The following is a 288,358-nucleotide window of genomic DNA, read 5'->3' on the forward strand; positions in this document are numbered from 1 at the left end:
GACCCCACACCAGCACTGCAGGGCTGGGACCATCCAGACACCTCCTGGTGGGAAGGGCCGGTGGGACCACAGCCAGCTGATGGATGTCACCTCAGGTGCTGAGCCCCCAGCCTTGCCACCAGCAATCTGGCTCCCACTCTGCCAGGCCCTGGTCCAAATGCCTGCTTCTTACCAAATGCTTTGGGTTGCTTGTTTCCCCTGGGCCTCAGTTTCCCCAGGTGAAAAGTGGGGACAATGCCTCCTTTCTGTGGGGATTTTGGGGAAATTGAGATCAGGCAACATAATACTAGCAGAGTGTCTGGAATGTCTTAGGTGTATCTTCACAAATTCATCCCATGTTGCCTTGGTCTGTAATATTATGACATGTGCATATATATCACTGTGTATCTGCATATTAGTTTCCATCCACTGTCCCTGGCGCATAACTCCCACAGCCCGTGTCACAACACTGGGCACCTTAGGACTCAGGAGAAGCCTCAGAAAACAGAATCTTCCTCTCTCTCTGGCTTTCTCCTGCCCTCCTTTCACCTGCTGCTTTTTCTCCCCAAGGCAGCACTTTAATCTATCTCCACTTGTCCATCAAAACCACAGTGAGATATCACTTATCTCCAGTGAGAATGGTCTTTATCAAAAAGTCCCCAAACAGTAAATGTTGGTGTGGATGTGGAGAGACAGGAACACTCATACACTGCTGGTGGGACTGTAAACTAGTGCAACCTCTGTGGAAAGCAATATGGAGATACCTCAGAGAGCTACCAGTAGAACTACCATTTGATTCAGCAATCCCATTACTGGGCATCTACCCAAAGGCAAAAAAGACATTCTATAAAAAAGACATCTGCACTTGAATATTTATAGCAGCACAATTCACAATTGCAAAGATGTGGAAACAACCCAAGTGCCCATCAATACATGAGTGGATTAATAAAATGTGGTGGCTGTATACCATGGAGTTTTACTCAGTCACAAAAAACAGTGGTGATCTAGCCCCTCTTGTATTATCCTGGATAGAGCTGGAGCCCATTCTACTAAGTGAAGTATCACAAGAATGGAAAGACAAACATCACATGTCCTCCTCATTAACTGGTACTAATTAATCAACACTTATGTGCACATATGAAAGTAACATCCATTGGGTGTTGGGCAGGTATGGGGGGAGGAGGGGATGGGTAAATTCACACCTAATGGAGGTGGTTCACACTATCTGGGGGTGGGCACACTTGCAGCTCTGACTCAGGCAGTGCAAAGGCAATTTATGGAACCAAAGCATTTTATTCTGAAATAAATAAATTTTTAAAAAAGTTCTCTGGCCTACCTTGTCTGATTGTAGGTCATAAGACCCCCCATTCCAGAAGAGGTCCTGCCCCCCAACCCTGGGGGAAGGAAAGCTGCTCAGAGAGGCCAAGAAACACCTGAACAGGCAGGCCTTGCTTGGTTTCCCTACTCAGTCTATTAGTATTAGATCCTACCCTTTTTGTCCAGTTGCATTTCTACATGTTTGTCAAGCATGCCTATCCAACGAAGTCTCTGTACAAGCCCCAGGAGGACGTGATTCAGAGAGCTCCCAGATAGCTGAACGTGTGGAGGGTCCTGGAGAGTGGTGCATCCGGCGAGGGCGTGGAAGCTCCAACCTCTTCCCCACACCTTGCCTTACGTGTCCCTTCATCTGTATCCTTTGTAATAACTTTTATAATAAACTGGTAAACAGAAGCGTCTCCCTGAGGTCTGTGAGCCACTCTAGCAAATTTATTGAACCCAAAGAGGGGGTCATGGGGGCCCCAACTTGATGCTGGTCAGTTGGAAGTTCTGGAGACCAGACTTGTGACTGTTGTCTGAAGTGGGGGAGTCTTGTGCAACTGAGCCCTCCACCTGTGGGGTCTGACACTGTCTCCAGGCAGATAGTGTTGGAATGGAATTGGAGGACACCCAGCTGCTGTCCCTGCAGAAAGGATTGCTCAGTTACGTGGGGAAGATCCCCACACACTTGTTTTCAGCAGTCTTCCACATTGGCGCTGTTGGGTGAAAGAGTACGAAAAACACTTCAGTGTGCTTTTTCCACTCTCAGAAGTCCTAAGAGTACTCCTTCCTCAGGATGCTCAGGGTCTGTGCAGGGAAGGAAAGGTAGGAAAACATGCAGCTCAGATGGCTCCAATGTTTCCAACTCTGAACTTGTACTTGCAGTTTTCCTGGGTTACTCCTCTAACTGTTACCTAACTGATTGTTTCAGTGGTGGAGGCCCAGAGAAGCCCAAAGTGTTCTCTAGGGTCATTCATTGGGTCAAAAAGAGAAATAACCAAGATAATGATTGTGAGAATCACACACACCCCTGTTGCCCAGTTACAGAATCTTAAAATCACTAAAAAGACAAAAAAAAAAAAAGAAAAAGAAAAATCATTATTGAGAATCAGTAACTACAAGCCAATATCTACCAAAAGAGAGAAAGAGGAAAAAAAAAAGACCAGACTTTCCTTTAAATTCTTCTTCCCTGTTGTGGAAATGCCAACGAGCGAAGAAGGGGGCGCCAGAGAGCGGCGCGTGGCAGCCAACGCCGGGCAGCTCACCCCGCGACGCTTGTCTGTGGACAGTGGGATGTGAGCCTGATTTCCTCACTAGGTAAGAAATTGAAGAAATCAGTTCTTTTTCTTGCTTTCCCTCAGCTTTATTGAGATACAGTTGAATAATAAAAACTGTACCTATTTCAGGTGTATGCGTGATGATTTGATACATACATTGTGAAATGATTACCAAACCAAGCTAATTAACACACCCATGCCCTCACATAGAGATCTCTTTTTATGTGGTGAGAACACTTAATATCTATGCTGCTTGCACATTTCAAGTATAAAACACAGCATTGTTAATTACAGTCACCATGCTATATGTTAGATCTCCAGACCTTGTTCATTTTATAACTGAAAGTTTGCACCTTCGGCTGACATCTTCCCATTCCCTGTCACGCCCTGTCCACATCCAACCTAACCTTCTATTCTCTACTTCTGTGAGTTCAGCTCATTTAGCTTCCACAGATATGTGAGATCCTAGAGCATTGTCTTCCTGCGCATGGCTTATTTCACTTAACATGATGTCCTCCAGGTTCATCTATGTTATTGCAAATGGCAGTATTTGCTTTTTTATGGCCGAATAATATATATATTCATATATATGTCATTTATTCATCCAAGACACTTAGGTTGTTTCCATGCCTTGGCTATTGTGAATAATGCTGTGATGAGCACAAGAGGGCAGACATCTCTTTGATGTACTGATTTTATTTCCCTTGGATGTATAACCAGAAGTGGGATTGCTGGATCATATGGTAGAGCTATTTTTAATTTTTTGAAGAAATTTCATACTGTTTACCAAAATGGATGTGCCAATTTATATTCCCACCAGCAGTATACAAGGGTTCCTTTTTCTCCACATCCTCACCAACACTTGTTATCATTTGGGTTTTTGAAAATATCCATCCTAACAAGTGTGAGGTGATGTCTCCTTGTGGGTTTGAGTTGCATTTGACTAGTGATCAGTGAGGTTGAGAACATTTTCACATACCTGTTGGCCATTTGTATGGCTTCTTTTGAGAAATGTCTATTAAACAAGAAGCAGTACAATTAATCAAAGTATGCGCCTAAACTATCAACACAATTTCATCTTAATGGTAGCTTGTTTATGCCAGCAGCGAGGAAACCTGGAGAGCAAATGGTGATGAAATCACAAAAGGCATTTTCCACAGCTTGTTGAGAATTAAATATTTTTCCTTGCAAGAAGTGGTCCAAAGCCTGGAAGAAGTGGTAGTCAGTTGGTGCAAAGTCTGGTGAATACAGCGGATGACAGAGAGTTTCCAAGTCCAGCTTCTGCAGTTTGAGCAGCTTTATTTGTGTGACATGTGGTCAAGTGTTGTCTTGCAAGAGGATTAGCCTGTCTTTGTTGACCAATCTCGCCTGTTTAATTGCAGGCATCCTCATCATTTCATCCAGTTGGCTGCAGGAGACATCTGCTGTAATCAACAGACCAGGTTTCATGAAGCTGCAGTGGATAATTCCAGCACTGGGACCAAACAGACATCATTAGCTTTTTTTGATGAAAAATTGATTTTGGACTGTGTTTCAGCACTTTGTCATTATCCGACCATTGTGCCAAATGCTTGCGATTGTCAAAAAGAATCTATTTTTCATCACACATCACAATACAATGTAGAAATGGTTCACCTTTATGTCGTGACAGCAAAGAAAGGCAAGCTTTGATACTATGTCTCTTCTAACGCTCACTTAATTCATGGGGAACCCATCTATCCAGCTTCTTTACCTTGCCGATTTGTTTCAAATGGTCCAATATTATTGGAATAGTGATGTCAAACCTTGCTGCTAATTCACGTGTAGGTTGAGATGGATTCGCTTCTACTACAGCTTTCAGCTTCATTATCCACCTTGCTCTCAGGTCACCCACATGGTTCATTTTCAAGATTAAAATCAACAGAATGGAACTTCTCAAACCACCAACTGTGCTTTCATTAGCCACATCCTTCCCAAACACTTTGTTGATATTATAAGCTTTCTGCATTGCATTGGTTCCATGATGGAACTCATATTGGAAAATAACATGAATTTTTGACTTATCTATGGCTTCACAAAAATTGCTCTAGAAAAAAATCGGAAAGATAATCACAAGCCAAAACATGCATTTGAAAGACTGAGGATGTACCTTCACAATAAAAATAAAACAAGAAGTGTCAAAGTGAAATGTCAGAGATACCAACTGTCAAACTTACTACTTAAGGAAACTGGGCATTTCATACTTAATAATCTAATAGTTTTTAGCTTACAGATCTGTCACACCCTTGGTTAAATTTATTTCTACATTTTTTATGCTATTGTAAATAGGATTGTTTTCTTAATTTCTTTTTTGCATAGTCTGTTGTTTGTATATAGAAATGTAACTGATTTTTGTGTGTCAGTTTTGTATCCTTCAACTTTACTGAATCCATTGATTAGTTCCAACAATTTTTTGGTGGAGTATTTAACATTTTCTATACATGAGATTATGTCATTTGAAAACTCAGACAATTTAACTTTGTTCTTTCTGATTTGGATGCCCTTTATTTCCATTTCTTGCCTAATTGCTCTGGCTAAGATTTCTAGTACTATGTTGAATAGAGATGGTAAGAGTGGGCATCCTTGTCTTGCTCCTAATCTTAGAGAAAAAGCTTTCAGCTTTTTATCGTTGATATGATGTTAGCTATAGGCTTATGGCATATAGCCTTTATTGTGTTGAGGCACATTGCTTCTATACCTAATTTTTGGAGACTTTTTATCATAAAAGGATGTTGAACTTTTTGAGTGTCTTTTCTGCATCTATTGAGATGAATGTATGGTTTTTGTGTTTCGTTCTGTTAATGTGGTGTATTACATTTGTTGATTTGCATATGTTGACTCATCCTTGCATCCCAGGGCTAAACCTCACTTGATCATGGTGTATAATCCTTTTAATGTGCTTTAAATTCAGTTTGCTAGTATTTTCTTGAGGATTTTTTTCATCTATGTTTATCAGAAATATTGGCCTGTAATCTTTTCTGGCAATGCTCTTATCTGGCTTTGGTATGAGGACAATGCTGGCAATGTAAAATCAGTTTAGAAGTGCTCCCTCCTTTTCAACTTTTGGAAGAGTTTGAGAAGGATCAGCAGGAGTTCTTCCTTAAATGTTTGGTAGAATTCATCTGTGCAACCAACTGGTCCTAGGCTTTTCTTTAATGAGGGACATTTTATTGCTGCTTCAGTCTCCTTACTTATTATTCAGATTTTCTATTTCTGCATGCTTCAGCCTTAGCACGTTGTATGTCTGGGAATTTATCCATTCTTTCTAGGTTATCCAGTTTGTTGGTGTATAATTGTTCATAACAGTCTCTTATGATCCTTATAGTTCTGTGGTATCAGATGTAATGTCTCATCTTTCATTTATAATTTTATTTATTTGAGTCCTCTTTCTTTTTTTCTTGGTGACTCTAGCTAAAGGTTTGTTAATTTTGTTTATCTTTTTTAAAAACCTACTTAGTTGTTTTGATCTTTTCAATTATTATTCTAATCTCTAATTCATCCCTCCTCTAATCTGTATTATTTCTTTTCTTTCTGCTAACATCATGCTTAGTTTTTTCTTCTTTTTCTAGTTCCTTGGGGTGTAAAGTTGAGATCTTTCCTTCTTCTTACTGTAGTCATTTATTGCTATAAAATTCCCTCTTTGATCTGTTTTTACTGCATCCCATAAGTTTTGGTATGTTGTGTTCCCATTTTGGTTGTCTCGGATATTTTTAAAATTTCTCTTTTGATTTCTTCTTTGACCCATTGGTTGTTTAGGAGAGCATTGTTTAATTTCTAGCATTTGTGAATTTTCCAATCTCTTCCTGTTATTGATTTTTAATTTCATATCATTGTCTGTGGAAAGGACACTTGATATAATTTCAGTCTTCTTAAATTTGTTAATACTTGTTCTGTGGCTTAACATATGATCTATCCTAAAGAATGTTTTGTATGTGCTTGAGAAGAATGCGTATTCTTCTGCCATTGGATAGAATGTCCTATATATGTCTGTTAGGTCCATTTGGCCTATGATACTGTTAAAATATGCTGTTTCCTTATTGATTTTATGTCTGAATGATCTAGCTGTGGTTGAAATGGCATAGTGAAGTCCCCTACTATTGTTGTACTGCTGTTTATTTCTCCCTGCAGCTATGTTAATCTGCTTTGTATATTTAGGTGCTCTGATGTTGGGTGCATATATATTGACAATTGTTATATCCTCTTGATGAATTTACCACTATATAGTTATATAGTGACTTTTGTTGTGATAGTTTTTGACTAAAAGTCTGACATAAGTACATATTAAACTTTTATATTGTCTGATATAAATATAGCCACCCCTGCTCTCTTTTGGTTATCATTTGCCTAAAATATCTTTTTCCATCCCTTAACTTTCAACATATTTGTCCTTAAAACTGAAATGAGTCTTTGATAGGCAGCAATATTGTTGGATCTTGGTGTTTTTTTTTTTAATTCGTTCAGCCACTCTATGTCTTTTGATTAGAGAATTTAATACATTTATATTTAGAATAATCGTTGGTAGGTTAGGACTTGCTATTGCCATTTTACTAATTGTTTTCTGATGTTTCTATATTCTTTTGTTTCTTCCTCTCTTGTTGTCTGCCTTTGTGATTCAATGACTTTTTGTGTGGTATGCTTTGATCTCTTTGTGTATGCACTAAGAGGTTTTTTTCTTTGTGGTTACCATGAGGCTTACATGAAACATAACAGTGTATTTTAAGCTGCATTGTCTTTCAATTGCATACAAAAACTTTCCACTTTTATTTCTGCCCCTCATTTTATGTTACTGATGTCGAACTTGATATCTTTTTTATATTGTGTATTCATTAACAAATTATTATCACTATAGTTATTTTTAATGCTTTTCTCTTTTAACTTTTATATACAGTTTAAAGTGATTTATGCATTATCATCACAATATTAGAAAATTCTGGATTTGACTATACATTTGCTTTTCCCATTGAGTTTTATACATTCATATATTTTCATGTTACTGATTAGTGCCCTTTCATTTTAACCTGAAGAACTCCCTTCAGCATTTCTTATAAGGCAGGTCTACTGGTGACAAACTCCCCCAGATTTTGTTTGCCTGGGCATGTCCTTATCTGTCTTTTGTTCTGAAGAACAGATGTGCTGGTGATAATATTCTTGGGTAGCAATCTTTTTATTTCAGTCCTTCGAATATATCTCATTCTTTCCTGGTCTTCAGGGTTTCTGCTGAGAAATCTGCTTATAGCCTTATGAATGTTCCTTTATATGTAAAAAATCACTTTTTCCTGCTACTTTCAAAATTCTCTCTGTCTTTAACTTTTAACAATTTTACTATAATGTATCCTAGGGTAATCTTCTTCGGGTTGTTCTTGCTTGAGAAGTTTTGAGTTCATGAATCCAGATGTCCATATCCCTCCAAAGATTTGGGAAGTCTTTAGCAATTATTTCTCTTCTCCTTCTAGAAATACCAGAATTTATATAGCCATTTGTTTGATTTTGTCTCATATGTGTTATGTGTTTTCTTTATTCTTTTTCATTCTTTTTTTCTTTTTGTTCCTCTAACTAAATAGTTTCAATTGACCTGTATTTGAGTTCACTGATTCTTTCTTCTGCATGATTGAGTCTGCTATTGAAGCTCCCTATTGAATATTTCTCAGTTCTGTCATAGTATTCTTCAGCTCCAGGATTTCTGTTTGACTTTTCTATGGTTTCTATTTCTTCATTAAACTTTTGTTCATGCATTGTTTTCCTGATTTCATTTAGTTGTCTGTGTTCTCTAGATTCTCATTGAGCCTCTTTAAGATGATTACAATTGTCCCCCAGCATCGACAGAGGATTGGTTCTAGGACCTCCTATGGGTACTAAAATCCATGGATGCACAAGTGCTGGTGTAAAATGACATAGTATTTGTATATAACCTATCCACATCTTCCTGTATGATTTAAATCATCTCTAGATTGCTTATAATACCTAATACAATGTAAATGTTATGTAAGTAGTTGTTATGCTATACTGTTTAGGGAATAACGACAAGAAAAAAGTCTGTACATTTTCAGTATAGACACAATTTTTTTTCCAAATAGTTTTGATCCATGGTTAGTTGAATTCACAGATGCGGAACTCACAGATATAGAGGGCTGACTGTATTTTGAATTCCTTGTCAGGCAATGGGTAGAAATTTATTTCTTTGGGGTCTGTTATTGGAGCTTCATTAGTTTCCTTTAATAGTGTCATATCTGCCTGATTCTTTGTGATCAGGCTTTGCATTGGTGTTTGTGCCTTTGAAGGAGCAAACCATTTTTCCATTCTTTACAGACTTATTTTGTCAGGTAAAGATTTTATTCTACCAGGTCCCCAGGTTGATATGATTGCTTCCAGGACCACAGTTCAGTGGGGTTGGAGTCAGGTTATGTGGCTGTTGCTGGGCCTGCAGTAGGATTTGTGATTGATAGGGCCATTACCAGGTGTTTGGGTGGGTGCTGAGCCTTCTTAGTCCCTGGGCAGACAGGACTGCCTCCTGGACATTGGTAAGTTGGTCTGGCACTAAAATAATGATCCAGTTCTGGGTTCTCAGTTGAGTACACAAATGGCAGACCTGTTTACAGATGCATAGAGGAGTGGGACTCCTGCCAGGTCCCTTGGGGGTATCCTGCTGGGCCACTGGGAAAGTACAGGACTGGCCATGGGCCATGGCTGAGTGGGCTGGAACCAAGTCATAGGGCTGCTTCAGAGTCCACAGCAGAGACTGAGGTCTGCAGGTCTGCCTAGAGGGGTACAGACAGGTGTGCCTCCTGCTGGGTTCCTGGGTGGACAGGCATGCTCTGCCAGATCATGGCTGAGTGGTACTGGTGATTGGGTCACAGGGTTGTTCCATTATCTGCAGTTGGGCTGAGGTCAGCAGGCCTGGCTCCAGGGTCACAGCTGGGTGTGTCTCCCTCCAAGTTTCTGGGTGAGTAGAGCCATTCTCAAACCATGGCTGAGAAAAGCTGGAGGTGTTACAGGGCTATTTCTGGATCTGTGGTCAAACTGAAATCAGTGGACCTGTTACATGAGGCATGGGCAAGCATGGTTTCTCCTGGGTTTCTTGGCAGATGGTATTGGTGGCAGACTCAAGGCCATCTGGAGCCATATCTGAGCCTACAAGGGAATGGGGATGTGTCTAGGTTTGTAGCTGGAACCACAGCCACTGAGCCTGCCACTGGAGACAGGCCTGCCTTCTCAAAATGGCCTTCCTTGGTCTTGGGCTCTGCCAGGGATTCCAAAGCTCCCATAAAGGTAATTTTGTTTGTGGATGGCTGAAAAATTATGGTTGCTGTAGGGGATTAAGCAGAGGAAACTTGTATTCCACCGTCTTGCTGAAGTCACCAGGAAGTCAATTTTTAATCACTTTTAACATCAAAAAATAAAATGAATTCAACTTACTACTGGATTAACAAGTTACCAGCAGAGGTGGAACACTTAGGAAGGAAAGGGTTAGAGATCAGGGATGAGAGAGAGAGGGCTATCCAGAGAGAAGGGAAGAATGGGAGTGGGTTGCAGAGCAGAATTAAGAATTGAGGAAGCTCCAAGGGCTGTGGAAGCAGATATCACGGCAATGTAGACGTAAAATTGGGGCTGGGGCTCTAGTCTATTCTTGAGTCTGTCTAAATTGTTCTTGTTCTTTTTATTGATTTTTAATAACAGCAGTAGATAAGCTCTAACTTTTCCTCAGAATGCAGCTTTAACTATATCCCATAATTGTATTCTCCTTTCATTGATTTTCTAGATGCCTTGACTATATTTTGAATTCCTTGTTGGGCAATTGGCAGAACTTTATTTCTTTGGGGGTCTGTTATTGGAGCTTTATTAGCCTCCTTTAGTAGTGTCATATCTGATTCTTTGTGATCCATGTAGCCTTGTACTGGTGTTTCTGCGTTTGAAGGAGCAACTCTTTCTTCCATTCTTTACAGACCTAGTTTGTCAGGTAAAGGCCTCCTAGTTTTGATTTTCTCTTTGATTCAGGGTTTACCTATAAAAGAGTTTCTTAATCTCCATGTAGCTATTTTTCTGGCCATATTAAGTTTTGTGGGATTATGGTCAGAAAAGATAGCTTGTAAATGTCTACGTTTGGGATTTTTTTAATAAGGTTTATGTTGTTGTCAAGTACATGATTGATTATTTAAAATGTGCCATAAGAAAAACTTTATATGTAGGGACCAAAGTTCTGTCTGTGTATTAGCTTAAACTAAGGGATTGTGTTATTAAAAATAAAATGTTTGCTTATATTTTCCAACTTGCTCTTGCAATTTCTGAAAGATGCACATAATGCTCCCACTGTGGCTCTATCTTTAGAGTTGTTGCTTTGAGTATTTATATGCCAAGCTTGGTGTGTAGTATTTGTGGCTTCTGTTACTTTTTTATGGACTTTTATCAAAACATGGACCTTCTCATTATTTCCTTGAGTAGTTTTGGCCTGAACATTTAAGATTAACAGAGACTGTCCTCTTTTTTCTTTGTATTTTTAATCAATCTTTTTGACCTCAGGTAAGTGACAAAGATTCCTTCCTTGACCAAACTGTAGCCAGGCTCCTCTGAGTCTCTTCTCAGCAGGGCCCCACTTTGGTCTATAAAGACTTGAACACACACTGTTGCAGTTTCTAAGAGCTCACAGATAGCCCTAAGATGATTCTAGGACCCCATGATGTACCTGCTTAGGAAAACTCAAGGATGCCAAAGGAATTTACTGTTTGTTCCAGCCAACACCTGAAGATAGGGCTCTGCCTTCAAACCCCGCATGAGAGAGCAGGAGCCTAATTTCCTTAAGTGCCAGTCAGCAAATCCAGATGTGTTTCACAAAGACCACACCTCTTCCCAATTTTTATAATTTTTCACTTTCCTGACTCCACTGGGAGCCCCCACTCACCCACTGTCTATCTCCCCATTCCCCCTGCCCAGTCCCCTCTGTTCAGACTGAAATTGAGCTCAGCTCACACTGGACTCCCTCCCTGCTGCAGTGGTCACCACTGACTGAAATCCTCCTCACCACTCTCCTGTCTGGCTGTGGCAGATGATCTCCTGACACTTGGCAACGTAAGTCACCGAGGGGTTAGGCTGTGACGGAGCAACAGCACTCGACACATACCCCATTTCATCCCATATCAGTCCTGGCATACTGGCTTTTAATCCACATAAAGGCTGATCTGGAGATTTTTACTTGGTGTGGTGGAAGTCACCTTGAAAATCTCAATGCTTTAATTTCATGGCATTAATACTAATTTTATTTTCAGCAATACATATAGGGGAAGTGCATGAAAAGTGTTTTACTTTTCTTCTGTGCCTTTGAATTCACGTAGATAGTGACTAACACCCGTGGCCATAATGGCTGTGTGACAACTTTATTACTTGGCTGTGCTTGAAACCAGGTAGAGCGAGAGGGCAGGGGTTTCTGGTGAAACATGGAACGTTCTTCTCCGGGCTTCCGTCTGTAGGCACAGACCTTGTGAGAAGATAATCAGTGTGGGGTAGAGAAAAGCAAAACAGTATCAGAAAAAACATGACCATAGAGGCGAACAAAGGCAGGATGGAGAGAAAGGGGCTGCGGGCACTGCTAGGACACTGCGCAAGATGGAGACAGAGCCACCGACCCCGCTTCACTCTGCCAGGCAAGGTGGCAGGGCAATGTTTTGTGTACAAGAATGTTCACTGTGACATAAAAGCAACAATTTACAAACAGCCTAAAGGCTCAAAAAATCTAGAGGTGGCAAAATTTATTTACCAGAAATTCTACCATGAGGAATTTTAGAAAGAAAAACAGTGTGCAAAGGATGGCACTGTTTGGGATGAAAGACACACATGTATGTGTGTAGGTGTGTATGTGATACCTGTGTGGTGTGTGTATGTGGGGTTTGTATGTTTGGTGTGTAGTGTGTATGGTGTGTATGTAGTGTGCCGTGTGTGTGTAGTGTGTGTGTGTGATGTGTGGTGTATATGTGTTGTATATATTGTGTGTGAGGTGTGCAGGGTGTGAAGTGTATGCTGTATGTGTTGTGTGTGGTGTGTGTGTGTGTGCTGTGTGTGGTGTATGTACATGCATGCTGTATGTGGTACATGCTGTGTAGTGTGTAGTGTGTGTGTTGTACGTGGTGTCTGTGTGTCGTGTGCTGTATGTGGCATGTGATGTCTCGTATTGCGGTGTGATGTGCGGTGAGCGTGTGGTGTGTGTGTGTGGGGTGTTGTGTATATGCGCATGGTGTATGTGTCGTGTGTGCGCTGTGGTGTGCCAGGCACATGTCCATCTTCCGGGCTAAAAGCAGAAGTGGAGGAGGGAGGAGGAAGACATCAGCTATTTCAAGGTGGGAAACCTGGCAGGGAGGGGACAGTGGGTGAAATGTCCAGAAAGGAATTTTCGGAGGCCTTGTTGTTACTTGTCCAGGATCTGGATGAGTCTTGGTCACTGTATTTTTTAGAGGCATATTTTATGACCAATGGAAAGACCTACCCTGCCCGGCAGGGCCCAGGAACCCCTCACCCAGCTTTAGCGTGTGCTTCCCCGCCTGTATCCATTTTGTGATGTTGTGAAATGTGCTTCCCGTGTGTATCAACTTGGTTCTCTGCGCCCAGTATGATAGCACCAGGCCCCAGGAGGCTGAGATCTACATCTGTCGTCCAAATTAATCTAATAATCTCGTGTTGGATCTCTTTGAGAGTATCTCGTCAGTGTTGCTGTGGCTCAGTCTGTAATGCCACGTTTACATTTGAGACAGAGCATTTCACCACAATTTAATCCATAAATGCTGTTCCAAATAACTGTGTTAGCCACAGTATATGAGAAGCAGAGCTTTTCTAATAAGCACTCCAGTTTTCTTGCATATCTGGAAGAGATTGGGTTTTTATATATATTAGGTTATTTTAGCAAAGAATTCCCCCAATGTATAATCAAGTTAATGAACTATGTTGAAAGAGAACACACGTGCAAGGAATATGCATATTCATAGCACATACATAATAAACTCAGCTCTTATCAGAGCACTTTCCGTTATAAAAACATGGTTAATTGTATTTTGTAGGGCAAGAATATAACATTTGTGTTGCTAATGAAACCCACCCAAACTATTTTAGGTTAACTAGAAGTTTACTCTTATTGGATAATAATTAAAACTTGAAGAATATTCACCTGAAAGCAAATAAATAAACAAATCAGAGCATTGCTTGCCCCCCTGAGAACACTGGCCCTGCAGATGGAGCCCCCGCAAGCTGAGGGTGTCCTCTGACTCCCCCAGGGACCAGGCTGCCTATGCAGAGAGCTACGCCGGCTGCAGCCCCTGAGCACAGTGGACAGGAAAGCTCAAAGTGAAAACAGAATCAAAGCAACAACATTGCTATTTATTCCACAAAGTTTAAAACAGTTTGTGCTCCTGTTCAGCCACGGAGTCATTGTTCCTGCTTTCACCAGGCACTGCGTCCTTCTTGGCACACACATTTCAAAACAGGAGGCGGAGAGTATGCAGGGGTGGGATCTCAGCCGGCACGCCCGGCTCACCCCCTCCCTGGACTGAGGCAGAGGGGCCAGGGGCTGGGGGGGGAGAGGCCGCCCTGGCCAAGTGAAGGGAGGGTGGAGGGAGAGACCAGCAGGGGGTTTCCAGGGTTTGGGACGGGGGCAGTCTCTGAAGACAGACCACTCAAGAAGCGCCCCTAAACTTTTATGCACCTGCAACCCCTTTGTATCTGGGTTCCTTCTTGGGATATATATTTTTAATGCAAACAATAAAACATGTTTCAAAGAAAACATTTATATTGAAATTATCAAAATATTTAAGAAACAAAATTGTGATGTAATACGTGTGCTTCCACATAAACTCACTCAGTAACAAGATTTCAAAGGAGGCCCAATAATGGGTACAATTTTGTAGCAGTGATGAGTGAAACAGAATTTTGAGGAATCAGCCACAATTCCAATGTGCCGTGAAAAGAAACTATTTTTAGCAGCGAGGCGTCTCTGGGTTTGTTGGTACATTTATAAGAGGAATTGCTACATTTCAGTTCGAGGTCAGTGAAGACAAGCATGTGATTGCTTTCCCCACCCCAGTTCCCAGGCAGACCCTGGGGGTGCTGGGCTCCAGGGTGGGGACCCTGCTAGCGAGTTCCGCAGTTGGGGAAGCGCCGGGATCTTTGTGAAGGAAGAGCTCTGCCTCCAAAGAAAGACTCCACCACTCCTAGCCACAGGCTCTAGAAGCAGGCAGCTACCAGCTCCCCAGTGCGGCCTCGAGGAGGAGGCTGGCGTCATCCTCGGTCGCTTGCAAACGCAGGGATCCAGCAACACGAGAGTGGGCCTCCCCGGTTGCCACAGCTGCTTTCTGGCCAAGGCGTTGCTCTTGGGAGCAAATCGTGCTTTTCCAGAAAGATCTATTATTACAGTATTTGCTTAATAACCCTCCTCAGAGAGAGCAGGATGGTCCCCTAGCTTGTTCACTACGGAGCAGAGCACAGCCAACAGCAAGGCCAAGAGACATTTGTGGGTGGGCTGTGTGGTAAATAAATGAGGGGCACTTGGTGAGAATTAGCAAACAATGCCCGGGACTTGCCCTGCGACCTCACCCTTTCATCTAAGGAACATTTTATTCCACTATTCTTAAAAGTAAATGGCTATCTTCACACCCACTGGGATGACTATATACACTGTTGTGTGCAGAAAAATACAGACATATGTACGTGACAACAAGTGCTGGTGAGGATGTGAAGAAACCGGAGCCCTCATTCATTCCTGGTGGGAAGGGAAAATGGAAAATAGTTTAGAAGTTTCTTAAAAAGATCAACAATTTACTATATAAGTCAGCTATTCCATCCTAGGAATCGACCCCAGAGAAGTGAAAACATATACACACACACATATGAACACATGCAAATGTTCATAGCAGCGTTATTAATAATAGTCCCAAACTGGAAAAACCCTGATGTCCACGGAGGGATGAAAGGATGAACACAGTGCTATGTCCATACCATGGAATACTCAGCAAAAAATGAACTTCTGATACATGCACAACATGGACGAACCTCGAAAACGTTCTGCGAAACGAAATAAGCCAGAAGCAAAATACCACATATTGTATAATTATATTTATACGAAATGCTCAGAAAAGACAAACTCATAGAGACAGGAGGCAGAACACGTTGCCTGGGGCTGACAGGCAGGAGGGATCCTTGTAGGGTAATGGAAAGGTTCTAAAATTGGGCAGGGCGAAGGCGGGACACTCTGCACATCTGCTAAAAATCACTACGCTGTACACTTGGAACTTACAAAAGTAAATTATGGCACAATTAAGCTGTTAAAAAATAAATGGTGGCTCAGCCTTCTGTAACAAGCATTGGAGACTAAGTGAGCCCCAAGATTTCCACCTGAAGGGATTGGAAGAGCCTTCCAGGGGTCCGGACCTAAATCATCATTAAAACATGCTGTGGGTGCCCCACGTAAGAAGTGTGAGTCGCAGATACAAGAAACAAGATGCAAGGTAATGGCAAGACTTGCAGGACCCAGGGCCCCTCTGCAGGTGTGACTGACACCATCTGCCCTGAGTGCTCGGACACCCGCCGATGCCAATGCCCTGCTGGGGCGCAGCGCACCTTCACACTGTTTATGGGAAAGCGGGGAGCAGGAGGATGCTTCCGGAACACTAATAGATAGTCCAGACAATTTGCATGTTAGTCTCTCGGCTCCAGTAGCCTAATTTGAATTATTTCATTTATCTGAAAGTAATGGTGAATTTTCTCAACAAAATTCTTATTAGTGCAGTTTGGCCTTCCCCACAGGGGGCGGCTTTCCTGCGGTTTTCCAGCAGAGACCCCACCATGTCGAGGAGACAGTCAAAATATAAAATGCAGTTTAAAAAAAAAGAGAGTTGAGACAAGAAGATGATTTTTAAAACCCTAGAAAAGAAAAGCCATATCAAGCAGAGACTGAGCTATACAGAAACACCTGTGCAGTGAGGCAGGGCATGGAAGGACAGCGCTGGCAGGTGGGGCACACGAACCAGCAGCACCACGACAGCACGACCACGCCCCAGACAGAGCTGGCACCAGTGGCAGCAGGAGCAAGGACAGGCGGGCTGCCCTCCCTCCACCTGTCCGGACACCTCCTCCCTTCCCAGATGCCCAGTTACCACCTCGATCTGCAAAATATCATTCATGCAGGCACCCAGGCCCTCTGGAGCCAGCCCCCGGGGGATGGCAGCAGTGAGTGGCAGACTGGGGCCGCCCTGGGGGTGGGGAGTGGCAGTCGCCACCCTGGGAAGGGGTTTGCAGTTGGCTTCCAGAGCTCCGAAGAGATGGTCATTCCCACTGGCCCCTCCCCTGGGTACTTGCAGATGCCCCTGGGCCTTTCAGTGGCTGGTGGATGGTGGACATACCGCTCTACCACTGGGCAGCATTTTCACCAAAAACCTCCGTCTGAGAAAGACAGCAAACAGGACAAATTAGTGTAAAAAACAGTAAGACTGGGCTAAGAAGACCCCTCAGCAAGGTGCTTCTGGGAGTGTCTCCAACAGGCACTTGCAGGTCTGCCAGCGAGGCAGGGGCAGCGGTCGGCGAGCCCCGGGTCCAGCAGAGCGCGGCTCATCCCACCATAGGACACCCAGAACCCAGCGCTTCCCGTCCGCTGACACGCTGAGATGGCCAAGACGCACCGCTCAGGGAGAACAGCAAGGCAGAAAGCAACTTGTAGAGAAAGTTACCATTCGCGTAAAAAAGTAAAAGGAAAAATATAAGAACATATAGGTGTATTTACTGACACACGCAAGAACAACTCTGGGAAGAGCCCCACGAAACAGACAAAGTAGCCAATGGAGGGGGAGGGTGGGGGGAGTTGGGGCAAATGAGGAGCGGAACTTGCCGTGGCGCCTTCGAACTACAGAAACGTGTCAGCTCTTCAGTAATCAAAAGAGCCAAAGCTAAAATGAGAACAAGCACAACACTGTAAAGACTCTGCTGTCCTGAGCTGAAACATTTGGCAATGAGGCTATGTCCTTTGCAGTTGGCATCAGGTAAATCCTAAATCCAGGCCTTCTCTACCTAAATAAAACATTGCTCTTTTATTTCAGGAGCCAATCACTGGGCACCCACAGAAAGCCAGGCCAGGCAATGTCTGCATTCTCTACTACTTTGGGAATGAGGGGCAGAGGCGCAGGGGTGGCGCTAGAACTGACCTTGGAAAGTTCGGGGGCACTAGCGGAGGCCAGGTCAGAGAGCCCACTTGGAAGTACATTTACTTTAACACCCCTTTTATAAGTTCATCTCAGAAAAGATTTTAAATGTCCCTGTAAAAAACATTCATACAGAACCAACACCTGTGCAAGATTTGTTTCAAAAATTATAAGATCACAAACTGCCCCAAAATAGCTATCAACATGGAATTGTGAGATTGAACTAAATCTTTAAACTGAGAGTAAAGCACTGCCATGTTGAGATCCAAGGGATTTTCCTGAGTTAGTTGGAAACTCTTGTAAACTGGAATATTTTGTCACATACCCTAAATTAGTGCACAAAAATTTACCCAATGCTCTGATAGACTGTTTCGACAATTATTATCAACAAAAAATACAAGGAGTGCAAAGGTATTTGTGGCTTTGTACAGCTCAGTTAAAACTCAGTGACTTTTAAGTGAGTTACTCAATACCTGGGAAAAAGTCCTTCTTTTGTGGGCATTAACGAGGACAGACATGTTACAGGGACATTTACCTGAATTGTGCAACTTAGCTCTAGAATCAATTGTTCTGGAACATCCCAACTACGTTGCTATGGTTCAAGTGCAGGAACTTTAAAAACTCAGTAATCTTCCTTATGATGATTTTACATTTTATCCAGATTTTACAATTAGAATGACTATAACGAAGAGAGATGTTATATTTAGCCCCCTCCAAAACCCTCCCAAGCCCAGGTTTCCCTCGCTCTGCCGAAATAAGCCCCGCAGTGCTTTTCTGCCGGGTCTCTGCTGCCGCAGCTCCGGGCACAGTGGGCGCCTGGCGCACTGCGTTCTGTGGATGGAGTGACAGCGCTGACCCTGCTTTGACAGAGCTGCCAAAGGGCTACTTCCCATTTTTCACTCTCAGGTCTCAACAGAACAGTCAAAGCATCAGGTGTACCAAGTCAGAGACACAACGAAGTTCCTCTTTCAGATGGGCGGAAATGAGAAATAACTCCGTTTAGCCCCAAGTTCTTTAATACGCAACCTGGGCCACCCTGGCCAGGAGGGTGCTCCGAGTCCTCACCCCAGTCACATTACTTCCTTCTGCAGGGGGGTCCATCCTGATTTTAGTATGCGCACTGAGACATTTTACGTGTTTATTTGTGTGGGGGAATCTATCCATGAGTAGTACGATGAGAGAGCCAGGGGACAACAGGGATGGGGCTCAGGACAGAACATCCCCCACATGGCACCTTGGTACTTGGGGAAACTACAGGGGCAGGGAGGTCCCTCTGTCTCTGCCACCTTTCTCCTCAGAGGCAGGTCATAAAACGCTCATCCCAGAGGTGTCCTTCCTGTACCCAGAGGAACGGACGGAGTGTCCTCATCTCTGAAGACACAGGGACACAGAGAAGAGTCTGGACGGGCCTGGCTAAGAGCCCCTAGCCTGCTAGCACTAGGTCTGACCCCCGTCGTCCAATCACTTCTGCACAACTGTCCACTCTTCACCAAACTTAGCGTAAAAGCACACAGGTTTCCCTGCTTCTTCGGGTTGTTTCTGAAGGTTCCAGTGCCATGTAAGAGTCATATCAAATACGTTGGTATGCTTTGCTCCTGTTAGTCTGGGTTTGTCATAGGGGCCTCAGCCACGAGCCTTGCAGTGGGTCAGGGTGAGACGTGACTTCTCCCCACGGCATGATAGACCTGTTCAGGGTGACAGGGCCAGCTGGGAGACCTGGCATGCGGAATCTACTCCCAGCGAGGGCACACGCTGTCACAGGTGGGCCTCTGCCTGAGCGAGTTCTCACTTTTTCCCCAAAATGAGTTATACTGGAAGCCCTGAGGCCACCGACCCCAGGTGGCCCTGTCCCCAGGTACTCCAGCCCAGGTGTACCTTGGCACCGTTGGTCACACTGCAGATGGAGCGGGGGGTGCAGGCAGCCCTGGGCAGGTGGCAAATCAGGCCCATTCCCCTACCCCTCCCTGCATCCCTCCCTGCTCCAAGTCTAAAGATGTCAGGGGCCCTGGGACCTCAGGAGCGGACGGGTTTAAAAACCAAAGACCACCTTCCCATCATCTGCAATCGATATGCTCTCAAGACCTAACAGAGAAAGGCCATGGAACTATTTCCGCCACTTGACTGCCAACACACGCCCACGTTAGCATGGAGCTCCTGGTCCCCAGCAAACCTCCCGACCCCACTGAGCAGCTGGTCACCCAGCCGTGCCTTTGCTGCCCCGCGTCCTCACAGCCCGCAGGAGAGCCGCCCGCACCTTCTCTTTTGCTTTATTGGACACACCAGCTGTGGGGTTTACAAGCGGGACCGACCACAGGCGCGGGATACACACAGCGAGCCTGTGGGCCCGCGCGAGGCTCTGAAAGGAAGGGACCTTGCTCACATGTGGAACGCAGATAGGCACACCCAAGGCCAATCAGATGGCGTCCCAATGTGGATAACATGAATAGTTAAATTACTAAGTCATTATCTTAGGATCAAAATGCTTCAATGAAAATGGCATATTAAAAACATATAAATTACATTTAAGGTCTGTACATGACTCTTAAAAAAAATAACAGTACTGTGTTCTGTACAATATTGCTTCCTTTGAACATTCCAAACCCAAGGAACACTTTCCCTTGAATTCCAGAGAAGTGGGTAAAATACAAATGCAGTACACTCAAAACCGCTTCACAAAAGCACAGAACTGTGGGGGGTTGTTTAAAGGCACATTTCGGTGTCATACGGGGAACTCCCGACCCAGAGCCGCTCGTCTGTCCTGGGGAGCAGGCGCGGGCCCTTTCCGGCTGGTCTGGCCGTGGCGAGGGGAGTCCGGCGGGCGGGGCCGAGGCAGGGCCCGCCGTCCTCAAACCGGAGGCCGCTGGCGGGCGGTGCAGAAACCCGGGGTGCCTGTTTGTCACCTTCCGCACGCCTGTGTTCGCGAAGTTTCAAATACTCAATCCACACACAACATGGAGTGAAGATGCTAACTATTTTCCTGCAAAGCATCTGCTGCTCGCTACCGACTAGCTCTGGGATAAACGCGGGCAGCGCCAGCGGCCGCCGTCCAGCGCCCGAGGATGCCCTGCTGCTCGGCGCTCCTGGGAGAGGGGCAGGTTCACACCGCAGCCTGCAAACCAGCCGCCCGCCGCGGCCCCGGTCGCTGCTGGGTCCTCGGTCTTCTCACGGCGGCTGACGTCCCCTGGGGTCACGGGGGGCTTCTCTCCCCAGCCCCAGGCCCTGTCGCCCCTCAGGCTTCCAGCTGGCCTTGTGCCTCGTCCACCTGCAGGGTGTCATTATCTCCCAGCAGCTCGGTCTCTGGGACGGAGCCCTCCTCCTCCTCCTCTGCCTCCTGCACCGGGCTCTGGGCCGCATCTTCTGGGACATTCTGCGTGTCCTCCGTGCCCTCCGAGAGCAGGGCCGCCCTGTCCGCCACAGACGTGTTGGAGGGCGCCGTGGTGACGTAGCCCGTGCTGGTGGAGCCGCTGCCGCTGTGGTGCGAGCTGGGCTTGGGGACCATCTGGGCAGGCGCCTGCTGCGGGGCCATGTGCACGGGGATCTGGACCGGGTAGAAGCCGGGCAGGTAGGGCCCGTAGGCCGGCACTGGCTGGTAGCCGTTGACCGGGATGTAGAGCTGCGGCGGGGGCACCAGGGGCCTGACCGGGCCCTTCATGGGGATGAAAGCGGGCTGCGGGAAGGGCTGGGCCTTCTGCTTGGGCCCGGGATAGCGGGCGTTGCTCACGTTGCTCACCGGGCTGGTGCTCAGCGAGCTGGTCTGCGTGGCGTTGCTGGCGCCCGAGGTCGGCGCCGAGCTGGTGCAGTTGGAGAGGCTGCCGCACCCCCGGAGCCGGCCGTGGAGGTCCTTGAAGCGGGGCCGCCGGCTGGGGAACTCGCTCCAGCACTCGACCATGAGGGCGTACACCCAGGCGGGGCAGTCGTCGGGGCAGGGCAGCAGCTGCCGGCTGCGGACCATCTCCACCACGTCCTGGTTGGAGTAGCCGCAGTAGGGCTGCAGGCCGTAGCTGAAGACCTCCCACAGCACCACGCCGTAGGACCAGATGTCCGAGTCGGTGGAGAACTTGCCGTAGGTGATCGCCTCCGGGGACATCCAGCGGATGGGCAGCAGCGAGTTTCCCAGCAGCTTGTAGTAATCGGCAGAATACACCTCTCGGAAGAGGCCCAAGTCTGAGATCTTCACGCTGAGCTTGTCACACACGAGCACGTTGCGGGTGGCCAGGTCCTTGTGCACCACGTGGTGGCTGGACAGGTACTCCATCCCCGCCGCGATCTGCGCGGCCACGTGCACGAAGTCGGGGGGCTCCAGGGCGGACTTCACCGTGCGGTCGTCGTCGGTGCTGCCCACGTCCGAGTGCGGTGAGCGCATGACCAGGAACTCGTGGAGGTCGCCGTGCGGGCAGTAGCCGAAGACCATGCTGAGGGGCTGGTCCTTGGTCACCACGCCCAGGAGGCAGACAATGTTAGGGTGCTGCAGCCGTGCCCGCAGCATGGCCTCATGCCGGAACTCCTCCCGGAGGGGCCCCTCTGCTTTGTCTTTCAGCGTTTTGATGGCGACAGCCTGGGTCTGCTCCCCGGGGGCAGGCCCGAACAGGTGGCCTTTGTAGACTTTCCCAAAGCGGTCCTCTCCCAGCTCCTCCAGGAACCTCACCGTGGACAGGCTGATCTCTTTGAGTTTGGCCTGCCAAGAAGAAAACGCCACGTGAAACACTGCTGTCATCGCAGCCCTGGAAGCAGGCGCAAGGCAGCCGGGAGGGAGCGCAGGCAGGCACAGCCTGGCAGGAGACCATGGTTCCGTCACCTCAGCCTCAGCCCGCCCTGCACACAGCCCTCTGATTAGTCTCAAATATGGACTGGGTGCCAAGCCCGCCCCTGTCTGAAACCTTCAACGCATCCCGAAGGCTACAAATTAGGTCCCTTCAAAGATGCCCCTGCAGACGGCACCCTTCCCATTGGCGTGTGTGCGAGCACCTGTCCACTCTCTCTCTTCCACTCCCCACAGCCCAGCCTGGGCTCCAGCCGGCCCTGGGCCATCCCCGGACTCGTCCAGCTGCGCTCCCTCCACCTCCCCGTGTGTGCTGTCATGTCACAGCCAAATGCCATGTCTTTTCTCATGGACCCCGAGGTGCCCCCGCCCCCCGACTTTTTTGTCTTTCATGATTTTGTCACTTTTAGAGCCCAGGCTAGTCCTTTTGCAGAGGTTCCCTCCATGGGTCTGTCCCAGTTGAACACCCTTTTGCCAGAAGCACCCTCGGGTGACGCAGATGCTGGAGCCCTGCAACTTCATCAGCCTGCTCCTTCCGTGTGGCAGCCCTGTCCTTTCTGGAGGCTCCTGGACCTCCGTGCAAGCCCCGGGGTCTCTGCATCCTCCTCGCTGGCCGGGCCGTGCCCACAGCAAACCCTCAGTGACCTCCTTGCTGAAGAGCCAAATCATTCAGCTTCCCCAGCCACCGTGGAGAGCCCGTCCAAGCCGGAGGGGACTGGTGCTGCCCCAGAGCCTGCACTGAACGTGTGGCCCCTTCACTGCAGCCAGCAAGGCTGAGGGAGACTTTCTCATCTGCTGCCCTCCAAGAGGCCTCCCAGTGGTGGCCTGTCCCTCCTGCTCCCACTCAGAGACTGGTATTCTCTCCTGCCTTGAAAAGCAAAACAAAGCAAAACCAATTCAACCCCAAACTGACCAGAAACAGCTCCCAGTCTCTTTAGAATGCCACATAAACCTCATATTTGGGGGGCAATTTGGACCCTGCTTTTCTTGTGTGTCCTGTGGGCAGAGCTGAGGCACCTGAGCAGAGAGGATGGTGTGCTGGGGCCCCGCAGAGCAGCACTGTCAACTTAGAGGGGAAGCCAGCCCACGGACTCAGGGGAGGCGGATTCCCAGCACAGCTGCCATCATTGTCTAAGGACACGCACATCTTCGTAGAGTTTGAGAGAGGAAATGGCCAAGTGGATGACAGTTTAAAAGAATCACGTGCTATGTGTGCAGTAAATTAAGCAGCCTAATGTCATAGGCAACTGATCCCGGGATTAAACCCGAGGTTAAGCCCGGACGTGCCGCCTCGTTAGCGCGGAAGCAGGGCGACCTGTTTGTGCTGGCCGATGAGAGGCATTTCCATGTCCTGGCTGGGCGAGGCCATGAGCTGCCGGCGCTGCGGTGAGGCCGCGGAAGCCTTCTGCTTGTTCCGGCACATGCAGACCAGGAGGAAAAGGCACGCGATGACCAGCGGAATCGTGATGCTCGGAACCAGGATGTACAGAATCCCCATCTTGCTGCTGTCTCGGGGACCTGTGAACAACGATAAGGCTTCCGTGATTTCTCAGAAACGTCCCCCCCGCTTTCAACTCCCACCTCCAGCCAAAATATTTAACTGCAAATGGATAACTGATAAATTACAGGAAGGGGCAAAACTGCACACTGAACCCCAAAAACGGTGATGCACAAAAAATGCACATCCTGCTACAGACTAGTGAAATACAAGCCAAGGTGCTCTGCCCTATTTTACTCTCACTAAGGCCTCCTCAGGGACTGACATGTCGGTGGCAGACACTGGACACCCTGGCCCGAGGTGCGTGAAACTTGGTGCTGGGATTAGCAATGATCCTTTTCCTCATTCAACATGTTAGTGTGCTTTTTCACATTTTTGCATAATGATAACATATTCTTTTAGAGTAATAATTAAAAATACATTTGATTTAAAAGAGCACTGGCAGTCCAGGAGTTTGTCCCAATACAATATGCAGCAGGGACACAAGAATCCTTAAAAAACAAGAGGCACAGTCCAGGCCTCCAGCCGCGTTCCTCCAGGGTCCAGTCTCAGTGGAAAGCAGCGCTTTGCCTCCCTCTGCAGGATTTGCAGGAAGTCGCCGCGTGGCTGGCCGGGCCAGCTGCAGTGACACGGGCACTCGGCAGGCGACCCGACATCTCACCACTGTGGGCTGGCTCCTCCTGCGCTGCTTGGCCCCGGAGCACCCAGGCACTTGGAAGCACCTGCATTCTAAGAGAAGGTGGCACCATCTAAGGAGGCCGACCCATCTCCCGCGCGGTGGAAAGCGAGCTGGTTCTTTCCCACAGCCCCAGGTTCTCTCCTCAACCCTGAAAATTACACTGGACTCAGATGGCCCTATCGTGGGGGACTGGAAACAAACAAGTGATGGCTGGTCAACGGAATACCTGAAAGTGTTAATTCAGTTCTGAAAATGAACGCTCAGATTGCCACCTTAGGGACAAATCAAGCTGTCCCAGACCCAGTCTCACCCTACTCCCGTCCCCCCCAAATAAGATCAAAACTACAAACAAAACTGTCCCTCCTCCTGCCCCGCAGGAACTCCCCTTCTGAAAAGGTCCCCTGAGGCAGATGTTCCAGAAGGCTCGGGGGCAGCAGAGACTGTGGTTCACCTTTCACTATTAGGGTGAGGGCAGATTCCATGCCCCCCACGCCAGGGTCAGAGACGTGAGCGCTGTTCACACGTCTGCATGCTTGTTTGTTTTATTATCTACTTAAAATTACCAGTGCTTACTGGGAAAAGACTGTAGTATTATAAAAATGTGGGCTTCATGAAGTGAATATTCCCAATAGCCCTTTTCACCAAAGGATATCACACTGCTAATAGGTTGGTGTTCACCTAATTTTGTATGTATATTTTAGGTTGAACCACATGAGATAGCTGATACTCAACTATATGACATACGGAAACAGTAGTTTCACACGGTTTCCAAAAATAAAATTTTAAATAGACTTCACTTTCAAGATGATCATATCTTCCTTACTGTTCTGCTCTGGTTTGTGGCATAACAAAATATCCTGGATAACATTTCATATCAGAACAGGGATCTGTGCACTCCTAACAGACGGGACCGTTCCGTGGTGCGGGCCTCTCGCTGCTCAACAGTACGTCTGCTTTGTGTATAGCTCTCACAGTGATGAGGCAATAAACAGCCTTGCATTTCTGCCCTATAGGTGCAAATATTTCAGTAACACAGGATTCTAGGAATTGCCAGGCCAAAAAACATTTTTCTTTATGTTTTGATTTATTTTTAATTACAAAAGTAATACCTACTCATTGTAAAAGGTGTGTTATATTTGAACACTCGCCCAGGTCTGGGGAATTCGCTGCTGTGAGCTTGCTGTGCACCTTTCCGACACTTCCCCCGAGACGTGCAAGTGCCTGTGTACGCTCACACGCACATCAACTCACTTTGGTGGTTTTTTTGTTTGTTTGTTTGTTTTGTTTTACCAGAAAGAAAACAAAACAAAACGTTAAACAGAAAAGCAGCCGTAACACAGCTCTTGCCCTGCAACCTCCTTTTTTTCCGTACAGGGTGTCCTGGACTTTCTTTCTTGCAGGAAACGGTTTTAAAGAGCTGGAGCGCTCCAGAGTGGCTACACTGCAATTTAACTACCAACACTTGCACTCTTAAAATCTATGCCTGTGATGAACACGAGTTCTTGAAGACCCGGGTATGGACTGCTGAGCCAGAGGCAATGCCATGCTTAGGGCTGCCAGGCAGTTCCAGAAGGGAATGAAGACCAGTTTCTACCCCTGCCCCGCACGGTGGAGGCACGTGGGGCCTGCGCCCGGGAGGAGGTCTCCGGGTGACACGAGCCTGGGCTTGCTCCCCTGGTTGATCTCTAGTCAGTGTCGGTCCCAGCTGAGTCTCGGCCATCCGCATTGGAGCTGGTGAAACGTTCTCGATTGAAACAGGGTAAGAACCATGATGCCCTCAGCCAGTAACTACATGCTCTCCCCTTCACGCGTAACAGACACACTTGCAAGGCGTGACTGAGAGAACTGAGTTTTATTTTCGCCTCACTCCACCAAATCTACAGCAGTGGAGAGCTTTGAGGGTGGGGCTGGGAGGAACAGCATCTTCGCCAACGCTGGGAAAGCTGTGCACTGGCGCTGGCGGACAGACGAGGTGCCAAAGCGAATCCCAGGACCACAAACTGGAAAAGGGCTGACAGGAGGCCTGACATGCGAATGGCAGTCACCACTGATGGTAAAATTAGGGATGATCTGCACATCATTCTTCAGACTTTTCTGTATTTTAAAATGGCCTATAATATAATGGCCAGGTATTACTTTCATAACCAGCAACAGCTTTATTTAAAACAAGCGATCACGGTGGCGAGATGGGGCTACAGTCCCCCCTGTACCAAGGTGCGCCCAAGCCCCCAGTCGGGACGTGGTGCCCATCACAAGGTTCACTCAACGGTCAACACTTCAAAAAAAAAAGAGAGAATACATACTACACGAGGGTATGTCACACAGTTCCACGCGTACGTTTTTATTCTGCGTAAAGCACCAGGGGCCCTCCATCTGGCCTCCAGGGTTCCGGCAGTAGGCGTGGCCCCCTCTGAGCTCGGGGAAGTCTGCGCTGGACAGCTGGTGGCTGTGGGGGTGCTGCAGGGCCCACGGCTGGCACTGGTGCCCCGACTTGGTGGTGCTCGCCGTGCCCCTGTAATCCGTGCCCGAGCCATTGTAGCACTGGTGGTCTGAGAGAAGAAGACGTGTTAGGGGAACCGCTGGGGGTGTAGAGCTCACCCTTCCTCAGCCGTTTCAGGAAGGAAAAACAAAACCACTCTCCCTACATGTGCCCAAACTGGAATTTCCAGAAGACCAAAGGATTTTACCTAACTGCCAAGAAAAGCAGCATTAAAAGAAGTAATGATTTAATAAAGTCCCAAGCCCACAAATTAAACGGAGGGTGTGTCAGGGAGGAAAACCCGCCGAAAGTTATTCCACAGTGAAAAACCTTCTGGGACCCTCCAGGCACCCTACACCCCACCACCCACCAAAATGAGGGTGTCGGCGCTAACCTCAGGGTCACTTGCTCCAGGAGCAAGACTGGACTGTGCAGGCAGGAAAGGCCTGGCCCCCCAACTCTAGAGGCCACCTCGCTCAGCAAAGTGAGGGCGGCGCCACCACTCCACCTCCACAGGGGATCCCAGAGCCGGGTGTGCACTTGTGAACATTTATGTAGCACTTACTGTGTGCAGGGCGCTATGCTAAGACCTTTGTAAATATTAACTCATTTCATCTTCATTCCAACTCCACGAGCTTAGTACTATTAGTGTCCCCATGGAATAGGAGGAAACAGGAGTTTAAGCAAGTTTCCCAGAGTCACAGTGCGTACGCCCTGCAGCCAGGGTTCGGATGCACACACTGGGCCCGAGACCAGGCCCGGCTGTCCTGGTAAGGAGCCCTGCCCCCTCCTGGAACCCCCAGACTAGCCAAGGAGGCTAAATAGAGCCCCAGAGCCTCAGAGGAAGGTGGCTTCTTCCCCAGACCTCACCCCTCATGGAGGGTGGAAACCCTGCCGCATTCAGTGACAGGACCCAATGGTTTCTCTCGGAGAAGTCAGCAGAATGACCTGTCCTATGCCTTCCACCCACACACAGATGTGGGGGTCACTGAGCCTCCAGAGAGTGGGAGCCACTCTGGGGAGCATGCTCTGCGTCCTCTGCAGACCCCGGATAGGGGCACACCCAAGCCTCAGGCTCGCAAGAATTAAGGGGCCCCACTCTTACGTCCATGTTGCAGGGAGCCGTGGAAAGGTGCCTGGACAGGGGAGGGACCGTCCATATTTCCTTGCCTAGTGGCACCGGATAGTTTCAGGCCCTTCTCCAGCTCCCACCAGGCGAGACATGGATCATCTCCCTGTGTCTCAGACACATCCAGGGCTAAGGGTCCTGCAGGTTTCTGGGGACTGTGTTCCAGGAGGTCTGGGGCAGGAGCTGAGAGTCTGAATTTTTCCAGAGCGCCCGCGGTTGGCCCTGCGTCCTCTCATTGCTCCCAATAGCCGTTCACGGCAGGATGGAAGATCTCTCCCACTTCAGAAAACCGAGATCTTAGGCTCAAGGAGGTGGAAGGACTTAACTTGAGCCGTGATCTGGGGTGGGGTTATTATAAAAACAAACAAACAAAAAAAAACTTGAGCCGCAAAGCTAAACATCCGCGGGCTGGGGCTGAATGACTCCAAATCCCCTGCTCTGACTGCCCAAGGGTGTCCTACTGGAAGGGAGGCCTGGCTAGGGGTCCCCGGCTGCTAGCTGGGCTCCCGGGGCTTTACCAGCGGCCCCACGAACACGCGCGCACGTGCCGGGCGGGGACTCACAGCGGCCCAGCCTCTCGGCCGGGATGCCGATGCGCATGCAGTTGGCCGCGTCGGGGCTCTCGGGCATGGGCAGCGCCTCGCACTTGGGCAGCTGCAGCCGCATGAGGATGAGCGGGTTGGAGCGCGCGATCGTGTACTCCTGGCGGCACAGGTCGCTCTCCAGCACCTCGCACTCGTCGCGGCACAGCTCGCGCGGCTTGGGCGCCCGCGAGCGCGCATCGCACAGCGGGAACACGAAGTGGCAGAACGACGGGATGGCGAACTGCGAGCACTGGTCCGACAGGTGCGTGGAGGTGCCGATCATGGTGAAGGCCGCTGCGGAGGCGCGAGACGGCATTAGCGGTGGTCCTGCCGCGAACCCCGAACCCCCATGCGTCACCCATGCCCCGACCCCGGCGCCCCCAGCCCCTACCCTGCACCCTGGTCCCCGCTCCTCACCTGCCCCCCGCCCACCCTCCACGCTGCCCTCGGGCGCTGCCCCGGGCGCCCACCATCTGCTCCGATTTGCAGCCAACTTCACTTACAAACATCAGAAGCAGAACAAGAAGGAAAACTGGGCCCAAGATCTCACTCAGCGAGATGCTTCTTGGTTGGGGTTTCAGATGCAAAAGCATTTCCTAAGGACCTAGCACGGGTGGAGAGCGCGGGACCGAGGGCTCGCTGCCCCCCCAGGTCTGCCTGGGAAGAGGGATGCGCTCAGCAAATGCAGCTGAGGGGCGGGCTGAAGTGGGGAGGCAGCTGGTAAATGGGCAGAGACAGAGGGTGGGAGACGGCGAGCTGGGGCAGGCCAGCATCACCAACCTGGAAGAGTTCTGTGATCATGGGGAGCGGACAAACCGAGGACCCAGCGTCCCGGTGGGGAGCAGGACCCCTGCGGCTGGGGGCGCGGCTAGACCTGGCAGGAGGGCAGGAGCGGGCTCCAAAGGAGGCGTCGGCCCAGTGCCCACATCCCACCTCTACCTGAGAAAACTGGCTTGCAGCGACTGCGCTGGGACAGCTGAGGAGGAGAGGCCCCTCCGCCCACGCACGCTGCTGAGTCAGCTCCCGCCGGGGCAGAACCCAGAAGCGGGAGTTTGGTACCCGGGCGCCGGCTGGCAGAACAAACAGGTGGCCCTGCCCCCCGTGGTCCCTCGCTCTGGGATAGTTGCTCAGTCCCTCTGGGCCTGTTTCTTTACTCGTAGGGCGATTTGAGACCGCACACCGGGAGGGGAAGGTCCCTGGGGAGCCCATAAAGTGGCTGTGACATGATCGGCTCAGGCCTGGCCAGTGAGCTGCCGGCAGGAGTCTGGTAACAGGCTGTCAGTGACAGGAGTGGCTGGCACTGCCCTGACCCAGTGCCCATCCATCGTCCTCACTACTCCGGACTCCTTGTGGCCGATCTTAACATTCAGGAGCAGAGAGCATAAGAGGTTAAGGTACAGGATGCCCAGGATTTGGTGGAAGAACTGAGGTTTGAACCCAGTTCAATCTCATCATTATGGATTTGCTGATCTGGGGGAGGGCTGTCAAAAATGCCCTCCAGGCAGGGAGAGGTTGTCTAGGAAAGCCAACCTGTCATTTCCCCTGGGCTAATCAACTGACAGGGTGTCAGGGTGGGTCTTCAGAGGATTTCTCCTCTTCCTCCCGTTCAGGATGTATCACTTGAGGGCTTACTTCTGAAACCACGGTTCTAGGCAGCAAGGAGATGTGACGGCTCAAGTCCTTGTGTGTGTTCACACCCTGTCCACTGCTCTCCAAACAGAACCTTACAACCAATGCGGTCTTTCCTGTTCTTATTCCAAACCACAAGTCAGTCAGTTGAGAGCAACTTCAAATTTCTTGTTTTCAAAAAGCCACAAATCTAGAGAACCCTCATTCCAACTTTTCTCTAAAACTGCTGTAAAAGACTGCATGGATATCTGGGTTGTCTGATCCCTTAACTCCCGAAGAAACCACCGAGGGGCAATCTTGTGCCTTGAACCAGTGTTAGCCGGTTAGTGGGATGTCAAACTGATGTGGGCGTCTACAGCCGGCGTGTGATAACCACAGAACAGACTGGAGGGTGCCAGAGTGCACGGGTCCCAGTGAGGCCTACCACTGACCTTTTCTTTGATAAAACACAACTGAAGAGACAACTCCGAGTGCACCGCTCTCGTGAAGGGTGCGTGTCGTTCCTCATACATCACCCACTTCAGTTCTGGGAAGTGCATGTATGTGTAAACTAAGGCATGAGGTGAAGCACACTTTTACTGCATGTTGGGGTCAAAAACATTTGAGAAATTCTGCTTTAAGTGACATAAAAAGCTTTTGCAGTGAGAGGTACCAACATTTTCAAAACTGTCTCCCACTGGACCAGGATGGCACCTCCAAGCCCTTCTGTGTCTCCTGTCTGCCCTTCCACTTCCCACCAGACCCCTGTCCCTGTCCCTGTCCCCAGGGGGCTCTGTGCCAGCATGAGCCAGGCAGGCCCTTCTGTAACTGTGACCTTAGACCCTCTGGTCTGAGGGTGACCTGACCTTAGAAGGGCATGTCGATGACACCAGGTGGGTTTCCACTGTGGATCCTCATTCGTGCCCCTTCCTGGGGCAGTGTCCTGCACCGCCCTCTGCCCCCACAGAATCTCCTGGGAGCCCTGGCACCAGACACCATTGTCGAGTCTAATGGGTTGCCGTGGTCAAGAGCTACTATGTAGAGAATACAGTTAAACTGAGGTGTTGGGGACCTGCCATCTGCACAAGATTTTTCTCCATCCTTATCGGTCAGGAGAGAAGACATGTACGTGGCTGTGAATTAATTCCTAAAGAGGCTGAGGACCAGGAGCTTCTCGTCTTGAAGGACCTGCTACCTTTCTCAGACCCTGAACCAGGCACCTGAAGACCTGGCTTTGTTCTCTGCATCCACAGCAGTGTCCCCACCACCCATGACCAGCAACCCTCCCTCCTAAATAGCTGCCATCAGGCCCATGCACCTTTGGACCAAACACAGCTCAGAGAGGGCACAAGACAAAACGCAGAACAAGAAGCCAAGCAAGCAGAGTGAGCGCATGGGCACCAGGGCTGCCTGTGCAGCGTGGCCGGCCCAGGACAGGAGCTCCGGCCGTGCAGTGAGGACGGTGCTTTGCACCCGTGTGGTCTGGCCACATTACAGAGTGCAGAAGTACACTCTAAGCACCTTGCACTTGCTAATTAAACATACAAGTGAGAAACATTTTAGGGCAAATGTTAGCAACTGCTTGTAATAAAGATCTTTGATTTTCTATTGCAAGTGAGATGGGAGACAGACCCACTCTCTGTGCCACTAACTGATGAAACACACGGTGGCCACTGTCCATGTCGTATTGTCTGATGAGAAGTGAGCCGGGTATGTGGCTCCTACCTGTGATCCGGTTTTCGATCTCCCCCTGCATCTGAAGCGAGTCCACGTAAATGGTGCGGTTCCCGATGAAGCGCGCACAGGCGATTCCCCGGTAGGGCTGGCAGAACCCATCCTCGTGGGAGTCGTCCCTGGAGAAAGCACACCGAGTCTGTGAGTGCGCCAGGGTGCCGAATACTGCCCAGTGAGCCAGTCTTTTACAGCCTAGCGATTTTGTTACTCGGTATTTATCCAAATAAGCCAAAACCTCATCTATACACAAAAAACCTGCACATAAATGTTTATAGCAGCTTTATTCATAAGTGCAACCAAGAAATCCCTCAGTAGGTGAATCTACAAACAAACTGTGCTATATCCAGACACTGGAATATTATTCAGCACTGAAAAGAAATGAGCTATTGAGCCACGAAAAGACACAGAGGAAACTTAAACGAGGATTACTTGGTGAAATGAGCCAATCTGAAAAGGCTACAGACTGTATGATTCCAACCCCATGACATTCTGGAAAAGACAAAACTACGAGGACAATAAAAAGACCAGTAGATGCCAGGGGTGTTGGAAGTGTGATGGGATGACTACGAGAGGCACAGAGGATTTTGGGGCCATGAAACACACTGTATGAGACCATGAGGGTGCACAAGTGTTGCCATTCACTGGCCGAAACCCACAGGTCAAACACAGAGTGAACCCTCACGTAAGTGACCAACTGTAGTCAATGATAATGTGCAACATCACTCGTGCGTCCTAATAAACGTGCCACGGTAATGCAAGATGTGAGTAATGGGGAAGTACGGGAGGGAAGGCTGGAGGAGGGTGCACGGGGACTCTGGACTTTCTGCTCAATTTTTCTATAAACCTAACACTGCTGTAAAAAATAAAGTCTATAAATTAAAGAATATTCAGAATGCTTAAGGGAGTATGGAACAAGGGGAAAAGTAACCAGGGGTGAGGATGGTTACCAAGGTGAGGTGCACACATGGGTGGGAGCAGAGAGAGGAAGGCATGCACACAGGGGGCATCAAGCATTAAACATATGTCATCTTACCGGTGAACTACATCAGAGACACTGTGGCACAGCCCCACACACATGTCCATTGTTTGCAAACAAGGCTTTTATGAAAATGGTGATAATCCAGGTGTGTTCTACCATTAAATCACCGGAGAGAAATCTTTGGAAAGGAGAAAAGCAATATACAAATGTCTGTTCTACTGTATTCAAAGGCAATGGAAGGGACTCCAGGAATTCCCGGATGACGGGCGTGCTTATCACACACAGAGACAAGACGTGGCTCTGCCATGTCACAGCACATGACCGCAGGCAGCAGGCTGCTCCCCTCCTGCCCCCGTCCAACTGTCCTGGTCCCTGCAGGGACAGCCTACACTGAAGGGAAGGGGACACAATGCTCCCCTAAGCCCCCAGCTTGGAGTTTGTACTAAATTCTTTTCTGCAGAACCTGTCACTCTGGCTTCAGCTGACGAGATCCACCCTTGCCAGTACTCTGGTGCATTTCCAAGTGGCGTTCAGGATCTTCCCAGGAGTCACCAGGGGGCTACAGCGCACACGGCAGGGCTGCCACTGCTGGGGGCCGGGAGAGGAGTGCTTCCAGGACAAGCGTCTCACAAACACCTCCAGCTGGTAACTTAGTGGCTTGTTTTCTAGCAAATTTGGAACCTACGCCGTAAGCCTACATGGATTTCCACCCTACATGGATTTAGACCATCCTCAAATGAAATCTGGGTTGTGTTCAGTTTAACCAAATGGACTGAAAATCCCTACCTGAGCTCTTACCAAGGCCAAGGCTACATGCTTGCAATAATAGCAAAGACCTTCTCCAGCCCCTGAAGAAAAGCTGCTTCTTAAAGAAAAGAACCTGCAGCCATAAATAATCCAAATAAGATTTTGGTGTCAACAGAGCAGGGTGCCCTTCTCACCAGCTCCTAGCTGTTATGTCTTTGGGTCCAGGGTTCCTTAAATGTAGTTTAACGCAGGCAAGCACTTGTGTTAACACCACCAGCCTGGCCCACCCCTCGTTCACTCTTTGTGAGCTGGAGTTAACTGCTGATTAGGCGCTGGCTGAAAACACCAACGTAAATGACAGTCACCTCTGTCTGAGTGTGTGTAGGACATGCCCCACCTGTAGCTGGGTTCAGAGTGTGAGCCCACTCTGCCAGAAAAATCATTAAGACATGCTGGTCAGATTAACTTCAGCTCTGCCTAGTGTACAAGATTCAGCTCAGTCACTTGGGGTGAGCCCATAAGAGTGAGCAATTTCTCTCCTACCCTGCAGGAGTCTGGGAAGACAAAGCTGGGTCCCTGGCTGCAGGCTCCTCTCCAGCCACTGGCCAGGTACCCACAGGAAGGGGAGGGCAATGGAGGTGTAGGCAGGGTGGCAAGGGGGTGCTGAGAAGGGGCTCAGGCCACCACATCTCACCTGGAGGTTACTCTGGGCTTCCAGTCTAGATGGAGAATGTCAAGAGAAGTGGTTGGAAAATGACATCCTATAGGCTTTTGAATTTTGAGAGAACCAGTGGGAATTACTTTCTATTCCTATAATTCAAATAGAATTATGTGTTGCCTTCCTCTGGCTTAGTCTGGGAGCTCTGGTGAGTAACAGCTGGAGGAGGTCTGTGAAATGGGTCACTCGGAGACCAAGGGAAGGGCTGAGACAGAATCTGGCGTCTGTAAACTCCTGCAGCAACATCGGAGAAACAGACGTGCTTGCCGATGGCAAAGCAGCCGCGTTACAGAAATGCAAATTGAAAATCTCCTGCCCCGATGCTGCCAGGCACTGATCCAAGGACTAATGTCACATAGATGAAGAAGGAACTTCTACACCAAGAAGTTACTGTCAAGGAGAAGTGTAAATAACTACAATGCTGGGTAAGAAAAGCAACAGGAAAGGAATAGAAGCTTGGGAGGAAACATAGAGGGAGGAGCCAGCAGGCTGGGACAGAAAGAGCCCCTCCACAGAGGCGAGGAGGTGGCAGGGCAGAGCCACACCTGCCCCCAAATGGCACTGGCTTAAAGTAAGAATTAGCTTGAAGAAAATCTTAGATAAATTCATGGATATAAATAATGAACGAGCTTTAAAGGAAACTAAGGCTGTTTTGAGGTTGAAAAGTAATCAGTGTCAAAATTCAAATGTAGTTACATATTGTATAGGAAGTTAACATTTTTCCTCCAAACAACTTTTTTTTTTTTGTTAAAAAGTAGTGAACATAGGCCGGGTGCAGTGGCTCACGCCTGTAATCCTAGCACTCTGGGAGGCTGAGGCAGGAGGATCACTCTCGGTCAGGAGTTTGAGACCAGGCTGAGCAAGAGCGAGACCCCATCTCTACTAAAAATGGAAAGAAATGATCTGGACAGCTAAAAATATATATAGAAAAAAATTAGCCAGGCATGGTGGCGCATGCCTGTAATCCCAGCACTCGGGAGGCTGAAGCAGAAGGATCGTTTGAGCCCAGGAGTTTGAGGTTGCTGTGAGCTAGGCTGACGCCACGGCACTCTAGCCCGGGTGACAGAGCAAGAGTCTGTCTCAAAAAAAAAAAAAAAAGTAGTGAACAATGTTCACAACTGTTATTCTTAGCAAGAGAGAGCCTGCTTGAATGAAGCAGAGGATGCTAAATCTGCAACTTACCGGGAGGCAGAACAAGAGGACACAGAGCAAGCGGCCACCCTTACTAAACTGGCAGCTCAGATGCCCTGTGCTTAAGGAGAACTGACGGCAATTTAATGCACTGCTGCACCGAAACTCAACGCCTTTCACAGAAAGATACACAATCCACAGTACAAACCACAATGTCCAGTGTACAATAAAAAATTACCAGACATGTAAAGAAACAGGAAAATATAACCCTGCTCAAGATAAACAAACCCAAAGATGATTCACGTGTTAGACTCAGCAGACCAGGACTTTAACTATCAGGTTGATAAACAAAACACAGGAGAAGGAATAAGGAAGATATGGGGTATTTTGAGACAGATAGAACTGTAAAAGAAGAACTAAATGAGAAGACTAGAACTGAAACATACAGTGTCTACAATAAAATATCCATTGATGGTACAGTCATGAGCCACAGAATGATGCTTCCGTCACCAATGGACTACTTACATGATGGCGGCTCCATAAGGTAGTAACAGAGCTGAACAATTCCTCCCATTGCTTAGTGACATTGTAGCTGTCATAAGATGGTAGTGCAGGTACTTCATTTTTAACAAATTTAGTGCAGTCTGAGTATACAGTGTTTATAAAGTCTATAGCAGTGCACAGCGATGTCCTTGGCCTTCACATTCACTCACCACTCACTCACTGACTCTCCCAGACCAACTTCCAGTCCTGCCAGCTCCATTTATGATAGGTGTCCTATATAGGTATACCATTTTTTATCTTCTATGCTGTATTTTTATCGTACCTTTTTACATTTAGACGTGCTCAGATACAGGAATACTTACCATTGTGTTACAGCTGGTTCCAGTGTTCGGCACGGTCCCATGCTGCCCAGGTCTGCAGCCTGGGAGCAGCAGGCTACACCATACAGCCTAGGGGTGCAGTGGGCTGTACCACCAAGGTCTGTGTAAGCACACTCTGTGACAGTTACATAATGACAATTGTCTAATGAGGCGTTTCTCAGAACATATCCTTGTCATTAAGTGACACGTGATGGTATTTGCAAGAGGTTGGCTAAGATAAAAGAAAAAAACTTGTGAACTCAAAGACAGGTCAATAGGGAAATTTCCAAACTGAAACAAAGAGACAAAAAGATTTACAAGAAGCAAAGAGAGCCTCAGTGACCTCTTAGAAAGTAACTTATGTGGAATCAAGATCACAGAAAGAGTCAGGAAAAATGTTTAAAGAAATAATGGCCAAAACATTTCCAAATTTGATTAAAAAAACAGGAAAACACTGGTCAAGGCATGTCAGTGAAGCCCAAACAATATGTGACTAAGGAAGTCACAACTACACACATCACCATCAACCTGTTAAAAAGCTAATGGAAAAGGAAAAACATGTGAGATAACAGCCAAGCACTCCTCACAAGCAAGCACAACAGAAGACAAAGGAATGACATTTTAATGTCTCTGCTAGAAGAGAAAATGAACTGCCAACCCAAAATTCCGTACCCAGCAAGAACACCTTTTAAATAAAACATCTATTAAACATGAATGTACTTAATGTCAGACCTTTAAAATACATGAACAAAAACTGACAGAACTAGAGGACAAAATAGAAAAATCCGCCATTACAGTTGGAAATTTTAATACCCATCCCCTAGCAATCAGTGGCATTAGACAAAACAATAGAGAAACAGAAGAGTCCACAGACATTAACCACCACCCTGACCTAATGGACATCTGTAGAACAATATACCCAGCATGAACAGAACATACAACCTTTCAATGCATATGGAATGTTCACCTGGAAAGACCACATGCCTGGCAAAAATAACTCACAATACATTTAAAAGAATTGAAACCATAAATCTCTGACCACAGGAAATTAAATTAGAAATCCATAAAAACTATTTTAAAACTCTTCAAGTATTTGGAAAATAAATAGAACTCTTCTGAATAACTTTTAGGCCCTGCAAGAAGAAAATACAAGGAAAATCAAATGGCATTTGAAATTGAACATGAAAATATACAACAAAGACATAGGCCACCAAAAATTTGTGGAATGCAGCTAAAGGTTGTAATTAGAGAAGAATTTATAGCTTTAAGTGATTAAATTAGATAATGTTTACACCTTAGGAAGTTAGAAAAAGAAGGGCACATTAAACCAGAAGTAATTAGAACACTAAAGACAAGAGCAGAAATCAATAAACTAAAAAAAAAAACCTCCCAAAAAACAAAAATCAAAGCTAAAAATTGGTTCCACAAAAAGTTAATATAATTGCTAACACTCAGAAGAACTGATTAAGAATGGTAGAAAACACACATTATCAATATCACATATGCACAAGGGGACATCACCAAAGACCCTACAGATATTAAAAGATAATAAGAAATTACTATGAATGAATATGTGAACACAGATCCAACAACTTAGGAAAAATGACAAATGCCTTGAAAAACACAAAACACCAAAATTAGTACAAACAGAAATAAAATCTCAGAATAGCCTTAAGTCTCTTAAAGAACTTGAAGTTATAGTCAAAATCCTTCCCACAATTAAAATTCCAACTGATATAATAAAAACTGGTGAATTATGTCAAACATTTAAGAAAGAAATGTCAGTAATTTTATACAAACTCTTACAGAAAGTAAAGGAGTGAAGGACGCTTTCTAATTCATTTTATGAGGCCAGCATAAATCTGATACAAACATCTAACAAGGACATCACAAGAACATTACAGACCAACATGCCTCATGATCAAGGGGCAACACCCTCCTCAAAACATTAGCAAGTTAATTCCAGCAAAATAAACACAGAAAATACAAAAGAAAATGCATAGTGGATCAACTGGGGTTAATTGAATGCCACTGCACTCTACATTTGAAAATGGTTAAAATATTAATACTTAGGAATAAACTTAATTAACAAAAGCTATACAAGACCTCCACATTTATCAATAAAAAAAAAAAAGACCTCCACATCTGAAAACTTCAAAACACTGCACAGAGAAAGAAAACCTAAGTAAATGGAAATATGAACCATATTCATAGATTGGAACACTCAATAGCATTAATGTGACAATTCTCGCAAAGTGGAATACCACCCCATCAAAATGCTAGCAGGATTTCTCCATAAATTACTTTTAATTACAAAAGGAAAAATAACTATATAATAAGAAAATGAGTCTTAACTGCGTAAAATTAGCATCCCCGATAAGGGGCAAACTGACATCATTGTACCTCCAGATGTGATACAGTAGGAAAGAGACTTATGTACTATTTTAGTCAAAAATGCAAAACTGGAATCTAATCAAGAATTTAGAGACATTCTATACAACTACCCTGCATTTATCAAAAATTTCAATGTCACAAAAGGACAAGGAACTGTTTCAGATTAAAGGAGACTAAACTAATATGATTAGAATCCTGTACCAGGAAAAGAAAAATCTAAAGAATATTCCTGGAACAATTAATGAAATTGGAGTATGAATGGCAGTTCAAAGACATATACCCTGAATTTGAAGCTGTTGCTCTGTAAGAAAATATCCTTGATCTTAGGCAATACACATGGAAGTATCGAGGGACAAAGGAGTATAATGAAGCAATCTAATCTCAAGTGGTTAAGAAGGGAATAATAATTAAAAATATGCATAGAGGGAATACCAAACCAAATACAGCAAAATGATAAAAAATTAATAAACATGCATAAAAAGCATATAGGATTACTTTTTTTGCTATTCTTGTAACTTTTCTGTAAGTTTGAAATTATTTCAAAATCAGAAGTTTAAAAAACTCTCAGTAGGCACTTTTATAGAAATTGACAAGCTGATTTTAGAATTTATATGCTTATGCAAAGGTACTAGAATATTTAAAACCATCATGAGAAAGAAGAACAATGCTGGAGGACTTATACCACCGAATTGTAAGATTTACTATAATGTTGTAGTTATCAAGATAGTGTGGCATTGGAATGTGAGGATTATCCATTGAACATGATAGAGAATGCCAAAACATATGGTCAAATGCTTTTAACAAAGGCAATTGAAGGGGGACAGAAAGTCTTGTAAAAAATGGTGCTGGAACAACTGAGTATTTGTAAAAAAAATGAGCTTAGGCTCAAAACTCACACTGGACACAAAAATTGCTTTTGAGATGAATCATAGACCAAATCATAAAAGCTAAAATTATAATACTTACAGAACAAAACATAGGAGAATGTCTTCATAACATTGAGGTAGGCAAGGATTTCTTAGACATGACACATAAATGAAAAAAAAGGTAAGATTTATTCATATTGAACTTTTCTGCTAATCAAAAGACGGTATTAAGAAAATAAAACAGCAAACTACAGACTGGAAGAAAACATTTAATGTATTTGACAAAGGAATTATATGCAGAATATATTTTTAAAACTTCCATAACTCAATAGGAAGACAAACAATATAGTAAAATTGGACCTAACAAAAGTGTGGCCTAAAAAGATGGTCCCCTTTTTTAATGATCAAGGAAATTTAAATTAAATGACCATGAATCATCATGGGACAACCATAATAATAGCTAAGACTAAAATGACTGATAACATCAAATGTTGGTGAGGATGCAGAGTAACTGGAACACCCATACATTGCTGGTAGCAAGATCAAATGCTAAGAACATTTGGGAAACCGCTTGGTACTTTCTTAATACAATTAAATATACACTTACCATCAGACCTAGCAATCCCATTCCTAGGATTTATTCTAGAGAAATGAAAATATGTTCATAAAAATATATGAACACAAATGTTCATAATAGCTTTATTGATAATTGCCCAAAAATGTCCACTGACAAGTGAATAAACATATTGTAGTATATTCACACAACAGAATATTTCCCATCAATAAAAAACAAAAAAGATATTTTTCAGTCTCTTGGAGAAATCTGAATATAAATTTTATATCAATGTGAAATTTCTTGAGTGTAAAAGTTGTAGAAGGTAGGAGAATGCCCTTGATCTTAGGAGATAGGTGTTATAGTATTAACATTATAGTTAAGACCACGGTGTCAAAATATCCGCATTGACTCTCAAATGATGTGCATTATACTTGGAGAGATAAAGCTAATTTGACAACAGCTAGTAAATCTAGATGAAGGATATATATGCATTTATTGCTCTAGTTTTTAAACTTTTCTGGAGATTTGAAAAATTACAAATTGAAAGTTGGAGGAAAAAAGTTTTTCACTTAATAGTATATCCTAAGAATTTCCTATAATATTATATCCTAAGCACTCATAATGATTACTTTTAATGATATCATGGTATTCTTTTGAGGGAATATGTATTTTCTTTAATTATTCCACAATTAGATTTCTAATAAATAATGCTTCAATGAGCATTTTTGCATGTAGTTATTTTCCATATTGCATATTCTAATCTTTTTTTTTAATATCAACATATTACAGAGGTACAAATGCTTAGGTTACATATACGGCCTTTTCCCTGCCCGAGTTAGAGCTTCAAGCATGTCCATCCCCCAGACGGTGTGCACCACACAGATTAGGTTTGAATATACCCACTCCCTCCTTCCCCTTCCCACCTGCCCAGCACCCGATGAATGTTCCCACTATTTATGCACGTAAGTGTTGAACAATTAATACCAATTTGCTTTGAGTACATGGGGTGCTTGTTTTTCCATTCTTGGGATACTTCACTTAGTAGAATGGGCTCCTCCTCTACCCAGGATAATACAAGAGGTGCTAGATCACCATTATTTTGGGGGGCTGAGTAGAACTCCATGGTATACATATACCACATTTTATTAATCCACTTATGTATTGATGGGCACTTGGGTTGTTTCCACCTCTTTGAAATTGTGAATTATGCTGCTATAAATATTCGAGTGCTGATGTCTTTTTTTCCTTTGAGTAGATGCCCAATAATGGGATTGCTGGATGGAAATGGTAGTTCTACTTTTAGTTCCTTGGGGTATTTCTATATTACTTTCCACAGAGGTTGTACTAGTTTGCAGTCCCACCAGCAGTATATGAGTGTTCCTATCTCTCCGCATCCATGCCAGCATTTATTGTTTTGAGACTTTATGATAAAAGTCATTCTCACTTCAGTTAAACAGTATCTCATTGTGGTTTTGATTTGCATTTCCCTGATGATTAGAGATGTTGAACATTTTTTCATATGTTTGTTGGCAATTAGTCTATATTCTTTTGAAATGTTTCTGCTCATGCCCTTTGTCCACTTTTTAATGAGGTTGTTTGATTTTTTTTCTTGCTCATTTTCCTGAGTTCTATATAGATTCTACTTATCAGCCCTTTATTGGATGTGTAAAATGAAAATATTTTCTCCCATTCTGTAGATTGTCTGTTTGTTCTCCTGATAGTTTCCTTGGCTGTGCAGAAGATTTTAATTTGATCAGGTCCCACTTATTTATTTTTGTTGTTGCTGTGATTACCTTTGGGGTCTTCTCCATAAATTCATTCCCTAGGCCGATGTCAATAAGAGTGTTTTCAACATTTTCTTCTAGAATTATTATAGTTTCATGCCTGAGGTTCAAGTCTGTTATCTACCACGAGTTGATATTTGTGAGAGGTGAGAGGTGTGGATCCTGTTTCAGTCTTCTACATGTGGCTATCTAATTTTCCCAGCACCATTTACTGAATAAGGATTCTTTTCCCCAGTGTATGTTTTTATCTACTTTGTCAAATATTAGATGGCTAACTTGCTGTCTCTCTCTCTGTGAAAAAAGAAAAAAAAAGAAAGAAAAAAAATAGATTAGGTGGCTATATGAGGATGGTTTTTTATCTGGGTTCCCAGTTCTGTTCCCTTGGTCTATGTCTCTGTTCTCATGCCAGTATCATGCTGTTTTCATTACTATAGCCTTGTAGTATATAGCTTGAAGTCTGGTAAACTGATGCTTTCCAATTTGTTCATTTTGGTTAAGATTGCTTTTGCTATACAGGGTCTTTTCTAGTTCTATATGAAGTATAAAATTATTTTTTATAGATCTACAAAAAATGATGTTGGTATTTTAACAGGAATTGCATTGAATCTGTAGATCACTATGGGTAGTTAGACATTTTAGCAATGTTGATTCTGCCAGTCCATGAGCACGGTATGGTTTACCACATGTTTACATTCTCTGCTATTTCCTTCCTCAGTGTTTCATAATTCTCCCTGTAGAAAACTCTCACCTCCTTAAATATATTCCTAGGTATTTTATTTTCTTTGGTGTTATTGTAAAGAGTATTGAGTCTTCGATTTGTTCTCAGTTTTGACTGTTGCTGGCATATAGGAATGCTACTGATTTGAGTACATTGATTTTGTTACCTGAGACTTTGCTGAATTTGTTTATCAATTCCAGTAATCTCATGGCAGAATCTTTGGGGTTTGCTAGATATAAGATCATATCATCAGCAAACAGTGATAGTTTGACCTATTCTGCCCCCATTTGGATACCCTTGATTTCCCTTTTTTGTCTGATTGCTCTGGGTATGACGTCCAGCACTATGTTGAATAGAAGTGGTGACAGAGGGCAACCTTGTCTGGTTTCAGTTCTTAGTGGGAATGCTTTCAATTTTTCCCCATTCAGTATGATGTTGGCTGTGAGTTTATCATATATGGCTTTTATCATTTTGAGGGAATCCCGTCTATGCCTATTTTGTTAAGTGTTCTTACCATAAAAGTGTGCTGAACTTTGTCAAATGCTTTTTGAGCATCCATTGAGAGGATTATACAGTCTTTGTTTTTACTTCTCTTTATGTGATAAATTATATTTATAGATCTGCATATGCTAAATTATCCTTGCATCTCTAGGATAATGCCCACTTGGTGTTGATGGATTATTATTTTTTTTTGATGTGCAACTGAATTTGGTTTGCTAGGATTTCATTGAGAATTTTTGCATCTATATTCATAAGGGATATTGGTCTGTAGTTTTCTTTTTCTGTTGGGTCCTTTCCTGGCTTTGCTATCAGGGTGATGTTTGCTTCATAAAACATGTTGGGAAGGATTCCTTCCTTCTTGATGTTGTGGAGTAAGTTCTGCAGGATAGGCACCAGTTCTTCTTTGTAGGTCTGGTAAAATTCAGGCATGAAACCAACTAGTCTGGACTTTTCTTTTTTTTTTAGTAAGATTTTGTATTGCTGCTTCAATTTTGGTACTTTATATTGGTCTGTTCAGGAATTCTATTTCTTTCTGATTGAGCCTAGGGATGCTGTGTGTGTCTAAGAATTTGTTCATTTCCTCCACATTTTCAAGTTTATGTGCATAGAAATTTCTATAGTATTCAGAGATGATATTTTGTATTTCTGTGGTATCAGTTGTAATTTCTCCTTTTCCATTCCTAATTGAGCTTATTAGAGTCCTTTCTTTTCTGCTTCTGGTTAATCCAATGAGAGGCCTGTCAATTTTGTTTATCTTTTCAAAGAATCAACTTTTTATTTCATTAATCTTCTGTGTAGTTTGTTATCAATTTCATTTATTAATAGTTTTGCTCTGATCTTCATTATTTCTTTCTTTTGCTGGGTTTGAGATAGGTTTGTTTTTTCTTTTCCAGTTCCTTGAGATGATTCATCAGACTGTTGATTTGTGATCTTTCTGTCTTTTGGATGTAGGCATTTACAACTATGAGTTTTCCTCTGTGGACTGCTTTAGGTATTCCTACTTATTTTTATAACTTGTATCCTCTTTATCATTTATTCCAAAGAATCTTTTTATTTCCATCTTAATTTTCTCCTTTACCCAACTGTCATTCAGCAATAGGTTGTTTAGTTTCCATGACTTTTTGTAGTGATGAGTGTTTCCATTGGAGTTAATTTCTAATTTTATTCTAATGTGGTCTGAGAAGATGCATGGTATAATTTCTAGTTTTAAAAAATTGTTAAGACATGTTTTGTGGCCTAGGATGTGATCAATCTTAGAGAATGTTCCATGAGCTAACGAGAAGAATATATGTTATGTGCTTTGAGGGTAGAATGTTCTATAAATGTCTGTTAGGTCCATTTGTTCTAAAGTTCTGTTTAAGCCCATTGTTTCTTTGTTTGTTTTGTTTGGAGGATGTGTCCTGTTCTGGCAGAAGGGTGTTGAAGTCCCTGGCTATTATGGTGCTGCTGTTTATCATTTTTAGATCAAGTAGGATTTGCTTTGTGAATCTGGATGCACCTGAGTTAGGTGCATAAATATTTAGAATTGTTATGTCTTCTTGTTGAATTGTACCCTTCAACATTATATAGTGACCACCTTTGTCTTTCATTACTTTCCTTGATTTAAAGACTAAGTTGTCTGAAATCAAAACTGGTAAATCAGGTTTCTTTTGGTTTTCAGTTGCATGGAATATTGTTTTCCATCCCTTCACCTTGAGTCTGAATGGATCCTTGTGGGTTAGATGTGTTTCCTGAAGACAACAGATACTTGGCTAGTATATATTTATCCATTAGGCCACCCTATGTCTCTTTAGTGGGCAGTTTAAGCCATTCATACTTATTGAAAGAACTGACAAGTGGGGCAGATTTCTGTTCATCCTCCTGAGTTGAACTTTCTTGCTTTGTTTTCTCTCTTGAGCCATTGTGCTATCTGGCCTTTCATCTATAGCTTTTGGATGATTTTACACTGGTGAGTGCCTATTGTGCTGATCCATGTGTAAGGCTGTTCTGACTACTTCCTGAAGGGAAGATACTATTTTGATGAATTCTCTCAGTCTTTGCTTGTCCGAGAAGGTCGTTATTTCTCCTTTACATAAGAAATTTAGTTTTGCAGGATACAAAATTCTAGGCTGGGCATTATTCTGTTTGAGAAGACTGAGAATGGGCCTCCAGTCTCTTCTGGCTTGTAAGATCTCAGTTGAGAATTTTGCAGTTAGCGTGATGGATTTTCCTCTGTAGGTTATCTGCTGCTTTTGCCTTATGGCTCGTAGGAAGGCCTCTTTCATGATTATTTTGGCCAGCCTGACAACTATGTGTCGTGGTTTCTTCCTGTTTGCAATGAATCTCCCAGTAATCTTTGAGCTTCATGTACCAGATATCTACATTTCTAATAAGTCCAGGGAAATTTTCCTTCATTACTTCCTCAGATAGATTATCCAAGCCTTGTGTATTTTCTTCTTTACCCTCAGACATGCCTGGAATTCTTATGTTAGGCCTCTTCACGTAATCCCACATTTCTTATAGGCTTTGCTCTTTTTTCTTATTTCTCTGTTCTATCTCTGCAACTGACTTGTTTAATTGAAAGGTGTTATCTTCAATCCTTGTGATTCTTTCTTCTGATCAACCCTATTCTTGAGGCTTTCCACTATGTTTTGTAATTCCTTGAATAAATTCTGCATTTCCAGAAGTTCTGCTTGATTTTTCTTTAATATTTCAATTTTTTTAGTGAATTTTTCTTCCAGGTCCTGGATATTCTTTGTGGTTTCTTTGTATTGGGTATCCATTTTCTCTTGCATATCATTGAGTTTTCTTACAATCCATGTTTGAAATTCTTATTCTGTCATATCAGTGTTCTGATTTTGGTTGGTATCCATTGCTAGAGAGCTGGCATTCTCTTTTGGCTGTGTCCTTTCGGTGATTCTTCATACTCTCAGAGTTCCTTTGCTGATTCCTTCCCATGTGGAGCAGTTGTTGCTTCTTACCATTGGATTTTCGTTTAGATAATGACATGCCCAGTTTAGTCTCTGAGCCAGTAGGTGGTACTTGTGGGTGAGAATTGACCACACCCTGTGTGATGAGTCAGTAAATGCAGTAAAAGAAAGCGCAAATTGACCACCCTGTTAGTAGGTGTCATTTGGTGGGAGGAGCAAGCTGCAATGTTTTTGGGTCCTGTTACCAGATCTAGTTCCTCTGGGGAGGCACTCTAGTGCTTGAGGTAGTGGGTGGGGTCCTGGGACTTCCAGGTGTGCGCTTCCTCTCTACCTCAGCAGGGGCAGGTGGGAGAGCGAGGCTGGGCAGGGCTGGGTTGGGGGTGCCTGCCCTCAAGCTCCACAAATGCTTTTTAGCAGGGGTCAAAGGTCAGTTCCCTGCCTCTGGACAAAGCTGCCAGGGATGGGCTGAAATGGCCCCACTCAACTAGAAAGTATGCATGTGGAGGTGGGGCTGTCTGAGACCTGCAGTCTGGCAGTCTGGAGCAGGCCTTGCTCCTTTTTACCCTCCCCTTTCCCATGGTTTCTCCCAGGCCTTTGCCAGTAGGCAGGACCTCAAGCCAGCTGAGCTCTTCCCGACTGTGATTGGAGCTGGGAAGTTCCCTGCCCATGATCACCGCCTGAGCTGGGAGCATGGCCCTCCAATCAGAGGAGGGGTGCCCTTCGAGCATGCTATAGCTAGGACCCACTCTGACCTGCCCCCAAAGGCACACACACCTTAGTAGACTAGTTCACAAATATCCCTTCTGTGCCCTGGGGCAATACGATAGAGACCTGAGTGAATGGTATGTGGCCTGCAGGCTTGTCCCGCGGGCCCCGGAGATCAATCCCTGACCATGCCAGGGAGAAGAATGCTGGTCCCAAGTCACTCATGGGGTACCCAAGCTGGGTCAACGTCTCTCTGCCTTGGGGTTTGCCCCGCTGTGCTGGAGTCACCAGGCAAGCAGCACCAGGGAGGGCCGGCAGGTAGGGAGCTCACAGTCCAAGCACCCCTCAGTCCACTGCAGAGCACCATCCCTGTGGATGCCTCTGGGTGGTGGCTAAATTGTCTCTCTCAAGAGCAGCAGGTAAGGGAGGGGAAGGGAAGAATGAAGCAATATGGCAGCTGTGGATTGGCTCATGTCTGTGGGATGGGAGGTGTCCCGGGGAGCCCGGTGCCCTGTCTGCAAGAGGCTCTCCACTCACTGGCGGCAGCAGTCTCTGGGCTAGTGTCAGCAGGTCTCTCCAACAGCTCGGGAGAATAGCAGCAATCCAAGATGCAAGGCAGAGGAATTTTAACTACTCTACCTACCCTTCTCACTGGTCTCCAAGCCTCTTGAGGCTTAGTCCCTGCCAATGCCTTTCTCCTTCCAGTTCTGCTCTGCAACCCCTTCCCATGGAGTCTCCTGTAGGTTCAGGAACCCTTCCTTCTGACCCTCATCTGATCTATGTTTGCCTGCCTGGTTTTTTTTTTGTTGTTTGTTTGTTTTTTTCACTTTCATCTAAAATCTCTCCTTCTCACAGAGATGCTCTGGCTGGAGGTGTTTCTCGTCCTCCATCTTGCCTCTTTCTGCTGAGTGACATCTGGAACAGGACCTAGCACAGAGCCGATTCTCCACAGAAATGTGTTAAATGAATGAATGATTTCCTTGAAGATGACACACTATATACTTGTTACTCTCTACTTCCAAAATGAAATACTCCTAACATCTGAATATACTGATGTCATATAAAATAGATGTGGCAAAAATGTCTAATTTGTCCAAATTGAACATATCCAACACCAATGCTCACGTCATAAAAATCCAAGTCAGCAGAACCTTTTAGAAAGATTGGCTTTTGGCATGGCCACCCCTAAGGTCAGGAGCATGTAAGGTGGTGAGAGGTAAAGAACACAGTGGCTCTGACTGTACCAGTTCACTGGGAAGTAAATCTCATGCTCGTCTACAGTGTTCAGACAGCTGGTCCCTCCCAGGTAAACCAAATACTTTCCCCCTGGAAGGCTGGTGTTTCCCTGGGTGACTCTGGAGGTGGTGTGTAAAGAGGTCTCACTGTGCATAATACGGTGTCACAGCTAATACATGGGATCTGTGGGCTCAAGTGAAAACAAAAAGACCAAGTGGCAGCATTAAATGTGTTAGTGCACATTAAGCATTCACATTAGCACTGCTACCATGCAAGTATTTTAACTTGCGTCACTACAAGGCCTGAATTAAGGAGATGTGTGTCTGTATACTCTACTTATCTAACTGATAATTATCTATTTAGTCACTTATTGCTCATATCACATAACCCTAAAATGAATTCAGTTTCTATCCTTTATTCAAGTGTTGCACTGTGGGATTTAAGGAGAGTTACATTTCCCAGAAAATAGAACCTGACATAACAAGGTAACACTGAGAAAAAAAAAATTCGGTTGGCTTCCCCGCTTCTTCAAGCTCTGTTTGAATTGAGTTGAACATGATTAGGTAGGTGGTCTAATGGCTTTAACATCAAATGTTAAATTTGTCAGCCTTTTGCCTGAGCAAATTTATTTACCCACAATAAGGCAGCGTGATTTATCCTGAAGTCATTTTTAATAACTGGCTTGTCAGTTGGCAGTTTCATTTTTTTATAGTGCTAGTTTCCTACAATTAGAATAAAGTTTGAACTAGACTTGTGACAATTTCCCCAAAATAGCAAAGGAAGGGGGTAGAAGCTGGCTGAGTTCCTCTAAGACATGCCAAGCGTGAGGTGTCTGAGTCACCGCATGGAGAGGCTCATTATGTGGGTGAATGGGGGGTCTGGACATGGGAGATGAGTCAGACTTGGACACAGAGAGTCCTGGGCCGGGAGCATCTGCATGGAGGAGGGCTGCAGTCCGGGAATTACCTGATGCTTGTTACGTAAGAAAATAAGAGGGACATGGCCCCAAGGAAGGTGATTTCCCTCAGGCCAATAATCAATATAACTTTTAATTATCCAAAAGAACAACATGCTTTCTTTCAGCAGTTGTGTGAGTGAAGCACAACATGTGTGCAGACACTGTGAGCCATGGAGTTGGTCTAGGACAGCAACACGGGAAAGATGGGGGCTCTAATGCCCTGGCATCAGGGAGCACCCCCACCCTGTCCCCATGCCGCCCCAGCAGGCAGGCCCTGTGCTCGGGCCTCTGATCCTGAATATGAGAAAACAAAACCCACACGTGACATGTCAGACAGGTAGCCTAGCACTAATCCCCTGGGCATTCCCGGCACTGCTGGCAGAGTAAGCCATAACAACCCTGGCCTTTGAAGCTCCATCTGCAGAGAAACCACCTTTGTTTTAAGCTTTTGTTCTCCATGTACACGCCCTCCTCACCCCCGGCTTAACGTGGATGGAAGGAAAAACAGTGTTTTGATTACAGTGAATCCCTTAACCTCCAAGGACATCCACCCCCCGCTTCCCTCAAACACATGAGCTGAGGTGTGACACGGCAGCGCGCACACCCGCGGACACGTGAGCAGAGCACCTAGGAAGAGCCACGGGCCAGAGGGTGAGAGTCAGCCACAGCCACCTGTGTTCCCGCTTCAGAGCCCACGGTGATGAGATTATTCACCATCCCACCTCTCCACTTGCACGTACAGGATACACCTCATGACCAACAATGAATGTGAACTTACATTTTCCAAACAAGTGGCCCGAGAGTCACTGACTAGGATAAAGCAGCCATTCCAGTAACAAATACATGGAACTTGTGGATTGATGTTTTAAGCTCACTGAGTCTCCCTTTCTGTCTTCATTTTGCTTAACTTCCAAAGACATCATAAACACACCCTTGTACAGGGGGTGGGGAAAGGGCCAGTCTACTGAAACACAAACAGTCAATAAGAGAAAGAAGCTCACGGCCACAGAAAGATAACTGCCAATCGGCCGGTGCCTCAGACAACAAGGTCACAGAGCATCATGGTGTAAAGAAGTCAACCGCTAGAAAGCACCATGGTCATCACCAGAGGCTCAGGGCTGGGGCTGGGGAAGACGATGGCCAAAGGACACAAAATTTCAGGTGGAAGGAGGCATAACCTCAAGAGATCTATTGTGCAACAGGATGACTATAGTTAACAACATATTATTAACATAGACTTAAAAATTGCTAAAAGAATAGATTTTAAAGTGTTTCAAAAAAATGATGAGTATGAGGTGATGCCTATGTTAATTAGCTGATTTAGCCGATCCTCAATGTATACATATATCAAAACATCCTGTTGTATACCACAAATATATACAATTAAAAATTGTCAATTAAAAAAATAATTACTTCAAAAAGAGTCATCTGCCAGCATGAAGTCAGCAGATCAATCCAGCAGCACATGAAAAGAGTAATTCCCACTCTGACTGAGTGGGTCTCAGTGTGGACTGTGAAGCTATCCCACAGTAGGAACACTCTTATGTAACAGAATATTAATATGTGAAAGGAGAAAAACTACAGTCAGCTTTGTATCTGAAAAAGTGACTGCAAAACTCCAGGCTGTACATTACTGGTGATAATAAATGTATAACGTCTTAACAGGACAGAAGAGAAGAATACATGCTTCCACACGGTGCTAGAAGTCCCAGGCAGTACAATAAGACAAGAAAAGAAAACAAAGGGTAAGAATAGAAAAAAGTAAACTATACTCTTATTTGTAGAAGACATTATTTTCCCCATAGGAAAAAATCAAAAAAATGCTGCAGAAGAAATAACAAAATGAAAAAGTTAACAAATTTGTTGGGTACAAGATCAGTACTTAAAATTCAATGCGTTTCTCAACCACCATCAGCACGCAATTTGAAAATAACATTTGGAAAGAAAGATAACAGTATCATTAGCAGAATCAATGAGCTACCTGGAAATATATATAAGAAAAGTGTGCCAGATAGATCTCCATGGAGAAAATTACAAAACTTTGTTGAAAGGGGCATAGAAAACTTAAATAAACATTAAACCACAAATTAAAAACAGCCCCAGTTCTCTGATAGTCAAACTTCTATACAATTCCAATAAAAACACTAGCATAAAGTTAATGTGGAAGAGTAACGTGGTATAGTAATAAGGTAGGTGTATGAGCCAGCTTGGGAGGCCGTAACAAACACCATCGACTGACTGGGTGGCTGAAACAACCGAAATGGATTTTCTCACACTCTGGAGGCTACAAGTCCAAGATCAAGGTGCCGGCGGGTTTGGTTCCTGGTGGGCCTCTCTTCCTGCCTTGCAGGTAGGTAGTCACCTTTCTGCTGAGCCCTCACACAGTGGAAACAGAGAGAGAGAGAGAGAAAGAGAGAGATGGAGAGACAGAGATCTCTGATGCCTCTTTCTCTTTTATAAGGACACCAGTTCTGTTAACCTTAGTCACCTCCTCAAAGGCCCCATCTCTAGTACAGTCACGTTGGGTTTGGGCTTCAACATATGAATCCTGGGGCACACAGTTCAATCCATAGGTGAGGGGATCTTTCCCTACATATGGCAAGATATATTACAAAGCTATACTGTTAGAACACTGTTCCTGAAGTCCAGGAACAGAAGCTATTGGCACAAAATAGAGAGCCTACAAGCAGACCCGTATGTGTAGAAATTTCACATAGGACAGAGGTAATGCTAAATTTAATGATTACAGGTGGGGCCATTTATTAGATGGTACCAAGGCACTAGGGCATCTATACGGAAAAACACTACAGTAGAATACTAACTAGCTCATACCAGCATAAAAATATCAATTCTAGATGTAATAAGAACTATGGAAAGGAGCATATCTAGAAATTATTTTAAAGCTCTTACAAAGATATCTTAACAGAAAAACAGATAAAGTAAAGTCTATTTTGGTTACTTGTGGTAGTTATTTTCTAAGATGTAGTCACAAACCCTGAACTAGTGACTATTGAGCCATCACTTCTAGAGAAAATATAGAGTTAGTTTTTTGTAAGCTTCTGGTCACAATATTCGCTTCAACCAATAAATACATAACCTTGTTCAATGTGCACTTTTTTAAAGACACCTTATTTAATATATATTATTGATTTGTTAGCACTGAACTCACAGCCAGCAGCACCATAACTCATGCCTGAATGAAGCCTCTCTAACACAGGTTATTTTCCCCGTAAGACACATCACAGCCTTCTCGCACTTAGGAACACCAGACAGCACTTCAGCACGGTGCCTGGGAGCCATTTAAAACATGGAAATCACCAAAAGCACAAAAATATGAAAAATGTGACACCAACCAGCCCCCTAAAAGGATGCCTGCTTACAGGATGAGGACTAAACCAGGAAGGCAGAGGGTTGCCTTTTTCGACCTCAGCTGGGAATGTGCATGTCAGGCGACTTCAACTTTTCACCACTGTGCCTGTCTGGGAATGACCATGAAAACACTACAAGTGTTGATTTTGGGGTCACAAATAAACTTTAGTAAATATGTGAATTTGCAAATATGGAATAATGAAGACAGGCTGTATATGAACAGGCAATTCCATGGCTATTAAACCAACCTCACTATTTACAGGTGAAATCTAATGTAAAATTACTACTTGACACCCAAGATTATGTCAGAATGTTAAGCTCTGATAGTACTATGTGCTGGGAAACACGGGGAAATGATAACTCATGTGTTGCTGAAGAGACCACACATTCCTTGGTCACTGCAGAGAGCAGTCTGGCCACTCCTAGTAGATGTAGGAGGTGCACACCTGAAATTCTACTCCTGATCTCTGTCCTGGGAGGACTCTTGCCCACACGGACCAGGAGACATGGGATGGATGTCCCCTGCAAGACGGTCTGTATCAGCAGAAAGAACCAACCTTCACCCAGCAAGCAATGCATGACTAAAGTAGCACTGACTCACAGAATGAAATACTGTGTATTAGTTAAAATAAACTTTATCTACATGTATTAACATGGACTTTCAGATTGGAAAATCCTCCTCACCAACCTCTAAAACAATCTAGTCATGTACTATTTACATAAAACAGAACACAGAAAGGTTGAAAATTACGTGGGGTGGAAATAGTAAAAAAGGTCCCTGGCAAATGCAAATTAAAACAAAAAAAAGCAGATGCAGCTCTATTATTGTTAAGAAAAACTGAATTCAAGGCAAAATACATTCAAAGGAACTGTAAAAGAAACAACAATGAAAAAGCTATATAACCTCAAATCTATAGATATTTAAGGACATACATACAAAACATAAAAAATAGAAAACTGATAGAAATTGGCTAATCCAAGAATGAGTGTGGATGACTTTCACAAATTTTCAGATATCTCTTACCAATGAGGACAAAAAAAATATATTTTGACGCTTTTAATAACACACTGAACATACTTGATCTCATATATGAATCAAGAAATGAGTGTCACTATCAGTGCACACTTACTTTTTGAAACAATAGGAAATAGTCACAAAATTGACCATATCTAATTGGCCATAAGGAAAATCTCAACAATTTATCAAGAGTAAAATATAAACAGCCCAAATTCACTAATAATAATGCAAAAAATTAGGAAATAATAACAAATAAGAAAAGCCTAAATGCCGGAGGGGTTGGGGGAGAGATAGAGCCAAAATGGTATTCAGAGGAAACTTCATAGTATTAAATACATTTATTTGAAAATTTAAAAATGACTAATAAAAATTATTTTTCAAGAAGCCAGAGTGATATAAAAGATCACGTGAATCACTCTGCATACACCAGAATAGCTACACTTAGAAAGACTGACAACACCAAATGTGGGCAAGCGTGGAGAGGAACTGGGGCTCTCCCACACCGCGGCTGGAAGTACAAAGCACTGCAGAGACTTTAGAAAAGGTCTAGGAACTTGCAAAATTAAGCACACTCACGCCCTACAACCCAGCAGTTCCATCCCTAGGTAACACTAACAGAAATGAAAATACATGTCCACAAAAAGCTTACATCAGAATATCCATAGCAGCTTTATTTGTAATAGTCAAAGCCGGCATCTGCTTACGTGTCCATCAACAGGGAAGTGGATGATGCAATTGCTGTGTTCATGCAGGGGAACCATCCAGCAATGACCAGCAACAACCTACTGACATGTGCACAACACAGGTGAGTCTCAAAAGCAGTGTGCCAGGTGAAGGAAGCCAGGCTGAAGTGGCTACCTGCTGTAGGATTTCATTTCTATGAAGTTTTAGAGCAGGTAACACTAGTCCATGGTCAGAAAAAGTCTGAATGGTGGATGTCTGGGGGGAGGAGACCTGAGTAGGGTGCTGCATGACTGAACTTTCTGGAGTGATGGATGTTCTGTGCCAGGCAGAGATTTGTGCATTTGCTGGACCTTATTAGTGGTACTTAAGACGTGTGCATTTCATTGTGTGTCAATTTTAACCCAGAAAGAAGAAACAAGAACAGTAAACAGATATTGATGTCTTGTTAATGATATCCATGCTGAAGTATTTCAGGGTAAGTGTACAAACACCTGCAACTTACCGTGAAATTAACAAGCTGGGCTGACGGGTGGACAGAAGTTGAGTGGCAAAGCCAGCGGCATGGAATGAAATGTCAGCATCTGGCCGGTGGGTATATGGACTCTCGCTGGAAAATTCCTTCTAGTCTTTTGTATGTTTGAAATTTTGCACGATAAAATGTTAGGGAAAAAATACCTTAAAATACAAAGAAAGTGATCCTTGATAGGAAAATTCAATTTAGATTTTAATTCTCACCAAATTTGCCTAAAACTTCATTGCACTTCCAATCGAAATATCGTCAGAATTTTTCAAGGAAATTGGGGCCTTCTTTACTAAGACACAACATGATAAAACCACAAATCAGTAATACATAACAGAAAAATTTTAATTTTCATATGACTAAGAAGACGTAAATAATTATTAAAAATCGTTAAGAAACAAAGCAGGTAAAGGGAGAATGGGCCGAGGCGACGAAGCGGCGATGGATGCGGGGAGACGCGAGTGCCGAGGCGCACACCAGCCGCTCAGCCTCGCCAGAAATGGGGGAAATGGGGAGGAAAGCACATTTATTCACTTTTTAATCATTCATTTTTCATTTGGCAGAAATGAATAAGCTTGGAAGCCATCTTATGGAAGATGAAGAGAAATGGGTCCTCTGGTGCCTCGGCAGGGAAGGAGCCTGTGGCAGTGCGGGTCGTACAAGGTGAGGCCTGTGCCCGGCGGGTTTGCACCCCGGAATCTGGCCTGGAGAAACTCTCAGGCACAGTCTCAGGGACAGGGCAGGGAGCCCTCGCGGCACTGCTGGGTGGGACACGGCTGCGACGGGAGTTCCCGTCACTGCAGCAATGGGCACCTGCTCTGTGCACGAGGCCAGAGAGAGGCAAAGAACATCAGACAACTTTAAACCACACTGACATGGAGAGCTCTCGAAGAACATGCTAATCAAACATGTCAAATATATCACGTATGTAAAAAAGTAAATAAAAGCGAGCAGATGTCTCTCCCTAGGTACATACATGTACCAAATGCCGAGAAAACCCTGACAGCACCCTCAGGACGAGGGAGGTGGCGCCGGGCGGAGGCCGGAGGGACGGGAGGTCAGGTGGGCTGCCACGGGCCGCAGCTGCCCAGCGACTTACATGAATGTGCTGACTTAATCCACAGTTTAAAGTGAGGAAAAAGAAAATGTAAAACTAGCATCAAATATTGTATATGAATATTTAATTACTTATTTATAACATGTTATATAGATGTGTGAATGTTAATTACCTATATAACAGTTTCATAAATTATGTATATCTTATGATACATGGTCATATCATATATTTATGTAAATTATATATAAATAAATCATAATAGTATTTACTTATAAAATATATAAAATAAGAAAAATAATAATTCAACTTTTGAAATGATGTATACATTTTTCAAAGCCCCATAAATGAGCCCTTGATGCAAGCGCTTCTTTCTTGACTCTGGGTGTGAATGATCACTAAGGAGAAATGCGTACTGCTTAGCACGGAACTTTCTCGAAGACCTGCCTTCTGCAAGTGGGCCACTGAAGTGCGCTCAGCGGGGTCTCTGCCCTGCCCACCCTGCCACGCAGCCCCGCAGCGCATCCCCTGGGTGGGTGACGGTCACGCGGCGCAGGGAAGCAGGAGTCGGCAGCACCACACAGTGACCCACTGCAGCGTCCCCACCACCGCTCAGGACACGTGACAGTGCAGCTCTCGCTCTGCCATGTCTGTGGGGAAACGAACGGGGCTCCGACGGCCACTGCTCCTCTCAAACCCAGGCAACAAGTTCTCCACGGACACGAGGGCAGAGGAGACTCTCCCGAGATAGCTGGGGCAGCAGGGGAACCACCTCGCACTGGGAAACAAGAGGCCCAAGTTCAAAGCCAGGTACCAGCCCTGAGCCTGGTGAGACCTCAGTGTCCTCACCTGTAAGGTGGGTCTGAGACCCGCGCCCTGGTCAGAGGTGGCCTGGGGCTCATGTGCACACCATTTACTGACTGAAGACCGGTGGCCCTGGCATTTCAGAGTGAGAACTATCTCCCTGTCTCCAAATGTCCTCATGAGCCAGGGTCGCCCTGCTGGCCCCAGCGGTCTGGTCTACGCTCCTTTCAGTTGCCCTGTGTAAGGTCATGATCACTGAAGTAAATTAACGATTTTTGTTTTCATGACATTTTTTTTCTTTACACTAAACATGGAAAATGTAGATGTTTCCCAACTCAGAACAAGCGTGCTGCCATCCTTGTGTGAAGCCCAGCCACCTTCTAGCACAGATACGAGCTGGCAGGATTTAAACCCTGGATTCTTATATAACGGAAACCCTCAGAGCATCAGAAACTGGTTTGGGGAAAACAGATACTTACTGGAAGTTATGGTTTGGGCTGTGCGTTGGACCTAAAAAGATGAAACAAAAAGGCAAGTTATTAACACTTCATGATTTGGAACACAACTTTTTCAAGTCAAGCCAATGGCAACCAGGGCTGAGGCCTGCGGGCTCCCTGGTGGCCCAGCCATCCTCGCCGGGCTGCCCTCCTGCCCACGACCACAGGCCAGCGCTGCTGGAACACACGGGAAAGGGATTTGGTTTTGCAGGTATTTCTGGAGATATTTTGGAGTTTCCGCTGTCCTTTCTCTCTTCTTGTCTAATCTTTAAACACAGCGTCTGTTTTCTACTTGTGATACAATGATGTGGGTGTGGGGGACAGGGTGGGACCCTCTCACAGTTGGGACGAAGGGGACACGTCTCTCCCCACATGTGACGAGCACGAAGTTCAGAAGCTCGTGGTGCTCTGTGCCCTCCCACCCCGAGGGCTGGGCTGCAGGGGCCGATGGGCACTGCGGCTTCACAGAAGCACGGCAGCGGCTGTGGCAGGCAGGGGGCCTGTGCCACCCACGTGGCAGCCTCCGGTCCCGGTGCCCGCCACCCTGCAGCTCGGCCAGCCCCCGGGACCGGACCTCCTGGAACACGGCCTCCCCGCCAGGCCTCTCAGCCCACTGAGCGAGGCTAGGTTACTCTCTGAGCCCGGTTTACAGACGCTCTGCCTGCACCAGTTTTCTTTTGTTCGTAGTGAACAGGGAGCAGGTTGAGCTGGGAGCCTGGGCACAGTGGGAAAGACCTTGGGGTGGTTTTGTGGGTTTCCTCTCATGCTGACTTGGGTGTGTGCAGTCTCAAGTGGCAAACTGGCCTCTGGCTTGGTGGCTGCGAACGTTCCTGTCTGCGACCCCGCACGCCTGGCCGTCCCGACTCACCGAGCCGCACGAACAGGACTCCGGTGGCAGTGATGGTCTTCACCCCGTTGGTGGCCACGCACTGGTAGTAGCCCGTGTCTGTCGTGTCCAGGTCTTGGATTCTCAGTCGAGAGCCGTATTCCGTCTTCCGGATGATTACCCGCCGCGGCTCCTGCACGACCGGGGCGTCGTTCTTCAGCCAGCGCACGCTGGGGGGCGGGTTTCCCGCCACCCTGCAGTGCAGAATTGCGGTCTGGCCTTGGACAATGGTGATATTGTTCACGGGCTCCAGAAAGTTCAGAAAGTAACCTGCCGAGGAGAGCAGGGACAGGGTCACAAAAGAGCGAACTCAGTGAGGGCTGCCGGGGGCTCCGTTACGGACTCCTCCGAGGGCTTCGACTCTCTCACACGCGCCCCTAGGGGCAGCTCTTGTTACCTGCAGTGACTGTGTTCTAGAATGTTGCAGTGAACACTGCATCAGTGAGCAGTGAACCACTGTTCCCAGGGGAAATACAGGGGCAGGTTCCTGTGAGCCTTTGCCCACGTTTTCATCAGCCAGTCAGCACGTAACCTTGGTTTATGTGTGTTTCTGATTAAAGACACTGTGTTGATACGGACTTTGGTTCATTCACACCGAGCCCACGGCCGACAGCCTCAGCGCTCAGGCCGGAACGGAGCTCCCCACACACAGGTGCTCCCCATCCGGCACATCACGGTCCTCTCACACTCAGGACACCAGGCAGCATGTAGGCATTATGCTTGGGGCCATTTTAAATAGCAGAATCACCAACAAAAAGCACAAATATGTGAGCAATGTGGCACTGAGCCAGCCAAGAAAAGGACACACGGTCACAGGTGAGAGCTGAAAAGAGGAAGCTGAGTGTTGCCTTATTCAAGCTCATCTGGGAACACGCACGTTATTGAGAGACTCAATTTTTCACGGCCTTGGGCCTGTCCTGGAAAGACCATAAAAGCACCATGAGTATTGATTTGGGGGTTACAAATAGATTTAGCCATTAGGTGAACTTGCAAATATGAAATCTGAAAATAATGAGGATCAATTGTTTTTCTCTTTCTAGACACTAACTCTAATTGGGACTGTCAGGAACTCATGCACAAAAAGTCTCTCTTCCCCTTCTTCCATACCATTAAGCATAAAGCCACAGGAAGTAAAATTTAAAAAGAAAATGTGTGACAAAACATGGACATCCCAAAGTCAAGCCAGTCCCTGGCCTGTAAATAGAACAGAAGTCACATGCTGAGGGCTTTGTCCTGCTGTGTCCAGGCCAGGGACAGGCGGGAGCAGCCAGGGCTCACGTGCAGGAGGGAACACAAGGTCACAGAAGCCCCTGAGCAGCAGGTGCTGCTCCCAAAAAGGGAGCTAGAAATGCTGGCTGGTGTGGGGGGTGTGTGTGCCCATGCGGTCAGGGCTGGAGGAACACTCTCTCACAAGGTAAGCATGCAAACTAAAATGCCATTCCACATAAGGCAAACTAATGTTAGACACAACAACCACTAAGAGATGAACTTACATGAGATGAAACTAAAATAAGAGAGTAATCTGAAGATGACTTCAAAATAGAGTCTGAATCTTTTGTTTTTTCTGGTTGGCTCTGATCCTTTCTTTTTAAATGACATTGAAAGACAGCATGTATCTGTTGCTACTGATTCAACTGGAAAATTATAGGATTTCCCATGGGTGTGAGTGTTGTAGATGGCTGCTGGTCCCCAGATGCTGGGCAGTTGGAGGTGGCTGGGGAGGGAGCCAGGCCGGGGACTTCCAGGTGAAGAGCCGGTCTTCACTCACAGGGACAGTGGACAGCTCCCTGTCTGCAGAACAGTCACTGGTTAGCAGAGATTACTGTTGACGACCATTATCAATAACATCACTAGGTTCTGCGTGACTCTCTCCTAGTCAGCCCTTCTCAATGTGCTGGATTAAGTTGCAGAAGGTAATTCTTACAGATGACACAAAGCTGGAAGGCAACGGAAATGCCGAGGACAACCCCTTGAAAACATGGGCTGAGTAACGCAGAATGGAGTTCTGGGTGTACCGTCTGCATTCATTCAGCCCCGCAGGAGGCTGCGGAGACCTGCACTCCCGAAGCCCCTGTCTCCCGGACCCCATGCCTTTCTACCTTTGTGGAACACAAGATCTATTCTGATTTGACAATGTGAAGTGGTGACTTTGCTATAGTCTGGGCTGCCTATCCCAGCGCATCACTTCTCCGTGTTCTGGCCAAACTGGGCTCAGACTAAGACTGAAAAGACGCTCCTAAATGGCCATGTTCCACCTGGGGAGGCGGCAACGCAGAGGCACACCGAGGCCCGCCCGGCCGGGCCCAGAGCAGGGCAGGGCCTGCTGGGCGGCTCCGTGTCCTGCCACAGTGCCGAAGCTCGGCGGGACCAGAAGCACCAGCTGGCAGCCAGGCAACTTGCTAAATTCACGGCTTTCTCCCTAAGTAGGTGAGTAAAACGGAGCCTTCAGGAAGAAATCAGGAAGACAGTAATGGAGAATAATTTATATCCATGGTATCGGCTTTCCTGAATCTTCTCTATCCTTCCCCCTTCCTCCCCCACTGGTGGGGCAGTCCCTGCTCTCCCTAAAACACACCGAGCTGGGTCCTTCTTCAGTTGGCCAGGAGCTCTCCTCGGTGTTCTTTGCTATTTCTCAAGGGTCAGGTCTGCCAGAAATGCCACCTCCACCGAAGGCGCTCCCTGGCTGCCCACCTAGAAGGTATTCATTTCTGCTGATCCACTGGCCTGTTGCTACAGCTACATCACATTTGTTAAATTAGGATGACTGAAGTATGTTTTGACATCAATAACAACAACTATTACTTTTTGGGGCAATTTTCTCAATTTTTATCTTCTAGATTTTAAAATCATCCTAATAAGTTCCATTAAAAAAAAAATAGTACTTTGGCTGGATGTGTTGGCTCACACCTGTAATCCTAACACTTTGGGAGGCCAAGGTGGGAGATCACTTGAGGCCGGGAGCTTGAGACCAGCCTGAGCAAGAGCAAGACCCCATCTCTAGAAAAAATAGAAAAATTAGCTGGGCATAGTGGTACACATCTGCAGTCCCAGCTACTCGGGAGACTGAGGCAGGAGATCGCCTGAGCCCAGGAGTTGGAGGTTGCTGTGAGCTGTGATGACGCCACTGCACTCTACCCTGGGCGACATAGCAAGGACCTATCTCAATAAAAATAAATAAATAAAAATAGTACTTTGATGAAGAAAGACCTGCATTTATAGGTGATTTGTATAAAACTGCCCTCTTGGTGATGTTGAGACAGCATGGTTTAAGCATCCATATCAGATCTTCTTAACTACTTAGAAAAGTTTTATAAATTTCTTCATATAGACCTTCACATTTATTTTTAGATATATTTCTAACTATTCTTTTATTTTCTTTACTACTGTAAATTGGTTTTATTTCTATTATCAATATTTCTGTCTAAATGGTTTAAGGTTTATAAGAAAACTACTAGATAGCAATCTTCTCTATACTATACTAATTTCCTATGGCTTCTGTAACAAATCACCACAAACTGTAGTGGCCTAAAACAACACAAATTTATTATCTTACAGCTGCGGGCTCAGAAACCCTAACATCAACATGTGGGCAGCGCCGCCTCCTTCTGGAGGCCCTGGCCAGAGTCTGTCCCCTGCCATTCCCAGCTGCTAGGGGCCACCCTCACTCCTCGGCAGTGGCCCCAGGCTTGCACCACTCCAACCTGTTTCCATTGTCACATGTCCTACCACGGAATCTGGCCCTCTGGCCTCCATTCCCTCAGGACCTCTGTGGCTGCACCGGGCCCACCCGGACAAGCCAGGGTCATCTTCCCATCTCAAAATCCTCTGTTCAGTCGCGTCCGCAAATGCCCTGTGCCGTGCAAGGTGACATGTGGATTAAGTAACACGTCCCAGGGATTAGAACACGGACAACTTTGGGGAGGGGGTGTCATTCTATCTATTGCATGTATTTTTCTTTTAAATTGCCACTTTACTGAGCTATCTTATTAGTTATAACAGCTTGTTAATTGATTTCTACACAGATATCGTCTTCTTCAAATAACAATAACATAGCCTTTCTGCCTTCAAATTCAAACCTCCCCTCTCTCTTCTCTTGCCTAATTATTTTGCTTAAGATTGTTTTTGATTCAAAATTTTTAAATTCTGAAATATTCCAAACATGCAGAAAAATACTGGTATTAATATGAGAGATACCCCCTCACAAAACATCAAGATTTGACACTAAGGCTTTCACGTATTAGACTCAGGACACCATTAAGACACACGCATTCTAGACGTAGCCACAGCCTGCTCCGGCCTTTCCTCCTCTCCAGAGGACAGTACGCGTCGCTCCCCTTTTCCAACTTCTATACTTCATTAGTTTTCCAGCATTTTCTTTTTCTAATGTTTGTATTAAATGCTAAATTTTCCTTCCACTTCCTCTGTAGCCATCCAATAAATTATAACTTGTCTGATGATTCTTTTCTCTTAGCTATTAGTTATGACAACTGTGCTTTAATCAGACTGTTGTCACAGAACCTGGTCCGTGTGACGGCAATTCCTTGGTGCCGCTGAGACTCGCAGCCTGACAGGTCAATTCCCGCAGAGGCTTCCACATTTGCTCGCTAGGAGTGTGTTTTCTCTGACTTTCACTGCAAGGTTTACACATGCCCATTAGATCAAGCCTGTCCATTTTGTTGTAAAAGTTTTTAATATGCTTATCTACTAGTTTCAATGAGACGTGTATTCATTCTGTCAAATTGTGCTTGCATATTGGAAATTATAGAGCTGAGTGCATTCAACTTCAGGTTTATTACACTGTTTGGTCTTTATATCACTATGTGATGGTTTTGTCTAAAAGACCATTTTGTCTGATATTACAGCTACCTCAGGGTACTTTTGGTTAATATAACCCTACTCTTATCTTTTTAACATCTTTCTCATTTTTATGAATCTGTATTAGACACAAATCTGGTAAGCGGCAATAATTTTATGTGTCAATTTATGAGTCTAGGTATTAATCTATGAGGTTTTTAACTGGGTGAGTTTTGGTTTTAATGTTTTCACATTGCCTTTTAGTTCTCCTTTCGTATTTTCTACTGGATTTTTTTATTTTCCATTTTCCCTCTTTGCTTCTTTGAAGTTATACTGAGCTGGTTAGCTGCACTACCTCTTATAGGCACACCTAATTTGACAGAGTCTCCCAAATACAAGAACCTTTAAATGCTACGAGCTACAATCACTCACACACATGCATACACTGCCCCCCACACAAACACACTGGTCTGACCTGCTTCGTTACACCCTGTTTTTAAGTCTCCAGTGGCCACTATGCTTATTGATTTTTTCCTAGTAGAGTTTATTCAGATCTGCCAAGTTGTTTGCCACCTTTTTTCCTCACCAACACTTCTTACATCTCACTCCTTCTCCCAGGCTCAATCAAGCTCTTTCTGAATCACACTCACTCTTTGGGTAAAGAATGAGGTTGTAAATACTCCTAGTTTTGTTCTACAAATATCTGAAACTTTCACACTTGAATAATATTTAGCCGAATATGGAATTCTTAGATGCTACTACTGTCTTTTGGCTTTTGTGGTGACTGTTGAAAGTCCTGCAGTCTTGTTCCTTTGCAGGTGATATGAATTTCCCTTTTTAGGCTATTTTTAACATTTTCCCTTTGTCTCTGCCATTCCAAAGTATCTATCACTAAAGGTAAATTGACTTTTCACCTATCTCCCTCAAGTCTCAGTGCCCTTCCTCCAATCTGAAGATTCCTGCCTTCCATCAATTCCATAAAATTCTCTATCAGTATTTTATGAAGTATTGTCTCTCTCCCTTCATTTCTCCTTTGAGATCTCCTTCTAGATACATGCCGGTCTTCCTTGTACGATGGTTCCTCTGTGCTCTTTACCACTTTCTTATATTCCCTGCCCTTTTCTCTCTCAGCTGTGGCCCATCCGCTCTGTAGCCTACTCGCCAGGTTCTGTGGACTGCATGTTTCATTCCTACAAGTCTGTGTGGTTCCCTCTCAAACCCACCACTGCCCTTTCTTCTGTGCGGCTCCCATTTCCTCTTTTATCTTTGATCCTCTGGCTTCGCTGTGTGCTGGCTCGACCCTCCTCCCGCAGCCCCCGAGCCCGCGCTGCCCTCTGCATGCTGAGGCTGTTTCTTCCCTGGGGTCCCTCGAGGCCTGGGTTCCTTCGACAGGCAGCACCAAGCTTCACGTTAGCTTTTTGGCTTGGGATTTCCCACCACAGTCTGGTTCCACAAGCCTGCTCTCCGGAGGTGCAGGGCCAGGGTTTATTTCCCATGGAAAAGGCTTTTGTGGTTCCCACCTGGAGCCGGGGGCGAGGCCAGCTGTCCTCTCGCTTCCCTGGGTGGACAAGTTGAGACAGGTCCAGCCCGCTTTCCAGGACGCGGCTCGTGGGGCGCAGCTTGGCGGGAGGCTTGTCTGCAGCGCCTTAGTTCCGTGGGCCCCAGGGGTTCCCACCTTGCTGGCTGTTGAAACCCAAGGCTCTGGACGAAACTGGGCCCAGCAGAAACAATAGTTTCGGTAACAGGGAGGATATTTCAGAGGGCTTACACGAGGTTACAAGAAATGTAAATTCTTTTATTTTCCGAAAACCAAACTTGATTTTTATCCTAACCTCTTATTTCTCCTGACTGAAGGAAACGTAATACATCCAATTCCAAGTGACATCAGTAACTTGAACGTATTTATTTTGTCTAATCTCAGCCCGGTGTTGCTCTGCAGTGCGGCCTGTGTCCTGCAGGCTGTTCTGACGGCGAAGTCCCGGCAGGTCCACGGGGGCCACAGCCTCCTGGCGCTGTCTGGGCTCTGGAGCCACCGACACGTCCACCCTGTGCCAGGCCAGCCGGTGACACCACTGTCCAGGGTGGGCGAACCCACGTGGCAAATGCACGGCGCCGTCAGAACCGAGGCCCCGGGAAAGGGCTGCACGGCAGGCACCTCAGCGGCCCCGGCTGCCAGTTCTGATTCTTCTCCCTTCCAGTCCTGGCTCCCAGGCATTTCTCCACCTCTCCTGCAAGTTCACACAAGCATTTACATCTTTTACTAATATTTTGTTGAGTACCTGTGTGTGATTTATGTGGAGGGCTGCCAAATTAGTTTGGTCCACTATTTTCACCATTATCGATTCTCCAGGGGTCAAATACAAAAGCTCTCTGGAGATTAAGCAAAACATACCCTTCTGCCCTGTGCTTAGTCTATATGGCCATTTACCCTCGCCTGGCTTCACTTCCCACGTGTGCAAAGTAAGGGGTTTGTGCCAGGCGTTTTCTAGGCTTCCCTCCAGCTCCCAGGAAGGGCCCTTCGGAGCTGCCCCAACCTCTCTAGACGGTTTCACGGGCTCGGAGGAGCCAGCCACGTCTGAGCACTTGCCTAGCTCCCCGGCGCTACGGAGAGCAGAAGTCTTCCCTTTCAGTCGATCCAAAAGAGTTCTCCTTCCTCACAGCGGTGCAACTTCAACAACCGATGCTGAGGGGTTCATCTCCCCAGTGCACAGGCCAGCTCTCCGTGCACCCCTAAACTCTGGACAGTGGAGCTGACTCCAAGCACTGAAACACACCTGGAGGCAAAGGTAATAGGAGGGCCCCGTCCACTCTGCCTCAACAAGCACAGTCACATCAGCCACCAGCGACTCTCACACCCCAACCCACCATCTAAGCACTCGCCCGCCAGGTCAGGTGACCGAGGCGTTGGGGGACCTGCGTCCTTCCCAGGCCACGCTGACGGGTCTGGGCAGGAGACACAGAAAGCCTTACGCACTGGGGGCACGGGGCTTTGATTAGTGGGAAATAAAACAGACAAATGTCCTGGAAGGGCAGGTGGGAAGCAGAGCGAGAGCTGTAGGGGGAGCGAGAGCTGAAGAAAACATCGCAGGTCAATAGATCAGTTGTGGGCAGTGAGCAGGGAGCCGCTGTGCTCCGGCTTCCCTGCCGGCCTCTGGCGGTCCGCACAGACCCCGCTGCACACGACGGGGCGGCCCCAGAAAGGACGGGAGTCGGAGAGAGCGAGGGGAATGGGGCAAAGGAGAGGCAAGGCCCCCAAGAGAGGAGGGCAAGTACGTGACAGTGTCGGCACCTGTGGAGAGACACAGCGGGCCGCAGGGTGAACTGTGTCCCCCAAGCTGACGCGTTGCAGTCCTAACCCTGGAACCTGTGATGTGACCTCATTTGGAACTAGGGTCATCGCAGATGCAATCGAGTCACGGCGAGGCATACGTGCTTAGAGTGAGCCCTAATCCAACAACTGGAGTCCTTATAAGACTGGGGAAACTGAGGCGCAGGCTCACAGAGGGCAGGTGGCCGTGTGCAGAAGGAGGCGGAATCTGGAGGGACGAAGCACAGACGCTGGGAACAGGCTGCCCTCAGAGGCTTCAGCAGGAGCTGCCCTGCCCACACCTTGGCGCTGCAGACCGTGAGAGAACACATTCCCGGCATTTTCAGGTACCCAGGCGGCAGGCTTTGTCAGGACGGCCCCAGGGAAAACACTGCAGGGCTTGAGGGATAGACGGATTGAAGAAGAAAGGAAGAAGCAGTGGAAGGAAGCAGACAGCCTGACAAACTAACACCTACGCACAGGGTGACACCCACACCTGCGTGAGGGGACAGGACGTGGCTCGTGCACACACAGGCACCCCCCGCCCCCGGGCCGGACACAGACAGACAGACGTGCACAGCCCACGGCAGCACGGTCCCAAAGCCAGAGAGCTCAGGGAGAATTACTGCTGTCTCTGTCACCTGCAGCAGGAGCAGCGACGGCCACCGAGACAGAGGGCACTGGCAGGCCGCTGAAGTGACCCCACCCCTGGGAGGAAGAGGGGCTGGCGGAGGACTCTAGGGAAGAAGGAGAAAGAGAAGGGAGGACACAGAGACAGAACCTGGCGCGCTGATGGCAGGAGGCCACCACGGGCCCCTGCGTGCCTCAAGGCAGTCTCAGAGGCGCAGCCCACACTCTGCCCTGGACAGCCGACTGGGCATCCTTTGAGGTCATCTATTTGCGGGCTGGCGTTTGCTCCCGAGACCACTCAGCCTGTCCGGATCCAGACGCCCGACGGGCACCGCAGACCCACAGGCAGCAGCAGGACAGGCGTCCCCGCGTGGGCCGCAGTGCTCCACGCATGGCCTTCACCCTCAAGCGTGGTGCAAGGCTCAGACCCGGAAACCCTATGTTGGTTCTGCTCAAAGGATGTTGGGAAACGTTTTGGGGAAAGGTCAGCTGTGGGCATCCCAGGGGCAGACACCTGGCTGGGGCTGCAAGCTGCTGACCCGGACCTTGAGAGTGACCCAGCGGGGAGGCCTCCCTTCTATCTGGTCCTCGTGCTGGGCCGGCTGAGCATGCTGGACAAGAAGGCCACACCCTCCCCTCTCTCCCCAAGGACTTCTGCTCTTTGCCCAGATTCACGACGTGCTCCTGGCAACCCCCAGACAAGGGTGGGTGTGGAGGTGGACACGGACTCAGCCAAGCCCACGATGCCCTGGGAAATGAGCTCCGAGCCCGTGGCCTGTGGGCCCCGCCAAGCTCCTGGTGTTCTCATTGCTTCTGAAAATGAGCTGGGGGTCCTGAGAGGCTGCCCTGGACCCACCAGCCCCACAGGCTTTGGGCTGAGGAGGGGCTCCAAGACAGCCCCTCTGCTTGAAGGTGCTGGCGTCACAGACGGGGGCTGTCCGCCGCGTGTCTACCCACATGCCGGAGGGGGTGTTTCGCTGCACCTCTGGGAGCAGGGCACCGCCCAACAGTTCTGACAGCTCCATCTCAGAGACCACCCCAAGAAGGCCTGGCCAACGCCCCCCGGGCTGAAACGCCCCAAGGTGAACTTGGAGCCCATCTTGCATCCTCTGCGGCCACCTTATCCTTCGCCTCCCCACACCCTTCAGGTCACACCTTCAGAGCTGCCCCGGAGGGTCCCCAAGCACACAACGCGATGAGCAGGTGCTCTACGTGGGATGCCCTTGGGTGGCCTCTGTCCCGCCTGGCCTTCCTCTGCCACGTCCCCTCCTGCCTGGAACAGTCTGAGCCGTGGGGCCTTTGCCACAGGCCGCCCCAGTGTCCTCACACTGCCGGGGCTCGGCCTCCCAGACCACTCCGCCAGCCACGGCCGCCACCGCTCAGCCCGTCCTGGCTCCACCTCGATCCACAGCCTTTGCCATCTGAGGTTGTCGTGCTGCCCACTCACTTGTCTCTGCTGACTTGGGAGACACTTGGTGAGCCCAAGAGAGGCAGGCATCTCACCACTCCATACTGAGATGTTTCCAGGGACTCTGAGGGCCCGGCATGTGGTGGGTGGGCTTCAATAAACACTTGCTGAATAAATGAAGGCTCGGTGCAGGGCCAGCCCCAATTCCCTGTGCATTTCCGCAGCACTGCGCTCTTCACATCGTTTTTCTTAGTTTCTCTGTGTCTAGACTCCGCCTGTTCTCCCTTTGCAGAGAGATTATTAAGGAGTAACAGAACAGTCCGCTGCAGGGTGTGCCTGAGTGGTGGCCCTGACTGCACCAGGTTCCCCTGCTCAAGTCCCCCTTGTGGGTGTCTGGTAAACCTCAGCCCCACCTGTGTTTATTCCTTACGTTGACAAGATGAAAAGAACCTCGGGGGCAGGTTACATCTACCCAGCAGGTGGGAGGCCTCCCTCAGTGTTCTCCACCCTGGGTTGCCTGCCGGTGCTCAGCACGGGGCCACCGCAGACGCCCCGGATACGGGCAGGACGCCTCTCGCGCTCTGGTCTGGGCACTTGGAACACACCCTGCTCTAGGGAGCCCCCCATTCAACGGGGACAACAAGCACGGGGACAACAATGCCTCCTGGAGCCCAGCGTGGGTGAGCGTCTGCCACCCCCCTGCGTAATCAGAACTGATGTCCACTCTTCCCGTGTTGCAGGTTAAGAAGTTGGACCTTGGGAACGTCTCCGTCACTGGCCAGCAGAAACTCAGCGGGAGATCCGCACGCGCGTCCGCACGCTGACGCTGAGCTCACGTCTCCGTCACAGAATTCTCAGTTCTCAACACTATGTCTGCAACCAAGACGCTATTTTCATTTTCTATCTGATTAGGCCTGAAGACCCTCACTCTATGTTAAACCTAAGAAACCAGCACACACACACACACACACACACACACACACACACAAACACACACACACACACTCACGCCAAGAGTTCCAGAATAAACCACAAACACACGCAGTATATTTGCTAATCAACCCGTAAGGCCTACAGGAGTTGGGAAACCGAAGCTTAGTAAACAGAGAGCAACAGGCCTGGTCTCCGAGTCAACACCATGAACTCTGCTGACTCTGTTTTCTCTTTCCAAGGAAACGTTGGCTCAGCACCGCAGCCAGGCATGCCACAAGCAGCAGGGGCCAGCCTACTGAAGCGGCCCCGGTTTCACCACCCGAGTGAGAGCACCTGCCACCACCACATTTCCTCCCGGGGCAGAGGGAGGAAGTCCCCTCCGGCTGCAGCGTGGACGACGAGCAGCTCTTCTGAGATGGGACACACACAGCTCACCGGGTCTGCTCTGGCCCCGGCAGAACACAGGAGGCCAGCAGCCGGGCAAGCCCTCGCCACCCCACCCTGGCCTCCAGAAATTATCCACTTCCCACAATTATCCCAAAGTACTGCTTTTACAAAGCACAAGCTGCATTTATTACACATGCATCTAAAATACAGGCTTGGGACAAAAGCAATGGTTTCTAGGTCAAATGTAAGCTTTTGTAAGTAATATGACAGCAGTAATTACTAACTATAGGTACATGCGTATGTATGTATGTACACTATATGTCTCATATAATCGGGGATACAAACATCCATGCGCTCATTAACCTGCTGCTATAACCAAGTTGAAAAGTTGCCTTTAGTCTTAACAATGACAGCACTTTGGCGTGTGAAAATTAGAGGAAAACTTTTCATCTGAAAATCACATCCTGGATGTGAGGGTGATCTGGCTGTGACATCTGTCACCCCATTGATCACCAGGGTTGAAATCACATCCTTAGTGTTCATTTTCTCTTCCACATGGGCTTTTTGCTCTTGGATCTCCCTGTCTCTCTCTGTCTCAATACCTACTACCAAATATATGCCACGTGCTAAACACTGGCACAGTGCATCTAAACAAAAACGCCTTTTGCAACTGATTCTCAGAATCTGTTTTGCTGAGGCCAAAGTGAAGCTGCCACATTACTGAAGGACTGGCCCTCGGCCAGTGTCCCCTACCAGGGAGTTTACAGATGCGTGTGCACCATCAATGGCAACTGGACTAAAGAAATAGCTAATATAGTACAGTCAGGTAATATTACTTTATATATCTAATTTAAGCCAAATGTGGCCAAGCAGTGACACTCTCAGAAGCTCTTCGAGCACAAAAGTGCAGGAATGATGAACGGTACTGCCAGGCCAACTCCTTCGCTCACTGATGGGAGGAGAAAGGAAGGGTGGAGTAAGGCCCCTTTGTGCATGACCCATAACTCAAAGGAGAGTAGAATCACACTACATAACCAGAGAATTAGGCCAGCCTGAGACTCCTTGGGGGTGGAGGTGGGGGTGGGGGGTTTTACTATGGATCCCATCCTCCTAGGGTGCTGATGGAGCCACCGAGAGTCATGACTGTGATGTTAACAAATGGCAACGGCATCAGCTACTGCCTCTGGGTGCCTGCAGTGAGCTAAGCAGGCCTTTCGTCCCCCCACAGCCGTCGGGGTGCTCCAGTCTGGAGACCAGGCAGAGCAGCACCTCACCCAGGGCCAGGCCCCGGGGGCAGGTGGAGCCACCACCCATCCAACGCTGCCTGTGAGCAAGCCCACCACAGGCCACCGCCGAGACACATGGCCCAGCGTCCTGGGGCTCTTTGCTTCCTTTTTGCACTGCCCTTTTGTGGTTGTGCAGGTGCACACACACACACACACACACACACAAACACACACACATATGCACGGCCACTTGACCGGTTACCATTGCAATCGAGTTTTTATGCCTTGGAGAGACCCAAGGCAAACTTCCAAACTCTGATTACAACTTCTTTTGGCATTGGAAACACACAGAACACACATGGTTTTTAACCCAATCACTTGTGAATTAACAAAAACAAAAAAGTCAGGAAGCAATCAAGTCCCAGATAAACAAAACACACGTTAGAGAGCATCCTATTCTAAGCTTGAGAAGTTGCTTGAATACCAAAAGTGGAAGTAAAAGAATCCCACCTTAACGCACTGACGTTGACTTATAAATGTTGGGAACTTGTGGCTGGATGGAAATAAAAATTTCTGTTAAATTTTAGTAGATGGTCATTTCTTTACCTCTATAAGCAAATGCATTTTCCTAAGTGCATCTCGAACCCTGCAGATGTTTCCGCCCGCAGGGTGCTTCTATGAGGCTCCCTGTGAAGAACAGCTCCCCCCTGCCCCCAGCCGCCTGTGGTCCCTGCCCAGGAGCCTCTGCAGAGCCCCCGTCAGCCCCTACCCCAGCCTGGGGGGAGAGGTTTGCAGCACATCTGAAACACCGGTTGCAACACATTTTTCCGAGCAAATATTAGTCTACAGAATGACTACAGGTTGGTGCTGCACCGTTACTGTGGTCTGTCTGCTTCTCCCCACCTGGCGCCCCCGGCCAGACGCCCCCAACAACTTACAATAAAATATACATTTTTCTTGGGACCCAAAGAGCTGTGCATAATGTAGCCCAGGGCAGCCTGCCTGAGCTTCCTGTGGGGCTGGAACTTTCTAGACCTGTACTGCCTATTATGGGAGCCTCTCCCCACACTGAAATGAAGCTAGTACCACTGAGGAGCTGAGTCCTTCATTGTGTTTATTCTAAATTGACTTAAATTTCCAGAGCCAGGTGTGGCTGCTGTGCTGAGACCTGACTCAGACTCTGAGGCTGCTGCCCCCTGCCAGGCCTCCCCCCTGCAGCGCCTCCGGGCCGGTCCCAGGCTCCCCACGCCGCCCCCCCCCTTCAGACAGCCCCACAGCGTCCCGCTTCAACCCGCCCGTCCTCTTCCAGCTGGCCCCTGAGCCTGGCCTCTTCCTTTGGGCTACTCACCACACTACTCAAAATGTTGCCATGATGTGACAGTCCCTTCAGGGTGCCGACTCTCCCAGACCCCACAGCCGGAGAGGAAGGGGGCACACTCTCCGCCCACCACCGTGCCCCAGGACCGCGTGCAGCACTGGCTGCAGGGTGACCAGTAAGTATCTGCGGACCATCTGCACTGGGGCTAAGGCAGGCTTTGGAGACACGAGTGAGAATCTAACCATCAAAAACTATCTTCCTGGCCGGGCGCGGTTGCTCACGCCTGTAACCTAGCACCCTGGGAGGCCGAGGCAGGAGTACCACTTGAGGTCAGGAGTTTGAGACCAGCCTGAGCAAGAGCAAGAGTGAGACCCCCATCTCTACAAAAAATAGAAAAATTAGCCAGGCGTTGTGTGAGCTGTGACACCACGGCACTCTAGCCAGGGTGACAGAGCAAGACTCTGTCTCAAAACAAAAAACAAACAAACAAACAAACCTGTGTTTCCTCCCAAGGAAACATGGTTCCGAGGCCCAGAGCACTGAAAAAGCTCGCAGAGCGCAGGCCTTTGTGCCTTCGGGTGGCATGAACACCTGCTGAGTCTCACCTGGAGGACAGCGGACGCCCTCGGGCCAGACAGGGCATCCCTTTCCTCGTAAAGCACCCCTCCCACGCACAGCTGGGGCCGGCCAGCAGGGCCAGGGTCACTGCACAAGGGCTGCCGGACAGTCACATGTGCTGGTTATATCTAACATGCTGCAGAAGGCAAAGTCCTCTCAAAGAAGCCTCCAGACACCAGGCGGCAACAGTCAGGGGCCCCTCACGTGCCGGGACGGGCTGGGAACCGGCTGTGGCTCTCAGAGCTGCTCTTCAGACGGAGCAGAAACACAGAGCCCATTCTGACAGCGGACTGCTCGGGACCGAGTGTGCTCCCCCAAAATCCATATGTTGAAGCCTAAGCCCCAGGGTGATGGTATTGGCAGGTGGGGCCTTCGGAGGGTGACTAGGATTAGAAGAGGTCAGGAGGTGAGGCCTCACGATGGGATCAATGTCCTCACAAAGGCAGAATCAGAACTCTCTCTCCGCCCCACGTGGGGACGCAGTGCGCACAGCTGGGAAGAGGCCCTCACCGGAACCCTGCCACGCCAGCACCTGGATCTCAGACTTCCAGCCTCCAGAAGTGAAAAGAGAAACGCCTGCTGTTTCAGCCACCTTGTCTGTGGTGTTTTGTTCTGGCAGCCGAGCTGACTGAGACAATCTATGAACATAATACGGTGACAGTGTGTGAATTAGGAAAGGCATCACTGCCTCAAATAACGGGTCCATTATTTGTTCTGCGCAGGCTACAAATCTAGGATGCCCACCAAGTGTGCCACGTGAGCATGGTGCTGCCAGCAAACCTCAGGGAAGGGCTGAAAGGACAAGGCAGAAAGAACCGCACCCACGGTGGCAGTATGGAGGAGGGCCACCCGCCCACCTGAGACGCCTCTGGAGAGTCACATCCAGAAAGAGAAGCCTAGAAGGCAGTCGCTTGCCAGCAGGCTGCTTAGTGGCCAAGAACAGCCCAGCTCCTAAGGCTCCCTTGGGCCCCCTGAGCACCCACGGCCCCTTTGCCCCCTGCCATGCTGCCACCTGCCACCCCCCCCACCTGCCGCCTGGCCAGCCCCCCTGAGTCAGAAAACACAGGAATCAAGGTGGCCGTCCCTCACGGCCACCATCAGGGGGCAGCACGGGGCTGGGGGACGCCCCATGAATTCAGGCAGGCCCAGCCCCAGTAGAAAGGACAGCTCAGCAGGGAGCCCTTCACGTGACATTCTGAAGACGCTCAGGGAACCTGTGTCCCAGCTTACCTTTCAGAGTTGGAACCGGGCTGTCCTGTCCATCGAGTTGTCCCAAAGGGTCATTTGGATCTGGAACCTCTACTTCACCTGGGAAAGAAAAACCAGGCCACACGTTAAACAAGTTTGCACTTTAGGAGCCTTTCATTTGCTTTGTATGCAGAGAATGATATTCTAGTGAAACTGCCCACTGTTTGTACAAAATATAGAGGGATAAGACATTACAGTAGCTTCGAGAGGACTTTCATAGTATCAGGTTTGATATAACAGTACAGGTAATTCTTTTTTCTTTTTTCATGAAGTTTTAAAGTTATCACTGTGCTAGATAGACAATATCTAGAAATCTGCTGTACAACATAGTGGCTATAGTTAATAATATGGTATTGCGTACTTTAAAAATTTTTAAGAGGGTAGATTTCAATTTAAGCATTCTTACCACACTTGAAAAAAAAAGAATTCTAAAGGAATAAAAGCAGGAAAAAAAATTGAAAGCCACAAAACAGCCAAAATCACATCTGCTTTAGACTCTCAGCACTAAATTTTAGAAGACAGGATTCCGCAGCTCAGCGTTGACTGAGAAAGCATTGTGAGTCAACGCTTCCGCGCTAATCAGGTTGTCATTCATGCATAAAAACAAGAGCAACACATTTACAGTGTCCACACATACCTAATTCATTCTCTTTGAGAAAAACTGTTTAGCACTGTACAACACACAAACTCCAGGTAAATAAAGACAAAAAAGCCTCAAAAACATGCATGTCATAAGACATCCATTACTGTTAAATCCAGTTGACCATAAAATGAGTTCCATTAAATAACTTTTGAAGATATTCCAGATCTACACTTTAATATCAGTGACGTCATCTCAGGAATATAGTTAGATGCCGGAAACTGTGATACTAATCGTTAGTGACCCATATCATTTAAATTGAAAAGTAAAAACATGTTATCATTTATGCTTTTATCCAAGATCTATTTTTTTTTGGGTTTTTTTTGTTTGTTTTTTTAGTAAAGGTAATTCTTAAACGTATCCCAAGAACAGCAAATACAAATGCTCTGCAACATCAACAGGTGAAGGAAACAAGTGAATGAAGCCCTGAGCTTTAACCAGGGAGGGAGGGAGAGGGAAAAGGAGAAAGAGAGACAGAGAAAGAAATTAAAGCACTGGCTGGCAAAATAAAAGACTTCTGTAGCCAGATTCAGTGGGCTGCCCTCCAGATTGAGGGCCCCTGGTAATCAGGTAATAAATTCAGAATTGGAGACTTTCTTAAGCAACTCATTCCTCTCCCTGGCCCCAGACCCCCTGGCAGCAGCCAACTCCCTGTCCCACAGATGTAAAGGACATGGGCGGACACTGTGGCTTTTCTCTTCTGGTCCAAACATGCCCTCTCAAGCCGTGCTCTCATGCCATCTTTCATAAGGTGACCCTGACAGACCACTCAGAAGTTACGTCTATTCTCCAAATCTCTCCACAAACCACACCCTCTCCCAGGGCAATCAGCACAGCCTCCCCTGGGTCAGCAGTTGCATGTGTCTCCATCTCCCCAACAAACAGCTTGGGGACAGTAGGAGCTGCACCCTAGGGGAGGGCCAGCAGTCCCCTCACTAGAGCCTAGACAGAAGCACCAATGTGACAAAACACAGGCAGGCCTAAGCCATGCAAGACAGTCAATGGATTTTTGCTAAAGAAGACTTCAGTTTGGATTTGAACTGAACTTTGAATTGGCATGTTACACATGCCATCACTCAGCACTGTTTAAATGGAGAGAGACCACATGAAATCAAACACACCTGCACTATGTACACACATTGAAAACAGACATAAAAGTTATTAACCGCTTAGAAATTGACAAATGGTGTGAAACAGTCAAATAAATATATACCCTGAAGAAAAATAAGCTCCCCTAGCCCAATTCCACTGTGGAAAAGATTCTGAGCTCTTCCCAGTCCACTTCCAATTCAGAAGCAGAGGCATTTTCGCATGTGGGAATTTCACCTCCTCTGCAAGTCAGATACGGTTAATAAGCTCAGGAAGTCCAATTGCCGAGACCCTTAGAATTAACACTTTAAGTTTCAACAAAATTGGGCTCTGTTATTGCTTGCTAACTAAGAAATATGGACACCATTTATATTCTGAAATTTAAAAATGTCATCTTCCTACACTATATAAAATTTAGGCTCAGAACGACTGTGCTCACTCAAGATACCGCAGCCTCCTAAAACTGGGACACAGACTGATAGGAAGTATGTGCACTGGAGGGACAGGGACAAGAGAGAACAGGGCCCCATGTTTTCAGCAGTTCCCAGCAGGGCTTCTCCTGGCCATGAAAAGGACTAAGAATAACCACCACAACACACACACCAAGTAAAACGAACAAACAGCAACAACAAAAACTGCCACACACGCACCTCTACACCTCCCGAAATGTTGCTGTTTGTTATCTGGAATTACAGGAAATTAAAATTTCCTCTTTTATTTCATTTTAAAATGTCTCTCTAGTGAATAAGCATCGATTTTTTTAATGGTGTGTGAGATATAATTCACACACCATAAAATTCACTATTTTAAAGTGTAAAATTTAGTGGTTTTCAGTATATCCTCAAGGTTGTGCAACCATCACCACCATGAAATTCCAGAACATTTCATCAGCCTCCAAAATAAACCTGTTCCCATTAGCAGTCACCGCCCCGCCCTGCCCCACCCCCGGCCCGCATCCTGCCTCCTGCCTCCCCCGTTAACCATGGACCTGCTTTCTGTCTCTATGGATTTAGCTACTCGAGACATTTTGTACAAATGGAATCATACAATATGTAGCCTCTCAAATAACCATCAATTTTATAGTTAGATTTTTACAAATTCTTGCCCTGTCGCAGGCAAAAAGGAAAAAAGAAGGCTACATAGGAGTCTGCTGTCCTGCGTAACTAACAAACCGGACACTGAATAGCTTGGTTAGCACTGGTCAGACTGCCCAGAATGGGGGAGGCTCTGGCGCCACAAGTAGAGCAGGATGTGGAAACATGTGAGAGACCCCAGAGATGACTGAGGGAAGAAAGGGAGAGGACCCCCCAACGACGCCAGAGCCACTGGGATTGTTCCTCCAGAGACAGGATGGCTCAGGAGCAGACAGGGTCAGGTGGCAGAGACCCGTGCACGTCCACACTGCTGTGGCAGAAGGGCCCAGGGGGCAATGACTCAACAGGGAGGATCGAGGAAGGATTTCGTCACTGCCAGTTTGGGGCCACCATAACAGATGTTGCACCAGGAACTCGTAATGAGCACCTGCTTCTGCAGTAATGGGCAGCCACAGTTGCCAGCTGAGCAAACAACTTTGTGTCACCTTGTAACACCACGACCTGCCTCAGCGATTACTGCCACCCCAGTTCAGCTGCTGACTGAACATGGTCCCTGCACCCACCCAGTTACACCTCCCAGGTGCCCGTCTGGAGTCACTCTTCCCATGAAGTCCTGTTTGGCTTCTGCCTAGCGTGGCCACCTTTGCACCCCAGACCACGTCCTTGTGAGTTGGTAGGTCATAGCTGGAGGGGCTACAGAAAAGCCACAGACCTCTGATGTGACATCTCGGCTTATGGCATCAATAAGATAAGATAAACCTGCAACGCAGCAAGTGGGCCTATTTTAATTCCCAGGCACTTCCTTTAGTATCACAATATTTCCTCTCTCATTAACAACAAAGACATTATTAAGCAAGAATTTCTTAATGAAGTTCAACTTATATCCTTTCGTGAGTTGCAGTGCTATTCTGGTTTTATGTTTCTTTTGAACATATTGTGTTATTAATATTCAGACTTTTCTTTTTTCTTTTCTGTAATAGTTCTCACTTTCACCCAGATAGTGTGCGTTATACCTGTTAGGTGTGAATTTACCCATCCACTCCTCCCCACTCCCACCTGCTTGATTTCTGATAAATGTTATTTCTACATGTGCACTTAAGTGTTGATCAGTTAGCACCAATTTGATGGTGAGTACATGTGGTGCTTGTTTTTCCATTCTTGGGATACTTCACTTATAGAATGGGTTTCAGCTCTATGCAGAATAATACAAAAGGTGCTAGATCACCATTGTTTTTTGTGGCTGAGTAGAACTCCATGGTATACATATACCACATTTTATTAATTCACTCAGGTATTCATGGGTACTTGGGTTGTTTCCACATCTTTGCAATTGTGAATTGCGCTGCTATAAACATTCAAGTAAAGATGTCTTTCTTACAGAATGTCTTTTGTTCTTTTGGGTAGATGCCCAGTAATGGGATTGCTACATCAAATGGTAGTTCTACTTGGATCTCTTTGAGGTATCTGCGTATTACTTTCCAAAGAGGTTGCACTAGTTTGCAGTCCCACCAGCAATGTATGAGTGTTCCTATCTCTCCGGACTCATGTCAGCATTTGCTGTTTTGGGACTTTTTGATAAAAGCCATTCTCAATGGAGTTAAGTGATATCTCATTGTGGTTTTGATTTGCATTTCCCTGATGATCAGAGATGTTGAGCATTTTTTCATATGTTTATTGGCCATTAGTCTTTCTTCTTTGGAAAAGTTTCTGTTCATGTCTTTTGACCACTTTGTTATGGGGTTATTTGATTTTTTTCTTGCTGATTTGCTTCAGTTCTTTACAGATTCTAGTTATCAGCCCTTTATTCGATGTATAGCATGCAAACATTTTCTCCCATTCTGAAGGTTGTCTATTTGCTCTACTGATTGTTTCCTTGGGTATGTAGAAGCCTTTTAATTTGATCAGGTCCCATTAATTTATTTTTGTTGTTATTGTGATTGCTTTTGGGGTCGTCTTCATAAATTCATTGCCTAGGATGATGTATATAAGAGTTTTTCCAACATTTTCTTCTAGAATTCTCATAGTTTCATGCCTTAGGTTTAAGTCTATTATCCATGATGAGTTGATCTTTGTGAATGGTGAGGGATGCGGATCCTGTTCCAGTCTTCTACATGTGGCTATCCAGTTTTCCCAGCACCATTTATTGAATAGGGTTTCTTTCCACCCACGTGTATGTTTTTGTCTGCTTTGTCAAAGATCAGATGGCAATATCAGGCAGCAACATAATAGCTAGGGGGTTCAACATCCTTCTGACAGAACAAGACAGATCCTCCAAACAGAAAATAAATAAACAATGGATTTAAATAGAATCAGAGAGCAAATGCGCTTAACAGCCGTTTATAAAACATTCTATCCAAAAAGCACTGAATATATGTTCTTCTCAAAGCTCACGGAACATTCTCTAAGATTGATCACATCCTAGGCCACAAAACATGTCTTAACAATTTTTAAAAAATAGAAATTATACCATGCATCTTCTCAGACCACATTAGAATAAAATTAGAAAGCAACTCCAATAGAAACACTCATCACTACAAAAAGTCATGGAAACTAAACAACCTACTGCTAAATAACAGTCGGGTCAAGGAGAAAATTAAGATGGAAATAAAAAGATTTTTCGAAATAAATGATAAAGGAGATATAAGTTATAAAAATCTGTGGGATATACCTAAAGCAGTCTGCAGAGGAAAACTCATAGTCATAAATGCCTAGATCCAAAAGACAGAAAGATCACAAATCAACAATCTAATGAATCAGCAAGGAACTGGAAAAGGAAGAACAAACCAATCTGAAACCGAGCAGAAGAAAAGAAATAACCAAGACCAGAGCAAAACTATTAATAAGTGAAACTGACAACAAAAGAACTATACAGAAGATTAATGAAATAAAAAGTAGATTCTTTGGAAAGGTAAACAAAATTGACAGGACTCTCATTAGATTAACCAGAAACAGAAAAGAAAGGCCTCTAATAAGCTCAATTAGGAATGAAAAAGGAGAAATTACAACTAATATCACAGAAATACAAAATATCATCTGTAAATACTATAAAAATCTCTATGCACATAAACTTGAAAATGTGGAGGAAATGGACAAATTCTTAGACACACACAGCCTCCCTAGGCTCAATCAGAAAGAAACAGAATTCCTGAACAGACCAATATCAAGTACTCAAACTGAAGCATCAATAAAAAAAATCTTCCAACAATAAAAAGTCTAGGACCAGATGGTTTCACATCCAAATTTTACCAGATCTACAAAGAAAAACTGGTACCTATCCTGCAGAAATTATTCCATAACATCAAGAAGGAAGGAATCCTCCCCAACACATTTTATGAAGCCAACATAACCCTGATACCAAAACCAAGAAAGGACGCCACAAAAAAAGAAAACTACAGACCAACATCCCTTATGAATACAGATGTAAAAATTCTCAATAAAATCCTAGCAAACTGAATTCAGTTGCACATCAAAAAAATAATCCATCAACACCAAGTGGGCTTCATCCTAGAGATGCAAGGATGGTTCAACATACACAAATCTATAAATGTAATTCACCACATAAATAGAAGTAAAAACAAAGACTGTATGATTCTCTCAATAGATGAACAAAAAAACATTTGACAAAATTGACCATGCTTTTATGATATGAACTCTTAAGAAAATAGGCATAGATGAGACTTAACCTCAAAATGATAAAAGCCATATATGATAAACCCCCAGGCAGCATCATATTGAACAGGGAAAAGTTAAAAGCATTCCCACTTAGAAATGGAACCAGACAAGGTTGCCCACTGTCATCACTTCTATTCAAGATAGTGCTGGAAGTCCTAGCCAGAGCAATCAGACAAGAGAAGGAAATCAAGGGCATCCAAAGGGTGCAGAAGAGGTCAAACTATCACTTTTTGCTGATGATATGATCTTATATCTAGAAAACCCCAAAGATTCTGCCATGACACTATTAGAATTAATAAACAAATTCAGCAAAGTCTCAGGTTACAAAATTAATGTACACACATCAGTAGCATTCATATATACCAACAACAGTCAAGCTGAGAAACAAATCAAAGACTCGATACCCTTCACAGTAGCAACAAAGAAAATAAAATACCTAGAATTATATTTAACTAGGGGGGTAAAAGACCTCTACAAGGAGAGCTATGAAACACTGAGGAAGGAAATTGCAGAGGGCGTAAACAGGTGCAAAACCATACCATGCTCATGGGTCGGCAGAATCAACATTGTTAAAAGGTCTATACTACCCAAAGTGACGTATAGATTCAATGCAATCCCATTAAAATATCAACATCATTTTTTGCAGATCTGGAAAAAATAATTCTACGCTTTGTATGGAACCAGAGAAGGCCCCATATAGCCAAAGCAATCTTAAGCAAAAAGAACAAATCAGGAGGCATAAATTTACCAGGCTTCAAGCGGTATTACAAGGCAATAGTATGAAAACAGCATTGTACTGGCACAAGAATAGAGACATAGACCAATGGATCAGAAAACAGAACGCAGATATTCAGACTTTTCATCCATTAATTTCTTCACCTGTTGATCTGAATTAGTATGCTTATTGTGATGTAATTGGATGCAGTCTTCAGAATAGCCAGAGAACTTCAGAGCAGTCTCCTTTTAATTAGTATGGCTATTTTATTCACCAAAGCTAGGCATTCTTGGATTTGGATGTCCTCATGAAAGGAATAATTTCCAAGATGTGAGAAAGAACAGAATTAACTACTTAGCTAAGCAACTGTCAAATAAAAAACGTCCCTGATGCTGGAAAAGTAACAGTTAAGGGGGAAAAAGCTAATAAGTGGAAAGGAGCAGAGTATAAAATCCTAAAAAGGTGAGTCCCATTAGTCTGGAAACTGGGTCAGGAAAAGTATGTCAACAGTAAAGAGCTTCAAGAATGTTTTGGGGAATGCTCTCATTAAAACACTATGCCCCGTGTTTTAATTGCAGCTAGAAACCCACACAGCATTCAAGGTGAGCTTCCAGTTCCTAACTGGCAGTAGTGTTAACAGTTTATAATTGTTTTAATTCTCATTAATTCTATCTTGGAGTTGAATGAATATTAGCCTCTGGTTCTATAGTCCTTAAAAGGCAGTTTTAACTCTGCTTTGGAAATATGAAGTAAAATCCAACAACTTGAAAATAGAGTAACCATTTCATTCGTTTAACCTTTGCTTTGATTCTAGCAAACATATTAAACCCCCAACTGCACCAACCCAACTCCCTCTAATATTGCCTTCATAAAGCTTTTTCTACCTTCTGCCTCTGACACACCCCAGAACCCCCAACAAAAGCCCACTGTCAGGGGCCAAGTGGATATTTGGCTGGAGGGGGAGAGACGCCGCTCAGGCAGCTGAATCGGGGCCATTCACAGACCTTCTCTCTTTCCCCGTATCTACAGCCCCTGGCAGCTGTTGGCCTGGCAAGGTTGGGGGACCGGGGCACCCCACCCTCACCAGATGCAGCGGGGAAGGTGAGATCCTACCCCCTTGCTGTGACAGCGAGCTCTGAGGCCTGCTTTCTCTAAAGTGGCGGCTTATCTCTGTACCAAAATCAGCAAAAAGAGCAAACAGAATGCTCGGTTTATTGTATCTCTTCATTTGGTTTCACAGAAGCATCTTTTGAGTATCAGTTATTCCCATCATACAAAGGGTCTGTTTTTCCACCTTGAATCTCTGGAAAGTTTTTAAGTAAAGGTTGGTGGGGGGCAGATATTAACAACAAACAGACAAAAAGCAAACCCTAAATAGAAGAGAATTAAACTGCACTGTCCCTTGGCATAAAGGAAGTTTCCTTCTATTTACTTAAGGCCTTAAGTGAAGGCCTCAGTTGCACATCCCCCCGCCTCCCGGAACACAGGCCTGGTGCGGGCCTTCAGGATCGACCAGAGAACTCTCGGGGCCAAGCGAATGAAACCCAGCACCAATGGGCTCTGAAGATCTGGAGCAGTTTCCATCAACTAGGAATCTACGTCCTGGTCTATGCAGCCAGAGCTTGCTCTCATCCCTGAGGAGGTTCAAATGCAGAAGAATCTCTGGCAGCCATCACTTCAGAGTCCACGGAAGCAAACAGTGGTGACATCTGATAAAATCCAAGGTGGTAACAGTGATTTTCTTTTTTTAAGGAGCCTCCTGTACTCGTTTCCTGGGGCTGCCATAACCAAGTGCCACAGAGCCGGCAGCTTGAACAACAGAAATGTTTTGTCTCCCAGTTCTGGAGGCTGCAAGTCCAATCAAAGGCGTGGGCAGGGTGGGTTCCTTCGAGGGCTGTGAGGGAGCCCTGCTGCAGGCCTCTCTTCTTGGCTGGTAGATGACTGCTTCCTCCCTGTGTCTTCACGTCCTCTTCCCTCTGTACCTGTCCGTCTCTGTAACCAAATGTCCCCTTCTTGAAGGACAGCAGTCGTCCTGGATTACAGCCCACTCTAAGGACCTCACTTTAACTTGGTTACCTGTGCAAAGGCCCTATCTCCAAATAAGGTCACATTCGGAGATACCAGGGTCAGGATTCCAACATACCTATTATAGGGACACAATTCAACCCATAACAGGTAGTATTATTTGTCTTCAAAACTTAATGCTGATTTGAAGGTGATTTAACCCGACTGCCAGGCTCAGACTGACAGCGACTGCCTCCCTGAGAAAGGACTGCCAGGTTCTTGGACTGAGCACAGAAGCACAGACCAGACTTCTCACACAGCAGAAGGAACGGTCAACAACCTGCTACTGACTCTAGTGTCCCCCTTCTGATGCCACTTCCTATTTAAGACATCCCCACTTGACATCCCCAAACCCTCTGCAGACGGTGGCTGAGATGTGGCTGTCCTCTGAGCTCTGAGCCTCCTGGGCTTCCAGGTGCAGTCCTGGCACCTCCCGAGGTCCCACTCTTGTGCCAGAATGAGCCCTTCAGCTCTTCTCTCTCCGGCCAGCATTCCTGTACGTCATATGTACACCAAGGCCGCTCCACGCCTCTGGGCGCAGCATGTCAGCCTGGAGGGCCTCCCACAGGCCGGCTAACCAGCCACGTCACACCCCGCCCGCACAGCCCCTCCCTGGACCCCCCACGCGGGGGTCTTCTCCTGCCTCAGTCCCCCTTACGAGCCTCTGCTTCGCTCCTGTTCTCTCAGTGAACACTCTCCCTCTCTTTGCATCCCTGACTCCTTGACACCGAAATGCCTCCAACTCCCAAATTACCTTTCCAGGCCACACCTCACACCCGAAAGCCAGACACAGAAATCCGGCGCCTGCTCACACCCACCCCCACTCGACGTGTCCCCGCAGAACCTCTCGGCCCCTCTGCCAAGCTGCACCCTGCAGGCTGCCCGGCTCTGTCCCAGCTGGCGCCACCCTGCTCAGGAGTCATCTCTGGCTCCTTCCCTCTCACGTCCCACATCCGATCACCCCTCCCGGCTCGGGCGCTGGGCCCAGCCGCCCCCAGCCTGCGCTCGCGTGGACGGCCTCCCCGCGCGAGCCGTCCGCTCTCCACACAGCAGCCGAAGGAAATTTCTAGGGGCTTCAAACACCCTCACCTACAACAGTGTGGGCGAAACTCAGAAGTGGGAGGTGGGGTGGAGGAAGCCAGACACAAAGAGCATGCCTGTAATTGCACTCCCGCCAAGTTCAAAGGCAGGCAGATGGGGTCGTGGGGGCGGCGGCCAGAGGGCTGGTCACCCGGGCAGGCCTGGGTGGGAGCGCGGGGGCCGGGAGGGCAGGGAGGTGCGCATGCGCACTGCGGCAAGCTCCCTCGAGCTGCAGGCTGGGGACTTACGTCGTTTCCTACAGGTAAATGGCGCTTCCACGCAAGTTTGCCAAATGCTGTAAACTGTCTCACGTAACGCTGCTTCCCTGGGCCAGACCCTCCCGGACCCCGTGCCAAATAACCACACACCGCCCCGCACACACAGGTGGCGGCCCGACCTAACGCCCTCGGCTGCGTCTCGGTTATCTCCCTCGAGGCTTTCCCGGAGCGCACTGACCTGCCTGCTTTCCTGCCTCCCTTCGTGGGAGCACGAGGCTCCGAGCGGCCCCTGCTCGCCTGCCCGCGCCCGCAGCGGTTCGCCGGGCGAGCGAGCGGGAGGACGGCGCGTCTGCGCTGCCAGGCCCGGCCGTGCCCGCCCCGAGCGGGGGAAGGCGGAGCCCTGGCCGCACCGCCACCCCCGGCCCCGCCGCCCCCGGCCCCCGCCACCCGACCCCGCCGACCCGACCCCGCCGCCCCCGCCGACCCGGGCCCGCCACCCCCGGCCCCCGCCGACCCGGGCCCGCCACCCCCTGGCCCCGCCGACCCGGCCCCGCCGCCCCCCGCCGACTCGGGCCCGCCACCCCCGGCCCCACCGACCCGACCCGCCACCCCCCGCCCCCCGCCGCCCCGACCCCGCCACCCCCCCGGCCCCGCCGACCCGACCCGCCGCCCCCGGCCCCGCGGGCCTCCGCGCCTCCGCCCGCACTCGCTGGGCTCCAGTTCCAGCCCCTCCCGCTCTGGGGTTGACGTTCATTCTTCCCTCTGCTCGGAAAATGCTTCTCCAGACACACATGTAGCCGACCCTCGCTCGTTCCTTGCAAGCAAGGCCTCCCGGACACCTCGGCCCCACTCGCTTCCTCGCTGTTTGTCTCTTCAGAGCACTATGGGTGTGTGCGTGCGCGTGCGTGTGGATGAGCGGGTACACACCTGTTCACTCTCTGTCTCTGTGTCAGAAGGATGTAAACGCCATGATGGCAGAATGTGGATTACAGTCGTGCTTCTGCTCCTGGAACTGTGCCCAGAATGCACTAGGCACTCAACAAACATCTGATAAATAAATAAATACTGGTGGTAACTGGGTACCATCATGATTATTTTTTAGAAGTCTCTGCATTTCGGCTTGCAGCTTGAAGGCTAGAGCCAGGACTTATACCTGCTCTAGGTGCGGGCTGGTGCCTACTGTGCCAGAGCCATCCGGTCTCTGTAGTGTCACCTCCTCTTCCCAGAGGGGGACGATGGTGTCATGGTTCACAGCCTACGAGTCACAACTCTGCAGCCCCCAGGATTACTAGAGAACACAGGCTCCTGTCCCTCCTGCTCCCAAAGAGTACGTGCCTGCCCCCCTGCCATGGGACCTGGAATGCCCCAAATTCCCCAGGAGCTCTGGCAGGCCCCAGGGTCCCAATCTCTCTGGCATCCCCTTTTAAATGTACATATATATCTTAACAACCCCAAATAAATAAAAAGACACTTTTACAACTTTAAAAACTCCCTCACAGACTACTCAACCATAAAAAGAGCCGACTGATGCCCCCCCGCAGCAGAGCCATCTCCAATACCTGCTGCCAAGTGGAGGAAGCCGGACTCAAAAGACAACATGCTGGAGAATCCACTTCCAGGATGGTGGAATGACGGTGGAGATGAACTCGCTTCCCCCTACACCAACAAAATATGGGCAAAACAACTAAAATCAATCACTTCACAACTCTGGGGATTAATGAGAGCCACAGAATTAAGTGAGAAACTATCCAAGAGAACCTGCTGCACCTTGGTAAGACAGCGGGCCTGTGGCAGTGTGGCCTGTGGCACAGTGGCAGCTACTCCTGCGGCCCGGCCTCCCCAGCCCCAGTCCTGCGGACAGCCACAAGGTCTGACGCACCGGGAGCTCTGTGAGAAATACCCTCCTCACAGCACAGTCAGTGTTCCGTCCGGACTCGCAGCACTCCGGGAAACCTCGAGATTTGACGCGGAGCTCAGCAGGGGGTAGAGCGCAGAGAAGGCGGCAGGCGGCGGTGGCCCCTGGGGCATTCCCCAAACAGCAATGACCTGCTGGCAACTCCTCAGTTGCCTGCAGCTGTGACTACATTTGCAGTGAACATGAGCCTGGCCCAGAATCTAAACGGAAATCCTGAAGAATTAGAGGACCCAGGGCACTTCAAAAGCTCTGACAGATTCCTAGGGATGGAAGCGTCCGTGTGCACGCGCACGGCTGAGCACATGCCCAGGAAGGACCCGGGGAAGAAGAAGGCGGCAGTCATTCCTCACTGGGCGGCCGTGAGGCGCTGCGCAATCAGGAGGTGAAAGCTGAGCCGGTCTTGCAAGCTCCCTGAAGCCGGGCAGCATGCTGTCTCACACAGACCCCGCCAGGAAAGGTGTGAGACACACAGGACAGCTGTGGGAGGGAATCTTCTAGTCAATGACTAGCTAACCATACGATTATACTGACTCAGACGCGACTCCAAAGAATCCAGACTTAAAAATAAAAAGAACTGAAAAAAATAGGTAACTCAGTGGTCACACATCACAGGAAAGACAGAAACCACAGAACTGGTAAAGGAAAGCTGCTAAACAAATTAACAGTAACAAGAAAAGCACCACTAACCACCAAAATGAAAAAAAGCAAAAACAAAACCGGCAGCAACAACACACTTTGAAGTGTATTGGGATTTGCTACCTAAATTGTTGTAATATTATTGTCCAAAATGTGCAGTTTTTAACAAATAAATTATAAAACATGCAAGGAAACGGGGAAGTATGCCACGTGCACTTGAAGGGGAAAAAAACAACCAACTGAAAATGTCCCCGAGGGGGCCAAGATTTTAAACTTAATAGACAGACTTTATCAGCACCACACTCTAACCAACTGAGCTAACCAGCCACATAACAAAGACTTTAAATAAGATATTATAAATATGTTTAAAGAATTAAAGAGAAGGATATCTAAAGAATTTTTTAAATTAGAACCGCTTTATCCCCCCAAATAGAGAATAGCAATAACAACAGCAATAATCACAAGTTTTGAGCACTTATGTGCTGGGCACTGCTAAAACCATGTTTCCTGAATTACCTTGTTTAACCCTCAAAATGAGGCTGTAGGTTCTATTGTCACGCCAGTCACTGCTCAACTGATTGCTATACCTCACTGGGCTTGCAGCCCAAAGTAAATCTGTGTACGAGATGCAGAAAGGTGGCAAAGAGACTCGTGTGTAAGCAAAGCAAGGTGAGAACCAAAGTACATGGTGTGTCCCTTCCGAGTCACTCCTGGACACACACACACACACACACACCCCTTGACTGGTTATAGTCACTGGAAGTTCCAGAAGAAACAGATCCATGTGGAGGTTTTAAGGATGGAAATGGTGAGCTTCTGTGTGAATGCACATTGAGGCATTTCCTTCTCAATTTAAAAAAGCACCTGGTTTAATTTTTTTAAATAAAAAAGTAAAACTTTCACCTTTGAAATTCTGTGATAGAGATTTTCTAGTTTTCTAAAAATTTTAAAATACAAATTATAAAACTTAAAAATATCTGTTGCACTAAATGAGATGTAGCTGCATTTAGATTTCCCTGCCTCTCACCCTCCACCGATGCATTTCCGACAACTTGAGGACAGAGTTTTTATGTTCTGTTTCTTGAATATTGTCCACCCAGCATCTTTACACATTGGCTTACATTAGATGATGTCTTGTTTCTACAATACGATGAGCAAGCATTCTGAAAAGACAATAAACATTTGTATTTTACGGTGACAGTATTGTAGCATTAATATTGACTATACTAAAACAATTTAAATCACTGCTCGTGGTTATCATCAGAATGCACATAACTGCCAACTATGAATTTTCTTTTATAAACTAATGTCTTTGTCCCTTCTAAGCTTCTCCTTTTAAAGAAAAAGAATTTACTGAAAGAATTAACTTGGTGATCCTGTCACCAGACATTACTTATCTCCCTTGCCCCTATAAAAAGGGACATTTTTCAATACATTGTTTTCCCTAATTGAGACTCATAAACATAAATCCTGGTTGTCTCCAAGCTTTTCCTTAAGGTTTTTTTATTTTCACAGCCCAAAGTGGTAAACTAATCGATCAGGGCCTCACATCACGGACAATGACCACGGGTAGACATGGCCCTGTTCCCCTGAGCTGCAGTTGGGCTCTCAGCTCAGTAGTTTAAAGCCCTTTTGCCCTAACAACCGAATGGCGCCGACAATCTGCTATCGAAAAAAATACGCGTGAACGTCCACACAGGTGGGGCAGCCAGGAAAGCAGAGCAAAACCTCCAGTGTCTGGGGACCTGTGACAGTGGGATGACAGCAGGCTGGCTGGGCCTGAGCATGGGGGTGACACCCTGGGCTCAGCAGGTGGGGGCCGACTTCGCTACCTGGGAGGCTGTGATGAGAAACTTCTAGAATTGTGCTTCACATTCTTTACCTAGAAGTCCATAAATGATCATGCCTTCTCTCTATCTCACCCCCTTTTCCTAATTTTTCCTCCTGTAACCACTCACTTGAGAGATGCCCCTGCTGCCAGCAGTGCCCCCGGCCCACTGTGAACTCCACTTGGCAGGGCCATGGCACCTTCCTCGGGGGATCGCCACGGCCGCTGTCCCTGGCCTGGGCCCCAGGTGTGCGTGACCGGGGTCACCAAACACGGAGCGGCTGTGGCTGAGCAGTGATGGGGACACGCAGGGCAGCACCAACACCTCAGGCCCCGCTTTCCTTTCCTAGGACGTTTGGCCGGTTTTTGTGTGTTTCTTCATTATGTGTCAGCTTCTTAGAGAATAAAACCACTGCTGACGTGGCTGTTGTCACCAGTGCACTTGTGAAGTGCCTGTGGCCAGCCCCTCTTTTGGACAACAGTGGGGACAGCGTGGCTGCTGGCCGGAAAGGGCCCTCAGATGCCCAGAAATGTTGACCATTTGAGGACTCATGTGGCCACAGCCAGGAAGGGGACGATGTCTTTGTGGCCTCCGCTTCTCCGTGGTCTCTCCTTTGAGGGTTGCTGAGCTCGTGGTAACGGAAATGCAAACACAAAACAGAAGGCAGCAAGGCCGATCGGCTGGTTTGGTGCCGAGTTGCTGGGCCACAGCAATGTTCCCAGCCGTGTCCAAAGAGACTCATCCCGTCCGCAGACACGCGCTGGCTCAGAGACAGCACGGAGCCCTTAATGGGCTACGGCCCTATTTAAAATATTTGCCAAAACAGATGCCAAGTCCAGCGCCACGTAAAAGTCAATGGAGGAGGAAGGCGTGGAAAACTTTCATCTTGGAGGGCGAAGTTCTGCAGAAGTTAGTATTTCAGAACAAGACACAAGGAAGGGCCTCCCGGAAGCGCTGTCTGCGGGCCGGCGGGAGCTGACCCTCACCCCGCCCCTGCTGACGCTTTTCCTCGCACCATCACTTTTATATGTAAAGAATTCAAAGCACAGGAGAGTTTCATTAGTCACTTCTCTATAATTAACTGCCCTAGCCCAAACTCCTTTGTCTTGTCACGTTTCTGCAGTTTACTGCTTTTCCCTAACCTGAGATATAAGCAGTCGGCTCCAAGGCTTCTTTGGGTCTTCAGTTTTCTTGGAAGGCCCCTATGTACATGTAGAAGCTACTAAGTAACATTTGTATGTTAATCTCCTGTTAATCTGTCTCGTATCAGTTCACTTCTTAGGCCCAGCTGGAAACCCTCAGAGGGAAGAGAGTTCACTCCCCCGCGCTAGAAACTTGCTGTGTTCCACAAGCTTCCAGAACACCAACCCGCAGAGAAGGCTGGGGAGTTGTGGCGGCTTCTCTGCAGCTTTGCTCCTCTGGAACAAGTTCCCTGACTGGATGCCTTGCGTGTGAGCCGGCCAGAGGTGAGGCTAGCAGGGCAAGGCGAATGGGCATGCCTGGCAAGTCTGAGGACCACTGCGAGCACCAGGTCTCGGCTTCCGGGCAGATAGGCCATGCCCAGTGTGTCCTTCAGGCCTGGGTGAGAGGAGATGGGGCACCCTGTCTGGTTGACAAAGCCCATCCTAAATAAACCTCTTCTTGATTGGGAGGGTTTTAGGCAGAGTGTGCATGTGGGATCCTTGGCCCAACTTGCCCAGTGGTTTGTCACCCAGCAGAGTGCTGGCGGGCATTTGGGTCTGAGACTCCTGCCTCCCCCTGGCCCACGGGAAATGGACTGCAGCCAGCCTGGGGCGGCGCTGTGTGCCCGCAAGGCCAAGGTGGAAAGAACGTGGGAGGTTTGGCTAGTTTCCTGACCACTGGGGAAGTAGAGGAACCACCACACCATCCTCCAGTAGGAAGGCAAAGGGGTCCTGGAGGCCTCGCAGGGCTGCTGCTTCTGGCCAGAAGAGATGAAGGAAGTGACCACAGATGGACCACGGACATTTCACCAAAGATGACATACGCATGGCCAACAATCACATGGAAAGATGTTCAACATCACTGGTCATTAGGGAAATGCAAATCAAAACCATGAGGTATACCTCACACTCAGGAGGACGGCTGTAACAACACAAAGTAACCTGTGTGGCCCAGCATGTGGAGAGACCGGAACTCGTGCGCTGCTGGTGGGAATACTAAATGCTGCAGCCACGGTGAACAGGATGGCAGTTCCTAAAAATTAAAAATATAGCCAAGAGGTGGAAACAGCCCCAGTGTCCACCAGTGGATGAACGGATAAACAAAACATGCTCTATCCATACAATGGAACGTTATTCAACTTTATAACAGAAGGAAATTCTGACACATGCTACAACATGGATTAACCTTGAAGACACTATGCAAAGGGAAATAAGCCAGTCACAAAAAGGAAAATACTATTTGAACTCACTGTAGGAAGTACCTACAGTAATCAAGTCCATAGAAACAAAACAGAATGGTGGCTGCCAGGGGCTGGAAGGGGGAAATGGGGAGTTCTTGTCTAACGGGTACAGAGTTGCGGTTACGTAAGACGAAAAGTGTTCTGGAGACTGGTGGCACAACAATGTGAATGTAACAGAACTGTATACTTAGAAATGGTTAAGACGCTAAACTTTATATATTTTTAACACAATTTAACAAAACATGCAAGTTATTAGAACTCCATAGAAGGAAACAACGGGAAGCCCATATAGAACATTCCAAGCAGAGGGTGCCCGTGGGGACCCTCAGCCATACATGGATGTACACGGACATGTATTTCCTCATGACTGCATGTGGCCTTGCGCATAAAACCGTGAGATCTGTGCCGTCCAGGGAGCTTCAGGCATGCTCAAGAATTGTTTTGACTGTGAGTTTTGCTTCACGGTCGACTTTAGTATCTGTGGTGACCACGCAACTCCACAGCATAAGACACTGTGTTAGGGAGTTGACTTCAAAGCCGTATCACATGTTTTCTGGGATGATCTCTTCTTTGGGTACAAACATTTGAGATTTTATTTTTAATTTACTATGACCCTGAAATCATCAGACACACACTCCTTTCCGAACTTCTGACATCAGGCGAGCTCTCTGTAGCTCAGTCTACTCGTCTGAAAGTGGGCGCGAGGGTAACGTCACCCCGCCTTTGCAGCCACTCGGCACAGTGCCAGGTGCGCCCCGTGGGCTCCCTCAGTGTTGGAGCCCACTGCCACCATCGCCTCTGTGGAGACCACAGGAATCAGACGACTGACGACCGGGAGGTGGGAAGAGTTCAGCACCAGCCACCTCTTCCTCCCCGTGTTGGGCTGTTTGCAGTGCAGTCCCCTCTCTCCCCTCTGTCCCAGCAACCCTCTGATCTCAAACGCTGAGCCCGCTGCACGTCCCTAAACCCAGAAGCTACTGAGGCAGTGTGCCTGCCCTCAGCTGCTGAGCCCGCTAGGCCGCCCTGGGGCCCCTGCGCAGCAGCTTCCTACTAAACTCTGCCTCACGGCTCTGCTGAGGCCTGCAGGGTTCACCTCCGTCTCCCGGCCCGGGCCAGGAAAGCTGCCCGCCGGGCTCAGGACCAGCCAGGGCAGCAGGAGTGTAACCGCAGGTGTGTTTCCGTCCCAGGCTGCCTTCACCGTGTGGCGGTGTTGGACCTGCCGGCATTTGCTCAGGGCTGAGTCCGGAGTTCCCAGGCCACGCCGCCCTGGATCCACCGACCAGGGCGAACTCCAGGGATGGAGCTACGCGGTGGATCAAGAGTGAGGACGCACAACTGAGCTCTGGAGGTTAGAAGTCTCAATGAACTCAGCTGTTAGATTCCTCTATCAGTTGACTTTTGAATTACTTTGCTTCCATTTTAAAAACTGGATCATTTAAATGCTTCATTCATACTATCCAGCCCTGTCTATTATTCCTCCCCACCCCCAGAAAAATTCCTTTTTCTTTCCTTGGTGGTTTAAAAGCTAAAACCAAAATACTCCATAGAAATTAAGTGTGTGCTCTTAACCCTCCTCCTCCTCCTCACAAAAAGAGCATTTGTTCATGGTAATATTCAAATAGTAAGTATTTAATGATTACACCCAAATTAAATGGCTTCTGGTCTCCCACAGCCACATGACTGTCCTTGAGCTCCCTGAGGGTGAGGACCCTCAGACCCTCCATGTGCCTCAGTGACCACAGTGTGCCAGGCCACTCCAGCAGCACCCAGCTCGGGCCCCAGGACACCCATGCTCAGCTGAGAATACTCACGTGGCCACACGGTGCTTCCACCCACTCCCAGATACCGAGTTAGGGTTGCGGGAGAACAAACTTGAGACCTTCATCCAGCATTCTTCCCCCCACGCTGGGGCCCAGGTACACAAGTGAGGACCCCCAAGATGCAGCCCCACGGCAGTCAGCAGCAGAGCCGGGCTACTCCTGGGCCCCACAATCTCCCAGCAGCCCCTCTCCTGGCACCAGATGCAGCCCCCCTTCCTCTCTCTCCTGTCCCTGAAGGGCACTCTCCCCTTCTCAGCGTGAGCAAGAGGCCCAGAGAAGCTGCTCACCCTGGCTGAAGGGGCACACGCTCTTGGCGAGAAACTAGAAATCTAAAATGCACACACAAGCCACAGGAGTGGCACGGGAAGAAATGCCAGCGTGGTCTGGGTGAGGCTTCCCAGGACAGTAGCACATGTGCTTGCACACACCCACACGTGCCGCTCACGCACGAGCACACGCACAGGCACACACCCAAACATGCTCACACACGAGCACACGCACACACACCCACATGTGCCGCTCACGCACGAGCACGCGCACAGGCACATACCCACACGTGCTGCTCACACACGAGCACGCACAGGCGCACACCCACATGTGCCTCTCACGCACGAGCACACGCACAGGCACACACACCCACACGTGCCGCTCACGCACGAGCACGCACAGGCGCACACCCACATGTGCCGCTCATGCACGAGCACAGGCGCACACCCACACGTGCCGCTCACGCACGAGCACGCACAGGCGCACACCCACACGTGCCGCTCACGCACGAGCACAGGCGCACACCCACACGTGCCGCTCACGCACGAGCACACGCACAGGCACACACCCACACGTGCCGCTCACACAGGAGCACGCGCACAGGCGCACACCCACACGTGCCGCTCACGCACGAGCACGTGGGCACACACCCACACATGCCGCTCACGCACGAGCACGCACAGGCACACACCCACACGTGCCGCTCACGCACGAGCACGCACAGGCGCACACACACGTGCCGCTCACGCACAAGCACGCGCACAGGCACACACACCCACACGTGCCGCTCACGCACGAGCACGCACAGGCGCACACCCACATGTGCCGCTCACGCACGAGCACAGGCGCACACCCACACGTGCCGCTCACGCACGAGCACACGCACAGGCACACACCCACACGTGCCGCTCACACAGGAGCACACGCACAGGCACACACCCACACGTGCCGCTCACGCACGAGCACGTGGGCACACACCCACACATGCTGCTCACGCACGAGCACGCACAGGCACACACCCACACGTGCCGCTCACATATGAGCATGCGCACAGGTGCACACCCACATGTGCCGCTCACGCACAAGCACGCACAGGCACACACCCACACGTGCCGCTCACACACGAGCACGCACAGGCGCACACCCACACATGCCGCTCACGCACGAGCACGCACAGGGGCACACCCACACGTGCCGCTCACGCACGAGCACGCACAGGCACACACCCACACGTGCCACTCACATATGAGCATGTGCACAGGCGCACACCCACACGTGCCGCTCACGCACGAGCACGTGGGCACACACCCACACGTGCCACTCATGCACGAGCACGTGGGCACACACCCACACGTGCCGCTCACGCATGAGCATGCACACACACACACACACGTGCCGCTCACACACGAGCACACGCACAGGCACACCCACACGTGCTGCTCACGCATGAGCACGCGCACACTCACACGTGCCGCTCACACACGAGCACGCGCACAGGCGCACACTCACACGTGCCGCTCACGAATGAGCACGTGCACAGGCGCACACTCACACGTGCCGCTCACACACGAGCACGTGCACAGGCGCACACCCACACGTGCCGCTCACGCATGAGCACGCGCACAGGCACACACCCACACGTGCTGCTCACGAGCACGCGCACAGGTGCACACTCACACGTGCCGCTCACGCACGAGCACGCACAGGCACACACCCACACGTGCCGCTCACACACGAGCACGCGCACAGGCGCACACTCACACGTGCCGCTCACGCACGAGCACGCACAGGCACACACCCACACGTGCCGCTCACACACGAGCACGCGCACAGGCACACACACGTGCCGCTCACGCACGAGCACGCGCACAGGCACACACTCACACGTGCCGCTCACGCATGAGCACGCGCACAGGCGCACACTCACACGTGCTGCTCACACACGAGCACGCGCACAGGCGCACACTCACACGTGCCGCTCACACACGCGCACGCGCACAGGCGCACACCCACACGTGCCGCTCACGCATGAGCACGTGCACAGGCGCACACTTGCATGAGAACACACACAGAACAGTGCAGCCACGCACACGTGCGCACCTTTCTCATGACCTTGGCAGGAAGCACCCACCCACACTGCGGGCTGCGTACAGAAAGAGGGAGGAGATGACGGCGTCCACTCAAGCTTCAGCTAGATGGCATCTCCACCCCAGTGCTGTCCTCCCCTGGAGGGTGAAGGTACAGATGACATCTTCCAGGGATATGACTGACGGAAAAGTGCAACCTGCAAACGCAGCAGAGGACCCTCTACACCCACAGTAAGCACACTCAGGCAGTTGAGGATTCAGCAGCATTCAATGAAAAGCTTGTTTTTAATTCGACGCAAAAAATGTACAATTGCATACAATGTACCTTTTCATGAACCAGCTGCTGTGTGTGACCATTTTGAGTGTGGAGGATGACAGAAGGGCCTGGCAGTGGCTTATTAACAGAGATGGGGATGGGGGTGTCTCAGTCCGTTTGGGCCCCTCTGACAAAGCACCGCAGACTGGGCGGCTTATACACGCAATTCATCTCCCACAGTCCCGGAGTCTGGAGGTCCAAGAGCGAGGCACTGGCAGCTTCAGCGTCTGGTGAGGGCTGGCTTCCCGGTTCACAGACGGCACCTCCTTGCTTGTCCCCACATGGTGCAAGGGGTGAGGGGTGTCTTGGGGGCCCATGTTCCAAGGGCACTAATCCTGTCACCAAGGCTCCGTCCTCCTGACCACATCACCTCCCAAAGCCCCCACCTCCTGATACCATCACCTTGGGGGTTAGGATTTCACCATACGAATTTTGGGGGGATGCAAACATCCAGACCCCAGCAGGTGGTGGCTGTGGCTTGGAGAGAGGAAAACAGCAAACTCCACTTCGGGCCTGAAGGGGAGTCAGTGGGATCATTGTCAGCTATGACGTGGTGACCCTCTTGCGAGCTCACTGGCCAGATGACGCACTTTGGTAAAAGGCACTGACAGACGGACGCCCCACATCAGCCGAGACCTGTGCTTACCCGGGGTAGCTGCTGTCCCAAACCCGCCCAGGCCAGCTGCACTTGCTGCCGTAATGACGTCATTCAGGTTAACTATCGTAAAATGGGATGTCACCTGAGGGCTAACGAGAAGAAAGTTCTTTCTATAAAAACTGAGTACTTCAGGAAGAAAAATAACAGTGGGTTGCTTAAAAAATAGTCAGCTACTTGTGCACAGGACAAATGTAAAACACCAGAGTGGGGAATAAAAATCTATTGGGATACTGCATTTTGCAAGTGGCTAGGAGGTTTTGCTTGTTTTAAAGAAATGGAAACCTGGAAATCACCAAGTATGCACTTTGAGTGTGGGTGATGTGAGAAAGATGATATAGCCCACTCCAAACAGCAAACCTCTCTTCAATTAAAATATTTACAAATCACTGCATACTGTAATTTAAAAGAAAACGTGTGAAGCATTTTTTCTCCATGTAACTTTCGTTTTCAGCCGACAGCTCTCGCTACGTCACATGCAAGGGCTTCTCCAACTCCCTCGGCAGCCATCAAGGCTCTTGTTTGCTGAACATTTACCACATGCCAGGGATATGCTGAGATTTTTACACTATTATCTTCTTTATTCTTTCCAATGACCCTGTGAGATAGCTGTCGTTATACCCATCCTTCAGACAAGTAAACTGAGGCACACAGGGAGTAAGGAATCTAACCAAATCCGCACAACCTGTTAGGTCACAGCCACAGCCTGTGCCAAAACTGCCACGCCGGAGCTCGGATCCAGAGCGCTGGCTCTGTCTGCACAGGAGACACCCAGACTTCCAGCCGAAGTTGTCAGACGGCGAAACCATCAACGCAGAAAGTGTGACAGGAAATACACATTAAGCCACAGCAATATTTTAAACTATCTATAGTGACATTTGAAATTTCCATTCCTTCTGGATCACTAGTCGAGTCCTTTATCCCCAGCTTTTAAAAAACACCAAAAAGCAAAGACACCTACGGACCGACGCGAGGGCAAACATGCGAACAGAACCCGGGCTACAATCGCCCAGTGACGTATGCAGAGCCCGAGGGAGCGGGGTCAGGGACACTGGCCTGCCTGCTCTACAGAGGAGGGCGCGGCCTGTGCCCCGCGTGGCTGAGCCACACTGCTGGCCTCCAGGGGGAGGGGGCCGTGGAGTTCTGCGGGTCCCCGTCTCAGAGTCCCGTGCGGACCGTTGCTCCGCCAGGTCACCAGGCAGCAAGCTGGCCCTCCTCACACAAACCCAACCTCACCGGGCACATAAACCAAAACACAAAGTGCCACAGGCTGGTGCACGGCTGTGGACTTGGGTGGACACGTTTCAAGGTTTTAGAAGAAATATTAACACATGAGACAGCTCACATTTTCTTCCCTGAAAAGACGTGAGAAGTGGTTTCGCAGGTGAACCATTTTTCAGGACATCTGAATGCCTAACTGGTGGATCACTGGTTTAAACATGCCACGTGTCTTCCCTTCCCTGTGTCACAAGGAGAAAGGGAGCTCTAGAAACAGCCAGAAAGACCACCTCCCCAGGACACGGAGCTGATGGTCGCAAGACAATCAGCATCACACGTGGGGAAGTCCCGAGCCACGGACAGGGGCAGCCGGTGACCATGAGGGCTGCTTCCCAGCCGGGCTGCACATCAGAGTCACAGGGGACTTTCTAACTCCCATGCATGGTGGCACCTGGACTCACCGCGTCAGGCTATCCTGAGGCACCAGTGTCAACGCCCGCCAGCCTCTTGGGGGGCCCCACGGGCAGCCGGGGCTGAGCCACTGTGGTGGATCCCAGGGCCTTGCAAGGGCCACAGGGTCCTACAGGCTGTCCCTGTACAGACGGGCAGACCCTCTGCCCCGGGACCCAGCCCCAAGGAGGCATCGGAGTCACCTGGACAGATCTTGGGAGAACCTGCCAGCGCTTCCTGTGCCGAGGTCTGGGGCGGAGCCCAGGAAGGAGCCTTTCTAACAAGCTCCCAGGGAGGCTGCTGTGGCTGGCCGGGAACCACGCCACAAGAACAGCGGCCCGAGGACATTCTGCCCATAACCCTATAGGATCTGAGACTCAAATGCTCCATTCGGAAGCAATGAGAGAAATCACAGTTACTTTGCAAGATGTCACAGGCCTAACACTACCATTTCTTCCATTGGATTTCAGGGCTTTCTGTCATTTAGAAAATGCACATGCCTCAAAGGGAGGAGAGGTTTCCTCTCTCTAAGACTCAAATCAAATCCTGTTGCCTCCATGTTGTGGGTCCCCATAGTCTGCTTCCTTCACGGGTTCCCAAATTACCTACACTGTCCTTCCTCCCTTCCCTCTCTCCTCACCAGGTATTGTTTTGTGCCAATATTCCCTGGAGTAAAACCCTAGCAGATAATTTGCTGGATGGGAGCGTCAGTGTGAAGTCTCCTTCTGCTCCTGAGCCAGAACTCGTGGAGGGTCCTTGCAGGCTGCCCCTCTGTCACTGTGACCCCCCCAGAGACAAAGCTTTTCTCTGCTTTCTCTTATTTATGCTTCTTCGCAAACAGCCACATTCATTTTTACAGCCACTGTTCTGGCAAACGCACGATTCTGCTTCCTAGTTCTCTGCACCCCCTTGATAAGCCACTGGCTTTGTCCTCCACCTCCCCAGAGCAGGGGTTGGGGGCAGGCACAGGAGGAGCAGCCCTGCCTGAGCAGCTTGTGCTAACCTGGTGGGTCCAGGTAAAGCCACATCCTGGTCAGTGGCCAGCGGCACTCACCAGTCATTCGTTTTCAGTGACACACTGACACGCGGCGACATCTCCTCGTGGGTGTCTGGGGACTGGTGGGCAGCAATGGTCGGCAAAGGTCTCAGGTGTCCTCATGACTGCGTGTCCAAAGGCTCGTGTGCTCACAGGCTTGGCATCTCAGGGCCACTGCTAACCGCTCCCAGCATGGGAGTGACGTCACTGCAAACTGCCCTCAAACATGCCTGACCCAGGGACAATGTCCAGGGAACCAGTGAGGGCGGCTGCGACTAAAAACAAGCACCTCCCTCAGTCACCTAATGTCTGATTTTGCACGGAAGAGCAAGCTGGTACGTGCACATGCAGCTCGAGACGGAGGCCGCCACACCGCGCTGTGACCCCCAGCAACGTCTCCCCAGCGTGGCCAGGCCCTGCCCTTCAAAGGCCCCGGGGCAGGAGAGCAGCAGGCAGGGGCCCTCCTGCCCCCACACCAGGTGAGCGGTGCCTACGGAATCAGAGCGGGGTTCAGTGGTGTCCTGATGTTCACGAGCGGGGTTCTGGCACCAGCCTCTCTGGGAAGACTGTTACAGCTGTGCCATTTCACGGTGAAGGCCAAGCGCACTCTGAAGCACTCGTGTGCGAGGGTTCGTGGCCAGACGAGGGGAGCCTGTCAGCAAATGCCTCTGCGAGGCGAGTTTCAAGCCCGAAGCACCTGTGGGATTGACGTGTGCGGTTTTGCCTCCTGCTCAAGCAGATGTTTTCACAGCTTTACCTCCTTGTAATACACGACCAGCTAGTTCCACAGGCAGCGCCCAAACACGCCAACCAGGCAGGACCCTGCTGCTCTGTGCCTCCCGCAGGCTGCAGGCCGGGGCGGCACCCATGGGTTCTTGACTATTAGCCGCGCCAAAATGTGGGTAAATTCAACCTCAAGCAGGGTGTTGTTGCAGGGTGGCTGTCCAGGCACTCCCCACGGAGGCTGTGTTATCAAAAATCAAGGCTGCCACGTGGCCCACCGGGTGTGGCAACAGGTGTGGCCTGGACAGGAGGGACCACGCTGGGGCCATGCTGGCCTCTGCTCTCAGCTCTGGTCTGCAGTACAGGCCACCTCCGTGGAAGGCGGCCCTGATTAGGAAGGACCCAGAAGGGACCCAGAGGCCCAGCCCCATTTCCCACCGCAGAACACACAGCCCTCCAGGTGGACAGTACGAGTCCCCGTTCCCGCCATCTCCAGCTGGCTCTGTGAAGGGCTGGACTGTATCCCTTCCAAAATCATATGTCGAAGTCTCAACCCCCAGCACCTGAAAATGTGGCTGCATTTGGAGGTAGGTCTTTTAAGGAGAAAGGTAAAACAAGGTGGTCAGGGTGGGCCCTAGCTGGCACCCTTAGAAGAAGAATGAAGACACAGACACACACAAAGGGAGGGCCACGTGAGGACACAGGGAGGAGACGGTGTCGACACACCAAGGACAGAGAAACCACCCTGCTCAACACTGATCTCGGACTTCCAGCCGTCAGAATGCTGGTGCTTCGTTGCGGCAGCCTGAGCTATTACTTATCTTTTAAAAAAGCAGAAGTCGAGAAAACCTGGAGACTGAGGTCAGCCGTGTGAGCAGTCCACCATGTATACCGGAGAGCCTCGGGAGAGACTGCACACCAAGGCTTGGTAATGTCCTGCAAGTTCTTGTAACACAGCAAAACGGCTTCTTACCAAATTGGATGTAAGAAGAGTAATAAAGGAAGATAAAAATGGCAGAGTGGAGGTAACCTCCTGGATCCCTGCTCCCAGAGAGGGAGGTCTGCCATAACGTGAGTGGATCGCTCCCCTGCAAGAACAGCGTTGTGAATCCACGGCGAATCAGTGTGGGACAAAAAAAGCAGGAAAAGGAAAAGGTGAACAGGAGATAAGATCTCGAAATCTGGAGAGGGCGAGACAAACAATAGAGAATAGAGGTGAGACCGCTGCGCCCGCCTGGCCAGCGATGAGGTGGGATCCGTCCCACAGGAGAACGTCCTGCTTCCCCACTGGCCTCCACACCCACTCAGACAGGGACCTGCCTGAAGTCGGTGCAGAATCACCGCGGGAGACGTGGGGCTCTGTGGAGAGGAGACATTAGCGGGAAGCATCTTGGACTCCCGAGCTCTGTGCCAGGACTGCGCGTAGCAGGGGAGGGACTGGTCTGGGCTACCGCTGGAGGCAGTGAGGGGACAGGTAAATTGCCTCTACCACTCAGCGGGGCCAGATCGAGGACGTGAGCACTAAGTAGGGGACTCGAACCTGGAGACTGCCGTGGGCTAACAGGCCCACTCAGGGTGGGTCAGAAATACCCAGAGCTCCTGCTGGACAGGCGTGAGATTGTGGGAGGGCAACATAAAAGAGACAAGGGGACATCCTGATGACTCAGCCCCCCTACCTGGCACCTGCCAACCCCTGAAAATTCGTCGCCCCAAGTGCTAGCGCTCTGCAGGCGGGCGGTCGCCATTTTGGGGGTCCACAACCCAGCCGGTGTGGGGTGATACGGTGTCGGGCAGCTCCCTTCCCCCAGCCCAGGGACTCTTGCGACAAGCTCCGCCCTTACATGACCTACGGTCAACTAGCCAGACCTGTTTTGATGTGTGAACTCTGAGTGCTTCCCCAGTCGGAGACACTAATGCCGCCCCCCTTACAGGCACTGGGGAGGGGCAGGCTACTGCCTGCAGGACTTGCAGGCATGGGGGTGCTGGGGGCACTGGGAGGACTGTGGCACCACCCCTCCCCCTAGCCAGCATCTTTCTCGCCACCTCTGGAGGTACGGGGAGACAAGAAAAACCACTCTCTCTGCACCTAGTGTGAATCTTGGCTGCAGATCAAAAGTTGTCAGCCCAGTGACTTTACTCCTCGGACTGGTTCTGGTCATTCCATCAGATCAAAACCCTGGGGCTGGAATTTCGCCCCCATTGGCTGCCAACAGTGTGATCAGCGGCCAGGGAACAAAAACCCTTGCAAGAGGCCAAACCAGGCTCCCCAAATAACCCCTCCCACCAGGAGCAGTCCTCAACTGTGGTAGAAGAACCCTGAACAACACGTAAGCGATTCCCTCTAGTGACAGAGGAAGCAACCATAGAAGCGCCCACATGTAGGCTGTTAGGCAGCAGCGGCAAACTGCCTTGCCCCTACAGCATCCACTAGAACAGAGCCTGCACATGGCGTGTTACTTTCCAAACGAAAACTGAAAGGTGGGAAACAACCACTGATCCAGATGGGATGGACTCAGCGAAAGAACTCTGGAAGTATGAAGAATCAAATGGAAAATACACCCCCAAAGAGGAACACCAGCTCTCTAGCAATGGACATTAACCGAACTCAGAACACTAAAATGACAGAAGAATTTCAAACATGGATCATAAGAAAACTCAATGCTAGGCAAGAAAAAATGCATAACCAACACAAAGAAACCATAAAAAAAATCCAGGACTTGGAAGAAAAATTCACTAAAGAAATAGAAGCATTACAGAAAAATCAAACTGAACTCCTGCAAATGAAGAATTTAGTCAGGGAACTACAACACACAGTGGAAAGCCTCCAGAGCAGGGTAGATCAAACAGAAGAAAGAATCTCAGAGATTGAAAATAATACCTTCCAATTAAATAAGTCAGTCACAGAGATAGAGCAAAGAAATAAGAGAAAACAGCAAAGCCTGCAAGAAACGGGGGATTATGTGAAGAAGCCTAATGTGAGAGTTATGGGCATTACTGAGGGTGAGGAAGATATTACGCAAGGGTTGGATAAGCTATTTGAGGATATAATAGAAGAAAATTTCCCAGGCCTTGCTAAAAATCTAGATATACAGGTACAAGAAGTCCAAAGGACCCCTGGGAGATTCATTGCAAATAGGAAGACATGCCACACACTGACCAGGAAGGGTGAGGATGCCAGGGGCGAGGTCTGAAGGTAGGAAAGGCTGTGCTGACGCAGAGAGCACGAGGACTGCGTGAGGACGAAGGGGGAAGGGGTGGTGAGAGGCCCACAGCACAGATGGGGCGATGCGGGGGTGGGTGCTGCACCTGCCATCCAGAGCTCTGTGGCAGCCTCGCCCTGCGCCCTGCAGGCTGCCCCCTCCGCAGCTGTGCTTTGGAAAGTTCAGGAGAAGCAGCCCTAGGGACTGCCACCAACGCAGGCCACCTCCACTGCGGCCCAGCAGTCCCCAGCGCCTTGCTCCATGTCAGCTCCTGGGGTGGGAGGGAGGCGAGATGCGTTCACCTGAGCCCCACATGCTCGATCAGAATCCCCGCATGGCCTCACAAGGGACAGTGAACAGTGAAGGGACGTTTGGGGACTGTGCACACAGTGGACCGTGAATTATAAGGCACGTTTCCAAGTGGGATCTCAGGTGTGGTTCTCAGCAGCCTGTGTGCTCAAAAGCACAAGGTCACTGTGCCCGGCCCAGGGCAGGCCAGGGCCCGCGTGAGTGGGGCATGCCGTCAAACAGCACCAGACTTCAGCACACGAGAGTGAGAGATAGGACACCGAACGTCTAAGGACAAAAGAAAAGTGCAACGTGTCAGAGGACTTATTTTTCCAGCACCATGTTAATGTAAAAGACACTGGTGTGCAGACACCCCAGGTGAGCCACCGCGCTCTCGTGACTGTGCCCCAGCATCCCTCTCTGCCCTTGCTCAGGCCACGCTGGGCATGAGTGACAAAAGAGCATACTGGGAATTCCTGGTTTGAAATTGTCATCATTTTTTTCTCACAATGACTTAGCTTTGTTGCTTTTTTTTTTTATAAATGTCACATACTTATAAATCAAAATAAATAGGAAAAACATATGAAAGTTAAAATCTCCTAAAATAGATTTAAGATATCAAACATTAACATTTTTTAAATTGTCTATCTGAGATACTGTAAAATATGTATTTCTTGGTTCCTGTCTCCTGGCAGACAACTCCTAAAACCTTTGGAATCTCCAAAGTGATGTTTCTGTGTGCTGGCGAGTTGACGTGGCTGCAGGATGGGGGCTGGTCACTGCGAAGACCAAGGCAGGACTGGAGGGTTGGGACCTCAGTCCCTCCCCAAACCTTGGTGGGGAGAGAAGGGGCTGAGGGTTGAGTTGATCACCAAAGGCCAGTGGTTTAATAAATCACGTTTATGTAATGAAGCTTCCATAAAACACCAAAAGGACGGAGTTTGAGAAGCTTCCAGATAACTGGGTGACGCGCCCAGGAGAGGGCATGGAAGCTCGGTATCCCTTCCCTAGGACCTCACCCCATGCATCTCTGCATCTGCATCCTTTGTAATATCCTTTATCATAACTGGGTAAATGTAAGTGTTTCCCTGAGTTCTGTGAGCCATTGGGCAAATGAATCAAACCGGGGGTGGGTGGGAAGGCGGGAACCCCACTCACAGCTGGGGGCAGAAGCACAGGTGGCACAGCCTGGGGCTTGCGATGGCATCAGAAGGGGCCAGTGTGGGGACTGAGCCTGCACCCTGTGGGATCTGACGCTTTCTCCAGGTAGACAGTGTCAGAATTAGAGTCGGGGACGCCCGGCTGGCATCTGCTGCAGCACTGGTGGCTTGCTTGATGTGTGGGGGAAACCCCACACGCCCAGTGTCAGAAGCGTGTTGTGAGAGAATGGTGGGAGGAACTGGGTTTGTTTATTCTATACACTATCCATCCTTTTGTACCACGAAGGCTTGAAAGGAAATGAATTCTGATGCCCAGTATGGTAATACATTTTTAAGGTCTACTTAAAATAGCCAAATAAATCCAATAAATAAGTTAAACCAAAAATATCTGAAAATAAATTTCCAATATAATTTATATATGCATACGTATGTACAGGGCATTTATACATATACAAGGTACATATACATCTTGCCACCTCCTTGGAACATATTTTCATTCCAAATACTCTGGTGGCCAAGGCTCAGCCTGGTGAGTATCCTTCTACACGTTTCTCTGAAAGTATCACAGACTGGCAGAGCTCCAGCCACGCGTCTTCACCACAGCATGGCATCCTGGGCATGAACACACCAGGACCGGTTCAGCTGTGCCCCTGGATCACTTTGTCTCCCTTTTTGGCTGTTGTTTTGCTGCTACCAACAAGGCTGTAACAGCCATCCTGCCCGATGTCCTTATGACTGCACAGTTAGCAGACACAATAAGGAGCTCTTCACATGGGGGAGGCTTTCTAGAACAAATACCCGAGATGTTCATGGGGCACTTGCTGGCGGGAAATGAAGACAGGTGGTATTGATTCTGGTGTCACCTGTCACTGAGGCACAATGTGCAAAAGTACAACATGCGTTTCACATCAGCAGAGCACAGTGACAAATCTCAAGAACCCCAGTACCCTCTGCCTGAGGAGCCGAGAGGGGCTGCCTAGGGGGACGGTGGATGCTCTGCCCGAGTGCTGGGGAATGGAGGCAAATGGCCCGGCCAAGCGTCCTCCTCCTACATGGCACCCAGACAGGATGGCAGCACTGTGGTGACCAGCTGTCAGCTCCTAGACCAGCCACCTGCTAGCTGACTTCCCCTGCTGGGTGGTGACATGGAAAGGTGACTCTTGGATGTCCCTCCAGGACACCTGGGCCCAGACAGCAGGGACCACGGGGAGCCCAGGGCCCTGGAGGGACAGCCATCTCCTGGGTGTGGCTGCAGGACTTCCTTCAGCCCACTGCAGAAAGTGGCTGTTTCCCCGGGTCTCCCTAGCCCTTCTCCAGCAGGGGTCTCCCAGAGGAAGGGACTATATTAATCGCGGCTTTCTACTTTCTGTATTTTCTGATGTTTTCACTTCTGGAGCTTTACTGATCCTGGAGAAACAGCCCCAACTCCTAGAGAGAGCAAAGCTTAACACACAAACCAGCCGGCCTAAGTCCCCCCCAACCTCCTCCCGCATGGAGCTCCCCCGTCCTGGGCCATCACTCCCCTGCCACCGTCCCCCCAGGGCCAAGCATCCGAGGGCCAGGGTAGCCCCGACACTTGGAACCCACTGAAATTGCTCGCATTTAGCCCCTCAGAAACCACACAAAGGTTCCTGCCCACGTGCCCCCTGCCCCATGCCTGCTGCCCGGCCTGGCACTGCCCCTGTGGCCCTGCGTGGAGAGCCTCCCGCTTCTGGCATCTGTGGGTGTAAGCGCTGCCTCCTCCTGCAGTCACTGCTGTGTCTGTGTCTCACGACGCCTAATTCAAACAAATCCTGGGCACACTTTAAAATGGGGGCCTTGCTCCCGAGGGACTTCCCCACAATTCTCCAAGCATTTGCCTCCCTGTTGCCCCAGTCTGGCCCGTCTCTGTGTCCATTTCACTTGACTCTTCATTTCTGCTAAAATCTACACAATCCGGATTCTTCCGCTCCGTGTGTGTGTGTGTGTGTGTGTGCGCGTGTGCATGTGTGTATATGCGTGTGCGTGTGTGAGAGTTCCCCAGATCGTGTCTCCTGGAAGTGGGCATGTAGAAGAAAACGAGCAAACTTGGCAAACAGCTAGTTGAGCTTCCCGATCCTGCCGTACTTCCCGAGTAGTAATCTTAAAGCAGGCATGTCCTCGGCTGGGCGTGTGGGGAGGAGATGTCAGGGGCCTCAGAAATTAATCCGTGGATTCGCGTGACTGTGAAAACCAGCAGCGAGTGTGACTTCCAAACATGAAGCAGGATCAGCACCTCTGAGCGTCAGGCGCGCACACGCGTGGCCTGTCCCTCACACACGTGTGTGGCCTTTCTCGTGCACTGGGGCCTCTCCGACAGGCCCTGGGGTGGAGCGCTGTGCAGTGAGCGCGCCGTGGGTGGAGAGAACCCAGGAATCCTTCATACCTGTGCGACTCTCCACCTTGCCCCTTTCTCCTTACAAAGAAAAATACTGAATTTTACAGGTCTTCAGATAGTTCCCATTTTGGCCAAAAACTAAGAAGAGGGAGACTTCACTCTACCCTCTCACCGGAGAGAAACGCAGCCAAAGACCGCGCTGGCTCACGGAGGGCAACCTCCTGTGCCCGAAGCCACGCGCGTCAGGCTGGGTACCTGAGCGAACGTCTGTGGTGCTTTTTCACATGCACATCTGTCTACTGTTGAATTCCCCTAATCGCACGTCTTTGTGGTTTGCCCTTAATTATTTTCTCAGTCCTAAGAGAAGAGCAGCCAACCGCTGTCACCACACCAGCCTTGCCTGGCCAGGGCGCCTGAGAACGCCAGCCACCTAAGGTGAGGTTTGCTTTTGGCAAAAAAAAAAAATCTGGCAGGTGCTGCCCCCTCGAGATTAATTCCCATCGAAAGAAATATAACAAAGTTGGCCTCCTGGCACAAGGACAAAATACACATAAACCAAACATCGGCCTTCTACAGCTTACATCACTCACATCCCTGGCTCTACAAGGGCCTACAAATTGCAGCTGTTGATGTTTTCCCATAGCCTAAACTTTCACTCTGCAGAACTCTTACTTGTCTAAACGTATTTATACTCTCAGTAACGGAGGGCTCATTATTTACACCGGCTGTTTAAACAGTAACCAGATTGTTTGGGGCTGGCGCGTCTGGGTCGGGGCAGGTTTGCAGTCTGTGGAACACCGTGCAGAGCCCACGTGATCTGAGCAGCCAAATGAACCGCCAAGGGGGACAGGGCTCGAGAAAGGGCCTTTGTGGACGGCGAATAGGCCTACATTGTGGGGCTTGATTCTGGATCCTGGAGGAATGAAACAGCAATGGGATGTCAGAAACACCCGACCTCAGAAACCCAGTTCGCCCCTCCTCTAAGCCCAGGGCAGCCTTCCAGAAGATTCCATCGTGCCCCACCCCCTGAGCTGCACCGTGGCACTCAGTATGAAATCAGGCCTCTGGAAAGCTCTCCGAGAGGTCTTTCTGACTCCCCCCACCGAGACACGCAGTCATAACCATGTGGTTCTCAGGACAGGGGGGTTATGGCCCGGCGAAAAGCCAGAGTTCAGAGACGGCCCTGCAACAGAGGCAGTGAGCGAATCCACTCGGAAAACTTAAACATGCGGAAAGCGAGAGAGCTGAGGGTCTGTGGGGCACCAGGGCTCTGAATGATCATCCTGAACTGGGGGAGAAATGCAAAAATAGTGTTCTGTAGAGAAGAAAAATGTATTAAGGAAAAACATCTAAATGAAAGAAACCTCTGCATATTTCTAATCCTGGAAGGAAGGTGACTTCCACCCCTAGAGGGCAACAGTTGGTTGCCACCTCCCCAGAGGACAGAACCGCTCCCGTCCATCCACCCGGCGATGCCCGTGCTCTGGCCTCTGCTTACCCCTGTGCACTCTCTGGGGAGGAGCCCGTGTCTGCCCCCAGGGCCCTGGCATGGGTCTGGTCACCTCAGTGACTGCCAGTGCCACCAGCAAACCATGACTTCTGAACACAGAAATAAAACATCTCCATAAGCAATACAACGAAAGCAGACGAGCTGCTAAGTACCACGCTTTGGAAGAAATCCACAAATTAAAAAAAAAGTTAACTTCAGTTCCTCTGAGGCTTACAGCCTCCCTCAGCAAGTCAAAGGGTGAGACGTCACCACCACGGGCTCCTCATTTCCTCTCTGTGAGATCAAGGGGACAGGGTTCCTGCCTTCCAGGGACCTGCAGGAGGGTGCAAGGGAAGCCCGGCAAGAGGAGATGCGCATCTGGGAGCTGGCCTCCAGCAGGGCTGGACGAGCACGAGGGCTGTGGGGCTTCAAACACAAACAAAGGAGCCTGAGCTGGCACCAGGCCCTGCTTCCACCGGGCGCAGTCCTCAGAGCGCACGGCTGACGCTTTCGGTGACAAGGCACCAGGCAAGCATTTGCTCTCAGCAAGGGCTCAGAAATGTGCAGTCTCACCCCTGCTGCAAAAACAGGGCCTGGAAAAATGGTTCTAAGGCAGAATCAGCGAATATAAGCAATTTCATTCTTTGAGGGAATTGTGAAGGTCTACTTACTAGATGGGTTTAAGAAGAAGTTCAGGGTTATGTAGACTATGTTTCAAGACGGAAATCAATAATGTCAACTACCTTTTCCATAATAAATGAGAGGCATCCCGGCATGCACGGAATGACTTTTCCCTGATGGGCAGTTATTGCAGAGTCCTCCAGGGAGCAAAGAAACCACAGGCATTTTCTTTCATAATAAAAGTTATCACAGGGTTTGAAAAATAAACTTTAAAGGCAATTAGAATAACATGGGTCAAAAATTTAATGTGCTTAAAAAGAACATTGAATTTTCACAGGTAAAATGAGTGCACCTAGACTGGGGCACTAAGTCCAGCTCCTCTTGCTTTTGACAGGCAAGCAGTGAAATACAGGATTTTCACTAATCCTCAAATAAACAGCGTAAATACTGTTCTTAGCTCAGAAACTGCCTGCTGGCTATGGAGAGGTATTCCTGACGAAGAATGTGACAGCACCTTGACTGTCAGCCTTTGAGAAACCGGGGGTCTCCGGGTAAATTCCCTGCAAACTGAAACTATTGGATAGGATGCCAAAGAAATCAGAAAAGACCCCTTTGCAATGCAAAGCAGCTCCTGAGGAACTTCTTAACTGGTTAGGAGGAGATCATCCAATCCCCAGGCACAGCCCAGATGGGTATGTTTCAAAATCCCAACAGCAACACAAAAACCACCACTACCCACGGGGAAGGGGCTACCCTGGGACTGGCTTTCTGTGCCACAAACATGAGCCCTGCCCCATGTGACCCTCTTACGCTCAAGGTCACTCTTGAAGCCTGTGCAGAAGTTCCCTCTTGGAGAAAACCCTTCTCCAAAAATGGAAAATGGCCCCATTTCCCACCCAGTGGCTCAAGGCAAACACCCTGTGCCTCCTGCCTCCCTCTCCCTAATTCCTCATGGCTGGTTGGTCAGTCATCCGTTCTACCCCCAGTACAGGTCCCGCCTTGGTGGCAAGTTCCATGCTCCGCCGCCACAACCCATTTGTTTGCACACAGCCAGAGGGGTCCCTTCCAGAGATCTACTGAACATGTCACTTCCTTGCTTAAAACTCTCCAAGTAAACCCCATCCTGCCTTGACTAAGGCTCCAGATCCTCACCACCACTGCAAAGGGCCACTCTCCTCCCCTCCCAGCAGAGGGGCCGCCCTGACCTGTGCAGGTCTCAGCCCACCCAGGCCCCTTCCTGCCTCGGGACGCGGACACCCCGCTCCCTCGGCCTCGCCCCAGCAGCCCGCCCCACCCTGCCCCACTGCCTGGGTCTCCCTGCGGAAGCCACTCGTCCCCTCAGACAAGCCTCTGTGCCCACGCCCCAGGCTCCCCTCGCCACAGGCCTCCTCCCTCTGCCCCCAGGACCCGGACCGCACCCCAAGTCCTGATCCCACAGCAGCCCTTTCCTGCTGATCGCCCCACCCCTACTAGAACTGGCTGGTTCTGTACATTTGCAGGGAAATGACAAGGCGACCCACAGAGGGTTTTAACTGAGACTGTGGGGAGACTGGGGGAAAGACCATCGGCTACCACCTGCTATCGGTCTTGAGCCTCGCTTCAAAAAGAGAAGACACATAAATGGGACGGGAGAGAAACTGATCACCACTGCACAAGCAAAACTGCACTATGTTAAGTTGACGTCATCTTAAATCTCCTAAAAATGTGACAAAGCATTTGGAAAAGTGTATTTTAACCAACCATCAACGCTTTCAAATCACTTTGAAGCCACCCAGCGTTTCTGAGGGGAGATGGGGCTGGCCGGGGAGCCCCGCTGGCCACGGCTCTGTCTCCCTCCCGATGTCCCTCCCTCCCATGGGGCCTCGGAGCAGGCAGCTGGCAGGGCCCACGTGCGCCATTGCCAGCAACCCCAGGGGCTGGGCACTGGCAAGGCACTCGGAATGTCTCGGCCAACCTCACTTCTGAAACAGATTTGGGGAGGAAGGCTGGGACCCAGTGGGGAGAGCAGAACTGGGCGGGCCCCACCCAACGACTTCGTGCCAGGACAGTGACGAACCCCCACCAACCAGGGCAGCAGGCCCTCCCTGGCGTCCAGGGCTGGTGGTGCCCCAGAATGATGGACTAGAGCAGCCCTACAGTGGCCCTGGGGTGAGCCCTGCAGTAGGCAGGACAAGCTCACTGTGGCCTCGGGGTGTGTTTAACGTGTCTGAGAGAGACTGTCTCCAACACAAGGAACCAGAGAAGGGGTTCAGCTCTCTCGGCCAGACCCTGACAGCTGCCACCCCCACCTCTGTCCCCAGCTCCAGTGGGCTCCAGAGGGCTCCAGCTCAGCCACCTGTGTGTGACCACTCCAAGGAAGGCAGCCTCCCTCAGGCCTTGCCGGGCCAGGCATGACCCCAAGACCCTCCTGCCGCACCCACCGGCTCCAGCAGCACCTCCTGTCTGCTGGGCACCAAGGGGGCCTCCTGGGTTCTGCAGTCCTGCGTCCACCTCACCAAGATGAGGCCCCACCTGGTAGCCATAGGAACGGAAAGAAAGTCAAGGCCGGGTTTAACAACCATGATTAAGATTTACTTAGGGAGTAAAAGCAAAAAGAAAGCAAAGGCCCAGCCAGTTAACGAGAGGAGGGGGAGTGGGGAAGGGCCAGTGGGCTGCTTCAGTGTCCCAGCTTTTGTTTATAGCTGTTCCAGACAATCTTAAAATTATCAGGTGGGGGGAGGGAGCCTCAACATGCTCAGGCCCTCCGAGCAATTTACGAAGCATTTCCTTTCCTCTGGGGCCAGAGCAGTGATCACATGAGCCTTTGCTTTTCCAAACTCCATGTTTGTTTTTGTAGTTTCTGCCAAACTAAATCAATGCAGCTTGTGGCAACTTTAAAGAATCATGACTTGCTCAAACAGTCTCAAAGTCTGACTTCTTTCCAAGAACGTCGACCAACATTTGTGTAGGTTTCACATGCCTGGTGATCAAATCCTCTAATTACTCAAATCTGTGTCACAGAACTGCAAATTAGCGACTTCTAGGATGACAGATTTCTGTTCTTTGATATGCACGGCTAACTCACTTTCATTCAAGTAGGGCAGAAGCACTAAACTTTTCTTGCAACCCATGTATGGGTAGTATCTTTAACTGGAACAAAATGCCACGCACCCCCATGACTGTCTCCCTCGACTCCACTCACAGCCAGCAACTCCCCCGGCATGGCCAGTCCTCTCCCACTGGGCTTCTCCTGCCGCCCAGACCCCAGGTGCAGGCTGAGACCCTGCAGATCTCAGGCAACGTCTACAGCAGCCGGGTCACTTCTAACACAGCCTTCGGGGTGGGGGAGAGGAAGCATGTGTTACAAAGGAAGCCCCTGTGGCCCTTCAGAAGGCATGGAGCCACCACTCGAGCTGGCATGGTTAGCCTGATGCGGTGTCCACAAGCAAGCAGAAAGAACAGGGTGGGCTTAGAGAGGCTTAGTGACTGCCCAGTGGGCCTGGAGACACAAATACCAACAGAGAACGTGCCCACCACTCTCTGGCCTCCCCTCTGGCCTCTCTCACTTGCAGAGGAGGCCAGCCCCTCAGCTCCCTCCAGCAAGCTCTGACTTCCAGGACCGGGAAGTTGGCGTGCCTCACGCCACGCTCCACCCGTGAGCGGCTCCGTGGAACCAGGGCCTCCTGGCTTGCAGGCTCCTGCCACCCCACCGCTTCCCTGTGGCTTACCCCACTTGTTCCTGTTCTTGAAGAATGGCCCCCCTTATTCTGACCCAAGAAGAACACATACCCAATGGGTCCCACAACTTCCATAGCTCTGTCCACCTAGCTCCTGAGGAAGTCACCCACCTCTCCCTCCGCGTCCCCTCACAGCCAGCCTGGTGGGTCTGGCTTGGGGAAACGCCCACAGCAGGGGGATGGGCTGTGGCCATCTCTGCAGCCCCTGCAGCCTCTGGGAGCCGTGGAGGGGGGGTATGCAACGACATATCAGCCCAGGGGAAGGATTTACACAGCCTGGAACAAAACCATGGCAACCTTTTCCCTTTCTACTTAAAAATTAACATAAATTTTGCATTTTCCATTACATAACCATGTTTGTTTTGGTTTTGAACACTGCCCCACTCCACCCAATTCTGAGCTAAAAAAAGCCAGTTTCTGGGAAGACGGATGTGTTTTTCCTGTGGCTCCAGGTCTCACCCTTCAGATAGGATGAGCAAAGCCACAGTCCCACAGCTGGGCACCCAGTGGGAAGTCAGGACCCGCAGCTCGGGCACCACCGTGCCGCCACCATGCAGTGGGAGGTGGCGAGGTGTGGGGCTCTAGGTGGCCTCTTTGGGACCGTGTCTGCCTCCTCATGTACGAGTTGGGGGGACCAGGTCAGAGGAATGCTGGCTACCCGTTACAATCACCCCAGAATCCAAGCAAGATCCATGCCAGGGTGCACTGAGACCAGTGGAATCAGAACGCAACATTCATCTGGGGCATCTTGGAGACCTTGCAAAGAGCCAGGCCGTCACCTCCCCAGCCCTCAATGGCAAACACACACAGCAGCTTCAATACGGTTCCCAGATTCAGCCAGGAGCAGCTGCAAACCACCACGGGGAGGGTCTGTCACCAGGCTGGCCCCACCTCCCGTCACCCCTACACCCACATGGGCATCATGCACCCAGACGCTTCTCAATCTGTGGATGTGTGGCCAGCTGAATTATGTCCCCCAAAGGTCAAAACCTTCAGTACCCCAGGATGTGACCCTGTTTGGAAATAGGGTCTTTATAGAGGCGATTAAGTTAAAATGGGGTCCCACGGGTGGGCACTAACCCAATAAGACCCCTCCTAAGAGATGAGGACACAGACACCCACCGAGGGACGACGGTGTGAGGACCCAGGGAGAAGAGGCATCTGCGAGCCGAGGAGAAACCGGCCCTGCGACACCTCGATCTGGGACTTGCAGCCTCCGGAGCTGCGAGAGGTAAATCTCTGCTGGTTAAGCCCCTCGTCTGCGGTACTCTGTCTGTTACAGGAGCCCGAACAAATGCACGCGGACGTGACAGGCACCCGCCCTGCTTGTTATTATGGCCCCCACGGAGCCACCACTCTGCACCCGCTGCCTGGGCTTCTCAGCAGCCTGCTCCCTCGGCAGCCCCCGCCGCCCCCGCCGCCCGCAGCACTGGTCCCCCCACCCTTGCAAACGCGGGGGGACTGTCCCTCGGTTCTGACCCTTAGTCTTTCTGCTCTCGGAACGCAGACTTTCACTCCAGGACACAGATGCCACTGCTTTGGGAAAGATCCTCCAGTCTCCCCCTCAGGCAGGAACTCCAACACGGCGTCCTTACACAGAACGGCCACACACGCGTCCCGTCTCCTCAGCAGTCCCAGGCGCAAGACCTAGCGTCCCCGCGTGTGCAGGCTTCCGTTTTCTGGGCAAGCCACATGCAGTTGGTGCTTAATCTTGCTTAGTGAGAGATGGACACAAGCGATGAAAAACTGGAAGGAAGATAGCTTAAAAGAAACCCTCACTGCTAAACACAAACCAAGAAAAAGAGATGGTTCAAAAGGAATGGTAAATATTAACAGACAGTTGACCGAAACTGGGATGGGGAACCCGTGAAAGTGACGCAAGTGTGAAGAGGCCACATCCCACGTGAATTTGAACGGGAGCTGTCTAGACAAAGCCATGGTTTTTAAACATACTCTTTCCTGCTGCTGGCCACGGAAGGGCTGGAAGCAGGGGCAGCCCAGTGGCCATGAGTTCACCAGCACCCACTCACTGACTCTCTACATACCACCACCAAGGACCAGCACTCCCTAGAAAAATGGCAGACCCTTGCTCTAAACGGGGAGCACAGGGTGAGCCGGGGCTCCCTCACTGTGCCAGATGGCAGGACAGAGTCCAGGACAACTCAGGGCAAGTCAAGGGAGCAGAGGGGCCAGCTCACAGGGCTCCCACAACTAAATCTGAGTATCAGGAAGAATAGAAGTTACTTTATAATACTCTCAGTTTAAAAAAAAAAAAGTCATCAGTCATTAATGATTCTCAGAAATTGGTGGGGATAGGGAGAGACTTTTCAGTAGAAATAACAGAATTAGAAAATCATCACTTTGCAGCCTACCATGTAATAATCGATTCAGGCAAGAGGCACTGGATGCAGAAAGCACAAAGAGAAGGCTATCTGGAGAACACGATACGTGAAAAATGGCCACGTATCATCCCATAGATTTCCTACTCAGAGCACGTCTTTTCAGAGGAGCAGGGACAGACACCACTCTAACCGCATGGTCAGATTTAGCATCCCCTATAGTAGGACCACCAGACCCCACATGGGAAGCAGCAGGAGTCGCATGGCTTCCCCAGCAAGGGCTCGGGCACAGGGGTGCAGACAGCCCACGTGAGAGCAGATGAGGACAGAGGAGCCGGTCAAAGGTCAGGGGAGGGAACCAGCACACAAATTCAAAATGTGTGACATTCTAGAAGAAAACTAGTCTGCGCTCTTCAAATAGTCAATGTCTGAGAGATTAAAAACCAAGGGAAAGGACTGTCTTACAACTGGATCCTGGACTGGATCCTGGTGTGGGGAGAAGGAAGATAAAAAACACATCTGGAGAGAAGTGAAGACGGGTAAGTGTCAAGCAGCCACCAGAGGCTCTCAACGGGCCTGTGGTTACTTTTCTTCTGAGGAAGAATGGTGCTGCCTGCATGCAGAGCAAAGGCCGCTTGGCTTCCGAGGAGGCAGATGCTCATGCATTTGGGGTGGGAGAGTGTCATGAAGTCAACAACTTACTTCCAAACCGTTCAGCAACACATCTTTATAAAATGTGTACACAGGGGACAGAGAAAGCAATGGCAGGAGACACAGCACAGTGTTAGCGGCTGTCGAATCTGGGTGGAGAGTCTGTGTGTTCGTTGTACTTTCTTTCATCATTTTTCACATATTTAAAAACTTTTATAATCAAAAAAATGGAGGAAATAAAGAGGCCCACATTCAAAGGGTGACAATGAATAAACAAGATTACATTAAGTCAGGGCCTCAGGGAAGGTGCCCCCCATCTCCAAATGCATTGGGCTTCTCAATCTCCTAAATTTCTCTAAAATACACAGTCCATGCCAGATTTACAAGCAGTTTCCTCTAAGATCCTCAGAGTTTGCTACTGTTCTTCCCCACACCTCCTCGAGGTCAGCATGTTCCACCTCCACAAGCAGAGCTCTGAGAAAATAGGTCTTCACAAAGCTGCTAGCTCAGAGCAGTGCAACACCAAAATCTATGGGAGGAGAAAATAAGAATTACGTCTAACGAAGACATAATCTACCAGCCTCTCTCTACTTCACACATTCCCAGGTCATCCTCATGACCACCCTGCCAGAGAGATATTGCTACTGGCACTTTGCAGACAAAGGCGTGAACTTCAGGCAGGTCAACCTATGCTCTTAACAGCAAGGAAGGGATGGAGCTGGGCCTTAAATCCCGGTCCTTCGGGTTACAAGCCTGTGGGGTCCCCCCCACCCTCACTCACTGTGCTGTGAGCTGGAGGAGCCTCTCCACTCTGACAGTGGCCTTTTGGGACTGAAGCCTCAGTATCCCCAGGGGTTCCCGGGCCCAGTGAAGCAGGCACTAAACCTCACTGATGAGTAGAAACATGTGCACACCGCGTGCAGAGCAGCCCTCTGCAGGACACGGCGCAGCCAAGAGTCTGCTTTGTGACAGCAAACACCTTCACAGGAAGAGAAAGGAGTGGGAGAAGGATTTCAAAATCACTCACCAAAAATGAAGTAGGAAACATGATGATGAAATCCAACCAAATCCCAGTGTTGCAATGCACATGAAAACCGTTCACGGCAGGCACATCTGGGAGTGCCCAGGGGCTTGCCCACCCAAGGCAGCTGTCCCCCAGCCCTGGCATGTGACATCCCAGTTTCCTCGATGAAAAATAGGGCATCAGGGATGGGACACACACAGGTCTCCCCAGGCAGGTCATGGACTCCATCCCCATCCTCTGGAACTACCCATGTGCTTGCAATTAGGGGGGCAGCTCGCCCTGGTGGGAGGGGAGGGGAGGGCCCGGCAAAGCCGCTTGCCAGCTATATTTTCTTCTCTGCCGAACAAGGCCCACCTTAACCCAATGAACAGCGCTGCCCACAGGGCACCCCCAGCCCTCTGGCCTCAAGGGAATGAAAGGAGGTAGAGCTCTGGCTGGGTCATATTCCCAAGTCAGACAACCCACCGGGAGGGGACCCTCAACGTTTCCTTGTGGCTATAAGGATGCCAGTAAGAAATAACATGTGTCTTTCAGACATAGGGGTCAATGAGAAAAACACACGCATCTGTTCCCACCACTGGCAACGAGTCTAATACACAGAAGCCCTTAAAGCGAGATGCCCCACCCTGGATGCAGAAAAAAGCCCTTGGTAACTGGGGAAGGCTGGTGACCCATAATAAAGCAAAAACTGTGCTCGGGCCACTCCCCCACTCAAGAACAGATGCTGTGAGGTGCCAGAAGAGACACCCCCTGGAAGCACGAGGCAGGCGTCGGCTCATCCCCGACCTGATGCCCAGGCATAGGGGGTCAAACTCACCGGGCATCTGGCAGGTTCCACTGATGTTTGACTCACCTCTGTGGTGAAAAAGTAATTTGTGAAACCATCTTGAGATCTTGCTCTTGGAAGATCTGGACAGATGCTGCTGCCCAAATGATTTCAGGAAGATTTGTTCTGGATCATCTGGCCTGAGACCCAGGTGGGGAGGAGAAGGTGTGGATGAAACATCCCAACTCCAGTATTGTGAGATTCTAGAGGAAACAGGGCACCCACCAAGGAACAGAGGCACCAATCCAATGTCGAATTTCGACGAGTCGCAGGACTTTCGAATGAGCTCTGAACTGGAGTCACCATGGAGAAAGGCTGACTCTTAAATCCAGAAGGGGTGAACTATTGCTCATTTTGCTGGAAAATGGGAGGGGTGAGCAGGGAAAGATGGAGACTGGAGAGGAAGCTCAATTTAGCACAGCCACAGGAGAATTCTTGGATTTTCTCCATTTCCACACATTGCTGTCTTGGGCAAACACTCAGATTTTTAAGCAAGGAAAAGAAAGAGAAGGTCTGTCCTTAGCAGATAAACCAATGAAAAGCTTTATTGCTGATCTGCATCAGCCCTGGTCCAGCAGGCATCCTGAGGCTCCTCCCTTGCAGCTCTTAGACACTCCAACTGGGTGGCTTTGGCACCCCCGAAAAGGGAATGTTGATGTCACACTGTACATGTCACATGGCTTTGTGATTCACATCCCAGGCTCCCTGGGTTGAAATCTTGGCTCAGCCATGGGTATCCGAGACATGCTCAAGAAACATGACGGCCCAGGCTTCAGTTTCCCCATCTGTAAAATGGGGACACTATCCTGTCCCATCCATAGGACTGAACGCATAGATCCATAGGATACAGCACAACACAATGAGCACTCTACCTATATTCACATTATTTCATCTTCATACCTGTGTGTGTCTCCACACACACTCCACAGCCCCATTTCTTATTTCATGGTATTTTTAACCTTGACATACTTTACATCTTTATTTGCCTTATAACCAAAGAGTTCCTTTAAAATAAATAAATGAATAAATAAATATATATATACATATATATATATAGTGGTTAAATTACATGATCCTGCCATTGTACCAGGGTAACTTGCCATGCAGAAATCAATAGTTAATTCTTGGGTTAAATAAATGACCTTTTGTCAAGATGAATAATCAACAATTATGTGCCTGTGTTCAGTAACATTTTGAGAAGGGGAGACCATGCAGGGGTTTCTTTTTGAACTTTGTTCTGATTATTAAAATGCAAGTCAGCTTTTACAGAAAATTTGGAAAATACTGGAAAGCACAATGAAGGAACAAAATCACCTGCCATACTTTACCAGACAAAACCACTATTAAAATTTTGGTGCATTTCCTTCTAACTTACTAAACTATACACACACTGTACATATTGGCAGAAACACTTTTTGTTATAAGATTAGAGTCATTTCACAGACTGAACTTATTATCATATTATATCATATCATGTCATTAATATAATATTAATAATACTATATTATATTGCCCCCAGTTACATGCTCTGTAAGGAAGGCAATTCTTCCTACAGCCAAATACATCCCGTGAGTTCAGCGCACTGCCTGGTAGATAAAAAGCACTTAGCATGTCTTAGTTGAGCAGATGAACATTATATTGTAAAAATTTTCCCATGTCATTATAGATGAATATTTTATTATGAAGGTTTTCCTATATCAGTAGTTATTTTTTGAGAATGTGACTTAATAATTCTCTATGGAGCTTCCCAAATTTACTGACGTACAGCCCTGCGATGGAACACCTGAATCATTGCTAATTGTCAACTGAACCAAACAACTATGATAAACACCCTGTCTGTAAATCTTTATTTCTCTGCCAGTATACTCAGGATGATTCCTGGAAGCGAAAGTTCTGGGTCCAAGGAGCAGGGGTGGGTCTAGTACAAACTGCCCAGAATGTTCTTTCAACAGACTGGTCCAATGACACATCTCTCAGTGGTGTATAAGAATATATACATATATATATATATTTTTTTTCAACTTGATAGCCAAAAGGTGGTCCATCATTAAGCTTAATTTCTATTTCTGGAAGAACAATTCTGAGGACTTTTTAAATTTCCATACCACTCATTAGTATTTTTCTTTCAAAAATACACTTGTCTGGCCGGGCGCGGTGGCTCACGCCTGTAATCCTAGCTCTGGGAGGCCGAGGCGGGTGGATTGCTCGAGGTCAGGAGTTCGAGACCAGCCTGAGCAAGAGTGAGACCCCGTCTCTACTAAAAATAGAAAGAAATTATCTGGCCAACTAAAAATATATATACAAAAAAATTAGCCGGGCATGGTGGCTCATGCCTGTAGTCCCAGCTACTCGGGAGGCTGAGCCAGGAGGATCGCTTAAGCCCAGGAGTCTGAGGTTGCTGTGAGCTAGGCTGATGCCACGGCACTCACTCTAGCCCGGGCAACAAAGTGAGACTCTGTCTCCAAAAAAAAAAAAAAAAAAAAAAAAAAACAAAACAAAACAAAAATACACTTGTCTCCTTTGCCTGTTTTTCTATTAGTATTCATCACTTGGAGCATATTGTTTTAGCTTTTGCAGCTTTTTAATGTATTTTAAAACATAGTGAGGTTCTTTTACCACTTATCGTATGCAAAATTTTCTTTATCATTTTCCATTTCTTTATTTTTCCAGATGATCTATCTGTAGGATCATTCTGTCTGGCATCCCTGAAAACTGCCATCTGGATGTAGCTTGAGGTTATTTTCAACGTCTACTACCTTGGAAAGAACAGACATCTTTAAAACATTTAGTCTTCCGGAGCATGAATTATTGTACTCTTTAAAAAATTCAGTATTCTAACATACTTTCATATTGTTTGGTAGAGTTTTTAGGTTACTTCCATAACACATGCATATTTTGGATGGTATGGTGGTGTGGCTTTTTGCAATGGAATTTTGCCCCATACATCTTCTGATTATTGGTGACATATAGGACAGCTTATCCAATATATTTATACATTTCTCTAAATTTGTTAATGAGTCCACAAATTAATTCTGAAAGTTTTTAGGGTTTTTACTTGGGTTTTAAAGTACACAGTCTCATAAAATAATTGCATCTTGTACAATCCATGAGCTTTCCCCTTATTTCTTTTTCATGTCTTAATACGTAGGCAAGAACTGCAGAGCAACCCCATGCAAGGCTTTGTAACTGGCCTTGATGTTAATGGGACTGCTTATGTTACACTACCTACGTTTGCTCTGAGTTTGGCATCGATATCAACTGGTATTATATAACAAGTTACCCTTGTATCTATAGTTTCCTACGATTTCTTAAAATCAGAAATGGGTGATTAATTTTCTGAAAACCCCTGTGGGTATCTCATCTCCCTATTTTAAACGGCTAAATGGTTTCAAACATCAGAAGAAAACACAAGCTGGGGATTAAGGAGAATTCCATTTCTAAATGACCTCAAGCTATAGCTTAAATATACATTAACTAGACATCATGACACTGTCCCACCCCCAAGCAGATTAAATGGTACAGGCAGTTGCTTCCACAGAGCGCAGCCAGAGTGAGGCAAAGAGTCGCACTTTCTACATTCTCAGAAGCGCGTGGGCACATTTATCTGTAATTAAACACAGACACCTTGCAGAAGGCTGCAAGTTCAGGTACAATCTGTGACTATGCCCAAGTTACCTGAAAGCAAGTGAGAGAAAGTTTAAATAATTACGGCAGCAGCAGTGAACGAAGGTACGCTCATCTTCTGTAATGTGGGACAGCTGACACTTTTCTACCCACGTGACCAGGATTCACAGCTGCTTCATAAGGGAAACAAAAGATGATAAAGCTGAGCACCATAAAAAATCATACACACCTACAATAAGTATTTTTTAACCTAAAACACATAAATAACCATCACTGATCAATCTGCTGATGTACAGACCAGTCCTTTCTTTGAATAAAAATCTGATTGCTGCTCACATTAATTTCTTTGTAAGTCACACACATTATGCCATCTGTTTCCTGGTTTGCTTTTCTTAACAGTGGAGAGAAATAAAAACAGAAATGCAACCTCCATCTTGGGGGAAATCGGGGCCACCCATAGCCCCAAAGCGGAGGAGAAAGGGCTCCAAGTGTGGGTGGAGAGACTCCAAGACAAGACGCCACTGAGGGACCCTCCTGTAGAAGCCCACCAATAACTCAGGACTTGAAACACAAAAGTGGGTGCACGGGCTCAGCGTGGACTCTCCCCAGACCCTGCAGCAGCCTGAGGAGGGGCAGGGAAGGTGGCTGAGGGACAAAACACCTGGGCGCTCTCTGCACAGCGGGCAGGAGGCATGGCATCCAGGACAGCTGCAGAGGGGCTGCCACAAAACCAACCCACAAACATAAATGCCTGGGAGAGAGTGAGGACCCCCGTGGCTGCTCAGCCTCCCTGCAGGACCTGCTGGGCGCTACCCGCATGTCCACACTGGGCTCCAGCACCACACCCTGTGCTCCTGTGAGGCCTTCCCCTGCCACTGCCAGCTGGACAACATGTCAAAGGCACTATGCCCACATCATAACTCCCAGCTTTGCCCCAGCAGCCACTCTCTTCCCCCAGCAAATGGCGGCCACATCCTTCTAGGCTCAGAACAAATCCTTCAAAGTCATCCTCAGTTGACTCCAACCCGAAGCTCACTCCCAGTCCCTCCAGTGGCACCTCCACACTGGAGCCCTGCCCCTGGGGCCCACAGGTACCCGGGTGCTCCTTTACCTGCACAGCCCTGGATGGCCCCCTCGCTCGGAGAAGCAGCCCACAGCCCACCCCAGCTGCAGGCCTACGTGACCTCCAGCTGCTCCCCCACTCGCCTTCCCCTGCTCAGCTCCACCTGGCCCCCAGGGGAACCCTACAACGCAGGAGGGGTTGGCCTGGATGTTCTGCTACAGCACCCTCTCTTCCCCACGAAGCTGAGAGCAGAGGCTGGAGCCCTCTGTGAGGGTCAGCTTGAACAGACTCAGAAAGAGGGACGTCCCCACATCGTGCATTTAAAAACAGCCTAAGGTCTGGGAAAACCCAAGGTGTATTCCAGGGATGTGGTTTCTTCCCTTGTCTCGCCCCAGCCTCAGGCACCCATGCGCCTGGCCCAGGACTCTAAGGCTCATCCCAGCTTTCGTTCCAGCTGACAAATGGAAAGTAAAAATGGGTCTCAGGTTCCCAAGCACATTGATCTCCATGGCGAAGACCAGTAAATCTTGTTTCACAGAGAGAAAGGCACAGCCAGGCTCAGGGACAAGAGCACGGCCTGCCTCTCCCGGAAGCACCTCCTGGGCATCTGCTGGGTGGACCCACTCGGAGCCCCAGAGCCCACCTTCATCTCCTCCCTTCCCTGCTTCACCAACCCCCAGGACCAGCTTCCCACCATCCAAACCCACCACCCCCAGGTCACTTGACAACTGCTAAGTCTTAAAGCCAGCCCGGCTTGAAGCACAATTGTGTTTTGTGGTTTATTTTTTCAATCCAGCCACAGAGCAAACATCAATCCTGAACTCAGCCTGGCACGGATTTACCTTAAGTCTAACTGCAGCCGAGGCAGAAGACATAGTCCCTAAAGATTCACTGTGGCACAGCAGGGACAGAACGCCCTGCCAGCACAGTGAGCAGGTCTGCTCTGTGACAGCCATGAGAAGCAAAGACCAGCGAGATTCATGTTTCAGCCCAAACAAAAACAAGACGCTGGGCAACGGACTCATCCATCAAAACACTTAAGATTCCAACATGAAAAACTTAAGTGAAATCAAATTTTTAAGTCTTTCTCAAAGGATATGGATCCCAAATGAAAGCTCTTGTGATTTCAGAGCTGAGCAAAACTGTAGCCCCGAAACCAAGGAAGGTGTGGTCTGTCTGCACACTGGCAGGTTTACCTAAAAATTCCATTTGAGCTACGGCTTTTGACTCCCACAGGGCTCAAGATAAACACAGCTCCAATAAAACCCGATAGCACAGGCTCTGTTCAAGCGAGACCACTTTATAACTTGACCAAGCTCTCTGCCAGGAAATGATTGCTTTTCCAGTTGGACACAGGAATGTGTCCTGCCTTATGTCTCTGGGCACAAACCTCACTGAGAGCGGGTGGGCCCGGGAAGCAGAGCCCCAGGCCAGGGCGGGTCTGACAACACAACTGGGTGATAACATCAAAGATGCCCAAAGGAGACGCTGCATACACACAGCAACGGAACTGAAGATGCCCGAAGAGGACCCTGTGGACACACAGCCCCTGCAGTCCTCACGCGCTGCCCTGTTGGTGGAAGCCCCGATTCACGGCCAGCCACACCCTCCTCACCTCCAGGTGTTCTTCACCAATCCAGTCAGTTCGGAGCAGAGCCATTTGCTAATGGAAACAAAGACATGCCTTGTGTACCAAACGCGATAGGCCACCCCAAATAGCCCAGGCTTGTGTGTCTTAAAGCATTCCAATTTCAGTGGCTTCTTTAAGGGGATATGTGCAATTTCACCATGATTGTCACATTGCTTTAAGGGTGCCCCTGCTCTCCCCTGCTTTCTGCTCCGAACACCCACTGCCGCAGGCCCCCATTCCATGTACTGAAAAAGCAGCAGCAGCAGCAAAAACAGCCCATGGAAACCACTGGGGACTGCCCCGATACCTACAACTTAAACGTAGGTTGGCACAGGTCTCTCCACCACCTGCTGCCCCGTTCCTGGCCCCCATCCCTGCAACCAAAGATTTTCCCAGTGAGGCATCCGACGCATTGAGGTGGCCTTGGGAGCCTACTGCACCAGTGATGGGCAACTTTCAATAAGATCTGCGAAATAAAAGTGAACCAACTTTCTCCAAGAAGGCCAGAAAGGCGGGAGAGAAAGCCTGCAGAAGATGGTGGCTACCTGAGACTGCAGGAGGCAGGACACACCTGTGGAGCTCAGGGGCTGACAGGTAGGGGCAAAGCCACCCACCAGACTGGCAAGGACTCCCCACAAGACCTATTTCTCAAGAAGATACAACAGAAACTCTCTCAAGGCACATCTCCTCCAAGTGACACCTTCCTCTCCCAAAGCAACCACTTCTTAACTTCTGGACACCATGACAACGCTTTGTGATAATCACCTCCCTGCTTTTCCATATACTTGTACATCCTACATTTGCCCCCCTAAACAACAGGGTTTGGTTTCACTTATTTTAAAAACCAGTTTTGCATGTGGAATCCCACCGTGCTCACCTGTGGCTTCCTGCTTTGGTTTGACATCCTGCTGGTGGGATTCACACATAGTACAGCTTGTGGTGAAGTTTGGTTTTACTACTGTATGGCGCGCTCTCCTAGAAAGAGGTCCCAATTACTGATTGGGTCTGCCACTGATATGGTTTGGGGATTTGTCCCTCCAAATCTCGTGCTGAAATCTGGTCCCCAGTGTTGGAGGTGGGGCCTGACGGCAGGTGCCTGGGTCATGGGGGCAGATCCCTCATGAATGGCTTAGTGCCCTCCCCACAGGAATGAGCGAGCTTTTCCTCTATTAGTTCACGAGAGGGCTGGTTGTTTAAAAGGGTATGCCCCTTCCCTTGCCCCTTCTTTTGCCCTGTGACTACTGCTCCCCCTTCACCTTCCACCTTGATTGGAAGCTCTGTGAGGCCGTCACTGGAAGCAGATGCTGGTGCTGGGCTTCTCGTACAGCCTGCAGAGCTGTGAGCCTATAAATCTCTTTTTGTTATAAATTGCCCAGCCTCAGGTGTTCCTTTATAGCAATGCAAAATGGACTCAGACCACAGCTGATGGATGCTCATGAGCAGCACTGCTGAGAGCACCTCTGTCCTCTGATGGTGTGACGCAGTTGACCGCCCATCCCTGCCTCACCCCGGGTCTGGGGGCTGCCCCAGCTGACCTAAGATCCAAGGGTCGAGGGGTGGAGCTGCTGCCCACAGGCTCCCGACTTCAGGGTGAGTTTAAGAATTTTTCAGAGACTTGGTCCTTCCAGCCTGCCCAGTCAAGAATGACAACTTGTTCTTCCACAGTTGTAGCAAGCAATAAACCACGTGTGTGTGTCTGTGACACACTTAGTTCACGTGTGTGATGGTGCAATGCTCTGGGCCAAAGTCCCTCTGCAGCCACTTGCTGTATCCAGACCTGGGTCTGACGGTCATCTCTGTAGTAACCCATGCCCTGCCCAAGCAGCTGCCTTAGGAAAAGCCACCCTACCAGGGGTTTACTGAAGCCCTAATATGGGCATCAACACATTTCCCAAACACCTATTTTTATTCAGTCACAACGGTGGTCCTTAACCTTGGCCATACGGTAGAGTGTGTCGGAGTCTCTGGGCTCCAGCATGTGTGCAGGTGTCTGGATGGAGCACCTCGGGTGTCCAGCCTGGAACGACGTGGTGGGCAAAGGAAGACCAGGTGCTCTGGTTCTCTCCCACCTTCCCTTCAATCTGGGTGGCTCCAGGGCTGCTCCCACCAGAAGAATAAGGTAGAAGAGATGCTGGGCAGTCCTGGGCCAGGTGTTGGGAGCCTGACAGCCTCCAATTCCTGCTTCTCGGAATAATGTTGTTAATAATGTTGGTGATTTCTGTTTGCAGCTTCGGTCAATGGCATACAGTATGTTTGTTTGTAAAGGGAAGAAGTTACAATGATTCGCGATTACTAGATTGAGAATCGTCTGAAGAAAATTAATGAAATTGTTTTTCTTTAAGGCATATGTATTCAAGGAAAACTACTTTAAAAGTCCATTTCAGATTTATACACACAAACACACACACACACTATTAAATCTTTCCTTAAGAATTTCTGTTCTGCCTTGTTTGCTGATCTTAAAATAAAAATCCATGTAATGAGATCATATCACATCCACTATAACAAAACCAAAAATTGTAGCAGTGAAAAATATCACTAAATATTATAGGCTGAAATTTAACTATTTAAGAGGAGAAGGGGGAAAACCTTGCTAAATCCTTCCACCCCTTTGGATTTTATGAACACTACCCAAAGGTAAGAGAACTTAGGGGTTTGGAGGAGGAGGAGCCCATCAATTAAAGGATCAGCAGTTATTCTCAAAGTCAGCTCATAAATTTTTCATGTCCCAGTTGTCTAATTTTCAAGATGTTTAAAGTGTTTTAAAAGGAGAACAAAAATTCCACTTGTGTACAAGGAAATTTCTTAAGGTCCAGTGTTCTTAGATTGATCTACACACATTTGGCAGGTAGGAAAAAAAAGTTTTTTAATTACTCTTATAGGTTCAATTTTTTTCCACCTACCTTGCTTTTAAACTACAAAGTAAAAGAATAAGGTATGTAGATTACAGTGCCATGTGCTCACACATTCTAAGTGGAACACATAAAAAAATTCTCAAATCATAGTTTTCATTGTCAAACTGCCATTTTAAATGTATATTTTAGGAAAAACAGAAATTACCCATGCTCCCCCTACCCTCACAAAACTAGTTTCATTTTTGCATGTTGATGTCTAGCTTTTACTGCCTAGACCAGGAGTTTTATTTAGGGATTTATAGTTTATTAGGCAGTTAAAATATTTACCATATTCCTTAACCTGGGTATACCTTATGTGTATAATTTTCCCTCTGGATCCTGAGAGATGTATCCACTATAACTCAGGGAAGAGGAAAATATCGCCCCTTTGAAATGCTCAAGTTTGCCTCATAGCTTATAAAGGCAAATTCAACCAGGCAATCTGAGGCCACTCTGGAAGTGAGCAAGCCACCCAAACCACCAAGGGTGAAACTGTGGATTAACCAGAAAGCCTGGAGATATGAAGTCAGGGTTGAGCGCACCCACAGTGTTGTGTTAGGGGCTAAAACACCCCTGTGTCTTCTGCAGCCTTTCTTCCTCTCTGGAACATTCCAGTCCCACCAGGATGGCAACCTCTGCTTTTTCTCTCCTCAGCATAAGTCACCATTTTATAGACAAGAAAAAAAATTCTGCGCCTTGTGGGGAACCAGAGAAGACCCCGTATAGCAAAAGCAATCTTAAGCAAAAAGAGCAAATTGAGAGGCATCAATTTACCAGATTTCAAGCCATACTACAAGGCTGTAGTAACTGTAACAGCATGGTACTGGCACAAGAACAGAGACATAGACCAATGGAACAGAACTGAGAACCCAGATATAAAACCATCCTCATATAGCAATCTAATCTTTGACAAAGCAGACAAAAACATACACTGGGGAAAAGAATCCTTATTCAGTAAATGGTGCTGGGAAAACTGGGTAGCCACATGTAGAAGACTGAAACAGGATCCTCACCTTTCACCTCTCACAAAAATCAACTCACAGTGGATAACAGACTTAAACCTAAGGCATAAACTGTAAGAATTCTAAAAGGTGATGGTGGAAAAACTCTTAAGGACATTGGCCTAGGCCAAGAATTTATGAAGAAGCCCCAAAGGTAATCACAGCAACAACAAAAATAAATAAGTAGGACCTGATCAAATTAAAATCTTCTGCACAGCCAAGGAAACTATCACAAGAGCAAACAGACAACCTACAGAATGGGAGAAAATATTCACATGTTACACATCTGATAAAGGGCTGATAACTAGAATCTATATAGAACTCAGGAAAATCAGCAAGAAAAAAAAAACCCTATCAAAAAGTGGTCAAAGGACATGAACCGAAACTTTTCAAAACAAGAAAGACTAATGGGCAAAAAAACATATGAAAAATGTTCAACATCTCTAATCATCAGGGAAATGCAGATCAAAACCACAATGAGATATCACTTAACTCCAGTGAGAATGGCCTTTATCAAAAAGTCCCAAAACAATAAATGTTGGCGTGGATGCGGAGAGATAGGAACACTCATACACTGCTGATGGGACTGCAAACTAGTGCAACCTCTGTGGAAAGTGATACAGAGATATCTCAGAGCTACAGGTAGAACTACCATTTGATCCAGCAATCCAGTTACTGGGCATTTACCCAAAAGAACAAAGACATTCTATAAAAAAGACATCTGCACTTGACTGTTTATAGCAGCACAATTCACAGTTGCAAAGATGTGGAAACAACCCAAGTGCCCATTGATACATGAGTGGATTAATAAAATGTGGCATATGTATGCTATGGAGTTCTACTCAGCCACAAAAAACAAGCGTGATCTAGCACCTCTTGTATTATCCTGGATAAAGCTGAAACCCATTCTACTAAGTGAAGTAGCATAAGAATGGAAAAATGAGCACTACATGTACTCACCAACAAACTAGTATTAACTGATCAACAGTTATGTGCACATAAGGTAGTAATATTCATCAGGTGTTGGGCAGATGGGAGGGGGGAGGGGATGGGTAAAATACACACCTAATGGGTACGGTGCGCACTGTTTGGGGGATGGACACACTTGAAGCTCTGATGCAGGTGGGGCAAAGGCAATATATGTAACCTAAACATTTGTACCCCCGTAATGTGCTGAAATAAAAAAATTAAAAATAAATAAATGATAAATAAATAAAAAAATAAATAAATAAAATTAGCATTAGGTCAAGAAGCAGGAAATCAAATGCAACAATTAGCATAGATGCTGCAGGTGCCATGAGAGTAGCTGGAGGATGAAGACTTGAAATCAAATGGAGTGAATCAGCTTCTAGTGTAGCAACATGGTAGGGGAAGAGAATTCACTCCATCCTCCATGGACCAAGTGGCAATGGTACTACAGAACCAATTCTTTGAATGCTCATTCTGCTGGATTACAGTATATAAGCCAGATCTTGTTCCTCAAGATGTGGCCCATGAAGGAGCAGCATCAGAAACTCCTGGGAGCTTGTCAGAAATACAAGACCCACCGCACCCCCAAGGCCTACTGAATTAGAATCTGTGCCTTAGCCAGATCTCCAGGTATTCATATGTACTAATGTTTAAGAAATGCTGCATTGGAATTATTTTGTTAGGAAGTCACATAAACTGGCTCTGTTTAAGCTTCAGTGGAGAATTTATTAGAAAGACTTTGGGGGATCTCAAAGAATTGAAGGAGGAGTTGACTATACAAAAATCACAAAAGGAAGGAATCTCAACAACATGAGAACCAGGAACTTCTCTATGGAGTCAAAAAACAGCTCTACTAATTGTCCATCCTTCCCTCCTTCCTTTAACCGTTCCTTCACTCCTTCCTTCTCTTCATTAAACAAATATTGATTTAAAAAATACTACAACCATCTTGTCATTAGCAATACACTGCCTAGAAATTAATTTTCCCTTTTCCTATGCATGGAGGCTTTGGCCTACCTAAGTTTCAATTGTGAAAGAAAGGCTATCCCCAGGTGCTGTTTTGAGATCCAAATCGAAAAAGATGATTCTGACAAGTTGTCTTCGTTCTTAAATAACTCAAATCTTTACATAAGCCTATTTATTTACTTCTTTGAAAATCCATTTTAGTAAACCTTATCAGAATTGATATTATAAAACTGTACCCTTGATCAAGCAAAATTTTCAAAATAAATTTTTGTTTGGAAAAAAAAAAACACTCTGGGATCAAAAGCCAGGATTTCATTTTGATTTAGGACCACACGTTCAAAGTCCTCCACTTCTGATGCTGGTGTGCTGCAGCCCAGGGCTGGTGGCCCCACTGGGCCTGCAGGCAGACACCCTCGTGTGGCTCTGTCCTCTTGGGAACGGAGACCTCGAGCACCGTGGCGGATGCAGGAGACCCCGCTGCAGTCAGAAAATGGGATCTCTCCTCTTAGGTCTTTTTACAAAAGCAAAGCAGGCATTGTGTGTCTAAGCATTTAACCATGACAGATGTTATGCATTTTTGTGAAACTCAGCATTCATAAAAGCAGGTACTCCATTCTGGAGTTTAAAATAAAAGTGCACAAAGAGTAAGAAAATCGTTTTTTGGCATATAGTAGAAATCTACTTCAGCAGAAACTAAAGAGAAGGTTTCTTTGTGGACTCTAAGGGAAAACTAGATAAACTTCAGTTCAATACAGAGGAACACCTAATAACTGGACCCTGGGCAAAGAGTCAAAAATGACTTTAAAATAAAGACGGGAAAGCAGACACTACACAAGACACAGGGTCCCTCCGCACTGTTTACATGAGGGTGCAGCTAGGAATACAGACGTGGGATGATGGTAGATTAGGAATGAATTTACTAATTAACAAATAAAGGGGTTCATGAGGGGGCAGGGAGGGATTGGGTTTACTTTGTCTTTACCAAAACACCTCCTGTAATATCGTGGACTGATTCCTGGTGTTGCCAGACCAGGTGTGTGCGTGTGTGTGTGCGCGCGTGTGCGTGCGTGTGTGTGCGTGCGCGTGTGCGTGTGTTTCGGGGGAGGGGGTACATGAGTACAGTGAGTCTGAGTGTGTGTATTGTGAATGTGGGTTGTGTGTGTGTACGTGGTACATGAGTGTGGTGTGTGGTTTGCGTGCGTGGTACGTGAGTGTGGTGACTGTGGAGGGTACATGAGTGTGAGGTGTGTGTGTTGAGTGTAGGGCGGGTGAGGGGGACGTGCGCGGCGTGGGGCGGGTGAGGGGACGTGCGCGGCCTGGGCGGGCGAGGGGTGTCTGCCCATCCACCGAGGGGTGTGTACTGAGAGGGCATCCGTGGCCAGAGGTCAGGTTTCTCAGCTGATGCCAAAACACTAGTGGAGATCAAGATAGGTTTAGCACAGTTTCCCGTTCTTCACCACCTTGTAGCCTAGGACGCAACACTGACAGGGTAGTTTTCTTTTTCTCAAGTGCATTTTTCTCACCTGCTCACGAAAAGGCTTGGTGACTGGCAACGTGCACCCCCGCGCTGCCCAAAGCGCCCCGCCGCCCTGCGATCCCGGCCCTCCTCCCTCAGGCGCAAGGTCTCCCTGCCACGGCTCGGCCCCTGACCCTGCAGGGCATCCCCAGGGCACCCCAGGGCACCCCGAGTGGGGCCGGCTCCGCGGGGAGGCCACACGGCAGTCGGGCTGGGGGCAGGGGACGTGGGTAATAAATAACGGTCCTGGCACCGGAGCATGGGTGGCTTATGGAGATCAGAGAACATGTGAGTAATTGGAGTAAAAAGCCACCAGTTGCACAGGGCTACACATGTGAGACGTCATTAAAACCCACAATGACCCGGGCAACATTATCACATTACTCTTTCTCCTTCTAACCTTCTCTTTTCACGGACGAGGAAACCTGGAGTCCTGCGGCCCACTGAAAACCCACAGCTTCCCAGGAAAGACCCATGACAAGTACAAGCACTTCCAACTGCATGTTCTGGACTGGTCCACCACACCTACTGCTACAAGGGAGGCCCCTGTTTGTAAAAAAAAAAAAAAAAACCTCATCCTGAAACAGGAGAAACATCTGAGGTTTTCTTTCCAGCTTCGATGCTGGCCAACTCTTGTCCTTCAGGTCCACGGCTGCAGTGCAAGGCTGGGGCCTGGTTCACAGGCTGAACAGGCTCCGGGGCCAGTGAGCCATGTTCCAGGGCCCTGCAAACAGCACCACCCTACACTCTTACAGCATAGGATGCACAGCGAATGAGGAGGAGAGAGACAAACACACCAACACCCAGGACTATGGAGGCAGCAGTGACCAGAACCAAACCCCAGCATGGGCTACTCTCTCTTCTAAACACTCTCCTGGAAAGGCCTGAAACCCCTAGTCTAGATGAGGTATCAGGAACCCCTGTTCCTAAGCATGGACCTAAGAGACTCAGCGTGAGAGTCGCTAAATCCCTCCAGCTCTGCTTCATTCTCAAACTGGCTGACTGCATAAATTCTGTTGTATTTTACACATAAGAAACTATTATAGATGTGTGACCACAGGCTGTAAGGATTAATGGCATTATTTGGAAGACCTTGATTGAGTCCAACCCCTAAAGACAAGTTGGAACAATCCCTTAAATATAACACAGCAAAGAATGTGCACCCTTGGGAAATCATGGACTGAGGCACCTGCCTCTGGCCATTCGTCCATCAGTTGAGAGTCCTTGAGCTCACAGATGTTCCTTCTATCCAAGTTTTACAGAGCAGGACGAAACACAGAAAGCAGAGGAGTGTGCACAGATGACTGGGGACCCCGTGGGCTTTTACTCCCAGGGTAATGTTCATTGATAATATATTTGGTCCCTCCCTCCTGGGTCCATGGATAAAACATTTTTTAGAATTTGACCAAGAGCTTTTAAAACTTACAGCAGTTCTCTTTTTAAGCTATATTTTTTTGGCACATTGACATATTAAATGATCTTCCATCAAACAGATATTCATAAATTCTCTAGGTCTCAGAATGTTAGGTTCCACCTGAATGCCCACACAACAGCCCCTAAGTTCATGGGCAAAGCTACAGTCCCCACCACAAACGAGCAGAGGCCTGAAGTTGTTCAAGATATTAATTTTAAAAGACTCATTTCCATTGGTTTATTTAAAGTGATAATATTTTAGATGTAACCATCAGGTCATCTGCTAATGGGCGTGGGTCTATAGGTAAGTCTGTAAATGAGTATTTTCATACAAAAGCCGGTGCCCAGCAGCACTGCCCAGTGATCTCCTAAATGGCCTCCCTCCTCCCCACTTCTGCCCCCATGTGACTGCCATGAGCTCTCCCAGCAAGCCCTGGCCAGTGGTTCCTTCACTGTTTAATCTTCAAAGACAACTCCCTACCCAATATTGATCTTGGAATTAACTCTTGAGTTTCTGGCCAGCCAATACCCTCAGGTGCCAGGCTGGTGGGGTTTGCACCAGCCCTACCTGCCGTCCCCACGGCAGTCTAAGCCCCGTGGGGGCTCTTCTTAGACAATTTCTTATGTTGATGGCACCTCAACTGCCAGCAGCCTATGCATGTTCTCCATGTTCTGTATATGACCCTGGCAGCCACCACGAGGGGCATCTCTCTCTGCATTTTGCCTTCCCCACCGTCGGGCAATGGAGTCAGGGGAGTCAGGGTGGGGTTGGACATGAGCCTCTGATGGACCTGCCAGGTCAGGCTTCTCAGTAACAGAACTTGGATCCAAACCACCCCTATGTAGGTCTGTGTCTGCAAAGCAGGTGCTAAATAAATAAGAGGGAGAGAGAAAGAAGGAACAAAAGAAAGGGGAGGAAAAGCATAATGAGGAGGGATGGTCAAAAATAAATATTTTCAGAAAATGGATAGTGGGCCTTGGGAAGGAGTTCTTACCCTTCTTCCTCCCTCAATTACTCAGACAGACTCTGGATCCCCAAGTGTCATGAGTATCTACTGTCACTGTTACTATTGCTGCTGTAAAGATTAGGCATGGCCAGAGACCGTGCCCATATTATTCCATTTCCTTTAATCCTCACCATGACCTCACCATTATCCTGCTGAACAGTCAGGGAAACTGAGGCAACAAGAGGGTGAGCCTATAGCACAGGCACCAGCACTCAAACGTTGGCCCTCGGGTACCTGGTCCTCACCCTGTGGGTTTGCTTCTCACTGCAAGCGCCGATCAGATGCCACAAGAGCTGGCAATCTCCACCCACTGTCACCTAAGGGGCACTGCAGCCAGCCCACTTCCAATCATCCAAAGCTTCTCCGAATCTGGGACGATAAAAGAAACAGACTGCATTTGTCCAGACAGACCCTTTTGAATATTTCAGTATCTTGATTCTACTTGTGGAATTAAGAGCTGGCCTGAAATCAGGCCCAAGGGCCTCAGTGGTCCCACCGTGTCAAGGTGATGGGGAGGACTCCCGTGACTCGAGAGGGCAGCGGGCAGGGGCTCCTCTCCCAGGGACCCGCCCCTGCTGTGTGGCGTCCATGTGCTGTTTGCAGGTTTCCCCAGCTAGAGAGAAAGCACACAGACGCCACTCACTTCTCTCCAGCTCTTCGCTCAACGGCAGCCGTGGCAGGGTGGCATCTCCTCAAGGGGTGTGCGCCCCCCCAAGGTGGAAACGTGGGATGCCCCTATTGACAGGTGCCTAAATGCCCTTGCCAGCATGCCCCTCAGAGAGGATGTTCTGCGTCTCTTTCCCTCTTTACACTCACAAACCTTTGCTAGAAGAATATGAATTTGAAAGAGAACAACTGAGGATGAAAATGGGATAACAGAAAACCCAAGCAGAGAACGTTTACATGAGCAGCAGGGGAGCGTGTTCAGACGAGGGAGCAGCTGTAGTTACCCAGTTAATTCGGACAGAAAAAAGGGTGGCTGGGACCCTGCAAAGGGCCGGGCTGGCTGGTGGGAAGCCCCCAGTGATGGAAACAGGACAGGAGGGTGTCCAGAACCTCTCATGGTTCCTGAAATGAGGGCGTCAGAACACATGCACGCCCTGTCCAGGAGCCCCAGTGTCAGTGGGGTCTGCGCTAGGCACCCACAGGCCCCCCTCTGGGACAGGCTGGGTGCACAGCCAGGTCAAAGGCCCAGACAGCCCCGTCGAGACGGCCCATTTTATCCTAGCTGTATTTTACCAGAAATGTTTTCATTCCCACATAATACATCCTTCCTGACAGCCCTCACCCCTCTAAGAAATGCTGATCTAGATTAGGGGCGGGGCTGTTGACTTCAGTTCTTTATGCTCTTGGAAGAAAATGGACCTTCCCCAAGAGCTGTGACCCCATTCCCACTAGCTTGCTCACCCCTAGAAATTACTGCCTGTCTGCAGGCTCCACATAGGGTATCCTCTGTGCAGACGTCAATGTCTGCAGGTGACCAATCACACAGGACGAAGAGAGGGCGGGAGGGACCCTAGCGTCTGCCACCAGGGCCAGCCCTCTGCTCCTACCTTGGCTTCCCCCGACACCTGGCAGGTTCTGACTCCTGCCCTCCCGAGCACCCCCTACCGCCTGCACTCCTCCCTCCCTCGCACCCCCAGCTGCTGACAGAGCTGTCTGGGGGCAGTCGCAGCACAGGGTCCAGAAGCCCAGCATGAGGCCTGGCCCAGGGGGGGGGGCCCTGTTCACCCCACGGTGGTGCTCTCACTTTACCTCCCCCAACTGCACCCGCCAACTCCACATCGTGTCCCAAACCCACCCTGGTTGATGGCAGACACTCCGAAGGCCTTGTCCACAGTGGAGAAAGGCCCTGTGACCCCACCCTGGGGCTCCCAGCCTGTTCCTGGGCTCGTACTCCATGTTCACTTCTCTTTGAGGAAGGGGAATCTTCAAAGAGTATTCGAGTTGCACTTGTTTTTAGTTAAATGGGCACAGGATACTATTTCTAAAGCTCTCAATTCAAAACACAATCAGCCTCAAGGCTGGTTCCAGCCACTCCCAGCCCGCTGCCAGGGCTGCTGTCTGCACCTCCAGCCTCATGGCCACTTCCCGGCAGAGCAGGACCTTTCAACAGCCACTCTCTGGCACTAACGCAGTCCCCCAACTCTCCTGAATGCTTTTGCATCCTTGCAGAGGGGCAGATGAGGGGAGGGGCCATCGAAACTCAAAGCACCACACGTTCGGCAAGCTGCCCCGAGCCAGCGGCATAAATCAGAACGGTTTCAGTATTTCAGGGCAGAGGAAATGGCTCTCCAGCTAAGTTCCCTACCGTTTCTTAAAGTGATTATTTTGATTTAAGCTGCTGCCTGGTGGCTAGACTTCTGGCTTCCAGCTTTAGGTCATTTGTCCCGGGAGCCCAGAGCACAAAGAAACACTGTCTGCTGGGTCCCAGGGGCCTCCTCCAGGACAGCACGCAAGCGAGGTGGGCTCTCAGGCGCTGAGCTCCGTCCACAGACCAGCACTTGTTCCTGCCCGAGGAGCTGCCAGCCCTCAGGACACCGCTTACTTCTTGCCAATTGCTGTCACACAAGCTGTGGCTTTACTGGAGACCTTCCGGCTGTCTGCAAAGTATCAGGTTCTCTCCATGTCTTAAGAGAATATATGAATTTTGAGGGGGACACGATTCAGTCCACAGCAAAGTACAATATCCCCTGTACAACATTCTTAGTTTTAGGATGAGGAGACTGAGGCTGCACTTGCCCGAAGTCATCCAGATAGAGAACTGCAGCCCGGCTGGACCCCATCTCCACCCCAACACTGGAGGGATATTGTTGTCCTAATAGGTGTAATAGGTTTGTAGCCACCAGAACCTATGCAGTTGGAAAGGTTAAAAAGAAAATCAGAAGCCAGGTGAATTCACTAGGGCAAAAAGGCTGCCTTCAGTAATGACTTTGCATAATCTCAGCTGTATATGGAATAAGAAGGCTCACCCCAGGGTCCTTGCACGTTCTCGTGGGACAGGGCTGGAAGGGAATGGGGAGAATCATTCCTGCATTTTCCACACAGGCATCCTAACTTAAAGCAACCATTTCATGGTTTGCAAAAGATTGCTAGACAAAGCAAAATGCATTCACGACACAGTTCAAAGTTATGAATTCAATCAGACATGGCAAAGTGACTGTGCTTTGCCAGGAGAGGGACATTCCTTATTCTCCACCCTCCCCACCCCGAGTTACACAAGGCATGATGGGAGGCTTTCTCTGAAAAGGGCCCTTCCATCCAGAAACACAAAGAGCACAGTGGGAGCCTCTGGACACCCCACCCCCAGCATCCGCCTGCCCCACTGTCAGCCTGGAGATTCTACAGCCAGCCAGGGCCTTCGCCAAGAGCTCCCCCAAATTAGAGACTCCCAGGTGAGTGCACTGGGCACAAGATGTTCACGGAGAATCCATCCCAGAAAACCATCCCGCCCAATTCTTGTGCAAAACTCACCCACTTGACAAACACACAGGCAGGAAGCTGGGCAGGGCTCCCGGTCAGCGCCCTTCCAACACTCCTCCATCCCCCACGCTGCTCACTCCAGAGAACGGTTTTTAATCCACTCCACTGGGGTGTAATTTACATGCAATAAAACATACCATTTTAGGTATACATTATGAAGAGTTCAGACAAATGAACATACCAATGCAAGCACCACCACGTCACCCCTGAGAAGCAGCTGGTGGAAGTGACTCTAGACCTGCCACGGCCGGAGGTGGCTGACAGGACAGGGGCACCCTCAGAGCAACGCCACCCCGAGGATGCCTCCTGGCTGGGCTCCCACAACAGCACCCCACCAGTGCGGTGAGGGGAGATGGGACCCAGCTGTTCTCTATCTGCATGACCTTGGGAAATATGCCTCAGTCTCCTCATCTTAGAACCAAGATGCTGTACAGTGGATTCTGGACTTTGCTGTGGACTGAACTGTGTCCCCACAAAATATGGTGAAGCCCAAACCTCACTGTGACCGTATCAGGAGACAGGACTTGCTAGGAGGCAATAAAGGTCAAACAAGGTGATTCAAGAGGGCTTCTAATCCAACAGGGCTGGCGTCCTACATGAAGGGGAGGAGGCACCAGAGCTGTCCCTTTCCACCCCACGAAGACACAGTGAGAAGGCACCAGCCTCACAAGAAAGGCGGCTCTGCCAATACCTTGGTCTTGGACTTCCCGCCTCCAGAACCATGAGAAATCAATGCCTGTTGTTCAAGCCTCCCGGTCTGCGTACTTTGTCACGGCAGCCCAGGCTGACTGAGACAGAGAACGGAAAGGTTCTAAAGGAAACCTCAGGTGAAACCGCACTATACAAACGCGAGGGAACGGCTCTAGTCAAGCCGGCCCAGGGTCTGGGGTCTCGCGTCTTGCCTGTGCCCTCGGCACGGCCACAAGTACCCTCAGCTGTGTCCCTGGACCTCCTTGGAACTGCGGAACTCTGGAGAAGATGGAGGAAAGCCACTGGGCTGGAGGGCATCTTTTCATTTACTGCCCGCTGCCTTCTAAGGGGTTGGGGACCCAAATATCAACCACTACAGGGACAGAATTGTGCCTCCAGAAATTAGCTGTCGAAGTGCATAAAGATGTGTGTAAGAAAAGTGTTCCTCAGGTGCGGGGATAACCACAGGGCACGGCGTGGGGACACTGGGTGCAGAGCTGAGGACATCGTCAGGCGAGGGAACAGCACCGCAAACGGCATGGGTGGGTGGGGGAAGCAGAAGTCTGGGCTGGAGGTGGGCACAAAGCAACAGAGACATGAGATGAGACGTTCAGGCGTCAGCATGTGCCAGCTCTGCAAACACCAGCGACACGCTGGGAGCTGGAAAGGGCAATCGAGGGGCTTCGAGGGGCCTGCACTGCACAGACAGAATGCCTCGCCCCCAGGAGGCCACTTTTCCCCCTCCTGGACCCCTCATTAGGCCCAGAGGGTGCTGTGTCCTCACACGTGTGGTAGCGGCTGCAGGCCCAGGACCATCTCCCCGGCCTCTAGAGATGGCCCTTGGAGGACAAGACCTATTGCCGTGTCCGTAAATGACCCCTCGCTCCTCGCTACAACGCACCGACAGATGGAAGGCAGGCTACATTCACACGCCACACAGCAGCACAAGTACTCCCCAAAAGGGCTCCCAAGCCCAGCCCCCCGCTTTCCACATGCTGGGGTCAGCTCGCACTGCCACGGTTCCAGTCTTTCAGACAAGGCTGAGCAGCAGGACCCGACTGCCTTGCAGGCCGCCTCCACAGCTGTTTTTCCCGTTTCCGCTGTGTGGAGCATGCCGAGGTGGGGGTGGGAGACCCGGCCTGGGAACGCCCACCGAGGACACGGGGGACTCTGCCTTTCCCGGCCGGAGATGCTGGCAAGCAGGAAGACACCCTTCACGTCCTCACTGCCACCCACAGTTACACTCCCAGAACTCAAGTTCCGCTAGCTGGGTTCGAGTCCGTCTTTGATCTTGCAGGAAACACCCACGCAGACTCGCTCTCTGGAGGATGCAAGACCCAGCTTCGGCAGAGCTCCTGGCCAGCAAGCCTGCCTGGTAGTGTTGAAACTGCCTCGAAATGTAAAACAGATGAGTCCTTTAAAGAAAAAGTTATTTATATTGTGGAATCTTTCACAGCAAGCAGAAACTTGGAGGAAGTTTATCACCTGGGGCACAAAACCAATGATACTTGAATCTTCTTGCACTGAAGGGATAGATGTGTTTTATGGAAAGTAAAGACAAAGGAATGTGTTGGTTTGATGCTATTAATATTTCTTGATTTCTATTTCTGATAACATGCATGCCAGTTCTAATCAATCAAGGAAGAAAGCCACCTAATGAGCCAGCAAATAACCCTTTTCCTGAGAATGCCCTGCAAAGATCAGGATTGAGAGTGAAGTGTAAAAATTAATTAAACCAGCGGTGGGGAGTTGTAGGCAAACTCTGCCGGTTTTTCCGAAAGGAGTGGACATCTGTCCAACTTCCCCTCTAGAGACAGAGGATGGGGCATGGACTTGGGCACCTAGGGCTCTGCTCAGTGCCATCCACTCTGTCCAACCTTGCTGAAGTCTCTTTTTTTCAATAACAGCTGGGCATGAGGCTTTAGTTGACAATATTGTGCTGGACTCCTGTTGGCCTAAAGTGGGAACCTTTTTGTAGTGATGTCCACACACGTAACACATGAAGGAAAGAATGACTCTACAGTACCTTGGTGTTCATGGACTTTTAAAGCGATTACAACTCTTAAGAAGGATTCTTTCCTAGGAAAATCAGGACTCTTACCTCTGGACCTGTAGGGGAAGCATCCGCGAGCCCAGTTCCACAGTGGCCACAAGCCCGCCAGGCCAGGGTCTAGCCTCCGGGCTCTGACTTGTGTCATTTTGCAAGTGATGCTGGGACTTGCTGCTTACCTGAGATTACCCTAGCCAACCTCACCATGGGAGCAAACCCTTTCTTGTGTGGTTTGTGATTTCACAAACACCTTTTAACCATCCCAGCCACAGTCACGTGAGATTCCCAGGCTTTTCTTGATTTCAACACCGGGAATCCAGGGGCGACAACAGAGAACAAGGGACCAGACAAAGGGGCCCAGGCGGTAGGAATAAACTTCAACAAGAAAAACATCTCAGCTGGCAAGAGTGCAGTCTCTGAACGGGGCTGTGTGCTCCCAAGCTCCCCCGGCGTCCACCTTTCCCGTGAAAGCTGACCATGCCCTGGGAGCCCGCCAGAAAGAGCTGCATGCTGCCCAGTTCACAGAAACTCGCAGGGCTGGAATCAAGTTTGCTTTCCTAAGAGCCGGCACTGCCGGGGATCACTACAGAATATTTGGCTTTTGTGTCATAAGTTTCCCTTAATCTTCAAACTTTCTTTTATACTGTGCAAGTAACACATGAATACATCCTGCTCTTTATGTTACCTCACCCTCCCCAGACAGAACCACTTTGTCCTTTGTGCATTCAAACCTTTCTCCACCTATAGGAATACACTATTTTGAGCATGTTGTTTTCCCTAAATAGCATCACTATACACATGCTATTTTTGCAAATGACTTGTTTCCACTGAGCCCTTGACTTGGAAGTCTTTGAGGTCAGAACCACCTCATTTTTTTCCTGTTTTATTCCCTAGTATGAATATTCCACATTTGTGAGTTTGTTTTCTTACCATTTCCCAAACAATAAACAGTTGATGTTTCTGTTTTTCTCTCACACAAATAGCACTGCCATAAACATCCGTGTCCATGCTCCTCTGTGCCCCCAGCTCTGCGTGTCTGGAAGATAAATCCCAAGACGTGGAAATACTGGGCCCACGTGTGCACGTGCTGTTGACTTTAAGAAGCACAGCACACTGCCCTCCAAAGTGGGTGTACCAGTCTACACGCCAGTTCATGAAAATGCCCATTTCCCCAAACCGTCACCTTAAACCTTACCAATACGATAGTTGAAATCAACTTACGTTTCCTAATATAGTGTGGGAGACAGAATAATGGCCCACCGAAGATGCCCACATCCCAATCCCAGAACCTGCAAATATGTGACCCTATGTGGCTAACGGGACTCTGCAGATGTGACTGCGGGTCATGGACGGAAGAATCACCCTGGACTCCCCGAGGGCCGATGTGAGCGCGGCGCGGAGCAGGACGACGGGCAGAGGCTATGCTGCGCCCCGGGGCCCGGGCGCTGCGGGACGCTGGAGGCTTCTCCAGGAGGAGCACGGCCCCACCCGCTCCAGACTTCCGACCTCCAGAACCGCACGGGGATAAATGTGCGATAAGTAACTAAGTTTATGGTATTTGTTACAGCAGCCAGAGGAAACTAATATAACTAGTAAGGATGAGTCTTTTTCCTAATTTGACTAGTTACATATTCCTTTCCAAAAATTGCTTTTTTAACTTCTTTTGCCCATTTTATAGGGCTTCTATTAAGATTTATCAATTTTTTGCATCACAGACTTCTTTAAGGATGATTTTTCTATCTCAAAGTCATAAACAAATTCTGTCTCTATTTTTTCAGGGGTGACTGGTATAAAGCAGATGTCTAATAAGATATTTTCCCAAAGGTATACATAATTGTTTTAACACCATTTATCAAAAACTTCACTTATTTCTCTACTCATTGAAAAGACACATTTGGCTGGGGCACGGTGGCTCATGCCTGTAATGCTAGCACTCTGGGAGGCCGAGGTGGGAGGATCACTCAAGGTCAGGAGTTCGAGACCAGCCTGAGCAAGAGCAAGACCCCTGTCTCTAATAAAAATAGAAAGAAATTATTTGGACAACTAAAAATACATATAGAAAAAATTAGCCGGGCATGGTGGCACATGCCTGTAGTCCCAGCTACCTGGGAGGCTGAGGCACGAGGATCGCTTGAGCCCAGGAGTTTGAGGTTGCTGAGAGCTAGGCTGACGCCACGGCACTCTAGCCCGGGCAACAAAGCCAGACTCTGTCTCAAAAAAAAAAAAAAAAAACACATTTATAATTTAATAAATTATCATATATTCCATAGAGCTATTTCTGGATAATCCACTCTATTCCTTCAATCCACTTGTTTATTTTTTATTTATTTATTTATTTATTTATTTTGAAACAGAGTTTCACTCTGTTCCCCGGGCTAGAGTGAGTGCCGTGGCATCAGCCTAGCTCACAGCAACCTCAAACTCCTGGGCTCAGGTGATCCTTCTGCCTCAGCCTCCCGAGTAGCTGGGACCACAGGCATGCGCCACCAAGCCCAGCTAATTTTTTTGTATATGTTTTAGTTGTTTGGCTAATTTCTTTCTATTTTTAGTAGAGACGGGGTCTCGCTCTTGCTCAGGCTGGTCTTGAACTCCTGAGCTCAAACGATCCGCCCACCTCAGTCTCCCAGAGGGCTAGGATTACAGGCGTGAGCCACCGCGCCCGGCCCACTTGTTTATTTAATCACCGCAACACATTTTGATATTGGCCAGGGCACGGCCAGCAGCTGCCCTGGGGCTGGGCCCTACCAGAAGGCACCAGGACTCAGCAGCCAGGGGCAGGCAGATTCAGAAAGAGTCACTGGAAAAGCTGACCACATCATGAAAGATAAGGGGGTGCTGAGTGTCCCACGAGGTGGAAGGAGAGGACACAGCCCAGAGTCGGGAGGTGGCGCCCACTGCAGAGTGAAGCAGAAGGTCCCCAGAGGTGAGAAAGTCACCCCAGGACGCACAGCATCGTATGAGCCTCCATGTGGACAGCTTGGCAGACACACGGCAGGGTGGCAAGGCCGGGGGCGGGGGGCAGCTGCTGTCCCGCCTGTGTCCCTCCACTGCCCTCTCAGCGTGCAGGAGACTCAGGTGGGTGCAGGGACACTGCGGAGCCCTGGACAGTGGTGACCACCCTGGTAAGGATGGATAGTGCTCATCAGCATGAAGGGGGACCTCGCCCCTCTCAGGCCTCGGCTCTGCGTCCTGGTTGCTGTTCAAGACAACAGGATTCGTCCCACTGAACATCTTGTCTTGTGTTTCCCCAGTGCATGGGCCGGGACAGCAAACGTGAACAGCCTGGCAGGTCAGATCTCATGGATTACCGCTCTACGCCATCTGACAGTGCCGTGGGCCTGTGCCCCCTGTGGCAAACAGTGGAGACGTGGAAGATGACAGGACCCAGCAAACTGTGAGCAGAACAAGGATTCATAAAATACAGCTGAACAAAATATTCCTCAATCAATATCTGCAACATTCCTACCGTAAATCGGGTTCCCCAATAAGCCAACTCAGACGAGAATTTGAAATCAAGTAGTGTGTTTAAGAGATGAAGCCAGGAGGCCCTGGGAGTGGAGTAGAAGGAGGGGATGGAAGGAGGCCACAGGCAGTGATAAGCAGGTTCCTGATATGACCAACACAGCTCCCTGGCACTGGGCACCCGCGGCAGGCCGCGGACACACACATCTCACCACTGCCCCCGACGGCAAGTGAGGCAGCTGAGTGCTCACTGCCCAGTCCTGCACGGCTGCTGGCGGTGGCTGCAGGAGGCAGGGGTCCACACTAGCTCCCCAGCTCCCCCAGTGTACCTTGCCTGTGGGCCAAGCCTGCCCCTGGCCAGGAAAGGCCTGTGACGGAGTCTCAAGGGCTTGGGGTCAGCAGCCTGCGTGGTGTGGCGGGAGACTGGGTGGGTGCAGAGGCAGCGCTCTCCTGTACGTCATTACCAAGGCTTGACCCACGTGATCTTTCCTACCACAAACACCCTCCGCTGCTGTTGGCATTTTACACAAAGACAGTTTTCCATCTGCAGAGTCTTCATTGCAAGGTAGTGAAGCAGTAATTTTATTTTACCCTCAAACTCTCAGTGAAGGAGATTAGCTTTTATATCACTGCCCAGTCTTGTCTTGCAGATGAAGAAATTAAGATCAAGTATCCTCTTTTAAAAATGCATGTATAAGTGGTTTTGCTCCATCCAGTGTTTAGGTTCGGGACCCTCGGCTTCCCAACCGTCATCCACGTTAGCACCTTCTCGGAGGCAGCAGAAAATCCAGTGCTCTGAGGTGCCGAATCCTGCATTCCCATCACGTGTGACTTTTGTTAACAGAATTAAGACCTTACTAGTTTTGACGCTCATTAGAAGTACAGTTTGATTTGCAGAGTACTGTTAAAATAGCATTGCCACCAGCCATTTGGCTTGGACAAGCCAACAGGGAACTAGCAAAGGCTTTTTCTTTAAGAAACTACTTTAATCCAGCAGTCAAAATAATTTGTAATTGGCAGATATGCCTTTGATATTTCAGTAGAGGCAAATGAAAACAGACATCAATAAGTTATATTACAACTGATATTAAAATGCTTAAAACAATGTTTTCAGCAGAATGAAATTATTCTGTAGGCCTTGTGAACATAAAAATCAGCTCAATTCCTCTTAAAAATATCTTGACCTTAAGTCAAATTATCACCCCACCCCCATCCCTAAAAGTACCTCCCTGGCAGGACCGACATTAAAGTTAGACTTGGTGATCACAAGCTGTCAGATGTTCTGTGGATCCAGGGAGCTCCTACTAAATGGCTAAGAACTTGTCTTAAAGCCCACCCCTCCCTCACCCATTGCAGGAAAGCAGCACATGCCCAGAAAGCTCAGTTCCTGGGCCCTTCCTTCCGCTGATGCGTCTGAGGGGCACGACCAGTGCTCCTGGGCATGGTGTTCGCATGCTGGACAGGACCCAACCCAGAGAGACCCTCAACCCCAGGCACGTCACTCGGCCACCCCACCTTGCAGCCTGGTCCCCGGCCAAGGCCAAAGGGTCACCGGACCCCAGGCTAGGCAGGTGCCCTCCCTGAGAAGGGAGGTGCTGGGTGGGTCCCTCCCACAGAGCAGTGGCCTCCATCCCCACAGGTCCTTGCACCGGGTGGCAGGGTGAGTGTCTCGGAGGTAGAGGGGACACCCAGGGGGTACCTGCCTCTGCAGGAGGGGCGCTTCTCCCCACTGGGCAGCAGCAAGAGTAGGCTTCCTCCCTGGCCACATCGGTCAGGGACACCATGACCTGGCAACATTGTAGAGGAAGTGGCGTGGTACGGGGCAGAAGTATCTGGAAGCAGAGGGCATGCATAACTATATAACTCCGGGACGCTGCTTCAGAGAGAAAGGCCAGGGCAGACTTGGGGTCGATCCCCCCAGAGAAGCCACTGCAACCAAGTGCAAGAAATGTACCCGCTGGGTGAAGCACTGGGCCATGCCGTCCAGATGATCTGGGGGGCTCTGGGTTCCAGGAGCCACCCTGATCCAGAGAGTGGAAATAAACAGGTTCCAGAGATTACCCATGAAATCTCAGAGTGCTAGGAAGAGTACTGCCCAACAAAAAGTAAAGAAATAAAATTTAAAAGAAAAAAGAATTGTCTTCGTTCTATAAATAAGCAAATGAGGGTGTATAGACGCTGCAAGTTAAACTGCATGTCTGTTACAGGCTAAACTGTGTTACGCCAAAATTTTCACAGTGAAGTCCCAGCCACCTGCACCTCAGAATGTGACTGTGTTTGGAGACAGGACTGTAAAAAGAGGTAATTACCATAAACTGAGCTCACAGGGTGGGCCCTAATCCAACGTAACTGGTGTCCTTATAAGAAGAGGAGGTGAGGACAGGGAAAAGGTGGCTGTCTGCAAGCCACAGAGAGAGGCCTCAGGAGGAGCCAGCCCTGCTGATGCCTTGATCTCAGGTTCTACCCTCTAGAACTGTGAGAAAATACACCTCTGCTGTTTAAGCCTCCCAGTCCAGGGTCCTTTGTTATAGCAGCTCTGGAAAACCAATACAGTGCCCTTGTCTGAGGCTTCACCTCCCCAAACAGATATCCCATAACAATGACGATAACTCCTAGCATTTAAGGACGCTCACTATTCTAGGTGCTTTCATGCAATCACCCCAACAGCCCCACACAATGGGTGTATTATTCTTTTTTTGATTTTGTTTTTTGTTTTTTGTTTTTTTGAGACAGTCTCGCTGTGTTGCCCGGGCTAGAGTGAGTGCCGTGGCGTCAGCCTAGCTCACAGCAACCTCAAACTCCTGGGCTCAAGCGATCCTTCTGCCTCAGCCTCCCAAGTAGCTGGGACTACAGGCATGCGCCACCGTGCCTGGCTAATTTTTTCTATGTATATTTTTTAGTTGTCCAGATAATTTATTTCTATTTTTAGTAGAGACGGGGTCTCGCTCTTGCTCAGGCTGGTCTCGAACTCCTGACCTCGAGCGATCCACCCGCCTCGGCCTCCCAGAGTGCTGGGATTACAGGCGTGAGCCACCGCGCCCGGCCCTTATTATCCTTATCACCCACAATGAACAGAGGAACATTCCACCATCCTCTACTAAGCCGTTCACCCTGGCTTTGGGGATCTAGAATCCGCGCTCACTCCCAGCCCTGGAAACGGCCCCTTCACCAGGGCACCAGCGCACACTCATGTGTGGTGTGACAGAAAGGGGACCAGACCACAGCTCCTGAACCCCCGTCTGGTGTCATCAGTGACTGTCGGTGAGGCCGTACCCTCCTGCATCACCTTCTCACCCTCCCCACCCAACTCCTAGGTCTAACCAGTTTTAAAATCCCACGCATATTACAGATGCAGTTTCATAAGCAACAACAAGGTTGTCTTAACTTTTGCACGCAGACCATCCACACCGGCCTTGACCTCACTGGTCAGATGGGGGCGCCTGCCCCCCTGCCCCCCAAGGTCCCAGCGCGAGCTGCACACAGCCTTGCCTTTGTGAGTAACTGGGACCAGCACTGCGGACCGAGTCAACTGGAAACACACTTCTAAACAACATTCCGCCAGGCCACACCCTGCAGCAGGAGACTCGTAGGCAGCCCGAGGAGAGCCTTGACCAAGCCAGGCCTGTGTGCAGAGCCTTTCGAGAGCGAGCTGTCGCACACCGACTTCTGGGCAGGACCCAGCACGAGGGGGTGACAGGCCAGGCAGGGTCGGGCAACTTCCTCCCTGCAGAGCTTAAATCCCCTCTCCCCCCAGCCCACAGCAGATCAACCTCCTAGGGAGGGGCCCAGAGCAACAGGGCTGCCCTTGTTCCCCTGCATGTTCAACAATCTGGTTTTCATTGAGCAGAGTTCTTAGTGCTCTCCCACCACATTTTTCTTTAATTATGATAAAAGAGAGTAACTTAATCAAGCATAAATCCTGTGGAAATGAACAGGCGAAAATAAAGGGGTTAACTTTCAGAAAGAGGGGCGGGTGGAAACTCCCACCAACAGGTCCTCTGGTTTAGGCCACCAAGCCCAGCACATAAAAATGAAGGCTAGTTCCCACCCGGTCCTAATCCTGCCGCCAGAAGAAGAAACAAAGGCCAGCCGCGGCCTGCTCAACTGAGCACCTGCGGAACAAAGACCACGGTTCACCAGGCTGTCCCCAAAGGCAGGACCACTGAGTCCCTCAGCCCCCAAGCTGGACTCCTTGTCCCACACCAAGGGCTGACCCGGGCAGAGGTGGTGACTGCTGGTGACTCACCTGGGCAATGAAAGGTCTGGGCACACACATGGGCATGCATACATGCACTTGCACATACACATTTGCACGCAGGCACATACACGCACACACACATACACAAATGTGCACACACACATAACTGCATGCACCTACACACAAGGATACATTCACACAGGCACACACGTGTGCACACACCCACAGAGCAGTGGTTCTCCATGTGCCTACCGGCCAGCAGCAACCCCCAGAACGTCCTCAGAAACGCAGGATCTCGAGCCACCCAAACCAACAGAAGGAAACACTCTGGCATGGGGCTGGGCAATCTGTATTTAACAACCTTCCAGACCAAAGTTTTAGAATCCCTGCTGCCCAGAGCACGCTTCATTAATGTGAACGCAAAGTGTTGGGTTAAAAAATAAGATCACAATTTTCTCACTTCACTTGAGACATTTTATGTGCTCATTACAGCTCATAGGAAGTAATATAATAATAATGATTGTAATAGCACTTAGCATTCCCGCAGGGCCTCTGCATGCCACATGAGGTCTTAACTACTGATACAAACCAACTCACTGAATCTCCACAAGGACTTTGAGGCCAGTGCCAGCATCTCCAGCTCACTGAGGAGGAACTGGAGCACAGAAAGGTTGAATAACTTGCCTGAGATCACACAGCTAGTGGGGGGTAGAAGAGGAATCAGACTCGGGTACCAGGTTCCACTGTGCACCTCCTACATACACACAATGCCAGGCACTGCATGGGACGCCAGGCAAGCAGGGTGGTCCTGCCTTCCAGAGAGCCACTACCAAGGAGGGATGAAGGACAGGTGCTGGGAAGGCCCGAGCGCAGGGGCTTGGGAGGGCTGGTGCAGCCGAACGAGGGGCCCAATGGTCAGTCCATGAGACTTTGGTGACCCACGAGGAGACACCAGTGCAAGGTAAAGGCCCCAGGCAGGGTTAGAACTCAGCCCTGCCAAGAAGGAGCATTTGAAAGTCTTTACCCTGAACCCCAGAGAAAGACTCTGAAGAAAGCAAGGACACTTTCTCTAACTTCCAGACAGAAGTTGCCAGGAATGACAGTCTCTCCCTTGGATAAGAACAAGATCAAGCTACAACAAGGGTGCGCGGCTCCACTGGACAGGACCATCACAAAGAAAGCTGCATAGAGAAGACCCTGCACCCTCAACCCACTCCAAGTGGTGCTAGGGCATGTGCAGTCCCAGAGCCCTGGGCACTGCTTCAGGTGGGTAAGGAAGCTTGTTCTAGAAGCAGGTGCAGGGCAGGAGCCTTTCTTGGGGAGGTGACTAGAGACTCCAGTTGGCATGGCTTGAGGAAGGGAAACCACAGGAAGAACCAGGAGGCTCCTCAGGAAAACCCTGGGTTCCAGGCCCTTCCCATCAGGAATTTGTGGAAAAGTGAACCACTGACCAGTTTAAAGAGACCTCCAACCTCTGGGAGAGGGAAGAGCTCACCCTTCTCCCCTGTGAGAGGAAGGCTGTGGAGTTCCCTCGGCAGTAGGCCAGGAGACGGGGATGTCCTTAGCAGCAGGGCCTTCAGCAGCACCCAGTGACTCCCTGCCTGCAAAAGAAACCAAAGCAACCCAAGGTTGTCCCTGCTGTCTGGACAAATGGGAGGACCTCATCAGAAACACAGGAGTTGGGAAGAAGAGCCAGCTTGAGAGGGAAGATAGTCAGTCCATCCGTGAGCAGGCACGTGATCAACATACGAGGTGTACTGTATTAGAGTTCTCCAGCGACACAGAACCAATAGGATGCAGATAGATGATGCAGATAGAGACATAGAAATAGATTAGATATAGATATAGATACAGGTATAGGTATAGGTATATTGAGAGGGGTGTGTTAGGAGGATTGGCTCACATGATCATGGAGGCTGAGAAGTGCCAGGACAGGCCATCTGCAGGCTGGAGACACTGGGATGCTGGACTGTGGCTCAGGCCAAGCCCAAAGGCCTCAGAACATAGGGAGCCACTGGGGTAAGCCCTGGAGTCCAAAGGCTGAAGAGCCTGGAGTTCCCATGTTCAAGGGCGAGAGGAGGAGAGTGTCCCACCTCCAGGAGAGGAGAGAAGAAATCCTTTCCTCTCCATTTTTGTTCTGTTGGGACTGGCTGGATGGCCACATTGAGGGCAGATCTTCCCCACTCAGTCTACTGACTCACATGCCAGTCTCTGCTGGAAACACTCTCACAGAAGTAATACTTTACCACTCTCTAGGTATTCCTTAATCCAGTTAAGATGACATCTAAAATAAACCATCACAAAACTAATATACAAAAATCAATCATATATCTATGTGCTAGTGATGAACAATGTGAAACTGAAACTAAGGTAAGTCCATTTACAATAGCATCAAAACAAATTTAACCCCTAAAGAAGCACAAGACTTATACTATGAAAACTATCAAATATTATTGAAAGAAATCAAAGATCTAGATAAGTGGAAAAACATCCCATGCCCATGGATGATCAGAAGACTCCGTACTGTTAAGATGGCAATACTGCTCAAACTTTTCTACAGATTGGACACAATCCCTACCAAAATCCCAGCTGGCTTTTATTTTCCCCCCAGAAAGTGACCAGCTTCTCCTAACTCATACGGAAATGCAGGGCACTCAGAATAGCCAATACAATACTGAAAAAGAAAAAGTAAGCAGGAGGACTCTCACTTCCAGTAACTCAGGCAGTGTGGTGGTCCCGGCACGGGACAGACATACAGATCAATGGAACAGAATTGAGAGTCCAGAAATAAACCCTCACATTTGGGGTCAACTGATTTTTCACAAAATTGCCAAACAATGCAATAGGGCAAAGAACAGTCTTTCAAACAACAGGTACTGGAATAACTGGACACACAAAACAGTGACTCTGGATGCCTTCCTCACAAAATACAAGAATTAAATTCAAAATAAATCACAGACAGACCTATGCTGTAGATGGAGGCTGTTGGTTAAAACTTTTTTTTAAATAAAAAAATAAATAAATCATAGACCTAAGTGTAATTGCTAAAACTATACAAAACTCTTGGGAAAAAACAGATGTAAATTTTCACGGTCTTAAGACAAGGGCTTCTAATACACAGCACCAAAAGAAAAAGAAACAAAAAATACCTAAATTGGACTTCATCAATGTTGAAAAACTTTTGTGCTTCAACATACATCAACAAGAAAGTGAAAAGACATACACAAAATGGGAGAAGGTATTTTCTTATCACGTATTTGATAAGGGATTGTGTCTAGAGTATATAAAGAACCCTGTTACGGACTGAATATCTGTGCCCCCCTAAAATTCTTACCTTACCCCTGACCCTAAATGTGATGGTACTGGGGGGAGGGGCCTTGGGGAGGTGATTACTTTTGGATGAGGTGATAAGCGTGAGGCCCCACGATGAGATGGGTACCCTCATAAGGAGAGGTGGAAACACCAGAACTAACTCACTCTCTCCACCACGGGAGGACATAGCGGGAAGGCAGCCCTGGAATGTGCCAGCACCTTGATCTTGGATTCCCAGCCTCCAGCACTGTGAGAAGTAAGTGTCTATCGTCTAAGCCGCCCACTCTATGGTATTTTGTTACAGCAACCTGAGCTGACTACTCCAGACACAACTAGATAACAAAAAGACAACTCAACCACACTATGCATCTGAATGGTCATTTCTCCAAAGGAAATACACAAATGGCAAATAAGCATGTGAAAAAATGTTCAACTTCATCAGCTACCCATGAGATGCGAGTCAAAACCACAATGAGATACCACTTCACACCTACCAGTATGATTATAATCAAAAAGACAGATAATAACAAGTGCTGGTGAGGATGTGTAGAAAATGGAACCCTCACACAACTGCTGGTGGGAATACGAAATGGTCCAGCCCCTGTGGGGGACAGTCTAGCAATGCTTTAGAATGTTAAACATAGAGTCACCAGAGGACCCAGCAATTACTACTAGGTATGTAGCCAAGAGAAATGAAAACAAAAAAATTTGTACGGGAATGTTCATAGTAGCATTATTCATAATAAACAAAAAGTGGAAATAACCCAAATGTCCACAGAAAGATAAATAAATAAAATGTGGTGTATTCATAGCAATGGAGTATGATGCAGCCATGAAAAGGGACGACGCACTGACCCATCGCCACAACAGCGATGAGCCTCGACAGCATTACACTAAGCGAAGGAAGCCAGACACAACAGACCACGTATTACATGGTTCCATTCACAAGAAATGTCCAGAACAGGCAAATCCATACAGACAGAAAGCAGATTAGTGGATGGTTAAGCCTGGGAGACGATGGGAGAAAGGGAGTGACAGCTAAAGGGGATGGGGTTCCTTTTTCAGGTAATGAAAGACGTAAACTGGGGTGTGGTGATGGCCGCACAGCTCTGTGAATATACTAAAGATCACTGGGTTGTGCACTTTAAATGGAGAATTGCACAGTATGTAGATTATATCTCAACCAAAGTATAAAACTAAAAATGACTGATTTAGAGATGCTGGAAACAGGGAGGGAAGAGGAACAGGTTCAGGCGATATAAAAACTAGAAACAAAAGCAAGGAAGCAAAAGCAGAAACAAAGTGCATTCAGGAAAAGGTGCAGGTGGGCTCAGTTTAGGAGATGAACTCCTGGACCCCCTTAAATGTGCAAGGCTCCCATCCTTACCCTGGGTACAGGCTAACTTCCTTTCCCACTGCACACCTCTGCATTCCCCTGGCATTCACTTCCAACCTGGGGGCCCCAGGATTCCTGTTAGATCATCTGGATTACCACACGCAGCCCAGGGGACGGGGTCCTCCTGTTTGCATCAGCACATCAGAAATTTTGGCCAGAACAAGGCCTGGTTCTTGCAGTGGAGAGAACCCTAAGTCCCACTCCAAGTCCACAAGCCCACTCCAGGCCCCATGTCCACCCCTTCCTTAGGAGGGTAGAAGCAGGAGCCACGGACATCAGGAGGAGATGGGCAGGAGCAGGGACGCTGCTGGTGCACACAGAGAAGGAATGAGTAGTCTGGCCCTGCCACACAGTCTCAGTGGTAACTTAGACACATTATGATTCTCGTGTCAAAGTTTGCAGGGAGAGGCCATCACAGATCAAAGGATGCAGAAGCCTCCTGGCCAGAACTGCGAAAATCACACAAGACGGTCTGTGGTGAGCTGGCCACCTTGCCAGAGTGGTCACTCTCGCTCAGTTTCTCCTTGCAAGCAGAAGTCCCAAATCCATGAGAGCACGCCAAAGGGTGCTAGGAGGCTAGGATAGTTTCAGGATGTGCTCATTTTAGACAACAACTTATTGAAAGATAGATCATTTTCACCATGACTGAGCACAGAAAAAAGTAACAGATAAATCACATCTTGGTAAATCACATCTTGGTAAATGTTTTATTTAAGCTGATGTTACTCCATTTTATCTTCCTTCGATCTACTCTGAAGGGGAAGTTGGAGTTCACCAAGGTAAAGTGCTTTCCTACCCCTTTAACTGATGGCTTCTTCACACGGGAAGTTTAAACGGCCACAGTATCCCCTTAGCCAGGGATTTCTGTGCTTTGAAAAATGCTCACTTCAACACCAAAGTCTTCAACAGATTTCTCCGTAATCTTCAAAAGCTAAGCCTACAGCTTTTTTCAGTATAATTTTCATATACAGTAATTCTACCTGACAATAAAGAGCTCAAAATATCTCCATGAGTTCTTTCACAGGACAACAAAGGAAAAAAACCACATGAAGGTGCTAGCTGTTCTTGAGCGCATCAACTGACAGTTGCACAACTCCACCCGCAGTGCACGCGGGGACCAAGCGACGCCTTTGCACTCCAGTGCTGTGCTCAAGAAGACAGAACCCAGATTAGAGAGAAACTTAAGGAATCAAATGACTCTGAAACCACGTTTTTGTTTTCTTTAACTGAAAAATATTGTGACTTTAACAACATTAACATTTCTCCTCTTCAGAAAGTAAGATACCAAAACACTGATTTTGTAGTAGTCAAACTAGGGAGGAGAGAAGAGTCATGTCATTTTTAAAAGCACATCAAGTAACCAAAAGCAATTAAGTAAATATCTTATTCTAAGCAAGAAAAAGATACCTTTTTGCAGATTAGTCCTTTGTCATTCCTTTAAAAATCAGACAAGGGCATGATAATATTTCATTTTCAAGATGTGAGCCCAAGCCCGTTTATTTTAAAGGAGCAATTGCGAGAGTGTGGACTAAGTCCCACTTTGACTTTGGACTGGAAACACGGGAGTCGGAAGGTGCAGTGAAAATACGCTGGCTACTCTGGGGGCGCTGCCAACCGCATGCGACTTCTGAAAGAAGGCGAACACCTTAATCAGAGAACCAGAGTCACCAGTGATGTTCAGCAGGGCCCTACCTCCAAAAAAATGTAATATAAAAGATGTTTTCTTTAAACTGCTCCAGAGCATTCGCCTCTAACATGGGACTATATCCAGATTTAGCTACATATGCAGAATAAATGGCCACCTTCTGAATTACCTAAATCAAAATACTCCAGCTAGGTGTTGTGTTACAAGAGTGGTATCACAGTGAAAATGCTTTACAACTAACTGGCAAAAGAGGAAATACAGATGTCCTTCCCTCTACTGAAATCCAAGCTTGTTAGCTGCATGTTTTAAAGAGCAGCTTCCCAAAGCAGAATAAGCTCGCTGCATTTTACAATTAAGGGAGCCACGAGACATACGGAGCTAATAAAATTTAATTAAAAGTAAAGAAGATTTAAAATTCGGTTAGTCAGTCCCACTAGCCACATTTCAAGTGCTTAATATAGCCACTCGATGCTAAGAGTTACCATACACAGATACAGAATATTTCCATCATCCCTGAAAGTTCTAGGGAACAGAACTGACAATTTTGGCGGGGGTAGGGAGGTGGGGAAGAATGGATAGGATCCTGACACAACCTAAAGTCCACAAATCCTCCTCAAAATGGGGTTGATGCTATTGTGTTTTAAAGCAACCTAGAAAATAAAATCTGCAAATTATCTACTCTGATCAAAACACCTTGAGGGTTCTGGTTCTGGACAAGATGTAGAAGGCACACTCTGCCCATCTCTCACTGAATGAAGCTATACAACCTGGGAAAAATCAGGGAGCAGCTATTTGAGCACTCCTCAGTATTCCCAGGTCTGAACTTAAAACAGCCCAAATGCACACAGGGCATCATCATAGAAGGGAGAGCTTCTGGAGAAGGCTTCTAGCTCTGCTCGAGAAGTGTAAAGATGAGTGTATCTTTCCCCACTAAAAGAGCATAGGAGGCAGCCCAGTTTCTTTCTTTTCTCATTTTATTCCTTTTCTTCACTGTCTTGCACCCCAGCCCCCATGCAGTGCTATGGGGTGGTGGTGAGGATGGGCACAGGTGAACACAGGAGCTCACAACTCTGAGGGAGAACTTAGCTCTGTAATCGGAGAAGTAGAGGTCCAAGTCCCAAGAGCTGGTCAAACGCCACTGCTTTTTTCTCTCTCTCTGTCCTCCAACTGCTTATCCCCAGACATGGGCATACTTAAGGTGACCTTGAGGCAGGAAAGAATAACTAAAGCCCAAGGTTTGGGGCAGAGGATTGAAATGGGAGCCCCAGGGAACTCAAAAGTACCAGGGAGATGATGGGGAGAAAAAAATCTCAGAAAAGTGACACTTTAAAGTAGTTTATAAACTTCTGAAACCACCCATAAGCTATACATGTATAGATCTGACCCTAAACAGATGTTGAGAATAGAACTGCAAAACAGAACAACACCTAAGTCCCAGCCTGGCCACAATGTGGCATGCGTGTGCGACATATCCAAAGAGTACTACAAAAGCTTTGAAAGCACAACTGACATTAGAACCACAAACACAGAAGGCTATTCGGAATTTGTAGCCTGAACTCAAACAAATTGACTACCTGCTAAAACAATATCAACATTCCCCACAGGAGATAAACAGTATCCAGACTCTCATAATCAAAATATAGTATTTATAATCTCCATGATACAATTCAAAATTACTCAATGTACAAAGAACCAGGAAAATCTCAAACAATTGATATACATTAACAACAAGATGCCACAGATGTTGGAATGATCTGACAAAGACTTCAGTACAACTATTACAAATATGCTCCAACAAGTAAGGATAAGCACTTTGGAAACAAACAGAAAGATGGAATGTCTCAGCTTGGAAATATTATAGAAGATTTTATAAAAAAAAATTAGGACTTTTAGAATGAAAACACATTAACTGGGAGAAAAACCTCAATGAATGGGATCAACAGCAAGAAAGAGATGACAGAGAGGTGTCAATAAAAATTATAGAATCCAAACAAAAGAGAAAAAAAGATTGTAAAAAATGAACAGACCATCACAGACGTGTGGAGCAAATGAAATTTTCTGACATTCATTCATGTCATCAGAATCCCAGAAGGACAAGGAAAACGAATGAAGAAATAATGGCTAAGAACTTCCTAAATATGGCAAAAAAAAAGTAAACCCACAAAATAAACAAATTTAGTGAATCCCCAAAAACATAAACCCAAAGACATCTACATCCAAACATATAATAATCAAACTGCTGAAAACTAAAGGAAAAAAAAATCTTAAAAGCAATGAAAGAAAAACAAATTATTTATAGGAAAAAAACTATTTTAATGACTGCAGATTAAAAACAACGAAGGCCAGAAGAATGTGGAACAGAATATTTAAAGTGCTCAGAGAAACAGACTATCAACCCAGACTTCTACACCCAAGGAAAACATCCCTAAGGAATGAAGATGACATTCTCAAATGGAGGAAAACTAACAGAACTCACTGTCAGCAGACTGGCAGTAAAAGAACTGCTTAAGGAAGTGCTTCATATAGAAGGGAAGTAATACCAGAAAGAGAACTTAGATCATCAGAAATGAAAGAAGAAGAAGAAAAACGATGAACTAGAACTCTCATACATTGCTATGGGCAATGCTTTCTGGAAGACAGTGTGGCAGTTTCTTGTAAAGTCAAACATATACTCCCCACTCCCAGGTATTTACCACAGAGAAATGAAAACTTAAGCTCTCACAAAAACCTGTGTTTGAATATTAAAGCAGCTTTATTTATAACTGGCGAAAACTAGAAATAACCTAAATGCCCTTGAACAAGTGAATGGATAAACAAACTGTGGTACAATGGAATACTGCTCAGCAATCAAAAGGAATGAACTATTGATACCTGCAACAACTTAGATGAATAGCAAAGGTATTATGCTGAGTGGGGAAAAAAAACTTAGCTCAGAAGGTTAAATACTGTATAATTCCACTACATGGTATTTTTGAAAAGACAAAACTATAGGGACAGAAAATAGATTAGTGGTTGCCAAGGCTCATGGGTGGGGGTAAAGGCAACTGCAAAGGGGTAGCAGGAAGTTTGGGGGCATATCTGAACAGTTCATATCCTGATTTTGGTACTTATACAAATCTACCTATACCTGTGTGAAAATTCACAAAACTGTACATCAAAAAGTCAATTTCACTGTGTTAACTTTAAAACTAAAACTTAAAAAGAAAATCTTTCTTGGGAATTTTTTAAGGAAGAAAAAGAATTAAGCACTCACAAAAGTTACCTAAGTCAAGTATCCTGTTAATTTGTGTCTATTCCTGCAAGATATTGGGAAGCCATCAGCAAGCTATGGCTCCCAGGCCAAATGTGGCCCACCACCTGTTCCAAGTGCCAAGAATGGTTTTCACATTTTTAAACAGTTGAAAACAACATAAAAAGAAGATTTTGTAGCACGTGAAAATTATGTGTCCTCAACAAAATTACATGTCCTTCTCCAATATGTAATAGGACGTATTTATGTATAATCTCTGGCTGCTTTCACACAAGGGCAGGGCTGAATAGCTGCAACAGAGACTATACGATCTGCAAAGACTGAAATATTTACTCTGATCCTTTTATGGAAAAGCTTTGCCAATCCCCAATCTAAGTCATTACTTGGATAATTTAGTTGTTAAGTATGAAAATATTGTTTTTCTTGATTGATCCAACTGCCCAAAGAGTAGGCCCAAAGAGTAGAACCCCATAATCTGCCTAACTCCTCTATTTTAAAACCAAGGAAATTCACTGGCACAGTGCAGAAAAGGTAGGGTACACCGGCCGCCCGAGGTCAGGCTGCCAGTTGGCAGGGCAAGGGTGACTAGACCTGGTCTTGATGGCAATTTTTCATGGAACTGCCCGAAAAGCAAGGGCTTCCAATATCCACCACTTAACAAAGAAAAACAAATGTCTATTTCACAGGTCACTTATTTTCACGGCTCTATTTATGAACATCATTAGCCTTTCAATTCCTTAGCACCTATATCCCATGTCACTTTTATAAAAGAATGAAACACTTTGATAATGCTGAAAGCAATTCAGGGTCAAAAGTAGTTTTTTAATATTGAAAAATTGACACCTGCTGAAAGTGCAGGTGTCAAAAGAAAAAAAAACCCTCATATTTCAACAAACCTGGATTACATTATTTCATGCAGCCTGCAAATGGCCCTAAGCCACAGCTATGACACTGACTCGGTGAGACAGCCTGAGCTAGCGTGTAGAATAGCTTCATACACCGGGGAAAATATTTATTCGAGTGACACTCACTGGGTCGAAAAAACTCGACAAGTGGTCATCCTTTAAATTCTGGAATGCTATTAGCTGAGGTCACATTAAGTAAAAACACAATTGCAAAGAACTGTTAGTACCCATATTAGAATAGTATTGCCCTACAGACCAATCAAATTGCTCTTTAAAGTGGCACCTTCCAGAGAGAGGCACAAACATCCAGGTTTAGTGACTCTCCTGGCCCAGGACACCCTGGTTGTACTAACAGGCCCACAGAGTCTACCATCTCTGAAGCTGAGCAGCAAGGCGGAGGTGTCTGCCCCGTGCTGCCCCTCAAGACTCCAGCGTGCAGTTCTCCCCTGCAGCCTCTTCTCCAGAGTCTCACTCGCTCTGTTCACACGCTGGTCTCTCTCCCTGCGCAGAGCAGCAGTGTGCCGTAGATATCACTCTGAGTGTGTGTCCTTCTGTGGCTTTCACTCTCACTTTGTCATTCTTCCTCATCTCGCCACGGACTGCACAATGCATCACACAGCATGTGCCAGATAAAACTTGGTTGGATGAGTGAAGTTATCATCCTGCAAACTGGAAGAATGTGCTTGTGTGCTATAATAATACAAATGTGTATATGCCTATTACAAAGCAACTTTACAGTCAACTTTTTTTTCAAAATCTTAGGACAGGTTATATTTCCCAAAGAAAGCTGCAAAGATACCTTCCACCTCACACGCTCTTCCCCAAGGTGTCACTGACACTCCCTGTCGAGAGCGGGGGCCGTTTGCCCTCCCTCCTGGGTCCGGGTGGGCCCTGGGATTGCTCTGAGCCACAGAACACAAAGCAAGTGACGCTGTGTGCCAGTGCTGAGTGAAGCCTGTAACTGGCTGGCTCCACTTTCTGCCCTTAAAACACTCCCAAAAGAGTCCTTCTTGGAACCCAGCCACCATGCTGTGGGAAGAACAAGCCACATGCACAGGCCACAAATGGCTTCTCAGGTTGAGGGACTTCTTCCCTACTCCTAGCTCTGAGCCAACCATCAGCATTAGCCACAGCCATGTGGCCAGGCGCCATGTCAGTGCACGTCCTGGACGTCCAGCCCAGTCAAGCCTGGCATGACGGCACCCCCAGCCGGCATCTTGCCAGAGCCACACAGGAGACCCCAAGAAGAGCCTGTCAACCCACAGAACCGTGTGACATTACCGTTTTAAGCCTTTTTTGTGGAGTAGTAGTGTTTTGTTACACAGCAATATATAACAAAAACAGATCTGCAGAGGAATTTTATTTTCTCCATAAATAATGCTAAATAAAGAATTTTACACTATTTATTCACCCTTATTTACCTTTTTTGCTCCTTCCAGAAAGCAGTCAGAATAAAAGAAATCCCTTACCTTTGGTGCAGTGAAACTGTGTGTATAGCACACAGAAAGTTTTCTGACTGTGGTCCCTCACATAAATGCACTTGGAGCTACAACCTCAGGTTGGCACTGTTCATCCTAGGGTCCACTTTGTCATTTTTACTATGAGTAACTACACCACCTAAGGTAAGATGCAAATGTCCGTGGACCCCAAGATTTCCAACACGTCCAATGACTATTCTTCACTTTACTGCCAAGCCTTGATGAGGAACCAGGCAGGGTTTACATCGCATGGCCACAATCAGCTCTATTTTTGGCAGGGCAGGTTTTTAAAAGGTTACTATTAATAGTAAGTTAGCTCTTTCTTCTTTTGCCCCAGTACTGCCCAGCTCCTCCTTTGGGACCAGTGTGTTTAAAGGCCAACGTATAAAGCGTTCCTTATACGACACATTGCTTATGAGGCAGCACTGTCAACTGTCAAAATACAGGGCATGCGTTTTAGTCTATAGCCCAGAGGCTGGGCTAGAAACATAGGAACATGCAGAATAAGAACTCCCTTTAGCAGGTCTTCAGTCTGCATCAGGAAGGCCTGGCTCACAGCCAAAGTAACAACACACTTCAAGGGATGGAGAGCAACCTGGGTGCTGGGGCCTTCACACACTGAGGGAAAGGAAAGGCTCCTTGGTGTGATTTGCATAAGTCAAGGCAAGTGGGCCCATGCAGGCCACAGGTCCCTTGACTGCGGCAGGATTCACAGGTTTGACTCTGTAGGAGGACCTAAGTACAGTTTCTCTGAAATCCTTAGAAGTTCTTGGAGACTCAGCTATTTAAGGTTATCATCATCGTCGTCGTTGTCATCATCATCATTATCATATCTTCTTTCAATTCTGACAGTTGTGGGCGAAGGCTTGTTCTCCCCAGTAGCCTCTGGTCCTGTGGGTCCGGTTTGTTCCCTCTGGGTGAAGCAGCATCAAGGCTGGTTTTTACCCCCCCTCATCATTTTAGGTACAACTGCACATCGACTCACTCGCTACTGTGTGTCTCTGGCCCACGGCCCCCGTGCCTACTACAGGAAGCTCTCTCTGGCAGAAGCATTAAAAAGCCACCAAAGGGAACACAGGGTGTACCATGGCGCTCTTTGTTGCAAGCGCACAGACGGCTGCAGTGTGTGTGGCCCAGGGCAGATGTACGTACTGCTCTGAGCCTGACCGCGCACGGCACCGCGCACCGCACCCGCACCCGCACCGAGCCTGACCGCGCACGGCACCGCGCACCGCACCCGCGCCGAGCCTGACCGCGCACGGCACCACAACGCAGCCAGCGCCCAGCAGCCAAGTCCCCACGCTGCAAAGCTGCATTCCTCGTGCAGAGCCTTCCAAAAGTGATGCCTTCAGGGGAACTTTTTCCTCCCCTGAAATTTCGGGCAATAAATTACCTTTGACAAATTAACTTTCACTTCTCCTAAGAAATAAATTTTAAAAGGAGAGCACTCAGAGCACATGAAAGGCCTCTCCGTCTGGGGTCCTACTGAATTGGTCGGGGGAATTGGGCTTCTCTTGCTTCCACGAAGACTTGTAGCCTGTAATTTGGTCTCTGCCCACAGAAAATCAAGTCAGGGCATGAGAAAATGACAGCAGCCACCTGGGAGGGGATGACAAAGCCTCCCTCCCAAACAGGGCCTCAGAAGTTGTTGCACTTGGGCTCACGAGGGGGAGAAGAGAAGAGACCCCTCATTTCCACTGCAGCTGTGTGAAGCTCAATCTGCTTCCGAGCAGGATCCCCCAGAGAAAGGTGCTTCGCTCATGTCCACTCAGCCAGCTGCTCTGGTCCCGGCAGGCTCCTTGTGGCCTCAGCGACACGTGTGTGCACGCCCTCCCTCTGCCCCGGGAAGGTGAGGCACACACTCCCCAGGATTCAACCATAGCTGCTCCCAAACCCACGTGTGCCAGTTGCACCTATTATACTTAAGTTATATGATTAAATATTATTTAATATACAATATTTATGAGGAAATATGAGTGTGAAAAAAGTTACATGTAGGAAAACTAAATTGGCTTTGAATACAAGGTTTAGGAGATAAAACTGGAAATGAACAGAAAAATATTCATACCACTTCTAAAGAAACCCAGACTGAAAACCTTGCATGTAGTTTAAGCAGGAAGGGCAGCTGGGAACCCCTACCAGTGGACCTTCACTAAGAGACCTTGGCCTACAACAAAAGATTGCCAATTAATTGACATTAAGTTGAATAAGATGTCTAATATATGGATGTATCATTTTATGTCATTTATCCAACTTTAGAAGACATTTTTAATTACCCCAACCAATTACTGGTCCTACTAGCAGAGAGTGAGCAGACTTCCACCCTAATTTCAATAGCCAACTCTATGAATGAACTGCCTAAAGATACGCTGTAATGTTGTTGTCAATGATAATTTTTAAAGGACAAGAACAGGACTAAATCGAAAGCAACTAATATCTGGCAATAGGGACTGCATGTAGAAATGCCAGTAACTCTCTGAACCCACTTGACATAGTTGTAGAAATGTAGATGGTTTTAAAAGAATTCCCAAGTGCCCTAATGAAACTAATTGTTTAACTTTCGTATTTTAAGAGCCAGCAGGATGTAGGAAAAAGCCTACTGTAGTACTTCTCAAATTATTACATCCACCAGTGAAAAACGCTAGACTGGCCACATGCTTTCTCTCTTTTCCTTACTAAAAGTCCCACAAAATGATAGAAATGAAACCAAATACAGTATAAACCTGTAACCACATAGTGAACAAGAGAAAGGTCCCAAGAAGTAAGAGAGTTCCACAAATTTATGGACGGTGGCCAGTCCACAGACATATGGCACAACAGGCGGGGGGACCTAGCACACAGGAGCCACCAAAGTTCACCAGAGAGCGTGGTGGCGTGAAAAACTGGGATTAACTGTGAATCTATGGATGGACATGTAGAAACCCAAAAGGCCAACTCTTACCCAACTGAGCTCAGGGCAGGCCTGGCACTCCGGTATTTCTTACCCTTCTCCTAACCGCTGCAGGGGGGCAAAAAAAAAGAAGGTGCCTGTCATTCAAAAGCAAAATGAAAGTGACCACCCCAGGAACAGATTTGTATACCTTGGTAGCCAGGCCCCCAGTAACACAGCCAGCCCCCACACCGAGCCTGAAGTGAAGTCACCGTCCAATTACGCGAACTCCCAAGCTGTATGCTATTGCTTTAACCAAGAATCCACCAAGAACTACCAGATATCTGCGGAAAGACCCCAGTATGAAAAAGAGGTGCCAATTCAGGAGCCAAAAGAAAGAAAATTTAATCTTTGGAGACATTAGAGAGGGTAACGTATTCTTAAAACTTGATCAAACTGCAATGAAAAAGGACTAGAACAGAAGCTATTGAATGTTCAAATAGGAACACTAACATTAAAAGGAAAAGTCAATAGTAGGGTTGAAAGGTAAAGTTGAAATCCCGTAGCAAGGAGAGCAAAGCAAGAAAGAGGAGCTTCAGAAAGACAGAACAGGAAAAATGGGGGTGGGGAGGATTATTTTTAAAAGGATACAGAGAATATCCCCAAGCTGAAAGATATTAAGTGTCCATATTAAAAGAGCCAAGCCAGCACTCAGAACACACCAAAAGGCATGTACATTTAATGCACCATCGTGAAATTTCAGAACACCAAGGATAAACAGAAGATCCCAAAACCTCTCCAACCAAAAACAAGTTACCATAAAAGAAATGTGGCTTCAACTGGGAGCGGGCCTCTCAGAAGGCAGCACAGGCTGCCCGGTGACTGTGGGGTGACGTCCCAAGGAACACAACATCTGGCTGAGAATGACACCCAGCCAAACCATGGAGCACGTGCATGTGGAACCAGAAGGACTTAGAAAAATTACCCTTTGTACACCATTTCTTAGGACGTTTCTGTCTCCTCTTCCCATCTCTCCCGCCACTCTCCTTTCAGCCTCCCTCACTACCACACACTCAAGGTCACATCCACACTTCCTGAAGGAAGTTCCAGGGATGCTTCAGACCAGCCTGTCGTGGGGTACATGCTCATCCCTAAGTCATATGCCCAGCCTCAGAGGACAGGGGGCAGAAAGACAAAGAATGACCTCCCTGGGGGAGAGAGGGGTTCCATGACCAGAAATGGATCAAGAAGGTCGAAGACTATGGTGTTCAGGCAAAGAAGAAACAGATCTAGTAAGGAAAAATTCATCACCCAAATGTGCTCAAATAACTGGCTTTTTAACTATTGCCAGATGACATTATTACATCACTCCTAAGACTCAATTCTTGTTCAGCCTCTAATAATTCTGAAGAACCAAAACCAATGACATCAAATCATTTTAGAGCTGGAGTTCATTATATACCAGTTTTTCCTGTTACTCCCGTTGACAGACTAAATCGTACTTAGGCAAGTCGCTTCATCTCCCAGGTTTAGATTTATGCTAAAACCGAAGGAAGGGCCACAACATAATAATATCTGCTCCCAGCCTCAGTGGAAGGGTGTCAGACTAATAATTAGATTGCCTTTGCAAACTGTCCCAGAGCGCCCCAGGGAGAAAGGCTATAAATAACTCAAGGTATTATTATCCCCAAAGATAATCAATTATTTTCTCATCAAAAGGAGGCTAACAAAGAAAGACTTTAAGGATGAGGGTCGCTTAATTTTTTTAAGCCTCCGACTTGAACACGGGGCCCCAGCCCCAGCTCTGGCTTCCTTCAGCAAATGAAGTATTTACAGTGTCCGATAAATCTTTTTATTGCTGGAAAAAAATACAAGTAGCACTTTAATGATACACATTCGTTAAATTCACTTATTTTACAATCTGGTGCGTGGCAGTGGAGTTGGGGGGAGGGGGTAGCAATGAATGAATTTTGCCTCAGCTGACCACAAGAGCCCCTCTTCTCCCTGGGTCTCAGGGGCTAGTGTGGCCCTTGTCCTCCACCCGGTGAAGATGACTGGCCTCCCACAGTCAGTGCCTGAGGCAGAGTCCTCTTCTTCTGCAAAGCCTTCCTGGCCTCATCTGGCAGAAGTAGGTATTTTTTCTCTAGGTCCTCACAGTATTTCATACAAACCCATTTGACAGCATCCCCAAAACTGAACAATTATTCACTTGTTGGCCTCCTTCCCTAAAAGGTGAGTTCCCTGAAGACAGAGGCTGGGCTTGTTCCCTGTCGGCAATCCCAGAAGCTCCCCGTCAACACAGCCAAGTACTCAGATGGGCTCAAATGAGCCAAATTCACCTCTTCGCAGTGCCACTTGGAGGCCCAGGCCAAGCTGTGGCGTGTCATTCTCTAAGAAGCACACGCGGCGGAAAGGGATGTTACTTTCCATGGATTAAAATTAAAACCCAAACATACCTCCAGAGTCCTCCAGCAAAGAAAACCCATTACAAGAAAATGGCACTTTTTAAAAAAAGATTCTAAAGAAAGGTGCCCCGAAAGGCCATGGAAAGTGATCAAACACAGGAAAAGGAGCGCTTTATGGGTGGTGTCACCAACAAATGGAGCCCAGGGCTCTATTCCAGGAGAGGGATGAGGCATCCCAGCACGCAGGGCCACTGCACCACCCCGGGGGCTGTGCCCCAGAAGACCTCCGCCTCGGGAGGGACCAGGACAGTGAGAAGAGTGACAACGTCCTTCTAAACATCACTTCCTTTTTGTCAAGGTTTTGTTTATGTTCTGGATAGGGAATACATATGTGTGTGTATTTACACGTGGGGCTGTGTCTGGGTATGCACATGAAATGAAATTCAAAACTGACAAAAGACTGAAGAGTGAGGGCTTCTTCCACCCTCACCGCTGGCCACTCATGTCTCCCCATGGAGAGGCAATGACTTCAGCTTCCTTTAAACAACGCACAAGCTCTTGACAGGCTGATGCAGTCCCGCTTTGACTCCGGGGGTCTGGGCAGGAGACAGCTAGGGCTTGGCAGAGCCCCCTTCCTCTCTCCTGTCCTTAAGCCCGGCAACACTGGGGCACGTCCACCACGACGCAGACCCGGGAAGTCTGGGGTCTGGGCGAGCCTGGCTCCGGCCGACCAGGTGGAGCCTTCATCACCTAGCAACAGTCCTGTCAACTTAGACAAGAACTTCGGAGAGTCTAGCTGCAACCGTCCCACGCCCCTGACTCTTCTTAACATCCAAGCCTTTTTGCTTCAGTTTGTACACACTTATTCTGAGAAGATTCTTAGGAATGCAAAGGAGGTCAACACTAAGTTTTTCAACACAGCAGTCAGCCAGGCAGAATGTTGATACAATAATATGCACAATCGGTAATTGTTATGGCCTGAATTGTGCCCCTCAAAATTGTGATGAAGCCCTGACTTCCGTCACCTCCGAATGTGACAGCATTCGGAGGCAGGGCCTTCGAAGAGGTAATTAAGTTAAAATGAAGTCATCAGGGTGGGGTCCTTATCAGAAGAGAAAGTTTGAACACAGACACACAAAGGAACGCCGCGTGAAGAGACGCAGGGAGAAGACACCATGCACCAGCCAAGGCGAGCGGCCTCGGAAGAGACCAACCCCACCCACGCCCTCATCTCAGGCTTGCAGCCTCCAGAGCTGTGAGCCAATAAACTTCTGTTGTTTAAGACACCCAGTGGGTGACACTTTATTAGGGCAGTCCTAGCAAACTAAGGCAGTAATAAATATATTTAAAGTGTTTGTAGGTGCAATAGCAATAGGTATTGCCAAGAGGTAATGGCAGGATTATGACCCTCTGAATAAGACAGGGGTCCTAAGTCCATACTGACATAAATAAACAAACAAAGTGAGAGTTTGATGAGGAATGAGGTGCTTTCTAAGTACCTCTCCACCAAACATCAAATATGGATTTGGATTAATGTCAAAAAGGGAAAGCATACTAGACACCACCCCAGTCAGTAAATCCCATCAGACAGGGGACAAACTGAACCCAAATGCCAGCCACTAGGAGCAAGGAAAGGACATCACTTTTACAACGGTCGTGCCAAATATGCAAAACCTGGGAAACACAAATCGTGGCACTTCCTACGAAATAACTTGGCCGTACCCTTCACAAGGTCATGAAGGTCAAGGGCAGGTCTCGGAATGTTCCAGGCTGGAAGAGACTACAAAGGCATGAAGCCAAGTGTCTCAGGTGACCCTGGAGTGGATCCTTTGGTACAGAAGGACATCACAGGATCCACTGCTGAAACTGTCCTGGCTGGGGTCTGATAAAGTTCATGTGCCAATGCTAATTTTCTGATTTTCATGATGGTTGTATCAGAATTATGTACAAGACTGTCCTTGTTTGTAGGAAATACACACTAAAGCATATGGCAGGTAATGGGGCATCCTGTCAGCTGCTTACTTTCAGATGGTTCGGGGGAGGGGGAATTTTTATGTACCTTAGTTGCAACTTTCTAATAGGTTCTGAACTTCAGAAATATAATTTGGAAAAATCTAAATATCTAAAAAGTGTGGAGGTTGGGAACAGTTGCTCACACCTATAATCCTAACACTTTGGGAGGCCAGGGAGGGAGGATCACTTGAGGCCAGGAGTTTGAGACCAGCCTGGGCAACACGGCAAGACCCTGTCTCTACAGAAAATACAAAAATTAGCCGGGCATGGTGGTGCGTGCCTATAGTCCCAACTACTCAGGAGGCTGAGGCAGGAGGATCACTTGAGCCCAAGGAGTTGGAGGCTGAAGTGAGTTAGGATCAGGCCACTGAACTCTAGGCTGGGCGACCAGAGAGAGAACTTGTCTTTAAAAAAAAAAAAAGTGGAATGTTTGAATGTTTGATGTGTTATAGGAAATGGTACTTGCCTAAATAATATGCAACCATGAAAAAAATGATGGCTATGAAAAGACTACGAATAAAGAGGCTATGAGAGGGGAAATGCCAAGGAAAGGTGTTAAGAGATCAAAATTCTGAAGTGGAAGCTGGGAATAAAGTTCTGCTTGTTTCAAACTGGGCAGCAGCATGTCCATCATTTAGCTGGGCAAAGGGAGTACAGAGTGCTCAGAGGAACCTCCTCTCCTTGCCAAGTCAGGAAGAAGCCAACGGAGCCAACAGCAAGGAAGGTTTGGTTCCAGCCCTTTCAACCCCAAATGAGAACCCAGAGCTGACCCCTCTGTCCACAGAACTAGCCCATGACCAAGGCAACCACACCCCCAAGACAGCTAGAAGGTGGTCTTGAAGTGACCATGAAGAGGCAATGAAAATGCTGAGTGGGAAAGAGAAGATGCAAAAGAGCATGTAACACGTTCCACTTACGAAAAGGTCAAAGACAGGCAAAGCTAAAGCAATCTGCTGTTTAGGGATGGTTATGGGCTGAACTCTGCTCCTCCAAAATTCATATGTTGAAGTACTGACTCCCAGGACCTCAAAATGTGACTGTATTTGGAGACAGGGTCTTTAAAAGGAGTAATTAAGTTAAAATGAGGTCATATGGGTGGACCCTGATCCACTATGACTGGTGTCCTTATAAGAAGAGGGGATCAGGACACAGACACACAGAGGACGACCACGTGAGCACACAGGGAGAAGATGCCATGTGCAAGCCAAGGAGAGGCCTCAGGAGAAACCAGCTCTGCCCTCGCCTCGGTTTTGGACGTCCAGCCTCTGGCACTGGGAGAGAATAAATTACTCTTGTTTAAACTGCCCAGCCTGTGGTACTTCGTTATGGCAGTTGCAGGAAACTAACAGAGATACACACTACAGGTTGAGTATCTGTAATCCAAAAATCCAAAATCCTCTGAAATCCAAAGTGCTCTATAATTAGAAATTTGTAAGCGCCCACATGATGCTCAAAGGAAACGCTCACTGGAGCACTTTGGATTTCAGATTTCTGAATTAGGGATGCTCACCCAGCAAGTATAATACAAATATTCCAAAATCCAAAAAAATACAAAATCTAAAACACTTCTGTTCCCAAGCATTTCAGAATAGGGATACTCAACCTACGTTATACAGTAAAACTACAAAGATAGTAAGGGAATTATTAGCACAAAATCGAGGACTTTCATTACCTTGGAAGACCCAGAGAGCTTCGTAGGAACTAGGAACGAAGCTCAATTTCTTACACTGGGTGGGAGTTACTCAGCTTGATGGTTTCCTCATTCTTCACAATACCCATTCTCATTTTATTCACTCTTTTGCAGGATGATATAAAATTTTTGAGGTGATAAGGAGCTAGGACTCTACGCTGCACTGTCCAATATGGTAGCCACTAGCCACATGGGGCTCTTTAAACTTAAATTAGTCAAAATCAAGTAATAAGATCAGAAATTCAGTTCCTCAGTCGCACTGGTCACATTTCAAGTGCTCAATGGCCCCATGTGACTGGAGGCTACAGATCTGATCATGACAAATACAGAACATTTCCATCATCCCATAAAAGTCTATCATACAGTGCTGTTCCATGCAGTTTGACTGACTGTCTCAGTATGAGACACCCGAGGACCAGGATTCTCTCCCACCCCAAATAGGAAACATGCCCCTCCCACGCTCTACAGCCCATTATCGTATCTGCAGTGTCCTCGCCAGATGTTAGTGAGGCATCTCCAATAAGGCGCTTGCCAGAGTTTAAGTCACCACCAAAATCCCTTCCCCTTAAAAGGTCCCATGAGCCTCCTGGCACCCTCCTTGCCCCTCCACCCTGGGCCCCTTTCTAGCATAAATTCCAACTGGAAGTAAAATCTCAGGGGATTTCACGACAACGCAGTGCCATGTTATAGCCAGTAAGAAAGCGGTCACCATCCTGCCGTGCAGCTAGAGCCAGCGCACCATTCAACAAAGAGGGAGACGGAGGAGTCGCCAAAGGGAGTTTGCGTGGGAGGAAGTCCGGGTACTTGAGTGATGATCCCTTTCTTTTCTCCTGGGTTTCACCAATCTGTCTGCACTCATTCTGGTTCAGTTCAACCTGCCCCTCATTCAACGCCATCTCATAATACTGTCTTGCCTGTCCATGTGATGGTTTCTGCTAAAATACACCCAAATAAACACAGGCGGCAATACACCAGTCAAGTCCCTTCCAATGAACATTTCAGATTTCACCTCCCAGGGATGTGTGTTGCCAGGTGTGCCTGTGATGGGGTCCCAGCCTCCACGAATCACCAGAGAAAGGATTCAGGCATTATTTGCCCAACTGTCCTACCAAAAGGGTTACTTAGCCTCCACTTATCCTTGATTACCTTTAAAAAAAAAAAAAAGTCTAGGTCCAGAAATCTCTGTATTTTCCATTCTCCATTCCCCATACCTATTTTTCTAAGATAGTTTTTGAAATTGCCAGAATATTAATGCTGAAGGGCTTTATCTAAATCTTCTACCTAATCTGAAAACATTTGACAGATTTGATATTCTCCTGGATTTTTGGCTAGAAATGGAGCTAAGGAATCCCTCGGGCTGTCAAGCACATTCAGGATGACTCCCATCCACTGAACATAACACACTTCCATCTCCAGCTTGCCAAAACTTTTGAGTCTTTTTTTTTTTTAAATGAAGTGTCAGGATATAATCTGGATAGATACTAACATGCAGGGATTAAGTCTACAGAGCTATTGGACCAACTTTTTAAACCAAATTATCAACTTCCCGTACTGAGGAGGTGATTGATTGGTTGGGGAGAAATTTTATTGCCTTACCTTAGCATTTTCTGTGTTACCAAGCAATGCCCACAAAGTCTTCTTGCTCAGAACCCCCAGACCTGGTAGTTCTCAGAATCCAGCATAGTAGAGCCAGCAGCTTTATTTTCCACCTTTCTCCAGACTATTCTCTGAAAGGCATGAGCCTTTACATCTCAGTCCTGTCCTTTGTCAATCAAATCCCAGGAAACCCCTTTCCAAAGGGCAGCATGGCCTGAACAAAGGGAGCAGGCAGACAAAGGGCAAAGGTGGCAGAAAACTTAAAAAAAAAAAAAAGCCTTTGTGAATGTTTGGGGGCTGGGGGTGAGGGGGGTGATCTGTCATTCTGAAGGCCCAATTGCTGGATCTCTCAACAGGAATAGTCATCCTTTAAGGATCTCACTTTTATTTTTTAGAGATGGGGCCTTGCTCTGTTGCCCAGAGGGGATTCAAACTTCTGGGCTCCTGTGATCCTCCCACCTCAGCCTTCCAAGTAGCTAGGACCACAGGCAGGTGCTACCATGCCTGGCCCAAGGACTCCTTTTAATAAAACCCAAATTCTCGTCACAGTATCTTCATCACTTGCATGGGGTGCAAGGGCTTGGGATCCCTAGAACTGAGCGGCGTGTGGCCCAGCTGCCTGGGCTGCCGCACCATGGTGAACAAGACAGGATGTGACTTGGAGGAAAGGGTCAAATGCCCCGGTGAGACTGAGATCTGAAAGCAAAAACATAATGCCAAACAGACACAACAGGAAACCCTAAAACTCATCTACAAAGCCCTTCTCCCAGGCTCTGGTTCTCCTCCCCATGTGACCACTTTGATGGTCTTAATCAAATCAATCAATCAAAATGCCTAGGCTTTATTTAAATCCTGGTTGAATAAGAAATAAAATAAACCAAAGATCATGAAATAAATAGGAAAATGTGAACACTGAAGGTTTTATATTAGGAAATAGCTTTTTAAGTGTGATAATGGCGGTATGGTAACTTTTCTAAAGGAGTCCTTAACTTCTTAAGACACATAATGAGAAGTTTCAGAAATGATACGGCCTCTCAGAGGGGTTCCTACTGAGAAAGGGCGGGAGGCCACCCTGGTGTGAATGGCGGTGGTTGATGGAGCCAGTGGGGGTTCCGCAGGGGCCATCCTGCTCCCCACACCGCGGAGAGTGCAGAGCGAGTCTGGCCTGGACCCTGGCCTGGACCCGCAGTGTGTCTTCCTGCACCCCAGTCTCTGCACCCACTCGCCTCCTTCTCACACTCCCATGTCAGGCACGCCTCTGTGCCTTCCTCCTGCCCCCAACTCCGGGTTGGGGTCCCAGTTAGGAGGTGATCCCTGACCACTCTGTCACCTCTCTGGAAATACAAACCAAATTCTGCTCCAGGATGAAGTTTCTTTTCTCCTTAAGAAAATCGGGTTTTTCAGCTTGGAGGGTGGGAAGGGTGTAATTGCAGGGCTCAGGGGTGTTTTGCCTGCAGCAGGGAGATTAGCAGATGAAAGGGAAAGATAACATTACCTGCTGGGGCATCTTTCTTCTCACCACAGGTCGTGAACCCATTACTTACCGCTTAACACCGAAGGAGAGGATTCCAGGGATATATAAATACAGACCCAGAAGGGCTCCCCTGACAGTGGAGAGACTGCCTTCATTTCTCTTGTCCAGGACTGTGGAAATTCAAATGCTTCAAAGATCCGGAGTGAGGCAGCGTTTAACTTCTCTGGCTCCCGGAGCAGACCCACACAGGCAAGGCTTGCCGAGAGCCGGGTGCAAGGGAGGGCCTGGGGCTTTTGTTCCAGGTGACATCTCCTATCCTGGGCACAGGTACATCGGTGGGGAGAAGAAAATATTTTAGAGTTCCATTTCTAACAGCCAACTATTCAAAAGTTTTGGTAGGATCCATTTGTTTTTCAGGTTTGGAAATAGGGTATTTTAATTTAGTATGTGATATTTCAGATGTATCAAAAAAAAAAGTGAATGAACAACACAACAGCCAAGTGAAAGCCCTGTTCCTTTCTCAATGCCCCCTCCAAGGTACTCATGATCCCAGGTTTCTATTATTATAATATAGTACTCCCATGCGTTATTTATCCCAAAGGGATACGCAACATTGCTCTGCATAGATTTAACCTTTAAATAAATAATATCAAGCCACTTGAACCTCCTACAACTTGCATTTCCTAATCAATACCATGCTGAGATTCATCCATGTTTGAACATGTGGCTCCACTCAATAAATATACCATGATTTTTCCCATTGTTCTATCAGTGGACATTTGGTTTGTTTGCAGATTTGGCAAATTCCAATTAAAGCTGCTATGAACATTCCTGTTATGGTTTCCTTATGCCCTTGTGTGAGGGGTTCTCTGATCTATGCCAGACAGTGGAACTGTGCCAGGGAGAAGAGGCATGGTTCAGCTTCTCCAGATACTGCTAAACTGCCCACAGATGTGGGTCTCGGGACATACCAGTTCACCTCCCTCCAGCAGTTCCTTCTCTCTGCATTTTTGCCAATACTTGGTACTGTCAAACTTGTCAATTTTTGTGAATGTAATGGAGGCAAAGTGATCTTAACTTGCATTTTCCCAGTTCATAAGTCTTTGGAAGGTTTCCTCCTAATGAGCTGTTTATATTTTTGAGATTCATTTATTTAGAGTGTAGCAAAATGTGGGTTTAAAAATACAGATGGTACAAACAACACTACCCTGTGGGGAGGAGATGCGGGACAACACATCTGGGCAGGAATCATAACCTCCTTTTCCTTGCACACCAAACTCTCCTATGAGGCTCCACGAAAATGCCCTTTCAACCCACCTCGATCCCTAGCCAGTCGGGGAAGACACTCCTAGTGCTCCTGCTCGATGTGACATCTCTGCCCTCCCCAGGCACAAGCAAGGCAGGGCAGGGATGGGAGTGGAGCAGCAGTCTGTGCCCCCACCTCCCTGCCGCAGCCACTCTGCTGCCATCAAGGCTGCGCCGTTTGCCCGGAAATGATGGAATAAGACAAGTGTCCGTGTGTGTAACAAGAGATGGGGCAATCGGCCTCTGCCCAGGGACTCCAGGCTGGCTGCCCAGTGCACCAGGGGAGGCGCACCTCACCCGCCCCCCCACTGCCAAGGGCTGTTCCGGCTTCCCGCACTGGGGGTGTGACGGGCTGTCAGCCCGGTGACTTGGTGAGGTTCTTTTTCCTCTTTCTAATGTTTATGGCCCTGTCCATTTTTCCTTTGCATTCTAACCGGCTCTGAACTCATCAGAAAAACAAGTGATCACAGAGTAACCTCGTTTGGAAGAGAGACCATATAATAACATAGAGGGCGGGTGCTTTGCTCCCCCATATGTAGCCAATAAAATATTGATGCTAAATGCTGGCTGCCTTCCACTGAGACTGGCAGGATGCCTCAGCAGTTCCAGGATACTCACTGAGAGTGGGAGCGCCTGGTCCCAGGAAGGCGCAGACCCTGCCTGCAAAGCTGAAGCTGCCGTGTGTGGGCCCCACTCCCAATCCCTGAGCGAGGAGTCCCGGGGGTGCCAGCGCACAACTGCTAGGCCACTATGCAGATCACACACCCGGTGGACGCTGTGGGGGTCCCTGTCTCGAATCTGCGCCGTGGGTGCCTCAGAGCCTCCGCTGTCAGGAGATCCCAGGCCTGGGCCCGCTCACCCCCCCCAGGAGACGCCCTCTGAGCACCCTGCACAGCCGCCGCACCTAGGGGTGGGCCAGAAGCTTCTGCCGTCCCTTCTGGCCGAAACAATCAATGCATTTATGAAAAACACCAAAGCCAACATCAGATGCCAAAGTTGACACAGAACACGCTGATTCTCCAAAACTGGGCAAAGAGACCTGGCTCAGAAAGGCTGATCTGGGAACTTCCTGACATCCAAAAACTTAGCACTCAGCTTTATAATCCGCATGTGTGCAGCCTCCCCCTTAAGGGGCCCTCAGAGTGAGAAACGAAGTTGTTTTATGGCTGACCCACACAGGAAACCCACCCTGTTCAGCAACAGCCTCCAGAATGACCCTGGCTGGGCCCACCACATGGGGAGTGATGTGGGGGTGTTGCTGCTCCTCGCTGAGCCAGCCCGAGCAGGCAGAAAGCCCCCCCCTTTTCCTCTTACAGGGGCTGGGCCAGGCCTGCGGCCCCAGGGGAAGGGAAGTAGATGGTTCTTTGGATGAATTGTTCTTTCTTAGAAAATGGAAACCTTTCCCTCACTTTCTGGAAGACAGTCTGAAGAGAGCATCTCAGAGGCCAGTGGTGGGGACCCACCTGTGAGCAGGGGCCGTGCATGTGTCCCAGGGAGCCGCCATCAGCGTCAAGCCAGGCAACGCCAACCCCACCTTCTCGAAACTGCTGCTATTCCCACTGGTCCAAGCAGGCACCCCAGGCAGCCTGTCCCCAGGCAGTGTGCCCTCACCTCTCCCGGATTTCTCCTCCAACAAGCTAGGCCGGAACACACACCCGTCCCCAAGCACATTCAGTGCTCAGGGTCCCACAGGGAGCCCACGTGTGCTCACGGAGGGCCCCGCTTCCCACATCTCCTGGGCTGACTCTGGAACTACAACTCAGAGAGCACAGCTGGGCGTCAGCGAGATAAAAAGTCAGTGCACGCAGATGAGTGTTCAAGAGCGAGGGTTTGTACACATTGACTACATTAATAAGATTCCCTGGCTTTTCCAACAGAAAAAGGGTCTCCTCTATTTAAAGAGCCAGTTTTCTTGCATGGTGTGGGGTGAACATCACGAGTCTATGCCCGATGCACAGAAGGTGACACGATGGCTTGGGAGGAGATGCCGACATGGCTGCCCCAGAGCTCCCGCACCCCACCCGCAGGGGTCTCGCCACCCACGTAGCAGGGCCTCCTGCCTCCAGCACAAGACACCACTGAGTTGCATCTCAAAGTGGGAGCTTTTCTCAGGAAAGTAAGAGAAGCCGCCACACACTGACACACTGGGTAGCTTAAACATAGACATTCATTTCCTCACAGTTCTGGAGACTGAAAGCCTGAGTTCAAGGTGTGGGCAGGGTTGCTTCCTCCTGAGGCCCCTTCCCTTGGCATGCAGACGGCATCTTCTGCACCAGGAAGCCGATGGGCTTTGTATGTTAATTTCACATCTGGCCCCCTTGCCATGTGCTCTCCTGAAGTTTCAGTAGTTGGCAGTTGATTCCTTTGAGTTTTCCAGAGCAACCTGTATATTACCTACAAATAATGACAGCTTTCTTTGGTCTTTCCTAATTACCATGTTGGCTGGGACATCCAGAACAGCACTGGACAGTAACAATGACAGCAGACATCTATATCTTGTCCCTTGAATGTTTTATCTTGAAATTTAATATAAATTGTAGGTCTTTGAAAGGATCCTTTTATAGAGTTAACCAGGCCTACTTTGCTAGTGTCAGCAAAGAATTCTGAAATTCTGACATTTAGCACAAGCATCTACAGTATCCATTGAGATTATTTTTCCCTCTAATCTGTTAATGTGGATTTTCTAAATGCTGAACCATCCTGGAGTTCCTAGGATAAACTTTTATTGTTGTTCTTTTACCATATTACCAGATCCTACTTGCTAAATTCTTTGCATGATTTTTGCATCTGTATTTTCAAGTGTTCAGAAGGCATCTGTGTTCAGTGTTTTAGTTTCCTACTGCTGCATAATAAAGTGCCTCAAACATAGCAGCTCGAAACAGCAACTATTTATTAGCTTACAGTTCCGTGGATCAGAAGTCCAAGAAGAGCACGGCTGGGTTCCCAGTTCAGTGTCTTAAAAAGCTAAAATCAAGGTGTCAGCAGGGCTGCATGCCTTTCTAGATGCTCTGGGAAGAATCTACTCCAGGCTCACTCAGGTTGTTGTTGGAATTCGGTTCCTTTTGGTTGCAGGACTGATGTCCCTGTTTCCTTGCCAGCTGTCGGCTAGGGCCCTCTCAACTCCTAAAAGCCCACGTTCCTTGCCCCCCTCCACCTTTAACAGCACATCGCCTCCTTCTCAGGTGGGATCTGCGACTTCTAGTCTCCGACCTCTGGGCCCAGACTTAAGGGGCTCATGTGATGAGACCAGTCCAGCTGGACAATCTACCTTCCTTACACCCAACTGCACCACAAAACGTAACCTAACGATGAAGGGGAAATCCGTCACATTCCTGGAGAGTTCTCAGGGTCTGGGCACCCGCAGCCAGGAAACCTGGGGCATCTTCGAATTCTGCCCACGACCTGCAGAAAGGCACCGCAGCCTGGATGGAACCCCATCTCCTGTCACTCCTGGTTCCTACCTCAGGCAAGTCCCTTCCTCTGCTCGTGCCTCAGTTTCCTCATTTGTTAATGGGGCAACACTATACCTACCTCAATGGGTTCTCTGGGGTATGAAATGGGCCAATGTATATAAAGTGCTGAGAGTGGCACCTGATCCTTAGTAAACTCTTCCTAAGTGTGGGATGTTTTGATTTTAACTGTAACAGCAGACACCTTTCCTTCGGTGCTCCCCTCGTGCAGCTCTGGTGTTCACACCGTAGATGGAACGATGACTTCACAAACAATCATTTTTAAACTTCTGCTCAACAAAAGATAAAATAGACGAAATTAAAACTCTACCTGTCGGATCTCTCGCTGCAGGAGAGACACTGAGTCGGGGCCCCAGGGCTGCCCCTTGGACTCCATCTCCGGGCTGCTGAAGGGCACACGCTTCCCACAGGCAGGGGCATGACAGCACGCCTGGGCCTCAGAGACACAGGCTCCTCTGACTGCTGGCTTTGGCTTGGGCACGCCCTGACACCCCGCCGACGCTCACGCTGGCTGACAGATCCTTGCACCAACAACCCTCTGTCCCTCCCGCCCTGCACAGGGTCTGCCAGCATGCCCTGCGTGCTGTCCTCACGGCACTGCGCACGGGCCTTTCCCTAATCAACATCTCGCACGTCTGGTCCCCTTTTGGAGTCTGCTCCTTGGAGGACCCAGACTAACACACCACACGTGCAGCAGAGAGGAAATTCACGTCCTAGACACCTTCCGCAGCCAGTGCTGCTCCCCCTGCTTCACCACGCATTCCCTCCGTGGACCAGCGCCCCGCCCCAGCCCTCGAGTCCACGCCACCACCCTCTCCCCCACCATATTCAATTTTTCATAGGGCCTTTCCCCCCTCCAAGTTGTGGTAAGACATACATAACATAAAATTTACCATCTTAACCATTTCTAAGTGCACGGTTCTGGGGCTTTAAGCATATTCACACTGTTGGGCACCCACCCTCACCATCAAGCTCTAGAATTCCTTTCATCTTGCAAAACTGAACCTCTATACCCATCAGAGGGTGTTTCTTATCATAAAACCAGACCACAACATCCCCCTGTTCAAAGCCTTCCAAAAGCCTCCCAATGTACACAGGAAAAAAAAAATCCAAGTCCCTACTCAGCCTGCAAGGCCCTCCGTGACCCGCCCCTGCTCCACAACTCGAGCCCCATTCCTTCCCAACACCTGCCTCCAGCCACACTGGTCCCTGCTCTCCTCCAACGCCCCAGGCTTGTCCCGGCCCAGGGCCATTACACTGGCCATCCCTCGCCCAGGAAGGTTCAGACATTCCTATGTTTTGATCCCTCATTTCCCACCTTCATCTGCATGAGCCTCAGCCTCATCCGATCTCCTCTGACATCACCCCGTGAGCATCTGCTGACCGACACTGATTTTAGACCATATTACCATGGAGCAAAAAAACACAAAACGTAAACACTCTCACAGACAACATGTGGATACCCAAAACATGCTGAGGACTCCAGTTTTAAACATTGGATGTCCCGGGACATTTCCACTGCTATTCTTGAGCAAGAAGGGGAATTCTGTCCTTTCTGATCCTTTCAGGATACTTGATTATTTCTACACTAAATTTCTTCCTATCCAAAACACTGACAACACTAAATGCTCGGAAGATGTGGCACAACAGGGACTCTCATTCACTGTTGGTGGGAATGCAAAATGGTACGGCCACTTAGGAAGACAACTTGGTGGTTTCTTGCAAAACTGAACACACCCTTACCATACGATCCAGCAATTACACTCCTTGGTACATAACCAAAGGAGTTGAACACTTACAGCCACACAAAAACCTGCACACAAATGTTTATAGCAGCTTTATCCATAATTGCCAAAATCTGAAAACAACCACCACCTCTTTCAGTAGGTGAGTGGATACACAACTGTGGTATATCCAGTCAATGAAATATTATTCAGTACTAAAGAGAGATAAGCTATCAAACCATGAAAAGAGATGGGGGACACTTAAATACGCATTATTAAATGAAAGAATCCAGTTGGAAAAGGCTACACACTGTAAGATTCCAGCTATAAGATATTCTGGAAAAGGCAAAACTATGGAGACATCAAAAAGATCAGTGGTTGCCAGGGGTTAGGGGAGGGAAGGATGAACAAGCGGAGCACAGGGCATTTTTAGGGCAGTGAAAATATCTGTATGATACTATAATAAAGAAAACATGTCATTTTACATTTGTCCAAACCCACAGAAGGTAAAAGAGTGAACCCCAATGTAAATATGGATTTTAGATGATGAGGTGTAGTGTAACAAATGCACCACTCTGGCAGGGGGTGTGGATAATGGGGGAGCCTGGGCGGGAGGGTGGAGGGGGTATATGGGGTATCTCTGCCCCTTCCTCTTAATTTTCTTACAGAACTAAAACTGCTCTAAAAAATAAAAGTCTATTAAAAAACAACTCTTCCCTTAGTTGATGATTCAGGCATAGGGTGATGCATAGAAGCCTATGTCCCTTCACGTCACCCCTGTGCCAGTACTTCCCACAAGACACCTGTGGAAACTAGAACTATTTGTGTGTCAGGAAAACATTAGCCATGTCACAATCACTTAAGAATACTCGAGCAGCCTCCATCTTTGACAAATGCCAAGGTTTAATGTTGCTGGAAAGGATAAAATCCGTATAACCCGTTACTAGAAAAGTTTTCCACAGTCTGCCTTCCTTCTCTTAGAGAGAAACTCAGGCAGTTTGTATGGTGTGTAGATGAAAAAGCAGCATCCCCCTCAGACCAGCTCTCGTTAGACTATATGTCCGGCCTTGCCAGTGCTGCTCCACTGGGCATATTCGTAGCCCTGACTCTGTCTCTGGCTGAATATTCTAGATGCAACCCTGGATCCCCCTGCCTCCCCACTTTATTGTCTCCATCCAGTTTACCTTCAGAATTCTGAAACGTAACTTTAAAAACAGCTGAATTCGTTCTCCTCAGATCCATTCTCCTTGCAAGGTGACCAAATTCCAGGTTTCTCCTTCAGCTTCTGGAAAGATCTAACCCTATCTGGATTTTATGCAGCCAACAAAAGTGTGAATCAACATTTGACATTTTCTTATACCTCAGAGGTGCCAGTTCACATCAGCATGTTTCTTGCTTTCTCTGCTTCTGTTTCTCATTAGAGAAATTGCCTCACTGGACACCAGGAATAGAGACTTATCTGCTTCCCTTCCCCTTAAAGTTTAAACCTATAAACTGGATGGGAGAAATGTTCACATGTATGCTGTAATCCCTTTTTAAATTACTTCTAAGGGCACTTTTTTCTTTTGGGCTTAGAAGTGGTTAAACAAAACAATGTTCTGTCCAAAAGTGCATTTTTCTTATTACTTTCTAATCATTTTACCACCAGCATAAAGACCTGTTCTTTTCCAACACTGAGCTCTTTAATCACTCCTGACAGGCCTCTGCTTTCCACCTGGCTGGGCCCCAGCAAACACCGTTGGGCTCCACTGCCCTCAGCTGCGCTACTCAAGTCCTTCCTCCGGATGACACGGCTCACTGAAAGAGTGAGTGGGAAAAAAAAATAGGAAGAGGAAGGCCTTTGCGCCTCATGAAAGCCCCTCTTCCGAGTTAGGTCCAATGCAGCGCTGGCAGCTGGACGCACACTCAGACAACCTTAAGTACACTGGAGGTGTGCCCCCACCCATCCCAACAGGGCACTGTGACCAGAACAAGCGGGAGGCCGGGAGTCTTCAAGTCCCATTAAACTTGACAGTCAAGCTATTTACTAATATTAGCAATTAAAACCATGTAGCTCAATTTTCAAACTCCATTCAAATACAGTCTCTTGTTGGAGGTCAAAAATAATCTCTTGGGGGAAGCAGGGCAGACATTCCTATCCCACTTGTGCAGAGGAAGGAAGGTGAACAAGGTCTTCTGGCATGTTCTCCTCCAAGGCATTGCCAAAAGTTACGTGGCTAATAAATGGTATACATAACCCCATGGGGGTGGTGATAATTTTAATAGTTAGTACAGACTTTCATCGCTTCAGGAAAATTTCATCAGATAAAAACAAAGTCATAACTAAGTGGTGCTTTGACCAATGAGCAGGATTTGGAGGTCAGAAGGGGGAGGGTATTTCAGGCAGAGGGAGCTGCTCAGCCAAAGGTGTGGAGGCTGGATGTGGTGTGACCTTGAGGAGCCCAGGACAGACAGATGACAGGCTTCTGGGGCCCGGAGGCAGGGGTACAGCTGTGCAGTCCCTGGAGCATACCCGGGAGGAGGTCTAGGGAGGCTGGCTCACTCAGAACCTTACCACTCATCTAAACAAAAACACTTAAAGCCCTGGGATGTCCACACCAAGGCCCCAAGGGCAGATCTGGCCAGACTTCCCTCCCTTAGGGTGGGTCTGCGTCAGAGGGAGTCCGCAGGCTGCGTCACTGTGTCCACCCGAGGATTCCTGGTAAAGGAAGGTAGACAGAGGGAGCAGCCCCACTCCTGGAGCCCAAAGGGCCAGACTGAAGACGTGTGAAGAGGGAGGGAGAGGGCACCAGACTGGCCACAGCCAGGTTCAGGCCTGACTGGCCACAGCTGGGTCCACATACCCCTCGAGCCCCTCGGGTCACATCACTGGGCCTCTCTGACTCCCACAGACCTGTCCACAACCACCAAACGCCCACCCATGGTCACCCAGTTCCTTCTCCATAAATGATGTCTAGAGTCCTGCAAACAACTTCTATTACAGACTTCCTCTGAAGGAAAGGTGACCTATGACTAACTCAGAGCCCAAAGTGATGACAGCTGTCATCTGGGCCACACCACATGGCCAGCACTGTGTTCCATGCTAGATGCACATACCATGCCCTAAACCTTACAAAACCCTGTGGGGGGGGAGAAGTGATGTCTCCATTTAACAGACAGAAGCTGGAGACCCAGGCTGCTAAATAACCTTCCCAAAAACATGCAGGAAAGCCAGATTCCAACCCCGAGAGGTCCTGTAGAGCCCCACACTTTTGTTCACATCCACTTTATGGAGACATAATTTAAAGTTGGCAGAAATACCAGATTTGAGGACATAACAAATAAAGAGCCAGGTAGCCAGCACAAGGCAGAGGCCCACTTCCACCAGGGGCTGGCCAGGGAACTGCTGGCAATGAGGATATTTGCCCAGGATGAACATAAATCATCAATTCTCACTGGATTTTGAAGGACAACCTATTTGCAAAGCTGAATACATACCCCCTTCTCCTGGCTAGCAGAGGCATGCAGTAGAGCTGAGCTGTGGTACAGAAGGAAAAGCCTCACCAAACTGTACATGGTGGTGGGCAATGCATGTCCATGTGCCCCTGGCACTTGGCATCCAGCCCAGTGAGTCCATAGTCATTCCAGGCAGCTGGAAGAAGCCACATGGCCCTAGCATCACCTTCCTGGTCTTGACTCTGTCACTCTGTTCCGCTCATGAAGCCACAGCAGAGGCAGCCTTCTCAACAGCGGGCAGCAGAACCGCAGCTACCTTCAGCTTGTGCCTTAGGTACAAGGCCTCTTCCCATCCTGCTGACTCAGGCCTGACCTCTGCCCTCCGAGAACACATGCACCATAGGGAAAAAGCCCCTGTGAGTAAGGATGATGGTGGAGGAGGAGTGCATCTTGGAGAAAATGCATAGAATTTAATGTGGCAAATAAGTGGCCCCATGTGCCAAGAGCCCCTGCAAAGAGGGACTGCACACCCGGGGTCCGCAGAGGGAGGTGAGGCTGGATGGTTTGGCAAATATTTGGGGAGCAGCAGGGCCTGGTACTTACCACACGCGGGACCCAGGTGAATGTCCCCTCCTGCTCAGTCAAAGGCGGCCAAGGAAACTTGTGACCTCCCTGCACCCAGTATGTGAATGCTGCCCTACCTGTCCCTGTGGGTCAGTCAGGTGAACACATGGTGTAAATGGGTGTGTCAGATACACCTGGGGAAAGAGATGTGCTTACAAGCTGAGCAGCAGGGAGAGGGGGACCAGGGACTGGGGGGGGGGGTGCAGGCAGACCCTCCTCCATTCGTTCTGGTGGAGAAAGGGGGCGAGGAAGGGGTATCCAAGGCATCCACCTGAGACCAAGGTCCTCAGTGTTCCCCAAGCTCTGTCCCTACCCACCTGACACCTTGATCCCAACACACATACTCACACACCAGGAAACTACCCACAAACATGTTTGTTTGCATACCCACTCTCACACACAAACGTGTGCATGCACACACATGCACACACTACATGCCCCCACACACCACATGCATGCACATGCATACCAGGAAACTACACAAACACGTGTGTGCACACATATATGTATTACATACATGCAGCACACATGCATATACAAACACCAGGAAACCAGGAATATGTGAAGCAAGCTTATAAAATCATAAAAATCTCTACCTGACCTGTGACTGCAACCTCAATAATTTAGTAAAACATTAATTTGTAAGGACCAAGGGACAAAAAGAATCCCAGCCTCAAACCAACTGGACCTGCTCACCACTGAGATTAGTTTTAAAGCTGCTAAGCGACAGACTGCAAGTCAGAGGGCAGGGGACAGGGGACCCCGCACACGCCATCTGCCCGGGCTCCAGGAAAGCCACAGAAGGACAGCCACGGCCTTCCCCGTGGGGCGCCTGACACCGAACTGCCTGGTGCGGGGCTGCTGTGACTCTCCAAGGAGCCCCGCTGCGGCTCTCGCGTGGGACACGGCCCGGGACACGGCTCGGGACACGGGCTCTGCTTTAACAACCCGGACACTGCCGAGGACAAGCACCCAGAACAGGGCAGGCTGTTGAAGGCCTCATCCTGCGGTGGCCGGGGAGGGTCTCAGGCTCCGAAGAAACCATGAAGGCCCCTCACCCAGAGACAGCACTTGTCACAAAAGTCCTGTCTGGGCCAGGCACAGTGGCTCAGGCCTCTCATCCTGCACTTTGGGAGGGGGAGGCAGGAGGATGGCTTGAACCTGGAGTTCAGACCAGCAAGGGCAACACAGCGAGATTCCATCTCTACAAAAATTGTTTTAAAAAAATTAGCCAGGCACGATGGTGCACACCTGTTGTCCCAGCTACTTGAGAGGCTGAGGCAGGAGTTGGAGGCTGCAGTGAGCTATGATCACACCACTGCACTCCAGTCTGGGCAACACAGCAAGGTATCGCTCTACACCTTCATTTCGTAAGAAAGAAAAAAAAAGCACCTTGTTACACATCTCCGAAATTGTAATGAGCATTAGACCAGCTTTGCACCTACATTCTGTGGAAACAGAGGCACATGTCCCCACTAGGAGGGAGGAAATATTAAGCCAAGAATACACGTCTGCTTTTAAGAAGGGAATCCATTATTAATTAAAGAGCGACTAAGAAGCAAAACTCTGGAAATTAAAAAAACACACTGCTTAATCAGGTACTGGGTTGTAAATCCCTTTTCTGGGCAGATTAAAAAAAAAAAGGTTGAAATTTTTAATATGTACAGCCAAGAAGCTGCACAAGGAGCCCCCTGCCCACAGACTGGACTGCGTCCAAGGGAGGAAGGTCCCACCACGCAGCTTTAAGAAAGAGCTGCCTTGTAAAACTGCTTTATTTGACAGCCCAACTAATGCAAACAATACTACAAATAGGTGTAGTGTAAATTACATGGCATATAACATACAAATATGTAGTAAATCAAGCATAAATTATACCATATCCAACTATACCCATCAGCAATGCAAATCTGCATTCAGGAGTTTGTGAATGTGTTTTGGATACCTGTGGGAAGTGATGAAACACTGACAACTCTAAGGTAGCGAGTTTAATAGTCATAACTGTCACCAAGCCTACAATGCCCTCAAATGGCTTCTCCCCCATCTCAATTTAGAAATAAACTTTTTGTTTCCCAGAAAGAGAAGCTCCTTGTCATTTCAAATGCTAGCTCAGTACATTATCTGCACACTACATATAAGGGGTTAAAAACAAAAGTGCTCTGACCTTTCTAAAGCTGAGGCTCAGGAGGCACTCTGCCTCTTTCCCACAGTTCCTGTGCCAGGAAGGCCAGCTGTGCCCACACCAGGTACAGGCCAGCAGCCTGGTCTCCAGGTTCCACAGCATCCAGCCAGGAGAGCTGAAGGCACTTGAAAAGGGACCACTGGCACAGAGTATCTCCCTTAATTCATTCAACAAGTCCCAACGTTAATCCACACAATGAGTAACATTTCCATTTTTCAGATGTAGAAACTGAGGCTCAGGAAGATGAATTAAGTCACAAAGTCTCCCTGCCTTTCTCAGATGATGACGTAGAGGCCTGACAGCGCTAGTGTTCTGCAGACAATAGGAGACCCAGACTCCCACAACAGACAAGAGGAAGGAGGCAACAACAATTATTTTAAAAGTTTTCCTTGCATTTTCTTTATCTAATTATTTCCTATACAGTAGAAACATCCCATTGCTAAGCCAAAGCAGAATGCTCCATTTTCTATCTTTATGCATCACAAAATGAAGTCAGCTTCCCTCTCCCTGTCAGGGTCTTTCCTCTTTTCTCTAGGAAACCCAAATCCCAGGTGCTCAGTCAGCTCTCCACGGAGCCCACCCTACTTGTCCCAGTCATTGCCAAGGCCTTCCCACGCCTCAGGCCCTGCTGCACACAGACCTCAAAAAGCAGCTCCTGATGGAGACATGGGTCACTTGCTGTTTATCACTGGGGCTCCCAAACTGCTGGGGGGCTAGCCTGGAACACCCAGGGCCCCCCTGGGGCGACCCCACCCGCATCAGACCCCATGGGGCCCTGGCCTTTAAGCATCAACCACCATTTGAACAGCCACGGATTTTCCTTCAGTCTCAACTGAGTAACAATAAAGACCACTGCTGAGCTCACTGTGACAGGAAACTGGTTCATCAGCATCGAGGTAATAAATGAACATTTTATTTGCACTGGAAAAACAAATGACTGTTTAAAACCATATACTCAGGAATGGAATTCTGACAAATGCTACAACATAGTATGCTAAATGAAACAGAGCAGTCACAAAAGGACAAAGACTGCATGTTCCACTTCTATGAGGTCCTGAGAGTGGTCAAAGTCACAGAAACAGAAGGTGGGATGGCAGCTGCCAGAGGCTGGGGAGGAGGCAGCAGGGGGTCACTGTCTCAGGGCGCCAGTGTCTGTCTGGGATGACGAAAGGAGCCCTGCAGATGGACGGTGGTGATGGTGCAAAGCAGCGTGCGTGTGCCTGATGCCACTAGACTGCACACTGGAAAGTGGTGAAGATGGCAAATTTTTATGATGTGCATATTTCACCACAATAAAGAAAGAAAAATTCATAGGCTTTAAAATAGCAAAAAGAAAAAAAACCCACATTCTTCCCTAAAGTGCGAATGCATGGAAAGTTAAAACTGCCATTTCAAGAGATAAATAGGGTTTTGTGCACCCCTGCCTGGAAGGAGTGTGCGCCGGCCCTGGCTGCGCCTGGCTCCCCTGCCCCGGTGAGCCCGGAGGGTGGTCTGCCCCAGCTCTCCCCATCCCCTCGCACTCTCGCCTGCAGCACGAGCCCCCATACAAATGGGAATCAGACTGCCGGGATGATCTGTATCCCTGAGAGGTCAATTCATAGTTTTTTTTCTCAAGTCTGAAATGAAGCCCAGTTCTTACATCTCCGTATTCTTCCACTGAGTATTTTAAAGGCAGACACTTACAGAACAAACAACTCCAACCTAATAGCTTCTGTAAAGATAACCACAAAGATTTTCTCCTAGATCAACCCCTAAAGCCAGTGAATCAGCCCGTTCTCCACCAGTTGGTCTCCCCACACTCTCAATGTCCCCGAAGGAAGGGCCTGCCCACTCCTTTCAGTGGGCATTCAAGCTACTCTGCAGACAAAGAGGCCTAAAAACAAATGCAATAGGCTTCTAGAACAGGTTTACTAGCAGCTCATAAAAATACCTCAGGCCGAGGTCGTCTAGGAGTATATGGCAATAAAATTCCCATACTTATTTTATGTATTTAAAGGGATACTGCTGCATTCTCAAAAAAAAATCCACTTGATTTCCAAAAACACAATCAGTGGAGGATTGAAATATTTTTAAAGGAGAATGATTTTAGATATGCAAAGGAACAAAAACAACAAAAGTGAACCACTCCAAAGGGTTAAGACTTGCTGCCCTGACATGTCCTCATGGCATCCTTTTCTAAACCTTGAGCCAGATTTGGTGCCAGGGAGAATAAAGGGATATTGGGGTACAGAGATTCCTGCCACCAGAACCTCAGACCTCCACTAACTTAAATCTGCCCTTCACTTCCCCCAGGGCTGTCCAAGTTCCACCACAAGGGGACCACGACGTCCCCCCTAGCGCCAAGAGCCCAAGAATGGGCCGGTCAGCTGGGCTCCATCCATAAAGGAAGGGAAGGCCTGGCGGGGGTGGGGGGTTGTCCGAAATGAGTGCTAGGCCTTCAGCCAAGCCAAACATGTCGTCACCTTGGAGAAGAGCCACCTAGTCACAAACCCTTCTATTTTCCACTGAGGAAAGTGAGGCAGAGGGTGACCCAACTGTGCAGAGCAAGGAAGTGGAGTTAAGGCTCCACAGGCCTTGGCGGGGACACCTCTCAGCACCCAGCAGAGCCACCACAGCTCTACAGAAGGCGCCAGGCTGGAGGGCGGCCCCTGACACCTCCTCCCGGCTGACAAGAGCCAGTCTCACAGTCAGAGAGCCCTGGCTCCTCACGCTCCCCATGGGGCCTGGGAGGCTGCTCATTTCTGATGCCACCTGTGGCTTCAGCAACCTCTGGTTCCAAGTTAATGAGGCAAAGCCTCAAAAGGGAAAGAACAAACCGCTTCAGGACAGCTTGCTGCCTGGGATAGCTCTGAGGCTCTCAGCTGCAGAGCACACATGCATGTGCACACACACAACACACACATCACACATACACAGACACACACACCACATACACATCACACATACACAGACACCACACATACAGAAACACATACAACATACAAACATATACAACACACACAACATGCCACACATAAACACACAACACAAACATAGACAACACACATGCCACACATAAACACACACCACACAAACACACATACCACATGTACAAACACAATACATATACAAACATACACAACACACACCACATATACACAGCAGACACAACACGTACATGTTACTTACACAACACACACCATACATATACAAATACATATACACAACACATACACCACACACACCAAACCCACACAAACACACCATACACAGGACAGTACACAAACTCCAAAATCTCTTTTTCTTTTTAAAAGACCACAAACCCTTATACCACACGGTAGATAAAGGAGGGGGGGTGACGCGAAAGGTCGCACTTTACAGAAAACCGAAATTAAAGCAAATTTGAAGAAATTGGGGAGAAAGCCCAAGAATTAATAAAGGTAGCCAACTAGCATGTTCTTATTTTTTTTTAAGAGCTAAAAGCAGAGTCTTTCCTAGGAAATTCTTGATCCCAGTAGAAGACTGCATATTAAAGAAAATGCAGAAAATTACAGGCTAGATTTATGTGCAACCCTGAATTGCTGGTTTGAAGAAACTATTAGTAATGAAGAGGCAAAAACACCACTTTTTATTTAAAGAGAATACTTTGGGGGAAAAAACAGTAATAATTGCTGAGCAGGCATAATAAAGTCAAACTCAGAGGCAGGGTTTTAAACCACACCAAAACGCTGAAAATCATCGCTCCCCTCCCCGGGGGCTGGCAGTGACCTCCACTCTGCCCGCAGGGGCACTGGGGGGCTGGGAAGAGGGGCCCAGAGCAGCCTGACCCTCCCCCCCCAGCCCGAGGCAGCGATGCTGCTGTGGCCTGGAGGGGCTGCGCTGTGGAGGAAGCCTGTGTGTCCCCACAAGTCGGACAATTCTGTAGCTCTCCCTGCTGCCGGGTGGGACATCTGCAACAGCAAAGTGCCCGTTTGTGAGGCAAATTCTACCCTGACTCACAGAGCAAGGGCTTTGCATAGCAACCTTAGGGGGAAGTCTGTGTATTTGGGGGAAAAGAAACCCTAAAGGGTGGCTCTGCAGTCTGAGCACCCAGCAGACCCAGAGCAGCCTTCTCATGGGCACGTGAGGGCTGCCACCGAAACCGCCAAGACTGGATCAGGCTTGGACAGTCTCAGCTCTTGCCAAAGGGTCACCTGGCTGTGGCCAGAGGACACCCCTCAGGTCTCTGACACCCATGAGCCGTCTCTTCCACCACGACCTGTCTTCTGTCATTCCCAGGGTTTCAGAAGACCCCTTCAGTTTTGTTCACTTTGTTGTTTTTGCTTTCAGCCGTAGTCCATGGTCTTTGCATGAAGTGGATTTCATATGTCTCTTTTGTCTTTATTTTTCTAGTATTCTTTTTATTATATTTTAGAGAAGTTTTGGTTTGCACTAATTGGGAGGGAGGCCCATTACACAGTTCTTTACCACTGAAGTTTGAGAAGCACCAAAGACTGCCAATGGCTTTAGAGCACTTCTAACCCAGTGGATTTAGGTTTTCAAGCTTTTCTATTTTTCTAACTGTGGTAAGCACCTACCATAAAATTTGCCATCTTCACCATGTTTAAGTGGACGGTTCAAGCTCACACTGTTGCAGCCATCACCACCATCCATGCCCAGAGCTCCTTTATCTTGCAAAGCTGACACTGTCCATGTTAAGCACTAACTCCCCAACGGATTTCATCTGCTTGTTGTTTTTTTGTTTAATGGAGGGAGATAAAGTAGCAGAGGGCTGAGTCACAGTGCCTTATGAAACCCATAAAAGTGAGAAATCTGCAGAATTTTCTTTAAATGTGAAACAGGAAGCCCTTTATTCTCAGTCGAACGCCCCTCCCCCGTCCCGCTCTCCAGGGCCAGCCCTTGTGCTTTCTCTGGTGCAGCAGCAGCCGGGCCCTCCTCGCAGCCACGGGTAGGACTGTGCTGGTGGCTTGGGAGCCCACACACGTGGAAATGTCCTTCCCAAAGACAAGTGGACACAAGGATGTGTCCAGAATCCCTCAGGTGAAGGAAGTGAAGCGCTGCCTCACCGGGGTCCCTGGGCAGGAGGATCGGGGGGCTGCCCCAACTCGATTTCTTTTCAGACATCACCATGTGAACCCCTAAGTTTCGTTTGTCATCAGTGAAGTGGGATTCTGCACAGTGAAAAACCAGAAAATAAACAGCTGGAGAGGTGACGTGAAAACAGAAGGGATCAAAGCTGAGTCAGGTAAGTCACCTTCCTGAGCAAGCCACACTCCCGGCAGCCACGCAAAGGGCCTCCTCTGCCGGGAAACCAGGCGCTGCCCACTGGTGCGATGTCTGCAAAGGGGGCCCCTTCCCGAATTCCTGAAATCTACCCTCACAGTCCATGCCTTAAACAGAAGTCATCCTCTCTGGATACTCGATACTTCAAAGAAGCACTTCTCTTCTGAACAGACCCCAAAACTGAGTGGAAGGAGTGGTAAGCCCCTGCCTCACAGGGTCTTCAGGCTACCCGGACGCCCCCAACTCAGGGTGCGGACAGCTGGCCTGGCCCTGGCCACCCCACACCCGAGCCACCCGCCTCCACCTGGGGCGGGGCAGAGTCAGCAGATAGAGAATGTCTGGTCTTGCAGGAAACACCGAGGGGTTTGGGACGGAACTAAGTTATCACGGGAAATAACTTCCTTGGGACTACAAATGCCACAAGACAAGACAAAAACCCCACAACAAAAAGCTGGATAACATGACAAGTGTAATCCAAAATGAGTCTAGAGGTACAGGTGACCAAGCTGTGTTACCGACGGGGGGGAGGGAGGAGTTGAAAGCAGCTCCCTGGTTTCCATCCTGCAGAGGGAGAGAAGGGGAGTTTGCGTCTGGAGGTGCAGCCTCCAAGGCACCCCCAGCATACCCGGTGTGAGATGTTTAGTATTTTGTAGCAACTGATATACAGAAAACATCCATCAAAACATTTCCTGACTATGCAAACTCAGGCGGCCTTTTAAAATATAATAGGAAAAACAGAACTTTTTAATGACTTTTTAACAAGAAGCACAAGTAGGCCTAACAGAAGTTATCTCAAACACCAACCTAGCACTTTCTGCAAGCCAAGCACTGGTTCTAAGGACTTTATAACTATTAACTCCTTTAATCCCCACAACAATGACCCCAGGAGGTAGGTAGAGACCAGGTAGTACCCTATGGGAGGGGTGTTTACCCATGATTCTGGGAGCACACCATTATCATGGGGAAATAAACAATATTAGTCCCAAAGAAAAATGTTTAAAATAAATTCAGCATCCCTCCACTGTTGCTTCAAAACTGATATTAATGACCAATAAAAATTAATGTCATACTTAAGAGATTACCCAAAATGAGCTCCACTGAGGTTTTAAACATTCAATAGAGCCAAGAGAAACAGCACTGAGATTTCAAGTGGAAGGTGCCAATTAAAAAAGTGACTCAAATTCCTTGAAATGTAAACACCTTATATTTTCACTATGAAAACCCATAAAACTGACACCTTGGACAGTTAAAAAGTCTGCTGATCAGGACTGCCCTTCCCCCACCCCCGATCAGTGCATCACAGAAGATCTGGCTGTTGTAGCATTGAGCCAACAGAGGAACTTAAGAAGAAACCACAAGGACCCCAAACCTCTTTAATTTACAGAGCACCGGAGTCTACTGGGCCTAACGCAACACGTTGCTTTGCCAAAAACAACCTATAGAATTTTTTCCTGATGAGAAAATTTAAATTGCTTGCTAATTGCTTTTCCTCCTCCAGTGATCCATCTTGGAATCTGGTAGCCTGGGTACACTTCGCCGGCCGGGTAACAACAGTCAAACCAAGGCATGGTAGGACTGGGTGTGTGGCGCCAGGCCTCTGCAGAGGATGTCCTCAGCGGGTTCCTAGGGAGTGGGGGCGGGGCAAGTGCAAAACCCAATGCTGCAAACAAGTCAGTTATAACAAACCGCTTGTGCGTGCACTCGCGTGCGCACGTGCACACACACACACACACACACACACACACATGTGCGCGCTCAACTGTAAATCAGCTGGTTTGCATCTTAAAAAGCAAAAACCTCCGCTTATTGGACAAAAATATCTGTCCCCACTGATTGGGAAGTCAAGAATGAAGACCATGCCTCCCTCCCCTCAGGCTCCATGTTACTGGAGCAAAGATCAGGCTTCCCTCCCGTTCCATCTGCGGGTTTTAATACCTTGGGAAACTTAGTGTTTTTCAAAAGAAAAAGAATACTGTGCTTTTTCTTCAAAGCATCTGCTATTTTTTCGAGTGTTGTGATACTCATTACTTTTGACCTGTCCATTTAGAAGAAAGAAACACATGGCAATGCCGAGTGCTGGCAGCAGTGGGTGAAACAGGCAATCTCAGACTTTCCGACTGGAGAGTAAACTGAAGCATATACACAGGAGGCAGTCTGGCCAGATTTATCAGACAACTTCAAAGCACCTCAACCTATTACTATTGCTAATGTTTGCACCCCAAAATATCTTGGGGACTTATTAATTTTACCCTTAAGTAATGACTTTGAGATATGACACCAAAAACACAGCCAACAAAAGCAAAAATAGACAAACTGGACTTCATCAAACCAAAAAAATTTCTGCCCAGCAAAGAAAGCAGAATGAAAAGGCAACCTATGCAATGGGAGATAATATTTGCAAATCATGTATCTGATAAGGGGTTAATATCTAGACTATATAAACAACAAAAATAAATAAGCAACCTGAATTAAAAATGAATAAAGGACTTGAAGATACATTTCTCCAAAGAAGATATACACCTGTCAATAACCACATTAATGATGCTCAACATCGCTAATCATTAAGGAAATGTAAATCAAAACTACAATGAGATACCACCTCACACCAATTAGGATAGCTACTAATAAAAACAACAAAACAAAACAAAAACAGAAAAAAATAACAAGTTTTGTCAAGGATGCAGAGAAACTGGAACCCCATTCCTACTACTGGCAGGATGTAAAATGGTGCCTCTGCTATGGGAAACAGAATGGAAGCTCCTCAAGTAGAACTATCATATGATCCAGCAATCCTGCTTCTGGGTATACATCCAAAATAGTAGGAAGCAGGATCTGAAAGCGATATTGCACACCCACGTTCACTGACCACGATCCACAACAGCCAAAAGGTGGCAGAAACCCAGGTGTCCATCAGCACAGGAGTAGATAAGTAAGATGTGGTACGTGCTTACACACATATAATGGAATATTATTCAGCCTTAAACAAGAAGGAAATCCCATCATATGCCACAACATAGATGAACCTTGAAGATGCTGTGCTAAGTGCAATAAGTCAGTTACACACAGACAAACACTGTGTGGTTCCACTGACCACACAGCAGCAACCAGAGCAGTCAGATTCAGAGACAGAAGGCAGAGTGGTGGCTGCCAGGGGCAGTGGGAGGAGGGAAGTAGGGAATTGTCATATAATGGGGACAGAGTTTAAGTTTTGCAAGATGAGTAAGTTCTATAGATTGTTTGCACAACAATGTGAATGTATTTAACTGAATGATATACTTAAAATGGTTAAGACAGTATATTTTATGTTATGTGTATTTTACCACAAATAGACTTTTTTAATCGACACTTTAAAGAAATAACTTCGAATATAGAGAGACATTATATTCAAAGAACACTGGGCTTTTATTAAACACATAAAATATGCAATGCTTTTAATAATATGGAACAATGAAAACAATGTAAAATAGAACAATAGAAAAATGCTTAAGAACACTATTTTTCCTTCACTAGACTTCCAAAACAACCACCTGGGACGAAGGAAGGGACAGGCCCCTGCTAGGCCCATGTGTAGTTTGCACACTATCCTACCACCTGCTGCTTTTAAAAAGATACAAAACATAGTGTTCTACATAAAGGCTCTTTCTGGAAACACAACACACCAGAACAAAGTATAGTCATGCGTCACTTAACAGTGGGAGCACATTCTGAGAAATGCAGTGCTGGGCCATTCTGTTGTGCGAATGTCACGGAGTCAGCTTACACGAACCTAGAGAGCACGGCCCACTGCACACCTAGGCTACGCTATTGCTCCTGCGCCACAGGTCTGCACGCATGCTGCGGTATGGAATACTGCCAGCAGCTGTAACACGATGACAGATACCTGTGCACCTAAAGACATCTAAACACAAAAAAGGTGCAGTAAAGACACTGTACAAAAGATTAAAAATGGTACACTTGTATAGGACATTTAGCATGAATGGAGTTGCAGGACTGGAAGTCGCTCCGGGTGAATCAGTGAGTGAGCAGTGAGTGAATGTGAATGTCGTGTTGCGGCAGGAGGCACATGATGTCACTGTCCCTCTACTGAGGGTGCTCCCTTTCAGCTCCGGGTTTCGGTGGTGTCTGCCAGCTCTCTCCACTAGGGTATTACTGTGCACTGCTGTAGACCTTTAACAACACTATACACCTAGGCTACACTAAATTTATATTAAAAAATAATAACTGCACTACAACATTAAAGCACTGGGTGACAGGAATTGTTCAGCTCCATAACCTTATAGGACCACCGTCATATACGCTGTCTGCCGTTGACCAAAACATCATTATGTGGTACTTGACTATATTTTAAAAATAAGCTTCGATAAATAATTCAATAAATAAATAAGGGAGAAGACACAAAAGGATTCAATTACTAAATGTAGAAGGGACGGTGGAACACAAGCCACCTTAGACAAAAGCCACAGTCATTGTCGCAAGCAAGAACCACAGATGGATGCTAAAATTAGCGGATGGAAGAAGATGAGAAACTCACATAGTCTCAAAGTGTCTTTCCAAAAGATACATACTAATTTATACAGGAAAACCAGCAGCTGTACAGTGAGGAGAGCTGGCAGACACCACCTTAAGCCAGAGATGGAAGGGAACACCCTCAGTAGAGGGACAGGGACATCATGTGCCTCCTGCCGCAACACAGCACTGCCTCTGTGTCTTCCTGCCCAGCGTCACCCAACTCTGCGCAAAGGGAAACGGACACGCACCACTTCAGGCACATCCTACAAAAGGTAACTGCAATGCTCTTCAAGTGTCATGGTCAAGACAAAAAAGGCGACACTGAGGAGCTGTCACAGACGGGAACAAATAAAGCAACACGTGACCTAAATGCAACCTGGAATACCGGATCGGATCCCACACCCCAAAAACAGACATCAGTGAGAAAACTGGTAAGATTCAAACAAGGCTTACCAACATAATAGTATCACGCCAAAGTTAACTTTCCAGTTTTGACAAATGTATCACCTGATTTAAGATACGAACATTAGGGAAGCTGAGTAAAGCATTATGGAACTGTATTATTTTTGCAACCTTTCTGTACATCTAAAATTATTTCATATTTGATAGAACAGTAAGGAAATTATAATTCATTGTATACTTCAAAATAGCTAAAAGAGAGAATTGTAACGTTTCCAACACAAAGAAAAGACAAATGTTTGAGGTGATGGATATCATAATTACCCTGATTTGATTATTACATGTTGCATATACATGCATCAAGACATCACATGTACCCCCAAAATACATACAACTACTTTCTATCAATAAAAGATATAAAACAAATAAATTAAACATAAAATTATTTAAAAATAAAAAGAATGTTTGTGTGTATTCTTCTGCCAGAATGTACTTTCTTCTGAAATCAAAGCAAAAATCTTTGCATTTGAGAGAATGTGAGGGTTAAGATTTTCAGGAAAAAAAATTATTAAACCTAACAAACAGGTGAATATTTAGGATATTTCTAGTTTATCAGTTATAACTATTCTTTCAGTAATTTTTAATGTAATATTTCTTTAATATTCTATTTCCCATATTGTATTAGAGGTTAATAGAATAATTTGATCTTTAGCCAATACTATCTTGAGATCATAAAAATTGACAGGAATAAACATGGAACAGGCCAGCAAAGAGTATAAAATAGTACACTCTTTAAAAAAAAAATGGCAATATTTATTAAAATTTAAAATGACTACAAAATCTACCAGACAGCAATATCTGATACAAAGCCTCCAAATGCACAGGTGACAGGGATTCACAGTTGATAGAGGCTGAGCACTTTTTATTCTTTCGAATGCATTGCATTTTCAGTCTTTTTAAAACTTAGTCTCTTTTTTCTCTTTGGTCTAGAGACGAAACAAAATGGTCCGGCTTTGCTAATCAATGAAAACAGCACAGAATTCTGTGTTGCACCAGCAGAGGTAAGGACGTCTCCATCGCCTTCTGGAAATTCAGTGGCTAAAGCTGCCCAAGGAGAAGACAGAATTACCAAGAGCTGCCCCTGGGTCCACTGGTATTAAAGATCTGACCGACTGAGGGAAAGCCACTTACCTGTAGTTGGCGTGGGAAGGCAATGACTAAAATGGCCCAGGGAAGTGTGGGTACTGTGAGGAACAGGGATTCAACTCAGAAGGACTTTTAGGAGGCAAATGCAGTACCCACTTCCTTGCCCTACAGAAAATTCCCCCCAAGGGCACGAGCTCTGTTTGCCAGGGACTGTTGCAAACCTCCAGGGGATTTCTTCTCTAAACTATCCCCAAATCCTCCTCCATTCCAGCCACTCTATGCCTTCACCAATCTTGACAGTTAAAAAATCTAATTTTCAAAATTTTCACACATGAGGTACCTAGAACAGTCAAAGTCATTGAGGCAGAGAGTAGAATGGTGGTCTCCCAGGGTCTGGGGGAAGAAGGAATGAGGAGTGGTTGTCTAATGAGAAGAGAGTTTCAGTTTTGTGAAATGAGAAAGTTCTAGAGATGAATGGTGGAGCCGGCTGCCTAACAACATGAACGTGCCTAATGCCACCGAACTGCACGCAGAAAAATGGTTCAGATGGTCACTTCTATGTATGTTTAACCACCATTTTTTTAAATGTTTAAAAAAACAGTAAGTTTTATACAATAAAAGTGCAAAGGCTCTCTGGAAAGTTGGAGGTTTACAGCTAGAAACTCTTCTTAACAAATTGAAAAACTAAGGCTGTTGCTCCCCGAAGTCATCTTGCGGCCACCTGTCTGCCTGCTGGGCCACGCTCCATGTCTGGACACACCTCAGTCACAGCCAGGCCCATGGGAGAAGGGACCGTGCAGCCACAGAGCTCCGCAGAATTATGCCAACTTCAGTTTACAGGCTAAGAACTCAGTTACAGACCAGCCTCATTTCAGCTCATAGAGTTGACTTAAATATTATTTTTCCTGCCAAGCATAACATGACAATATCTCAAGTGTACTTGCAGAGACTTGAAGCCTCCAAGAAGCTTCAATTTTTGTTCAGGAAATCAAGAACTAGAATGAGACTAAATTCCCAAGATATACACTAAAATAGAATTTCATTCATTTCCAGCAGTTAGGATGTTTGGGGCTGTAGGTGTGACAGAAAACTCCTAACCATAAGGGTCCTTGACTTAACAAGAGGTTTACAGAGAGGCGGTCATGCTGCCTCTGAGGGCATGGGTTCTATCTTCCCATCCCATCATGATTAGCAATGAGCTTTTCTCCCTCTTGCTGGTCACCTCTTGGTCATATACAGCAACTCCAGGGATCTCACCAGCTACCTGCCCAAGCAGTAAGGCAGGGCAGTGCCAAAGGCTTTCTCTTCTTTTTCCTGGAAAGGAAGCCCCTCCTCGCCTTATGTCTCATTGGCAAGAACTAAGACATGTACTCATGCTTGACCAATCACTGGCAAAGGAGACTGTGATTGCCATGGCAGGTGCAGGTCAACCAGGATCTACCTGGACCCTCTCTGCTCCTGAGCACCTGAACATGAGCACAAAGAAGGCAGGAAGGGCAGGCCTCAGGGAAGGCAGGGGAAACATACACAGGGCTTAATCCTTCTGTTTCTTTGCTAGATTCTGGATTAAAATATCACAAGTCTACTCAGCATCACCACTGAAGAATACATCGGTCACCTTTTATATCCACAGGTAGCTCCATCATCCGTGCCTGAATACTTCCACTCTCCCAATGTAGCATGTGCCATCATGACTGCTGTTGGGATCAGGACCTGGCCATTCAAACAGAGCAACCATCAGCCTAAGAACAGCAGGGGGTGCTCATGCGACCACGGCACCAGGCTTTGCGCCTCGCCCTGCAACCTGGCATTCCTGGGTGCTGCAGTCTCAACACAAGCTCAGCAGCTCAACAGGGTATCATCCCCCATGTAACAGAGGATGAATCCCAGGTGTAGCAGCCTCCATCCCACACAGGATGGTGAAGGGAACTGAGGACTATGTCTACTCTCATGGCCCCCAACAGGTACCTGCACACATGGCCGCCCAGGAATGGGCCCCCTTGTAGCTGTAATCTCCTTCTCTGGCACCCCTGGGGAGGAGTTCAGGGCACTTCCATTTTCCTTTGGGGGAAGCGGGGATGCAAAGAAGCTGGCTGCTAGCTTAGTTCTGGCAGGGTCTAGACTTGAGCGATGGGCAATTCTCAACACTCCTTCTTCACTGTATTACAGCATCTGTTAGCAAAATCTGCAAAAGGATTTCAGGGAGCCCAGCAGCTTCTGGGATTATGTGAAGTCACATCTTGGCTGCAACTGATTCCACATAGGAGAGCCACAAGGAGGGAGGGAGGGAAGGGTGACTCTGTGCCCAGGAGCCAATGCTGTCTTGATCTAGTCATGGACATTGGTTTCCTCAGCCAGTAATCCTTTTGGTACCTTCCAGGTTTTTGCTAGGAGTCAAAAACCCTGGAATGGAATTAGAAATTCAAAGTCATGAATAATCATATGTGGATTTCATATCCTGTTAGCTTATTTTGTTCAGATGAGACTTCCATGACTTTTATGTTGGTTAATTCTTTAATCCCACCAAACATTCTGCATATGCAGTCCCCTGCCTGTGAGGCCTCAGCCACAGCCTGGCCTGCCTCACCCCCCACCCACCCACCCGAAGACCTCCACATGGCCCTGAGGGAAGCCCTGGGCTCCCCCTCCCCAACCCCTCCCCTTCATCCTCGTGTCTCTGCCTCTACCCTAACTGGCAACATCCACCATGCTTCAAATCCAAAGATCCTCCTCAAAATCAGAAAATTCTCAAGTGGAAGGAATTCTAAACGTTAGCCAACCAATTCCATCTGTTTCCATTATGGTGGTTATTTTTTTACTATGGTAATTCACATTTCGAGCAAAGCATCCAAACAGATGACAATGACTGTGTTTGGGACCCTTTTCCACGTTGACACTGAGATTTCATGTATGAACATTTTTTTGTAATTAAGAAAAGAAACTTGGAGATACACTCTTTTAGACTGTGAAGTCTTCTTATATACTAAACCACTGCTTTCTCCCAAGAAACAGGCAAAGGAAGAAAACTGAAGTTGACTACCAACATGGTAGAAAGATCCTCTCAAATCCTTAAAAAAGAACAGACTTCCTAAATGCTCAAGGCTTTCTCATCTTCAGGAGGAACTGTTCCCTGCCTCCAAGTCTACGGTAACAAACGAAACTAGGAGACACTGTGCCTCTTCTTGGTACGTCTTTAGTATTGCTCCTTCCCAGCGGCTCGAGAGTTAATTCCCCACGTTTATTCACGTGTTGCTTATCTGTTTTCCATCACCAACAGCTGGTCGTAGGTCATTAATTTCCTCTTGCCCACACTACATTCTTCCCACTCCCTTAAACGATTTAAAAGCAGTGCTACAGCCTAGCCATTTTTGGTCTGGCATGGATTTCAAATCCCCTCTCCAAATGGAATCTCTGTACCACCTCTCATGCTGTCATTTCTCCCCTTCCACTGGGTCCGTACATTTCTTAGTTCTAAACTCCTTGGCCAGTATCATCTAAAAATCAATTTAGGAAAAATCATCCCAAACCCGGATATGTGAGGAAGAAGATATGTGCAGAGAAACAACGGCAAGAAAGAGGCCAGAGTTTGTGGGGAAGTATAATTAATTTCACAGAAGAAAGAATGGAGGCCAGAGAACGGGGACACTGAGGCATCATGCAGAGGGCAGGCAGAGGCACCAGCGGGCCACACCCCATGCCTTTCAAAGCGTCCTCTGTGCTGAAACAGAGATGATGAACTAGAAACACCAGGAAGGCTTCCCGGGGCACCAGGGCAACCAGCATCTCCCTCTGGTCAGCCAAGCCTTCCTGTTCCCTCCCGACAGTGAGCACAGACCCTGCTCCTGCTGCTTCTGGATGGAGGAAGAGACAGACGTGGCCCAGCAAAACCTCTGCAGCATGGAGGAAGCATGTGACACTGTGACTCCTGTGACACTCAGAAAGGGCTAGGTAGGGGTAATTTCAAAGAGTCAGACCTGGGTCTCTTTAAAAACAAAAGAATCTATCAAAGAGGCAGACAATAACAAGTGTTGGGGAGGAATGGAGAAACTGGCACCCTCACACTTGTCAGCGGGAAGGTAATGATGCAGCCTGTCTGGAAGACGTTTGGTGGACCCCAAAATGTTAAACATGAAGTTACCATGTGACTCTGCGAGTCCTCTCCTACACATATGCCCAAAAGAACTGAAGACACATGTCCACACAAAAAACGTGTACACAAATGTTCATAGCAGCACTGTTCATAATAGTGGAGATAAACCAAGTGTCTATCAGCTGATGACTAGATAAATAAAATGTGGTCTATCCGTACAATGGAACATTTTTCAACAGTAAGAAAAGTGACTAAGGTCCATGTCACAGTGCTAGGTCGTGTTAAGAGTGTAAATCCCTGATATGACACGACGAGAAGGGCACTTCACCTTGTGGTCTTCCTCCCAAACACCCCCACCCCCAGACTAACGAGGAAAACATGCAGCAAACCCTAGCTGAAGGACATTCTATGACACACCTGACCGGCACTCCTCAAAACTGTCTTGGTCATCAAAACAAGTAAAGCCGTCATGGCCAGGAGGAGCGTAAGGAGACAGGAGAACAAAGTGTAACGTGGTGCCCTAAGTGGGATCCTGGGACAGAAAAAGGACAGTCGGTGAAAACTGAGGAAACGTGAACACAGGGTGAACTGCAGTTAAAATAATGTGTCCATACTGGCTCACTGATTTTGAGAAATGTACTACACTGATGCAAGATGCTGGTGATGAGGAAAATGCAGCTGGGGTGTGGGAGCTCTCCGTGCCATCTTTGCACCATTTCTGTAAATCTAAAACTGTTACAAAATAAAGAATTTCTTTTTTTTTTTTTTTTTTTGAGACAGCATCTCACTTTGTTGCCCGGGCTAGAGTGAGTGCCATGGCATCAGCCTAGCTCACAGCAACCTCAAACTCCTGGGCTTAAGCGATCCTACTGCCTCCCGAGTAGCTGGGACTACAGGCATGCGCCACCATGCCCGGCTAATTTTTTTTCTATATGTATTTTTAGTTGGCCAGATAATTTCCTTCTATTTTTAGTAGAGACGGGGGTCTCGCTCTTGCTCAGGCTGGTCTCGAACTCCTGACCTCGAGCGATCCACCCGCCTCAGCCTTCCAGAGTGCTAAGATTACAGGTGTGAGCCACCGCACCCGGCCAAAAAATTTATTTCAATTTAAAAAGTAATAAAGTATTAATACTGATGCAACATGGATGAACCTTGAAAACCTTATGCTGAATGAAAGAAGCCAATCATTAAAGGCTACATACTGTATTGATTCTATTTATATGAAATACCCACAAGAGGTAAATCCACAGAGATCTACAGCAGACTGGTGGCTGCCAGGGGCCAGGGAAAGGGGGTGACTATTCACTGGACGCAAAGTTTCTTCTGGGGGTGATGAAGATAAAATTGATTGTGGTGATGGCTGCAAAACTCTATGAATATATTAAAAATCACTGAATTGTACACTTTAAAGTGGTGACTTCTATGGTATACGAACCACATAAAGGCAGTTACTTAAAAAACGAATCTAGCAAAAGGAAAGTTGAATCATACAAAATTGCTTTTATTCAACTATTTTTTCATTAATAAGCTTTATTTTTTAGAGCAGTTTTAGTTTTACAGAAAAACTGATCACAAAGTACAGCCTTCCCCTCTTTCTACCTGGTCCAGCCCCAGTTTCCCCTGTGAACTTCCTGCATATGTGCGGTACATTTGTTACTTTGATGCGCCAATGTTGATTCATTTCTATTAAGTAAAGAATCTATTAAGTTTACATTAGGGTTGACTCTTTCTTTGGATTCTGACAAGTTGTATGATGACACGCATCCACCGTTACATAGTCATGCTCCACATAACGATTTTCTGGTCAAGGACAGACCAGAAAGTGGTGGTCCCATAATATTATAATACTGCATTTTTACTGTACGTTTTCTACATTTAAGTCCACACACACCTCCCATCGTGTCACAACTGCCTGCAGTGTTCGTGCAGTCACGTGCTGCACAGGGGACCCCACAGAGCCCGGGTGTGGAGTAGGCCGCATCCTCTAGGTTTGTGTGAGCCCACTCTGTGATGTTTGCATAAGGATGAAATCGCCTAATGACACATTTCTGAGAACATATCCCTGTCATTAAGAGGCGCATGACTGTAGTGTCCTGCAAAGTACAGGCGCTCCTTACAATGGGGGCATTTCCCGATGTGTCCCGATAAGCCCATGGTAGAGCCTGACCATCCTAAGTCAGAGATCGTGGTTCCCCTGCCCTAAAAATCCCCTGTGCTCTGCTTATTCATCCCTCCCTCCCCCAGGACCCCTGGGAACCACTGATCTTTTTACTGCCTCTATAGTTTTACTTTTTGCAGGATGTCACATGGTTGGAATCACAGTGCAGTCTTTTCAGACTGCCTTCCTTCTCTTAACATTCAACCATCTTTGACCTACAAAAGCAGCAATTTCATACTGCTCATTCCATCTAATAGAATTATTTTCCTTCAGGTATACACAAAATAAAACAGGTGTATACCTGTATGTGTATACACACACTCACACAAATTGCTTATGTGGCGAGAATATGGAGCAGTTTGCTTGGGATATGCACCAAGAAGGATGACCACGGTCCTGTCCTCAGGAAGCTTCAGGACCAGGAGGGGAACAGAGCCTTGGGAATGCAGGAGTGCATGAGTGCAGGCCCTGAGAGGGGTCCTGCCACCCTCAGCCCTGTGGGACCCCAGAGGACAAACAGCACTGACAAGGGGCTTGGGAACAAAGACACAGATGAGTGGAGTGGGCCAGCAAACGTGGGGGATCTTCTGCAGGCTGAGGACAGTGAGGCTAATCAGGCAAAGCCCGTGGGGCTGGTGCAGAACTGCCGGGGAGTGAGGTGCATGGGAGCACACTGGGGCTGGGGGTGCTCAGGTGACCAGGGGACAGGCGAGAAGAAGGCAGACAGGCCAGCAGAGGCACCTCCTGCTGGAGGCCCCATTGCAGGAGACCCCTCCACCTCCACCAAGCTCACCCAAAAATAGCCGGACACAGCATAAAGCCGGCTGGTGAGGCAGCGTTGTAACTAGAAAGTTCATTCCTGTATCAAACTGAAATCTGTGTCCCAGTAACCTACACTCAATAATCCTAACTGTTCCCCTTAGAACCCAAGCGGAGGAGTACAGGGCCAGGGGTCAGGTTCTCCCACTTAATGGACATGCAAAGATCTGAGGCCCCCCAACTCAAGGCTCCCCATAAAGCCCCTTTAACTGTTCTTAGCAACATGTGGTTCCTTGACCCCAAACACTTTTGGATGGTTTAAAATAAGGTAGAGGAAAATCTTATGCTAGCTTTCAGGAGAAGGGTTTTTAACAAGTGTTTTGACAGTAGGAAAATTAGGTTCAAACATATGAAATTGCCATTTTTGTAGGCTGAAGATGGCCAGAGTGGCAATCTCATACGGTACAACCTATCGTCTTGTCAAAATAGACACAAGTGAGGAAAATGTTCTGCAATTCTAAAGTAGTGACGAGTGTACAATTCTGTGAATATCCTAAAAACCAGCAAATTGTACATGTACACTCTGAAGGGTGAACTGTAGGGCTTATGGATTCTATCTCAGTAATTCTGCTGCTAAAATAAAAGGGACATGAAGAGCCTACAAATGTCCTGTGCACATAACTGGTGGTCAAATCTAAAAGGCTGGTTTACATGTAGCAAAAACTCCTTTCATTACGGATAACTGAATTTGAAAAACAGAAAACAAGGCAAAATTCAGCAATAACCCCCCTGGGGCTGCATCGGGCCCACAGACTGAGGTTCCCCGTGCCAGGGCTCCCCCTGCACCCCCCACGGTGACGGCCCTCAGTGGGCACCCTGCTGGCCTCTCCCTCGGGCAGCCGGGCCGCCCGGGACTTTCCTTACAGCGAGCTCTGCCGTGTGGAGTCCAGCCTACCAGGGATGTCAGAAACCTTTAAGGACAAATACTGTGTCATGGAAAGTACTTTTTCATATGGCCAAGGCATTCATACATGGCTCTTCAATGGGCACTCGATAAATGTTTATTGCCACCGACAGTAACTGGGGTCTTTATACACGTCCCCTTGGTTTCAAACTGTTGATTCTCAGGCAACCAGAATTCCTCAGCTCTCATGTAAAACATGGCATGCCTTGGGTTCATACAAGACTCTAATTTCTTTGGCTGTTCTTTAAGTACGAAATTCTTCCAGTATAAATTTAAATCAAAGCAAAGGCCAGCTAGCTCATATAAAAATAACGGCCCAACAGGACCCACAAATTCCTGGCTGTCTCTGAGCACTGGACCATCTGAAAGGACAAGGAAGCGCCAGGTCTGCAGCCTGCCAACCATCAGTCCTGCACACCAACCTCACTTTCAGGATTAACAGTATTCAAAAGTCTCAGAGGATCATTCATGTGTTTAACAGCCTTGTTTAGTTTTTGTTTTTCTTCTTCTTACCAAACATGTACCTGGGTCCCCACAATACCTATTCAGCACTAAGTCTCCTGAGGAACTTGCTCTTTCTGACGGTTGGCAATATAAAGTCCAACTGCAGCCCACTCTGGTCCTCCGTCCTGCCAGGTTGGGGGCAGGGGGTTCGCCCAGGCTAGCTGATCATTGCAGATTCTTCCTCCCATGACCTCGCTGGGAAGGTGTCTGTGCCCACCTTGGAGGAGTTGACCACGCACCACCGTGGCAGATTTCGAGGATGAGAAAGGAGAACCAACAGCCAGCACCAACATTTGCTGCGCCCACGTTTTCAGAAACACGTTGAGCAGTCTGGACCGGACTACTCCAAGCAGCCCTGGTCCTAGTCCTGTATCTGGGTACCAAGCCCCTGACCCCCCAGAAGCCTGCACATAAATCCAGTTCAGCTCCCAATAGTAAGAGGACATTGTATGAAACAAAATTATTTGTTTTGGAAGATATTTTTCCTTTCCTTTTGAATAACATAAAAAGTTAGAAAAGAACCAAACCCTCAATGAATTACATATTCATTAAAGAAAAAACAAATATTTGTTTCTTTAACTTTAGACTCTTGTTTGTACTTAAGAATAAACACTGCGTGCTACCCTGCCCACAGAAGACTTTCAGAAAGAGGAGACAGACAGACTCAGGGGGAACAGCCTGGCACTTCATTCCTTTCACAGGTACTTCCTGAGCACTGCCATGTTTCAGGTGCTTCCAGGTACTTGGGGAACATGCTGACAAAGGAACTGAAGACGTTTGCTCTGGGGTGGGAAGCAGACAAACACGAATACACATAAGGAATAGGTCAAGTAGATGATATGTTTAAAGGTGACAGACAACAGAGGAAGAGAACCCACTAAAGGGTACCAAGAGAGACTTTAAGTGAACATAATTCAATCAATGTGGCCCCAGACACTCGGGCATGGGCCAAGGGGTGTGTCTCATCGATTTGCATCAAAATGAGAGTAGGAAGTTTTGTATACTAAAATACGGAACCAGCTAACATTGAAATCAGCCATGTAGCACTCATGTTAGCCAAGCATCAGACACTTGTAATGCAGTAGCTCTGCCAACAAACTGGACTTCCATCTGAGGCAGGTGGACATTCGGCATCATGGAGTGGATGCTTGTCTCCTACCCTCAGCCAAGTGCCAAATGCTGTGTGCTCAGCCCCAACAAGTGGGGACAGGAGAAGCACTGTTGCTTCCCACACAGGCACCCAAGGCTGACATGGGGTGTGAGCTAGCACTCTCCTTGATTTTCAGGACAGAATGAATCAAGAATCCAGACTCACATCAACAGGAAAGGATGCTTTAGCCTAAAGACATGGGAAAAAGTCTTTCTTTAATACAAGGAGAAATTAAAAGTGGCTTTCAAATAAAAAGTAATTACACTTGCTCCCAGTTTTCACGCGTGCACACACACACACACACACACACACACACACGGCAAAAATAAAGCAGAATTGGGATGGGAATGGCTTGCAGAGGCTGGGGCAATCCAAAACACACACTGGGCAAAAGAGGACACTTTTCAGGACTCTGTGCACAATTGCAGGCCAAGCCCCAAGCCTCTTTGTGTCGCCAAGTTCTTCCCCTGCCAACCTCAAGTCAAAAGTGATACTTGGTCTTCCAAAAGTAAATGAAACTCTAACAACAATAATAAAAAGACAAATAACCCAAGTAAAGCTGGGCAAAGGATCTGAATAGACATTTCTGCAAAAAAAGATATACAAATAGCCAAAAAATACCTGAAGAGATGATCAATACCATTAGTCATCAGGGAAATGCAGGGGCATTTGGGGACAGGGTCTTTGGTCCCGCTGGTGGGTGATCCCTCCTGCTGCCCAGCCCCCTTCTTCCCTTCTTTGTCCCCACCCCAACACCAGGGATCCAGCAGTCAGGCTGGGGAACGCCCCGCCATCTCTCTCGTCCCTGCAGTAGAGAGGCAGAGGCAGGAGAGAGCTGAGGGAAGGCGTCCAGGCTTAATCCCTTGCTGCTGAGGGACAGACAGCCTCCTCCTGCCCTGGGCCCCCTACAGGAACGAAAACCGGTGGACCTCAAACTTTTACACTCATCAGAGAAGCGCAGACTGTTGAGTTCCACCTCAGAACTCCTGTTTCCGTAGGGTCAGGGGCAGGCCCAAGCACGCCTCTCTGACAAGCTCCCAGGCGCTGTTGATGCCAAGGCCCAGCGACCACCCTGAGGGAATCACTGTGTAGGGCTCTGCTTTTCCGGGAGAACCGAGCACCTGCTCACCTCACAAACGTTAACTTACGTAGCTCTCCAGAATGCTCCTCCCCCAAGACACAGCCTTCAGCCCATCCCACTAACTCCACTCAAGCCCACGAGAACACAGCCCCTTACCCACGACCTCTGACCTCACCCAGACCAGGTGAGCTCAAGGGTCCACGCCCCCGACGATGCTCGGGCCACCAGTCTGCACATGCGTGTGCGTGCCCATGTCCGCTTTTGGTGTCTAAACTTATGACTCATCTCTGTATGAGCCCCAGTTCCCAACTTCCTCTCTAGAATTATTCAACAACCCAAAATGCACTCAAACACCTAAAAGTTTCTTGGAGGACAGAAAACTTACCGACAGGTAATCCACAGGAACTCAAATACAGTGTAACAAAAATCCTCTGGTAGGAGTTTTTGTCAGAGAGATGAAAGCTCAGTACCATTCCACTAGGCAGAACCTGGGGGTGCTGACTGCGAGGTGAGACACCACTCTGCATTCATCAAAGGCCTGGGCAGAGAAGCTGCCAACAGGGCCTCAGAGACAGGGTTTTCCTCTTGGTGAGGAACGGGTAACTTGGCCTCCATGCACTGGGCCTGATTCCTCCTGCATGTGACTTGCACACCCACTTAAGAGGACATCCTATATCTATGTTCCCACAGGATTCACAACAGATAAATATGGGATGAATTTTAAAACTTCAATCACTGCTGCCAGATGTAGAAATCCATCTACCTTTTGTACAAGACCAAGAGTATTACACAGGGGCGAACCCTGAGGACATTACGCTCAGTGAAGCCGGCCGCTCCCAAATGGACAAATCCTGTATGATTCCACTCCTATGAGGTCACTAGAGTAGTCACATCCATAGAGACAGAAAGTAGAATTGCTGTTTAATGGGGACAGTTTCGGTTCTGTAAGATGAAAAGCATCTGGAGATGGAGGGCAGTGACGTCCGCATAACAGTATGAGTGTTCTTAATACCACTGAACTGTACGCTGAAAAATACTTCAGATGGTACATTCGTTATGTGTATTTCATCACAATTTTTAAAAGTAAAAAATAACACATTTTTGTAAAAATGTGTCATTGAATTTGGCGAAATGGTGCTCTCCTGCTCCAATTCACAGGCCAGATTCAGCCCAACAGAGCAAAGTAATCTTTTTTGGACCATAAATCTTTCGTTAAGAAGCAAACTGTGGCCTGGACGTAGCTCAGTCAGAGGCCACACTCTCCGGGGCAGACACTCACAGCTGCCCCGGAAACCGGATCCTGAAGTCACTTGGTGGTCGCTGCCCTCGATGGCTTCTGAACACTCATCCGAATCTCAAAACCACCCTGCGCTTAAGTGCGACCTGGCAGCCTGCCCACCTGCCCACCGCAAACTCCTCACCCGCCCACCCAGCTGCACGGAGCAGGGTCCCCCCGCACAACCCCAGGGCAGAGGGGACCTCAGAGGGCCAAAGTAAAGAGCCACCTCTGTGATTTCTCAGATTCTGTAATTGTCTATTTGGCACCCATTCATTACAGTGCCAATTATATTAACTATATTTTCTCATTTTTCTGTGTTCTTGCTGCTTCCGCATTTCCTGCCCCACTAACAGGGGAGACACTGCCCCTCCCAGGCCTCGCAAATCTTAGAGACACAGCAAAGGGCTCCAGGGAGCTCGCCTTTCTTATGCAAACCAGCCAACCCAGCCCACCTCCAGCCACCTCAGCGTCACTCTCTCCAGCACCCAGCCAAGATGCCCCTGGCCTCCACCACCCCAGGGCCAGGCACCCAGACCAGATACCTAGGGACAGCGCTCGGGGCCCACAGCCTGGCAGAATGAGTCAAACCAGCCCATCCCGACTGCTTCCCCTCCCAGCCTGTCTTACCTGCAAAAACCCTACAAAGGGTCCAGTCCTACGGAAACCCCACAAAGGCTCCGCTTTCCCTCACTCTTGCTCTGCCTTCTGAACAAGGTTGTTGATGCCCCATGGCCCCATGCGTGTGGCGCAGCTCCTTCTCCTGGGAAATGTAAGTAATAAAATCTTTCAGTGTAAAACCCCACAGCACAGTCACTGACACACTGCACCCCACAGCGTGAGACTGCCCTGGTGGCCCCATAGAGAAAGGAAGGGGCATCACGCTCTGATGTTGGCTTCCCCACTGGCCCTGGGCTTCTGGTGGGAGAGCACCTGCCGGATCCAGACCCACCATTCCAGGGGCACAGTGCCAGGCAAGGCATGCTGCCTCTCTCTGACTCAGTTTCCTCATAACAGCACCTCCCCTCACAAACTGTCCCAAAGATTAAATGGTAATTTAGACCCTGCCACGAATCAAGTGCCGAGGAATGACTCTGACTCCCAGAGGCAACTGGACAGCCAGCCTGCAGCGGTAAGAGGACACTCCGCTGTTCAGCGGAGGCCTCAATCCCACAAGCTCCTCAGTGGGAGGGACTCTGCTAGTTTTCATCACTAGTTCAGTAAATACTGAAGACTGAATATCAAAAAGCCATCAGCATGTTGATTGTCCTATTTATTCTGCTATAGATTTTGAATAGAAAGACTGCCAGGAAAACCAGTCACTCGTAGTATCACTGCTCTTTTCTGAAGATGCCTAAGTCCATGTGTCGTGCAAGCAAGCCTGTGCACTGCGGCTCTGAGTCCCCGCCTGGGAGAGCGGTTATGCTGTTTGTGGCTCTACAGATTCAGAAGCAGTAAGCCTCCACACCCATATTTCCCCTAACACAGTCTCAAAAATGAAAGAGCTCCATGGTCAGATGTGTTTAGGAAACACTGTGTCAGAAAATACAAAACAGCTTTTTGTAAAACTGCGTGTGCCAGTTTCCGAATGTGCCACCCTGGAGCCTTTCTTCTACGAAGGAACTCAAGGGAGGGATGAGCAGGGAAACCCACTTTGGGGAAACACCACTACAGCCACAGAAAAAAATTTTAAAGTAGCAGAATAAATCCGATAATAGACATGCTGATGGCTTTTTGATACAGAAGCCACACCTACAGAATGAGGGATGTTTACAGACACAAAAGAATTGGCATCAGAATTTGCTTGTAGTCCTCACAGAAATTATTTTCAATTCAACTTGTGATCCAAAGACATTCTGACACCCACGCGGGCGAAAGATAGCAGAGCAAAGACGCTTCCCTCTGCCCCTCGTGGAAACACTCCATTTTCAGGGAAACCTAAGAAAGCCTTAACTCTAAACCACTGAGAAGGGTGAAACAAATCAAAGGTGGGCACCGAAAGCCACAACTCACGTCCCCAAATCTCAGGGAGAGGGTGGACTGCTCCGCTACCTGCAGGGGCCTCCCGGGTGCCGAGGCCAGTGATGTGCCAGGAACTGAGCACCACGGAGCTTCCCGGGGACCTGACTCCCACAGCACGGAACACCAGGGAGCAAAGACGAAGGAAAAGCCAAGAAAATGTGCTGCCATTGTTTAAATCCCCAGATCTGTGCCCTGCAGCAGTGGTTGCTCAGCCCCCACCACAAACTAGTCTTAACTGGGAGCCTTAAAAGAAATCTGGGTGCCCAAACCACACCCAGCCAATTTAACCAGGTGGCAAGCAGGGAGGAGGCAGACTGAACCACCATCTTTCTAAAAGCTCCCCAGAAAAGCAGAGATTCTCAAGTCTAGCTGTGTATTAGGGTCACCTGGAAGCTTCACATAACCTGGGTTCCACACCAGACCAGGGCAATGCTAAGTGAATCCGAAAACCAGTCAGAGGACGCCCAGGAGAAAGGGCACAGCTGCGGCCACCCGGGGCTCCTGAAGCAGAGAATGGGGCAAGCAGAGACACAATTCAAAGGTTTAACAGATGAAAATGAAACTAAAATAAAGCAAGAGTTAATTTGCAGGCTGCAGACTTAATTCTCTAGAAAAATGGATTAGGATTAGTCATTTTCAGGGCATAAACTGTCAAAAGTTCCAAATTTCATGAATTCATAATGTTTTCCTGGTACAACTCTGCCCTTCTTTTTTATTTTTTTACCTACTGGTCAGGTATTTTACATAAAAGTCAAAGAAAACAAACAAAAAGAAGAGAAAATAGAAGCACTAAAAATAGAAAATATAGCCCCTTAAATGTGACAGAATTAAGCCCAAATATGTTTTCTCAACAAATATAACTGAGGAAAAACTAATATCTGAAAGAAAAAAACAACAGGATCAAAACCCAAATAAAGCTGTTTTGTTATATTTAAAATCTGTCTGGATCCAAACAACCAGAAGATAGAAAATTTTTAAAAGAGAATGACTGACCAGCCAAAAGTCACAAATAAGAAAGAGTCATAATATTAATGTCATACATGATTTAATTAGAAGCAAAACTAAAAGGGGTACTTGAAGATTATCAATAATATTATTCTCACTAAGGATGTGTCATGAATACATGTAATAATCATCACAGTATCCAAAAACACCACATAAAACCTGAATCCAGATCAGGGAAACAGACAGAAAAACAGCTTAAGATACCTTTAACTCACCTCTCTACCTGGGGCAGATAAAGGAGATAAAGAATGTAAGTAAAGACACAGAAAAACTAAATTATAAAACCAATGAGGTTGCTCTAAACTGAGATTATATCTAAATTCCCATTGAACATAACAAGTAACCATAGTTTAAGCCATTAAAAAAAATCAAATTCCCCAAAATCAGAATACAGCAAATCACATTCTCTACACAAAATGCAATAAAACTATAAAATAACTCCCTAGAAGTATTAATTTTTCTTCTTAAACAACTCTTGAATCACAAAACAAATAAAAATTGATTACAGACTATTTGGAAAAGAACAATATTAAAAATACTATGTAACATAATCTAAAAGCTGTAACTAAAGCTACATTCATAAGAAAATTTAAATTGTTCACAACTTGCCTTGCTTATAATAGTTTTCTTCTAAGGTTCAAGCCAGTAAAATTTTGGAGAAAATGGGTAAACAGTTAATGCTATCAAATATTAAAATCATAAAGCCATGATAATTAAAAGTGAGATAAAAACTGAATATTCCAGAAATAACAACAATCTAACTTGGGATTTTAATACAGGAAAAAGGCTGCTTTTCAAATCATTGATAAAGAATAGATTATTCATTAAAGGATTTCAAGACAACTAATTTTTCTGAGGAGAATAAAGAACGTTGGATCTAAATTTTATGTGAACCAAAGATTTAACCTCAAAAAAATAAAATCATAAGAAAACCTCCCCACCCCCCCACCCTCCTAACCACCCCCCCCCACCCTACCCCCCCACCACCCCCCACCCCGGGTCCGGGCGTGGTGGCTCACGCCTGTAATCCTAGCTCTCTGGGAGGCCAAGGCGGGTAGATCGTTTGAACTCAGGAGTTCAAGACCAGCCTGAGCAAGAGCAAGACCTCATCTCTACTAAAAATAGAAGGAAATTAGCTGGACAACTAAAAATATATAGAAAAAATTAGCCAGGCATGGTGGCACATGCCTGTAGTCCCAGCTACTCGGGAGGCTGAGGCAGGAGGATTGCTTGAGCCCAGGAGTTGGAGGTTGCTGTGAGCTAGGCTGATGCCATGGCACTCTAGCCCGAGCAACAGAGTGACACTCTGTCTCACACACAAAAAAAAAAACTCCAAGAAACGATAATTTTAAAAAATAAGCTTAGAATGGCAAAGAGATTCCAACGTATGACTCAAAACTCAAAATACATAAAATAACAGCTGGTTTAGTTTGACTCCACAAAAATTAAAACCTCTGTATGGGAACAAATATCATAAGCAAAATCATAGGACAACCTGAGAAAAAAGTATTTTCATATGATCTGGAATACACCTAAATATTCTCAGAACTATTCTTAGAAATCAGTGAGACAATTGAGAATACCTAATAGAAAATTAGTAGAGAAAGTGAACACCTACTTCCCAGAAAAAAAGAAACACAGATTACTTATAAAGATAGTAAGACTCATAGACAAGTTTTTAAATGTCAACACACAGAATGAAAATACCATTTCTATTTTTCATACTTCCTATGATTAAAGTGCCTGATAATTTCCAATGTTGGTCAGGGTCTAGAAAAACCAAAAAATTCACAGACACCATTGCTGGGAGCATAAATTGCTGCCACCTTCTGGGAGAGCAATTTTTTAGACTCTATCAAAAATTTAAATATAATACCTTGGACAAAGACATTTCACTTCTGGTAATTAGCTCTACATATATTCACACAATGCAAAAAAATTTTTTAAAAGGAACCTACAGCGGTTCACTGCAGACTTGTTTAGGGTAATGGCTAAAAAAAATCAGAAGTAACCATCCACAGGAGACCAGTGAAATAAATTACGTATATACAACTGACAGATATTAACGGTGGCTTTAAAAAATGAGGTCTCCTGGCAATACTAATATGGAAAGATTTCTAAGAACTGCTGCTATGTGAAACAGCAAACTTCAGTTCAGTATGTACGGTATGGTCTCACCACGTGTAAAAGCAAATATGGACGGACCTTGAGAACATCACGCTCAGTGAGGGAGGCCAGACACAAAAGGCAAGTATTGCAGGATTCCATTTACATGAAGTTTCCAGAATAGGCAAATCCACAGAGACAGAAGGTCGATTAGTGGTTGCCAGAGGCTGGAGAAATAGAGGCAGGGAGGTTGGGGAGTTACTACTAATTGGTTGGGGCTTTCCTTTTTCTGGAAAAGATGGTTGCACAACACTGAGAATGTAGGAAATGCCACTGAATGGCTCACTTTAACACTGTTAATTTTACATATGAATTTTACCACAATTTCTAAAAATAAATAAAAGAGATGCACAGAGGAGCACATATGCCCAGAAAATGTCTGGAATGAAGCACAAGACTGTTAGGTGTGGTTATGGGGGCAGGGGTGGGGGGTAGGGGTGGAGGAGGTGAGATGGGAAAGGTGCTTTTCATTTTACACCCTTCTTAGTGTGTCTCTTTTTTAAACCGTCAGCATGTATTACTAGACTTTTCTTGTTTTATTTTGCTTTTCCTGATTTTTACTTCCTCAAGTACTAAAATGCATTATCCTTTTATAAAATTAAAACAGTCCAGAGAAAACTAACTGAAGTCACACCTCTGTGCCAGGAGGGGCCTCTTAGAGGTGTCTGCCTCCATAAAAGGCAGAAAATATGTAATACAGTATTGTGAGGGTTCTCACATTGTGTTTTTTAAAATAAATATTTATAAATAAATAATTGGTCCAAGTCAAAGCTCCCCCAACACCACCAGGGCCCTCCACCACCGCCCCCGGCCCACACACCCAAGGCTCACGGCAGGCCTCATTCTCTGACTGGGGAAAAAAGCAATTATGGAAAGCATTTTTTAAAACTTAATCCTGGGCAGTTCAACCGATACCCACCTTTGGCTTTTGTTCTTTCTTTTTTGTTTTATTTTTAATCAGCCTAGCTTTTAGGACACACAGAAATGTGTGGCTAGTCAACTAGAAGAAACTTGACAATCTTGGTTCTTTCTAAAATTAGTATTACTTTCTTAAAAAGAAAGAAAAGAAATGGGCCAAAATTTAGTATAATATTAAAGAGACAAAAAAAGTAAGTGAAACTTATCTGAACTCTGAAAACATATACAATACTTTACTAATTAGAGATAATTGTGTCTGGGTTCTGCCTTGCAAAACAATGGATTTTCCTTCTTCCAAAAGAAAATGATAATGAAATTTTATTTCCAAAATAAAATTTCCAGACTAAAATGAGGGCACACTCAATTTTGGAAATAATGAAGGAAAACTGGTATATGTCAAAAAAGGTAGCCGAATCTTAAACAATTATGTTCTTGACAGAACTATTAATACGATCAGAAAGAAGACAGAATTCCATGCAGACACCCCCAAACACGCTCATTGCTAATGCTCCTCCTCCTCACACAGCCCCATCAGACCCCACTTCCAGCATCCAAAGGCCAGCTCACGGTCCCACCCAGGTGCCCTCGGAGGAGTGGCCAGCCAAGCCAGCCAAGCCAGCCCCGGCCCTGGGGATTCCACAAAAGCTGGAGAAGCAAACTGAGGTACAGCCTGAGTCCACGCCCTTTTCTCCCCACTGTCTCTGGAGCCAGGCCTTTGCTCTGGCAGACAGGACAAAAGTGACCGAAGGCACCCCTGAAGCCAAAGGACAAAGGAATGCGCTCCCAAGAATGCCTCCCCTGACAAACCCGCCCCTGGCAGGGACAGCAACCCCTTCCCCCATTTGGTGCTGCCAGGGCCTCCCCAGGAGTGCAGGGCCTTCCAATCTGCCTCCCACTTCAAAGGGCTTCCAGGTCCCGCATAAATCACACTTGCTGACAGCCCCACAATCCCAGCCCTGGTGAGGATGTTTGCTTTTGTTAGCTTTTGTTTTTGTTTTTGCTCAGCCCCCTTTCCACAGGGGAAACAAAGGGCCAAGGATGGGTAGCACTGCCTGCCTAGCATGGGGGCTGGGAGGTGGGGGCAGCGTTGGAGGGTCTGTGCAGCTGTCTTCCTCCCAGCACCCACCCCTGGGGAGCCACCTCATCTGCTCTGACATCTGGGACACCTCACTGCAGAGATCATGCACCCCCATCAAAGCCCAGGGACCACATGTCTCAAGGTCCTTCCCTCCAGGCAAACAGCTGGAGGGAGGTGATGGGACAGATGGGCAGCCAACCGATGACCCCAGAGAGCAGGCCTCGGATGCAGGAGAGGGCTGCTCGGAGATGCCTGCGTGCCCACGGGGCTGGCCAGGCGCAGGGATGTCAGGCTCTCCGGGAGGACGGAGCTGCTCTCCCATGCCAGTGGGCACACTGACCACGGCCCCTGCTGCTCCCCAAGGCACATGGCACCACCAGCCAGGCTGGGGCTCCTGAGTCTGCGCCTCTGAGTTCTGCCGCAGTACTGACCAGCGCGAGGGCGAGGGCCAGTCGGCTCACTACCCAAGGCTCAGCCGCAGGAGCCCTGTGGGTTAGCAGAAGATCCTTGTCATTAGGTGAATTCTTATGCAGAAACCCAAAAAGTAAAATCAACGGCAGGCAGTAAGTACTCTATTACCATGCACTTCGGTGTAGATGTGCACCTGGCATCTTCCTAGGACTGCCCTAACAAAGCACACAGGCTGGGTGGCTTAAACAACAGAAATCTGTTGTCTCACGGTTCTGGAAGCAGGGTCCGGAGATCAAGGAGTCATGAGGGAAGACCTGCTCCAGGCTGCTCTCCCTGGTTTACAGACAGCCTCTTCTCCCTGTGTCTCACCGTCAGCCACCTTGCAAACCACCTTCCCTCTATGTGAGTCTGCCTGTGGCCAAACTTCCCCTTCGGGGCACCAGTCATATTGGATCAAGGCCCATCCTAATGACTTCATTTTAAATCATCACCTCTGTAAAGACTCTTTCTCCAAATTAGGTCACTCTCTGAGGTACTGGGAGTTAGGACTTCAACATATCTTTTTTGGGGAGGACACAACTCAACCTGTAATAGTGTAATAATCTCTGGTAAAAAAAAGTCAGTAAGAACAGTGGGTCTGTTTTAAACAGCCATAGAAACTTGAACCTGAAAGTTTAGAAAGACAGCTCTAATCCAATTTCCACCTCAACATCCTTTTAGATCTCCCGTATTTGGCTTTAGTTTCAGAGTATCAAGAAAATTCGGATTCTTGTGGCCATTTACACAAGGCATTTTTGAACAGTTCATGGTGTAAACTCAGGATTCTAGAATTCAACAGAGATGGCTGCTCCAGTCTGTGCCAAAACAAGCTACCCAGGGACGCGCCCATGAACACACTGCTGGTCTGGCAGGAAGCAAACCAGCATGGAGGTTTTCATGGTAACTTTAAAAATGTTAAAATATATTCCAAATGGGCCGGGCACAGTGGCTCACGCCTGTAATCCTAGCACTCTGGGAGGCCGAGGCTGGTGGATCGCTCGAGGTCAGGAGTTCGAGACCTGCCTGAGCAAGAGCGAGACCCCGTCTCTACTAAAAAAAAAAAAAAATAAAAAGAAATTATCTGGCCTACTAAAATATATATATAGAAAAAAAAAATTAGCCGGGCATGGTGGCGCATGCCTGTAGTCCCAGCTACTCGGGAGGCTGAGGCAGGAGGATCGCTTAAGCCGAGGAGTTTGAGGCTGCTGTGAGCTAGGCTGACGCCACGGCACTCACTCTAGCCTGGGCAACAGAGCGAGACTCTGTCTCAAACAAAACAAAACAAAACAAAACAAAACAAAACAAACAAAAAATATATATATTCCAAATGGAATGCGGATCAAATATTTGTAAAGCCCACCAGGGAGCCTGCAAACCCACAGGAATAGGTCAGCTGAGTTTCTTGCAACTCCAGCCTCCCATCCTCTACCATCTCACAGGACGCCCCAGGACCCAGACCCACCCCTGAGGAGCTTGCGAACTGCCAGGGTCTACTGGGTATGCTGACTCCCCGCTCTGTCCGCACCTCCTGCCCTGGTCAGAGCCAGAGAAGGACTTCCTACAAAGCAGCCCTGACACGTTTATCCCAATTTGTAGAGATAATCATCTTCCCCAGGAGCTTCAAGGAATGATTTGATAAAGCATCAGGAGCACAGGAGGTGCAATGGCACAAAGACCCTGAACCTCTTCAATGACACAGGAAAGCAGCCTCCTTGCTGGAATAAATAAGTGAATAAGAAACTACAGCCAAGACAGGGCGATGGCTTTGGCTGACCGCCTCACCTTCCCAGGGCGACCTGTGTGCCAGGGGGGTGCGGGTCTATCTGAAGACCTTACTCCAGATCCAGAGAAGCCCCTGCAGACATGGGGGGAGGGAGGTGGGAGATTTCAGACCATCCTGTGCAGCAACACACCTATCCTTCTGCGACCTGATCTTCTCCCCACCTGAAATCTCTGAAATCTCCCTCGATCGGGACCACAGGGCTCCGTATGCACGCTCATTTGCCTAACAGCCCACAGACAAGAAATAGCACCACTCATTTGGCTCCCATTACAAGACACGCAGATGTTTCCCACGTTCACAACTACAAATGGTGCTGCAGTGAAGAGCATGGGTGTGTTTTTAGAGTAGGCCACAGAATATGTGCATTTTGAATGTTAACAAACAATGCCAAACTGCCCCAAAAGGGGCACCCCCAGCCTGATGACGGAGTGCTCCCACCGCCTTATTTCTCACTTCTGACTTCAGGGCTGGAGACAGTTGTTTCATAATTTGCATTTTCTTGAATCCTAATTAGGCCAAACTTTTTTCATAAGTTTATGGCCTTTTGTTTTTGTTCTAAAAACTGCCTGACTGTACCTTCTGACCCTCTTTTACTTGGGGTATTTATCTTTTTCTTTATCTTTTTATTTATCTTATGTATTCTGGATGTTAATCCCTTCATCTGTTCTACACATGGTAAATACCATCTTACCATCCTATAGTAAGAATTCTCAAACAGGGTGTCAAAGCCTTCACACCGAGAAGCAGAAAGCTGGGTCTGCTGCTGCTGTTGTTGCTGAAAAAAAGGAGGGAGGAGCAGTAAACACCTGGAAGCTGAAATGCCTCCTCCTTTTCTACACCTAAATACAATCTTTCTTAATAAACCCAGGGCTCTGAGAACAGTGGAGAATGTCCCTGTCTGCAAGGTGCGCCCCAGGAGGTAGTAACAGGAGCACCTGCCAAAAGCGGGTCTGGGAATGCAAGGGGGCTGAGAAGGGCTTAACAGAGCTTAACTTCTGGGGCCCTCCCCACACTCTCGCACAGAGATCTCCAGGGAGTCAGAGCCGCTCTGACACAACCCTCCAGGACAGGACTCCTGGCCCCACACCTTGCAGCACCTTCTGGAATTAGGAGCCACCAAACCCGCAGGAATTCCCCCCTGTGGCTTGAGGGTGAGGCAGGGACTGAGGGAGCAAAGATGGAGAAAATCTAAGCAAATGAATGGGGTGGATTCACCATGAGCAACTCAAAGGGTAAATGGCTATTCCAGGTGGCTGGGAAAATGGGAGCTGGCCTGGGTGTCAATTATCACCAGTGATAACAGTATGGAGGTTAGGTGGAGAGTACCGACAGGTAACCAAGTTAAGGCTGTCTGGGACCAGTTAACTAGGCCAGGGGAAATGAAGCAAAACAATAGAGTGTGGTAACTTGAAGCTGGGTGAAAAATATGTAGGGGTTTGCTGTACTAGTCTAATTTTGTGTATGTTGGAAGTTTTCTGTAATAAAAATATTAAGGAAAAACATCAAAAAATATCTGGCAATCCAGAAACTAGACTAAGACTTTGGGATTTTCAGTCCCTTTAATGAAACCCTGTCTGGCCTCGAGGACACCTGGATCCCAGGCCTCCCTGGTCCTGTGACACCACTTCTGATGAAATAATAACTATTCTGAGTCTTTCTTCTACGAGAACATGCTACACTCTACTGTTCATTCCACCGGCTTCAGCCACACATTGGTACCATTTAACATTTTTAATTCTTTATTTTGAAACAATTTCAAATTTACAGAGAAGTTGCAAGAATCGTGCATGGATTCCCCTTTGCTCTGTACCAAGACTCACTGATGTGTCACTGTCGCCCCAGTGCTTCATCCTCCTCTCCCCATGCTATGCACAGGCTTGTGTCCTGAGCTCTCTGGGAGGAGGCTGCGGAGGTCGAGCTTATCCCCCGAACATTAAAGGGTATGTATGTCCTGAGAGTAAGGACAGTCTCTCACACAGCTAACAAATGCAGGAAAGCCAATTTTGACAACATGTTTAAATAATTTATATCCACCTTCCAATTTCATCAACGGTTCCAGTAATTCCCATGACAGCATGTTTTTGCTCCCAGCACAGGGTTGGGTCCAGAATCTGCACTGGGCTGCCTTGTCCCTGTCCTTTAGGCTGGACCCAGCCTGGCCCGTTTTGTCTTTCATGTCACTGGTAACTTGTACTACACACCAAGTTGTTTCATAAAATGACCCTCCATTTGGGTTGCTGACTTTTGCTCACTATCAGATTCTCATCCCCAACTGGAACACAACTTAAGTGATGTGTGCTTCTCTAGGGACAGCGGCCACCTGCCTGAAGCTGTGCTATTAACCTGGATCACCCAGCTAAGGTGATGTCTCGTCTCTCCAGTCTATAGTTAGTAATCGTCCCCTTGAAAGTAAGGAATCTGTGGGAAAAACCTTTGAGACCATGAGCATTTCCTGCTCTCATCAAACATGCTGCCCTTTAATTAGATCCTGCACTCATTGATGATTCTTGCTTTATGGACATGTTCTGTCTTCCCCATCCTTCCTATTTTTTTAATGTGTTATAGTGAGTTAATCAGTGTTCCCAAAAAATTCATATCCACTCAGAACATCAGAATGTGACCTTATTTGGAAATAGTCTTTGCAGCAGTAATAAGTTAAGGACTGGGGATGAAATCATCCTGGATTTAGAGTGGCCCTAAATCCACTAGCTGGTGTCCTTATAAGAAGAGGAGAAGACACACATGGTCGCCAGGAAGAAGGTCGGGTGACGATGGAGGTGGCGATCAGAGTGATGCGGCCACAAGCCAAGAACACCAAGAACCACCAGGAACTGGAAGAAGTAAAAAAGAATCCTCCCCTAGAGGCTTGGGAGGGAGTGTGTGGCCCTGCCGACACCTTGATTTTAGACTTCCAGCTTCCAGAACTGGAGGAGAATCAACTTTTGTGAAGTCATCCAGTTTGTGGCACTTCATTATGGCAGCCCTAGGAAACTCATACATGTATTTACTCAGTTATGTACTTATCATCAATAGTGAATCGTGGATTCCTGTTTTGTTCCACACATACTACATGCTTGTCCTTACCTGTGCTGACGCTTCAACAGTCCCAGATTTGGCCACTGGAGCTCCTTTGAGTTGGCTCCTGTGTACGTTTGACATGCCCCCACCATTTCTGAGTGCTCCCTCACTTTCTACAACAAGAACATGTTCCAGGCTCATCTTGTATTTTTCCCTGGCCCAATCCCATAATCAGTCATTTCTCCAAAGCTCTCTAGCTTCATTAATACATAATAATATTTAGAAACAAGATCTGAACACTAAGAGTGCTCACTCCTAATGAGGTGCTAGGAAATAACTGCTGTGTACAGAATAAAATGTTTTACAAATTCTGGGCTTGTCATTTTACCATGCTATGCACCATATGTATATAAATGAAATCATGAGTTATACCGATACCTCCAATTCCAACCCAGCCCATCCAGAGTCTTGCCCATCTTCCCTCATTCCATATTTGTATCTCCTTCCTTCCACAGTGAGAACCTGGCTCCAACACTGTCAGCAATACACTTCTCATTCACCCTATCTCACAATTCACACAAAATAGATTCAGAATTGATACACTCACGCCACTATGAAAATCAAACCTACTAAGAAGAGTGCAAGATTTTCTTTCCTGTTGTTGTTTCAGTTTATCCCTGTAGACTGAGAATACACAGTCAACACACTGAGTCCAACAATTACTTGAACTGGGCTTCTTTCCCTTGCCACGTGGTCATGTTATTCATTTGCAATACAGTTGTATTTTGCTTACCTGCATTCAATTCTAGTTTCTCATGATTTTTTTTATTTATTTTTTTTTTTGAGACAGAGTCTCACTATGTTGCCGGGGCTAGAGTGCAGTGGCATCATCATAGCTCACTGCAACCTCAAACTCCTGGGTTCAAGCAATTCTGCTGCCTCAGCCACCAGAGTAGTTGGGATTACAGGGGCATGCCACCACACCTGGCGAATTTTTCCAGTTTTTGTAGAGATAGGGTCTCGCTCTTGCTCAGGCTGCTCTCAAACTCCTGAGCTCAAGCAATCCTCCCACCTTGGCCTCTCAGAGGGCTGGGATTACAGGCAAGCGCCATTGTGCCTAGCCTAGTTTCCCACCATCTTTAGTGATTTAATTTTATTTTTTGAACATGTAGAAAATTAACATGTTCCAAAAGTCAGAACATACCAAAAAATCAGAAAAAGAATAGAAAGGATACTACCACAACATAATAAAAGCCACTATGAGAAGCCCACAGAGAAAATCATACTTAATGATGAAAGACTAAAAGCTTTTCTTCTAAGATCAGAAACAAGTGGCCCACTTTTATCACTTCTATTCAACACAGTACAATCAAGCATCACTTAACAGGAATATATTCTGAGAAATGCACAATTCATTGTTAAGCAATTTTGTCCTGCAAACATCACAGAGTGGTCATACACAAACCTAGATGGTATAGCCTACTGCATACCTAGCCTATATAGGATAGCCTATTGCTTCTAGGCTACAAACCTGTACAGCATGTTACTGTACTGAATACTGCAGGCAGTTGTAACACAGTGGGAAGGATCTCTGTATCTATCACATCTAAACACAGAAAAGATACAGCAAATATATAATTTTATGGGACCACCATCATATATGCGGTTCATCATTCAAAATGTCATTATGTGGCCCATGACTGTATTGGAAGTTCTAGACTGAGCAACTAGGCAAGGAAAAAAATAATAATAAAGACATCAAAATAGGAAAAGAAGAAGTAAAATTATCTGTTTGCAGATGACATGACCTTGTGTAGAGAGTAAGATTCATAAAAATGCTGTTTGAACTAATAAACAAATTCCACAAACCTGCAGGATAGAAAATCAACACACAAAAATCAGTTGTATTTCTATGCACTAACAATAAGCAATCCAAAAAAGAACTTAAGAAAACAATTCCAATTATAATAGCATGGACAAAAAGAAAATACTCAGGAATAGATTTAATTAAGGAGGTAAAAGACTTGCACACTGGAAACTACAAAATATCACTGAAAGAAATTAAAGAAGATCTAAATAAATGGAAAGACATCCCCTATTTATGGACTGGAAGACTTAATACCATTGAGATGTTAATACCACTCAAAGCAATCTATAAATTCAAGGCAATCCCTACCAAAATCTCAAAGACGTTTTTTTTGCAGAGCCATAACTGGCTACTTACACCTGAAATGAAGCCAGTGAGGTGGAGGAATTGAATTTTTAATTTCTTTTCATTTTAATTAATTTTAACTTAAATAGCTGCCTGTACCTAGTGGCTGCTATATTCCATGGCACAAGCCTACAATGAGGAGTTCAGGCCAAAATGTTTCTGCAATTTAACTGCACATTGTGTTAACCACCCCTCCAGGAGGGTGTGGAAACCATTAGGCTGTGAGCATTTGGGACTGGGGGAAACCCTCCCCCACTCAGCGGAAGACTTACAGCAGCCACATTCTCCCCTGATAACATCTCCAAAGTGACAAAGTGCTCACTGAAGCTCATTCCAGAAACAATTAAAGACACACACACCACTTCCCAATGGAACTTAAGACCTTCTAGAGGACAAGCTACTAAGTCAAATTAGGCTCAGTTTTTCTGTAATTATTTCCTTCCCTTTGACTTTTGTTTTTTTTGGTTCTTTCACAGACAGAACTTAAAAGAAAACACTCCCAGAAATCCCACAAATGGTGCAAACCACACCAACACAATTCCCTATTTTTGAAAAGCTTTATGAAAATTCCCAACATTGTTCAACAATTCCTTGGCCTCTCTGTTAATATGATTTTGAACAGATTACACCCCAGACATATTTTATGACAACTGCACATGCAAGCAAAGCTGTCCTGCCCTCATTTCCAACCTGGCAAGCTCCTCTACAAAACCAAATAAATACATGTTAGAAAAAGATGGCTGGTACAAAATCCCAGCCAGCTGCAGCATAATTAACAGGCCAGAGCTCCTCTTGTTGCTTAGATTTTTACTTCAAAACTCAAGAAGCCCACGCTACCCACTGAACTCCTAACAGTGATGCAGTGGTACCAAATCACAGTGCAAACCCAGAGAGTCCAGAGGGGCACCCTGAAGCAATGTTTTCAACACCAGGCCTTTCAGCCCAAGTCTTCTCATGAAACTGCTATTGCCTTGCAGCTGGGGTACAACCAGTAAAAATCCACACCTAACTGGCAATGCTTTCTCTACAAAGCAAAGCACCCTAGTTTCTTTGCTTTAAATCCATTCATGTTTGGTATTCATGGGGTCCACTTGGCGGTCACTGCAGGGTTCCCAAAGAAGGAAATATCCTCATAACAACGTTCTTTACAAAGAACAGAGTCAGTCAATTCAGTGCAAGGAAGAGCCCGCCCTGAGGAGCCCCTGGTGAGGCACAGCAATGAAAACCCAAAGCTGAGCAGTGCAGCCCTTTGCCACACGAAAACCACCAGATGCTGATGGGAGTGGGGTGGATGTCCCACGAAATGGACCAGATAAACACCAAAAGGCCTCTATTGTCAACAAACATTTTTGAAGACAGTTACAAACCTCGGGTGGGGATAACACTTAGTAGTGCTCTTTCTTTTCCCTGAATACAACTTGTAATTACATAATTAGAACTCTCCAACGGAAAAGACTTACAAAGGCACCCAAATTTCTAGCACTTCCTCAGACTAGCCAGGTCCTACAGATTAGGGAGCCCAAGCCCTTCACACTCAGTTCCTGTTTCAATGACAATGATAACTTTTCCCATCCTGGCCTCCCTTGGAATGCATTTAAAAGCAGAGCCAGTTTTCCAGCAGAAACCTTTCTAAAGAGGATTAATCTTCCCTACCTGTCAGATGAGCTGTTCTCACTCCTGCATTTCTATTCCACTGACTTCAGAAAAAGAGCTTCCAAAGAAAAGAGTGGTGTAAAATTCAGACTCTGCCAGACTTCAAAAGTCTCTGAGGTTAGATCCAGGCTAAACGTTTAAGGAGCAACAAGTGATTCCACAAACCACACGAAGCATCTACAAGCACCAATTACAGCTGCACTTCTGATCAACAATAGAAAAATTATTTCATGATAAAAATGAAATGTCATTTCACATTGCCTCTTAAATCTGCAGAACACTGTCACCAAAAACTACCTCTGGAAAATGCACATTTTAAACTCATGCTGCTTTCTGCACACAAATATTAAGCAGAATTCTTGTCAGTTTTCTAACTATGATTTGCTTTACTAATTAAAAGTTCAGCCTCACCTACCAGAGCCCCCGAGTGTCACATAGGGTCCATGATGTTCAGATTTTCAGGGTGACATTCTTTATCAAGTGGACGTGAGGATTAAGCTTGATCTCATAATTAAATACTGGAAAGTTTCAAATGTGTAGTTCTTTGCTTGGTACACAGCCATAAGAAAAATATGTTGCCTTACTACATATATACAAATTTTTCTTTTTCCACAAAGTCTTCTTATTCAAGATGTTTTCATTTATTTTCTTCTATATCACTATCATTATTTATTATGACCATCACTCCAGGGATCTGGCCCAGAAGTAAACACTGCACTGTCATAACGGGTGAGGGAGCACCCTCAGCTCCCTCCCTCCCAGCCAACCCTGCCTTGAGGGGTACACAGTCCCAATCAGGTATTTGTCCTTACAGGGAACAGTCTTTCTATAAAACAGTGGAGTAAATCCTTAACCTTTTGATGTTTTTACATAGTAAACTATTTCGCATATAAAACATACTCAAATTGCCGAGACTCCTCTTCACAGCAGAAAATATTCCAAACACCCAAATCTCCTGTAATCATAATTTTATTCATATTTTGACTATGTTATCATATTCTTTGATTTTCAGTTAGCAGTACAGAAAGAAGAGAGTTATATTCTACTCCCTCCCCTATGAGAGTATTATTATTCAAAAATTGAAGAAAATGACCCAGGATTGCATTGCTTTGTTCATCACACCTTTCTTACTTTGGAAAAGATGGCAATGTTTAAACACTACACCCAAAACGCAAGCAACGTTCCTGTTCTTGCTACAGCCTTCACGTAAGCTCTGGGCCACCGTCCTTTCTCATCACCCATCTCAAACCCCTCCCCGCGGCACCCCCTCGCATGCAGGCAAGGCCGCCCTGGAGCCACGCGGTTTGCAGGGCTGAGCTTTTGCAGGGCAATCACCCGCAGGGTGGCCACCAGCAAAGGCGGAGCAACCACACGTCGAGGCAACGTGTTGAACCTCCCCCCTAACCCAACCCCACCCCATCCCCCACCCCAGGCAAAGGGACCTCCAGACTCTCCTAAGGCGGAGGGAGATTCTTGGGGCGTGACGGGGAGTGCAGAAAGAGACAGGGAAGTCGTTAGCGATGAACACTTAAAATGCAGTTTACTTAGTTCATCGTGCACTTTGAGCAGTTTATGCTTTAACGAAGGGCGATGTAAACGCAAACTTTCTTCCCAAATCAAGTAATAAGAACTGTCTGACGTAATCAGCGTCTGCTTAAACCAAAACGTCCCCCACGAACGGCCATTCAGCATTTCTGAGTCCCGCCTACCGGGCCGGCGAGGGCCGCAGGCCTGGACGCCTGGAGCGCGCAGGACGCGGGTGGCTGAGCGTCCCTCCTGCCAGCGTCTGCCCAGATTCCCACTTGCCTGCAGGAATGCAGGGGGGATACTGAAGCCCCATGACGTGTACGGACCGTCTCACACACTTTTCTGGGACTTGAGGCGAACCTCCTCGGTCTCCAACGCCCCAGGGCCCGGAAGCCCGGGCCGCAGCGTCCCCCGCCGCAGGGTGCCCGAATCCGGCCGCGGGCGCGCCGTCTGCCCCTGGCGCCCGTGGCACGTCCCCCCAGCGTTCCCTGCACCGCCCCGCGGCTCCTCTGCGCTCCGGGTCCAGGCGGCCGAGCCCGCGCAGGGTCCCCGGGGGCAGTGGGTGCCCCTCGAGGAAAAGCCCCCTGATAGCCAGGCCCCGCCCCTCCCGCCGCACACCTCCCGCAAGTCCCGGGGTCCCCGCGTGTGCCGGAAAGCGGACGGGCCCCTGCCGCCCAAGGACCCCGATCCCAGTCTCGGGAAACACCGCTTACGCCACCCCAGGGCGGTGGGGGATGGGGGGGCTTAGGGGCAAATGGGACAGAGAACTGACGGGGCTAACAAAAGGGACGCCGGAGAGCCCGTCTCCATCAACAGGCCCTGCGGCGTGCGGGGCAGTCAGGACCGGGCTGTGGGCGAGCGCGAAGGCGGCTCCCGCCGGGCATCAACCCGCCCTGGGGTGTGGGGCCCCCGGGACAGACCCGGGCACGGGGCCATGTGCCCTACGAGGGTAACCTCGGGGAGCAAGACCGAGTCCCGGCGCCGAGACCCACGGGGTACGTCTGCCGACACAGTTCCGGAGCCCGGCGCGCACTCACTACTCGCTGCCTCGGGACCCTCGGAAAGCCCCGGCAAGAGGCTCCCCGCCGCCCCCGGCCCCTGGAAACACTTCGGCGTCCACAGAGCGCGGCTTACTGGAACCCCGGCGGCCCGGGTGCGGGCCAGGGCACCGGGCCGAGGCTGGCGCCGGGGTGGTGCGGACGGCCCTGGAGGCGCCGCTCGCTCGGAAGCACGGGCGCCGGCGCGGCGGCCCGGAGCAAAGTGGCGGAGAAGGGCCGGCCGCGCGAGCCGCGAACCCACCGCCGTCCCACGGGGCGGCAAGTCGGCTCCTACCTGAGGTCCGGGGCACTGCGAGCAGGAGCGTGGCGGCCACCCAGACGGCCGGGGAGCGCAGTGGTGCCCGCCGCGGTAGCGTCGAGCCCTGGGCCATGCCGGGGGCCGGAGGGCCGCCGCCCTCCGCCTGCCAAGCTCGGCCTTCGAGTTTCGGGCTGGGTCGCGGAGCTGGGCGCCACCACCCCTTTCTGCCGTGCGACAGCTCCTCTTTCTCCACGGCGCGTCGCAAGTTGGTCCCCTTCCAGGATCTCGCCGCCCTCCTCTGCGGCCTGGATGCGCCGCCCGGCTCAGGCTGCGGCGCGCGCTGGCCGGGGAGGTCCTGGGCGCGGGCGCTGGCGTCCCGCCGGCCGCCGGGACGAGCGCGGGGGGCGGACCGCGGGCGGGCGCGCAGGAGGCAGGGTCCCCAGCTCGCCCGCCCCGATGAGCAGAGCGAGGCCGGCGCCGGCGCCCCCTACCGGGGGCACGCGCAGGAAGCAGGGAGCCGGGGCCGCCAGTGGGTCCCCGACTGTCCTCCCGCGCCCACCCTCAGGCCTGCGCCTCGGAACGCTGGAACACAAAGGTGGTGCCTTGGAGGCGTCCAGCCTGGTCTCACTGGGGTTGCCCACGCGGCAGTTGCCCCCCAACTTTGTGGGGCCGGGACACCCGGGGGCCTGGGTCACAAATCAGTAACTCCTGGCGACCTTCCCTTAGCAAGTCAGAGAGCCACCTAGTCCTAGAGACCAGCGGCGAGAGAGGAAGAGAAGAAGCGATGGCTCAGCAAAGGAAATCTTCAAGAAAAGAAACAGGTCGCTTCCATGAAGGGCCAGGGCCCTCCCAGGCCAGTGGGGACAACCGCGTCCCTCCAAAATGCTCAGAAGCTGCTGGGAGTGGAGCTGTGTTGAGGGAGCCCTCAGGACCACGATGCTATCTGAAGCCACCGCTGCTTTTGGTTTACTGTTAAAAGCAAATTGTGTAATTTTACCCATTAAAGGCAGAACACTATTTGTTCTCTGCAGAGCCCCAGAACATGCAGAAGTAATTTGCTTCACTTGTAAAGGACATTTTGAACACAACTCAAATAGCGTATTTTCTTTGCTTATTCTTGGTTTTGCTTAGAGCACATGCAAAGGTCTGGATCAGGAAAGCCCCACCCTCTTGTTTGTAACTGAGGAATTTTCTTTGTTTTTTTCTTCCTCAGGGAAAGGATTTGGATTCTGCAGCATCTCAGTTGTTTGTGAGGTTTATCTTTCAACTGATTATCAAGCACCTTGTTTGGTGTTTTTGCTGGAGCACCATTCTCTGTTAATTGGAGTGAATTAGGGAGAGCCCTGGACTTGGGTGCCAGACCTGGAGGCCTCTGAGCCTGTGCCCTACAATTGCCTCCACCCACTTCAGGCAGGAAATAAAAGTTCTCTTGGATAGTCTACAGACAAATGGTTGAGCCAGCCCTGGCCCATTATCCCTGTTAAAATTATTTAGGCCTGCTACTGTCTCTGTCCAGTTTGGGGAACATCTCACACAGTTCTCCTTCCTAACACATGTTGGAAAGACTATGACTGTGGCTGGCCGGGGGCTGCTGGAAACACAGGAGAAGATCCCAGCCCCTCCTGGACTGGATGATAATATCATCATCAAACTTCCAGGACCCCAAGCCCCAGGCTCGGGCCATCCTTCTGCCCAGCTGGTGCTCGTGTGAACTGGGGGCTGCTCTCCCCAAGGTTTTTTGAGGACTGCCAGATGTTTATCTTTGGGTTTTTTCTCCTTTTACCTTCCCTTGGGGGCCCTTAAATATGCCTTTAAAGTAAGGTTATAAGAGTTAGTCTTGAAGCACTTAGTTCCTTCTGGACCTAGGGAAAACCAGACAGGGGCTGCAGAGAAGGGTCCTATGAGCCCTCCCCTGGAAAATCGGTCACTCGGCAAGGCCTTGTCCTTTCCCTGGTGCTGTGCATCTCAGAGAAAGTGGTCCCGGCACATTTGATTTTCACTTCACACGGCACATTTGATTTTCACTTCACACGGCTTGAGGTTGTATGTAGTTCCAGGACCATTTCATCAACAGCTTTGCCATTGATTCTTGTGTGACTTTCATAAAAATGATGTAATCGTGCTTCAGCCCCTCATCTGTATGCTATTTTCACACAACTGGGGCCCATAAACCTGACTCAAGTTTTAAACAGCAACATATATTTTTGCTGACAGTTTCTTGGGTGGGGTCAGAAATGTGAGTTATATCACACATGATTCCTTAAACCCTTTTAAAGCTTATCTTTTTGATATTTGTTTTTCCCCAAAATTTCCCTGTCAATAATTCCTTCCTGCATGCCCCTACCTCTCTCCCACTCCCACTTCCTCCACTTCCTACAGGTACAAAACTGAAGGATAAACACAATAAGTTAAATTGGATGGGTCAAAATAAAACTTTCTCAGTGGGTAGCAGAATATGGCTTAGATCCAAGGCCAAATTGGAACTACATACTCCTTCCCAACTACGTTAGTTATCAATTGCTGCATAACAGAGCACCCTCAAATTCAACAGCTAAAAACAGTAAACATTTATTATTTCTGTGGGCCAAGAGTTCAAGAGAGGCTTAGCTAGATGGTATTGGCTCAGAGTCTCCTAGGAGGTTGCAGTCAAATGTCAACCAGGGCTTCCATCACCTGAAGGCTTGACAGGGACTGGAGGACTCTCACAAGGCAGATTACTCACATGCGTGACAATGTGCTGGGTATGGGCAGGAAGCCACAGTTTCTAGCCACATGGTCTTCTTGAGCATCCTCACAATATGGCTGCTAGCTTCTGCCAAAAGAAAGCCAGGTAGAAACCACATGTCTTTTACAACCTAGCCTTGGAAGTCACACACCATCATTTCCTGCAGGATCTAGTTGGTTACACAGGTGGGCGCTCTTCACTGTAGGAGGGAACTAGACAGAGGTGTGTGTACCAGGAGACAGGAATCACTGGAGGCTGACTACCTGACCACCTGCCTGGGAGACAGCCATGCTGATCCTCAGGATTGGCACAAGCAAGAGGGAGAGTACGTGGTTTGTACTAGCAAGAGTCACAGGAAGAAGCCAGGCACCCTTTACAGGCTGTAAGAGGCCAGGCAGATATCTGGGGAAGAACGTTCTAGGTGGAGTGAAGAGCCAGGGTGAAAGCTTCAAGGCCAGAGGGGTCCCAGGATATCTGAGAAACAGCCCTGAGACCTGGGTAGTTACAGTGGTTGTGGTTTAATTCGCATTTTCCTGATGAATAATCATGTTGTATATCTTCTCTCATGTTTTTGGCCATTTGTATACCTTATTTTGTGAAATATCTATTCAGATTTTTACTGATTTTTTTCATTGGTTTGGATGTCTTCTTGTTTTTGAGTTTTAAGAGTTCTGCAAGAATATGGAGTGTTTGATGGGTACCATACTGTATGGCATTAATGGAGAAAGTAGACAAGTGCAGTTCAGGGCCTTTTTGCCCATGTGTCCTGTAAGAAATTCGTGCAGACCCTGCAGTGGGATTTTTACTTGTTCTTTACCTTTTCAGTTAGGAAAATCCCCAGCTGAATCGTACCCTTCTGCCCTATTAGCAGCAAGCTCTTCAAAAATCCAAGAGCAAACAAGATAAATAGCCAAACTTGTCAAACAAGATGGCTCCATTTCCTCATTCCACACTTCTTGCCAGTGTGGCCATCCTGCATCCACATAAACAGCTTGGTGTGGTCAGTGAGGACCCCAGACTAGCGAACACAAGGGATATTGTTGTCTCACTTAGCCTCTGCAGCATTTCCTCCTACACCATTCCGTCCTCAAACACATTTTCCCCTGGCATGTATGACATCAAGTGCTCCTGGTTTTACTTCCACTTCTTTATGTTCCTCCTTGTTTTTCCTCTCAACCCAGGCTCTTCCACTTGGCAATTACGCTGGGTTTGGTCCTCAGCCATCGCCTTGTCTCACTCCACACTCTCTCAGTGGGAAGTCTCTTCCAAGCTCACTGCTTCCGCGGCCACCACCGGCAACTCCTCGGTGTGCGCCTCCGACCCGGCGGCTCCCCAGCCCGCCAGACCTGTATTTTCAACTGTCTCCTTGGCATTTCCACTTAGCTGACCCGATGGCACCTCAAGCTCCAGTTATCCAAATCAGGAACTCAAGATCTGCATCCCCTCTCCCCAAATCCAGCCTCAGACCTCGTCTTTTTCCTGCGTTCCCTCGTGCATTCGAGGGCCTGTCGTCCGTGTAGTCCCCAGGACAGACACCGACCCCTCCCCAGCCCCTCCCTCTCCCGCGTCCCGCGCGTCCCCAAGGCCTCTTGGTTCTACTGCCTGCTGCCCTCTGTCTCCGCCACCACCGCCCCAGCCCAGGGTACTTTCACCTTCTGCCTGGAGAAGAGCCCCCGAAATGCTCTCCCCGTCGGGACCTTCCACCAGCTCCACCCTTCCCTTCTTACGGATACGGGAAGATCTTTTCAAATCCAGCGCTCTGGGTTAGATGCCTCTGCCCAACGGCTCGCTGCCCTTCCTAGAGGAAAGCCTGACGTCTGCAACACATACCTGAGGATCGGACGCCCACCTTCCCGTCCAGCCTCCCTCCGTGTACTGTGTTCTTCTTGCTTTCTGCTTTTATTTCCCCCAAAGCACGAAAGGCATTGAGCTACCTTCCACCACGGGCCTCTTTGCAGGTGGCTGTTTCTGCCTGCAGCATGCTCTCCCTGGCTTCCTTCACTCCAGGCACTTTGACTCATCCCTTTGGATGTTGCTTTCCCTGAGTGTCTTCCCTGCCGTCCTCACCCCGCAGCAGCCCGGGCTCCGTCACAGTTACACGCGTACCTGCGCTCTGCAAGTTCACTTGACGGGGTCCATTTTCCCTACTGACCTGAAGTTCCGTAAGGAAGAGGCTGGTGCATCCCCAACAAGGCCTGAGCGGTGCCAGCGGCGTATTTGTGGCTAAAAGAAAGGGAGGGAGGGTGGAAGGCAGAAAAAGCTGATGTGTTGAATTCTGATTTAAAATAAATGCTTTCGTTTCCTAGTCTGCTGCCTTTCTCTAATCACAGCAAATCTTTATCAAATAATGCAGGCTGTTTCCCACTTGACTGAATAACCTTTTTGTAGGTTCATCATGAAATTACACATGCATCCAGAACCACAGTGTTTTTGTAAAGCATATTTTCTCTTCAGCCATTTATTCCTACATACAGCAATTTCAGCTGCCTAGGCTTTCTTGTCTCCAAAAATTCAGATTCAGGAATAATAAAACAAGGATTCCAGTTTTCACCAATAGCTCACAAAGCTTGGGTGCAATAGTCATTATGCTAAGAAAACTTTATTTCAGATTTCCAATTTTCTTGTCAGGAAATGGTGGCAGCAGAGGAGGCTGGCAGGAAATTGTACTTCTCTTTGTAGTTCCTCAGTTATTTGGTAGGAAGGTGACCCCACCCAGCAGGTAGTATCTAGGGGAAGCCCACTGCTAGTTGAAGCTCTAGTCTTAATCTCCTTAATTATGTTGAGAGGTTTTTTTTCCTTTCCTGACACCAAATGTGTGGTGTCTTTGCCAACACCAATTCTCTGATTCTCCGAAAACCAACTGGGTGTTCCACAATTTAATTTTATTCTCACACCAACTACCCAGGGTGAGGAGCAGACTCAACAGGTTTAAGGGCTCAGTCCCACGAGATTGCCCCCACTTTGAATGCCATTGCAAGTATTTCATTCCCAGGTTACCTACATCTCCAACTTTTTACAAATTCTGGGGTTCCTACAACCTTTGCCTCAATTCAGTTATTTGCTAGAACAATTAGCAGAATGCAGGAGCACACCTTACTTATGATTACATTTAGTAGAAAGGGTACAACTCAGGAACAGCCAAATAGGAAAGATGCATGGGGCAAGTTCTGGAGTTAAGAGGCATGGAGCTTCCATGCCCTGTCCACACCACTCTCCCTGCACCTTGATGAGTTTGCCAGTTTGGAAGCTCTTCAAACACCATAGTTTAGGGGTTTTATGAAGGTTTCATCATATAGGCACAAATGATTAAATCATTGGCAATTGGTGATTGAACTCAATTTCCATCTCCTCTCCCCTCCACAGAGATCATGGAGTGGGGATGAAAGTTCCAACCCTGTACCCAAGGTCTGGTCTTTCTGGAGACCAGACCCTAACCTGAAGCCATCTAGATGCCCCCAGCCACCAGCCATCTTTTTAGCATAAACTCAGGTTCGTTCTAAAAGGGTTTGTTATCAACACTCTGTGACTCAGGAACTTCCAAGAATTTTAGGGCTCTGAGCCAAGTGGGCACAAAGACCAGTTATATATTTCCCATCATACCACACATGTGGTCAGAAGGTTTTTCCTAATAGCGTAGTTATAAATCAAAATAAACAATAAAACCAAGATGTATTTATATCACCATGGTTACTACTATAGGATTGTTGGATTAAAATATTAACATCACTAAAACTTTAGGTCAACAAGATTTCATGCCAATAAATCTTCTAAAATTCCCTTTTAAAATATGGCCGGGCGCGGTGGCTCACGCCTGTAATCCTAGCACTCTGGGAGGCCGAGGTGGGTGGATCGCTCAAAGTCAGGAGTTCGAGACCAGCCTGAGCAAGAGCGAGACCCCGTCTCTACAAAAAATAGAAAGAAATTAACTGGCCAACTAAAAATATATATAGAAAAAATTAGCTGGGCATGGTGGCGCATGCCTGTAGTCCCAGCTACTCGGGAGGCTGAGGCAGAAGGATCGCTTAAGCCCAGGAGTTTGAGGTTGCTGTGAGCTAGGCTGACGCCATGGCACTCACTCTAGCCCAGGCAACAAAGCGAGACTCTGTCTAAAAAAATAATAATAATAATAATTTATTTTTCAGTCTCAAAAGCACATGTTAAATCTCTATTCACTATGGATTAACAATCACCAGTTTTATTGGACAATGCTTAGACATTCAGCTGCTCTCTTAATAACACAATCTCTGAAATATATAGAAAATTATGGCTCCACTGGTGAAAGCTACTGGAAGCCTGGGACCTACAGTGAGTTGTCTTATACCCATTCCACTGGTTTTAATGTGTTTTATGTGTTGAATCGTGTTTCCCCAAAAGATGTTAAGTCCTAAACCCAATACCTGTGAATGTGACCTTTTTTGCAAATAGTCTTTGCAGATGCAGTCAAGTGAGGACAAGGTCACTAGAGTGAGCCCTAATCTAATTTGACTGGTTTCTTTATAAAATGGGGAGATTTGGAGGGTGAGACAGACATAGAGAGGGAGAAAGCACAGACAGGGAGAGCACCGTGTGGAGATTGGAGTTGTGGTGCCATAAGCCAAGGAACCACCAGAAGCTGGAGGAGAAGCCTGGAACAGCTCCTTCCCTAGCGCCTTCAGAGGGAACAGGACCTTGCCAACAACTTCCAGAACTGTGAAACAATAGATTTCTGCTGTATCAACCACGCAGTTTTGTGGCACTTTATTATGCTGTGCTAAGAAACTAATACAAAGTAATGGATGGACACAGACCAGCAGTAGCCCTTTCAAACTACTACTTTTATAAAATTATTAAACATAAAAATTTGTCTAACATAAAATTATCTCAACCAGACTACACACACACACACACACACACACACATACACACGTGCATGCTAGGAAAGACGGTCGAGGTTCCCTCATCTCCAGGAACATGTAATGGTCCATTTACCACCTGGTAGACACGGGTGCTCTCACCCTCTGGGGTGGCCTAGGCCACACCTAAACAGAAGCCACTCTGAGAACATTCATCAGAATGAGACTTGGAGCATTCATTAAAAAATGGGATCTTCAAACTTTAGGCAAGTGGAGCAAGAACAGGTAGCCTTTCAGAGGGAGTGGGAGTCTTCATATTTAGCAAACTTGGGTGTGCTGGCACGAGTTGTGATTGGTGTACGTGCTTGCTCTGTGACACCTCTCATAAGGTTTCTTGAGTCTTACAAACATGCAAATGAGACCATCCTAATACTTTGATGTGAATATAATGTGATGATTCTCTTTGGGACTTCTCTTTGGAAATGTCAGGTGACGGAGTGTTATGGCTAGACAGAGACTTAGGTTTATAATTCCCATCACAGAATAGAGTGTCCTTGGCAGGGTAATTACACAATGTTGCCTCTCTCATAACCCCATGAAGTAATGTGCTCAGGCCGCATGCAGCTTCCCTCTGTTTTTATTGGAGCTTTGGGAGGGTGTACATGATGCCCACCTAAGCTTGTGACAATAGGGTTGTCGTGGACATGGGAATGGCTTTGTCAGGGCAGGTATATAATAAGTACCTTGAAGTTGTCAGCTGCAGGGAGTTGAATACCAATGATGGTAGCAGCTGCAAACCACTGGAAGGCTGAAATACTGAGCAGCCCCAGGAGGGAAATTGGAAAAGAAGAGCAGGGGAAAGCCAGAGGACAAGCCTGTTTGTCTCATCTCCAACAGGAAAGTCAACACAAATGGCCAGTAAATATATGAACAACAAATACTTAATTTGACTAGTAACCAGAGAAATGCAAAATGAAATGAAACTCCTTTTTTGGCCAGGCGCGGTGGCTCACACCTGTACTCCTAGCATTCTGAGAAGCCAAGGTGGAAGGATCACTTGAGCTCAGGAGTTCGAGACGAGTCTGAGCAAGAGCAAGACCCCATCTCCACAAAAAATAGAAAAATTAGCTGGGTGTGGTGGCACACCCCTGTAGTCCTAGCTATTTGGGAGGCTGAGGCAAGAGGATCACTTGAGCCCAGGAGTTTGAGTTGCAGTGAGCTATGATGATGCCACTGCACTCTACCCAGGGTGACAGAGTGAGATTCTGTCTCAAAAAAAAAAAATGTAAACTGAACCACCTCTTCAGTTCCCCCCTTCATATTAAAAAGAAAGGGAAGCAAATCACTAAGTCCAGCCAACACTCCAGAGGAGGGAAATGAGGCTCCACCTCTTAAAGGGAGGAGTCTCAAAAAAATTAAAGAAAAAAAAAGAAACTCCTGCTTTTCTTTTTTGAGTTGGGGTCTTGCTGTTACCCAAGCTGGTTTCCAACTCCTTAGCTCAAGCAATTCTCTTGCCTCTGCCTCCCAAGTAGCTGGGACTATAGGCATGTGCCACTACACCAGGCTAGAAATCCTATTTTTGAACTGGCAGGCATTTTAAGGGAAATTGGTACTTCTGATCATTGTGGGTGGGGATATAAAGTGATACACAGCCATTCTGGAGTTTAACTCACAGGATTTATTAAGACTTGATGTGCCTGCACAGTGATCTAGCCATTTAGTTCTCTGTATATCCAGAGGATAAGGAGGGAAGTAGTGTGGATGTTTATGGCAAGATTTCACTTATCTAATGCCACATAGTAAACCCAAACCCTTGTTAGCTTGAAACAATTCATGACTATCCCTCAAGATTCTATGGGTTGACTGAGCTCAGCTGGATGGTTCTTCTACTAAATTACGGTACTCAACTGCATTAAAACAGCCAAGATGGGTTCTTCACTCGAATATCTGGCACCCTAGTGCTCCTCCATGTGGTCTTTGTGTCCAGAGGAAGTGTGAGACATCTCCTTCTCTAAGGCCTCTGTATGTGGCCTCTTTCTTCAGAAGGGTATTGAACTTCTTACATGGTGCTGGCTCCCAAGACCACAAAAGTGAAAGCTGCCAGTATTTTTTAGGCTTAGGCCTGGAACTGTTACAACCCCAAATTCACCTGCATTTCATTGGTTAAAGTGAGTCACAGCATCAGCCCAGATTCCGTGTGGAAGGGAACTACATAGGACTTGAAAACATGGAGGTGTACTTTACTGGGAGCCATCTTTGGACACTAGCTACTACATATAGTATTGTTTTTTATAACAAAAAATTAGAAGTCACCTAAATATCTATCAATTGGTGGCTGGGGGCAGTGGCTCATGCCTGTAATCCCAGAAATTTGGGAGGCTGAGTAGGGAGGATTGCTTGAGGCCAGGAGTTCCAGACCAGACAGAGCAAAAGGAAGACGCCATCTCTACAAAAAATAGAAAAATTACCCATGTGTGGTGGTGCACACCTGCAGTTCCAGCTACGCAGGAGGCTGAGGCAAGAGGGTAGCTTGAGCCCAGGAGTCTGAGGTTGCAGTGAACTATGATAACAGAGTGACAAAGCAAGATCCTGTCTCAAAAAAAAAAAAAAAATCTATCAATAGAGCAACGTCTGGATGAACTATTTATATGTATATATATTTATATATACACACATTTTTACGTATGTATATACACTATAATACAAACAGATGTACAGCAGTGTAAAAGGATGAAATAGATCCATATATACTGACACAGATAGATTTCCAAGACATATTTTTAAGTAAAGTAAAAAAAAAAAAAAAAAAAATATAGAGCAATGAAACCATGACAGGATATTTTGCAAAATAATAAAAAAAAACATTAATCCCATGCTCATGCTCAACTTGTATAATATAATTGCATAGAATAAGGACTTTAAAGATCAAATTTAAGCTGTTAACCATGTCTGCCTATGGGGAACAGGAAATGAAGTTGGGCTAAAGGTCAAGGGCAAGTAAAATCCATTATTCCAAGTTTTTTCCTTATTTTTCTTATATTTATGTCTACTCTCAATTCACAAGAAGCAGAAAGCACAAAATTGAGCACAGATATGGTATGTGGAATGTTAAGGTCCTGTTTTCCCTGAATTCTTCAATATTCCCCACAGAAGAACAATACTGCTGAGACCTCACCCAAACCTTTGCCTGGTCCCCCTCAAGCACAAGACAAGAAAATCTCTGTTCCTCCACTCTAGGGCCAGGAATTTCTGAAAAGAAACTTCATAAATTGGCTTTGCTTTAACTGATGAAACTAACATGAGATAAAATTGAAATGTGATTTTCAAGTTTATAAAAAAATTAACCATTTTCCATGTGATAAGCACTGTAAATTGCACAAGCTCAGATTTGCACATACACTGGCAGAAGACACAGTGTGTCACACTGTGCTGTTTGTATGGAGGCTAAGACAGGCACTGTAACGTAGGTTACCCACAACAGAGCTGGAGGGCTGTGCTATTAGAACGCTTAACAGAAAAATCCTCAAAATTTACCTGGGTTCAAATGTGACTCCTCTATTCATATGCCCTTGTGTTTTTGTCAGGATTAGTTGTGTACTTGGCATATAATAACTCTTAGGAAAAAATCCTAATCTGTTGTTAGGTCGAAGATATTTAAATCCACGTTACTCAAAGTAGGTGGTCTGTGAACACTTTACCAGGTCTGTGATAAGACATGAAGCTTGTGCTAAAATGTAAATCAATGCCTAGCTTTCTTCATCAAGAAAGTCTTGCTGTAAAAATCTACTAGCTGAACTGAACAGTGGGCTCAGTGGCACAGTTGACTGGAATTCCAGCACAAGCTCCGAATCTTGCAGCACACTTGCACAAAGACCAAACTTTGAGGAGCACTGATTCAAATCTTCTTTGTTTTGACTTAGTTTTTGCCCACTTGATTTATCAGCGTCTAAAAAACACTGTTTAAAAATTCCCACTGTAATAGTGATTTTGTAAATTTGTCCCTATAATCATGTCAGGTTTTGCTTTTTGCATTTCTCAGTGATGTTGTTAGGTACATATAAGTTTGTGATATTTCTATCTAGTTAGACTATAGTTGTTTTGGCACTATGTGTGATAAACACTGATGATGGTAACTTACCTCACATATAAGTCAGTCTTCTCTTATTTCTTAGCAAAAATACCCGATTTTGGTTGGATTAGAAATGTATTCAGCTAAAAATTTATAATTTTTCATTTGCCTTGTATATAGGAGTGGCCACATGTATATCATGGCATTTCCTTACTCTTCTTCCTATCTGGCGTGCAGGAGCAAAGCTAGACATAAGGCAGTCGTTTTAGGACCACAGGAAAGCCATGAGGATGACAGAACACAGAGAAAGAAGACTGGGAGATTGCTGGCAGCACGACTTGCCTGGTAATGGACTACTAATATTATTAAAATAAATTATTTTTGTTGAAATCATCATTGTTGGGTTTTGTTACAGCCACATGAAATCCTGGTTGATATTGTATAAAACAAGCCAACTGTCCATTTTTATGCTCTATACCTTAAATTATATCCTATAAATATTACTGTTCCATCTTTGTTTTTATAGTACAATATTTGCCTTGTCCATTGATTTTCAACCTTTCTGTTTTGCTTTAAGTGTCCTTTTGGTGTCCCCCCCATATTTAATGTGTGTCTGTCATGCACCATATTGTTATATTTTTAACATCCAATCCAACTGTCTCCACCTCTTTGTAGATAAAATTGATCTGTTAATAGGTATTTTTATATATCTGAAATTATTTTTAATAATATATTTTATGCATCCAATTTATTATGTTCTGTATTATGTTCTTTAGTTCTATTTTCCCCCTTTTTATTCCTTGTTGAGTTAAAAATATTTTTTACTGCCTTCACTTGTTTGAAAATTATTCATTATATTTATATTTTTTATTGATTATCCTTAAAAAATATACATACTTAAATTTAAGCCTGAGGTTACCAAGTAGTCTTTTCTTCTGATTAAGACTAGAAATTCACTATATTTTAACTCTCCTCTGAGCTACTCCATCCCAGATGGTATTGTCTGGTATTTTATTTCTAGCTTTTGGGAAAAAATATTTTGCCTTTTTATTAGTTTAATAATCGGTACTGAAGATGTTTTTGAATTTTATTTTTAAATTACCATACAGTAAGATAGACTTTTATTATTTTGAAGTCCATTTCTATGGATTTTAACACATGCGTAGATTCCTGCAATCATCATTCCAGTCAGGATTCAGAACAGTCCCATCACCTTGGAAACTCCCTGTGCTGCCCCTTCCAGGTCAGACCCCCTCCTACCTTCAATCCCTGGCAAGCTCTGATCCTCCACCTATACAGTGTGCCTTGCTGAAAATGTCATATAAATGGAATCATACATTTCTGAGTGAAGAAATGGCTTCTTTCATGCAGCATAATGCCTTTGAGATCCATCCCAGTTGTAACCATATTAATAGTGCCTTTTATTTCTATCACTGAAGAGTATTCCTCTCTATGGATGTACCACAGTCTGTTTATTCATTAACCTGTTGAAAGATGTTTGGGTTGTTTCCCATGTTTGAAGATTATGAATGGAGTTGCTATGAGTACTTGTGTACAGGTTTGTTTAGGAACATAAGCCTTCGATTTACTTGGGTAAATACCTGGCACTGGGATCACTGAGCCATATGATAAGTTTATGTACAATTTTGTAAGAAGTAGCCAAACTGTTTTCCTGAGTGGCTGTGCCATTCTGCGTTTCCACCAGCAATGCAGGAGAGATCCAGTTGCTCCATGTTCTCATCAGTACTGGGTATGTTAGTATTTTTTATTTTAGCTGTTCAAATAGGTGTGTGGTGGCATCTCATTGTGGTTCTAATTTGGATTTCTCTAACATCTAATAATGCTGAACATCTTTGCATGTGTTTATGTGTGCCAACCTCATATGCTCTTTGGTGAAGTGTCTGTTCAAGTCCTTTGCCCATTTCTTTAACTGGTTTGTTAAAAATCAATTACTTGGTAAGGAATTATTAAGATTTACAGGTATATTTGCTTACTTTTTTGGCTTCACACCACTCTTGACTCTCATTTCTTTTCTTCCTCCTAAAGTATATCCTTGGTAGGCCTTTTGTGAGGATCTAACAATCTAACAACAAACATATCTTCTTGTTCTCCTTATTTTACATGATGGTCTTATTAGATATGGAATTTGAGGTTCATAATCACATGCCCTAATCACTATGAATATGTGATTCCATTGTTCACTGGCAATTTTGCTGATGAGAAATTGGCGTAAATCTGATGGCCATTCTTTCGTAGGTAACTTGTCATTTCTCTCTGGTAGATTTTAGGATTTTCTCTTTACCCCTGAGATTTTACAGTTTTGTTATAATGTTTCCTAATATAAATTTATTTTTATTTATTCTCCTGGAGGCTTGGTAGGCCTTTTCAGTCTAAGACTGGGCAACAGAACAGAGCAAGACCCTGTCTCTTAAAAAAAAAAAAAAAATCAAGAATTAAGACAGGAGCAAGTGACAGTAAACCAGGAGTTAAAATCTTCAAGGATTAGGTGAGGAGGAGGTGATCTGGAATTTAAGAAGTAACTGTAGCAAGGAGGGATAGCAGATAGAAGAGACTTATGGCTTGAGACTCAAGGATGGAGTTTTTAGACGGGGAAAAATCTGGAAGCAGCAATGAAAGGGAAGGAGGACAGACACCTCTAGGCCCAGGGAGGGGTGGCAGGGTTTGAGAGGAAGAATAGCCACTCTGGCTGCAAGGAGAGGAGTCCTGGTTAAATCCACTGTCAGCCTTCTCTCCCTGCAGGTACATTGTGCCACAGCAGGCTGGAAATCGCCCAGCCTTGCTGATTGGTCTCATTTTAAGTAACTAACCACTGACTCAACTGGGCCCATAGTACTAGCCAGAAACCCCACAGTTTTCCCCTATTGAGTTGCTCTCTACCCTTTCTCCACAAGCCCCCTACACGGATTCTGCCTCCCCACTCTTAGCTGCAACCTGCCTCTTACTTCACTGAGAAAAATATGTGTCCAGCACTTTCCCAGTTCGGCTGTTTCCCTCTTCTTAAGATGAGTGTGCTGTCCTCGCACCTAACCAAGGCAGAAGTCACCGAAGCTCAGCTGCTCTCACCCGCTCAAGATCGTTGACACGATTGTCCCCTTGCTATCTCCTGCAACTTCAATTTGCAATTTTTTTATTAATCTGATCATCAATCAAATGTGTTGCTATGTCTTCCTTGTTAAAAAAGTCCTCTTTGACCCCACACCCCTTGTCAGCTACTGCCCCACTTTTATGCTCAATTTTAGCTCAATGAAAGAGTTGCCCTTTCTGTTCCAATTTATCTCTTCATGTACTCTTTTGAACCTATTTTCTTTTTTATAAGTTACATGTATCTATTGGCAGTCTCTATTCAGTAAGACATTGTTATCATACTTTCCTTTATTTCTTTAGACATGGTTTCCTTTGTTCTTTGGACATATTGAAAACAGCTGATTTAAAGTCTTTGGTCTAGCAGGTGTAATCCTCATTTTCTATTGATTGCTTTTTCCCCCATGTGTGCATCATATTTTCTTGTTTTTTCAATGCTCCCTAACTTTTTGTTAAAACTGGACATTTAAATAACATAATGTGGCAATTCTAAAAATCAGAATTTTCTCCCTTTCCAGGACTTGTCCTTGGTGCTGCTTGTTTTAGTGGTTGTGTGATTTAAAACTTGTATGTGCTACTTCTGGCTGTATTTGCTCTAGACTGAAGGTTTATGTCCCCTGCAAATTCACATATTGAAACCTAATGTGATGGTATTAGTAGGTGAGGCCTTTGGGAGGTGATTAGGTCATGAGGTCAGAGCCTTCATGATTGAGGTCAGTGCCCCTATATAAGAGGCCACAGAGAGCTCCCTCTGTCCTTCTGGTATGTGAGGACATGGCAAGAAGACAGCCGTCAATGAGCCAGGAAGCAGCCCTCACCAGACACTGGATCTGCCAGTACCATGAGTTGGGACTTCCCAGCCTCCAGACCTATGCAAAATACATTTCTGTTGTCTATAAGCCACCAGTCTATGGTATTCAATTATTGCAGCCAAAATAGACTAAGAGAGTATTCTTGTTGTGTGAGCCACTGAAGTCTCTGCTTGATTAGGTTAGTGGCCAGCTAATGATTGAACAGAAATTCCCTTGGAGACCTGGAACCAGTCAGTCTCCCAATCTTATCCAAGGGGCTGTGTGTGCATGTTGGGGGCATGCCTTCCACAATGAGCCAGGGAGTTGACAAAGTTGCCTTTGCCTTCACTTGCTGCTGACACAGAGCCTCAAGGCCAATCAGAGGTGAGAGCTTAGGGTTTCCTTAGGTCTTTCCTGAGATGCACCCAGCATGGCCTTCCAGATTCTCTGGAATATGCCAGGGCTTTTCGAAGCCCCTATAGACATTTTTCAGCTTTTTCTTTTAAGCTTTCTTGTTAGCCTATTGTTTTTCCCAACCATGTAACTGTCAAGTTAAACAATTGACTCTAAATATTTCCCTCTGAGAAAAGGCTTTTCTCACTAGACAAGCTCTGAATCAGGTCAAACAAAGACCTTTCAAGTAGAATCTTCCAGGAAATCACCAGGCAAGCCAAATAATTACAGTTATCTTGGAAGGAGACTTTGCAGAAATGCCACCTCCATCCTGCCCTTTCTGGTGGCTGCCAGCCTGCTGGTTATCCTGCATCTGTGAAGCTGGAGAGATGGAAATGGGAACAAGGTACGTGAAAGCACCACAAAGCTTGCTGCTCTGAGACTCAGCTTTTATTTATTTATTTATTTATTTATTTATTTATTTATTTATTTATTTATTTATTTACATAAATGCTCCCTGGATTGCTACAAAACTTTGGTTAATTTCCAGAGTTCTTAGAAAGTTGATTCTGACCACTTTGTCAGTTTTCCCATTGCTTTTCTGGAGCACAACGTCTTTAGCAGTCCTTATTCCAGCATTTCCACTGACCTTGAACCACTTGTACCAGGATTTCACCTCCATCTCTTCACACAAGCTGTTCCCAACAAGGTCTTCAATGACCTTCATGTTTTTAAATCCAAGGATCAGTAAGTCCTCATCTTATTTGACTTGTTAGTAGCATTTGGCCCTCACCTTGAAACCCCCCTTTGCTTGGCCTTCCGAACATCTCACTCCCCTAGTTTCCTTCTGACCACAATGGCCACCTTTTCCATCTCCTTTTCTGTATCCTGTCACCAACAGAACTTGTAACTGCTGGGATGTCTTCTTCCTGCAGTGGTGGTATGCAGTCTGACACTCCCAAATGGATATCTCCAGTCTGGATCCCTGCCCTGTATTCTAATGTCATATGTTTAACGACATACTCAACATTTCCACTTGAATTTTGAGTGGCATATCAAATTTTGAAATGTCAAAAAAATACCTGCTGATTCTTTTCCCTAACATACTCTTCCTGTAATCTTTTCCATCACAGGAAATATAACTCAGGCCAGAGACCCAAAGTCACCCTGACTCTTCTCTTTCTCTCACATGCCACATCAAATCCACCAGCAAACGTTGTCTTTACCTTCAGAACATCGCTGTACCAACAAATTTCTGTGATCCTGACCATGGTCCAAGCCTCCATCACTTCTCAGATGAGGTCATGCAGTAGCCTCCTACATGCTCTTTTTGCTTCTATCTTTGCTATGACAGGTCTAGTCACAACATGGCAGCTGGGATGATGCATTTAAAATCCAACTCACATCTTTTCCTCCTCTCTCACTAACTTTCTCCACAACTGTCACCATCTATAGGAGAAGCAAACATCCTTCCAGTGGCCTGAAGTCTCCACATGACCTGCCCTCTGCTCCCATGTACCCTGTGCTCCTACAACACTCCCTGTCCCTTTCCCACTTACTCCTTTCACATTGACTTCCATAGTCTTCCTCAGCAGGCTCGGCACAGCCCCCTGCAGCCTGGAATGCTCTTTTCCAAGAGACCATATGGCATGCTTCTTCACCTCCTTCAGCATTCATTCAATGTCACCACCTCAGGGGAGCCTCCCCTGATCTCCCTAGTCCCCAAATGAACCATTCCTATCCCCTTGCTGCTATATTTTCTCCTTACCACATATCATTATCTATAAAACTACAATTTTACTAATTTTTATTGAGCGTTTACTCAAGATTCAACTCTTCATATGAGCAAGGCCAAATGGCCCCTTTTTAGATTTCACTTTTCTCTCTCTTCTCTTCTGTAACACATTGTCTGGGAGCATGGTGTGACTGTCCCATCCTAATGGTGAGGAGGAGGTGGTGAGAATCACACCATGCAGAGAGCCTGGGAGCTTCACTGGTGAGATAGCTGGATTGGCCCACTCCTTTGTTCTGTTGGGCCTCTTAGAGTGATGTGTCACTCCCGTCCTTTGGAGTCTACAGCCCCAGCCATGGGACCACTGCCTAAAGTAGCCTTTTCCTCCTGAACCAAGGCTCTGACATGCCCCAGATGTGCTCAGAGTTCCTTAGCTGGAACACATGAGAACTCCATCTATCCCACTACACAGGAATGTATGACTTATATATCTCTAAGGGGGTGTAGATTATACAAATGATGCATTGTGCCAAGAATTTCAACCCTGCTCCTGTCAGGATTTATTTGAGAGTCTGATGCCATATCATAAAAATGATATGAACAGTAACAACTAAAATTTATTGGGGCTATTTGAAACAGTAAGATTGAGAACTTGTTGAAATAATAAGAAACAAAGTGTTTTTCTTTTTAAGGAGAAAAAGAAATTTAGTATTCTCATGGGATGGAAACTAAATCCTTCTTGGTAACTCCTGATCTAACCAACATAGCAAAATAATGTAACAGGAGGCATATCATGCTCAAAATCGGTTATACTCTTAAGTGAAACATTTCCTGAATTGCCATATATAGCAATTCTCACTGCCCTGTTGTAAATAGACTACTTAACAATGAGGTAATATTAAATAAATTAATATTTGTACAGCACTTAGAATGATACCTAGTATACTGTAAGGACCATATGTATAATCAATTATTATTAATAAATAGAACACAAAGCTTTGTATTACATTATGCATTATACATTCCACATGAAGAAATAGTTTATAGTAATATTACTCTGTAAATCTATCAAGTTCATTCCAGCAGCTATTTTAGAATACACATTGTTGAAACCATCAAGAATCCATAATGACATGCAATTCAATTTCCAAATTGTGTTGCATTTTAGCCAGGATCCCACCTTATGTTTAACCACATAACCTTTCATAGCTGAGGATCATCAAAGCTTAAATTTGAGCACAAAGTTTTTGCTTATTCATTTTTATTTGTTTTCTTAGTTTGTTTTGTTGAGGCAGTTTAGTATGTACATTAATAGAATAGATTTTGGCTCAGACAGTCTGAGCTGAGACCATGTGACTTGGAAATAGTTTGTGGGGTTTATAACATATGTAGAAGAAAAATCTATGACAATAATAGCATAAAGGCCAGGAAGGGAAAAATGGGAATATAGTCTTATAAGGTTCTCATTCTACACATGAAGTGGCATAATAATATTCGAAATTAAGCTGCAAAGAGTTAAAGGTGTATACCATAAATCCCAAAGTAACCACTAAAATAATAAAACATTTCATTATCTAATGAAATAGATAAAATGGAATCATAAAACATATCCAATTAATGCAAAAGAAGGCAGAAAAAGAGAAAAACAGAAAAAAAAAGAACAGATGGGACAAACTGAAAGCAAAGAGCAAGATGATTGATTTCAATGTTATCAAACTAATAATCACATTGTCTAATTGGCCAAATACCATAATTAAAAGCCAGAGATTATCAGGTTGAATAAAAAAGCAAGACTCAATTATATGTTGCTCACAAGAAATGTACTTTAAATTAAAAGACACAATCAGTAAAAAGTAAAAAGATAAAGTTATACCATGCCAACACTAGTCAAGAGAAAACTGAAATGGCTATATTAACATCAAAGTAAATTTCAGTGCCAAAAATATTCCCAATGACAAAGACCATTTCATAATAATAAAAGTGTCAATTTATCAAGTGGACATGACAATTCTAACATTTCCAAATTCTAAATATTTATGCACCTGATAACAGAGCTCTGAAATAAATGATACAAAACCTGAAAGGAGAAAAACAAAAATTCATAATTATAGTTAGAGATTTCAGTACCCTTCTTTCAATAATCGATAGAAGAATTAGATAGAAAATCAGTAAGGACATGGAAGACTTGAACAACACCATTATTCAATTTGATCTGTTCGATATTTATGAAACACTCCATATAACATCCTTTTCAAGTACACAAGGGAGTTATGAAGGTAGTCTATATCATGTACCATAAAACAAGACTCAATAAATTTAAAAGGATTCAGGTCTCACAAAGCATGTTCTTTGACCACAATGGAATTAAATTAAACATCATAACAGTAAGATCTCTGGAGAATCCCCAAGATACTTGAAAACTGAATAACGCACTGCTAAATGATCTAAGGAATTGAAAAGAAATAAAAAGAGAACTTAGAAAGTATCTTGAGCCAAGTGTGGAGGCTCACGCCTGTAACCCTAGCACTCTGGGAGGCTGAGGCGGGTGGATCGTTTGAGCTCAGGAGTTCGAGACCAGCCTGAGCAAGAGCAAGACTCTATCTCTACTAAAAAAATAGAAAAAAATTAGTTGGAAAACTAAAAATATATATAGGAAAAATTAGCCAGGCATGGTGGTGCATGTCTGTAGTCCCAGCTACTTGGGAGGCTGAGGCAGAAGGATTGCTTGAGCCCAGGAGTTTGAGGTTGCTGTGAGCCACAGCACTCTAGCCTGGGCAACAGAGTGAGAATCTGTCTCAAAAACAAACAACAAAAACCAAAACAAAACAAACAAAAAAGAAAGTATCTTGAGTTGAATGCAAATGAAAACACCACAGGCCAAAATTTGTGAGGATGATGCTGTAACAGTATTTAAAGGGAAATTAACAGCACAGAAATCAAAGACCTCAGCTCTGACCATAAGAAACTAGAAACAAGAGAGTGAATTAAACTCAAAGTAAGTAGGAGGAAAATATGAAAGATCAGAGAGGAATTCAATGAAATAGAAAATCAGTAAAGCCAAATATTTGAGAAGATCAAATAAAATTGATGAATCTCTAGCCAGAGCATGAACAGGAATGAGAGCAATGACTTCAATACAGACTATATAAACATTAAAAGGATAATAAGGGATATTCTGAACAACTTTATGCCAATAATTTCAATGACTTCGATGTATCAGGTAACTCCTTAAAAGACACAAACTACTAAAGCTCATTCTGGAAGAAATGGATAAATATAATAACCCTATATCTATTAAGGAAATTGCAATTATAGTTAAAAATGTCTTGACTGGTGAATTCTACAAAGTGTTTATGGAATAAATAACAATTCTACATACAGTCTTCCATAAAATTGAAAAAGAGGACGTATTTCTTAGCTCAATTTATGAGGCCAGCATTACCTGATACTAAAATAAGACAAAGACATTACAAGAAAACAAAACTATAGACCAATATCCTTAATGAACTAGATGCAAAATATTCTAAACAATATTTTAGATCTTATGGATATAATCCTACAAAATATCCTACAAATATAAAAAGAATAATACATCATGACTAAGTGGGGTTTATTCTGGGGATGTGAGTTCTGCAACAGAATGTCATCAGCTATTCTGTTCCCATGCCAAAATTTGGGTCAGAGTGTCACGGTCTCCCATCCCATCCCACCTTCCTCTTTTCCCAAGAATCTTTTACTTTCTTCTGGTTACCTATTGCTATGTAACTAAACACCAGAAAACTTAGTGGCTAAAAACAACCACTTGATTATAAAACAATCATTTTATTTTGTTCATGATTTTGTGGGTCAGGAATTTAAGAAGTTTGTCTCTGAGCCACACAGGGTCAATAAGAGTGGCTGGGGCTGGTGTATTTACTCCCAAGATGGCTTCTTTACTCACATGTCTTGGTGCTCCTTGTCCTTTCTCTTTCTTCACATGGTGACTTACAGTCCAGGGTGTCTTCCACGTAGCTTGGAAAACTCACAGCACCATTGTCGCAGGGAAGTCACACTCCTTATATGGCTGCTCAGGGCTCCAGGAGAGCAAGCTCATAGCTACCAGTCTCACAGGCCAAGCCTGAAAAGCACCTCGCTTCACGTGGGCCATGCTCCATTGGTCAAAGCAGTCACAGGCCAGGACAGATGCCAGGGCAGGAAAGAGACCTCACATGCAGTAGAAGCATAGAAGGATTCGTGGCCATCTTTAACTTGCCATATACGTTTACCCCACCAATAGTATTGATTTATATGTTATTTAGGGCTTATATTTCGGAAAGAACAGAAATAAACTCAGGTTTCCTTAAGTAAAAATAACTTTGGGATTCCTCCAGCCTCCCAGCCACCCTGCCTTCCTGGTCCAGGCGGAGTAATTTAACCCGTTTTGCTTCTCCTCCTCACATGCATCAGCTGAACTCCTAAAACAAAGATGCATTTTTAGGATACGTCCTTCTTAGAAAGGAGCTTCTGAGGAGATCATAAATAAGAATTTTTTTCCTGTCACACCACAGCCACAGATGTTGCTGTTGAATTTATTTTGCTCAGACTCTGTCTCGTGTGTGACTACATTTCTCCACTCCCTTGAATTTCCTCGACTTGTCAGTCCTTATTTTCTTCTCCACAGTTCCTGCTTCTTTTTCTTTTATTATTTCTATCTCCTTCACATTCCCATAACTTTCCTCTCCCCTTTTCTCTATAATACACAGTGGGTGAGGTTGTGACGTGGTGGCCATCAGGGAAGAAGGGTGTAGGGAAGGGGACAGGAGCCTGGAGGACCAGACTTGGAAATCTGGTCTGCAGTCAGAATCCATACGGCCTGCAGTCAGAATCACTACATGAGTTCTAGAACACGATCAGTTGGATCCTGCAATGCATCACCCCCAATCGTCACTTCTGCCATTGTGTCTGAAGCTCATGGACAGAGCTCCCATCAAATGAACTTAATGCCCAGGCCCCTCCCCCAGACCGTGCTGGCATTGGCCATGGGGAGAAGCATCTGCTTTGGCTTTGAGAGAGGCAGGTGGTGTATTTGAATGACCCTTACACACAATAGGGGAGTAGTAATTCTCCAAAACGATATCAGCAACCATTAGGGATGGGCAGTGTTCACTGGGCAAACAAATTCCAAATGTCCTCTATAGGTAGCAAGGGTAAATAAAATTATAGAAAGTTCAAAATTGTTGGAGGAAAGTTGAGGTAATTCATACATGATGACAGAGTGTTCTGGGTAGAACTGTGTCCCCTGAAAATTCCTATGTTGAAGTCCTAACTCCCAGTACCTCAGAATGTGACCTTGTTTGGGACAGGATCTTCACAGAAGCAACCAAGTTAAAACAAGATCCCAGAGTGGGCCGTAATCCAGTAAGACCGTATCCTCATGAAAAGGAGGAATCTGGAGACAGACACATACACAAGGAGAATGCCACATGTCTCAGTCAGCTCAGGCTGCTGTAACAGAATACTGTAGACTGGGCGGCTTAATTTCTCACAGTTCTGGAAGCTGAGAAGTCCAAGATAAGGTGACAGATTTAGTTCCTGGCGAGGGCCCACTTCCTGGCTTGAGACCACGGACTTCTCACTGTGTGCTCACATGGCCTTTCTTTGGTTTCTGTGCATGGAGAGAACAGTATATATATGGATATATATGGGCACTAATTCTATCATGGGACCTCCACCCTCATGACCTCATCTAAACCTAATTACCTCCCAAAGGCCTCAGCTCCAAATACCACCACATTGAGGGTTAGGGCTTCAGCATATGAAATCTGGAGGGGCACAAGCATCTAATCCGTAACATTGAGAGGGATGCAAGATGGCAAATGAGAGACAACACCAGACAGTGTATCTCCGCAAGAAGAGGAAATTTTAGATAAAAGAGAGGAAAACAAACAAACATAGACCAGATGAGGATTGGAAGGAAGGGTGCCTGAACCTACAGGAGACTCAAGAGGAAGATCTTACAGAGCAGAACTGGAGAGAGAAAGGCACCGGTGGGGATGAAGCCCTGAGAGGCTTGGACACCAGTGACAAGGATAGGTGGAGCCGTTAAAATTCCCCTCCTTTACATCTCAGACTGTTGGTGGGCTCCTGAGCTGCTGGGAGACCTGTCAACACCAGCCCAGAGACCACTGCTGCCAGTAAGCGGAGAGCTTCTTGCGGACAGGGCACCAGGCTCCCAGCTCCCCCTGGGGTGCCTCCCACCTCACAGAACCTAGCCAGAGGGCAGGTGCCATATTGCTTCTCTACCCACTGGGTGCCTTTGTCCACCTTGGGAGGCAACAAACCTTCAGGTTCTGTCTTGCTCATCCCCACACAGATATTTCCCAACTCTGGTACAGTCTGCAGGAGCCACAGGGGTCCAGTGGGTCCCAGGAGATCTGCAGGACTCCACAGTCATTCCAGGAGGACTGCCTCTTAGAGACAGAGTTGGAGATGACCAGTGTACAGACCTACCTCCACCTAGACCTTTATTCTCCCCTTCCCTTCTCCCACCTGTGGCTGCTGAGAGAGACAATATAGCCACCACATGGAAGCATCCACAGGGAACAGGGCTCGGACCTTTCCTTTTGGGGTCCTACAGTGGATTGAGGGATCTCAGATTGTGAGCTCACTACCTGCAAGCCCTTCCTGGTGCTGCTTGCCTGATGACTCCAGCAGAGCAAGGCAAACTCCGAGGTGGAGGGACATTGAATCAGCTTGGGCACCCCATGGGTGACTTGGGACAATATTCTTCCCCCTGGCATGGATAGGGAAAGATCTCTGGGACCCAGGGTACAAGCCTGCAGGCCAGATCCTGTATACCCAGGTCTTGATCACATTGCCTGGGGGCATAGAGGGGTTATTTGTGAATTAGTCTCATGAGGTGTGGGTGCCTGCAGAGGCAGATCAGGGGTGAGAGTGCAGAGTGGGCCCTAGCTATGGAGTGCTTGTGGGGCATGCCTCCTCTCATGGGAGGGCCATGCTTCCAGCTCAGGCTAGGATCCTGAGCAAGGAACCACCCAGCCAGCATCACAGAGGCCTGGGAGAAAGTGCAGAATAGAGGAGGGTGGAAAGGAGAGAGGACTGCTTGAGACTGCCTGATTGACAGTCTCAGAATGCCCTGCCTCCACATGCAGATTTTCTAGTCGAGTGGGGCCACTTCAGCCCCTCTCTGGCCGCTTTGCCCAGAGGCAGAAAACAGAACTTTGACCCCTGCTAAAGGCATTTGTAGATGTTGAGGGCAGGCTCAACAAACCCAGCATCACCCAACCTCACTCCCCCACCTGCCTCTGCTGAGGTGGAGAATGACACACCTGGAAGTTCCATGGCCCCACCTACCACTTGGAACACTCCCTCTGGAGTGCTTCTCTGGAGGGAATTAGAGCTGATCGCAAGACCCCCCAAAAAACACTGTGTATGCAGTTTGTTTCTTCCACTAAGTGCCACCTACTGAGAGGGATGTCAATTTGCATGCCCTTTTACTGCATTTAGTGACTCATCATATAGAGTGTGGTTGATTCTCACCCACAAGCACCATCTACTGGCTCAGATACTAAATTGGGCATGTCATTACCTAAAAAAAGAAAACCCAAAGGTAAGAATCAACAGATGCTCCAGTTGGGAAGGAATCAGTGAAAGAACTCTGGAAGTATGAAGAATCAAACTGAAAGTACACCCCCAAAAGGGAACACCAGCTCTCTAGCAACCAAAAATCAGCAACCAAAATCAGAACACTGAAGTAACAGGTGAAGAATTTCAAATATGAATTGTAAGACAACTCAATGAAATGCAAGATAAAAATGGAAACCCAACACAAAGAAACCACAAAAAAAAAAAAAATCCAGGAAACAAATAAAAAATTCATTAAAGAAATTGAAATATTAAAGAAACATCAAACAGGACTTCTGGAAATGAAGAATTTATTCAAGGAATTACAAAATACAGTGGAAAACTCAAGAATAGGGTAGGTCAGGCAGAAGAAAGAATCTCAGGGATTGAAGATAATATTTGTCAATTAAACAAGTCAGTCACAGAGATAGAGCAGAGAAATAAGAGAAAAGAGCAAAGCCTATAAGAAATATGGGATTATGTGAAGAGGCCTAACATAAAAATCATAGGCAACTCTGAAGGTGAAGAAGAAAATACACAAAGGTTGGATAATCTATTTGAGGGAATAATGGAGGAAAATTTCTAGCCTTGCTAGAAATCTAGATATCCAGTTACAAGAAGCTCAAAGAACTCTTGGGAGATTCATTGCAAAGAAGAAAGCATCACAACACATGGTCGACAGACTGGCCAAAATAAACATGAAAGAGGCCCTCTTATGAGCCATAAGGCAAAAGCAGCAGGGAACCTAAAAAGGAAAACCCATCAGACTAACTGCAGACTTCTCAACTGAGACCTTACACGCCGGAAGGGACTTGGGCCTCATTGTCACTCTTCTAAAACAGAATAATGCCCAGCCTAGAATTTTGTATCCTGTAAAACTAAGTTTCATACATAAAGGAGAAATAAAGACCTTCTCAGACAAGCAAACACTGAGGGAATTCATCAAGACAACACCTGCCCTCCAGGAAGTACTCAGAACAGTGTTAACAACAAACATTCATCAATGTAAAATTATCCAAAAACTAAACGTGAAAGACCAGTTACCAAAATGCCTCAAGAGAGAAAATAAAGCAACAAAGTTAAACTCAACAAGATGAACAAAAATCTGCCCCACTTACCAATTCTTTCAATAAATGTAAATGGGTTGAACTGTGCACTGAAGAGACGTAGGCTGGCTGAATGGATACATATGTACAAGCCAAGTATCTGCTGCCCTCAGGAAACACATCTAATCCATAAGGATTCATTCAGACTCAAGGTGAAAGGATAGAAAACAATATTCCACACAAATAGAAACAAAAAGAAAGCCAGTGTAGCAGTTCTCATTTCAGATGACTTAGTCTTCAAATCAATAAAAGTAATGAAAGACAATGATGGTCTTTATATAATCATAAAGGGAACAATTCAACAAGAAGATATAATAATTCTAAATATTTATGCACCTAACTCAGGTGCACCCAGATTCATAAAGCAAATCCTACTTGATCTAAACAAAATGATCAAGAACAGCACCACAATAGCCAGTGACTTCAACACTCTTCTGACAGAATGGGACAGATCCTCCAAACAGAAAATCAACAAAGAAACAATGGACTTAAACAGAAATCTAGAACAAAAGGGCCTGACAGACATTTACAGAACATTTTGACCAAAAACCACTGAATATACATTTTTCTCATCAGCTCATTCTCTAAGATTGCTCATATCCTTGGCCAAAAACATGTCTCAATAAATACAAAAAAATGGAAATTATACCATGCATCTTCTGAGACCACAGTGGAATAAAATTAGAAATCAACTCCAACAGAAACACTCATCTCTACCTAAAGTTATGGAAACTAAACAACCTACTGCTGAAAGATTATTGGGTCAAGGAGGAAATTAAGATGGACATCAAAAGATTCTTTGAACTAAATGATAAAGGGGACATAAGTTATCAAAATCTGTGGGATACAGCTAAAGCAGTCCTGAGAGGAAAATTTATATCCATAAATGTCTACGTCCAAAAGACAGAAAGGTCACAAATCAACAATCTAATGAATATGCTCAAAGGATTGGAAAAGGATGAGCAAACCAATCCCAAACCAAGTAGAAGAAAAGAAATAACCAAGATCAGAGAAGAACTAAATGAAATCAATAAAAGAAACTATATGGAAGATAAATAAAACAAAAAGTTGCTTCTTTGAAAAGATAAACAAAATTGACATGCCTCTCAGTAGATTAACCAGAAGCAGAAAAGACAGGACTCTAATAAACTTAGGAATGAAAAAGGAGAAACTACAACTGATAACACAGAAATACAAAATATCATCTCTGAACACTAAAAAAATCTCTGTGCACATAAACTTCAAAACATGGAGGAAATAGACAAATTCTTAGGCACACACAGCCTCCCCTAGGCTCAATCAGGAAGAAATAGAATTCCTGAACAGACCAATATCAAGTACCAAAATTGAAACAGCAATAAAAAACCTTTCTAAAAGGAAAAGTCCTGGACCAGATGGTTTCACACCTGAATTTTCCCAGACCTACAAAGAAGAACTGGTGCCTATCCTGCAGACATTATTCCACAGCATCGAGAAGGAAGAAATCCTCCCAACACGTTTTATGAAGCCAACCTCACACTGATACCAAAACCATGAAAGGATGCAAGAAAAAGAGAAAACTACAGACCAATATCCCTTATGAATACAGATGTAAAAATTCTCAACAAAATCCTAGCAAACCGAATTCAGGTGCTTATCAAAAAAATAATCCATCACGACCAAGTGGGCTTCATTCCAGAGAAGCAGGGATGGCTCAACATACGCAAATCTATAAACGTAATTCACCACATAAACAGAAGCAAAAACAAAGACCATATAATTCTCTCAATAGATGCAGAAGAAACATTCAACAAAATTCAACACCCTTTTATGGTAAGAATGCTTAACAAAAGAGGCACAAATGGGACTTACCTAAAAATGATGCAAGCTATATATGACAAACCCACAGCCAACATCATACTGAACGGGGAAAAATTGAAAGCATTCCCACTTAGAACTGGAACCAGACAAGGTTGCCCTCTAACACTGCTTCTATTCAACATAGTGCTGGAAGTCCTAGCCAGAGCAATCAGACAAGAAAAGCAAATCAAGGGCATCCAAATGGAGGCAGAAGAGGTCAAACTATCACTCTTTGCTGAGAATATGATCTTATATCTAGAAAACCGCAAAGATTCTGCCATGACACTACTAGAATTTATAAACAAATTCAGCAAAGTCTCAGGTTACAAAATCAATGTACAGAAATCAGTAGCATTCCTATACACCAACAAGAGTCAAAATGAGAATGAAATCAAAGACTCAATACCCTTCATAATACCAACAAAGAAAATAAAGTACCTAGGAATAACTAAGGAAGTATAAGACCTCCACAGGGAGAACTACAAAACACCAAGGAAGGAAATTGCAGAGGACTTAAACAGGTGGAAAACCACACCATGCTCATGGGTCAGCAGAATCAACATTGTTAAAATGTCTATACTACCCAAAGTGATCTACAGATTCAATGCAATCCCTTTTAAAATACCAACATCATTTTTCACAGATACAGAAAAAAATAATTCTACGCTTCATATGGAAACAGAGAAGACCCTGCATAGCAAAAGCAATCCTATGCAAAAAGAACAAACTCGGAGGCATCAATATACCAGACTTCAAGCTATACTACAAGGGTATAGTAACCAAAACAGCTTGGTATTGGCACAAGAACAGAGACACAGACCAATGGAACAGAACTGAGAACCCAGATATAAAACCATCCTCATATAGCCATCTAATCTTTGACAAAGCAGACAAAAACATACACTGGGGAAAAGAATCCTTATTCAATAAATGGTGCTGGGAAAATTGGATAGTCGCATGTAGAAGACTGAAACAGAATCTGCACCTCTCACCTCTCACAAAAGTCAGTCCACGATGTGAACAGACTTAAACCTAAGACATGAAACCACAAGAATTCTAGAAGAAAACGTTGGAAAAACTCTTATAGACATTGCCTGGGCAAAAAATTTATGAAGAAGACCCCAAAAGCAATCACAACATCAACAAAAATAAATACATGGGACCTGATCAAATTAAAAATCTTCTGCACAGCCAAGGAAACTATCACAACAGCAAATAGGCAACCTACAGAATGGGAGAAAATATTCACATGCTACACGTCCAATAAGGGGCTGATAACTAGAATCTATATAGAACTCAGGAAAATCAGCAAGAAAAAAATCAAACAACCACATTAAAAAGTGGGCAAAGGACATGAACAGAAACTTTTCAAAAGAAGACAGAATAATGGCCAAGAAACATATGAAAAAGTGCTCAACATCTCTAGTCATCAGGGAAATGCAAGTCAAAACCACAAGGAGATATCACTTAACTCCAGTGTTAATGGGTTTTATCAAAAAGTCCCAAAACAACAAATTTTTGTGTGGATGCAGAGAGATAGGAACCCTCATACACTGTTGGTGGGACTGCAAACTAGTACAACCTCTATGGAAAGTAACATGGAGATACCTCAAAGAACTAAAAGTAGAACTACCATTTGATCCAGCAATCCCACTACTGGGCATCTACCCAAAGGAAGAAAAGACATTCTATAATAAAGACCTCTGCACTAGAATGTTTATAGCAGCACAATTTGCAATTGCAAAGATGTGGAAACAACCCAAGTGCCCATCGATACATGAGCGGTTTAATAAAATGTGGTATATGTATACCATGGAGTACTACTAAGCCACAAAAAACAATGGTGAGCTAACACCTCTTGTGTTATTGTGAATGGAGCCCTGAGCTCATTCTCCTAAGTGAAGTATCAGAAGAATGGAAAAACACATATACTCACCATCTAATTGGTACTAATTGGTCAACAATTAGTACCAATTGATCAACACATATGGTAGTAACATTCATCTGGAATGGGGCAGGTTGGGGGCAGGGGATGAATATATTTACACCTAATGGGTGCAGTGCACACTGTCTGGGGGATGGGCATGCTTTTAGCTGTGACTTTTAGCAGGTGCAAAGGCAATATGTGTAACCAAACGTTTGTGTCCCCGTAATATTTTGATGTTGAAACTTAATCATCATTGTGATAGTATTAGGAGATGGCGCCTTTAGAAAGTGATTAAGTCATGAGGGTAGAGCTCTTATGAATGGGATTAGCAACTTACAAAAGGGTAGGGGACTAGGTAGGCCCTTCTGTTCCTTCTGCCATGTGAGGACACAGCATTCCTCCCCTCCAGAGGATGTAGCATTTAAGACACCATTTTGGAAGCAGAGAGTGGTCCCTCACAAGACACCAAACTTACCAGTTCTTCATCTTGGACTTCTGAGCCTCCAGAACTAGGAGAAATGAATGTCTGTTCTATATAAATTACCCAGTCTCAAGTGTTCTGTTATAGCAGCAGGAATGGACTAAGACACTACCTGTTCTCCATCCCTAAGGACTTCAACGGGCTCCAGAGCATGCATACAAAGGTGACCTTTGAGCTCACCATGCCTGGCTGGTGACAAAGATGAAAATTAGTCCCCATCCATTAGGTGTCCTAGGATCCTCTAGGGTGTGTTTAGCATTGTTCCTGGAGGGTCCAGACTTTTATGTCCAAGGATGTTGCTGAGTTGCAGTTTAGTTATCTGATGTGAAATTTCAGATGGCATGTCCACAGTGCAACTGCTTGAGTTTAACTTATTCATCTAACAGAGGATGAGTAGGCATGAGGTGTGTAGGGGCTGCAGTGCTGGGGTGGTCCCTAATCTTACACCATAACATAATGCTACCCAACAATGTCACCCGGTAGTGTCTTGGCCATCTACTGAGTCTTGCTCCTCCCAGGGCTGGCACCATGGTGGGATCAGAGGTGCACTGCCTCTCAGATGCAAAGCCTAGCAGGGCCTGGCCTTCTGTATTCCTCTTTCTCAGAGCCAAAAACTCATTTTAGGTCTTCATATACTGGATAAGTTATCTATCGCTATGAAACAAAGCACCTCAAAAATGGGTGGCTTAAAGTAGCAGTGATTATTTATTTTTCATGGTTCTGTGGGTTAGGTGGGTGGGTCCTCTACTGGTGTCTCCTGGAAACCACAGCTGAAGCTGTTTTCATCAGAGGGTCAGCTGAGCGGGTCAGTCCCACACGGCCTCACTCACAGGTTCTAGCTCTGGGATGGGGCACCACCTCAGGGCTCCTCCATCCAACCCAGGTCAGACTGGGTGGTCTCCCAGTTCCATCAAGGCAAGAGTGAGAGCTGCGATGCCTCTTGGCTCTGAAACAGGCACTCTGTCCCTTCTGTCACCTTCTGTTTGTAAAAGCAAATTGCACAGCCAGCCCAGATTCATGGGTAGAGAAATACCTCCACATCTCAATAGAATGGGCACCACCACCACTCAGCAGAGAAGCCTGGACATGGGAGATGTGATTCATTGTGGACCATGACTGACAGTCTCCACAAATACCAAGAATAGATCTCACCTTTTTTAGCAAAGAATGAAGCTTCATTGCCTTGATGGAGTCCTGGGCCTCACAGCCCACTGGAAGGCAGCTGCCAACTCAGTGTCAGCAGGCCTCATTGAAAGACTAAACTTGTACTTTTTTTGTCTTTGCTCCATCCAGAAATGTAGTGACTCACTCTTGGAGCATGAAGGTTTATTGTGGGAAGCACACAGAAATGTTTTTGTTTTGTTTTGTTTTGAAACAGAGTCTTGCTCTGTCATCCAGGCTAGAGTGTGTGGCATCAGGCTAGCTTACAGCAACCTCAAACTCCTGGGCTCAAGCGATCCTCCTGCCTCAGCCTCCCCAGTAGCTGGGACTAGAGGCATGTGACACCATGCTTGGCTAATTTTTCTATTTTTTTTTTTTTTTTGTAGGGATGAGGTCTCACTCTTGCTCAGGCTGGTCTCAAACTCCTGACCTCAAACGATCCTCCCACCTTGGGCTCCCAAAGTGCTGGGTTTACAGGCATGAGCTACCGTTCCTGTCCAGAAATGTTTATATTTCTTAAATTCCAGTGTGACAAACCGCAGGGCTTGGGGGGTGTTGGAACAAATTCCAAAAAAATGTAAAGAATTTTCATTTGGACATTGGAGTGAAATCCAAAATAAGCTGCCATTGGAAGTCTGGGATCTACCTTTTTGGTGGTCTTTAAATCTAAGATAGTGAGCTGCTGGTCTCTACAGAGAACTGAGAGCATGGATCCTTAGCAGGGCCAGTAGCTAGCTTAAAGGCTTGTGCACTGGAAGCAACGCAAGTGTCCACTGAGGATGATGGAGGGATAAGCAAAATGTGGGCTATCCATACAATGAAATATTATTCAGCCTTAAAAAAGACATTCTGACACACGCTAAGACTTGGGGGAACCTTGAGGACATTACACTAAGTAAAATAAGACAGTCACAAAAAGACAAATACTGTATGACTCCACTTGTGTAAGGTACTTAGACGAAATCATACAGACGGAAAGCAGAATGGCTGTTTCCAGGGGACGGAGGGATGGGGAGTCACATGTGTGTGCCGGGAATGGAGTTTTCCGAGATGAAAAGAATTCTGGAGATCAGTGGTGGAGACGGCCGCACAAGGTGTGCATCCTTAATACCACTGAACTGCTCATTTAAAATGGTTAGGATGGTAAAATTTATGTTATGTTTCTTTAACCACAATAAAAAAAATTGGGAAGAAGACCTTTGCAATCTACCCATGCAATGCTTGCCGAGGGCCCGGTAGCCGCCGTAGACCTTTCGGACGCGTGCGTCAAGCGTGCTGACTCGGGGTCTAGCCACAGCGCAGCTGTCTCTCTTAGAAGCTCGGGGGGTGATGGCTCGTATCAACCAGCACTAAGCGCCCCTGGCACGTAGCGCCAGTGAGCGCGCGTACCCGAGGGGGCTGGGGGCTCGGGAGGCGGACAGAAGGGAGAAAACCCACCGCCTGCAGGACGCAAGTCCCCGCTGTCGTCCGGCGAAGCTCTGCGGAGCAGGCCGGCGGCGCCTGGCGTCCCTCCGCCCTTCTGTCCTCTCCCCAGCGTCTCGCTTTGCCGCCCTGCTTGCTTTTCAGGTCTCCTTTCCTGCGGACTGCTCAGGTCCCCTTGCCGGCCCGGCCCGCGGCGAGGCCAGCCCAGTTGCGTCCCCCTGGCTGGGAAGCGAGGAACTCGGGCGCACGTGCGTCTCGGGCCGGCTCTCACGGCTGGGCGTGCGGCTTTGCCCGAGCGCGGCGCCCCGCACCGAGGCCGGCGCTCAGCCTGGCCGAGCGGCCGGGCTCCGCGCAGCGACAGCGCGCTGACGCGCCGTGGCCGCCCTCGGGTTCTTGCAGAAAAGAAACCGGCCGATGCCCCAGTCGCGGAGCAAAGCGGAAGGCTGCCGCGCGCGGGTGGGTGCTGCCCTGTCCGCGAGGGCAGCCCCGGCGCCACGGCCACGTGGGGGCTCGGAACCGCCGCCCAAACGCGTAGCTGCGGCACACTGATCACTTTCAGCTGAGGGCACGTGAGAAGCAGATGCAGGAAGGGCTTTCGGACTCCCCCTTTCTACCAAAAAGCAGGTCATAAAACTTCCCAAGAGAAAGGTTCCCTGTACCAGGAAGAGAACATTCTCGTCACCGCAGACTGGGAGTCTGGTGCAAGGGACCTGTAAAACAACCTACAAAAACAATTTTTATCTCCCACTAGTTTCCCTCTCATATTTCCCAGTCACTGTCCCGTAATCTGCGGCTTCTCCCCCAAGCCTTTTGTCTTGTCACATGCCCACAATTTATCACTGTTTGTGTAAAAAATGTATATAAGCTTTTGGGCCTCATGGCCTCTTCAGGTCTTCATTTTCCTTCTGAAGATTCCATGTACATGCAAAAGTGTTAAATAAATTTGTGTGGTTTTCTCTTATGAATCTGTCTGTGTTCGTTTAATTCTTAGGGCAGTCACAAAACCTAAGAGGGTAGAAGAAAGTGTTTCCTCTCCTACGTGGGCAAGCAAAGCAGAACAGTAAGAAAGCTGAAAAGTATTATAAAAGTGATGCCAAGAAGGCTCTCTTCTTTACACTACAAGAAAATTAATATGTTTATAATTTTAAAAACCCATCGTAGGAAACTTGTATAATCAAAAAAAGGGGGGGGGCACAAAGTGGAAACTAAAAATCACCATCAACATTGTTGTCATGCTAACAACTCTCTTTCCTACATGTGACTTTTCAGAATCTTTCAAAAGCTCCCTCTTAATTAGGCGGGTAAAAAGGAAAAAAAATTGGAGAAAAGAACACAGAGGTCTCTAAGAGAAAAATATGCAAAAAGTGAAATTTAAATTGAAGGAAAGTAACTGACTGAAATTTAAGAAAACACAGCTTTAAGATATAACTTACATACCACACAATTCACTCATTTAAAGTGTACAATATAATGGTTTTTAGGATATTCACAGGGTTGTGGACATACCATCACCACAATCTAACTTTAAAACATTTGTGTAAAAAATAAATAAATGGGACCTGATTAAATGAAAAAGCTTCTGCACAGCCAAAGAAACTGTCACGAGAGTAAATAGACAACCTACAGAATGGGAAAAAAATTTTGCATGCTACACATCCAATAAAGGACTGATAACTAGAATCTATTTAGAATTCAGGAAAATCAGCAAGAAAAAAATCAAACAACCTTATCAAAAAGTGGGCAAAGGACATGAACAGACATTTTTCAAAAGAAGACAGAAGAATGGCCAACAAACATGAAAAAATGCTCAACATCTCTAATCATCAGAGAAATGCAAATCAAAATCACAATGAGATATCACTTAACTCCAGTGAGAATGGCCTTTATCAAAAAGTCCCATAACAATAAATGTTGGAATGGATGCGGAGAGACAGGAACACTCATACACTGCTGGTGGGACTGCCAACTAGTGTAACCTCTGTGGAAAACAATATGGAGATACCTTAAATAAATACAAGTAGACCTACCATTTGATCCAGCAATCCCATTATTGGGCATCTACCCAAAAGAACAAAAGACATTCTGTAACAAAGATATCTGCACCCAAATGTTTATAGCAGCACAATTCACAATTGTGAAGATGTGGAAACAACCCAAGTGCCCATCAATACATGAGTGGATTAATAAAACGTGGTATATGTATACCATGGAGTACTACTCAGGTATAAGAAACAATGGTGATTTAGCACCTCTTGTATTTTCCTGGAAAGAGTTGGAACCCATTCTACTAAGTGAAGTATCCCAAGAATGGAAAAATAAGCACCACGTGTACTCACTATCAAATTGGTTTCCCTGATCATCACCTAAGAGCACATTTAGGAATAACATTGATCGGGTGTCGAGCAGATGTGGGGGGGAAGGGGATGGGTGTATACATACATAATGAATGCAATGCGCACTGTCTAGGGGATGGACACATTTGAAACTCTGACTCGGGGGGGCGGGGGCCCAAGGGCAATATACGTAACCTAAACTTTTGTACCCCCACAATATGCTGAAATAAGAATAATAATAAAAAAAAAAAACATTTGTGTCCCTTCAAAGAAAACCTTTCCCCGATCATCACTCCACATTGTCCCCAAAACCTTAGCTCCAGGTGACTGCTAATTTATTTTCTGTCTGTATGGATTTGTCTGGAATTTCAAAAAATAGCATCATAAAATATGTGGTCTTTTATGACCAGCTTCTTTCACTTAGCAAAATGTTATCAAGGTTCACACGAGCTGGAGAATGTATCAGTACTTCATTTCTTTTCATTGTTGAAAAAGTTTCAACTTTATGGGTATACCACATTTTGCTTAGCCACTCATCAGTCGATGAACACTGGGGTACTTGTTGAACTTTTAAAATTAATTTCTAGGCTACTTTTCAAATATTTTGACCAGTATGCCATATTTCAATTACCTTTTAATAGTTTTTAAACTGCTTTGAATACTACACAACTGATATGGGCCCATGAAAAATTAAAACACTGTGTTATAGTTGATGATAACAACTGAAAGTCCCCTCCACGTTCTCCAATTCCCTTTTCCTTCTGTTTCCAGTGATTTTCTTAAAGATTTTTCTCTACAGTTATAAACATATACAGGTGATACTCATTGTTTGTGGATTCTATATTTGCATATTCACCCATTCAGTAATATTTATTTGTAGCCCCCAAATCAATACTTCTCTGTTCTTTCCTGGACATGGGCACAGAGGCAAAAAATTTGAGTCTCTCAGCACACATGTTCACAGCTGAGGCTGAACAAGGAGAAGCTCTGCCTTCTTGATTCAGCTTTCATACAGTAACCTTTTTGCAGTCTGTTCAGTGCCATGTTTTTTGCATTTGTGTGCATTTGCTGGTGATTTTGCTGTTTACAATGGTCCCCAGACATAGTACTGATGGGCTGTCTGGTGCTGCTACGTGCAGGAAGGCTGTGATGTGCCTTATGGAGAAAATACCTGGGTTAGAGAAACTTCATTCATGTATGAGTGTTATTGCTGTGGCCCATGAGTTCAAAGTTAATGAATCAACAATATGTATTAAATAAGGTGTCTTTAAACTGGAAAACAAGGTTATGTATTGATTGGTTGACAAAAATTTTGTGACCAGAGGCTTGTAGGAACCTCACTCTGTACTTCCTCTAGGGGCAAATGGCTAGTTCACTTTATAGAACATAGCTACTGGAATAACAATAATCAACTATATATGTGTACATGTTCACATATCATTTTCAAACATAAGTAACATCATAGGATACCTTGTTTTCCAACTTAATTTTTTAAACTAATGGTTCATGGAGACATTTTCATATCAGTACATGTAGATCTAACACAGTCCTTTAAAATAAGGCTAGACAATCTACGGCCCTTGAGTCAAATCCAGCCAGCCACTTCTTTTATAAATGAAGTTTTATTGAAACACTGCCACCTTCATTCATTTAAGTATTGTCTATGGCTGCTTTTGTATTGCATTGGCAGACTTGAGTAGTTGCAACAGAGACAATAAGACCCACAACCTAAAATATTTACTACCTGGCAATTTTCAGGAAAAACTTGCCAACCTTTGCTCTATAATGTGGCAGAAGATTCCATGGTGTGGATAGTCAACAACATTTCACTCAGTCATTTCTCTAATTGAAGGCATATAGGTTCTCTTTCTTTCTTTCTTTGTTATTTTTAAGTAATATTACACGGCTCAGTGTGAATAGGTGCAAATACTTCTGTCAAAAATGTTCTTAGAAAGGGAATTGTCAATTGAACGTGCATGTGCATTTGAATATTTGAGAGATATTGGTAAATAGTCTTCCAAACAGCTTATACACTTCTACAAGAGTATATTTCCCTTTGTCCTTGCCAAAACTCAAGATTATAAAGATAAATATTTGCCAAAATAATAGATGAATACATGTTTTTTCTTTCTTGTTTTATTCTGCTTTCTCCTAATTGCTAGTGAAGAAGTATTTGTTTTTTAAATTTGCTATATTCTCAATTTCAACACTGCCACTTATGCCTTTTATAATTTTAAGAATCGAGATATTTATGCTTACTCCCCTACCTTTCAAGTCAAACTCACTAGTGGTGCTGTTTTTGTTTTTTTAACTATCCTCATTCCTTTTTTTTTTTTTTTTTAACCTCTTTGTTTGACATTTCACTGAAATAGTTGGGAGCTGCAGGTCCAGATTACCTTTCTAAAAAAAAAAAAAAAAAAACTCATACTTCTACTTTTTTAAAAAATATTTTTTTCAAAATATTAAGACACTACAAGCATTTTTTTTTTACATGGATGAATGGTATAATGCCAAAGTCGGGGCTTTTAGTGTGCCTGCCACCAGGACAGTGTTCATTGCACCCGATAGCTGAGTTCTTATCCCTCACTCCCCTCCCACCCTTCCCCCTTCTTAGTTTTCAATGTCCTTTACACCACTTTATGACCATGTGTACCCATCATTTAGCTCCCACTTGGTGAGAACATGTGGTGTTTGTTTTTCCATTCCTGAGATATTTCATTTAGGATAATGGTCTCCAGCTCCATCCAAGTTGCTGCAAATGACATTATTTCATTCCTTTTTATGGATGCATAGTACTCCATGGTATATACATGTACCACATTTTCTTTATCCACTCATCAATTGATGGGCACTTAGGCTGATTCCATGTATTTGCAATTGTGAATTGTACTGCTATAAACATTCAGGTACAGGTGTCTTTTTGATATAGTGACTTTTTTTCCTTTGGGTAGATACTCAGTAGTGGGATTGATGAATCGAATGGTAGATCTACTTTTAGTTCTTTGAGGAATCTCCATACTGTTTTCCATAGCAGTTGTACTAATTTGCAGTTCCACCAACAGTGTATAAGTGCTCCTTTTTCACTGCATTCACACCAACGTCTATTGTTTTTGATTTTTTTACTAATGGCCATTCTGATAAGGATAAGGTGGTATCTCATTGTGGTTTTAATTTGCATTTCCCTGATTATAAAGGATGTTGAGAATTTTTTCATGTTTGTTAAACATTTGTCTATATTCTTTTGAAAAAACTCTGTTCATGTTTTTTCTCCACTTTTTAATGGGGTTATTTATTTTTATCTTGCTAATTTGTTTGAGTTTTTTGTAGACTCTGGATATTAGCCCTTTGTCATTTGGATAGGTTGTGAATATTTTCTCCCATTCTGTAGGGTGTTATTTACTCTGTTGATTATTTCCCTTGCTGTGCAGAAAGTTTTTGATTTACTTAAGTCCCATTAATTTATTTTTGCTATTGCTATATTCACCTTTGGAGTCATTTTTCCTACAGTTTCTTCAAGAATTTTTATGGTTTCAGGTCTCATACTTAAATCTTTAATCCATTTTGAGTTAATTTTTATATATGGCAAGAGATAGGGATCCTGTTTCATTCTTCTCCTTGTGGCTATCCAATTTTTCCAGCACCATTTATTGAATATGGCATCTTTTCCCCAGTGTATGTTTTTGTCTGCTTTGTCAAAGATCAGTTGGTCATAGTTATATGGTTTTATTTCTGGGTTCTCTATTCTGTTCCATTGCTCTATGTCTCTACCTTTATACCAGTACCATGCTGTTTTGGTTACTATAACCTTGTAGGATAATCTGAAGTCAGGTAATGTGATGCTTCCAGATTTGTTCCAATATCCCTTAATGAACACAGATGCAAAAATCCTCAACAAAATACTAGCAAACCCAATTCAATAGCACATCAAAAAGATAATCCATGATCAAGTAGGTTTCATCCCAGGGATGCAAGGATAATTCAACATATGCAAATCAATAAATGTGATTCATCACATAAACAAAAGTAAAAACAGAGACCATATGATCATCTCAATCAATGCAGAAAAGGCATTTGATAAAATAAAATAATGCTTCATGAAAAAAACCTTCAACAAACTAGACATAGAAGGAACATACCTCAAAATAATAAAAGAAGTAGATGACAAACCTACAGCCAACATCATACTGAATGGGGAAAAGTTGAAAGCATTTCCACTAAGAACTGCAATAAGACAAGAGTGCCCACTATCACCACTCCTATTCAACATAATACTGGAAATCCTAGTGATAGAAATCAGGCAAGAGAAAGAAACAAAGAGCATCCACGTCAGGAAAGAGGAGGACAAACTATCCATTTGCTGATGATGTGATCTTGTATGTAGAAAAAACTAAAGCCTCCACCAAAAGACCTCTAGAATGGATAAATAAATTCAGCAAATTCTCAGGTTACAAAATCAATGTACACAAACCAGTAGCATTCCTATATACTAATAACAGTCAAGCCGAGAGTCACATCAAGAATGCAAAAACATTTACAGTAGCTACAAAGAAAATAAAATACCTAGGAATATACTTAACTAAGGAAGTGAAAGATCTCTGCACGGAAAAACTACAAAACACAGGTGAAAGAAATCACAGATGACACAAAAATGGGAAAACATCCCATGCTCATGGATTGGAAGAATCGACATTGTTCAAATGTCCATACTACCCAAAGTGATTTATAGATTCAGTGCAATTCTCATCAAAATACTAATGTTATTTTTCACAGATCCAGAAAAAATAACCCTAAACTTCAGATGGAACCCAAAAGAGCCCAAATAACCAAAGCAATCTTAAGCAAAAAGGACAAATTTGAAGGCATCACATTACCTGACTTCAAATTATAATGTAAGGCTGTAGTAACTACTTTTTAAGGAGTCCTTAGTCAACAACTAAAGCCCACTTTATAGCCATATCATCAACAATTATTAGATATAATCACAAGTTATTTTCATTTCTTTGCTCACCATTATTCTTTGTTTTGTATGTCATCCTTTTTCCTGAACTTCTTTTTATTTTATTGAAGTATATTCTCAAGCAATTTTTTCAGAAGGGATACAAAAATGTGTAGTGGACATTGTTATATGGCAATCCAGCATCCATTTTCCCTGTCTTCTTTCCTTCTTTTGCTCAGGTCTTTGCCCCTCTCGCTTAGACCATATAACTCAGTAACAGTTTGTGGATTAATCTGACAGTCAGCACATGCCATGGTGTGGAGGGCACACACAGACTGAGTCAACCCCATTAGATTGAAGAGAAGGCTAAAATTCCATACCTGGAAGTAAAGTTTCCCATCTTTCTCTTCTGATACACATACTAGGAAATGTGCTGCCATAGTTGGAGCAAGTCTTAGAATAAAGCCAATGCTAGTGATGGCAGAAGGGGGAAATAGACAGGAACAGGGTCTCTAGGCTCCGTGTGGCTTCTGCCTTACCTCTGGGCTGCCTGGTACTTGCAATTGAACCTTCATGCAATCAACTTTGCAAGTACAAATTTCTCTTTATTTTCTCTCACACTTTACTGATATTGATATTGTACAGGAGTCTAGGTTCAAAATAACTTCCCCTGAGAAGGAAACCATTGTTTCTTTCCTTTTTTTTTTTTTTTTTTTTTTTGAGACAGAGTCTCACTCTGTTGCCTGGGCTAGAGTGCCGTGGCATCAGCCTAGCTCGCAGCAACCTCAAACTCCTGGGCTTAACCAATCCTTCTGCCTCAGCCTCCCAAGTAGCTGGGACTACAGGCATGCACCACCATGCCCAGCTAATTTTTTCTATATATAATTTTAGTTGTCCAGATAATTTCTTTCTATTTTTAGTAGAGATGGGGTCTCAAACTCCTGGCCTCAAGTGATCCTCCCGCCTCAGCCTCCCAGAGTTAGCACAGGTGTGATTACAGGTGTGAGCCACCACGCCCGGCCAAAAGCATTGTTTCTTTATATTCAAGTGTTTTTCTTCTTTTAAAGTTTTGGGATTTTCTCTTTATCTTTGATGTTAGCTGTTTCTCCTCCATGTGCATCTTTTACGTCTTTCTGTTTGGCACCTGGAGGGTTCCTTAAATCTCAAAACTTGAGTTTTTGTCAATTTCCAGGAAATTTTATTTCATAATGATTGTTTTTCTATTATTTTCCATCTAGCTATAGACTTTATTCTCTTCTTCAAAGAATCTAATAGATTTGTTTGACTTCTCTGTATCTGGTAGGTCCCTTAAAAGTTTTCTCTCATTTCTAATTTCCTAGATTTTGCCTAACAGACCACAATTCCATCTTTATTTATGTTCAATCAATAATTCAAACTTTCAAATGAAACCTTCCATTTTAATGATCATACATATGCATAATTTTATAACAAAAATATAATTTAAAAATTTCTAGCAAATTTTTTCTGATATCCCCTTTTTCATAGCAGCTTATTTTTATTTTATTGCTGCAGCATGCACTTGAATCTTTCTAAGAATCATGCTGATAATTCATGTTGATCATTTTTTTTTTAGATTAGTCTAAAGCCACTGTATGTTTTTTTTAGTTTCCATTTTGTGTTTGTATTAAGGGTTTTAATATGAAGAATTAGGAGCTCGCATAACTATTAAAAGATAACGGAATAAAAGTGAGTGAAGTATCTATCCAATAAAAACTTTAGCCTGATACCCCAAAGTGGGTGATTCTTGGGATATTCCCAGAAAGCTGCTGCAATTCTCATGAATCTTTGCAATCTCCCATCAACTTTTGCTCAGCAGAAGCAGATGAGTGGTTCTGTATAGTAACCTGGGGAGATATCATTAACTAAACATCTAGCCATATGTTCCACTATAAGCATCACCTCTGCATAATGGTCTGTCTTCATGTTCCTAATCTCTTGCAAGTGTCTTTTGTGGGTAGACACTACTTCAGAACCACCTAAGGAAGGAGATTCTGGGAAGTGTGGTTCCTGGCTCTTTTGCAATGCAAAGGCTACCAAGGGAAGTGTTAGTGATGCCTGGTTCACAAAAGGCAGGCAGGCAGGCACACATGGCTCCCTTTAGCATCTCTGTCTCCTTCCAAGTTTGTTGTGTTTGTTCATCTTGGTTCTTCTCTTTCATGCATTTTCAATGTGCTTTAATGACACAAAGTGGCCAAGGGAGCCTTCTGTGTGCCTCCTTTGCAGACTCCCCATCTGTCCTCTTTCCTGCAGGCATGATTTGGGGACAGGTGAGCATGACAGGGATACACATGACTCTCAGTGGGGAGCTTTACTCAGGGGGCAGGAGGTGACATAAATTCATACATTTTTTATTTCTAGAGTGAGGGAAGATACTTTTTTACCCCTTCAATTTCCTGTTAGTCAAAAATTACCTTATTCTTTCTCGTGCTTCTCCAAGAGAAAAATACCCATACATCAGAAAGATGTATACATTGTTTAGACTCTAGATATAATTTTGGAGTTTAATTTTGAGACAAACGGCTCTTGTCAGCTGCCACCTTGTTTGAGATTAGGTAAAATGTTTGATCATCTGATAAGCCCTTTTGCTGTTTTTCAGCAAGCCAATGGATTTGCTCATTTAAAAGTAAGTTTTGTCTCATTTCAGTGGGGTTTATGAGGGAAGAAAGACTATGCTCAGGACACAATCGTGAAGTGGAGACCTGGGCTGGTTAATTTTATGTGTCTACATATCTGGGCCACAGAATGCCCAGGTATCTAGTTAAAGGTTATTTCTCACCGTGTCTGTGAGGGCGTTTCTGGAGATTAGTGTTTGAATGGGTGGACTGGGAAAGCAGATGCCCCCCGCCCCCGTGTTGGTCGGCATCATCTACTTCATTGAGGGCCCGAATAGAACAAAAGGGTGGAGGAAGGCTGAATTCATTCTCTGCCTGACCGCTGGAGCTGGGACATTGAGCTCCTGCCCTCAGCACTCCTGGGTCTCAGGCCTTCCGACTTGGAGTGGAATCCACACACCAGAGAGGCCACTGGCTTTCCTGGGTCTCCAGCTTGCAGGTGGCAGATTTTGGCACCTCTCAGCCTCCATAATTGAACAAGCCAATACCTTCTAATAAATGTCTTTGTGTGTGTGTGTGTGTGTGTGTGTGTGTGCGTGTGTTTATTATGTTTGTTCTACTGCTCTGGAAAGGCACCACTGATACATATTCTGTACTGATCGTAGTTTTCTGGAACTGGTTTTCTAATCTGATTAGATTTAAAAGAGCTAATGACTATTTTCAGCAGTAAAATAGAGTAGTAAAGAGAGCACTTATAGTCCGTGGCATAATTGGTAATATAGGTTTGCAAAATATCTGTGTTGGATATTTCTAATCAGCCACTTACAAGAAGCAGGTATTTGATACTTTCAAACACTTTTGGAAAACTAATGATTATAATGACATTGACTGGTTGCTCTTAATGTCACTGGACAAAGTGGTGAAAGAAAAGGATCACCAGAAGTTTGCTCTCAGCTGACAAGGCTGAAACTTTTACTGTCTTGGCTCAGGGTGTATCAGCTCTCTAGCCCTAATTTAGTCATAGTTTAGTTTACAAGGATTTTGATCATCTCTCCTTTCCAGAAGACTGCCACTGGTCCACTATACTGATGCCATTATGCCTATTGGACCTAAGAACAAGAAGGGGAAAGTATTCTAGACATATTGGTAAGACATTTGCATGTCAGAGAGTGGGCAATAAATCCAATGCAAGTTTGGGGGCCTTTTACCTCAGTGAAATCTCTAGGGGTCCAGTGTTGTGGGACATGTTGAGACATTCCTTCTAAGGTGAAGGATGAGCTGTTGCCTATGGCCTCTCCTATAACCAAAAAAGAGGCACAGTGCCTAGTGGGCCTCCTTACATTTTGGAGGCAACGTATTTCTCATTTTGGGTGTTACTCCACTCCATTAACCGGGAGACCAGAAAAGCTGCTAGTTTTGCACAGAGGCCACAATAGAAGAAGGCTCTGCAACAGGTCCTGCCTGCAGTACAACCCTCTCTGCTGCTTGGCACATGACTCAGCAGATCCAGTGGTGCTTGAAGTGGCAGTGGTAGATAGGGATGCTGTTTGGAGCCTTTGGCTGGCCTGTATAGGTGCATCTCAGCACAGTTGTTTAGGATTTTGGAGCAAAGCCCTGCTACTGGGTCTTAGAGACTGAACACTTAAGTGTGGGCCATCAAGTAATTGTGCAACCTGAGTTGCCCATCATGAACTGCGTGTTGTTTGCCTCACCAATTCATAAAGTTGGATGTGCATAGCAGCGCTTCATCATCATGTGGAAATGGTATACACGTGATCAGAACTAAGCAGGCCCAGGAGACACAAGTAAGTTACATGAAAAAGTGCCCAAATGCCTATGGTCCCTGTCCCTGCTATGCTGCCTTCTCTCTCCCAGCTTGCACCTGTGGCCTCATGGGGAATTCTCTACGATCAGTTGACAGAGGAAGAGAAAACTGAGGCTAGGTTTGCAAACGGGTCTATGTGATATGCAGGCATCACCTGGAAGTGCACAGCTGCGGCACTGCAGCCCCTTTCTGCGGCATCCCTGAAGGACAGTGGGGAAGAAATATTCTCTCAGTGGGCAGAACTTAAAGAACTACACCTAGTTTTCACTGTGCTTGGAAGAAGAAAATGGCAAGTTGTGTGATTATATACCCATTCATGGCCTGAGTCCAGTGGTTTGGCTGGGTGGCCAGGGACTTGGAAGGAACACGATTGGAAAATTAATGAAAATTTAGGGAACTGGCATGTGGTTAGGCCTCTCTGCATGGCCACAAAGCATAAAGATATTTGTGTCCCATGTGAATGCTCACCAAGGGGTGACCTTGGTAGAGGAGGATCTTAATAACCAAGTGCATAGGATGACCCATTCTGTGGATACCAGTCAGCCTCTTTCCCCAGCCACCCCTATCATCATTGCCCAATGGGCTCATGGACAAAGTGGCCACAGTGGTAGGGATGGAGGCTGCGCGTAGGCTCAGTGACATTGAACTTCCGCTCATGGAGGTCAACCTGGCAACAGCCACCACTGATGCCCAGTCTGCCAGCAGTTGAGACCAACACTGAGCCCCAGATATGGCACCACTCCTTGGGGGGATCAACCAGCTACCTAGTGGCAGGTTGATTACATTGGACCTCTTCCATCATGGAAGGAACAGAGTTTTGGCCTTACTGGACCAGACATTTACTCTGGATACAAATTTGTCTTCCTCGCACACAATGCTTCTGCAGAAATACCGTAACTACCATTCGTGTAGTCATAGAATGTCTCATCCACCACCACCCAGTAGGATTGCTTCTGCTCAAAAAACTCACCTCACAGCAAAAGAAGTGGTGCAATAGGTCCATGCTTATTGAATTCACTGGTCTTACCCTGTTCCCTACCATCCTGAAGCAGGTGTTTTGATAGAACAGTGGAATGGCCTTTTGAAGACTCAGTTACAGTGCCAGTTAGGTGGCAATACTTGGCAGGGCTGAGGAAAGGTTCTCCAGGAGGCAGTATCTGCTCTGAATCAGCATCCAATATGCAGTGCTCCTTCTTCCATGGCCAGGATTCATGGGCACAGAAATCGAGGGTGGAGATGGGAGTGACAACACTCTCTGTTACCTCTACTGACTCATTAGCAAATGTTTTACTTCCCAATCCTGTGACTTTATGCTCTGCTGGCATAGAGGTCTTAGTTTCAGAGGGAGGACACAGAACAATGATTCAATTGGATGGAAAGTTAAGACTGCAACCCAGCCACTTTGGGTTCCTCAGGCCTCTGAATCAATATGCCAAGTAGGGAGTTACAGTGTAGGCTGGTGTGATTAATTCTGATTACCAAGGGGAAATTGGACTACTATTCCACAGTATACGTTAGGAAAAATGTGTTGAGAATACAGTAGACACCTTAGAGCATCTCTTTGTATTACCGCATCCTGTGATTAAGTCAATGGAAAACTACAACAACCCAATACAGGAAGGACTACTGCTGTGGTTTGAATGTGTCTTTCCAAAATTTAGGTGTTGAAACTTGATGGTCAATGTGATGTTATTAAGAGGTGAGGCCTTTAAGAGATGATTAGACTTTAAGGGCAACTCCCTCATGAATGGGATTAGGCCTTTGTAAAAGAGGCTTCACACAACCTTGGCCCTCCTGCCTCCTGCCTTCTGCCATGTGAGGATACAGTGTTCCTTCCCTCTGGAGGATGCAACAACAAGGTGCCATCTATGAAGCAGACAGCAGCCCTCACCAGACACCAAGCCTGCTGGCACCTGGATCTTGGACTTTCCAGCCTGCAGAACTCTGAGAAAATAAATGTTTGGTTTTTTAAACAAATTACCTAGTTTCAGGGATTTTTTAATAGTGGCATAAAATGGACTAAGACAACTACTAATAGCTCAGACCCTTCAGGAATAAAGGGTGGGGTCACTCCACCAGGTTAAGGATCATGACAAGTTGTGGTGCTTGTTGAAGGCAAAGGGAATACTAAATGGGTGATGAAGAACATAGTTATACATGCCAGGTATGACCATGTGACCAGTCAGACAAACAAGGACTGTCATGATAATTTTTCTTCCTTAGTTGTTGTTAATATGTATGTGTGTGTCAAATACCTTTATTTTCTTTCTTTGTATTCCTTTATCATGTAATATAAGATGGATTGACTTTGCATCATAGTATATAAATTATGGGATATCAAGGAGAAGAGTAAACATCCATCAAAGATTTCACCTATTCCGGAGAAGGGGTCAGAGCATTTTTGACTATACACAGTATGGTTCTATCATGTCAGGTAGAATAATAACCTTTTTATTGTTCTTATTTGGAGAATAAATATGGTTTGAGAATGTCTCTGGGTACCAAGTTGACAAGGGGTAGACTCGTGATGGTTAATTTTATGTCTACTTGACTGGGCCATGGGGTGCCCAGATATCTGTTTAAACATTATTTCTGAGTATGTCTCTGAAGGTGTCTGGAAAAGATTAATGTTTGAACTGGTGGAGTAGGTAAAGCAGATGGCCCTCCCCAGTGTGGTAGGCACTGCCCAATTCACTGAGGGCCTGCATAGAACAAAAAGGTGGAGGAGGGTTGAATTCACTCTGCCTGACTGCTTGAGCTGGGACAGTGATGTTCTGCTCTCAGTGCTTCTGGTTCTCAGGCCTTCAGACCCTGTCTGGAGCCTACACAGACAGCTCCCAGCTCTCAGTGCTCAGGACTTTGAACTACACCGCTGGCATTTCCAAGTCTTCAGCTGCAAATGGCAGATGGTGGAACTTCTCAGCCTCCATAACTGAATGAATGAATACCTTATAATATATCTCTTTGCATATATCTCCCTCTCTCTCTCTTTCTACACACACACACACACACACACACACATATAAAATATATATACACTTACATACACACATATATATTTCTTATTGGTTCTGTTTCTCTGGAGAACACTGACAAATACAGGACACTAAAGTGCATTTACCCATAGATGGACTTCTTCAAGTCCTGTTTACTAAGCTTAGGGGGAGCATACTAAGTTTAGGCAGAAAAATATGTGAGTTTGGAGAAGGGCCAATTGGTTAAAGGCTGAATTTACTAGAATTTTCTCACGAAAAAATAAGAAGAGATTCTTGTTTGTATTTTTATTGTCTTATCTAGGGAACATCTGGAAAACATCATTGTTACTAACCACTCCATTTGTATTGTTTGCCCAAAAAAATAAAAAGGAAATCTCAGATAATACTGTTCTTTTTTGCAGAGCCAAATATATCTCCTTATTATAGACACATTTAATTATAGACATTGATATAGCTGTTAACATTTGGTAAGCCAGGATTATAGTGACTGTATATTGTTACAGGTTGTTAAATGTAATAATTACAACTATAATTAACAAGTGCTCAGTGAGTATGTCCCATGTACTAGAATGTGGGAGATACAATATTTAAATGTGGTTCCTGCCTGCAGAGAACATAGGGTCTACTTGGAGAGAGAATATCAGTGGTATTAAATAGTAAATTTTGTGGTTCTGACAATAAGATTCAGCAGGAACTCAGAGCTTTAGGGTCCTAAGCATACTAAGGTATGTAGGCTGGTCCTTGAAGAATTGGTTTGGCTTGAAATATGGAATTGACATATGTGGGATATGTATTAGCTATTGCTGTGTAACAAATTATCCCAAAATTTATTAGCTTAAAACAAACACATATTTATTTTTTGAAAGTTTCTGTGGGTTGAGATCCAGGTGCAGCTTAGCTGAGTGACCTGGCTCAGGGTCTCTCATGGGCTATAACCCAGATGTTAGCCAGGACCAGGGTCTCAGTTAAAGGCTCAAATGAAAAAGAATTCACTTCCAAGCTCACATCAGCAGCTCTTGAGAGGTTTCAGGTCCTTGAGGGTTGGTAGACTGAGGGCCTCATTCCTTGCTGGCTGTAAGGTGGTGACCACCCTTAGTCCCTTGCCACGGAGTCTCTTGCCCCCTTCAGCATGGCAGTTTGCTTCATCAAAGTCATCAAGAGGGAGAACCTTCTAGCAAGATGTAAGTTAGTATTTTATGTAACCTAATCATGGGAGTGGCATCACATTACCCTTGCTATAGTCTACTAGTTAGAAGCTACTGCTAGTCATCAGTCCTGCCACGCTCCAGGGAAGGGGATTACATAAGGGCTGTATCTTCTTTGCCTATGGCTGTGGACCATGCCTACAAGACAAAGATTACTTCTGTATAAAGCACAGCACAAACAGGCCTGGTGGCATGGGACCATGAGTAGTCGCATCAAGCTAGGCAAGGGACAGTGAGCTAGGGAGCCATGAGCATTTATGGACAGGGAGCAGAGGCACAAGACCAATGGCCAAGGACTGGGTGTGGGAGGCTGTACACACAAGGATCTCCTGTGGTGTTCTTGCCAAAACCATTCTAACTCAAGTTTCACCAAACCTTTACACTTAACTTCCAGTTTACAGAAAATACAGGGACAGAGGAACAGGTGAAATGACACTAAAAGGAAACAATCTGACAAAATCCTTAAAGTAAGACACTTTGCATGCCAACTGCACTGATCTCTTCAACCAGACAATATCATGAAGAAATAAGGGGGTGGGGTGTGTGGGAGGCTAGTGTAGATTAAAGCATAATGCAATAATCAGATTCTGGTTTCAAAAAGCAAAGAAAACATTTGGAGTGTATAATTGTTAAAATTTGAACATGGATTGAGCATTATATTATATTTGGGAATTATTACCTTTATTAGGTATGATAATGGGTATAGAGGAGAAATACCTTAATTTTTTAAAGGGTAGGATGAATTGTTTAGGGGTAGAGTGTCATGAAAGCTGCAATCCTTTTTGTAATGGTTTAAAAATATATATATTGCTGACCCTTGAATGATGATGCAGTTAGGCCCCCTAACCCCCTACTCCCTGTGCAGTTGAAAATCCACATATAAATTTTGACTCCTCAAAAACTTAACTACTAATGGCTTCCTTTCAACTGGAAGCCTTATTGATAATATAAATAGTGATTAACACATACTTTGTATGTTACTTGTATTATATATCGCATTGTTATAATAAAGTAAGTCAGAGAAAAGAAAATGTCATTAAGAAAATCATAAGGAAGAGAAAATATATTTACTATTCCTAAAGTGGAAGTGAATCAGCATAAGGTCTTCAGGCTGCGTAGGCTGAGGAGGAGGAAGAAGAGAAGGGGTTGGTCTTGTCTCAGGGGTGGCCGAGCTGAGGAAATCCTCCTCTGGGTGGACGCCTGCTGTGCAAGGGCCAACTGTACAGAATCTCATTTTGGGAGGTCATACCAGAAAAAAAAAAAATCTATGCTTAGACTTGGGAACATGATAATACTCTCAAATTGGCTTTCTTAAAAATTCTAAAAAGCATCTTCATTTTTGCTTACTCTTGGTCAAGCTGTGTATTTCGCTTCAAACCTGTTTATGCTTGCTCGGAACAATTGCTCCATAATTTCTTGTTGAATTGGAAGTGTTCAAAGACATTAGGCTTCCTTCTGCCAAAACTCAGTCTACATACTGAAGGGCATATTTTTCTTATAAAACAAGAAGTGCAGAAGCGGAGTTGTTGCCGTAGGTTCGAAGGCTCCCATGCTGCTTTCAGAAATCCAGTGTCTTCTCTCTCCCTACTCTTCTGTCTTTGGTGTGGTGGATATCAGATTCACGTTTGGTGCCTCGGGGCTGCAGATAGCTCCAGCAAAGAAGAAGGGTCCTAGGGAGGAACTCGCCACACCTTTCGTTATCAGGAAAGCTTCCCACAGGACTTTCACTGATGCATCCTTGGCCATAACTGAGTCCCATGGCAAGCTGAGCTGCGAGGGAGCCTGGGAGGTGGTAGGTAGCTATTCTAACCTCTTCTAGGTGCAAGCGTGGGCATAGAGGTTTATGAATTGGGTTTTGGAGGGGCTAAAAACAGGTTCTGCCTCCAGCCATTTCTGTCAATATCTAAATGTCCTCCTAAGTAGAGTTCTGTGGCAGGTATCTCCATAAAAATTAAAGTAAAACAAAAAGTTGAAAAAATTTAATTTGAAAAATTATTGGATTTAATATGGATAGAGCATTAATTCCTTCTGAAAACATTTAACAAGCCACTAACTACACACCAGACACTGGGCTAAAAACCCAGGAGACAAAGATGGAAAAAGGATATTCCATATTCTTAGAAAGTTTACAGTACAACAGTAGCAACAGGCCTGTAAATAAATAGTCACAATGTGCGAGACAGCCAGCCAAAGGAACACTAAATGGGCGATGATAACCTGGTCTGGGGACTGATAATTGTTTTAAAGGAATTTTGGCTTCAGCAAAATTGGGTGGAAGGGAAGAAAACAGCCCAAGCGCAGACATGGGATGGGGCCCGCCTGGCACCCCGCGGAGCTGTGCACAGCTCCGTGTGACGGCTGGATGAGCGGCTTGTACGTGTTACTAGAAGAATTTCCATTTTTCAGATTTGCAGAAAATGTGCAAGACGTGGAGGCAGAAGTCTTCCTCAAGTTCTGCTGCTGATTAACTGTGTGAGATCGAGTTTGAAATTTAAGTCAGGAAGCCCCTCTATTTATCACTGCAATCTTGCAACATTTCTCATCGCGCCAGGGTGGCACGTGCTCTATGCACTGTTTGTTAGCAGTGTCGCTGGCATGGTGGCTGGAATTGGTTCCATCTGCTAGCACTTGGCGTATTTTTTTTTTTTTTTTTTGAAGAACAAGCCAGACATAACTCACTATGGCAAATTTGTACCTGGAAATCACGAGAATGTGATGGCAGACAAGCTCCGCGGGCATTTGGGAAGGCCTGGCCAGACTATGAAGGGAACGTGTTTGGTACGTTCCGGGTTTCTGAGGACTCCAGCTTCCCAGTGATCAGCAACATCAAAACAAACCTTTAGCAGAAGGAAAATATTTAAGTTCAGGAAATACTGAAATAACTTTGTATCTGCCAAATTGGGAGAGAGGATCACACAATGTCGTCACTATTTTAAATCTATTTTTTTTCTAATATTGAAAGCCTTCACTTCTTTTTTGGTCACTTAAACTTTTGCTGGTAGTTTTTAAAAAGTCTTTTATCCCATGACATTATAGGAAAGGCACTTTTCGAGCAGTAGTTTAGTTATAAATGACTCTCCCACAACTGTTTTTTATTTCCATTTTGTTTCACTGACTGAGAACGTAAATTGAACTTTAGTGCTATTGTGCTTTGTTCTGCCTCTCTTTGTGGAAATGTGTTCTGAATTAAAGTCCATGAATAAACCAGAGCAGTCCCAGATATTGCCCTTCAGCTTTTGAACAGCCTGAGAGCCAAGAAAAGACAGAGCACGTGGTTTTATGAGCCGCAGATGGTGTGGTGGGTGTCATGCATGTCTCTGTGTGGAGAGGTCACAGGTTCAGGTTCCATCTGGAGCTGTTGCAGAGACATGTCATAGCTAAGGAATAAAGGTGGGGTTCTGAGCAGAAAACGTAGCCCCCTGTGGGGAGGAGACAGGGTGCCTTTCACCCTAACCACTACGGTCTCGAGCAATGCCCATGCTCATCTCCATCAAGCGATGTTGCCTTAGACTGTGCACAAAATATCATCATGAATTTTTTCGCCACAATCCTCTGTCTCCACTCACTTCTTCTTTGCTGAGATCCTTGAATTAGCTTCTTTCCTTTTCATCATGGGAAACCCAAACCACCCTCTCACTCCTGAAGTAAGTAGGAAGGTTGGCAGGAATGTGTTCTGGTTGTCCTTGGGCTGTAGGTCTTGGAGAGGAAATAACCAAAAGACAGTTTCTGGGACTATTTTCTGCTTCTCACCAGAGTGAATATACATTTAAACTTAGTGATGCTATCAATTTGATTTGGCTTCCAAACAGTGCTGATATGATAAAGCCATAATGGATTTGTGGCCATACTATTAACTGATGTAGTTTTTTCCTTTCATTTTAAGTTAAAATATTTTAAATTGTGATAAAATATGCATCATATAAAATTTACTGTCTCAACATTTTCAAGCTGCAGTCCAGTGGCACTCAGTACATTCACACTGTCTTGCTACCATCACCACCATCTGTCTTCCGGGCTCCTGCATCTTACAAAACTGAGTCTCTGTCCCCATCAAACAGCAACTCCCCATTTGCTGCCACACTAGCACCCAGCCCTGAGTCTCACCCAGGGACCAGCTTCTGTCAGACATGGCAGAGAGAAGGAGACGTCTTTGCCAATTTACGTCCTGCTTTCCTTGTACCTGTTGCTCAGCTGTCTCCAGCTCAAATTGATCCTTATGTCAAAGTGGCATATTTTGGGGTGGCACATTCTGAATCTCTTCCCTTACGAATGAGGAATTTCTACTCTCTTCCCCTGCACTGCAGCCTATGTAAGGGAAGACGGGAACTTTCTTGCTGGGTGTCTAGGGAGGACATGCTGAGGGTATCTGGCACATTCAAGAATTTGGAAGTAACCAGGCATCCAAGACATAGTCATTGTGTCCTTCTGCCATTCTCAGGGATTGTGGCTGCTCAGGTATGCTGATTGGATGGAGCTGGGGTAGGATATTAAGGAAAACCCCATTAGAAAGTAAGGGAAAAACGCTTTTCTCCAATCAGCTTTAACACTAATATTAATAAAACTGATGTTTTGATCTCTCTCTGACTGCCTTATTGGTTCAGAACTCAGGAAGAGAAAAGAGTGGTGTTATTAGCTGCCCCCCCAACCTCAGTGTGAGCGTGAGAACATTGTGATGTCATACATTTTAAAGGACAAACACATTTTAGTCAACTTGCCTGCATATCTTTGAAGATCCCTTTATTTAGGTTTCTGCTTGTTGTATGCCAGCTTTTGGTGAGCCAGAGCCAGTTCTTTTACTGGCACCTTCCTATTTGGCACAGAACAAAGTAAACACATAAAAAGTCCCTACCACGGCTCTCCTGGGGGCTGCACACTCTCCCTTGGGGGAAGCAGCCAATGGCAGAGCTGCTGCCAGGGACGTGGGACTTGGGCTCAGGTGGGAAGGCACCGTCCTCTTTGCAGCCAATGCTTCTCTCCTTTATACCTTTGCACCTCAGCATGAATTAATATTGGATTCTCGAGAGTTCCTGCGCATCCTCACCTGCTCCCCCAGCATTAACCCAACATTCACATCTTCCATATCGAGAGCCAGGTGATCAGAGGCAGGAGATTAGCATCTGTGGGGTGCTACCAAAGAAACTGCGGATCATATTGGAACTTTGCCAGCGTCCCCACTGATGTCCTTTGTCTCTTCCAGAATCCCACCCTGGAGCATTCAGTTGTCATGGCTCTTTAGTCTCCTCAGATCTGGGACTGTCCCTCAGTCTGTCCTTGTCATTCATGGCCCAAACATACTGTTTTTTGCTGTTGTTGTTGTTGGTTTTGTTTTTATTTTTTAGAGACAGAGTCTCGCTCTGTTGCCTGGGCTAGAGTGCAGCATTGTCATAGCTCACTGTGACCTCAAACTCTGGGCTCAAGCGATCCTCCTGCCTCAGGCTCCTGGTAGCTGGGACTGCAGGCGCCACCACGCCTGGCTGATTTTTCTATTTTCAGTAGAGATGGGGTCTTGCTCTTGCTCAGGCTGACCTCCTGAGGTGAAGCTATACTCTGGCCTCGGCCTCTCAAGGTGCTGGGGTTACAGGTGTGAGCCACTGCACCTTCAAAAGGCCCCAAACATCCTTTTGAAGAATATCGGTCAGTTGTTTCTATAGCATGTCCTTTGGTCTGGGTTGGCCTGATGTCTTCTTATGATGCAAAAATAGAGGATGTGCATCTTCAGCGGGAGACGGCACAAACACCGCCAGCCCTCCTTCCAGCAGGGCATCCCTGACAGAGATCATTGCTCAACGTGGTGTCTTCTTGGCGATTTAACCCAAGTCACTCCATCAAGTGTCTGTTGGGTTTCTCCACTGTGCAGTGTGATTGTTAAAGACAGAGCTAGCTGGAGACAGTGCAAATGTCTTGTTTCTCCTCAGACTTTTCCCCACCAATTTTTGCATCATCCATGGGTCTTGCCCACAACAATTATTACTGTGATATTTGCCTAATGGTGATTTTCTTTTTCCCTCATTTCTTCTACCTTTATTCATCAGAATTCATCTGTAAGAAGGAGCTGTTCTTTCTTCCCCATTTATTTTTTTATTCAAGTTCTCATCTTCATCAGTGTGGACCCATGGATATTTATGTTATTCTCAGGGTTATAAGCTGTCACTATCTTTATTTATCTTGTTGCCCCCAGCGATCCACTGCTTCTAAATGCTGGTCCTCCTGCTCGAATGATTTTGTGCAAACCAGTTCTGAAGTCAGATGCAGACTTCACTTTACATTATTTACCATTCCAATGAGTGCTCCATGGAGAAGTCATTGGATTTCTTTTCTAGCCTATTAGGATGATATTCCATGAATTTATCTTGATTTAATGATTATATTTCTTAGTCATCAAAAGTGTGGTATCCATGGGAGTTTTTGCCTGGTTTTGAGTTAAGTAAGTACCTGACAAATTGTAGGGGCACATTAAATGTTAATCATTGTTATTGTCATTGTTCTTATTACTCACATGCAGTGTAATTATAAATAGGACAATTGATAAAGATGCCAGGAGAAATTCAGAAGAAATTCTTCATGTATGGAATGGGAATAATACCTATCCTAAAGAATTAAAATATATGTATATAAATTAAAATATGTGTGTATATATTTATTATTATTGTCTTTTAAGTGTTGTGTGTACCTTCATCAAACATTTGTCAGACATTTCTTCTTTAGATGTTTCTCTCTTACCCACTGAACCAACTCTGTCACTAATTATGCTACTGTTTTCAAGTCTTAATAATAATTTATTGGTTATCTCTGTCAGGTAGGATTGGGGGTGATTTTTGTATGTGATGCTTTCCTGAATTTTTAAATTCTTAATACAATAAACATATATTTCTTCTATCATAATAAAATGTTATTTTAAATGTGTGATAGTGTAACCTTTAAGCCTTGCTCAAAATGGAGTGACAATCTCACTTTGTAGAAGAGACTTGAGACTTTCTCCTGTTTTTCCTGTTGAAATGCACATTTGTTCCCCCTCAGGCACACGTGCTTGTTTATCTACACATTAGAATGGTATTAGGTAGATTGTTTTGTTAGCATGTAAAGTATACGCAGCTTTATTCATAATTCTCCTTTTGAAAATAGTACCACCAGGAAAATCTGATCAGTTAAAATTTCTTCTATAGAGTGAAGAATTTTAATTTACTTATGCTTTAGCTTTGAGAAACAGGATTGCTAAAATAGACTCCCTCAAGACTTTGGAGTGCTGTGGGCCAAATATTGGATTGGATTAAACAAGTCATGTTGCCTAGTTGCAGGGTCGCTGTGTGAGGTGTCTGTGCTGCATTAAATCAGCCTTTGCTCACGGTGCTCGTCTAGACCTTGAGTGGAATTCTCACCTCAACTGGTTTAATGCAGAAAACTCTTTCTTCAGAAAGTCAACCTTAAAAGCATTGTTATTCAAGAAAACCTTTGAATAAAGCCATCCAACCTTAATTCTGGTGAAGAGGAAGTGAACTGAGAGGCTGTATTGCTCTTCCTGAAGCTTCCCAGAGCCCTGGTGGTTGAGGCAAAGTACACGCCAGGCAGGGCAGCGCCACTGTCAGACACTGGGGCGGTTCCCCGCCAGGCCCAGGTTCCAGGCCCTCAAAGGTCCTGGTGATCCAACAGGGCTCCTCTAAGCCCTCAAAGCACTTATTTGCAGAGAACACACATTCCAGTTAAAAATCTCCAGGCTGTTTAGTTGCTTATCGAGGGCTCACTGTGCCCTAAAAGTAGACTGGTGGGACATGGGAAGACATGGAAAGACCTGGAGACTCCCTGCTCCTGACTCCCTTCATCCACACAAGTAAACTCCCTTCCCACCCCCCCCACCCCGCCCCCGGGAGCTCCTGCAGTGCAGGGAGCTCTCTCTCTTCATTGCATAAGGGAAGAAGGAAAGTTGCATCTGTCAGTGTTCTGACTGGAGTCTAAGATTTAGGCTGGTAGATTGTTTGGTAAATTAACCTTGTTTGGGGCGATGAGCCCCTTTGAGAACCTGATGGAGGCTATGGACCCTCTTTCAGAGGAAGATCCACAAATGTTTGACATAGGGTATGTGGTCCCTCCTTGTAGTCTCCAACAGCATTTCTTGCTAACCTTTGGAAGATGTGATAATTTTGGGTGTCAACTTGCTTGGGTTAAGGCATACCCAGATAGCTGGTGAAGTACTATTTCTGGGTGTGTCTGTGAGGGTGTTTCTGGAAGAGAGAGGCATTTGAATTAGCAGACTGAGTGAGGAAGTGCCACACCCAGTGTAGCAGGCACCATCCAATTGGTTGAGGGCTGGATAGGAAAAAAGGGCAGAATAAAGGTGAATCAGCTCTCTCTTCTGAAGCTGGGACAACTTCCTTTCTTGCTTGTGGACAGCAGGGCTCAGGTTCTCCAGCCTTTGGGTTCTGGGACTTGCACCAGTGGCCCCCCAGTTTCTAAGGCCTTCAACCTTGAGCTGAGAGTTCCACCAATGGCTCCCTGGGTCTCCAGCTTACAGAGAGCAGGACAAGTGACTTCTCAGCCCCGTGTGAGCCAATTCCCATAGTGAATCCCCTCTCCGGTATCTCCCTCTGCATGTCCTCTATTGGTTCTGTTTCCCTGGAGAACCCTGACTGACACAAGACAGGGAACATAGCCTGGGGCACTATGGGACTGGGAGGAGGACTGCAGTGGACTCTTCTGGTCCGGGTCTGTGGTTCCTCTCACTGTGGCGAGGGTCTCACGCAGCAACTCTTTAGAAACTTGAGATGGATGTCCTTACAATCAGCCTTGGCTGGAGTCCCTCCTTGTAAAATAACTGGGAATGGTTATCGGCTCTTTTCAAATGATCTCCTGCAAGACAGGCTAACATAGTCTAGACAATAGTTTTTTTCCTTTTTCTTCCTTTTTTTTAACTGGATGGTTGTGAACACTCCAGCCAGTATTAGTAGATTAAGAAGCAGAAATTGTAGCTTTATCATGCCTGCCCATTCCAGGATGTCTTGGGTAAGTATCCCAGCCTCTTTATTTCTCAGTTTTCTCATCTCATCTATAAAATTGGGATAACAGTAGCATCTCTCACACCACATTATTGTGAGTAACCCTCACAACAATAGGCTAAAATGTGTGAAAATCTCAAAACAGCCCGAGTCCATGGTAAATACTGTCTCAATAACATTCATTCAACAATCAATACACTCAATGATTTCTTTGATTCCTTCTTCCTCTAAGAATCCGTGATTCTTAATAACACAAACTTTATCTGAAAGTTAATAAACTGCCATGCCCCAGACTCAATGCCCCAAATAATACAATGGGTTATATCAGTCAAGTATCCACAGAGGAGACCAATGTTGAATATGTTGCCTAAGATCACACAGTAGTTCAAGCTCAAAGATGGTACAGACAGAATTCATACCCTCATCACAGACAGGGAGATTTTATTTGCAACATGGAGAATGAAGGATTAGTATCAGAATACAAAAGAAACTTTACATATCAGTGAAAAAAAGAGACAAGGAATTCAAAGCATGGGGAATAAATGGACCGTTCCTAGAAGAAGAAACCCACGGGGCCAATAAATCTGTGATAAAATTCTCAGTATCACTGGGTATCAGCAAATGCAAATTGAAATGATGAGCTATCATTGCATATCCATAAGAAGTGCCTGTGAGGACAGAGGGACAAGGGACTTTTATCCACTACTGGTGATTGATAGTCTTTCTGAGCTTTAAAGATATCCTTCCACTGTCTTCTCACTCTCCATATTGCCACTGAGATGTCTTGTGCTATTCTTATTTCTGATTCTTTGTATGTATATTAATTAAGATGACTTGGGCAGCTGTAGAAGGAACTGTAGAAGAGGAAAAACTTTTCCACCATTTTCTTAGGTACTGAAGTTGGGATCTGTGAATTAAACTGACAAAAGACAGATTAATAAGAGAAGAGGCATACACATTTTCTTTGATGTTAATTTTCACATGTACATAGAGGCCTTCGTAGAATAGAAGTGAAGACACACAGAGAAGGCTAGACCCAGGGGCTTACATGCCATTTTAACAAAGGGTGATACATTGTGGAGAATGGACAAAGGAAAAGGGTTTGTGCTCCTAAGGTGTGTAAATGTTAAGAAGGTAAATATGTGGGAGAAATTAATGGATGATAAGGGTTATTTACTAAGGTCTGTTCTTGCAGTCATCTCAGTACCATCCCCATCCCCAGTGATAAAGGTTGTCCTTCCCTTCCTCATATGAGAGTAGGAGATGCCTTCAGAAATGGACATTTATGACCTGTTTTTAAGTAGATGGACAGGGTAGAAAGCTTTTCCTGAGTCTTCTGCTTTCAGTTGCCTTTAGCTCAAAATAATCTTTATGCTAAAGTGGCATAGTTTGGGGTGGAACTTTCTGATCCCCTTCGGAACATAGTATCTGACTAAGAATAGCATGGCTACATTGATTGCTTCCTTAAGGAGAGGTCTGGGAATAAACCATCCCAAGGCTAGATTGGCACCTCACCATGCTCAGCAAGGCGCAGGCTCCCTCCAGCTCTCTGGTCCTCCATCCTCAGCAAGCTGGTGATGTCATGCTTCATTGAGATAAGATGGCTACACCAGCTCCAAACATCACAACATGAGTCACCAGGAGAGGAACAATAACATTAAACTGTCCTCAGCTGATGTCTACCTGGATTTCCTTGGTTAGGATGTGCCATACCATGCCAAGCCAATAGCTGGCTAGGGGCCCTGGATGACTGTGACTGGCACCATCATGATTCCTCCCTCTGGAGGGCCATGCTGCTGGCCTCCAAGTCTGGGTTTTGTTTTTGTTTTTGTTTTTTTTAGTTTTGCATTTTTATTTTATTTGTTTATTTAATTTCAGCATATTATGGGGGTACAAATGTTTAGGTTATATATATTTCCTTTGCCCCACCCGAGTCAGAGCTTCAAACGTGCCCATCTCCCAGACAGTGTACACCACATCCATTAGGTGTGAATATACCCATCCTCTCCTCCCCCGTCCCATCTACCCGACACTTGATGAATGTTACTACTATGTGTGAACTTAAGTGTTGATCAGTTAGTGTCAATTTGGTGGTGAGTACATGTGGTGCTTGGTTTTCCATTCTTGTGATACTTCACTTAGTAGAATGGGCTCCAGCTCTACCCAGGATAATACAAGAGGTGCTAAATCACCATTGTTTTTTATAGCTGAGTAGAACTCCATGGTATACATATACCACATTTTCTTACTCCACGTATGTATTGACAGGCACTTGGGTTGTTTCCACATCTTTGCAGTTGTGAATTGTGCTGCTATAAACATTTGAGTGCAGATGTCTTTTTTACAGAATGTCTTGTTTTCCTTTGGGTAAATGCCCAGTAATGGGATTGCTGGATCAAATGGTAGTTCTACTTGTAGCTCTCTGAGGTATCTCCATGTTACTTTCCACAGAGGTTGTACTAGTTTGCAGTCCCACCAGCAGTGTATGAGTGTTTCTATCTCTCTGCATCCATGCCAACATTTATTGTTTTGGGACTTTTTGATAAAAGCCATTCTCACTGGAGTTAAGTGATATCTCCTTGTGGTTTTGATTTGCATTTCCCTGATGATTAGAGATGTTGAGCATTTTTTCATATGTTTCTTGGCCATTATTCTGTCTTCTTTTGAAACATTTCTGTTCATGTCCTTTGCCCACTTTTTAATGTGGTTGTTTGATTTTTTTCTTGCTGATTTTCCTGAGTTCTATACAGATTCTAGTTATCAGCCCTTTATCGGATGTGTAGCATGCAAATATTTTCTCCCATTCTGTAGGTTGTCTGTATGCTCTCATAATAGTTTCCTTGGCTGTGCAGAAGATTTTTAATTTGGTCAGGTCCCATTTATTTATTTTTGTTGTTGCTGTGATTGCCTTTGGGGTCTTCTTCATAAATTCTTTCCTTAGCAAGTCCGGGTTTTGTTAAGCAGGAGAGGGGAGACAGCTGTTTGGCAGACGATGTGCAGTGTCTGTGGCCGTAGAAGACCTGTATTTTCTTCTTCTCTGGAAGTTTAGGATTATCAGTTCTCTGTTATGTTTTTGTTGGAAGTAAACAACTTTAAGCCTCATTTCCTTGAATACAGACTTGGCTAGAAAATATAACTGAAGTGAAAGCATTTAATGACAAACCTTGAAAGAATGGAAATCTGTTAAAAGATACTTTTCAAAGAACAGCCTTGAGCTAGACATTAGCTATTTTTTAGGTAGATAAGGAACAGTTCAGTAACAAACCTGTTAAATCTACACTTATTGTATATCTTATCATCATAAATATAAGCTTCTGGCTAAGTCTTTTTGCTGAGAAGTGTAAGGGCTTTCTTGTACTATTGATAGCCTTGCATTAATAGTTCCCAGGACTGTTTTATTGTAACCTTGAGACTAGAGTATATTTGTCACAAAATAGTTCAAGTTTTTAGACTATTTTATATAGACAAGTATAGACTGGGTTTATTCACATAAAGTTATAAACTATATTTTTTTGAAGTCTAACTTAGTCCACC

At 46.5% G+C, this 288,358-nt stretch overlaps 1 protein-coding gene and 1 long non-coding RNA gene across 2 annotated transcripts; both read right to left on the minus strand.

The window, feature by feature from the left end:
- Positions 1-20,003: 20,003 nt before the first annotated feature.
- On the minus strand, positions 20,004-227,177 carry ROR2 (receptor tyrosine kinase like orphan receptor 2). The gene is made up of 9 exons (XM_045562582.1): positions 226,803-227,177; positions 73,971-74,048; positions 58,102-58,389; positions 57,216-57,246; positions 32,214-32,341; positions 28,860-29,174; positions 26,992-27,237; positions 23,827-24,029; positions 20,004-22,427 (listed from the first exon to the last, which is right to left on the minus strand). The coding sequence occupies exons 1-9, from the start codon at positions 226,897-226,899 to the stop codon at positions 20,982-20,984; spliced, it is 2,832 nt and encodes a 943-aa protein (XP_045418538.1). The 5' UTR covers positions 226,900-227,177; the 3' UTR covers positions 20,004-20,981.
- LOC123646001 lies at positions 115,856-118,623 on the minus strand. The gene is made up of 3 exons (XR_006737755.1): positions 117,632-118,623; positions 116,536-116,733; positions 115,856-116,283 (listed from the first exon to the last, which is right to left on the minus strand). It is a non-coding gene; the product is annotated as an uncharacterized LOC123646001 (long non-coding RNA).
- Positions 227,178-288,358: the final 61,181 nt, after the last annotated feature.

Source organism: Lemur catta, chromosome 10 (assembly GCF_020740605.2).
Source record: "Lemur catta isolate mLemCat1 chromosome 10, mLemCat1.pri, whole genome shotgun sequence".
Taxonomy (NCBI): Eukaryota; Metazoa; Chordata; class Mammalia; order Primates; family Lemuridae; genus Lemur; species Lemur catta.

Bases quoted from the DNA above. Each gene is read 5' to 3' on its own strand.
- ROR2 (XM_045562582.1), bottom strand. From the start codon at position 226,899: ATGGCCCAGGGCTCGACGCTACCGCGGCGGGCACCACTGCGCTCCCCG. The intron at 74,049-226,802 runs GTAGGAGCCGAC...TTTCTTTCCCAG, and splicing joins CGCAGTGCCCCGGACCTCAG to GTGAAGTAGAGGTTCCAGAT. The intron at 24,030-26,991 runs GTATGTATTCTC...CGTTGTTCACAG, and splicing joins GTGTGACATACCCTCGTGTA to GTCCCCGAGACAGCAGCAAG.